Source organism: Orcinus orca, chromosome 17, assembly GCF_937001465.1.
Source record: "Orcinus orca chromosome 17, mOrcOrc1.1, whole genome shotgun sequence".
In the NCBI taxonomy this organism is placed as follows: Eukaryota; Metazoa; Chordata; class Mammalia; order Artiodactyla; family Delphinidae; genus Orcinus; species Orcinus orca.
Genome location: NC_064575.1, coordinates 22063899 through 22352256, shown reverse-complemented (window position 1 = coordinate 22352256; position 288358 = coordinate 22063899). Strand labels below are relative to the sequence as shown.

The 288358-nt window shown below is 36.3% G+C and overlaps 1 protein-coding gene, 4 long non-coding RNA genes and 1 pseudogene across 8 annotated transcripts; 2 read left to right on the top strand and 4 right to left on the bottom strand.

Moving 5' to 3' along the window:
* Positions 1-66263: 66263 nt before the first annotated feature.
* Positions 66264-219341, bottom strand: LOC117203798 (uncharacterized). Of its 2 annotated transcripts, XR_004486696.2 has the most exons (5): positions 219195-219341; positions 217936-218475; positions 83944-84016; positions 75520-75575; positions 66264-66457 (listed from the first exon to the last, which is right to left on the bottom strand). It is a non-coding gene; the product is annotated as an uncharacterized LOC117203798 (long non-coding RNA). The 2 variants fall into 2 exon arrangements; XR_007472445.1 differs by lacking the exons at positions 66264-66457; positions 75520-75575; positions 83944-84016 and having other exon boundaries at positions 217801-218475.
* On the bottom strand, positions 84324-88804 carry LOC125961580 (uncharacterized). Its single transcript, XR_007472451.1, has 2 exons — positions 87849-88804; positions 84324-87622 (listed from the first exon to the last, which is right to left on the bottom strand). It is a non-coding gene; the product is annotated as an uncharacterized LOC125961580 (long non-coding RNA).
* LOC125961581 (uncharacterized) lies at positions 104896-130447 on the top strand. Its single transcript, XR_007472452.1, has 2 exons — positions 104896-105383; positions 123584-130447. It is a non-coding gene; the product is annotated as an uncharacterized LOC125961581 (long non-coding RNA).
* On the bottom strand, positions 135196-138414 carry LOC117203799 (glyceraldehyde-3-phosphate dehydrogenase-like; annotated as a pseudogene).
* Positions 139758-144294, bottom strand: LOC125961582 (uncharacterized). Its single transcript, XR_007472454.1, has 2 exons — positions 140905-144294; positions 139758-140468 (listed from the first exon to the last, which is right to left on the bottom strand). It is a non-coding gene; the product is annotated as an uncharacterized LOC125961582 (long non-coding RNA).
* On the top strand, positions 218469-274299 carry IL7 (interleukin 7). 3 transcript variants are annotated; one of them, XM_012535344.3, is made up of 6 exons: positions 218469-218776; positions 227232-227365; positions 266180-266260; positions 267331-267462; positions 270072-270125; positions 272161-274299. In XM_012535344.3, exons 1-6 carry the CDS (start codon positions 218767-218769, stop codon positions 272278-272280), a joined length of 531 nt encoding a protein of 176 aa, XP_012390798.1. In that variant the 5' UTR covers positions 218469-218766; the 3' UTR covers positions 272281-274299. The 3 variants fall into 3 exon arrangements, with proteins under 3 accessions (XP_012390798.1, XP_033295745.1, XP_033295744.1); XM_033439854.2 differs by lacking the exon at positions 266180-266260; XM_033439853.2 differs by lacking the exon at positions 270072-270125.
* Positions 274300-288358: the final 14059 nt, after the last annotated feature.

The window sequence follows — 288358 nt, the reverse complement described above, 5'->3', positions numbered from 1 at the left end:
GGTCATTACAGAGTATTGAGCAGAGTTCCTTGTGCTATAAAGTGGTCCTTATTAGAAAATACAAATGAACTTATTTACAAAACAAATACAGTCACAGATGTAGAAAACAAACCTATGGTTACCAGGGGAGAAAGTTGGGGAGGGATAAATTGGGAGATTGGGATTGACATATACACACTACTATATATAAAATTTGGGTATTCTTAATGTAGATACTTGCCACATTCCTACGAGTTGCGTTTTGTCATTATTCCTATTTTACAAAAGAGAAAAGTGAAGCTTTGAGCAATTAAGGAGCTTGTTCCAAAATCATTTGGCCAGTTCACAATCCAGCATGTGCTTTCAACTATAGCCATGGGTTTGAAATTCAGCCTTTCTGGTATATCCTAGCTATTTGTGGTCTGACAATTTTTAGATCTTTTTAACTTTGTTTCCTAATATGTAAAATCTTCTAGCCAGGTAATTGCAAGGCTTAAATGACTCAATATGGGTCAAGTACCAAGCACGCCCCTGAAACTGACACGCAATAGGTGCTCAAGTACTGGTTACCTTCTTAGTTTCCCTCCTATTTTTGAATGTCAGTACACATTCATATTTTAAAACTTCAAATACATCTCTAGTTGTTCTTGATTTCAAAACAATGGTTCCATTATGAGACATATTAATTGAGAACCATATGAATATGCCAGCACTGGTTTTGTTGCTGGCTATACAGTGAACCCACAATCCATTGTGAATGATAAAGTGCTTCCCCCAAATGGAATAAAATGTGACAAATTTTATAATAGATGTATCTATAGAACACTACGTTCTTTCAGTAGCCTTGGATGTAATGCCATTTGAGCCATTGATTATTCCAAAGAAAATAGGTTTTCATTACCTTCTTGTACATTTAAAATTTTAATTTCATTTTAGTTATAATTTTTTATTCATTTCAGTTTGAAGACCATTTTCCTGGGTAGTGAAAATGAGCATAAAAGAGGTGTCGATAATTTGTGTTTTTCAGTTATTTTTGGAGTCAGGAAAATCTGATACCAATAACTTCTTTACTGGTTATATAACCTCTGCAAATTGCCTACCTTCTCTCATCTTCAGTTTCCTCTGTGTAAAATGGGACTGATAATAATGTCCTTGCAGTTTTTTTTTTTTTTTTTACTATCACAATTACACATGGGTTTTTAGCTGAGTATTGATTATGTAAGACATATACCTTCAATATCACTTCCCTCTCCCGTTTGCAACTATCCAAACAGTGTTTTATCCCTTACTGGTATGTTTTCTTGCTGCAACCTAGCTAAAATAGCCTTTTTTCATTTTTTCTTTATAGTTTTTCTTAAACCTGAGTTTTAGCCTTCTTGACCTGTTCTTTAGGGTTTGTAATATACTTTTATGTTGTTTTTATCCTTGGTTATATGACCATTCTATATAGTCTTAAGAAGCACCCTATTCCCAAAGAATAATAAACTCGAAAGTGAAATTACAACAAAAATATGAAAGGGATAAATAAATACACCAACACAGAGTTGTTATCAACTCTCTGGGTAGGTGTGCTGGTGTATTTATTTATCCCTTTCATATTTCTGTTGTAGTTTCACTTTCGAGTTTATTATTCTTTGGGAATAGGGTGCTTCCTTTGACTCACTTGCCAGAGTTTATGGGTCTCATTCCTCTTAACTTTTAGATTACATGCCCAGAACTAAAGTATAAGACATGTCTGAATGTGCCTATTTTCATTCTTAACTATTTAGAAACTAACATGACCTTTTACTTTACCCCAAGGGTTTTTTTTTTTTTTTTATCAAATCCACATAATCCTTCAGTTCTTTCTTATAATTTAGAATTAAATTCAAAGAAGTAAATCCCCTTTTTTGTTTCCTCTGCCCTTTAATGAATAAAAGCCTATCAGTAAGAAAGAATAATACTTTATTGGGCACCTTTCACCAAATCTAGATTTCCAAGAGACATTCACCTGGTTGAAGTCCAACAACACTACTGGGTCTTGCCCCTGAAATACTTTTAAAAATCACTTCTGGGAAGTCTCATATGAATCTTTCATCTGACAGGCCCTTAACCAAATTAATTCTATTGGGAAATGGGCTTTCTAGGACACCGAAAGGCTGAAGGCAGACTTACTATTCAGTGACAACTGACAGTGAGGAATTCCGCTATCTATCCTGGAAGAGGATATAGCTAAGGCTGAGTTTGGCTTAAAAACAGGGTGAATACTTTCTTCTAAAGGTATAAACTACTAGTTTAAATTCTTCCTGAATGGAGATAAAAGCTTTGAATATAAAAGAGTTGAGGCACAGTGAAACTAAAGCTTCTCAAATCTAGTAGGTCTTTTTCTTGTGTAGATACCAATATCTCCGTAAAATCTTTTTTTTTTTTTGATGTGATCATTATTTCTGTCTTAATTTATAAGCAATCTGACTCTTTTAAAAAAACCCTTGAGTAAGATATAATTCATATACCAAATAATCTGCCCATTTAAAGTATACAATTCAATGTTCTTTAGTATATTCACAGGGTTGAGCAACCATCACCACAATGTAATTTTAGGAAATTTCGTCCCCCCTGAAAAAAACCTCAGACCCATTAAGAGTCACTCCTCATACCTCCTTGCTCCCCCCAGGCATAGGAACCACTAAACTACTTTCTGTCTCTATAGAATTGTTAAGTGATTTTGCTCAAAACGTGTGTCTATTTAACAAATCAGTAGAATCTTGACATTAGGAATTCTAAGTGACAAATGTAGGTAAGTTGATACATACAGTATCTGCTCCTACGATGTGTGCATCCTCCACTTCTGATAAGATGTATTAGAAATTGTTATGATTGAATAAAATAGAAATTCTCTTCCATTGCTTTTGTGTGTGTGTGTGTGTGTGCGTGCGCACACACACACACACGTGCATGGGCATGTGAGTCTTTTGCTATCAATAAGCAACCCACCTAAAATGATGTAGTTGGTAACAGAAGTGAAATTGGCAAGAAGATCTCACTATCCTCCATCATCATGGTTACTACTGAATGATGTTTAAGAAACTAAAGGAATAAATAGTGAACTTTGGATGCTAGAGTGGAGAGCAGGTAGTCTATGGGATGAAATCATTAGGTTGTTGAGGGAGGTTTTTGTTGTGAAGTTAAATCTGCAAAATGTGTCCACTGCTCCTTATCTCTAAGCAGTCCTGTTCAATGAATGGAGCACTGAATTGAAGACAACATAGCCCAAAGCATGGTCCTTGTATTCTCTTAACCATACCAGTCAAGGGAGTTAAAAATCAGTGTGACCCAGGTATCTAAAATTGATAACCCTACCTTAATGCCTGGGATGGTGTTTAGAGTATGATAGATGTCACAAGGACCCCATCCATGTCGGAAGCCTAACGCAAGATGGATTTTAGGGAAACTGTATCCCACACTGTAGATTAAAGCCTAGCCACCAAGTAACCTGGACAAGGGTAGACTAACTCATATCTTTGATGATTATGGTAGTTTTGCAGAATTTAAAAGTTCAGATTATGGTGTATTATAACTCACAAGAAGATTTAAAATTTTGTCCTAAAGTTTTCTATGGTTATAAGTGTATGAAATTTCTGTATTTGTCTTTATAAGAAAACCCCTAAAGTATACATTAATTGGGTTGGTGCTGGGAGATAGGTGAAAGTAGTATGAATATGACATTGCAGCTGAGCTATGCCATAATCTAATTGTTTGTTTGCCATTCGTGAGCTTTTCTTGTGAGTCAACATTTTGAACGTTACATGAATATATAGAAAATGTTTTATGTAAATTGCCAGTGTTTGGCTTTTCAAAAATGTAATAATAGGCATACTTAAAAATAATTCTTGATATTGTTACAATCAAATGAAACAAGTTTGATCTGTAAAAGGCTATAAATATTTAATGATGCTTGAGAGGGACCAATTATATAAAATGTGTGAGAGAAAATTTATACACTCTAACAAGAGCCAATTGTTTATCAGATTATTAAAAAGATAGCAGTGCATAATCCATGGTGGTTTGTATGACCACCCTCAAGGGTCAGTGAGTAAACTGCAGGAAGTCTTGGTCATGGTCCTTAACAAAGTCTCAGGACCACCCAGATAAAGAGGTATCAAGGCAGATTATTGTCGTTCACTGAAGAGAATTAGGCTTCTTACGTGCTGGATAGCTGAAGTAAAGACATTAGCAGGGCTTTCTGGGCAGAGTCTTCCTTATTTCCACAGAATAAGACATAATGTACTTAATGCTGTCTGGCTCAAGAATACAGACTCTATCAGATTTCTGCAATATTTTCAACTAAGGCATAGATTGTTTAAATTCCTCCTGAGTAGTGAAGTATAAAGAGACTGCAGTACAGCCAAAAAATTGAGATTTTTGGATGTGGCAAGATGTCACTTTCCAAAGACAGTCTACCCCAAAGCAAACTCTGCAGCCCAAGCAAGCTGACTGCAACTGGCCACTTTTCATCCTGCTCTGAGGGACTCCATTCTGTCCAATAATTGTCAGCATATTTGACCAAATAAATAGAGATCTTACTGTTATTTTGGAATGAGTGCTCATATGGTCTTTTCTGAGGAAGAATAGCCTACCTGAAAGGGGATATTTTTTCTCTCTCTCTTATCTTTGCATAAATAATCTCCTTCATGATATAATAATTTAACCTAGAATGTCATCTTTTTTCCATTTTCTGCACCCAAAGTTTCACATTACATTAATATTAGATTAAATTACAGTTTTTCATCTCTTCATTACTGGAACATTAATTCCAAAACCATTTATACTTACAGTTAAATGATCTGTCTGTCAAAATGGTAGTGCCATTTTGAGAGTAATAATTTTTACTGAATTAGCTTTTTAAAAACATTTAATTTTCATTTCAATTAGGTACATTATAGCTTTTCTGCATATTATTTTTTCTCCATTTGTTGAACCATTCTCTCGCATTATGGATCTTTTTGGTATAGTTTAAAAGGATAAGATCTAGGTTTGAGGGTCTGGCTTTTTGACTCTAAAATAAAATTACTCATTCTTCCAAAGTTGAAAAAACTAGTAGCTGTAATTATCCAATAATATAAAGCAATGATATTGCATTAATTTCCAGGTTCAACTATAAATCACTGCTTAAAGAAGTATTTGGAAGGTGAGACAGGTTATCCTAATGTTCAATCATGTCATTTTCCAGAAGATAGATCTTTTCATTTTAATTTCTAAGCAGAGCTACTTGCTCCCAAATTAAAGCCCACCTTTGGACAGATGGGTCTTTGCCCTGGGGCACAACTGATCACAAAAAATGCTTAGTAGGGGAACAGTGTTATAAATCAAAATGTTTATTACCTTGATCAAATAACCAGGCATGGCACTCAGCTGAATTCATGGTACTCTTTTTTTTTTTTTAACATCTTTATTGGAGTATAGTTGCTTTACAATGGTGAGTTAGTTTCTGCTTTATAACAAAGTGAATCAGTTATACATATATATATATCCCCATATCTCTTCCCTCTTGCATCTCCCTCCCTCCCACCCTCCCTATCCCACCCATCTAGGTGGTCACAAAGCACCGAGCTGATCTCCCTGTGCTTTGCGGCTGCTTCCCACTAGCTATTTATTTTACATTTGGTAGTGTATATATGTCCATGCCTCTCTCTCGCTTTGTCACAGCTTACCCATCCCCCTCCCCATATACTCAAGTCCATTCTCTAGTAGGTCTGTGTCTTTATTTCATGGTACTCTTAACTGTATTTAGTTTCAGACTTTCACCATCTGATAAATAAAGATTATTTTACTCTCCATTAGCTATATAGTATAACATAAACTTTGCAGATAGCTTCAAAATTGTAATATTTATTTCTACTTTAATATACATTATGATGGAGCATCCTGAGACAAGGAAACTTCATAGATTACTGTAGATGACCTAGTGACAACAATGGTATCTAATTATAATTATTTTATTAAAAACTATTGCTTTCTTTTGCATGGTTACAGATTAAATCTTATCCTATAAAAGATAAAATTACGTGTAGCAAAAATTAGCAATTCTATTCCTTTTCTTCATTCTGTTTACACTTTCTTTTCAAGGACTAATTATGTTTAGTGAAGGCTTTCTACCAATATAAATGAAGAGTATATATGACTTTTCAATCATAATATGTAAGATAAAAAAGTTTATAATAATATAAAAAAATGAGAGACATGTAAATTTGCTGCTTATTCTTCTATGTTGGGATCAGACAAGATATTTATACTGACATAAGCATACTTTCACCATTTAGTAAAATTAACTTATTATTATTTATTTTTGCTGTCTTTCAAAAAATGTATGGCTTTTTATTGTCAAGGACAAATGTCATCTGTTTTATTTTCCTTTTAAATCTCCTCACTGTGCCTAGCACCTATTTCATAAGTATGACCAATGCAAATATAAAGTATAAATGCGAAAAGTTGTTTAAGATTGTAGGAAACATGTCCTTTCAAAAAGCACAATTAAACCTAGCTAATCTGCAGATGTCTTACTCAATTCCTTATATTTGGCACGAATGTACTGAGTAAAGACAAATACCCGGAGTACCCACACTAGTCTCCGTCTTAATAATCCAGGTCTCTATCAATAATCAGAGTCTTCTAAACAGATACAGACTTTTTTCTTTTAGCTAAAAAGACAAAATGGTCTTATAGAGGTTAAAGTAAATAACAGATCTTATTCAATCACTAAATTTTTAGTGATTATGTGTCTAGTCCAGAGACAACCATACATTTTTTGTCTGCCCAGACTTTTATTTAAATCCAAGAAAAAAAATATAAAAAAATTTGGAAAGTATTATGTATATATATGTATATATATAAATAATGCGAATAAATACTATCTTTGATCTGTAAATTGCCTTAGAGTTAACAAGTAAAATGATAAACACACCAATAAAAACAGGCAAAGGATGTGAACAGACAATTCACAGAAGACATAAAATTGCCCGCAAAATAAATGAGAAAATATTCAACCTACAGTTATACAAATATGAAGAAATCAAAGGAAGTAGGGATATCTTTTGAACTACTAGATATATATGACATTTTATTTTTTTATCATGTTAATCTAGAATCATATTAACCTAGCAAGGTATGTTCAGACAACCAGAACTCATACCACTGGTGAGTATGCAAATTTGTACAAACTTTTGAAGGAAAATTTGCAATTTTATATAAAAAATTTTAAAGTTTTGTATATGTTTTTAAAAATAATTTTCACATTTACTAACTTATTCTTAAAATGTAGTTAGGGATATTTGCAAAGTTTTAACTACAAGGATGTCCTTCTAATACTTTAGAATGTACAACATCAAGAGTGAGTCCTAAGGAAAACTATGGAGTTTGGGTGATTATGATGTGTCAGTGTAGGTTTATCCTTGGTAACAAATGCACCACTAATACTTTAGTATTAGAAGTATTTTAGATAGCCTAAAAGTGGATTGGTTAAATACATTATTATATATCTAATCTACAGATAATAAAATAGTTTAATAGAAGCATGTGTAATACTATGAAAAGACATTCATGGTATAAAATTTAAAAATCAAATTACTAGCCGTCATATTATATCATTTAACTTTTATGTAACAAAAATTCCTGTCTCTTTGTCCCTCTTTTACTACACACACACACTCACACACACACACACACACACACACACACACACACACACACACACACACCCTTCTGACAGGACTTAATCTAGAATGTTAATAGTGATAGTATTTTTAAGAGTGATTATAAACAGTGATTTTAACTTTCTTCTTTTTGCTCATTTATATTTTCTAAAATTTCTGTATTACCCATCTATATACTGGGATAATATTCTGAGAGATTAAAAAGATTCTTCTGTAAGAGTTGCCTTGCTACCCGTTTATCCACCCCACACCATTTATTCTACATCAATAACTTTTTATACAGACGAACCTCAGAGGAGAGCAAATACACACCCAGAAAAATAGCAATGGGTTAACATTCTGAATGCAGTTTTAAAAACTGATGGTAGAAACAATAAAGCAAAGCTTTCATTTTCAAGATCCTGCTTTTGCTAAGAGAGAAGAAAACAAAAGGAAAAAAATCGGAAAAAAATAGTTTCCACACGCCAAAGGCTGGAACCTAGAGGATTTTGTGGTAGGATTAATTTTTAAATGGCCCCAACTTTTCGTTCTTCCCTATATACATGCTCTTTGCACTGACCCTTTGCAGGTTCTCCCACAAGAGGCAGGCCCTGTGACTTGCTTAGGACAAGAGGAGGCAGTAGAAGTAGGGATGTGTGAATTCTGAGCCTTTGCCCCAAGAGGCCATGAGCACTTCTCTCTCTCAGACTCCTGCTTCTTACCTGACAACAAGTCAGGTTAGCCTCCAAGAGAGACTGCATAGAGCAGGGTGATTCATCACAGAAAGCTAAACTGTCACTGACCCACAAGTTGATCACTCGTGCATGAACAACCCCAGTCAAAATGAACTGAGCCAAAGCTGGAAAAAAAATTAGCAAAGCCAAGCCCTGACTGACAGAACCCATAATAGACCCATAATAAAAATAAATGTTTTATTTTGTGTTACTAATGCTTTGTGTTTGTTCTGTAGTATTATACTGGCAATAGTTAATCAATACAAATTTTAAAGCATCAAATTTGTAATATAAATTACAGAGTAAAGAAGAACATAAGGCAAGCTAATACATGAGTTTTCACAGCATTGGGATAATTACAAGGTACTAGGAAAATCACACAAAAAAAATTAGACTTTAAATGCTGACAGGTACCAGGGGATGGCCAAAACCAAAGAAACTAGGTGAAAAACTCTATGTGGGTTTAAGACAGAAACCAAAAAATGCAGATACTTGGATCTTGCTTCCTAGAGAGTGGCCAAGCCAGACCAAAAGGCTGTTAGAGAAGCTTCTCATCTAACACGGTGCGTGAGTTGTACAGTAGCAAAGTTTGCCACAGAGAAGCTTCACAGTGTCCTACCAACCCCAGATTAGCACAGAAGAGCATCTAAAATGTTCTCTTTGTCCATTGAGAAGGATACTGATATGGCCAAGATCATGAGCCAGAAAACTCAAAAGAGCCTATGGGGTGAACCTCATAATGAAGGTTGTGTCAGTCAAGTCCAGTTAGATTATGCTGAGTAACAAACAATCTCAAAAGCTCTGCAGCTTAAAACAGTAAGATTTAATTCCTATGAATCTGTTCACTGCCGTCTGAAGAGGGGGTGGGGGCAGGGAGTCTGTTCATTGTAGTTACTCAGGGAATTAGGGGGATGTTGGCTTCAAGGTATCATGACTCCTTCTCAACATATGCATTTATGATTTCTGAATCAAGGCCAGGGAACATGGGTGAACAAGGGCCAACCATTAAATGTTCCCACCCAGAAGGGACACATGCCATTTTCCTTTTATTTGTCTGAATTTGGAGTAGAAGGAAAAGAGACCTGATAAATATGGCCAAAGAGAGAAAAACCAGGATATCTGGAAATAGATTACGTACCATGGCAAGAAGGAGCAGACAAATCCAAGTTCCATATTAGGACCAGAAGCTAATAGTATAGGTTTAGGGGCTCTCTTTAAAACAAAAAGCATACAAAATATTTAAACTAATTATTTACCTTCTACACCTTTTAATGGTTTTCCCTTTCATTTTGGCTATATGTGTTTATTTGATAACAGTTTTATAATATTTTCTATAGAGAAAATAGATAATTTAGTCTTCTCATGTGACTAATTGAAAATTTGTTATTATTATTAATAGTTTAGAATAATTTCATTCCAGGTTGACCCCTTATTATTCATGTAAAAATATTATGTAATCTTTTTGGACTGTTGTCAAATATAGGAAAATCTGTAAGTCAAGTTTATTTGATATTGTAATGCCATTTGGCATGAGGGGAAGTATGACAAAAGGGCAGCCAAAAGGAATGAGATAGGAGGTCTAACCAATTATGGATAAAATACCTTAATATTTCAAATTTTCTCTAAATATAAGACCATGTGAACACACTGCTAGTGTCTCTCTGTCTATACAAATGAAGGGCCCTGTGCAGGCAGAATTCTAAGATTACTGGCCCCGGGTGCCCACACCCTGTATTATCAATCCTCTCCTTCTGGAAGCAGATAGAACCTGCAAATATGATGGGACAACTCTCCCATGATTAGCTTCCTAATCAGTTGATTTTGAGTTAATTCAAAGGGAGATTATCTAGATGGTCCTGCCCAAACCGCCCGATTCCTTTAAAGGGACTGGGCCCTCCAGAAGCACAGAGATTCAAAGCATGAGAGGACCTTCTGTGAAGGGGAGCCCTTGGCAAGGATCTGAGAGTGGCCTCTAGCACTTGATAGCTGTCCCCACAGAAATCTAGCAAGAAAATGGGGAACTCAGTCATAGAAATGCAAGGGAATAAATTCTGACAACCTGAGGAAGCTGGGAGCAAGTCTCTCCCTAATCCAGGCTCCACTGAGAAGGCACCCAGCTGACATCTCGGTTTCAGGTGCCTCCTGAGGCCCTTTGGACTCCTGACCCATGAAACTGGGATGTAACACCTCTGTGTTTTTAGTCTCATAGTTGAGGTTATTTATTATGCAGCAGTGACCTAATACAGGCCCAAAGCTTGACTTCGGTAGCTTTGTAGTCAGTGCTTCTCTAGCAGTGAAGAAATGTGATCCCGCAGTGACTCAGTTGTCAAGGAGAACTGGATATTGCTGACCTGTCACAGAGGTCATGGCAACGATCATGGTCACCAGCAGCAGATGTCAGAGTGTGACGCCCAAACTCAAGTTCAGACAAGCTAAAGGTCAGTGGAGGCCAATGTATAACATTTAAGACTAGAAGAATCAGCCACAACTTCAGAGTAGAGCATCCAGACTCAAGGTCCATACATTGACTACCTGGAGGAGAGGGGCAAAGAGGAAGGGGCGAGGGGGTGGGGGTGATCTTCAATGGCTCACATTTAAAACCTCAATTGATCATATTGAAATCAGAAGTGAATAAGATAGTTCAAATTATTAAGTCCATGGTTTCTAACATTAGTGAAGTGAAGGCTGCCCCTATGTTAAATTCAGTTCTGGATATTAAAAGGAAGTCATATTTTTGTATGGGCAAGTCAGTGCCTCAATTTCATCTTTTTTTTTTTTTTAACATCTTTATTGGAGTATAATTGCTTTACAATGGTGTGTTAGTTTCTGCTTTATAACAAAGTGAATCAGTTATACGTATACATATGTCCCCATATGTCTTCCCTCTTGCGTCTCCCTCCCTCCCACTCTCCCTATCCCACCCCTCTAGGTGGTCACAAAGCACCGAGCTGATCTCCCTGTGCTATGTGGCTGCTTCCCACTAGCTATTGTTTTTACATTTGGTAGTGTATATATGTCCATGCTACTCGCTCACTTCGTCCCAGCTTACCCATCCCCCTCCGCATATCCTCAAGTCCATTCTCAAGTAGGTCTGTGTCTTTAGTCTCGTCTTGCCACTAGGTTCTTCATGACCTTTTTTTTGGACTCCATATATATGTGTTAGCATATGGTATTTATTTTTCTCTTTCTGACATACTTCACTCTGTACGACAGACTCTAGGTCCATCCACCTCACTACAAATAACTCAATTTCGTTCCGTTTTATAGCTGAGTAATATTCCATTGTATATATGTGCCACATCTTCTTTATCCATTCATCTACCAATAGACACTTCGGTTGCTTCCATGTCCTGGCTATTGTAAACAGAGCTGCAATGTACATTTTGATACATGACTCTTTTTGAATTATGGTTTTCTCAAGGTATATACCCAGTAGTGGGATTGCTGGGTCATATGGTAGTTCTATTTTTAGTTTTTTAAGGAATCTCCATACTGTTCTCCATAGTGGCTGTATCAATTTACATTCCCACCAACAGTGCAAGAGGGTTCCCTATTCTCCACACCCTCTCCAGCATTTACTGTTTGTAGATTTTTTGACGATGGCTATTCTGACCAGTGTGAAATGATATCTCATTGTAGTTTTGATTTGCATTTCTCTAATGATTAATGATGTTGAGCCTTCTTTCATGTGTTTGTTGGCAATTTGTATATATTCTTTGGAGAAATGTCTATTTGGGTCTTCTGCCTGTTTTTTTTTTTTTTTTTTTTTTGGCGGTACACAGGTCTCTCACTGCTGTGGCCTCTCCCGTTGCAGAACACAGGCTCCAGACGTGCAGGCTCAGCAGCCATGGCTCACAGGCCCAACCACTCCGTGGCATGTGGGATCTTCCCGGACCAGGGCACGAACCCGTGTTCCCTCCATCGGCAGGTGGACTCTCAACCACTGTGCTACCAGGGAAGCCCTTCTGCCTGTTTTTGGATTGGGTTGTTTGTTTTTTTGATATTGAGCTGCATGTGCTGCTTGTAAATTTTGGAGATTAATCCTTTCTCAGTTGCTTCATTTGAAAATATTTTCTCCCATTCTGAGGGTTGTCTTTTCGCCGTCTTTATGGTTTCCTTTGCTGTGCAAAAGCTATTAAGCTTCATTAGGTCCCATTTGTTTATTTTTGTTTTTATTTCCATTTCTCTAGGAGATGGGCCATAAAGGGTCTTGCTGTGATTTATGTCATAGAGTGTTTTGCCTATGATTTCCTCTAAGAGTTTGATAGTGTCTGGCCTTACATTTAGGTTTTTAATCCATTTTGAGTTCATTTTGTTGTATGGTGTTAGGGAGCATTCTAATTTCATTCTTTTACATGTACCTGTCCACTTTTCCCATCATCACTTATCGAAGAGGCTGTCTTTTCTCCACTGTGTATTCTTGCCTCCTTCATCAAAGGTAAGGTGACCATATGTGTGGGTTTACCTCAGGGCTTTCTAACGTCTTCCATTGATCTATATTTCTGTTTTTGTGCCAGTACCATACTGTCTTGATTAGTGTAGTTTTGTAGCATAGTCTGAAGTCAGGGAGTCTGATTCCTCCAGCTCCGTTTTTCTTTGTCAATATTGCTTAGGCTATTTGGGGTCTTTTGTGTTTCCATACAAATTGTGAAGTTTTTTTGTTCTAGTTCTCTGGAAAATGCCAGTGGTAGTTTGATAGGGATTGTACTGAATCTGTAGATTGCTTTGAGGAGTAGAGTCATTTTCACAATGTTGATTCTTCCAATCCAAGAACATGGTATATCTCTCCATCTATTTGTATCATCTTTAAGTTCTTTCATCAGTGTCTTATAATTTTCTGCAAATAGGTCGTTTGTCTCCTTAGGTAGGTTTATTCCTAGATATTTTATTCTTTTTGTTGCAGTGGTAAATGGGAGTGTTTTCTTAATTTCACTTTCAGATTTTTTTATCATTAGTGTATAGGAATGCCAGAGATTTCTGGGCATTAATTTTGTATCCTTCTACTTTACCAAATTCATTGATTAGCTCTAGTAGTTTTCTGTTGGCATCTTTAGGATTGTCTATGTATAGTATCATGTCTGCTGCACACAGTGACAGTTTTACTTCTTCTTTTCTGAATATGATTCATTTTATTTCTTTTTCTTCTCTGATTACTGTGGCTAAAACTTCCAAAACTATGTTGAATAAGAGTGGTGAGAGTGGGCAACTTTGTCTTGTTCCTGATCTTAGTGAAAATGGTTTCAGTTTTTCACCATTGAGAACAATGTTGGCTGTGGGTTTGTCATATATGGCCTTTATTATGTTGGGGAAAGTTTCATAATAAGTGGGTATTGAATTTTGTTGAAAGCTTTCTCTGCATTTATTGAGATAATCATATGTTTTTTCTCCTTCAATTTGTTAATATGGTGTATCACATGGGTTGATTTGCGTATATTGAAGAATCCTTGCATTCCTGGGATAAACCTCACTTGATCATGGTGTATGATCCTTTTAATGTCCTGTTGGATTCTGTTTGCTAGTATTTTGCTGAGGATTTTTGCATCTATGTTTATCAGTGATATAGGCCTGTAGTTTTCTTTCTTTGTGACATCTTTGCCTGGTTTTGTTTTTAGGGTGATGGTGACTTCGTTGAATAAGTTTGGGAGTGTTCCTCCCTCTGCTATATTTTGGAAGAGCTTGAGAAGCATAGGTGTTAGCTCTTCTCTAAACGTTTGATAGAATTCTCCGGTTAAGCCATCTGGTTCTGGGCTTTTGTTTGTTGGAAGATTTCTAATCACAGTTTCAATTTCAGTGTTTGTGACTGGTCTGTTCATATTTTCTATTTCTTCCTGGTTCAGTCTTGGAATGTGTGCATTTCTAAGAATTTGTCCATTTCTTCCAGGTTGTCCATTTTATTGGCATATAGTTGCTTGTAGTAATCCCTCATGATCCTTTGTATTTCTGCAGTGTCAGTTGCTACTTCTCCTTTTTCATTTCTAATTCTATTGATCTGAGTCTTCTCCCTTTTTTTCCTTGATGAGTCTGGCTAATGGTTTATTAGTTTTGTTTATCTTCTCATAGAACCAGCTTTTAGTTTTATTGATCTTTGCTATTGTTTCCTTCATTTCTTTTTCATTTATTTCTGATCTGATCTTTATGATTTCTTTCCTTCTACTAACTATGTTTTTGTTGTTGTTGTTGTTCTGTCTCCAATTGCTTTAGGTATAAGGTTAGGTAGTTTATTTGAGATGTTTCTTGTTTCTTAAGATAAGATTGTATTGCTATAAACTTCCCTCTTAGAACTGCTTTTGCTGCATCTGATAGGTTTTGGGCCATCATGTTTTCATTAACATTTTCTTCTAGGTATTTTTTGATTTCTTCTTTGATTTCTTCAGTGATCTCTTGGTTATTAAGTAGTGTATTGTTTAGCCTCCGTGTGTTTGTATTTTTTCCTGTAATTGATATCTAGTCTCATAGCATTGTGGTCAGAAAATATACTTGATACAATTTCAATTTTCTTAAGTTTATGAAGGCTTCATTTGTGACCCAAGGTATGAGCTATGCTGGAGAATGTTCCATGAGCACTTGAGAAGAAAGTGTATTCTGTCATTTTTGAATGGAATGTCCTATAAATATCAATTAAGTCCATCTTGTTTAATGTATCATTTAAAGCTTGTGTTTCTTTTTTTATTTTTATTTTGTATGATCTGTCCATTGGTGGAAGTGGGGTTTTAAAGTCCCCTACTATGATTGTGTTGCTGTTGATTCCCCCTTTTATGGCTGTTAGTATTTGCCTTATATATTGAGGTGCTCCTATGTTGGGTGCATAAATATTTACAATTGTTATTTCTTCTTCTTGGATTGATCCCTTGATCATTAAGTAGTGTCCTTCTTTGTCTCTTGTAATAGTCTTTATTTTAAAGTCTATTTTGTCTGATATGAGAATTGCTACTCCAGCTTTCTTGTGATTTCCATTTGCATGGAATATCTTTTTCCATCCCCTCACTTTCAGTCTGTATGTGTCCCTAGGGCTGAAGTGTGTCTCTTGTAGACAGCATATATACAGGTCTTGTTTTGGTATCCATTCAGCCAATCTATGTCTTTTGTTTGAAGCTTTTAATCCATTTACATTTAAGGTAATTATCGATATGTATGCTCCTATTACCATTTTCTTAATTGTTTTCGGTTCATTATTGTAGGTCTTTTCCTTCTCTTGTGTTCCCTGACTAGAGAAGTTCTTTTAGCATTTGTTTTAAAGTTGGTTTGGTGGTGTTGAATTTTCTTAGCTTTTGGTTGTGTGTAAAGGTTTTAATATCTCCATCAAATCTGAATGAGATCCTTGCTGGGTAGAGTAATATTGGTTGTAGGTTTTTCTCCTTTGTCACTTTAAATATGTCCTGCCACTCCCTTCTGACTTGCAGAGTTTCTGCTGAAAGATCAGTTGTTAACCGTATGGGGATTCCCTTGTGTGTTATTGTTGTTTTTCCCTTGCTGCTTTTAATATGTTTTCTTTGTACTCAATTTTTGATAGTTTTATTAATATGTTGTCTGGCTTGTTTCTCCTTGTATTTATCCTGTATGGGACTCTCTGTGCTTCCTAGACTTGATTAACTATTTCCTTTTCCATATTAGGGAAGTTTTCAACTATAATCTCTTCTAATATTCTCTCAGTCCTTTTCTTTTTCTCTTCTTTTCTGGGACGCCTATTATTCGAATGTTGGTGTGTTTAATGTTGTCCCAGAGGTCTCTGAGACTGTCCTCAATTGTTTTCATTTTTTTTATTTATTCTGCTCTGCATTAGTTGTTTCCACTATTTTATCTTCCAGGTCACTGATCTGTAATTCTGCCTCAGTTATTCTGCTACTGATCCTTTCTAAAGAATTTTTAATTTTATTTATTGTGTTGTTCATCATCGTTTGTGTGTTCCTTAGTTCTACTAGGCCCTTGTTAAACGTTTCTTTTATTTTCTCATTCTATTTCCAAGATTTTGGATCATCTTTACTATCATTATTCTGAATTCTTTTTCAGGTAGACTTCCTATTTCCTCTTCATTTGTTACATCTGGTGGTTTTTTGCCTTACTCCTTCATCTGCTGTGTGTTTCTCTGTCTTCTCATTTTGTTTAAGCCACTGTGTTTGGGGTCTTCTTTTCATGGGCTGCAGGTTCGTAGTTCCCGTTGTTTTTGGTGTCTGTCCCCTGTGGCTAAGGTTGGTTCAGTGGGTTGTGTAGGCTTCCTGGTGGTGGGGACTAGTGCCTGTGTTCTGGTAGATGAGGCTGGATTTTGTCTTTCTGGTGGGCAGGTAATGCCTCAATTTCTAATCCATTGTTTTGTCAGGCAGTAATTGAGAAAAGAAAGATTGTAAGCTATATTTGCTTTGTTATTACTTTGTTTACTGAAGAAATACCAATATAGAAAGAAATATAATATTACGTTTTTGGATCATCAAAATAGAAAAAAGAATACAGTATAGAAACAGAGGCTTTGAAAGTCCAGTGGTGTCCCCACTACACTGAGCTATGAAGTGCATGGAAGAAAACAGGTGAGAATCATACTTGCTCAGAATGTAGTTATGGGATGCCTCTCTACGCCACTGTCTCAGTCAAGGTAAAGTTCAATAACTGCCTTTGAAGGTAACTATTTATATCTCAGGGTTTCTGGTTCACTTTAGAATGATTATACGCTAAGCTTTTAAAGATGTGTATTCCAACCCTTCTCCTGGTACTGAAGGCCTGGTACAGATAAAAACAATAACATTTGTATGAAACAGTAGAGGGACATGAAGAAGCATGAGACTTGGCAAATCATTTCTTACAGGTTCTTTATGCATTATAATTATGAGATAAATGAAAGCTCAGTGTAAAGGAATATATTAAATATTCAATTTGTATGATTCCATATATTATTTTCACAAATTTTAATAAGAAACTTGAACTTTCATCCACAAACAACAGCACCTGATGAACATTTAATGAAGATTGTTTTAAATTCTGATAGTCACCATCAGCACAAAACATTGTCTTCATAAATAGCTTTTAAAAATTCTAAATCATTTTTTACAACACTTTAAAACTCTACTATAGTTACAATCACATTAAAGAAATTTAATATTCTTTCCTTTAATACAAAATTGATAAATATTATTATGATATTTCCTATGAACCTATGACTACATTTTCAGCCAATTGAATTTTTTTATATTAAGTATTTCAAAACAAAGAAGAAACCATAAGTTTCACAAAATGCATGCCATTTTAGAGCAGTCACTGTACAGCTAGCATTGACACCTCTAAAAAGGCACATGAGCCACAATGGAAGTATCATATACCTGAAAAGATGGGGAGCACAGTGCCTGCTAGGAACTCCTGCCTTTCCTTTTCACCCTGTCTTCCAGCCACACCCTCCCCTGAATGGCCACACCTGTGTGTTCCTTCCAGGGCTCCACAGGCTCCCTGTCTCCACAGGCAGTGACATTCCCTGCACTGCCTACTAAGCAGCTGAGCAGGCTGTGAAGTACCTCCTAGATAGCCACAGCCCATCAGTGTGGAGCAGCAAGGGCTGGTGGTCTTGCAGCAGCTACAGATGCAGTCTCCTTGGGAAATCCCATCAGACCCTGCTCCAGTCAGACAGGTTTCATGAGCTACAGGAAAGGCTGCTGGGGCTCCAGGAAGCCAACCTTGGGTCTCTGGAAGCCAGGACACCAATATTCTGGAAACCATAGAGTGAAGAATATTTAAAATGACTCATTGTTATCCCTTGTAAAAATAGTTACTGTGAAAATATTCATAATGTTGTGAAAAGCCAATTATGCATCTTGTTCCTAGAAGCATCTGACAATGAAGGTAATTATTTAATTGGTATGTGTGTAAGCCTTTCTCTGCCTAAAATATATGCCAAATGCAAAAGAAATGAAAAATGTGAAATACAGTAAGTTCATTCAGAATGCACATTTTAAATTAATATCCCTTCTAAAATCGAAAGTAGTTCTCCCCCATCCCCCAAGTTTGCTCCACTTAACTAGCCAATATTCATAAAATACTACACTGGGCACAATGAAGAGTGTTGAAAGGAAAAGATAAATATATGGTTCTACCTTTCTACACTCAACCAATTAATGAAGGAAAACAAATGTACATACGTAGAGTACAGGATGGAATGGTGGACAAGCTTGTGTGGTGCCATCACTAACCGGCTTGCCCCACCTCTGCCCTTTTCCTCTTTCTCCATCTCAATCTCCATGTGTAAGAGGGAGCCAGCACCACGACAGACCCCACCCACCTATAAGGAATTGTGGAGAATTTGAATGAGCTTTACAAAATCATTACTCTCAGAGCACCTGAATTCCACCTGAGTGTGAAATTCATAGCATTATGTTAAGATAAAAATTTGGACCAGCACAATGTTTTTCAACCCATAACATGTTCAGAATGAAGCAGGTATATGGTGATATCTACATAGATGAATCAATTTTTCTAACAGAAGAAAATTCAAAGCCAGAGCATGAAAACATAAATTACACAACATAAGTGTCTCCAATATTGCTAATGTTTGCACTGGGAAGGAAAAAGAAAGCCAATAAATACTGTAGAAGGGAAGGGAGTTTATGTGTATATCATAAGATTATATTCTATTTTCAATCCACAAATTGCCTATTTTATGCAAAATAGAGGCCAGGGTCAGATAATTTAATGAATAAGCATCTAATGTAGCATAGGAAATGAATGCTTTCAACGTAACAGGTGGTTCTGATTAAGTATGAAGTAGTGCTTTATTCTTCTTTTACTTCTCTCTCCATTGAGAGTCTTCTCCATGTACCCAGTTGTTTGTTCTGTTTCCTATACTGTCTCTCTCTATATCTCTATGCCTCGCTGTCTCTGTCTCTGTCTCTCTCTGGCTGTCTCTCTAATGTAATATAGTGTCATACAGACAGAGACAGAGAAACTGAAAGAGACAGAGAGAGAGAGGCCATGAAAGAGAGAGCTGCCATCACTTCCAGCTTCTCAAATTAATACATTATTCTCAAGTTTCCTAAAACAAGGTGGCTAAAACTGTGGGGAAAACTTGACAGGAATCCCTAAAGGAGTGAGACCTTATCGAGTTGTTGGGTGGTTGATATTTTTAGTGTTACCTTTCAGTTATATTTTGAATTATTTTTCTACCAGAAAGTGTAATATAGATTTATAAATCAGTGTAATACCTCCCTTAGGAAACTTTGGTGTCATATAACTATTTGATAGGAAATACATTGTTTTAGGAAGGAAACTGTCCACTCACATTAAACCAACCATCCATAAGAATATATTTGATGTGTTTTATATGAATGTTTCTGCAAATTAAAAAAAATCAATCAAATGAGTACTGAAGCTCAGATCAGAATGGTATTTCAAAAATGTGATTGCTGCAGCTTTAGCAATTTTTCCTCCTCAAAGCAAAAGTTAAGTTACAAGTGCCAGTTTCGTATTTAAAATTCTTTATTTCTTTTCATCTTTTTTTTTCTGGAAATTATTTTATCCTGAGTATTATTTTCTTTTGATTGATTTCATTGGGGTGTATCTTCTTCAGTGTTAAGCATCTTTTGAGAATATGAATAATAAGCTTTTTTTCTTGAAGCATGACACCTTTATATTTAAAATTAGTGTTTGTCTTTAAGGGTTTTTTAATATCAGACAGAATTATTCAATACTGTGGGAAAAGTTGGTTTCTTTACCTGCAAATGAAATTCAGAGGGGCTGGTGTTCTCTACTGGTCACTGTGTTTTTGTCTGTATATTTAAAAAAATAAGTAATAGACTTCATTTTTTTAGTAGTTTTAGATTTATGGAAAAATTAAGCAGAAAGTACAGAGTGTTCCCATATAACTGCTCACTACCCTTCCACCTTCTAGTTTCTCATATCAATATCTTCCATTGGTGTGGTACACTTGTTACCATTCGTAAGCCAATATTGATATGTTATTATTAACTAAAGTTCATAGCTTATATTAGAGTTTAATCTTTGTGTTTTACATTCTACGGGTTTTGACAAATTTGTAAGAACATGTATACAACACTGTAGTAACAAACAGAATAGTTTCACTGCCCTGTGTTCCATTTATTCATCCTTCCATCTTCCCCACCCCTAACCACCAAGTGCTGGCAACCATTGATCTCTTTATTTCTCTACAATTTTCCATTTTCAGAATGTCATATAGTCGAAATCATACAGTACATAGCCTTTTCAGATTGGCTTCTTTCACTTAGTAATATGCATTTAAGGTTCTTTCATGCTTTTTTATAGCTTGATAGCTTATTTCTTTTGAAGGGTGAATAATATCCCATTGTCTGGATGTAGTGCAGTTTGTTTATCCATTCATCTACTGAAAGACATCTTGATTGCTTCCATGTTTTGGCAATGATGAATAAAGTTGCTATGAACTTCCATGTGCAGGTCTCTATGTAGACACAAAGCTTCGACTCCTTTGCATAAATACTAATGCATATGATTGTTGGCTCATACAGTAAGAGTACATTTAAATTTGGAAGAAATTGCCAAGCTATCTGTCAAAGTGGTTTTACCATTTTGAATTCCCACCAGCAGTGATTGAGAGTTCCTGTTGCTCCATATTGTCACCAGCATTTTGTGTTGTCAGTGTTTTAGATTTTGTCCATTCTAATAAATGTATATCTCGTTGTTTTAATTAGCAGTTTCCTAATGACATATCATGTTGAGCATCTTTTCATATGCTTAATTGCCATCTGTATATCTTCTCTTGTGAGATGTCTATTCAGATAATTTTTTTCCATTTTTAATTGGGCTATTTTCTTATGGTTGAGACTTAAGAGTTCTTTGTATATTTTGGATAACGATCCTTTACTAAATACATGTTTTGCAAGTATTTTCTCCCAGTCTGTAACTTGTCTTTTCATTCACTTAAGAGTGTGTTTTGCAGAACAGACATTTTTAATTAAAAAAGAAGTTTTATTGGAGTATAATGAAATCCAACTTCTTAATTTTTTATTTTATGGATCATGCTTTCAGTGTTGAATCTAAAAAGTCACTTCCAAAGAAAGGTCACCTATTTTTTCACATATGTTATGATCCAGGACTTTTATAGTTTTTCATTTTACATTTAGATGAATGAGTCATTTTACATTTAGGTGCATTGGAGTTAATTTTTGTGAAAGATGTGTGGTCTGTGTCTACATTTATTTATTTATTTTTGCATGTGCATGTCCAATTGTTCCAGAATCATTTGTTTAAAAGACTATTTTTCTTTTCCATGGGATAGCTTTTGTTTCTTTGTCAAAGATAACTTGAATATATTTGTGTCTGTTCCTGAGCTCTCTATTCTGTTCCATTAATCTATTTGTCTATTTCTGTCTTGATTATATAGCTTTGTAGTCAGTCTTGAAATCAGATAGTGTCAGTACCCTGACTTTGTTCTTTTCTTTCAATATTATATTGGCTATTTTTGTTCTTTTGCCTTTTCATATAAATGTTAGAATCAATTTGTCAATATCTAAAAAATAACCTGCTGGGATTTTGATTTGGAGTACATTGAATTTATAGATCAAGTTGGGAAGAACTGACATCTTACTAATGTTGAGTCTTCCTACTCATGCACATGGAATATAGCTCCATTTATTTAGATCTTTCTTTTATCAGTTTTGTAATTTCCCTCATAGAGATCTTATACATATTTTGTTAGATTTATACCTAGGTATTTCATTTTTTTCCTGCTAATGTAAAAGGCATTGTGTTTTTAATATCAAATTCCAATTTTTAGTACTGGTATATAAGAAAACAATCGCCTTAGCTAAGGCTTCCAGTACCAGTTTGAACAGGATGATTGAGAGTGGACATCCTTGTCTTGATCCTGATCTTAGCATGAAAGCACTTAGTTTCTTGTCCTTATGTTTTCAACTGTCCTAAGTGAAGTCCTGGAGCCATTCAGCTTCACAAGGCCGTGCTATCTTATCATCTAAACAAACACTTAAAAATCTTGGCAATTGGTGAGCTATGTTTTTGGGTTACGCAATATATCTTATGTGTGTTTTGTAGGATTTTGATAACTCTTGATGGAAAAAATGTCTGTAGCCAAATAAGTTTCAGAATCATTGGGTAACAGAAAAGTAAGGCAGGTGTGTTCTCTAGTACCCACTATTGGAAACATTGCCATTCCATGAGCTACAGATGCTGTTGATCTTTAACATCATAAAGAAAGATTTATTAATAGTCCATTGTGTACAAAGTTCTGGAAACAATGTTGCTTCCTTGCATCCTTCTCTCAGAAAAGTACGCACGCAGCCACCAAAAAGAGTCTGGCTACAGTGATGTGTGGGGGTAGTGCATTATGTCAGTGCTGGCACCAGGCAGCATGGAAGAAAAAATGCCTGCTACTGGATGCAGCTATACACCTGTATCTGCAAGGCTGACCGACTGTGTATATACACCCTTATGCAGCAACAATTTTAAAGAAAAATAATTACTGAAATCTCTACTACTCCAGGTTTGTATGTTTCCTTTCATAGAGTTATCAAGTGGAGACATGACAGCTGTTTTCTGAGGCTTTGGAGTGCCTTTGAAATTTAACCTTCAGCTCTTCTCAGTTCACTCAGTTCACCCACAGGAAAACATTTTCCAACCTATACATCTTAAATGCCACAAAATGCCTTTGCTGCAGCATGGCTGAGGATGACAGCTATTTGATGGCGGACTATAAGATGATGTCTGGGTCAGCTTAGGCTGCTATAACAAATCACCACATTCTGGTAGCTGAAACAACAAACATTTATTTCCTCACATTTCTGGAGGCTGGAAGTCCAAGATCAAGGTGCCAGTATATGGTATATGCACTGTCTGGTTGGAGCCCTCTTCCTGGTTTGCATATGGCTGTCTTCTCCTTGTATCCTCACATGGTAAAGAGCAGAGAGAGAGAGAGGGAGAGAACTCTCTTGTAAGGACACTAATCAAGAGGGTTCCACCCATGATCTAACTGTCTTCCAAAGGTCCCACATCCTCAAATCATCCCATTGGGCATTCAGATTTCAATATATGAATTTTGAGGTCACACAAACTTATAATCCATTATAATATCTTATAGATACAAAGCTAGAGAGAATTATGAGCCAGTTTGGGCAGGTAAATCACTAAGAAAGCCTTTCATTCTGGCTAAATCTGACCTTTATTTTTCTTTTTCCTGGATAACTGAAAAATCTGTATCTTCAACTTATATCTGTTTCAACCTAGAGTCTAAGATGAGTTTTATTTTTTTGACATAAGATAATGGTATAAAATGTATTAACTAACATTTATTTAGTATTTACCATAGGCAAGGCATAGACTAACTCTGATCTGCAGTTCAGTCTTGAACCCTTATAACACAATGCTAACCATTGTAATAGGGCAATTTTACTCAGAAAGTTACATTAGGTTTTGTATGTGTGAACTGCTATATTGTAGATCAGAGGTCCATAAACTACCTATTTTTGTTTTCGTCCATTTTTTTTTTTTCCTAAACAGACTGTGAACTAAGAATGGTTTATGGGCCACCCTGGTGGCACAGTGGTTGAGAGTCCGCCTGCTGATGCAGGGGGCGCGGGTTCGTGCCCCGGTCCGGGAGGATCCCACATGCCATGGAGCGGTTGGGCCCGTAAGCCATGGCCACTGAGCCTGAGCGTCTGGAGCCTGTGCTCCACAACGGGAGAGGCCACAACAGTGAGAGGCCCATGTACCACAAAAAAAAAAAAAAAAAAAAAAAAAGAATGGTTTACATTTTTAAATGGTCATATTTTAAATAGTTAGTAAAGAGACTGAACCAAGATGGCAGAGTAGAAGGATGTTCTCTCACTCCCTCTTGTGAGAACACCAGAATCACAACTGGCTGCTGGACAGTCATCTACAGGAAGACACTGGAACTCACCAAAAAAGATACCTCACATCCAGAGACAAAGCAGAAGTCACAATGAGATGGTAGGAGGGGTGCAATCACAGTAAAATCAAGTCCCATAACTGCTGCATGTGTGACTCACAGACTGGAGAACACTTACATCACAGAAGTCCACACACTGGAGTGAATGTTCTGAGCCCCTGGTCAAGCTTCCCAACCTGGGGGTCTGGCAACAGGAGGAGGAATTCCTAGAGAATCAGACTTTGAAGCCTACTGAGATTTGATTGCAGGACTGTGACAGGACTGGGGGAAACAGAGATTCCACTCTTGGAGGGCACACACAAAGTAGTGTGAGCATCGGGACCCAGGAGAAGGAGCAGGGACCCCAGGGGAGACAGAAGCCAAACTACATGTCAGTGTTTGAGGGTCTCCTGCAGAGTCGGGGGGTGGTTGTGGCTCACTGTGGGGACAAGGACACTGGCAGCAGAAGTTCTGGGAAGTACTCCTTGGTGTGGGCCCTCCCAGAGTCTGCCATTAGTCCCACCAAAGAGCCCAAGTAGGCTCCAGTGTTGGGTTGCATCAGGCGAAACAACCAACAGGGAGGGAACCCAGCCCCACCCATCAGCAGTCAAGTGGATTAAAGTTTTACTGAGCTCTGACCACCAGAGCAACAGTCAGCTCTACCCACCAACAGACCCGCCCATCAGAAAACTTGCACAAGCCTCTTAGATAGCCTCATCCACCAGAGGGCAGACAGCAGAAGCAAGAAAACTACAATCCTACAGCCTGTGGAACAAAAACCACATTCACAGAAAGATAGACAAGATGAAAAGGCAGAGGGCTATGTAGCAGATGAAGGACAAGATGAAACCCAGGAAAAACAACTAAATGAAGTGGAGATAGGCAACCTTCCAGAAAAAGAACTCAGAATAATGATAGTGAAGATGATCCAGACCTCGGATAAAGAATGGAGGCAAAGATCAAGAAGATGCCAGAAATGTTTAACAAAGACATAGAAGAATTAAAGAAAAAACAAACAGAGATGAACAATACAATGACTGAAATGAAAAATACACTAAAAGGAATCAATAGCAGAATAACTGAGGCAGAAGAATGGATAAGTGACCTGGAAGACAGAATGGTGGAATTCACTGTTGAAGAACGGAATAAAGAAAAAAGAATGAAAAGAAATGAAGACAGCCTAAGAGACCTCTGGAACAACATTAAATGAAACAACATTCGCATTATAGGGGTCCCTGAAGGAGAAGAGAGAGAGAAAGGACCCGAGAAAATATTTGAAGTTATTATAGTCGAAAAATTCCCTAACATGGGAAAGGAAATAGCCACCCATGTCCAGGAAGCACAGTGAGTGTTATACAGGATAAACCCAAGGAGAAACATGCCTAGAAACACAATAATCAAACTGGCAAAAATTATAGACAAAGAAAAAGTATTGAAAGCAGCAAGGGAAAAACGACAAATAACAAACAAGGGAACTCCCATAAGGTTAACAGCTGATTTCTCAGCAGAAACTCTACAAGTCAGAAGGGGCTGGCATGATATACTTAAAGTCATGAAAGGGAAGAACCTACAACCAAGATTACTCTACCTGGCAAGGATCTCATTCAGATTCGATGGAGAAATCAAAAGCTTTACAGACAAGAAAAACCTAAGAGAATTCAGCACCACCAAACCAGCTCTACAACAAGTGCTAAAGGAATTTCTCTAAGTGAGAAACACAAGAGAAGAAAAGGAGCTACAAAAACAAACCGAAAACAATTAAGAAAATGGTCATAGGATCATATATATTGATAATTACTTTAAACATGAATGGATTAAATGCTCCAACCAAAAGACACAGGCTTGCTGAATGGATACAAAAACAAGACCCATATATATGCTGCCTGCAAGAGACCCACTTCAGACCTAGGGACACATACAGACTGAAAGTGAGGGGATGGAAAAAAATATTCCATGCAAATGGAAATCAAAAGAAAACTGGAGTAGCAATACTCATATCAGATAAAATAGACTTTAAAATAAAGAATGTTACAAGAGACCAGGAAGGACACTATATAATGATCAATGGATCAATCCAAGAAGAAGATATAACAATTATAAATATATATGCACCCAACATAGAACATAGGAGCACCTCAAAACATAAGGCATCTGGTAACAGCTATAAAACAGGAAATCGACAGTAACACAATAATAGTAGGGGACTTTAACACCTCACTTACACCAAGGGACAGATCATCCAAAATGAAAATAATTAAGGAAATGGAAGCTTTAAATGACACAATAGACCAGATAGATTTAATTGATATTTATAGGATATTCCATCCAAAAACAGCCATTTACACTTTCTTCTCAAGAGTGCACAGAACATTCTCCAGGATAGATTACATCTTGGGTCACAAATCAAGCCTCAGTAAATTTAAGAAAATTGAAATCATATCAAGTATCTTTTCTGACCACAATGCTATGAGATTAGAAATCAATTACAGGGGAAAAAAGGGGTAAAAACACAAACATATGGAGGCTAAACAATACATTACTAAATAACCAAGAGATCACTGAAGAAATCAAAGAGGAAATCAAAAAATACCTAGAGGCAAATGACAATGAAAACACGATGACCCAAAACCTATGGGATGCAGCAAAAGCTGTTCTAAGAGGGAAGTTTATAGCTCTAAAAACCTCACTCAAGAAGCAAGAAAAATCTCAAATAAACAATCTAACCTTACATCTAAAGATACTAGAGAAAGAAGAACAAACAAAACCCAACGTTAGCAGAAGGAAAGAAATCATAAAGATCAGAGCAGAAAAAATGAAATAGAAACAAAGAAAACAAGAGCAAAGATCAATAAAACTAAAAGCTGGTTCTTTGAGAAGATAAACAAAATTGATAAACTATTATCCAGACTCATCAAGTAAAAGAGGGAGAGGACTCAAATCAATAAAATTAGAAATGAAAAAGAGGGGTTACAATAGACACCATAGAAATACAAAGCATCCTAAGAAACTACTACAAGCAACTCTATGCCAACAAAATGGACAACCTGGAAGATATGGACAAATTCTTAAAAAGGCATAACCTTCCAAGACTGAACAAGGAAGAAATAGAAAATATGAACAGACCAATCACAAGTAATGAACTTGAAACCGTGACTAAAAATCTTCCAACAAACAAAAGTCCAGGACCAGATGGCTTCACAGGTGAATTCTATCAAACATGTAGAGAAAAGCTAACACTAATCCTTCTCAAACTCTTCCGAAAAGCTGCAGAGGAAGGAACACTCCCAAACACATTCTAAGAGGTCACCATCATCCTAATACCAAAACCAGAAAAAGATACGACAAAAAAAGAAAATTAGAGACCAATATCACTGATGAATATAGATGCAAAAATCTTAAACAAAATACTAGCAAACAGAATCCAACAGCACTTTAAAAGAATCATATACCACGTTCAAGTGGGATTTATCCCAGGGATGCAAGGATCCTTCAATATATGCAAATGAATCAATGTGATACACCACATTAACAGAGTGAAGAAGGAAAACCATGATCATCTCAATAGATGCAGAAAAAGCTTTTGACAAAATTCAACACCGATTTATGGTAAAAACTCTCCAGAAAGTGGGTATAGAGGGAAACTACCTCAACATAATAAACGCCATATATGACAAACCCACAGCAAATATTTTTCTCAATGGTGAAAAACTGAAACAATTTCCTGTAAGATCAGGAACACAAGGATGTCCACTCTCACCACTATTATTCAATATAGTTTTGGAAGTCCTATCCACGGCAATCAGAGAAGAAAAAGAAATAAAAAGAATACAAGTTGGAAAAGAAGAAATAAAACTGTCACTGTTTGCAGATGACATGATATTATACATACAGAGTCCTAAATATGCCATCAGCAGACTACTAGAGCTAATTAATGAATTTGTTAAAGTTGCACAATACAAAATTCATGCAAAGAAATCTCTTGCATTCCTATACACTAATGATGAAAAATCTGAAAGAGAAATTAAGGAAACACTCCCATTTACCATTGCAACAAAAAGAATAAAATACCTAGTAAGAAACCTATCTAGGGAGACAAAAGACCTGTATGCAGAAAACTATAAGACACTGATGAAAGAAATTAAAGATGATACAATCAGATGGAGAGATATACCATGTTCTTGGATTGGAAGAATCAATATTGTGAAAATGACTATACTACCCAAAGCAATCTATAGATTCAAAGCAATCCATATCAAATTACCAATGGCATTTTTCATGGAACTAGAACAAAAAATCTTAAAGTTTGTATGGAGACACAAAAGACCCTGAAAAGCCAAAGGAGACTTGAGGGTAAAAAATGGAGATGGAAAGATCAGACTCTCTGACTTCAGACTATACTACAAAGCTACAGTAATCAAGACAATATGGTACTGGCACAAAAACAGAAACATAGATCAATGGAACAAGATAGAAAGTCCAGAGATAAACCTATGCACCTATGGTCCACTAATCTATGACAAAGGAGGAAAGGATATACAATGGAGAAAAGACAGTCTCTTCAATAAGTGGTGCTGGGAAAACTGGACAGCTACATGTAAAAGAATGAAATTAGAATAGTCCCTAACACCATACACAAAAATAAACTCAAAATGGATTAGAGACCTAAATATAAGACCGGACACTATAAAACTCTTAGAGGAAAACATAGGAAGAACACTCTTTGACATAAATTACAACAACATGTTTTTTGATCCACCTCTTAGAGTAATAGAAATAAAAACAAAAATAAACAAATGGGACCTAATGAAACTTAAAAGCTTTTTCACATCAAAGGAAACCATAAAGAAGACAAAAAGACAACGCTCAGAATGGGAGAAAATATTTGCGAACGAATCAGTGGAGAAAGGATTAATCTCCAAAATATATAAACAGCTCATGCAGCTCAATATTAAAAAAACAAACAACCCAATCCAAGAATGGGCAGAAGACCTAAGTAGACATTTTTCCAAAAAAGACATACAGATGCCCAAGAAGCACATGAAAAGCTGCTCAACATCACTAATTATTAGAGAAATGCAAATCAGAACTACAATGAGGTATCACCTCACACCAGTTAGAATGGGCATCATCAGAAAATCTACAAACAACGAATGCTGGAGAGGGTGTGGAGAAGAGGGAACCCTCTTGCACTGTTGGTGGGAAAGTAAATTGATACAGCCACTATGGAGAACAGTATGGAGCTTCCTTAAAAAAACAAAAATAGATTTACCATATGGTCCAGCAATCCCACTACTGGGCATATACCCAGAGAAAACCATAATTCAAAAAGACACATACACCCCAATGTTCATTGCAGCACTATTTACCATAGCCAGGTCATGGAAGCAACCTAAATGCCCATCGACAGACGAATGGATAAAGAAGATGTGGTACATATATAAAATTGAGTATTACTCAGCCATGAAAAGGAACAAAATTGGGTCTTTTGTTGAGACGTGGATGATCTAGAGACTGTTATACAGAGTGAAGTCAGAAAGAGAAAAACAAATATCGTATATTAATGCATGTATGTGGAAACTAGAAAAATGGTACAGATGAGCCAGTTTGCAGGGCAGAAGTTGAGACACAAATGTAGAGAGCAAATGTATGGACATGAAGCGGGGAAAGCTGTGCGGGGCAGGGGATGTGGTGTGATGAATTTGGCGATTGGGATTGACATGTTTACACTGATGTGTATAAAATTGATGACTAATAAGAACCTGCTGTATAAAAATAAAATTAAATTAAAAAATAAAAAAATGAATAAAATAAAATGTATTCCTATTATTGGCACAGCAAGTGCTTTAATATGTCAGGAAGAAAATATACATTACTGGAGGATCTGAAAATTCTTTATGAATAGAAAACTGAAATAAATTTGTATAGGGCTTCATTAGGGGAAAACCTAATGAAATGGAAAAAGGTATTCTAGGCAGTAGAAAAGCATGAGTAAAAGTGCAGAGGTAGGGACAGCTTAGACATGTTCTGGGAAGAGCGCCTTTGGTTGTCTTAGCCACAGAGTTGAGAATAGTGATTAATAGGAAAAAATGGGAAGCTTGTATATAGAACACTAAAGGATCATCAATAGCAAAGTAGTCAATTTGGCCTTAGTTCAATAGGTTGGAGAGTAACTAACTACTTTTGATCAAGATTGTGACACCATTAAAATTTTGTAAAGTAAAACCATTAAAGGGCAGAATGGAATGAAGGAGGAAAAAATCTAGAGGCAAGTAGGAGGCTGGGACCCAATCCAGATAGGAGGTGTTAGAGAATTAAAATAGGCTGTGTAGTGAAAACAATGGGATGCATAATAGAAATTCTAAGACATCCCCCCCGCACAAAAAAAAAAGAAAAAAAATGATAAAGACGTCTTACAAATCAGTTATAAAAGTCCATTAAACCAATAGAAAAACTGACAAAGAACTTAGAGGCAGTTCATGAAAAAGAAACACAAATGATTTATGATATATGAAAAGATAGTCAACCTCAACCATAAAGAAATGAAAAATAAAATGTCAACATAATATGATTTTTCATTTATTGGAAGGCAGTTATTAAAATATATGTCATTAAGAAATATTTAAGTGAAAAAAATCAAGGTGTAGAACAATCCATATAGTATGCCTCTACCTGTGTAAAAATAACTACGTGTCTATATACGTATATCTATATATACACATATATGCATATATGCTTAAATATGCATAGAACATTCTAGAATAACATTGTATAAACTGGTTACAGTAGTTGCTTCTATGGTGGGAGCCTGGAAGTCTCAAGTGAGGAGTAAACATAACTTTCCATCCTATGTTCTTTTATGATGTTTAAATTTCTTTCTTTTTTTAATAAATTTATTTATTTGATTGATTTAAAATAAATAAATAAATAGTAAGTACTTGCATAATAACCTTGACTGTATCTTTTGGCCTGCAAACCCTAAAATATATATTTACTGTATGAGCCCTCAAGAAGAAGTTTGCTGACCTCTGTTATAGATTTTAGAAAAGATAATATCTGTGTTACCACATCAAAAAAGTATCCAGTCACATTCCTAAGTGCCATGTAGTTCCCTATTCTACAGCTCACCAAATATTACAAGGATTAAAAATTGTTGATTTATAGAAGTGGAATGTAAACTAGTTTGGAACAAAATGTAAACATTCCCCTTTTTTTTTTTTTTTTTTTGGCTGACGCTTTTCATTGTGTTTTTTAAATTGCCCTAGACAGAAGCATGCTCACAAAAATCGTATGTCCTATGCCTATTCCTTTTCATCCCTTTTTCCTCCTTTCCTTCTTTTTCTGCTTTCTTTCTTCTTTCTTTTGCTTCTAAGAAGTGGAATGTTCTAGTAGAAGTGGTATGGGCTTTGGAATTAGGGTCCTCATTTGCATATGCTTTAGTCTTTGCTGCTGGAAATGTGCAAACCAGTCATGAGTTTTACCAGGGAACTGTTCAAAATGCAGACTCCCAGACTCTGACCTATGCCTCCTGAATGGGCTCTGTGTTTTAACAAGACGCTCAGCTGACTCACTATCATAGTAAAGTTTGAGAAGAATTTACTTATGTCACTTAAATTTCTGAACACAGTATTAATTCTAAGGGTTAAATGAGTTAATAAATGCAGTATACATAGCTCTGGGATAAAATGCAACCTGTGTGCTCTGTGTTGAACTCTGTTGGGAAAGGCAGTCTCATGTGTGGAGTCTTTTGACACCCTTCTTGATCACAGAGGAGTGGACCATTAGCTGGACACATCCTTACCTAGACCAAGGGCACACACACTCTGTGCTGGGTTTATCACCTTGTGGGGAACTATCTTTCCCTCTTTCAGACTCTGTGCATCTTTGTTCTGCTCAAGCACGTATGCTATGTGGCACCTGGCCAACCCCTATACTATTTCTGTCCCTGCAAGGAGGAGATGGGGGTCCTTCAGTGGCAACACACAGTTGCTCTGCGCCAGCTGCTGGGAGGGACCTGCTGGCCTCAGGGGACCAACACCCACTCTTGAAGCTGATCTTGCTTTGTCTCTTCTCTGTGAAGCGCAAAGCCTTGTTCCAGCCAGTGCTTGACTGCGTTATGTTTTCCTTGGCCACTCTGATACCAATATGCAGAGGGCAGAAGTGTTCAGACTTCTAGGTGATGGGCAACAAATACTATTCGCTTGACAAATTTAGATGTTGAAGTCCTAGCCTGCAGTACCTTGGAATGTGACCTGCCTTGAAAATAACATCATCACAGACGTAATTAGTTAAGAAGAGGTCACACTGGAGTAGCATGGGCCCTTGATCCAAAATGACTGGTGTCCTTGTAAAAAGGGAGAAATTTAGGGACACACGGTGCCATGTGAACATAAGGTAGAGATCAGGGTGATATGTCTATAAGCCAAGAAACCCCAGAGATGACCAGCAAACCACTGGAAGCTACAAGAGAGACTTGGAACAGATTCTTTGTCACAGCCCTCAGAAGGAAGCAACCTTGCTAACCCCTTGATCTTGAACTTCCCAGCCTCCCAAACTGTGGAACAATAACTTTCTGTTGTTTGAGGCATCTTTCAGTGGGTGTTGGTCCCCTGAGGCCAGCAGGTCCCTCTCAGTTAAGAATCTGCCTGCCCATGCAAGGGACACTGGTTTGAGCCCTGGTCTGGGAAGATCCCACATGCTGCGGAGCAACTAACCCTGTGCACCACAACTACTGAGCCTGCACTCTAGAGCCCACAAGCCACAACTACTGAGCCCTCGTGCCACAACTACTGAAGCCCACGTGCCTAGAGCCTGTGCTCCATAACAAGAGAAGCCACCACAATGAGAAGTCCACACACCGCAACAAAGAGTAGCCCCCGCTCTCCACAACTAGAGAAAGCCTGCACGCAGCAACGAAGACCCAACACAACCAAATAAATAAATTAAATAAATAAATAAATAAATATCTGTTGTTTAAGTCACCCAGTTTGTGGTGCTTTGTTCCAGAAGCCCTAGCCAACTAATACACTGTGGACCAGAAAATGACTTCTCTTTTGGAGAATATTTCTGGTTCCTTTTCTTTCCATAGTCAAGCTTTATTCAAAAGTCTTTGTGGATCTTGGAGCACAACAGAGAAGGTGGCATTCATCATGCATATTATGCTTTTTATAAAACCACTATGAGGTCTAATGCAATTAAGCTCCTTAGGTAAAGGATTTTGGTTCTGATTCTAATATTTCCTCAAGGTTGGCATTAGATTAGAATTTCAATCTACATATGTTCAATGTTAATATTACATGATATTGGATTACAGAATAATAATTACCATTTTAATAATTTACATTATTGGCTTTTTAAACCTTGTTCCAGCAGTAAAATGAATGCTGGGTTGGGTCAAGCTAAGCTTCCTGTGCTGTATTGACTCCTCCTGACACTGGTTTCAGTATCATTGAGAACTGATGTTAATAGCCTTTCAGCTCTATCAAGCTGGAAACTTCACCTTCTTAAAATGCAGTTGCCATGGGAACAGGAGAGTTCTGGGATTTTTGTTTTCAGAAGGTATCCAAAGACTCAATGCCAATATAAGAGCACACAGCGTGACATATTAACATGTGCAATTCTGTGCTGTTTTTAAATTGAAGAAGGGATGAGAATAAAATGGCACCTAAATGTTTTCACTAAACCTGCCAGGAACTCTTGTTTAATCCTCATGGCATATTTGATCCATTTATCTATACCTACCCTTTGTTCCAAAAAGTGATTTAGACAGCTTGAGTCCTTGAAGTTGTTACCAGACAATTGGATGAATATACACAACATATTTCCACCACTTCTAACCACATCCTCTAAAAAGGTATCTTTTGTTGAACCTGAGGTTATATGGATTTTTCTTTGTCAGGGTCATAGCTGTACTGCTTCTTTATTCTTATCCTAGTGCCATGTCCTATGGTAAAACCTGCTTTAAAAAAAATCTCTTTGTGATATTTTAATTAAGTCTTTCATCTTGCTACTTCTTTTTCCCCTGATAAAAGAGGACTGAAACCTCTCTACTGTTTTATTTAGACCTCTCCCCGTTGTTATGTATCTAAGCACCTAGGAGCAAGGCCACAAGGCACTGTATACAAAGCTGTGGAGGGTTGTCCTGATTTGGAGGTGAAATCCCAGGGAATTGAATTTCTAGCTCAGCCTTAAACTGACTTTCAGTTAGTTAAAACAAAAGAGATAATATATTATAATAAGAATGGCTGCTTTGAACTGCTATTGATAATGAAAAAAACTTGTCCCAGTTCTTCAGTCAAAATGTCTATTTTTATAATTCTATTGACCTAAAGGTGTGTTTGAAAAAGATGTTATCAGAAAGTTATCAGTCATGGGCATCCTGTGAATGACTCTTCTCAAAGCCCTTCCAGAGGGCAGATTGTGATAAATAACCCACAGTGTAGTGGAGTCAAACTTGTTAGGGTTCAAATCATGGCTCTGCCACTTGCTGTAATGTTTCCATAACAACTGCATTTTAATGTGGAATAGAATGGTTAATTACATCCATTCCAAAAGATACAAAAACCAGGATGTGAGGAAGTGTCATGTGAAAAATGAATTAAACATAACAATTGAAGTAAGTTATTTAATCACTCTGTCCACCTCTTATCCCCAGAACCGTATATAGCACATAGTATGTAGTCAATAAGTAGACGCCAATGATGGATTCAGTGGAAGACTCAATGAATTCCTCTGTGAGATTTCTTCTCTCACCATTGCTCTCAGGGATTCAGTTGGGGGATTTGTGCTTTCTATTCCTACAACTTTAGCCTTTGTGGGAATAGAAGCTCTGAAACACTGGAAGTAGGTGGGAGGTTGGAAAGGTGGCTGATGTTTCCATTATGGATACAGTAAATGCTCTAACTTAAAGCTATGACTTCCACTTGGTCATTTTAGCTCCTCAAGCTGTCAAAGAAAAGAGCTACTAAACTAATGGGAGTAATTGGCTCCAATTTTCAAAAAGAACTGAAATTTGCTAAATAGTAGTAGTAGGGAGGACTATATCTGGAACTCTAAGGCATACTGGACTGCTCTTGGTGTTCCCACATTCACTGATAATAGGAAAGGGACCATTGTGTCACCTGTGACCTGACAAAAGCAAAATAACCAGAGGGTCAGAACTCTAAATGATGAAGGCAACATATACAAATGAAGTACTGGCAGAAGTGAAAGTCATATAGAATGGATGGGAGAGAAGGAAGATTATTAATGTTAATTTTGCCCTTGGGACAAACTTCAGCCCATGTAGACAGCAGCTTATTCCACTAATCCTCTCATTTTTCAAAAGTACAGCTAGATTTTCCCATGGAGTTTGCTGAGTCCTGGGTCACACAGCACAAAAAATATCACACCATATACAAAAATCAGTTCCTGATGGATTATGGATATAGATGTAGAAAGAAAATACCTGAAGTATTTAGCATAAAAGTAATTTGAACATCTTTATGACCTTGGAGTAGACAAAGATGGGACACAGAAATCACTATTATGAATTTATTGATAAATCGGACTATATTAAAATTAAAATGTATGTTCGTCAAAAGACATTGTTAAGAGAATAAAAAGGCAACCTTCACAGTAGGATTAGATATCAATCTAGTAAATAACTAATTTCTAAAATATGTAAGGGGCACTATGAATCAATAAGAAAAGGAAAGATAACTTCAAAAAATGGGCAAATGGTTTGAATAGACTATTCACAAAAAAGGTATCCAAACGGCCAATATAAATTATGAAAAAGTGGTATGTTTTCCTCTGTTAGTCATCAAAGAAGCACAAATTTAAACCACAGTGTGATACCAATACACATCCACCAGAATAGCTAAAAGGAAACAAAACAAAATAGAAAAAAACAAATGTTGACAGGATGTCAAAACCAAAACTCTTATATGCTGCTTAGTGCAGGTGGAAATTGGTATACTACTTTGGGAACTATTTGGCAGTATATTAATGTGTGCATATATTCACTAAAAGATTTGTACTGAAATTTTCATAAAAACATGTAAAATAGCCCAAATCTGCAAATACCCAGATCTCCATTAACAATAGAATAGATAAATAATGATTGTATATTCACACAACTGAATGTAGCAATGAGAATGAACAGTTTATAATTACTTGCAAAATAAAAATAAACCAAACAAACATAATGCTGAGTAGAAGTTGTCAGGCACAGAAAGACGTACTGTGTGTTTCCATGTGCATAAAGTATAATAGGCAAAAACAATCTAGGCTGTAGAACTTACAATAGTGTCTCTCCTTGCAGGGAAAAGGGGTGCAGGTGCTACAAATAAAAGGGGCTTCTGGGGTTTTGTTAATATCCTGTTTTTTTGATAGGGCTGCTTGTTAAGATTGTGTTCAATTTGTGAAAATTCATTGACCTGGACACTTGTTTTCATTTTTTTTTTTTTTTTTTTTTTTTTTTGCGTTACGCGGGCCTCTCACTATTGTGGCCTCTCCCGTTGCGGAGCACAGGCTCCGGACGCTCAGGCTCAGCGGCCATGGCTCACGGGCCCAGCCGCTCCGCGGCATGTGGGATCTTCCCGGACCGGGGCATGAACCTGTGTCCCCTGCATCGGCAGGCGGACTCTCAACCACTGCGCCACCAGGGAAGCCCTTCATTTTTACTTTATATATTTCAATGAAAAGTTTAAAGAAAGAGAGAAGTTGTAAACTCATTTGTGGTTACAAACTCAAGGACATCTGCATTATATGTTTAAAAGATTAGAACTATTTCTAGATAAAACATTAAATTATTAACAATGGCTGTGTTTAAGTATGGTGCTAGGAATGATTTTTCTCCTTTCCATTTGTGTGCATTTAATGGTCAAATATAACTTCAAAATGAAAAATATTTTAAGCTGAAGCTGCTTTTTCATAATGTTAAATTAAATCTATTCATCATTTTTTAGTGGTGAGAACATGATAAAAGAGATTTGGGTACACTAGCATTATAATAGTTTTTAGTACCTCTACATTCCTCTAATATTCAGAGCAATGTTGCTGGTATTGCTAGTACCAATCAAATAATAAAGGCAAAAGGAAAAAAGAAATATGGCCTGGCCGTTACCTCTTTCTCATTAGTCATGATAGAGTAAAGTTGACCCTTGAATAACACGAGTTTGAACTGTGCAGGTTCATTTATAGATGGATTTTTTTTTCAGTAAATACATACTACAGTACCACATGATCCATGGTTGGTTGAATCTGTGAAACCTATGATAGGGAGGGCCAACTGTGGTGCTATACACAGACCTTCCACTGTGCTCAGGGCCCCTAATCCTGGCTTTGTTCAAAGGTCCATTGTAAATATTTGTGATAGCTGAAGATGCCTAGACTACATGTTCTTAGCATCCCTCTTCCTACTTCCAACAGATTAAGCATGTTTGTCTTTAGTACAGTTCTAATCTTGCACAAGACATTCTACTCCTTCAGATTAGTTTGTTCTTCTCTCCCTCTAGTCATTTCCAAAGCATCTTTTGAAGTCTAAAAAGAACATTTACGACCTTAGGAAATACCTATTGAAGGCAAATCGAATACATTAAATACTTTGTCCAGATTTCATAACAAGCAAGAGGCCTAGACAATATCTATCAATATACCATCACTTCTCTTTTAATTTCCACAGTACCATGAACAAATCTGCTTGGTGTTTCAACAGATCGGTGCCAACTGCTGGGATCACTAACCTAAGAATCCATGGTCCTCCCGCTGGGTAGTATTCCCATTAATGTGGAAGCTCTAACTTGAGTGTAATCCTCATTTTGGAGTACCAATATACTTACTGCTGCCACTAAGTATCAATTCAGTGGATTATAGCCTGAAAGCAGAGCAGAAGATGAAGTCAGTGAACATGCATAAATTTGATAGCATTTGTGGTTAATCTCTGTACTTGTCAGGGTCTATTAAGGAAAACAGGAACCCTTGTAAGTATTTAAAACATAGAGATTTTAATACAGAAAAGTAGATGCATAGTTGATGTAAAAACCTATCGGATCATTAACCCAGAATTAAGACATAGCAGGAAGCACCATCATTCCTGGGCTAGAGGATGTGGTTTAGCCTGATCCCAGAGAACAGGGTCACATTGTATAAGTTGGAATCATTGGCCTCTCCAGCAGGAGCTGGAGCCGTGAAAGACGCTGCTGTTAGCAGAGATGCTGCCCGAGGAAAAGACAATGGATTTTAGAATAAATAGGTCAAAGACAAACACAGTCCCTAAACTTGGAACTGTGGAAATGTTTTGGGAAGGCTTGGGTGGCATAATAGTAGAAATTAGAACGGAGAGACGGTTTTCTATTTGCATTTGTATTGTTTATTCCAGCTATAGTTAATTGAATTACATAATTAAAATAAGTACAACTGGCATAATCAAGTTTAAGAACAAACTCAACTGATGTTAACAAGGGCACAGTTGAATGAGTGGGAACAAAAAGGAGTGAGCATATTAGTGTGCAGCCTATTCTTTGCCAGGGTTCAGCATGGCTGGTGCCTCAGTCAGTAGGATTTATAAAGCAACAGGGAGCATCAGAGAATTAGGGGTGTCAGTTAAATAGGGGTCAAGTGAGAAAGCTACTATATTTGATTCATTCTTGAAAGCTCCATGAGGCAGGGATATGTCTGCATTGACTCACCCATATAAAGCCAAGATCTAGTACAGTCAGTGCATGAAGCATAGTAGGTATTCAACCAACATTTTTCAAATAAAAGAATTCAAGAATACATGAACAAATTTGTAAACAGTCTGTTGGTTATTGATCACATATCCTTCACATCTGCTTCACCGATACTGCCTGGAACATTTGTGCTGACCTTCTTGTTCTTTGCCTTGAAAATAATTTCTACAACACTCTGTAATTGGGTTGGTGATTGTGTTGTTCAAAAAGCTCTAATCCACAAATTAAGTGTGCTTGAGAGCATGATTAAACTTGAAAAAGCAAAACTGCTGAGGAAAATCCATTATTGCTATTTAAACAGCTGAACCACTTTCCGAAATATTCATAACACAAATTGCACTTCTAAAGGGCAAAAATGAAAACTGTTTGTGGTTTACAGAGAAGCTAAGTTAAATTTTAAAAATTCAGCAAAGCTAAAGGGGGCAAAGATAATATATTCTCTGTATAACTGGGCATGTTTAAACTTATTTTAAATATTAAATGATTTAGAAAGTAAAAAAAATCATGCATGGAATTTTAGTAAATTCAGTTTTAATAACGAGAATGAATTAACAACTGTAATTCACAAAATTATACTTGGGTTGATATTATAGGTAGTGATTTTAATTATACCTAGTGAGAACAAAAAGAAAGCAGGCATACCTTATCAAACACAAATGCTGTAGGGCATACTTGATCTTTCTACTTCTTCTCTCTGTTTTATAGTTGTTTATATTTTCTTCATTACTTTTTTAAATTACAAAGGTAATATATGCTTTCATTAACAAATAAAACCATAGGGAGAAGTACAAAAAGTGTTAAGGATCTGATCACACACACCTGGATAACCACTACTTTGATCCCTGTACGTAAAAACATATGTCATATATAGTTATATAGAGATGTATATAGTTCTACTTTTGTGTATATATATACATTACTTTTACAAAAATTGGATCACACGATATCCATTAATTTGAACTTTGTGTTTAAATTTTTACTTAAGGTTATATTATAGGTATTCTTCCAGTACAGTATATATAGATGTATTTAACTTTTTAGATCTATTTCATTTTAAACTATTATTATTTTACTTAGTGAAACTATGAAATCATAAGTACCTAATGCTTGAAAGACACTATTGTTAGAATAAAAGTGCTTTTGTTTTATGTTATCTATTAGAAATCCAAAATAATAATCCTTCACAAATATTTAATGTTCCTCAGTAATTATTTGTAACATTTTACCATATTTACTATTACAAACATGCCAGTGTCTACCAAACAATATTAAAACTTTTATTACCTTTAATTGTTATCCCAGGAAACACTAATAGAAATAAATTTTTGGATAAATCAATATCCATCTCTTACAAATTTTATTTCTAAATTGCCAGCCATGTTATATTCATTTCCCCTGGTTGCACGTGTTTTAGAGAGATTGCTGTGAGATAAGACACACTGAAAGAAGAAAATGAAAGAAAAGCAACAACTAAATTATTCCACTGTACTAAGCACAATAATTTCTATAAATTATGCCACCTATACCTCAAATATATTGGCCAATTATGCCATTTCTGCAGGAATCTCAGTATAATAGCATTCATAGAAGAATTACAATGATAAAGTCTGGAAAAATGGAAGTACTCTTTTTTCTTTTCTGTCATAGTTTCATAGCATTCATAGCAGATATGTTTTAGCAAGCTTCATTTCCTCCTATGACAATTCATGGTGGAATAAAACCCTTTTTCTTCCCCACCCTCCACCTACAGATGATGTATTTGAAATGCTATTTATTCTGTCCTGCATTTCAAAAAGTCCTTGAGCCTTAAAGAAGCCAACATAAAGGAAGACATCTTCTTTCCAGAATTTGTCTCTTAAAGTTCTCATGAATAGAGATGAAGCAACAGTAAAGCTTTCAGAGAGCACTTATTTCAGATAGAAATCTACTTCATCAGTACTTTAGCTGAGGAGGATGAATGTGTTAACCTTGAGACACCCTTTTATTTTGTCTCTATGTGGAAGAACATCCCTTGGATAGAGATTCTACAATAGAAATCAGCAAACAGCCCAAGTCCTATTCATTCACTGTTGATGCCCATTCAAATATCTATACAGATTGTACTATAACTTGAATTGGGAAGGATCTTTAAAAGAAATTCCAGATCCAAATCAACTGCATTTCACCTAGTGATATATTCATTCAAAATATCAAAGTGAAGTAAAAACAAATTTCAGCTGTAAACATTTTATAGAGTCAATTTTATAAACAATTTTGTTCACATAATTATATAACCTCCTCCACCCCACACTCACCTAGGGAATGGAAACAGCCAATTTTAGTTTAAAACTCTATTGAGTTGTAATCTGAAAAGAAATTTACATAATCTATAAAGACTCACAATCTGTAAATTTCTTGTTCAACCTTAAACATACGATAATTTTTTCAGAAAGGATATTCTACTCCCAATCTTACTTCTCCACAAGAATCAGTACCTATTTTTGTATCTCTCAGGAAAAATTAAGTTATACTGCAGGGAGAGGCATCTCTCAAATCTCAGGGAAATAAAATATAGGATAATTTCTCACTTATTTATATCTCTGCTGTGCATCAAGATGATTCTTTGTTCTGGATTGCACTTATTCTGGATCTAGGCTGAAGGACCCACTCTCTGGAATATTGCTGGTCCCAGGGCCAGATGCAAAGAACTCTGGAGGATCTTGTGTCAGTAGTTAAGTGTGCCAGCCAGGAATTTTCATGCTTCATTTCTCCCTCACAACTCACTGGCCAGAACTAGCTACATGGCTCCACCCAAAAACAGAGTCGGGATTTCCAATGCTGAGAAGTTATTGAGCGCCTAGAAGGAAGATAAATAAATGTATGTTTGCTGAATAGCACTATGAATATTACAGTCCAATATGCTCTCTGCCAAATACCTCTTCTCCTCCTTCAGAAAAGAGATACCTTCTCCCCAGGGAATCATCTCAGGATGTGGTTTATTAGCCTTTTTGCTAGAGGGTTATGTGCAGTAATATCTACATTAAGTGTGTGTCTACCACCACTTGATCTGAAGACCAATGGACTAAAAGGTTATCTGCAAACATCACAGCCAATATTCAGTGGTAGGACAAGGACAGAATAACTACAATCATATTCCCAAGAGTCACAGAATTTTTAGTCAAAGCTTATGATTTACTTGGCAATATAACTCTGTTTAAAACTTTGTAGGCTTTTAACCTGTTTAAGTCAGCTCCATGTGCACAACTATTTTCTAGTCACACTTTTTTAGATTTATTATTTTTCTTTGCTATTTTATTACCTCCACCCTCTATCTTTTGCCTCCTACCTTTATTACAGACACTTGATCTTTTCCAATTTTGGTCAAAGAGTCACGTACTTAGTCTCTTTTCTCTCAGCCATTTTGCTCAAATGAATAGGCTTCCTGAATACTATAACCTTATTTGGGCCTTTGCACTGAGGTTCTTTAATTCATTCAGAGATTTTACGACTGGGGTAACATCCATACCTTAAATTTGAAACTTGCCACAAGAATAAATTCTAATTTGTCTTTTTTTGGTCAAAAGTTGTCTCAGTTTTACCTTTCACCAATTTTGAATGAGAATCAGATGTGTCTCACAAGCCTCTGTGGCTAAAATTCTAAACTATTCGCATTAATTCCTGCTTGCAAGTTGGCTAATTCTTTTCTAGTTTACTCTCTCTCCTCTTCGTCTCTCTGTTTCCTCTCACTACGCTGTCTCTGTCTCTCTCTCTCCCTCTGTCTCTCTGTTCTCTCTCTCTCTCTGTCCACACCTCCCTGTCAAATATCAAAAGTAACCCCACACATGCTTTCACTTTTCTGTTTTACAACTTCTTTCCCTAAAGTTCAAGCTCATTTGGTACATTATCTGCCTGGAAGGTGAATGTACATTACAGCTTTACCACATATTTTATCACCAAATAATACAGATTACCATTCTTCCAGCTTCAGATACTGGTTCCCTTACTTTCCACTGCATGTCTCCTAAACTAGTGACAGATATTTTAGTCACTTGGTTATAACAATATGCCAATTATAGGTAACATCTGTATTAGCAATATAAATTATGTTGTCATAACAGACAATCCCACAATTTTAGTGGCTTCAGACCACAATGATTCATTTCTCATTCATATTAAATGCCTATCAAGAGTTAACTAGAAGCTCTGTTCTGGTTTTCATTCCTCTACACCACAGACTGACAAAGGAGCAACAATCTGGAACATCTCTGAACTCTGAGGGGTCTTGCACCAACAATTAAATGCTCTGCTGAAGAAGTGATATATATATATATATATATATATATATATATATATATATATATATATAATCACTTTGGCTCACAAGCCATTGTGGAAAACCAACTACTCTACTACACTTGTGCTAAATATCTTAATTTACCTCTGCAGACATACTCTGCACACTGCTCCTGAAAAGCTGCTTTGTTTTCCTAGGTCTTCCAGCTGGGTTTAGCCACTGGGAGGCACCAACAAGTGATTGGAAGGAAGGACAATGGGCTGAATTATTTGTTCCCCCAAGTCCCTCCATTTGAGGTGACTGTGGGTAGACTGTACTTTTCTACTGAAGGTCCCATTTCCAGTCAGGAAGTCATCTCTGTTGGCTCTGAAAACCATAATGCTGTAACAGAGCAGGACTCTCCTTGCTTTCCCAGGACAGACACCCCCTCCCATGTCCTCCACTTGCCTCTTGTCTGCAGAAAAGCTTTAGTCTAAAATAAATTTAATAAAATAAGTGAGAAAATGCAAAAGCAAAAGAAAGCAGTCAAACAAGACAAAATAATAATAGTTTAGCCATTAAACAAAATCAAGGAAATTTATTTTCCCCTCAAGAGCTATAGATAATATTCTGAGCCATGTCTTTTGAGCTGTTTTACAGATAGTGAAACTGCCCACCAGGTGGAAGACGTTAACTACATGATGACCAGACTGTGGCCAGGACATAAGATGCTCCGTCTTACCCAATTCCAAGAACTGGCCTTAAGGAAATGGGAAAAAAACTGACTCTGGAACTGAAGATTAACGGTACTTAAAACGCTCAAGATGATGCTAATCAGACTACCACATGACCAATTTCAAGATGACTGTCGGAGCTGACTATGCTGTTCCGCAAGTAGCCCACCCCCCAACCCATACACCACTGATACTCCCTTTTAAAAGCTTGCTTGGGGGGGGGGGTAGTTGGCTTTGGACATGAGTCCACCTTCTCCCCAGGATTGCCAACTTCCTCAATAAAGCTATCTTTCCTTTTACCCAACACTTGTCTCTCAATATTGTATTTTTGAGAAGCTGAACCTGAGTTTGGTAACAAAACCATTTCCTCCCTTCATGCCTAGGGATAAGAGTTCTCTCCTTTTGTTAGCCCTAGGGTTCTGCATTGTCATTTATTGGTTTCTGTAAACTCTGCCACAACCTAGAAGTATTTTTTTTATTAAAAATTCTCAATTATTCTGTTTTCCTGTACCATTTTTTTTCTCTCAAGATCCTCCCAAGATTTCTCCCAAGTATTTTTTTATTAAAAACTTCTCAATTATTTTGTTTTCCTGGATCATTTTTTTTCTCCCAAGATCCTGACTAATTACCACTCAACTAACAGAGAGCCAGGAAGTACAATCCAACCTATTGCCCAGAAAGTAGAGAGCTATAAATATTTGACCAAGAGCACTAGTAACCACTAGAATGTTCTCTTCATCAAAGCTCCAGGGTGATTCTATCACTTTAAGGATCTATTCCTACCATAGAGAGATTTGTCAAACCATGCACAACAGTAAAATCAGAGCAGACAGAACAATTCTTAAATTCAATTCCTTATTAGTGAACAGAGCTCATATTTGTATAGAATTTTAAGGTAAGTATCACTGACAATTATCTCTCTATCTCAGTGTTTGAAGTTTGTAAAGACGAACCATGTCTTCAAAGCCCTATTCTTAGCCTTTTCTTCATAAATTCAGCTGTCTTAGAGCCCCTGTTGCCTTTTGACTCTGCTTGACTGCATTTGCAAGGTATGCCTTTTAACTTGTCTTTCAGCAACCTAAAAATTTCTCTCCTTATATAGCCAATTTAAATTTCCAAGAGAAAGAATTTAATAAGTCAAATTCATCACCATTTTCATTATTTGGATAGAGATTTTCTTACAATACATTTCCATTAGCTACTCTCCAATATACAGCCTGGTTGTCCATGAGCCTCATGACCTGCCCTAAGAGGGCCATATGGAATTGGGATAGAACTCTGTGGTTAAAGAATCACATAGGACAAGTGAGATCTCCTTATAAGAGTCCGTAGGTGGGGCATCTATCCTGAAGTTTGTCCTAACGTTCTAACCAAATCTCAGTTATAAACTGACAGAAAGAAATATTACCAAGAGTCAGTTACATCTGGTATGAAATGAAATAAAATATGAGAACCAGGCAATGGAAACACAGAGGTTTTTTTGAATTAAAAATTTTAAAAAGGACAAAGAAATGAGGAAACTGGAGGGCTATACTGGAGTTTGCATACTTAGACTAGTGGTTCCTAAATTTTGGCACCCAGGCCAGTAGCATCAGCATCTACTTCTAGAGAGCTTATTAGAAATGCAATGTCTTGGGCCCTACTCTAGACTAACTGGATCAGAAACTCTAGAAATGGGGCCCAGCAATCTGTGCTTTAATTCAGCTTTCAGCTGATTTTGAAGGATGCTACAGCTGAGAACTCCTGCCTTACTCTGGTATTTCCCCAAACTTAATGAGCATGTGATCATCTGGGTATCTTGTTAAAATGCAGATTCTGATTCAGCAAGTCTGGGATGGGACCTGAGATTCTGCCTGTATAACAAGCTCCCAGGTGATGCTGATGCTGTTGGTCCATGGGCCACACTTTGAACATCAAGGCTAAATTTCCAGCTCTTTCAGAACAGAATCCATTTTGTCATTGTTAGTCCTTGTTCAGAATTAATCATTTCCTGGTGTTATTGGGAACATCTGTACACAGAAGCAGAAAAAGAGGATTCAAAACACCTTCTAAAAGGAGCTTTGGCATTCAAACCACCATGCTGTTCTGACTGAATTTGGCTAATCCAACAATTTTCTCCAGATTCTCCAGTACCATTTTCCTAAAAAGCTTACCTTGCTTACCTTTAATTAGCCACTTCTTCAATGGAACTCCCTAACTCTGAGTCCTAACTTTCAGGGTGAAGACCACATCTCGATGTTCTTCCACATGGACCAGGCATCTGCTTACTGAGACTGATAAAGCTCTCTCCCTTGGGTGGCCTCCTGCTGCCCCCCCATGCCAGCAGGCAATTACAGTCCCAGGCCCTTAACTTCCTTCTTTCTCCAACTTCTCAGTTTTAGTAGAAAAAAGCCTAGGCAAATGGCGAGGTAGTTTAAATTGATCTTCTGCAATTCACTGTTTTTTCTTCCTCACATAAAGGAAGAAAGAAAGTTCTTCTCTACTTCTTCCCTCTTACTGATTGTTCTTTGTTCCCTCCATAGGTGGCCAGAGTGCCCCAAAGAAATGCTCACCTAGACCTGGTCTCATAATTAACATTTTCTTCCCCAGACCTCTTTTAGAAATACAGTTCTTTCAAAATCTTTCAGCTTTATGCCCTAAACTAGAGATATTATGTAGTACAGTTGACCAGTGAACAAGTTTGAACTGAACAGGTCCACTTATATACAGTTTTGTTTTTTTTTTTCAGTTAATATGGACTACAGTACTACATGATCCACAAATGGTTGAATCCATGGCTGGATAAATCCACAGTTGGTTGAATCCTTGGATGTGGAATCTTGGATATGAAGGGCCAAATGTAAAGTCATACATAGATTTTCAACTGTGGGGCGGGGGCATTTGGCACTCCTAACCACAATGTTATTCAAGGGTCAACTGTATATTCTTTCTAAGGTGATAGCGATTGATAATAATTTATTGTACTATCCCACCTAGAGATATTTGTATTTTAACGAAAAGGCAATCCAGTATTTCTTAAACTTTGGTGATCCTAAGTGTCACCTGAGATGCTTGTTTAAAACGCAGACTATTAGGTACTACCTCAAAACTCAGTCTATTGAAATCTCGGATATGAAGCACTGTGTTTCCATGTGGGAATTTCTCCTTGATGTTTCTCAGGGAATGTGTATGTTTTTCCCAATACATAGCATAATCATTCAAAGAATCAAGAACACAGAAAAAGGTATTTTAACTCCTACAAGAATTAAAGTTTAACAATGGACATAGAATCGATCCCGATTCCAAATTCAAAGATATCCACTGACTCAATAAGCAAGAATAGGAAACACTGACATTTAGAGCTGAAAGTCAAGGTCAACCCATCAGCCAGTCTTGCTTAGAGCTCTTGCCTTATTTTGAGTGTGCGTTCATGGCCCTGTCTGCTGGTAAGAGTGAGTCATTCTTGCAGTTACAATAAATATTAATGTTTTTCTGCACTGACACTTTGAACAAATTCTTTGAGTGGTGTCTCAAAAAAACAGCAAGTTTGGAAAGCAAAATTAGCTGTTTCTGATGTGTGATTCACTGTACTGCTATTAATCTTAATAAGAGATCCAGGTATTTTGTCATTTGAATGCTACTCAATAATATTCCCTGGCATTTTCCAGTATTTGAATATTTGTTATAGGTGAATATAAATTAATGAAAGTAATATAGATTTCATTCAGAAACAAACAAATAAAATCAGGGCAAGCAGACAAAGCATTTTCCGGATAAAAGAGAAAAACACCTTATATGAGGCATAGGTACCCTATTTCCCAACTTGAAGAAATTTTTGGATGCCTTCTTAACAATTCAGCCAAAATGAAAAAAACTTTTCTATATTCAGAATATCTGTCAAGAAACAAACATAAAGACTATAAGACAAGGCAATTAATGTATTGTATATTTTAAAATTTCATATTAAATGATAATTTTAAACATTTAATATTTGTGGTATTATCTTTCCATTTTTAATGACACCTATATGATATTTATTTCATGTCAATGTTCCCATACTTTAATATTTCCTATTCCCAAATTCTATATCAAGTATAGAACATTTTTGCCTGTTATTGAAATATATAATCTTAACACAATATGTTGGTTAATAATAATAAATAGCCATGCATTTATTGTTATATCTTTTTCACAGAAAACCACTGAAATTTCTAGGTAACTATATCACATTAAAATGATTCATTATATATTATTATGGTCACTCATTATTATTTTAAAACACATGAATAAATGTTATGAAAAATACAGAATAATTTATGATTATGGGAAATCCAATTTCTCATTCCAAAATCCCAAATTTTCAAACACAAGTAGAGCACAGGAATTTGCATCTTTTACAAGCATCCTAGGTCACACTAATGTGTATGTCCTGAGTGGGCAACAGAGCAGAATACTTCCTGAACCCAGTGGAGCCAATCACTGAGGCTCAGGAACTTTAAGGGAGTAGGTTAGGGTTAGAGGGATATTGGAGAGAAGGGCTTCCTGGTTCTTGCAGATATTCTTTAGATAAAACCATAGATATTGAGGCTAAATCAGATTACTCACATATGACATGAGGATATTATGTCTATTATGATATAATAGCTATTTCTAGGTCTTATTGTGATAATTAATGTAAACAATACATCAAAGCACCTTCTTAGAAACAAGCATGTCATGTGACAATTCCCTTCCTCCTTTCCCCACTTTGTCTACCTTAAAATTCCATGAACCCAGAGTTCTATAGCTATTTGTTAACTATAAATTCAGGACATTAACACTGCTCAATAAATCACTCTGTGTCTCCAAGGCATGAGCAAGAGCCTGAGGAAATTGAGATGAGAATAGCAATAATGTTCCCACTGACGGCCATGAGGTATGTGTTGAATGAGACTATATTGTCTGGGTTGCTTTGGGTCTGTTAGAATTCAGCTCACACCTTTGCTGTAAACATGGATACTGCACTCTTTACAACAGATGCCAGAACATTTCCAGATTCCTGAAGTGATGGCTCTTCAAGCTTGTCTTTGAGAATTACAGTTGTAAACACAGAAAAGAATGCCCATAAACAGTTTAGGACCCTTGTTTGTTTTATACTCCACACTAATCGACTTAACCAAATGATTTATGTTTATGTAAACTGTAATTTCAACAGGACGTTAAAAAGTTCCTAAGAGAATGCATTAAATAAACTAACTTTGCATGAAACATAGCAAGCATATTACGGAACATTTTAATCTCAAACTCTTGTGTTTGTAAGTCAGTGTGTGAAATTTTTATGCATAATTTATAAAAAAGTAGATGGTGTAATGTAGCTGTCAGCTAGATTGTATTAATTCCCTAATTAGAGAGACAGTTAAAAGAAATAAGACAGTCTTACGAAGAGAACAAAATACATATTTCTATATCTCATCACATTGTCAGCCTGGTTCTTAGAACACTTCTTATGCCACAGACCTGCATCGCTATTGTTTGGTATCATGCTATATCTTTGCTTCCTGAATGTATACTTAATTAGAAGTACTTACTACATTTTATTCCGTTGGGAGAGATGAATCTCTGTGAATGATGGCTGTGTCGGCCTGGCAGTTCCGAAGCAATAATTTGAGCTACCTGCATCTGGATTTATTTTCACAACTGTATACTCTAGTTTCCCTCTTTTTATGGAGGACAGAACTTCACTCAGCTTTTGTATCAGTGTGCCTGGGGCCCTGCCTGAGCCTTGTGCTAAGGAGGTATTCATAAGTATGTGATATATGAAAAAAATCACGAGGGTCAGATGCCCATATTCTTTCATTTGAGTTCTAAAAAAGTGCTAATAGTTTCCTCTGCAACCATTTTAGTATCTCCTAGTACTGACCTGTGGGGACGTTCTTCCTTGGGTATGACCTAAATCACTCCCACAGTGAAGGAACATAATTTGTCCTTGCTTTGGCCTTTGGACTTCTATAGATTAAATATCACACACCCTTCAGTTTATCCTCAGCGTCTCAAGTCAGGCCCAGGATGGAGGACTTAGATGCTCAAGTACAAATGAGTCAGCACTGGACAGAGCAGTTATCCAGGGAGTTACTGAGAGCTGAGTTGTAATACAACAACAGCACAGTCAACGTGGGGTAATTTTCGTGTATATTCAGAATTACACTCATCAGGGAAGCAACGGGACATCATATGCAGAGTTTTTTGTTTGTTCTTTATTTTCACCCTTAAAAAAGTTAAGGTATGATTTATATACAGTAAAATTTACACTTTTTAGTAATATATAATTCTGCAGATTTTGACAAGCACATGGTCATGTAACCACCATCACAATCAAAATGTAGACCAGTTCCTTCACTCCAAAAAATTACCTCATAACACTTTGTAGTCAGTCCCTCCAATAGCCCCCAGTTCCTTACAACCAATGATCTGTTTTATCTCCCTATAATTTTGCCTTTTCCAGAATATCATAAGAAACAACCTCATGGTTACCAGGGGGAGATGAGGGGGAGAAATAAATTGGGAGATAGGGATTGACATATACAAGCTACTATATATAAAATAATAAAGGGCCTACTGTATAGCACACGGAACTCAATGCTTTGTAATGGCCTATATGAGAAAATAATACCAAAAAAGTGGGTATATGTATATATATAACTGATTCACTTTGCTGTATACCGGAAGTTAACACAACATTGTAAATCAACTATACTCCAATAAAAATTTTTAAATAAATAAATAAAGGCTTTGTGAGACTCAGAAGTGAGGTTGTAAAAAAAAAAAAAAAGAATGTCTTAAGAATGGAATCATAGGCTTTGGGTCTTCAACATGGCGGAGGAGTAAGAAGTGGAGACCACCTCCCTCCCCACAAATACATCAGAAATACACCTACATGTGGAACAGCTCCTACAGAACACCTACTGAACGCTGGCAGAAGACCTCAGACCTCCCAAAAGGCAAGAAACTCCCCAGATACCTGGGTAGAGCAAAAGAAAAAACAGAGGCAAAAGAATAGTGCCGGACCTGCACATCTGGGAGGGAGCTGTTTAGGAGGAAAAGCTTCCACGCACTAGGAAGTCTCTTCACTGGTGGAGACGGAGGGTGGCAGGGGCGAAGCTTCAGAGCCACGGAGGAGAGCACAGCAACAGGGGTGAGGAGGGCAAAGCGGAGAGATTTCTGCACGGTGGATCGGTGCCAACCAGCACTCACCAGCCCGAGAGGCTTGTCTGCTCCCCCGCCGGGGAGGGTGGGGCTGGGAGCTGAGGCTCGGGCTTCCGTCCGCAGGGAGAGGACTGGGGCTGGCGGTGTGAACACAGCCTGAAAAGGGCTAGTGTGCGTCGGCTAGCCGGGAGGGAGTCCGGGGAAAAGTCTGGAGCTGCCGAAGACTTTTTCTTGCCTCTTTGTTTCCTGGTGCGCGAGGAGAGGGGATTAAGAGCACTGCTTAAAGGAGCTCCAGAGACGGGCGCGAGCCGCAGCTATCAGCGCGGACCCCAGCTATCAGCGCGGACCCCAGAGACAGGCATGAGATGCTAAGGCTGCTGCTCCTGCCACCAAGAAGCCTGTGTGCGAGCACAGGTCACTATCCACACCTCCCCTCGCGGGAACCTGTGCAGCCCGCCACTGCCTGGGTCCCGGGATCCAGGGATCCAGGGACAACTTCCCCGGGAGAACGCACGGCGCACCTCAGGCTGGTGCAACGTCATGCTGGCCTCTGCCGCTGCAGGCTCGCCCCTCATCAGTACCCCTCCCTCCCCGCGGCCTGAGTGAGCCAGAGCCCCCCGCATCAGCTGCTCCTTTAACATCGTCCTGTCTAGGGGAAGAACAGACGCCCTCAGGCGACCTACACGCAGACACGGGGTGGGGGGGAGGGTGGGGCAAATCCAAACTAGGAGCTGTGCAAACAAAGAAGAGAAAGGGAAATCTCCCACAGCAGCCTCAGGAGCAGCAGATTAAATCTCCACAATCACCTTGATGTACCTGCATCTGTGGAATACCTGAATACACAACGATTCATGCCAAATTGAGGAGGTGGACTGTAGGAGCAACTGTAGACTTCGGGTTTGTTTCTGCATCTAATTTGTTTCTGGGTTTATGTTAGTCTTAGTTTAGTATTTAGAGTTTATTATCATTGGTAGATTTGTTTGTCTCTCTCTTTATATATATATATAGATAGATTTTTTTTTTCCTTTTTCTGTTTTTGTGAGTGTGTATGCTTCTTTGTGTGATTTTGTCTTTTAATATTTGTCCCAGGGTACTGCGTGTCCGTTTTTGGTTTTTTTTTTCTTTTTTTCTTTAGCACTTGTTATCACTGGTGGATTTGTTTATTGGTTTGATTTCTCTCTTCTTTCTTTCTTTCTTTTTTTAATGACTTTTTAATTTTTTAATTTATAATAATATTTTTTATTTTAATAAATTTAGTTTATTTTATTATTTCTTTTTTTTTTCTCCCTTTTCTTCTGAGCCATGTGGCTGACAGGGTCTTGGTGCACCGACAGGGTGTCAGGCCTGTGCCTCTGAGGTGGGGGGGGGCCGAGTTCCACGTATTATCAATGGCAAACGCTCTCCCAGAGATCTCCATCTCAATGCTAAGACCCAGCTCCACTCAGCAGACAGCAAGCTACAGTGCTGGACAACCTATGCCAAACGACTAGCAAGACAAGAGCACAACCCAAGCCATTAACAGAGAGGCTGCCTAAAATCATAATAAGGTCACAGACACCCCAAAACACACCACTGGATGTAGAGCTGCCCACCAGAAAGACAAGATCCAGCCTCATCTAGCAGAACACAGGCAAGGGTTCCCTCCACCAGGAAGCCTACACAACCAACTGGACGAACCTTAGCCACTGAAGTCAGACACCAAAAACAACAGGAACTACAAACCTGCAGCCTGTGAAAAGGAGACCGCAAACACAGTAAGTTAAGCAAAATGAGAAGAAAGAGAAACACACAACAGATGAAGGAGCAAGGTAAAAACCCACCAGACCAAACAAATGAAGAAGAAATAGGCAGTCTACCTGAAAAAGAATTCAGAGTAATGATAGTAAAGATGACCCCAAATCTTGGAAATAAAATGGAGAAAATGCAAGAAACATTTAACAAGGACCTAGAAGAATTAAAGAGCAAATAAACAATGATGAACAACACAATAAATGAAATTCAAAATTCTCTAGAAGGAACCAATAGCAGTATAACTGAGGCAGAAGAATGAATAAGTGACCTGGAAGATAAAATAGTGAGAATAACTACCACAGAGAAGAATAAAGAAAAATGAATGAAAAGAATTGAGGACAGTCTCAGAGCCCTCTGGGACAAAATTAAGCACACCAGCATTCGAATTATAGGGTTCCCAGAAGAAGAGAAAAAGAAGGAACTGAGAAAATATTTGAAGAGATTATATTTGAAAACCTCCTTAATATGGGAAAGGAAATAGTCAAGTCCAGAGAGCGCAGAGAGTCCCATACAGGATAAATACAAGGGGCAATATGCCAAGACACATATTAATCAAGCTATCAAAAATTAAATACAAAGAAAAAAATTTTAAAAGCAACAAGGATAAAACAACAAATAACATACAAAGGAATCCCCATTGCAATAACAAAAAATAAAATACCTAGGAAGAAACCTACATATAGAGATAAAAGACCTGTATGAAGAAAACTATAAGACACTAATGAAAGAAACTAAAGATGATACAAACAGATGGAGAGGTATACCATGATCTTGGCTTGGAAGAATCAACATTGTGAAAATGACTGTACTATCCAAAGCAATCTACAGATTCAGTGCAATCCCTGTCAAACTACCAATGGCATTTTTACAGAACTAGACCAAAAAATTTCACAATTTGTATGGAAACACAAAAGACACTGAATAGCCAATGCAATCATGAGAAAGAAAAACAGAGGTGGAGGAATCAGGCTCCCTGACTTCAGGCTATACTACAAAGGTACAGTAATCAAGACAGTATGGTACTGGCACAAAAACAGAAATATAAATCAGTGAAACAGGATAGAAAGCCCGGAGATAAACCTACACACATATGGTCACCTTATCTTTGACAAAGGAGGCAATGACATACAATGGAGAAAAGACAGCCTGTTCAATAAGTGGTGCTGGGAAAACTGGATAGCTACATGTAAAAGAATGAAATTAGAACACTCCCTAACACCATATACAAAAATAAACTCAAAATGGATTAAGACCTAAATGTCAGGCCAGACACTATAAAACTCTTAGAGGAAAACATAGGCAGAACACTCTATGACATAAATCACAGCAAGATCTTTTTTGACCCACCTCCTAGAGAAATGGAAAAAAAAACAAAAATAAACAAATGAGGCATAATGAAACTTAAAAGCTTTTGCACAGGGCTTCCCTGGTGGCGCAGTGGTTGAGAGTCCGCCTGCCGAAGCAGGGGACACGGGTTCGTGCCCCGGTCCGGGAAGATCCCACGTGCCGCGGAGCGACTGGGCCCATGAGCCATGGCCGCTGAGCCTGCGCGTCGAGAGCCTGTGCTCTGCAACGGGAGAGGGCCACAACAGTGAGAGGCCTACTACAGCAAAAAAAAAAAAAAAAAAAGCTTTTGCACAGCAAAGGAAAGCATAAACAGGGCAAAAAGACAACCCTCAGGATGGGAGAAAATATTTGCAAATGAAGTAACTGACAAAGGATTAATCTCCAAAATTTACAAGCAGCTCATGCAGCTTAATATCAAAAAACACACAACCCATTCCAAAAATGGGCAGAAGACCTAAATAGACATTTCTCCAAAGAAGATATACAGATTGCCAACAAACACATGAAAGCATGCTCAACATCAGTATTCATCAGAGAAATGCAAATCAAAGCTACACTGTGGTATCACCTCACACCAGTCAGAATGGCCATCATCAAAAAAATCTACTAACAATAAATGCTGGAGAGAGTGTGGAGAAAAGGGAACCCTCTTTCACTGTTGGTGGGAATATAAATTGATACAGCCACTATGGAGAACAGTATGGAGGTTCATTAAAAAACTAAAAATCGAACTACCATATGACCCAGCTATCCTACTACTGGGCATATACCCTGAGAAAACCATAATTCAAAAAGAGTCATTTACCACAATGTTCATTGCAGCTCTATTTACAATAGCCAGGACATGGAAGCAACCTAAGAGTATCCATTGACAGATGAAGGGATAAAGAAGATGTGGCACATTTATACAATGGAATATTACTCAGTCATAAAAAGGAATGAAATTGAGTTATTTATAGTGAGGTTGATGGACCTAGAGACTGTCATACAGAGTGAAGTAAGTCAGAAAGAGAAAAACAAATACCATATGCTAACACATATATATGGAATCTAAAAAAAAAAAAAAGTGGTTCTGATGAACCTAGGGGCAGGACAGGAATAAAGACACAGACGTAGAGAATGGACTTGAGGACACGGGGAGGAGGAAAGGTAAGCTGGGATGAAGTGAGAGAGTGGCATTGACATATATACACTACCAAATGTAAAGTAGCTAGTGGGAAGCAGCTGCATAGCACAGGGATATCAGCTCAGTGCTTTGTGACCATCTAGAGGGGTGGGATAGGGAGGGTGGGAGGGATACACAAGAGGGATGGGATACAGGGATATATGTATACATATAGCTGATTCACTTAGTTATACAGCAGAAACTAACACAACATTGTAAAGCAATTATACTCCAATAAAGATGTTAAAAAAAAAAAGAATGGAATCATAGTATATAGCCTTTTGATTTTGGATTCTTTTACTTAGTATAATGCATTTAATAATCATCTATGTTGTCTTTTGTATCAGTAGTTCACACATTACTAAGTAACAGTTTTATTCCTTTGTATGGATGTGCCAGAATTTTTTATCCATTCTCCAGATGAAGGCCATTTGGGTGGTTTCCAGTTGGAGCAATTATGAATAAAGCCACTTCAAATATTTGTGCACAGATTTTTGTGAGAGTACAAAATTACATTTCACTTGTGTAAATGCCTAAGAGTGAGATTGTTGAGTCTTATGGTAAGAGTATAAATAACATTATGAATCTCTCCAAGCTTTTCTAAAGTAGCTGTATCCTTTTTCATTTCCACCTCCAGTGTATGAGAGCTCCAGTTGCTCCACTTCCTAGCCTGCATTTGGTGTAGTCAGTCTTTTTAATTTTGATTTCTTAATAGGTATATACTGGTATTTTATTGTGATTTTATTTTTCATTTCCCTAATGACTAATGATGTTGAGCATTTTTTCATACATTTATTTGATATTTGCATATCTTCTCTGAAGAAAAGTCTATTTAAATCTTTTATCCATTTTGTGTTAGGTTTTTGTGTCTTTTTGAGTTTTGTGAGTTTTTAATATAGTTTACAAGTTCTTTCTTAGGCATGTGATTTGCAAATCTGTTCTCCTAATTTATGTCTTATCTTTCATTCTCAACACTATCTTTTGTAAAACAGCAAGTTCTTAATTTTGATGAAGTGCTATCTATCACTTTTTCTTTTATGGTTAATATTTTTGATGTCATATTTAAGAAATCTCTGCCTAACCCAAAGTCATAAAGGTTTTTTCTTATGTTTTGTTGTAGAAATTTTATATTCTTTGATTTTATATTTAGTTCTATGGACCATTTTAGTAAATTTTTATAAGGAGAAGGAGGTATAGATCAAGTTTATTAATTTTTTTGAATATGGATATTCAGTTTTCCAACACCATTTGTTGAAAAGACAATTCTTTCTCCATTAAATTCCCTCTGTAACTTTGTCAAAAATTAACTAATTAACTAACTATATATATGTCTATTTCTTGACTCTCAATTCTATTCACTAGATCTATTTATCTATGTTTATGTTAATATTACTCTTGTCTATAGTAGTAGCTTTTTAATAAGTCTTGAAATAAATTGTCAGACTTTCAAATCTGTTATTTTTCAGGATTATTTAGGCTATTTAGGGTCCTTTGTATTTCTATATGAATTTTAAAATCAGATAAAGAGGATTTCATCGTTCTCTCTTTTGGCTCAGACATTTTCAGTGTGTACATTTTAAGTAATTGAAAATCTCTAATATTGATGAATCATGATGAGATCTCTTGTTGATTATTGCTTCTACATTCTCTAAGGAAGCCACTAATGAAAATGTATACCTGAGTAGTCGACCTTGGTAGATCTTGAAATAAAGTGTAAGAATCCATGCAAAACAGCAATAACTGAATCAGTCATAAGTGAACACTTCTATTCTATTAAAGATTATTAGAGCCAACAATACTATGTCACTTAAACAATAATTCTAAACATGCCAGAGGAAGAGTTCCTCAGTACACCTGAAGACATTAAATCAATTCTCATTTTATTCAAGTTCACATTTTGGTCTTTTTCCTCATTTTTATATATACTCATATTCTCCTTGTTTAAGGCAAATGTGTAATTTCTTCATGTATTTTATGTTATATGAAAAAATATAAGAATTGGTATCACTCATAATTACCTTAACTTGAGCAGGCATAAACATATGAAAACAAGTGTCAAGCTACCAAATTCGTAATCTCTTAAGCCAAGAAATGCATCTCTGAGTATTTTTCTAAAGCGGTATTTTCTTTTTATCTACGTGTTAGAACTATCTGAGGACTTGATGTCTACCTTGTTCCTGAGATCAAATACATCATAATCTCTGGGGGTGGTATTCAGACATCACTGATTTTTTAAAAAATATAATAAAACCTCATGTGATTGCAATGGGTAGCCACACATTACCACTTACATGAGAAATCTAAAATATTCAAATTCATAGAAGCAGGGAGTAGAATGGTGGTTGCAAGAGGCTGGGAGAAAGTGAAAATGGGGAGATATTAGTCAAAGGGTACCAAGTTTCAGTTATATTAGATGAATAGTCTTAAAGATCTAATATACAGCATAGTGCCTATAGTTTATAATATGCATTGTATAATTAAAATTTTGCTGAGAGGGTAGATCTTACATTAAATGATTTTTTAATCACAAAAAGTAATAATAATAATAAATACAAAAGGCAGGAGGAAACTTTTGGGGTGATGTATATGTTTATGGCATATATTATGGCAATGTTTCATGGGTATATGCATATATCCAAACTCATAAAATTGTATACATCAAATATGTACAGATTTTGTGTGTCATATCATATCTCAATAAAATTCTTTAAAAATTATATGTATATAATTTTAATATACATATTACATACACATTTAATTACAAGTATACATATTCTTTACCATATAAATACATATATACACAGGGAAGAGGGATGAAAGAAAATAAGATCTAAAATGTAGTTATATTTTGTTGTACAATTTTTTTTTTCAGTTTTAAATAGAAAAATCTAGTAAGATAACCAAACAACCAGAATATGAAATAAATGCTACACTTTCAAGTGTAGTTGATCAAACTAATTATTTGAGTTATGTTTTCAAAGTTTTTTTCTCTTTTTAAATAAAGATCGCATAAAATAAGATTGGAAGTGTTCCCTTCTCTTCTATTTTTTGGGGGAGTTTGAGAATGGTTAGTGATAGTTCTTTAAATTTTAGGTAGAATTCATCAGTGAAGCCATCAGATTGTGGACTTTTGTTTGTTGGAAGGTTTTTATTACTGATTCAATCTCCTTATTAGTAATCAATCTATAAAGTGTTTTAGTCTCTGTTTCTTTGTTCTTCTTTTTCTAGTTCCTTCAGATATAAAGTTGGTTGTTTACTTGAGATCTTTCTTTTTTCTTAATGTAGGTGGTTATCACTGTAAAATCCCCTCAAAGAACTGCTTTTGTTGCATCCCATAAGTTTTGGTATGTATGTTTCCATTTTCATTTGTCTCAAAATAATTTTTTTTAATTTATTTTTTGATTTTTATTTGAACCATTAGTTTTTCAGTAGCATGTTGTTTAATTTCCATTTATTTGTGAATTTTCCAGTTTTCTTCTTATAACTGATTTCTAGTTTCATATCACTGTGGTCAGAAAAAATGCTTGATATGATTTCAAACTTTTCTAAATTTATTAAGTTTTTTCTGTGGTCTAATATATGATCTATCCTAAAGAATCTTCCATGTACATTTGAGAAGAATGTGTGTCCTGCTGTTAATGGATGGAATATTCTATATATGTCTTTTTGGCCCATCTAGTCTAATATGTATTTCAAATCGAATTTTTTAAAATTGATTTTCTGTCTGGATGATTTATCCATTGTTGAAATGGGTATTAAAATCCCCTGCTATTCATTTTTCACAGAATTAAAACAAAACATTTTACAATTTGTATGGAAACACAAAAGACCCCAAATAGTCAAAGCAATCTTGAAACAGAAAAATGGAGCTAGAGGAATCAGACTCCCCAACTTCAGATTATACTACAAAGCTACAGTCATCAAAACAGTATGATACTGGCACAAAAAGAGAAATACAGATCAATGTAACAGAATAGAAAGTCCAGAAATAAATCCACCCACCTATGGTCACCTAATCTCTGACAAAGGAGGCAAGAATATACAATGGATAAAAGACAGCCTCTTCAATAAGTTGTGCTAGGAAAACTGGACAGCTACATATAAAAGAAAGAAATTAGAACACTCCCTACTCCTTACAAAAAAATAAACTCAAACTGGATTAAAGATCTAAATGTAATACCAGATACCATAAAACTCTTAGAGGAAAAGATAGGCAGAACACTCTCTGACATAAATCGCAGCAAGATCTTTTTTGATCCACCTCTTAGAGTAATGAAAATAAAAACAAAAATAAACAAATGGAACCTAATGAAACTTAAAATCTTTTGCACAGCAAAGGTAGCCATAAACAACATGAAAAGACAACCCACAGAATGGGAGAAAATATTTGCAAATGAAGCGACTGACAAGAGATTAATCTCCAAAATATACAAACAGCTCATGTAGCTCAATATTAAAAAACAAAACATAACAACCCAATCCAAAAATGAGCAGAAGATCTAAATAGACATTTCTCTAAAGAAGCCATACAGATGGCCAAGAGGCACATGAAAAGAAGTGTGACATTACTAATTTTTAGAGAAATGCAAATCTAAACTACAATAAGGCATCACCTCAAAACAGTCAGGATGGCCATCATTAAAAAATCTGCAAACAATAAATGCTGGAAAGGGTGTGGAGAAAAGGGAACCCTCCTACACAGTTGGTGGGAATATAAATTGATACAGACACTATGGAGAACAGTGTGGCGGTTCCTTAAAATACTGAACATACAGCTACCATATGATCCAAAAATTCCACTCCTGGGCATATGTATGGAGAAAACCATAATTCAAAAAGATACATGCACCCTTATGTTCATTGCAGCACAGTTTACAATAGCCAAGACAAGGAAGCAACCTAAATGTCCATCTACAGATGAATGGATAAAGGAGATGTATTAACATATATACATGGAATATTACTCAGCCATTAAAGAGAATGAAATAATGCCATTTGTGGCAACATGGACGGACCTGGAAATTATCATACCAAGTAAAGTAAGTCAGACAGAGAAAGACAAATATCATATGATATCACTTATATGTGGAATCTAAAGAAATGATTCAAGTAAACTTATTTACGAAACAGAAGTAGAGTCACAGATGTAGAAAACAAACGTGGTTATGTGGGGGTTGGGGTAAGGGGATGGGGAGGGATACATTGGGAGATTGAGATTGACATATATGCACTACTATATATAAAATAGATAACTAATAAAGACCTACTGCATAGCACAGGGAAATCTACCTAATACTCTATAATGACCTATATGGGAAAATAATTGAAAAAAGATTGGAGATATATATATATATATATATGTATAACTGATTCACTTTGCTGAATAGCAGAAGTTATTACAATATTGTAAATCAACTATACTCCAATAAAAATTAATTTTAAAATATCCCCTGCTATTGTTGTATTGCTACTTATTTCTCCCTTCAGATGTTAATATTTGCTTTATATATTGATATTTAGGTGCTCCTATGTTGGCTTTATGAATATTTACAAATGTTATATCCTTCTGATGAATTGACCCTTTTATCATAATATATTGATCTTCATTGTCGCTTGTTATAGTTTGGCTTAAAGTCCATTTTGTCTGATGTAAGTATAGCTATCCTTGCTTTCTTTTGGTTTCTATTTGCATGGAATATCTTTTCCCATTACTTCACTTTCAGTCTATGTGTGTCCTTAAAGCTGAAGTGAGTCTCTTGTAGGAAGCATATAATTGTATCCTGTTTTCTGTTTTGTTTTGTTTTGTTTTTAATCCATTTGGGCTTCCTATGTCTTTTGATTGCAGAATTCAGTCTGTTTACATTTCAAGCTATTAATGGATAGGTATGGACTTACTATTGCCATTTTAAAAATTATTTTCTGGTTGCTTTGTAATTCCTTTTGAAATTGTTCCTTTCTCCCTCTCTTTCTCTTTTCCTTTGTGATTTCATGATTTCCTCTAGTGGTTTGCTTTTTCCTGGGAGGTGGGGTGAGTAGAAACCCAGAAAGGCAATCCTCATAATGATTAGAATGTTAAGTATTATATTTGCTTCCTTTAAGATTTTTTAATTTACAAATATACCTTTTAAGAGAGGTTTATTCACCCTCTAAAACTTGAAACTATAACTTAAGTAATCAGGTACTAATTATTCAAAATTAATGTATAGAAAATAATATATTTAACTAAGTTATATCTACTAAAACATTTTTCTTACTTAGAGTATCAGTTACTTAATTCTCACCTAAAAGAACAAAACAATTTTAACAATTAGCTCAGATACTTGTTTTAGAGGAAAAACTCTCTAGAAAATAAGCACATATGAGCAATTTGTAGGTTTATAAATAATTTTAAAGATTTTTTTTAAAGTTCTGAAATTTTAGTTTGAACACAGAATATTTCAGCAATTTAGCACTTTGTTGTCAACTCAGTGTATACAAACTAATTTGTTTCTTGAAGCTAATGAAAGCAAATCCTAATATATAAATATATATATATATATATATAAAACTGTACATTATTCAGAGCTCCTTATTCACAACTTTAAAAGCACCAGAAAAAAATACTTCAATATAGATAATTTTATTTAGAATACATAGTACACTCTTCTCAGCTCCATCTCACTTCTGCCCTCCATCTGGCAAAGATTATTGTATTTAAATCAGAAAGAATATTTTATTTAATACTCATATTAATTTTCCTATCAGTTTCTTCAATGGAAGATATTGGATTCATTTATATATAATTTCTATGTTAATTAGAATCCTTGTAAGAGTAACTTTCTTTACCAAAATCCTACTTATGTCTTCAGCTGATAAACTGTCTCACAATACAGTATTCCAGAAGTTATTTCCTTAAGGTCTAATATTCATGATATAAAATTGAATATTTTTAAAAAGTCTCTACTATCAACAAGAACAGATTAAACACTTACTATGTGCTGAGTACTGAGCTATGCCTTAAAGATATAAATAAACAAATAAATAAATGAGATGGATCCATGGAGTTGTTGCCAGCATAATAAATTTTGAAATATCCAATTTGTATAACTTTTCAAACTCTGAAGTGCAGGCACCATCTTAGTATTATTTTCAGATTGCTTTGCCACAGATTTGTCACAGATTAAACTGTCATCTATTGAAAAGCTTCACAAGAGAAGAAATTTGTAATTTCACAGAAGCAAAATACATTAGTAAGAATTTGAAATTTTGCTACACTCTGACTAACTGATCACACAACTCAAATGAAAATAAATCTTTCAGGAAACAAAAATGCACTGAGTGTTTGATTTATCTCATTTATAAAGAAAAAAGTAATTGACTGATTTTTCTCCCTTTTTCAAAAGTTAATTTGGTGTCATGTGGAAATAGCCATATCATTTGGGAGATAAGATAAATCAGCTACTGTCTGCTCTTGAATGAACATCCCTTAAGGTTCCAGTGTTTTTCTCTCCTTTTGAACAGCAACACCCAATCTGTAGAATCAAAGGAATGCTTTTAAATGAATTGAATGAAATACGCCTTTTTAAACTACTGCTTTATTTAAATTTTTTCACTTTCAGAAGACACAGCTGAAGTAAACACTGCAGTTATGGAACAGATTGAAAAAAATCATGCATACATATGAAATTATCATCCATTGTGATAAAATGGAGAAAATGTGAGTCATTAATTTTGCCCTGAGAGTCCTAGACCCCCACTAGTTAAAAACAAACCAAAACAAAAAACAAAGAAAAAACTTTCTCCATTCGCTTCTCCTTTCTTTTCTCTCCTTTCACCTTATTTTCCATTTGTAAAAACCTCATAGAAGAAGTGAGTTCTCAGGATTAGTTCTGTACTGTCAGGAGACAACTTTCTTTGATTTTGCAATCATCATGCTCAATAACTTTGGATAAGCAACAATTTTTTTAATGCCACAGTTTAATATTCTGAACACCATTGGTTGGACTATTTCAATATGTTTACAAATTTGGATAAATGTGATTCAGCTCCGACCCTCATAATTTATCACATCAAAACATGTCTCTCATTTTTTAAAAAATATATTTATTTATTTGGTTGCATCGGGTCTTCATTGCGGGATCTTCATTGCAGCACGCAGGGTTCTCTAGCTGCAGTGCATGGGTTTCTCTCTAGTTGTGGCACACGGGCTCCAGAGAGCATGGGTTCAGTAGTTGTGGTGCATGGGCTCTCTACTAGTGGTGTGCAGGTGTCAGATCGTGGGCTCAGTAGTTGCGGCACGCTGACTCAGTAGTTGTGGCACACGGGCTCTCTAGTTGTGGTGCACAGGCTCTAGAGCATGTGGGTTCAGTAGTTGTGGCACATGGGCTTCTCTAGTTGTGGCATGCAGGCTTCTCTCTAGTTGTGGTGCGTGGGCTCAGTAGGGCTCAGTCGTTGCAGCGCATGGATTCCAGAGTGTCTGGGCTCAGTAGTTGTGGCGTGTGGAATCTCTAATTGTGGTGCACAGGTTCCAGAGTGCACAGACACAGTAGTTGCAGTGCACAGGCTCTCTAGTTGTGGTGCATGGGCTCCAGAGCACATGGCTCAGTAGTTGCAGCTCACAGGATTAGTTGTCCCTGTGGCATGTGGGATCTTAGCTCCCTGACCAGAGATTGAACTCACATTCCCTGCATTAGAAGGTGGATTCTTAACCACTAGACCACCAGGGAAGTCCCCAAGTGTCTAATTTTTGGAAAAATTATTTTTGGTCTCCCATAATTGTAAGATGACATTAATTCAAGGAAGATTTAGTTTGAAGGAATGTGTTACTTGTTGCACTAGGTTATTTGTTGCAACTTTATAGTTTATTCCCTTATACACTGATATATTTTAACCTTGATTTCTTTCCTTGATTATCTAGTCAAAATTCTACCAGAAAAATTTAACTTATACACAATATATAGCAAACTCTCATTTGTAGATAACCTGATAACTGATATATGTTTATACCCTTACAAGTGCCATGAACTCTGCAAATTATGAGTGTAAAGAATTATAAAATAAATACTAAGACTTGTAAGACCTAATATCTGCCCTTAAGGAGGGCATTCATTCTGTGAAGACTGAGAGAGGTGAGGAAGCAGCAGAAGAAAAGTTTGAAGCTAAGAGAGGTTGCTTCATGAGGTTTAAGGAAGAAGTTATCTTCATAATATAAAAGTGCAATGTGAAGCAGCAAGTGTTGATGTAGCAGCAGCAGCACATTACCCAAAATATCTAGCTAAGATAATGAATGAAGGTAGCTACACTAAACAACAGATTTTCAATGTAGATTAAACAGCCTTATATTGGAAAAAGATGTCACCTAAAACTTTCATAGTTAGAGAGGAGAAGTCAATGCTTGGCTTCAAAGTGTCAAAGAACACACTGACTCCCTTATTAGGGGCTAATGAGGCTGCTGACTTTAGGTTGAAGCCAATGCTTATTTACCATATATGAAAAATCCTAGAGCCCTTAAGAATTATGCTAAATTTACTCTACCTGTGCTCTATAAATGGAGCAACAAAGCCTGGATGATAGTACTTCTGTTTTCAACATGGTTTACAGAATATTTTAAGCTCACTCTTGAAAACTATTGCTCAGAAAAAAAAAAAAAAAGATTCCTTTCAAATCAGTACTGCTCGTTGACAATGCTCCTGGTCACCTAAGAGGTCTGATGGAGATGAACAATGAGATTAATATTGTTTTCATGCCTGCTAACACAACCTCCATTCTGCAGCCCATGGACCAAGGAGTAATTTTGACTTTCAAGTCGTATTATTTAAGAAATATATTTTGCAAGGCTATAACTGCCATAGATAGTGATTCCTCTGTTGGATCTGGCCAAAGTCAATTAAAAACTTTCTGAAGAGGATCATTATTCTAGATGCCATTAAGAACATTCATGATTCATGAGAAGTCAAAATATTAACATTAACAGGCATTAACAGATAACAACATTGTTGTCTTATTTTAAGAAATTGTCACAACTACCCTGACCTTCAGCAACACCACCCGGATCACTCAGCAACCATCATCATCAAGGCAAGACCCTCCACCAATAAAAAGATTATGACTCACTAAAGACTCAGATAATGGTTAGCATTTCCTGGCAATAAAGTATTCTTAAATTAAGGTTTGTATATTTTTAGACATAATGCTATTGTACAGTTAATAGACTACAGCTTAGTGTATACATAACCTTTATATGCCCTGGGAAAACAAAAAATTCATGTGACTCACTTTATTGTAATGGTCATTTTACTGTGGTTTGTCTGGAACTGAACCCACAATATCTCAAGGTCTGCTTGAATATAATAGAACTACTAAAAAAACAAAGGAATGATAAACCCCAAATTCAGTATATTTGTTATTTCCAATGGAGGGATAATAGAGTAAGTGTAGGACAAATAAGAAATTTCAAAGATAATGGTAATTTTCTACTTTTTAAGCTGGCAGTGGTTTCATGGGTGTTTGTCTTATTATTTTTTATACTAGGTAGCAGGTATAAACTTTTTTTGAATATACTCAATATTATGTAAAGAGGGAAAAAACTAAAGGAAAAGAAGATATTAACATCTTATATCTGTTTTGTTCACAACTCATTCTCCAACAAGCATCTTGTGAGAATGTCTATGAAAAACTATATAAAAATAAATTGGATTCTAAAGCCAAGTATCCCATTATTATTTTATGTGTGTTTTACAAATTTAACATACTGGTTAGAAACAAAATAATAAAAAATCCAAGTTTCTCTGTCTACTACTCTGTTGTGATTGAAGGGTGATTGACAAGATGTTGTTCTTCTTTATGACTAGAGAGAAACAGAACAGTATTACATTGTGCTTTACACTTTACAAATTGCCAGTAGGTTTTATTTTAATTAGAAGATTGGTAGAAAAAGAAAGGAATCAGAAAAGTATTATGACCTGTGGAGTATAATAAATATCTTGGATTCTTTGAAGTTTGCTGACAGTTCTGTTGTGCTTTGACAATTTCCCTTTTTGCTGCTTTTTATAAAATGTATTTGTTCCTCCACCCTGCAAGAAAAATAAGAGTTAATTACATGTGGTATACCCAAAACAGATAAAAACTTCACCCAGCTGTGTTACCTTAGGCAAAATCATTATTCACTATAGGTTTCAATTACTTTATTTGCAAAATCAGAGTGCTGGACATCAGCTCTAAAATTCTTTGTCTGTGAGGATAATCCAAGGAGATGGAAAACCTCGCACAGATACAATTACAAACCCGCAAGCTGTATTCTATTATGGGTAACTTAAAGCAGAAAATTCATTTCAGTAGCGTGCACTGCATTGCAGCAGTTTGGAGTGAACAATAGGATACATTTTCATAGATATAACTGGGAACGTGAAGGAGCACTGGTTTTCTTGTTCCCATGGAAATATAAACTCAATTAAAATTCTATTCTCATCTTTATGGAACTATGCACAAGAATCCAAAACTCAAGAATGATACTGAGAAACCTGCTGAGCTTTGTAATAGCCCATGCTCTCCTGCACTGATTTAATTCAGCTCTTATTAATCAGAAATGTACATCATAATAGCTTCTGGAGTATTTCCAAATTATGTATTACTAAACATCAGCTGGCACTGAATCAGAATTTCCCAGGGTGTGGCCCTGGTATATGGATTGTTTTGGATGGTCCATGGGTGAAAACATTAATTTAATGAAATTCATCTTCCAGACATAATCTGCAGTGAATTAAAAAAAGGGAGAGAATAGAATCAAGACATTTTTTTACAATAAAAAGGTTAATATCCACAAAGAGCGGTCCACAATTAGTTATTGTCATTTGTTGGAAAATTTTCATACTAGCTGTACAAAATAATGACTATGATAGGAAGTGGGATTTTAAGTTTTTGCAAAGAACAATTTACCCACCTATGCCGCAGCTATAATAAATACCAGGCTTCGAAGCAGCCTATCTATTAAAATAACTTTGTCACAATGTTCATTGCAGCACTATTTACAATAGCCAGGACATGGACGCAACCTAAGTGTCCATCGACAGATGAATGGATAAAGAAGATGTGACACAAATATACAATGGAATATTACTCAGCCATAAAAAGAAACAAATTTGAAATATTTGTAGTGAGGTAGATGGACCTAGAGACTGTCATACAGAGTGAAGTAAGTCAGAAAGAGAAAAACAAATACCGTTTGCTAACACATGTATGTGGAATCTAAAAAAAAAAAAAAAGTGGTTCTGATGAATCTAGGGGCAGGACAGGAATAAAGACAGATGTGGAGAATGGACTTGAGGACACGGGGAGGTGAAAAGGTAAGCTGGGATGAAGTGAGAGAGTGGCATTGACATATATACACTACCAAATGTAAAGTAGCTAGTGGGAAGCAGCTGCATAGCACAGGCAGATCAGTTTGGTGGTTTGTGACCACCTAGAGGGGTGGGATAGGGAGGGTGAGCGGGAGACACAAGAGGGACGGGATACGGGGATATATGTATACATATAGCTGATTCACTTAGTTATACAGCAGAAACTAACACAACATTGTAAAGCAATTATACTCTAATAAAGATGTTAAAAAAATAATTTTGTAAGGAAAAGATAAACAATTTGTGAAATATAAGCTCAAAGGAGGATGATTTCCATTAATATCTGTTGGATGCTTATCCAGGTCCAGACACCATGCTAGAAATTTTTAATAGATTCTTTCTAGTCATTATCAGTTAATTCTCCATTAAAAGATGAAGAAACGGAATCTAAGTCTTTTTTTTTTTTTTTTTTTGGTGGCGTTGAGTCCTCGTTGCGGTGCACGGGCTTCTCATTGCAGTGGCTTCTCTTATTGCGGAGCACAGCGCGTGGGCTGCAGTAGTTGTGGCGCACGGGCTTAGTTGTTCCGCGGCATGGGGGATCTTCCCAAGCCAGGGACCGAACCCGTGTCCCCTGCATTGCAGGCAGATTCTTAACCACTACCCCACCAAGGAAACCACAGAATCAAGGTATTTAACAGAGGCTAAATACTTCCCTAAGGGCTTGGAATTAATAAATAGCAAAGCCAATGCACTTGAAGTCAGGTCTTATGATTGCAAATTTTGCTGGATATGATTCCAGTGATGTCATTCACCATTATTTGGAATTATATGCACAGAAAGAAAAAAAGTTTTCATTGTGCTACTATTTCTGCTGTTGATATAGACTTTGGTGGTATTATAGAAAGTGTACCCCTAAAACAAAGAGAATGAACAAAGAGAAACGCTTTTGTTCTGTAGCCATCCCCCAAAAGAGAAGAAAGGTCCAGTAAACAAAGTGCTTAGAGATCCTTCCTACCTCCCCATTGTGGCACGTGGAGATAGAGTGAACCAGTCTGGCTTTCCTGAAAGTGCTATTTGAATGTGGGCATGGGTGGGATTTGACCACAAATATGGGCAGGTACCAAAGTGAGAACTGAATGCAAGGCATTGAGTGAAAGACCAAACTGAACGATCAGGAGACCCTGAAGATGATTAGGTAGTGGGAAGTCTTTTATGGAAAAGGATCAAAGAGAGCATTAGCTGGAGAGAGATGTGTCACCATCCTCGAACCCATTTGGACAAAAGGGAAGAATAAATTCTCATTCTCCTCTATGAGGTCTGTTCAATCATTGCATCAAAAAGGAAGAGAGCATTATTTATATGTAATAAGACAATCAAGTACAGAGAATAATGTAAATAAAACCTGCTTTTATACATGTATTCAAGCCCCTAAATCAAAGCAGAGTCATCATCAGCATTCATTGGTTTTATAGTTAAATGTTTCTATATATATACCAAGTGTATCTTTCTCTTAAAGAGTTTAAAATATTTTGGATGGATTTATTCCTAGTCCCACAAAAATCTATGGATCAGCCTGGTTGCCTCACTACTATTATTCCATGAACCACTTTAAGATTCCTAATATATGGGGGTGGATCAGTAGTCGATCATGGGCTTTTAGAAATGAAAAGGATGGGCAAAAACAACCTTGATTTACAGATGAGGAAATTCAACTCAGAGGGAGTGAGTGATTTCCTGATGGTCCCAGTAGCAGAGCCGTGCTTGAAATACTGATGACTCCTACTTCAGGGGTCTGTCTGTTTTTTCAGGGATTTTCAACACATGTTCCACCAAGCTTAGAGATAAGCTATGCAGGCTGCTGCCTCGGCTGGGAGTTGAATTTGTTAACTGCGCCACCAATTCCAGGTTCCCAAGGTGGCATCTGCCTTCAACAGATGTGTCAGCTGCTGGTGTAAAGCAGATTAACTCAAGCAGTCTTTAGATGAAGACTGGGCAGCAATTTGTCATTTCCAGCATACACCCTTTAACGAATCTGATTTTAATTAACATCCTCCATTTGTAATTCTGCAACAGGACCACCATGTCTTAGTATTAGCTTTATGCATCTTAATATTATCACTCATAAATTTCACATTGAAAGAAGTAAAGCAATGAGGAAGTGTCAGTGGGATTCCCTGATCTTATTTTATTCCCCCATTATCTAAAAACACTAACTTTAGATAACAAGGAAAATAATAATTGAAGACCAAGCTGCAGAATACTGAAAGTCAAAATTCTTCAGAACTGGGTGCTCAATTGCAGGATATAGTGTCTACTACTATTAGTTAGAATCCATCAATCTATAATATGTTCATAGTTACACTTAATGGTTTCATATCTCTAAGACTCTGAACTCTTCTGTTACAGAAGTCATTTTGTTTTATTTTTTATTGTAGTAAAATATACATAGCATAAAATTCAGCATTTTAGCCATTTTTAAGCATACAGTTCAGTGACATGAATACATTTACATTGTGTAACTGTCACCACCATCCCTCTCCGGGGCTTTATTTTCCCAAGCTGAAACTCTATGCCCATTAAACAATAACTCCTCACTTTCTCTTCCCCTCAGTCTCTGGCAATCACTGTTTTACTTTCTGTTTCTATGAATTTGACTATTCGAGGTACCTCATAAAAGTAGAATCATATAGGATTTGTCCATTCTTCAAGTTTCATTCATGTTGTACCATGGGTCAGAATTTTCTTTCTTTTTAAGACAATAGTATTTCATAGTATGTATATACCGTATTTTGTTTATCCATTCATCTGTCGATGAACATGTGGCCTGCTTCTACCTTTTGGTTACCTAGAATAATGCTGCTATGTACATGGGTGTACAAATATCTCTTTGAGGGTCTGCTTTCATTTATTTTGGGTTTATACCCAGAAGCGGAATTGCTGCATCATTTGGCAATTCTATTTTTAAAAGTTTGAGGAACCACCACACTGTTTTCCACAGCAGCTGCACCATTTTACGTTCCCACCATGAGTGTACAAAGGTCCAATTTTTCCTAACCTACATCCTCTCCTACAATTGCTATTTCTGTTTTGGGTTTGTTTTTTTTTTTTTTTTAATAATAGTGACCTTAATGGGTATAAAATTATATTTCATTTTGGTTCTAATTTATATTTCCCTAATGATTAGCAATGTTAAGTTTGTTCATGTGCATATTGGCCATTTATATATTTTCCTTGGAGAAATGTTGAGACCTAAGAGCTCTTTATATATTCTAGATATCAATCCCTTATCAGACATATGATTTGCAAATATTTTCTCTCATTCTGTGGTTTGCTTTTTCACTCTGTTGATAATGTCCTTTTTGATGTAGCCTAATTTACCTATATTTTTCTTTTGTTGCCTGTGCTTCTGTCATTTATCCAGGGAATCATTGCCAAATCCAAGATCATGAAGATTTGCCTTATGTTTTCTTCAGAGAGTTTTATAGTTTTAACTCTTATATTTAGGCCTTTGATCCATTTTCAGTTGACTTTCAATACAGTATAAGGAAAGGATCCAACTCTGTTTTTTTTTTCTTCATGTGAATAGCCAGCTTTCCCTACACCATTTGTTGAAGAAGAGGCTGTCCTTTCCCTATTGAATGGTTTTGATATCCTTATCAAAGGTCATTTGACCATATGTGTGAGGGTTTATATCTGGGTTCTTCATTCTACTCCATTGGACATGGCCAGATTTCTGCCTTTACGCCAGTACCACACTGCTTTAATTACTGTAGTTTTGTAGTAACTTTCAAAATCAGGTGGTGTGAAATCTTCAAATTAGTTCCCTTTTTTCAAGACTGTCTTTGCCCTTTGGGGTTCCTTAAGCTTCCATAGAATTTTAAGATGGATTTTTTTGTTTCTGCAAAAACATTCTTAGTAGTTTGATAGGGATTACATTGAATCTGAAGATTGCTTTGAGTACTATTATCATCTTAATATTATTTCTTTCACTCCATGAACACAAAATGTCTTTCTGTTTATTGTTGTCTTCTTTAATTTCTTTCAGCAATATTTTCTAGTTTTCAGTGTACAAATTTTTTGCCTCCTTGGTTTAGTTTATTCCTAAGTATTTTATCCTTTTTTATGCTATTGTAAATGGAATTATTTTCTTAATTTTCTTTTCTGATTATTCACTGCTAGTGTATAGAAATTCAACTGATTTTTTTTCATGTTGATTTTGTATTCTGCCACTTTGTTGAATTTGTTTAACAGTTGTAATGTTTTTGGTGTGTGTGTGGAATCTTCAGGATTTTCTACATATAAGATTTCTTATCTGTGAACAGAGATAATTTCACTTCTTTCTTGCCAATTTGAATGCCTTTTAGTTTATATTTTTTCTTGCCTGATTGCTTTGGGTAGGACTTCCAGTACATTTTGAACAGAAATGGTGAAAGTGGGCATCCTTGTCTTATTCTTGACCTTAGAGAAAATCTTTTAGTATTTCCCCTTTAAGTATGTTAGCTACAGAATTTTTATATATGGCATTTATTATGTTGAGGTTGTTTCTTTTATTATGGAGATTTAAGAAGCCAAGGGAAGAACCATTCCTACAAGATAATTTATTTTGTTTTGGTTTCACTGAATTGAAATCTGGCCATGTCCAATGTATGATTAAGAGAACTGGCATAAATTGTACTGGCTGAGGCAATTAAACCTGACCTTCAAGGATAGAGCAGGAAAGCATAAGGGGGAAACTTGAGTCCCCTGCACACTTCTTCCACTGTTTTGATTAGTGAAAAATTTTACCAAAGACAGTTGTAATTTTATTCAATAAGAAGCACTAAGGGCATAAATTCCTCAGGAATGAAAAATTGGATCCCCTCACAAGACAAAGAACCTTAATCAATCAAGATCCTAGCCTAAAGCTAAGGGAAATGACTGAGTACTGTAATGAAGGAAGTCATAAATAAACCAGCATACCTAGTGGTAGAAATAACTAGTGGGATAAATGAAAACTGTAACCTCTACCTGCGTTTCTTAACTTGTTCTAGTGTATAACTAGTTCTGCCTCTACTCTTTACTCATCCTATAATATTTTATTACAGTGTATTGAGAATGTTAAAGTTCCATTTGGTTTATAGTTTGTAGCATATCAAAAAATCTTGCGCAGATTAGGAGGCAAGGATAATCCTGGGTAGACCCCGGTATTGGAGAACAAATTTAAAAACCACAATCCCTGGGAATGGTACTTCAAGCAAAGTGGGTAAGCTCCCATTTGAGAACAGAGACTATAGCTGTATATAGGACTGCAGCATAATAGCATATAGAATGGAATTTTCCCCACTGCACCCAGTTGAAGAAAATGATATGTTAAGCATTCTAAATTATAAAAATAACTAAGGGTTGCTCTTTCGTTAGGAATTCCGAACAGACAACACAAATAGCACTGACATCACCAACCAGAATCCCAATCTCTCTTTCCTACCCCTGCCCTGTAAACCACCATCACAATCCTATAAAAGACCGAGCAAAGGAGAGCAGGAGAAAGTAAGAGTCATATGATGAAAAACAACTCCCTTCTCTTCCTGAAGTCACATGTATGTTGGGAGGAAAGGTAATGAGGGTGATGGATCTGAGAGGAAGAACCTTGACAAATATAGGTGGGGGGAACCTCAGTTTATATTTAGATTACATCCCATTAAATTAATTTCACCATTCAAGAAACATTTACTGAGCTCTTAATCAGGCACTGTGCTAATTTCTGAGAATGACAATGAAAAACATAAAAATTTAGACAATGGGAGAGATGTACCAGTGAATAAAACAATTACAACACAGTGTGATAAAAACATGTGCAAAAGGATGGAAAGCACAGAGGAAAAGGACTCACCATCTGTCCTACCGGGTCAGGGCAGAGGAGGCTTCCTGGGGAGGTGTTACTCAAATATACCTTGAAGAGCAAAAGTTGAATTATGAGATAGAAAAGATCGAAATAATGATTCTCAGGAGAGAAAATAGAAGTAGAAAGAAATTTATGTGTTGAGGAGCCTTTCTTTTAATCTACATAGCTTGAATTTTGTTCTGAAGGAAAACCTCTGAGATGATTTAAGCAGAGGAAGGACGTGGTGCTTTATGCATTTTACGTGGATCACTCTATCAGCACTTTTAAACATGAATAAAGGGGGTGGCCATTTTAAGGAGGGAAATCAATCAGAAAGATAAATCAATAATCAAGGTAGAAAGGGACCAAGGACTGGACTAATGAAGTGACTGACCTTGAGGCTGAAGTGGAGGAAGGGGCAGGTGTGCTGAGAATTAAGGAAGCATCCTTGAAACGTTTTGGGTTGGAGAAAAGGGCAGTGATTCTATGGTAGTCTTAATTTTCCTTTGATCAGAACTTTCTATACCATATTTAACTGCTTTTAAAAGGAATGGACTTCCTATCATTTCTTGTTCAGAAGCAGAGACATTAATTTTATTGTGGAGTTATTGTAGTGCGTCTGGGAAGACACAGGTTCCAGAGTGACACTTATGTATTGTCATGCCTCACAAACAGACTGATGACACTGAGCACATTTCTCAACCTCCCCAGGCTCTAGCTTTCTCATGCACAAAATGGGAATAATAACGTTTGCCTTATTATTATGAGGTCACTGAAAAGAAAAATATGATAAATATGATACTAGTCCATAAAATAACAAGTACACAGTCTGGCTGGCACATAAAAGAGCTTCACAAAATGTTGGGTTTCTCCCTCTCATTGTTTCTTGTTATTAATAATTATGTGTAGGACAATAATATGGTCATTATGCTAGCTAAATGTGTTATTTAAAAATATTAGAAAGAGATTTATATATTTATATATTATACACTTTATATATAATATATTTATCTTCTATTTTTTCCAAAGCTCCATTAAAGAGACATTTGTAAACTATGTCATAGTTTTCAATTAGCACACAGAATCGTAACTTTTTGTGTATGTGTGTCTCTCCTTAGCTAGAGTATAAACTCCTGAGGGATTTCAAATATATAACATTCCCATTATAGGGCTTTTGTCACATATTTTGAGTCTTGTGCTCTACCAACTGAGATAGCCAAGCCCTTCATATATTTTAAATTATATAAAGATGATAAATGCACAGAATTAGAAAGATACTGATATGATCCTCTTTCTTGTTATGTAGCACAATCTCATATTCTTTTGCTTTGTAGGCATGTTGTTTGTGTCCCCAATCCTCAGTCCAATCCAGCCCCTGTTCCTGTAAGCAGCCATTTTTCTGCATCGAATTATTCCAAACTATCATCTATATAAGTATGTGTGTATGTGTGTGTGTGTGTGTGTTTCTTTAAACAACCCACAATATTGTTTGGCATATGCATTTTAAAATTGTATCCTGCTTTTAATTCTTCCTCCTAAGTCTTTCATATGATTTCATGTTTCTGCACATACCGTTGGATCCTAATTAATTTATGGAAATTGAATTGATTGCTTTTGACTTATGTATGATAACGCAATGCATGTAGATACTGCATTTTACATATCTTTTCTCTGATTGGTAGATATTTATGTTTCTCCTTTGCCTTTTCATGCAACACCACCATGAATATATTTCTATGCATTTAATAAATTTCATACTAAAGTAGTAAGAGAAGTAACTATTCCTTAATGTATCTGTCAAAGACAGAATGGAAAGGGTTTTTCTGTTTGTTTTTCCTTATTTAATAATTTTCACGAAGCTCACCAAAATGAAAATGTTTCCATCAGCAGGCAAGATAAAACAAGAGAATTTATGAACTTTATCCATAAGAAACAGTACCTCGGTGGAGGAAGGTGGCACAAGGAATTATGTCTCCCTTCATATTCAGTACATTCCTGAAATTACAGAGAGAATCCAGTCAATTTTTTTAAAGCATTCCGGAAGAGCTTCACAGAGGTAAAAGGAGAGGTAGCAGAGATTTTAGAACTACACTGTCCAATAGAGTAGTCGGAAGCTCCATAAGGACACTGAGTAGTTGAAATGTGGCTAATGTAACTGAGGGAATGGGTTTTTAATTTAAGTTGGAATTGAATTGAATTGAATTGAAATTTTAAAACTGACAGTTGCTTTAGTTATTAGAAAAATTTAAGTATGTTTGGAACAACTTCAGCATATGAATCTACTTTTTCAGCTATACTTATGTTTTATCTAAATACAGATCAAGTTTTTCCAATGAAATTTAGCTTCCAAAATTAGTTGCACTGTAAGTGTAATATACACACCAGATTGCAGAGCAAAAAATGTAAAATATACTATCATTAATTTTGTGTGTTGATTATATGTTGAAATTGATGTTATTTTGGATATATAGGGTTAAATAAAATATATTATTAATTTAGTTCATCTTTTTACATTTTTAAATGCAACTACTAGAAAATTTAAAATAGCATATGTGTCTCACATATCTCCATTGGACATACTTCTTTAGAAGATATATTATCAAAATAGCTAATTTTGCTTGTGAGAAAACCAATCTTCAGAGAGGTTAAGAGACTTATCCAAGATCACACAGCTTGTCAGAGTCAGGACTAAGTTCAAAAACCTCTGACTTCCAGTCCAGGTGTCCTAGAAAATATCTCAAAGATCACCTCGCTAATATTGATCTACTCACCTAGATCTGAGGGGATCTGAAAAAATTCAGCAAAAACTCTCCATTTATGTTGTCTTATCTTTAGTATTTTAATATCAAAAGAGTAATTCTCAGGAGAAACATCCAAGTTATGTTGTAATTATGTTTAATTTTAATTTCAATTGGATAAGGTCCTATACTAATTTGCTGTTACATAAATTTGGGCTAGCTCAACAGATTTGTGAAAGTTTTCTTTGCCTTGATGATAGTCTTTTTTCATTTTTATTTTTTAATAAAAAGAGAACTTTAATTCTTTCTTCCTTTCATCTGGAAGGTGAATAACTGCAATTCCTTTGTGTTGACTGCCTGTTATTGCTATTGCATAACAGTCGTAAATGGAAGAATCATGCATTGGCAAATATATTGCAGTCTTCATAATGTCCAGAATGACTCATACTATCATTATAAAATGGCTAACTTTTACATTTCTAAGATGCAGTAAAAATATACTTTCCCTAAATGTTCATAGTTCCACTCCACATAACATCAAATGTGCCACAAGATTTTGTACAGAAATGCTCTATTAGTTTTCTAATTTGCAAGATTTCTGTATTCTTCCATTTTATAATTTCTCTTGCCTTCTCTCTACCCACCAAAGAAAATATAGTTGGAACTAGACTCCAAAGGCTGCTGAATGTTGCAATTAGTAAAGCTCAGGGCTGGAAACTGCTTTAATAATACTTAGACTTAAGGGAAAAAAGAGAGAGAGAGAGAATAACGGCTTGTGTTGACTATGTTCATTTAACTAAGCTGAAACTATGTTTTGAAGAATTCCCATCCCTGTATGATTCTGAGTTAGAGTTGGCCCAAAGAGAAATTCACACAAAGGTTTAGAAGCCAGAAGTGAATTAGCATTTAAGGGTCTTTGTGATTAAGTGGTAAAAGATTGATGAAGAAGGGCCAGTAGCTTCCAGCTTGCCCTTACTCTTCACCCACCATGTCCATCTCTTCTTCCTGACTGCTGAGAGCGATGGCAAACCCAGGTCCACCACCAGGTACAGAGGCAGCAGGATCCTGCATGCTTCTCCACCAGCAACTCTTTGCAGCCATACTCTGGGAACTAGATACCCCTGGCTTGCAACATTCAGTTGAAAACTCCAACTTGTCCACACATGCCAATGCATAACGTGGACTATTTGGGGTTTTTTTCCCCTCTGATTTTCCTAGTCTATTTTTCAGACACTTACTTCTCCAGCTCCTCCCATATCTTTCCATAAATATGTAAGGACTCATTCCTTTGAAATTTCCCTATTCCACAATCCTCAAACAATGAATCCCTGATACAGTAATTCTTCAACTCTACTCCTCCCTTGCCTCAGTCATTGTGCAGGCTTCATGTTGAGATGATACAGTAACAAGATCACAGCAGTCTAGACTGCTGAATAACCACATGGAGGGTAGTGTATCTTGAGTGTTGATGATGCCAACCAACATTTTCCTGTACAACAAATAACCTTTTTGTTCAGAAGAGCCATTACAATTTTGGAGTTTGCTACCATAATATTGCCTAGACTGACTTAAGGAATACAGCCCAGTGTATTACTGGATTAGAAAACAACTCACATATAATTCAGTGTCCTATCCAGTAGCTTAGTAGGTTTTCATTTCTCATTAACTTAAGTTGTCAATTTAAGTTGAGAAAAATGAAAAGATCTGGAGACTAAGCAAACTAGACATATTTCAAAGGTACTGTGGTCTTTGTGAAATATCTACTCACAGACTTAACCCACAAACTAGTTTTTCTAGGATATTTGCTAGAGGACAAGCTACTTGAAGGAAAAGACCATGGCTCACTCATCTTCACATCTAAAGCAACCAGCACCTTGCACAGGGAGCACAGCAGGCACAGGGAACAATGAAATAAGTGAACATATGAGTAATACACCTTGGGCCAAGAGACATATCTAATGTAATACCCTCGAAGCTGAGCTGTTTAAGATAATCACTCTGAGAAATGGGGGTATCTCAAGAATGGGAGAAGCATTTTACTAACCAGCTGCATGTTAGATGAAAGCTCATGTGAGTACTCCATTGAGCAGAGTAGAGCATTATGGGAGAGTTCTTGGAGGAGTTTTACATGTCTCCTGTAATTTTAGGACATACTTCTTGCCTGGAGATGCTTGAAGTCATAAGTTTTGCTACAACGGCCAATAAAAATAGATTGGTAATGAAAACAGTAGAGTAAAAAATGGAAAGCTCCACTTCAGAAGAGGTCCTCAGTGACCCCTAAGCTCCGTGAAAAGGCTCCCATAGGTAAAAGGAGTCCAAAGTAAAAGGCGAAAACAGAAATTATAACATCACCAAGGCAATCTCTGGACAAGTGGACCTCACTGGGAGAAGGCCTAGACTGCTGGACAGGACCAAAGGAGAATAGAGCGCCCCCTTCCTGAGTTGGAGGGGGATGAAATTAAGTTGCATATTAGATAGAGGTTTTAAACCATACTGGGCTAGACATTTAATAAATGCATCTAATTGGATATTTTCTATATAGAATTAGGATGTTGTTAAGGAGCAGGGAAAAAAATATCAACAGAGCTTGATTAAAAATAATATTGGGGAAAAACCTTTCATGGTAATACCCTATGGCTCAAAAAACTGGTTATATTCATTAAGACTATCCAGTATTTTATCCAGCATCAATATGGAGCACTGTAGCCAAACACTTGTAAGCAACTTACAGCTAGATTTTATTTAAAGGCACTCTCTCTCTAGATATATAGAAGAGTATAATTTATTTGACTTCATTGTGAATATATTTAGACTTACTTTTTAACATGTAGTGTTTTCAATTAAGCATTTTTTTTACCTTTTATTTTGCATACCTTCCTTCCATTGGTTTAATTCAGTTTTCTTTCTTCCATTCTGTTTTTTTTTTTTTTTTTTTTTGGATGCTATTGGTTCTATTTCCATTCTTTTAGTGGTTAGTTTTAAAACTTTATAATACATCCTTGACAAATCTAAACTTGATATCTTTCTACTGCTCAGATAATTAAAATAAATGTAGAACACTAACCCATATTATCTACTATTTTTGTTCAACAGATAACTAAACCCTTCCAAGTAAATCACCATTGCTTTTATCTTTATTCAGTCAAGGATGACTGAATATGTTTAACATTTCCCCCCCACCATTATTTCATGGAATTTAATTTCCTTCTTCCTGAAGTATATCTAGTAGTCATTCTTTTGGCAAAGGTCTGTGAATGGTAAACAGCTTCAGCATTTGTTTGCCTTAAACTATCTTTCTTCTTATTTCTCTCTTAGATGAAAGTTTAGCCCAGATAGAATTCAGATCAATAAAGGTTTTCCTTCAACCCTTTGAGGACACCCCACCTTTGTCTCCTGCCATTTATAGTTGCAGATAAGAAGTATCATTGGTGTTATCTTGTAAATAGCTGTCTTTTGACTCTGATTAATTTCAATATTTTCTCTTTTTCTTTGATATTCAGAAGTTTCAGTTACAATTATGACTAGGAGGAAATGTTTTATTTATCCTGCTTAGGGCTTATTGTTAATCTTCAATCTGAGACTTGTAGAGATTTTCATTTCTGGTAAATATCCTGGAAAAATAAATTGTGATATATTTATATGATAGAATTCTACTGCAATAAGAGTGAATAAATAATTGATATATGGAACACATAAATGAATCTCACAAACATGATGTTTGGTGAAAGAAATTTCAAAAGAAAGACTACGTGCTGTGTGTTTCCTTTTATAGACATTTCACAAACAAATAAAACTAAGCTATGTGATTTCTTTTACCTGACAAGGTAGAATAAACCCACTTCAGCTTATCTTCCCCACTGCTTATGACTAAAATATCTGGATAGAATACAAAGAGCAACTACCTGAGGGCTCTAAAAAGTAAATAATAGCAGAATAAATAAAAACACATCTGGGGAGGGCAGTAAAAAACTGAAGAACAGTCAGTGCAAGGAAGAGTTTCCTGATATTTTTTCCCATTTTTGGCCTGAGGATGACCCAATATTTTAAAATATAGGTTTTATAATTATTCAGCTCTAGTGAGGCCAACAGAACAGAAGGCAGCTGCCATTGAAAGGATAGTTTGTTACTCACAGTTCCAAAAAGGAGGAAGCATGTGGCACCATTCAGAGGCCACATGGTGAAGCACCAGGATTGGTCAGAAAGCAGAGATAGACAGGGAGAAACATGGGCAACAGCATTTGTGGTGGTTTCTGTGAGAAGAAACAGGTAAGACAACCTAACCAGGCCTAGGATGGACTAGGTTGAATAATTCCAGCAGGTTGTGGGGTGGAAGAGCTGCCTTTAGTTGTCTAGTAACTGGTTCAGGAGTGATTAAAGCAGGAGAATAGTGGCCCAGAGTATAAGAGCCTAATAGGAGAGGTGGGAAGAGAGAGGGTGTGGGCTCCAGCAGGAGAATTGTCTATTATCTCTAAAAGTTGACTAGCAGCCTCTCCATGGTCAGCAAGGCCCCAGATGTCAAAACATCAGAAATACATTATTATTTCTCTGTCCAAGTAGAGAAACTGTGCAGCTAGCACAGTCAGCATAAAACAGGAGAGAAAACCCTCTTTCTGTCCAGAGTACAGGACACATGGAACAAAGGCAAACCATATTCTGGGCCATAAAAAAATTTTTAATACCTTAAAGAATTGAAATCATACAAAATGTGTCTTAAGTGATAATGTCATTGAAGTGGAAATCAGTAACAGAAAGGCCTCTGGAAAATCCACATATATTTGGAAATTAAACACCACATTTCTAAATAAATTATTCAGAGGAAGTCTTAAGGGAAATTAGAAAATATTTTAAACTGAAGAAAAGTAAGAGTACAACATATGAAAATTTGTGAGATGCAGCTAAAGCAATTTTTAAAGGAAATGTATAGGAATAAATGCTTACTTTACAAATTCTCAAGTAAATAAATCTCTTTCTATCTTAATGAACTAGAAAGAGGAGAGCAAAATAAATCCAAGCAAGCAAAAGGAGGAAATAATAAAGATAAGAACAAATGTAAGTAAAATTAAAACACAAAAGTGATAGAGGAAACCAATGCAATCAAAAGGTGTTTATTGAAAAGAGCAACAGAATTGAAAAATCTTTTACCAGACTGACCAAAAGAAATAGAATATGCAAATTATCAATATTAAGAATGAAAGAAGGGATATCACTACAGTCACTACAGATATTAGCAGGATAGTAAGCGAACACTAACGAACAATTTATGCTCATAAAGGCAACAACTTAGAAGAAATGGATCAATTTGTTGAAAGACACAAACTTCCAAAATAGATTTTGAAAACAAACTCATATCTAATAATCACCCAACAATGTAACTCCCAGGCTCAGACGGTTTCACTGGTGAATTCTACCAAATATTTAGGGAAGAGTTAATGTCAATTATACCCAATATCTTCTAGAAAATAATAAAATGGAAGAGAAACTTCTCAATTTCGTTAATGAGAGCAACATCTTCCTGATACCAAAACCAAAAAGACACTGCAATTAAATGACAATGAAGATAAATATCCTTCATGAATACATATGAAAAAATCCAAATAAAATACTAAAAAATCATATCCAGCAAAAATACACAATACAATATCACAAACAAGTAGAATTAATGCCAATACTGTGAAATTGTTTCAACATTCAAAAATCAAGTAATGATCAGAGAAGAAAAAGAAATCCAAATCGGAAAAGAAGAAGTAAAGCTGTCACTGTTTGCAGAGACATGAAACTATACATAGATAATCCCAAAGATGCCACCAGAAAACTACTAGAGCTAATCAATGAATTTGGTAAAGTAGCAGGATACAAAATAATGCACAGTACTCTCTTACATTCCTATACACTAATGAAGAAAAATCTGAAAGTGAAATTAAGAAAACACTACCATTTACCAATGCAACAAAAAGAATAAAATATCTAGGAATAAACCTTCCTAAGGAGACAAAATAAAAATATCTGTATGCAGAAAATTATAAGACACTGATGAAAGAAATTAAAGATGATACAAATAGATGGAGAGATATACCATGTTCTTGGATTGGAAGAATCAACATTGTGAAAATGACTCTACTACCCAAAGCAATCTACATACTCAATGCAATCCCTGTCAAACTACCACTGGTATTTTTCACAGAATGAGAGCAAAAAAATTCACAATTTGTGTGGAAACACAAAAGACCTCGAATAGCCAAAGCAATCTTGAGAAAGAAAAATGGAGCTGGAGGACTCAGGCTTCCTGACTTCAGACTATACTATAAAGCTACAGTAATCAAGACAGTATGGTACTGGCACAAAAACAGAAATATAGATCAATGGAACAGGATAGAAAGCTGAGAGATAAACCCACATGCATATAATCACCTTATATTTGATAAAGGAGGCAAGAATATACAGTGGAGAAAAGACAGCCTCTTCAATAAATTGTGCTGGGAAAACTGTACAGCTACATGTAAAAGAATGAAATTAGAACACTCTCTAACACCATACACAAAAATAAACTCAAAATGGATTAAAGACCTAAATGTAAGTCCAGACACTATCAAACTCTTAGAGGAAAATATAGGCATGACCCTCTATGACATAAATCACAGCAAGATCCTTTTGGACCCACCTCCTAGAGAAATGGAAATAAAAACAAAAATAAAAAAATGGGACCTAATGAAACTTCAAAGCTTTTGCACAGCAAAGGAAAACATAAACAAGATGAAAAGACAACCCTCAGAATGGGAGAAAATATTTTCAAATGAAGCAACTGACAAAGGATTAATCTCCAAAATTTATAAGCAGCTCATGTAGCTCAATATCAAATAAACAAACAACCCAATCCAAAAATGGGCAGAAGACCTAAATAGACATTTCTCCAAAGAAGATATACAGATTGCCAACAACCACATGAAAGAAGGCTCAACATCATTAATCATTAGAGAAATGCAAATCAAAACTACAATGAGATATCATCTCACACTGGTCAGAATGACCATCATCAAAAAATCTAGAAACAATAAATGCTGGAGAGGGTGTGGAGAAAAGGGAACCCTCTTGCACTGTTGGTAGGGATGTAAGTTTATACAGCCACTATGGAGAATAGTATGGAGGTTCCTTAAACAACTAAAAATAGAACTACCATATGACCCAGCAATCCCACTACTGGGCATATACCCTGAGAAAACCATAATTCAAAAAGAGTCATGTTCCAAAATGTTCATTGCAGCTCTATTTACAATAGCCAGGACATGGAAGCAATGTCAGTGTCCATCAACAGATGAATTGATAAAGATGATGTGGCACACATATACAGTGGAATATTACTCAGCCATAAAAAGAAATGAAATTGAGTTATTTGTAGTGAGGTGGATGGACCTAGAGTCTGTCATACAGAGAGAAGTAAGTCAGAAAGAGAAAAACAAATACTGTATGCTTACACATGTTTATGGAATTAAAAAAAATGGTCATGAAGAACCTAGGGGAAAAACAGGAATAAAGACACAGACCTACTATAGAATGGACTTCAGGATATGGGGAGGGGGAATGGTAAGCTGGGATAAAGTGAGAGAGTGGCATGGACATATATACATTACCAAACGTAAAATTGATAGCTAGTGTGAAGCAGCCGCATAGCACAGGGAGATCAGCTCCGTGGTTTGTGACTACCTAATGGGGTGGGATAGGGAGGGTGGGATAGGGAGGGTGGGAGGGAGGGAGACACAAGAGGGAAGAGATTTAGGGACATATGGATATGTATAACTGATTCACTTTGTTATAAAGCAGAAACTAACACACCATTGTAAAGCAATTATACTCCAATAAAGATGTTTTAAAAAAAATCAAGCAATGTAATTCACTATGTGAATGTACTAAAACAGAAAAAAAAACACATAATCATCTCAACAGATTCAGAGAAAGCATGTGAAAAAATACAGCATCCATTCATGAGAAGAAAAAAATATACTCATCAAACTTGGAGTAAAAGAATACTTTATCAGCATATTAAGCACATGACAAGATGCTCAACATCATTGGCTATTAATTAAAAGCAAATTGAAAACAAAAAAATACCATTAAACATCTATTAAAATATCTAAAGTTGAAAACAAATAATAATGTGTTGGCAAGGATGCAGAGCAACTGAACTCTTATCCTTTGCTGTGGGAACGCAAAATGGTACAGTCTCTTTAGAAAACATTTCAGCAGTTTTTAAAATAACATTAAGTATACGTTTATCATATAACCCAGTGATCCGTGCTCAAGAGTAATGAAAACTTATATTTGCCCATATTTTATATGAATAGTAATAGGAACTTTACTCATAATCTCCAAAATCTAGAAAAAACTTAAATGTCCTACAGTTGGTGAATGGGTAAACAAGCTTCTTTACATCTATACAGTGAAATGCTATTCATCAATAAAAATCAACTACTAATACATGCTTCCACATGGATGTATTATGCAAATAGAAAAAGCCTGGTTCAAAAGGGTACATACTGTGCAATTTTATTAATTTAACATTCTAGAAAAGGCAAATTCTAAGGAAGCAGGATAGATCAGTTGTTTTTAGGGGTTAAGGTTGAGAGAAAGTGTTGTGTACAAAGGAAGAGCAAACTGAGGGAATTTTGGGGGTGATGGAAATGTTCTGTATCTTCACTATGGATAAGGTTCTGTGAATATATCGAAACTCATAGAACTAGATAGCAAAAAGTGAGTTACTATATAAAAATTGAAAAGATAAACTTTAAAATATTTTAAAGTATTTCAGTAAGGAAAAATATCGCTATTTGACAAATCTGGGATAATAGTTAACTAGAACATAATTATATTCCTCTCTGTATTCTCCGAATATAAAACTAAGTTTTGCTGTTAGAGTCAGAATAGTGGTCACTGACTGGGTAACAAATGAATCTTTGGGGTTACTGACTTTGTGGGCATGCTTTATGAAAATTAATTGAGTAATACAGTTGTGATTTATACTGATGACAAATTAAAATTATGATAGAGTAATCACACTTCAGGCATACAAAATGGAGTTGGGTGGCCATTGAGGTTCTGGTCATAGAAACAAATGTCTCTGCTCTACTGAGAGCCTGAACTTTATTTGAACTATACCAGACCCAAGTACACCATTAGCTGTATTCAGAACAAGTTCTGCCAGCTGCAACAATATGGTCGCAAGGTCCTGCCTTGTAACTATGCAACCATTTCGGACCCCAACCAATCCTTAGTTAACAAGCACTCTTACTTCTTGCCAGCTCTAATTATAATTCTTGATAAACAACTCATATAACTAACTGTAACCTTGTGGTACTTTGCCTTTATAAGCCTCCCACATTTTGTAGTCTGGTGAAATGCAATTCAAGTGCTTCTTGAATCTGTGTCTCCTGGATTGCAGTCCTAAAAAAACCCCAAAAAACACCTTCTTATTTCAATCAGATCTCCATTTCTAAAATTTTGGTTAACAGTACATTTTCCTCTATATTTTATTTCAATAAAAGCTTTATGCAACATAAAAATGAGAGTAACAATATTTTGTGTTCTTTTCAACTAAATGATTTTTTATTTGTATGAAGTATGAATATCATATCATCACATTTAACCACATTACGAACACCACACAATATATGTGACCTTTGACAAATAACTTAATTGTCCTAGTAAAAGCAGTAATTGGAGTAATTCATACTTATATTCCTTCCCATTCTAAATATCAATGATTACAAACTCATTTGTAAAAACACATTTACTAGATGCTTAGCAGTTAGTTCTTTAGTTTTCCAAATTTCACCAACAAGGATTGGGAAACAAAGGCATGTTTTAATTTCCTATTAAAAAGTATTTTCAACTGATTAAAACATATTTTTAATTTTTACATTTTTTATTTAACTTGGAACATTTGCTTATTTTTAATCCTGCAGTTTTTCAGAGTAGGCATTGTGAAACTTCATTAACAAATACGTTAGGGACAATGTTTCTTTTTGTTTATTTTTATAAATGCACACATGATTCTGGAGGGTTTTAGAAATATCCTGTTGTTGGCTCTGGATGTCAATGGTGGCTGAGATGATAAAACTTTCTCTTAGGTATCTACTTTTTAAGGATAGACTGGAGCAGAAAGGAAAGGGGTATGGAGGAAGAAGCAAATGATAAAAAGCTTTTGAGGAATGTTTTATGAACTAGTTCAAATCTAACAAGAGAGATTCTATAATTATTTGAACAGGTGGCATCCTTCAATGCTTGTGGGTTCATGAGAACTGGCAGGATCATACTGAAAGTAGCTGATGGCCTGGTGTAATTCTTCAGATTGTACTGAGGTCTATAGCATCATGGTTTCCTTACTCATAAACTGTGGAGACAATGTATAGAGGCAGTATGGTGTGAGAAGTAACTTGGGCTCCAGAGTGAAGACAACTTGAGGTTTGAATCAAGCTCAGCTACTTTGTAGCAAAGCAACCACTTTGCAGAGTCAGATGCCTTATAAGAGATAGAAATACGTACACAATGACTTAAATGCCATGAGAATTAAACAGAATTTGCATACAAGGTGCCTAGAGCACATCTGACCCACAGTAGATGCTCAGTAAATACTAATTCATTACTTCTGCTTCTTTCTGGAAATAAGCAGATTGGGAATTCTACATAAAATATTGGTTAATATTGATACTTTTCTAATTTGCTTTGAAAAATAAATGAAGATAAATCGATTGAAATAGATATCACCCACTATTGATGTTTTAAATTTTCACGGAAAAACTGAGAATCTTTAGTCCAAAACTGTTCCACCATGAACAAAATTCCACATGAAAAAAGGCTAAAGGAAGACTATATGAGGTTACAAATTCATCAATCTTTATCTCACATCTACCAAACAGAATTAGACAAGCACTTTAAAAAAGTATTTGCTATAATCTCAAGTATGTAAAATAAATTGTTGACAAACACAAGTTCGTGTGCCTGATGCACAGTAAGGCCAAACAAACTGAAAAGTTGGAATTTGGAGCAGAGAAAGGTTTATTGCAAGGACCAAGCAAGGAGAATGGGCAGCTCATGTTCTAAAAAGCCTGAACCCCCAATGGTTTTGGGGAAAGAGTTTTTATAGGCAAAATTTGGGGGAAGGGTTGCAGGTTGTATAACCCTCCTCTGGTGGGGAAGTAACAGAGTGTTCCAGGAATCTCAATCATCAGCCTTCTAGTTCCAACCAGTCTGGGGTCCATGTACTTGTGCTCTGCCTGAAGTTGCCATCCTCCACCTGAGTGGGGGCCTTAGTTCCTGTAGAAGAGAACTGTATTAGATTGTTATATATCTCCTGAGGAGGAATCAGGAGTCTGCCCCATCCCAGCACTATTGTTTCTTGACTGCCTTTCCTTTTTTTCTGCATTCCCTCACTCCTCTAATTAGGAACTGAACCTGCCCTTTGGAACTCAGTGAAGGTCTAGAAGGCTGAAAGCCTTTTTCCTACAAACAAGAAATAGGGGACAAAGAAAGGCTTTTGTACCTGGGAGGGAACCACAAGAGTCCTGATCGGTTTCAAAATTTCATTCTCACATGTATATATGCACACATTCATGTAAAAGGTCTGAAAAGACATACATGAAATATCAATTATAGTTATCTCTAGGAAGTGGAATATTAGAGTGCTTTTTTCTTTTCTAATAATTAACCTTATTTAATAAATTTCATACACAGATAACTTTAATAATCAGAAAAGATAGTAAATATATTAGAAATAGGTTTCCAACTTTAGCTTATCTTTGCTGGCTTTAAATCTTGATAGACTGTTATAATGAAGCCTATAAAAATGGTCATGGAAGAGAACACAGAGAAAAGAGCTGTTATTTACAAAGAGATATACACTTAATGTCACTTTTTCCTTAAAGTGAATCTTTCCTGCTTTAAACCATGTGACAAGATAAAGATTCCTTTTCAGTGCACTAGGGTAGCAAATCTCCAGTTCTGTTATAATACAAAGAGCACATTAATATTAGAACAGAATGAGAACAGACCCTGGAGCCCATCAGGTAAAAATAGTATGAAGACACAAGAGGTCAATGTGGGAAATACAGCTGGCTTAGTGTTCAAAACACCACATCAGCAAAACTCATAAAGACAGGGAGGTTCTTAAGATGGAAAATGAGACCAACCAGTGACCATTCAGCTTACTGACCATAAGCCCTACATTTCCTGAGACTATGAAGCACTCATACACTAAAAGAAAGTACAGCTGTGAATGCAAATGCACAGTACAGCACAATGGAGAAAATAAAAGCTCGGAATCGGGCAAAGCGACAGAGAAATTTTTGGAAGCCAAGAAAATATTCAACAGCAGAATCCACAGAAGTCATGAAAACAATACTAGATTATAAAGCAAGTATTTATGAATTCTATATTGACTTGGTATTTACATTATACAACTACAAAGGAAAAAAAAATAATTCCATTCCACCCCTCTGAAGTACAGTAATTGATTTCTTCCTTTCACTCATCGTGTGTGTGTGTGTGTGTGTGTGTGTATGTGTGTGTGTGTGAGAGAGAGAGAGAGAGAGAGAGAGAGAGAAGAAGAAGGAGAAGGAGAAGGAGAAGAAGATTTTTTTTTTTTTGCAGTACGCGGGCCTCTCACTGTTGTGGCCTCTCTCGTTGCGGAGCACAGGCTCCGGACGCACAGGCTCAGCGGCCATGGCTCACGGGCACAGCCGCTTCACAGCATGTGGGATCTTCCCGGACCGGGGCACGAACCCGTGTCCCCTGCATCGGCAGGTGGACTTTCAACTACTGCGCCACCAGAGAAGTCCCAGAATTTTTTTTTTTTAGTTTTACTTTTTCATTGCCTAGGATTTAAAAGGTCAGTGACTAAATGTGAGGGTTTCTAGTTTGTTTTCCATTTAGGATTGTTTGCTTATTCCTGGGGGCTGAGTATCACAAGGAGTGGAGTCACTTTGTAATTTCCTGTGTGTTTGGTTTGTTGTTTGCTGAAACCAAGAGGTACCTGCCCTCCCAGAGACTGTGCTCCAGGCTGGATTTATTTATTTACTTAATTAATTTATTTATTTTTGGCTGCATCGGGTCTTAGTTGTGGCATGTGGGATCTTCGTTGAGGCATGTGGGATCCAGGTTTTTCTCTAGCTGTGATGTGTGGGATTTTTCTCTTCTCTAGTGTGGCATGTGGGCTTCAGGGTGCATGGGCTCTGTAGTTTGTGGCACATGGACTCTCTAGTTGAGGCGTGCAAGCTCAATAGTTGTGCTGTGTGGGCTTAGTTGCTCTGCAGCATGTGGGATCTCAGTTCTCTGACCAGGGATCGAACCCACATCCCCTGCATTGTAAGGCAGATTCTTTACCACTGGACCACCAGGGAAGCCCCCAGGCTGGAGTTTTTACAGGTGGCTTTGCAGAGCTTAGGTGGGATCCTGGGTGGGGATGGTCCTTTTTTATTTATGTCTAAATACTACACTCCTGATAACTCCCAGCAGCCCAGCAAATTGTCTGTGACTCTCAGAATGCATATGTACAAGCCTGACATGCTGTTGAAGAAGCTTGATCCTTCTAATGGCCAGACCAAGGACATCTGGCCAAACCACATGGTAGCTGAGTATAGAGTGGGGGTCAATAAGCCTGCATTCTGATCTGACCTCTTGGGAGTTTCTTTTTTCCATCTATGAGGTTGGACTAGAGGAAATGAAAGCTCATGCCAACCCAAGTGCTAGAATTTCCCTGGATCTCTAGATCTAGACATGAGTAAGATCTATACACTTTGTTTGCATTTTACTGTTATACCAAGAACCACTTTTAATCTGCTGAGTTGAAATCAAATGAGCATGGGGAAATAGGGAATCAGGTGCCAATCTTTACTGACTTCAGGATAATGATGACAGTAAAAATATAATAGAGTGCCAACATGTTAGGTTTTTGTAGGGTTTTGTTGTTGTTGTTGTTTAGAACTAGGCGATATAAGACTGACATGCCACCATGACACACTTTGGCCACATATTGCTATAATAATGATAAACCACAAAAGGTAATCTAATAAAATTAAACCATCTATAAAGATAACAATCCAATAAGAAAAATAGACTGTATATAATCCAGCAGAAAATCCACAGAGTATAATATGACTAATTTAGTCTTTAAAATGAAAACAGCTACAAGATACTTACTTGTACATAAGAAATTCACTTGGACTTTATAAACTGTGTTGAATTTAAGATAAATCAATAACTATTTTTTATTGAGGTATAACTGACACCTAACATCACATTAGTTTCAGGTGTACAACATAATGATTTGATATTTGCATATATTCCGAAATGATCGCCACAATAAGTCTAGTTAACATCCATCACCACACACAGTTAACAAACACTTGTTTTTTTGTGATGAGAACTTTCAAGACTTACTCTCTTAGAAATTTTCAGATAGGCAATACAGTATTATTAATACAGTTACCATGCCGTACATTATATCCCTATGACTTACTCATTTTATAGCTAAAAATTTGTACCTTTTTACCCCTTTCCCTCATTTTGGCTATCCCCCTGCCTCAGGCAACCACCAATCTGTTTTCAATATTCATGAGCTCATTTTTGTTTGATTTTTGTTTTGGAGATTTTTAATTTAAGATTCCATATATCATACAGTATTTCTCTTTTTCTTTCTGACTTGTTTCACTCAGCATAATACCCTCAAGTTCCATCCCTGTTGTTGCAAACAAGATTTCATTTTTTATAGCTGAATAATATACCACATTTTCTTTTTCCATTCATCTGTTGGTGGACACTTAGGTTGTTTCCATGCCCTGGCTTTTGCAAATAATGCTGTACTGAACATGGAGGTGCATTTATCTTTTTAAATTAGTGTTTTAATTTTCTTTGGATAAATATCCAGAAGTAAAAACAAACTGGATCACATGGTAGTTTTATTTTTAATTTTTTGAGGAACCTCCCTACTATTTTCCATAGCGAATGCACCAGTTGACTTCCCCACCAACAATGCACAAGTGTTTCCTTTTCTCCACATCCTTGCCAAACTTGTTATTTCTTGCCTTTTTGATAATAGCCATTCTAACAGGTATGAGGTAATATCTCATTGTGGTTCTGAATTGTATTTCCCAGGTGATTAGTGATGTTGAGTATAATGTATAATTGTGTACTGATCCACAAGTCTTATCCATAAAGAAGAAATTAAATAATGTTAGTTAAATTGTATCCCATAAGCAAGGCAAAGAAATTGCACTGATAGGGCTTCCCTGGTGGCGCAGTGGTTAAGAATCCGCCTGCCGGTGCAAGGGACGCGGGTTCGGGCCCTGGTCCGGGAGGATCCCACATACCGCGGAGCAACTGGACCCGTGCGCCACAACTACTGAGCCTGCGCTCTGGAGCCTGCGGGCCACAGCTGCTGAAGCCCACGTGCCTAGAGCCCGTGCTCCGCAACAAGAGAAGCCACCGCAATGAGAAGCCCTCATACCGAAACGAGGAGTAGCCCCCGCTCGCCGCAACTAGAGGAAGCCCGTGCGCAGCAATGAAGACCCAACGCAGCCAAAAGTAAAAAAAGAAATTAATTAAAAAAAAAAAAGAAATTACACGGATAAATACTTTTACTTCCTAGAGTAGGTCTTAGAGGCAGTCCAGTGGTTGAGACTCTGCGCTTCCTTTGCAGTGGGCATGGGTTTGATCCCTCGTCAGGGAACTAAGATCCTGCATGCCGCACAGCGTGGTCACAAAATAAAATAAAGGTGCATTTTTTTAAAAATGAAAAATACACCTGTATTTCTGTGTTGAGGTATGTAGAAGTAAAAACAGCCAACACCTGAAAGTGCTACAGGGGAAACAGTGTCCTCAGGGAAGAACTACATTTCAATTAATGTTATAAGGTGAAAGAAACATTAATAGAAGGAGTTAAGGACATAAGGAGTTTTGGTGGAACCTTGACTTCCAGGTAACATTGTGCAAGGACTCCAGACAATGTACAATTTACATAAATATTTATGGAGCTTTTCTTTTAAGCAATTTGGGGATTGAAGTCTAGGCAATGAGAATTGACCTGGGAGTCCCAAGTGTCTTGTGGAAACAGACAAGAACAAGAATAAAGGGACTCATGAGATCAGCAAAAATGATCCCAAATCAGATAAGAAGGGTGAGGTTGTGAACATTGCAGAGGGCAGTGGGGAGGTCTCCCAATGAACGCACACACATTTCTAGGGGTCCCACCTGACTGCTACTGATCATTATCATTCCACTTGAGACTGTGAACACAGTTTTTGGGTCTGCAGTTAAGCGGTCTTACTCCAAGTGCAGGGACTCCCTTTGATTTAGAGAAATGTTTGAGTATATAATCTAATATTTCTGTATCATATATACAACTTCATAAGGCTGACTTTAACTGATATTGTCTGCTAATACAACCACAACTCTGTTCAACAATTCTGACCTTTGATACATCTTCCCACTTTGAAAAGCGTGCCTCCCTAAGTCAAGTTTTCTGCTTGACTATACGGAACTTGGTCCATTTTCAATTGTAGCAATTATTATTTTTATGGTCTAAATAAGAATAATCTGACCTACATGAATTTATCTAAGATTCCTGAGCTGATATAAGGGAAGAGGTAGCTTAACTAACTCAGCAAAACTGATTTCAGATTATGGGGAACTACGTGTCACCAAATAATGACAAAGAACCAGCAACAGTGGTGATCAAGGGCTATTCCAGGAATACAAGACTGTAATTATTCCATTGTTACTGAAAAGCATGTTGTTTATCACTACTCCTTACAACTGTCAATGATGAGTGAGTAACAGCATGCTACATAAATATTCATGGAGACTTTTTCTAAGCATCTCAACTAAGGGAAGCATTATTTTCATCACACATCAAAACAAATAATAAAAAAAGGCAACAACTGTAAGAACAAAAACAATAAATAATCAAACAATGGTGTTCTAAAATTTCTTTGTTAGTGATAGGCCTAAAACATATTCAAGATTCTTGGTTTTGTTCATCTAACAAATATTTATTGAGTGCTTATTGTGTACTGCACACTATGCCAGCCTTGGTTAGTGAACAATGAGTGTTCTCTTCTCAGAACTGACAACTTGGTGCCTATGAAAACGTTCAGCCTGAAGGTATCTCAAAAGCCTCCTGCCAGCTTGCCAATCTTGGGCTTACCATTTAGGCTGTTTAGCTTAGTTCAGCCTCAGATTTTCTGGCCACATCTGTACAGATGTAGTAATTAGTTCAGATCTGTAGGCCACATGAGAAAGGGACATGAATATTAATAGACCCTTGACCAATAATTTCAGAAGGTTGCATTTTGGGATTTCTGAGCCTAGGGAAGACATACGTGAAAAGAGAAAGCACAAGGTCAGAGGCACAACACACTGGGCTAGAAAATCCATCGATAAAAGAATGAGGGGACTCATGTATTTCGGAGGCAATCTTCTAATGCTGCTCAGAAAAGCATCCTCAGGACACTACCCTGTTTAAAACACTGTATTGATTTCCTCCTTGCCTTTGGTTTAATTCCAGATTCCTTTATGTAACTCTGAAGCCTCTGCTTATCTCATGGGCAGCATTGATTTTGCCTCTGAGCCAGTTTTACAGTGTTCACTCTCCCTGAAATATTCTTCCTTATCTCCTCACTTGGATAATTGCTTCTCAGCTTCAGGTATTAATGGAGTCATTTCCTCTAGAAAACATGTCATGTTCCCCTCCCCACCAGAGAACGGTTTAGACACCTTTCCTTCTGTGTTGCTAAAGAATTCTATATTCCTCCCACCCTAGTATCACACGGCAATAATTGCCTTCTGATTTGTCTGTAATTTGGAGGTCCACATAATTTATTGTCCAAACCAGAACACTTTTGAAAGAAAAAGAGGGATAAAAATAACTAAAATTTTATGTATTTCAAAATTAAGTATTTACTAGCTGGCAAATGGATATAAATTATGTATGTATGTATATATATATATATATATATATATATATACACATATATATATATATAATTTTATTTTTTTCTTTTTTCTGGCTGTGCTGCATGGCATGCAACATCTTAGCTCCCCCACCAGGGATCGAACTCATGCCCCCTGCAGTGGAAGTGCAGAGTCCTAACCACTGGACTGCCAAGAAAGTCCCCTAAAAATATTTTTTAAATAAAATTATTTCTTTAAAAAAGCAACATATTTGTACTTATTAAAGCAAAAACAACCTTTGTGTTAATTATCTGAACATTAAAGTAGTTTAAGCAGAATGATTATTCTTGTTATATATTCACATATTTTAAACAGCTTCTTAGTTGTATGTATAATACTGTGGCATGTTATTTCACTTGTGGAGAATGTAGCTTTGAAATATAGTTGTATTGTTTTCATTTTTTTCATAAAGTTGCCTGCAATCTTCAAAGTTGTGTTTTATGTTAATAAATTTGAAATTATTGAAATCTTTAATTGGCCTGTCTCCATAAAACATGGTACTTTTAGTTGAGAAAATACTCTCCTTACAGGTACCAAAGCACCTCATAACCTCAAGAAATGTTTGCCAAACACAGCATATTCTCAATTTAAATGTTTCCTTTGATATTGAAATGTGTAAATATTTTAGTCCAAATGTTTTTAAAGGTTCTATCTTTTTGCTTCCATTCAGAGTACTTTTCTTCAATAGAAGTTTTTATTAGACAAAAGTCATCACAGAAGTTTTCTTAATTTATGATTATTCAGATTATGTAAAATCCATTCTCAATTTCATGTACATATTATAAGTTTATCCAATTAAAAATAGGAGTTTTATTAAGGTACTTCCTGCAAGTTGAAATATTCAGAAATGCAATAATACAATTTCAAAATTAAATATTTTCCATTGAGCTGTCATTGTTCAATTGGTTCATTTCCTACTTAACTTCTATAGGGATCAATTTCAAAGCCGTTTTTTTGCAAGCTTTGATTTCAAGAATTGCAAACTGGCAAAACTTCACTAGCTAAAGATTTTGGCATCACAATCGTTAAATACTTTTAGGCTGAGTTACATAATCATTCTTCTAATGTTCAAACAGGTCTAAATCTGATTGACAGTGGCCAACAATGAGATCAACTATGTAGCCTCCATGCTTAAAAATATAGTTGTTTTTCGGGGACTTCCCTGGTGGTCCAGTGGCAAAGAATCTGCCTTCCAGGAAGGGGAAGCAGGTTTGATCCCTGGTTAGAGAGCTAAGATTCCACATGTTGGGGGGCAGCTAAGCCCGCGCCACAACTACTGAGCCTGCGTGCCTCAACTAGAGAGCCTGCATGCCACACACTAAAGATCCCATGTGCTCTGGAGCCCACACAGCACAACTAGACAGAAGCCCACACACCGCAACGAAGAGCCCGTGAGTTGCAATTAAAGATCTCACACGTTGCAACTAACACTCGATGCAGCCAAAAATAAAATAAATAAATATAAAATATATATATATATATATATGTTTGTTTTGGAAAACCAGCCTCATTTAAAAAAATGCCATCGTTTACTTGCTCTGACAACTATAGTTTCTATTTTAATTGGTAGGATATTAATTATGAATAATATATGTGGTACAACCAATTCAAAGTACATTTCTGCTTAAAAAGTTTCTTAACTTAGTAAGATCATTCTTTTTGTCACTGAGGCTTTTTTTCACCAAATTTTGTATGCATACTGCCACTGCAAAAATTAAGTGTTGGGCTTTTAAACTAATTTACATTATCATTCGCAATAACGACAGATGTTCAACAAAATAAATTTTGAAAAACTAAAACTAGAATTACCATATGACTCAGCAGTTATACTCCTTGGTACATATCCAAAAAAACCCCAAAACACTAATTTGAAAAGATACATGCACCCCAATGTTCGTAGCAGCATTAATTACAATTGCCAAAATATGCAAGTGTCCATCAACAGATGAATGGATAAAGAAGATGTGGCACATATATACAATGGAATATTACTCAACCATAAAAAGAAGCCATAAAAAAGAATGAAAATTTTGCCATTTGCAGCAATATGGATGGATGTGGAGGACATTATGCTAAGTGAAATAAGTCAGACAGTGAAAGACAGACATGTATGATAATATTTATATGTGGAATCCAAAAAATACAACAAACTAGTGAATACAACAAAAAAGAAGCAGACTCACAGATATAGAGAACAAACTAGTGGTTACGAATGGGAGCGGGGAGAGGAGCATTATAGGGGTGGGGGAGTGAGAGATACAAGTTATTTGGCGTAAGATAGGTTCAAGGATGTATTATACAACATGGGGAATATAGCCAATATGTTGTAATAACTGTAAATAGAAAGTAACCTTTAAAAATTGTATAAAATTTTTTAAATAAAAAAATAAAAGTATTTCAATAAATTTTACCTGACAAATAATGTAATTAATCTGAGAAAGGGATGATCTATTTGATATGTATGTGGCAAGTATAATTTCTGTGTTTCATAGAAAGTAAAATATTACATCTGAATATAAATACATTCCAACATTAAAATATGATATGCTTTAAAATGTTATAAAAAAAGGTTTACTCTGAGTCCATGACTTAGGTGAAAACTCAATCTATTATTGAATTCCATTAATTCAGCTGATTTGCTATTTGAAATATCCAATGATACTGGTATTATTTAACTGCTAGTTCATCTGCTAATGGAACTTACATATAAATAGCTACTGTTGGGCTTCCCTGGTGGCACAGTGGTTGAGAGTCCGCCTGCCGATGCAGGGGACACAGGTTTGTGCCCCGGTCCGGGAAGATCTCACATGCCGCGGAGCGGCTGGGCCCGTGAGCCATGGCCGCTGAGCCTGCGCGTCCGGAGCCTGTGCCCCGCAACGGGAGAGGCCACAACAGTGAGAGGCCCGCGTACCGCAAAAAAAAAAAAAAAAAAGCTACTGTTTCATGTCTTATACATGCACAAGATTCTTGAACTCAATAAAGACTGACATTACTTTAGAAGAACAATCATTTGAGCTAAATGAAAAGTTAGGCTTCAAAAAGAGATATGTAAACACACGTTTTGAAGTTGCATACATTAAATCATCATATTTGGATAGCCTTTAAAACATAACTGTCAATATTTGAAATAGATGGTAGTGATATTTCAGCTGATATACATCATCTAGTTTTCATGTGGTCAATTATATCACTACAGACACCATTGTAGTAGTAAATGTCAACAAATGTTTTGTGCAATTTATGCATTCATCACAACTTTCTTGAGAAATAGAAATATTGTTCTTACATTTTCATAAATGTGCACTTCCTTTAAAAAAATTCTGCTGAAAGAGTAAATAGTTGTTGAATTAAATGATATAGTAAATATTTAAAACATTTTTAAGGCTGTTTTCTATATATTACACCATAGGACTCAGTTACACACATCTTAGTTATAATTTTGCATTTTCCCCACTGACCTCATCAAGTTGTAGCCACACAGTCATAGCACACTAACTAGTTCACCAAATGACCCAGGAGCAACAGCCCCCAATATTTCTCCCACCCAGCACCAGGATCCACAAGAAGTTGGCTGCCTTTAAACCACTCACGTTAAAGAATCAGTTTTCATAACAGTTTTATTGAAATGTAGTTTGTATATCATAAAATTAATCCATTTAATGTATACAATTCAATTGTTTGTAGTATATTCATAGAGTCATGCAACCATCACCACAATCTAATTTTAAAACATTATCACCAACAAAGAAACCCATACCTCTTAGAAGTCAGTCTCCATTTCTTTCCCCAATCTGGCCCTAGAAAAACCACTAGTCTATTTCTGTTTCTATAGAGGTGCCTATTCTGGACATCACATTTAAACTTAATCATATCACGTTTGGTCTTTTTTGAATGGCTTCTTTTAGTTAGCATAGGTTTTTCATGTTTCAAGTTTTATCCATGTTGTAGGATGAATCAGTGCTTTGTTCCTTTTTATAATTGAATAATATTTTATTGTATGGATATACCACATTAAATTGTTTAAACAGAAAACATGATAAATACTATTCTTGAAAGGGAAAGATTAGTTACAGTGCATAAGAAAAGAATGGGGGAAGGGAGAGAGTCTATTGCTGATTATTTTTGAGATTTAACCACATGTTAATTTGAAAACTCTGTTCACTTTATGTGTCTCGCATGCTACTAACTGATATCACACTGAAAATAAAAAGTGGAACTCTAACAAGACTATCCCAGTTTACTTTACGGAAACTTTTAGTAAAAATATTTCCTTAAAATATGAAAAACCAATAAAAAATGCTAAACTGTAAGGATGCCAAAATAACAAATATAAACCAGGCATGTAGCGGAATTATGGTTTCCCTATCTAAATCCCATGGTAGAATATATATTTTCATGAGGACAGTAGGCTAACATAATGCCTGGCTCTCAATACAGAACTTTTGAATGAGTGATTTTAATGTTTTCCCAGTAAGTATGATTAAAATAACCTTTACGTGAAAAGGTAATGGAGCATTATCTTGAGGCACTAACACAAACAAATAACTCTTTCTATTGTTTACCACCATAATTTGTACATTATGCAAATGTCATTTAACTACATATTGATTGCCTTAAACTGTAATTTATAATAACATATTATATAACATACATAAATAAATATCTTATATTTTTCTTGAAAGTAAAGTGGTTTAAAATATGTTATGTCATTTAATTCTTACATTTCTAATTTTACAGAGATGTGGTTATATCCACACCTTGTCACAGTTTAGGTTCCCTGAAAAGATGACTCTGAAATAGAAATTAGTGTGTGGAAAAGTTTATTAGGGAAGGTTCTTGGTATCAACATGTGGAAAGGATTTGGACAGAGAGAAAAGTTGGGTTTTCTGCAGTTTAATGAAGGATACACTCCTCCTGTGGGGAGATCTAAAGCTGATACGGCACTTCAGAATTGTCCTAAGTTGCTGAAGGAAGCCAGAATTCACATCACTTCCTTGACCAGTCTTTGAATGTGAGCTGCCCCAGGAAGGGGGCATGACATTGAGCAAAGTGACTTTCTCCAGCTTAGGCATTTTCTAGAGCTGGTAGCTAATCACTGTCTGCTGGAAGCACATCAGTAGCTGGAGAAATAAACCCTTCATTCCTACAAAGCGTTCTAGGCAGCACGTCACATCCACTACAATCATTGTCTATGTTCTTATTAATTCCTTAATTTTTTATAAAGTTCACAAATCTTTTTAAAATATGTGTATTTCTTTTAGTTAAAAGAGAGCCAAACTTGTAACAAATACTCTGGCTTCAAGTCCTATCTAGGCCATAGATTAGATGTGTGATTTGGGACAAATTTGTTAATCATTTTGATCCCCTTTTTTCCTTATATAAAGTGAAGGATGCTGTATTGGTTAATCTCTAAGAAACTTTCAAATAATAAAAACTATAAATAAAAGTCCATATATATAATTTTATATATATATATATATATATATATATATATGTACGATAATCAGCCTTATTAAGTTTAAGTGAAGAAGTCATATCAACTCACAACAGATTGCTGAATGGTGGTCCTATCACATTGTTCACAAAGTTAGGGCAGTTTGTCAGAGGCACTGCAATAGTTTTCTACTGCTACATAAAAAACCACCACAAATTTAGTGTTGCAAAACAACCTCCACTTATCATCTCTCAGTTCCATAATCAGAAGTCCAAGCATGGCTCACCTGGGTTCTCTGGACAAAGTCTTGCATGGCTGAAATCAAGGTGTCGTGGGGTAGAGCCCGAGGTTTTCTTTTAAGCACATTCCAATTGTTGGCCGAATTCAGTTCCTTGCAGTTATAAGACTAAGGCCCTGAGACCCTAAAAGTCACTGCTCTCTATAGCAGTTCACAAAATGGCTGTTTGCTATCTTCCTCAAAGCTATCAAGAGAGCATATCCCTGACTGTTTACATTGGCAAACTCTAGACCTCTTCTTAAGAGCTTACATGAGTAGATCAGAATCCCCTTAGATTATCTCCCTTCTGATTAATTCAATTGGGTACTTCACTTACATTTACAAAAATCCCTTTTGCTTATTATAAAACATAATAATGAGAGTGATATCACATCTTGTCCACATGCTTCACCCACACTCAAGATGAGGTGATTATACATAATGTATACAATATGCAGGGAGTCATAGACTGATTATTTGTACCCCTCCAAAATTCATACGTTGAGCCCAAACTCCCAATGTAATAGTATTTGGAAGTGAGTCTTTTGGGTTTATCAGTAGGGCCTGCATGATGGGATTAGTGCCTTTATAAGGAGAGGCCTCAGAGAGCTTTCTCGCTCTCTTTCCAAGTGCTCATGCTTGTAGAGAGATGCAAATGTGTATTGTTTAAGCCCAGTCTATGGTATTTGTTATGCAACCCAAGCAGACAAATACAGGTGGGAATCTTGGGGGCCATCTTAGAATTCTGCCTACTGCAGGCATATAGAAGAATTTGTATGACTGTGCATCTTTGGGTTTTTGGAGGTAAAGAGGTCAGTCTACTGTGTGCTCTCATGTACTGGCTCTTAGATACAGGAGTAATCTAGTAATTAAATGTGTTCCATAAGAGATTAACACAGAAATCACTGACCAACAGTTCAACTTGACAATAACAAGCTGTGGTAATTCTCTGTGCTGAATATGGTTGTAGAGATGTAAGATGGCAGACAAGGGAGATTTAAGGAAATTTAAAGATTAAAGTTCTCAGCCTTGTCATATCTGCCACAATATTTTCATCCTGTTTCTTGGAATCCAGTTCCTTCCCCAGCAGTGCCTTTCTCATCCCTTGAGACCTAATGAATTGAGCATCTCATTGGCACTACAATTGCAACTTTCAAAAGCCGGGCCCAGACTTCCCTGCTGGTCCAGTGGCTAAGACTCCACGCTCCCAATGCAGGCAGCAGGGATTTGATCCATGGTCAGGGAAGATCCTGCGTGTCTTGGCCAAAAAAAAAAGAATCCAGTCCCAATATTAGTCCTCAGCTTATCTGCTCTGACCCTTTAGGAGATGAGAGATTTGTTCTAAGTTGCCATCAAAGCTTTATCATTTTCCACTATATTCTGAGTGAGACTTTTACAACCTTCATTTCCTCTTTTGTTGGTGTAAACTTTGCAGAGCATTTATAAGATGCCACATATATACACTATTAATAATCATTATTGTTTCTTTAACAACTAAATTATTCAGCTATTTGATCTCTCAATGGCTTATCTTCCATACTCATCATCACCTGTGGCCACCAGGGATAATTTGAATATCTATGATGGTAGCACATGACATATGTTACCATTCTCCCCTCTGCTAGCAAGAAGGTGATCCACACACACCTCAAACATGTGAGCAACCAACCCAGAATTTTACTTTGAGGGTGTGCTTCCTAGAGCTATACCTGCTACCAATTACTTTATTAGTCAGAGATCTCAAAATATATGGTTCCTTCGGTTTTGAGCCTCAGGATTTCTGAAGAGTTTTTACCATAAATGTGTGTTGAATTTTGTCAAAAGCTTTTTCTCCGTCTATTGAGATGATCATATGTTTTTTTCTTCTTAAATTTGTTAATATGGTGTATCACACTGATTGATATGTGTATATTGAAGAATCCTTGCATCCCTAGGATAACTCTCACTTGATCATGGTGTATGGTCCTTTTAATGGGTTGTTGGATTCTGTTTGCTAGAATTTTTGAGGTTTTTTGCACCTCTATTCATCAGTGATATTGGTCTGTAATTTTCTTTTTTTGTAGTATCTTTGTTTGGTTTTGGTATCAAGGTGATGGTGGCCTCATAGAATGAGTTTGGGAGTGTTCCTTCCTCTACAATATTTTGGAAGAGTTTGAGAAAGTTGGGTGTTAGCTCTTCTCTAAATGTTTGACAGAATTCACCTGTAGAGCCATATTGTCCTGGACTTTTGTTTGTTGGAAGATTTTTAATCACAGTTTCAATTTCATTACTTGTGATTGGTCTGTTCATATTTTCTATTTCTTCCTGTTTCCATCTTGGAAGGTTATACCTTTGTAAGAATTTGTCCATTTCTTCCAGGTTGTCCATTTTATTGGCCCAGAGTTGCTTGTAGTATTCTCTTAGGATTCTTTGTATTTCTGCAGTGTCTGTTGTAACTTCTTTTTCATTTCTAATTTTCTTGATTTGAGTCCTCTCCCTCTTTTTCTTGATGAGTCTGGCTAATGGTTTATCAATTTTGTTTATCTTCTCAGAGAACCAGCTTTTAGTTTTATTGATCTTTGCTATTGTTTTCTTTGTTTCTATTTCATTTATTTCTGCTCTGATCTTTATGATTTCTTTCCTTCTGCTAACTTTGGGTTTTGTTTGTTCTTCTTTCTCTAGTTCCTTTAGGTGTAAGGTTAGATTGTTTATTTGAGATGATTCTTGTTTCTTGAGCTAGGATTATATTGCTATAAACTTCCCTCTTAGAACTGCTTTTGCTGCATCCCATATGTTTTAGATCATCGTGTTTTCATTGTCATTTTCCTCTATGTATTTTTTGATTTCCTCTTTGATTTCTTCAGTGATCTGTTGGTTATTTAGTAACGTATTGTTTAGCCTTCATGTGTTTGTGTTTTTTACATTTCTTTCCCTGTAATTGATTTCTAATATCATAGTATTGTGGTCAGAAAAGATGCTTGACATGATTTCAATTTTCTTAAATTTACTAAGGCTTCATTTGTGACCCAAGATGTGATCTATCCTGGAGAATGTTCCGTGTGCACTTGAGAAGAAAGTGTAATCTGGTGTTTTTGGATGGAATGTCCTATAAATATCCATTAAATTTATCAGGTCTACTGTGTCATTTAAAGCTTGTATCTTCTTATTCATTTCTGTTTGGATGATCTGTCCATTGATGTAAGTGAGGTGTTAAAGTCCCCCACTATTATTGTGTTACTGTCAATTTCCTCTTTTATAGCTGTTAGAAGTTGCCTCATGTATTGAGGTGCTCCTATGTTGGGTACATATATATTTATAATTGTTATATCTTCTTCTGGGATTGATCCCTTGATCATTATGTAGTGTCCTTCCTGGTCTCTTGTAACATTCTTTATTTTAAAGTCTGTTTTATCTGATATGAGTGTTGGTACTCCAGCTTTCTTTCAATTTCCATTTGCATGGAATATCTTTTTCCATCCCCTCACTTTCAGTCTGTATGTGTCCCTAGGTCTGAAGTGGGTCTCCTGTAGACAACATATATATGGGTCTTGTTTTTTTGTTGTTGTTTTCTTTTATATATATATATATGATTATTGAAGTAGATTTGCTTGGCTCTGAGTGTTTTAGTAACTTATTTATTTATTTTTGCTGTATTGGGTCTTCGTTTCTGTGCGAGGGCTTTCTCTAGTTGTGGCAAGCGTGGGCCACTCTTTTTCATGGTGCATGGGCCTCTCACTGTTGCGGCCTCTCTTGTTGTGGAGCACAGGCTCCAGATGCGCAGGCTCAGTAGTTGTGGCTCACGGGCCTAGTTGCTCTGTGGCATGTTGGATCCTCCCAGATCAGGGCTCGAACCCATGTCCCCTGCATTAGCAGGCAGATTCTCAACCATTGTGCCACCAGGGAAGCTCCAGGTCTTGTTTTTGTACCCATTCAGTGAGCCTGTGTCTTTTGGTTGGAGCATTTAACCCATTCACGATTAAGGTAATTATCGATATGGATTACCATTTTCTTAATTGTTATGGGTTTGTTTTTGTAGGTCCTTTTCTTCTCTTGTATTTCCCACTTAGAGAAGTTCCTTTAGCATTTGTTGTAGAGCTGGTTGGGTGGTGCTGAATTCTCTTAGCTTTTCATTGTCTGTAAAGCTTTTGATTTCTCCATCGAATCTGAATGAGATCCTTGCCAGGTAGAGTAATTGTGGTTGTAGGTTCTTCCCTTTCATCACTTTAAATATGTCCTGCCACTCCCTTGTGGCTTGTGGAGTTTCTGCCAAGGAATCTGCTCTTATCCTTATGGGAGCTCCCTTGTATGTTATTTGTCATTTTTCCCTTGTTGCTTTCAATAATTTTTCTTTGTCTTTAATTTTTGCCAATTTGATTACTATGTGTCTCAGAATGTTTCTCCTTGGGTTTATCCTGTATGGGACTCTCTGTACTTCCTGGACATGGGTGCCTATTTCCTTTCTCATGTTAGGAAAATTTTCAACTATAATCTCTTCAAATATTTTCTCGGGTCCTTTCTCTCTCTCTTCTCCTTCTGGGACCCCTATAATGCGAATGTTGTTGCGTTTAATGTTGTCCCAGAGGTCTCATAGGCTGTCTTCATTTCTTTTCATTCTTTTTTCTTTATTCTGTTCTGCAGCAGTGAATTCCACCATTCTGTCTTCCAGGTCACTTATCCGTTCTTCTGCCTCAGTTGTTCTGCTACTAATTCCTTCTAGTGTATTTTTCATTTCAGTTATTGTATTGTTCATCTCTTTGTTTGTTCTTTAATTTTTCTAGGTCTTTGTTAAACATTTCTTGCATCCTCTCAATCTCTGTCTCCATTCTTTTTCCAAGCTCCTGGATCATCATCACTATCATTATTCTGAATTCTTTTTCTGGAAGGTTGCTATCTCCACTTCATTTAGTTGTTTTTCTGGGGTTTTATCTTGTTCCTTCATCTGGTACATAGCCCTCTGCCTTTTCATCTTGTCTATCTTTCTGTGAATGTGGTGTTTGTTCCACAGGCTGCAGGATTGTAGTTCTTCTTGCTTCTGCTGTCTGTCCTCTGGTGGATGAGGCTATCTAAGAGGCTTGTGCAAGTTTCCTGATAGGAGGAGCTTGTTGTGGGTAGAGATGGCTGTTGCTCTAGTTGGCAGAACTCAGTAAAATCTTAATCTGCTTGTCTGCTGATGGGTGGGGCTGTGTTCTCTCCCTGTTGGTTTTTGGCCCCAGGTGACCCAACACTGGATCCTACCCAATCTCTTTGGTGCGGTCAATAGTGGACTCTGGGAGGGCTCATGCCAAGGAGTTCTTCCCAGAACTTCTCCTGCCAGTGTCCTTGTCCTCACAGTGAGACACAGTCACCCCCCGCCTCTGCAGGAGACCCTCCAACACTAGCAGGTAAGTCTGGTTCAGTCTCCTGTGGGGTCACTGCTCCTTCCCCTGGGTCCTGATGCACACACTACTTTGTGTGTGCCCTCCAAGAGTGGAGCCTCTGTTTCCCCTAATCCTGTCAAAGTCCTGCAATCAAATCCCGCTAGCCTTCAAAGTCTGATTCTCTAGGAATTCCTCCTCCCGTTTCCTTGCCCTCAGGTTGGGAAACTTGATGTGGGGCTCAGAATCTTCACTCCAGTAGGTGGACTTCTGTGGTATAAGTGTTCTCCAGTTTGTGAGTCACCCACCCAGCAGTTATGGGATTAGATTTTATTGTGATTATGTCCCTCCTACTGTCTCATTGTGGGTTCTCCTTTGTCTTTGGATGTGGGCTATCTCTTTTGGTGAGTTTCGGTGTCTTCCTGTTGATGATTGTTCAGCAGTTAGTTGTGATTCTGGTGCCCTTGCAAGAAAGAGTGAGAGCACATCCTTCTATTCCACTGTCTTGAACAAAATCCCCTGGTATATACTGTTATAACCTTTTCCTTTTCTTCTATGCATACATTTATTTTTTAGTGTAACCAGTATTATATGCTTCTGTAACTTTGGATGACTGTGACGAAAACTTGAGTGGGCATGGAAAGTTAATTTCAAAGTTAATTTCAACTGCCTAGAGGGTTAATTGTACATGAAATTCACATGACTACTTACGTATCTATGGTTATGTGTCTATGGTTATATGTGCTTCATGTTATGTTATACTTGTGAGAATTATCACAGTTAAAATGATAAGTATTACCTATAACAAGAAAGTGCTTTTGGCACAAGAGCATAGCCTCAGATTATTTTTTAAAGGATACACTGTTGCCAAACCCTGAGGCTCTGAAACTACAGCTGCTCCAATAAATATTTCCCAGGTCTGCCAGGGAGCTCCATTGACTTAGCTTTCTATTCGCTCTTTCATGTTGCGGCAGAACCAGCCACTGTCTAAAATTACATCAGTCCTTGTGTTAAGCTCCAGTCACCAGCCCAGATGAACCCTTCTCTTTGCTGTAGGTGAATTTCTCTTTGGAGTCTTTGACTCCTTTCTTTCAAGAGACCTGATCCAGACCACCTTAATCTATCAGAACTATTTTTCTAGAAGAAAAGGTCAGGTTTGTATTTTCTTTCCTCCCAAGATGTACCTGTGTAAATTGGTTCACTTCATCCCACAAGGACTGCTCCTGGTACCAGGTGGTACTGCCATCTTTTGAGGCCACAGAATGTCCTGTTTCAACCTGCTCTGGAGCAATGGGTGCCAGGGTGGCTTACAATTTCATGAATAAAGAAAACTGTTCAAGTGATTAAATTAAAATCATTAAAAATCAGCCCTCAGATTATTCACAGCTCTCTGTCCACACACAGAAGATATGGACAGAATGTCTTAAATTCTGCCTCTTAATTCACCTACCTCATACACAAATATAATTGTATTTAGTCTACTTTGTATCCTTCTTTGTTTCATTTAACATTATATTCTAATCTTTACAATGTTTTTTACAAATTAAAGTAATAAATTTAGATGGGTACATAATATGTAAAATACTTTTAACTTACATCTAACATAATATCTAACAGATGTAAAAATGTTGGTATAGTAATTCTACTATTGATATTCAAAGTGACCATGCTATGTTCTCTTGAATTAAATACATTAATATGTGGAGATCTAGGGTAATTTCTTTAAGAAATAAAGGAAATTATTTTAAATGTTTTATCCAAGTATTGTTGATGTACAACATCGTATAAGTTATAGGTGTACAATATGGTGATTCACAATTTTTAAAAGTTATACTCCATTTATAGTTATTTTAAAATATTGGCTATATTCCCCATGTTGTACAATATATCCCTGTAGCTTATTTTGTACATAAAAGTTTGTGCTATTAAGAAGTTAAAGGAAAATTTTTATAACAGAAGAGACGGTGATGACTTATGGGACACATATAGCCCATTTTTCAATAATGTTGATGTTTTCTGATGTGAAAAGTGATGGAATTTTTAAGGTGTTGGTTAAGCTATAGCTCCTGCTTAGTCAATTAAATACTAATTTAGGTGTTGCCATGAAGGTATTTTGTAGATATAAGTAAACCCCATAGTCAGTTGACTTTAATAAGGGAGATTATTAACAAATAATTTTGCTGGGCCTGATTCAACCAATTGAAAGGCCTTAAGAGCAAGTCTGAGGCTTCTCTGAGGAAGAAGAAAATTTAACCTGTGGCCAGAAACTGTCACCCATACTCGAGAGTTCCAGCCTGCCCTTCCTGATGACCTGCTCTAATGATTTTAGACTAAGCTAACCAGTTTCCCTGATCATGTAAATCAATTCCTTGCAAAAAATATCATATGTATCTCCTACTGGTTCTGTTTCTTTGGATTAACCTGATAATCTAAATTGAAACATATTTTGGTATCAGAAGTTGTTCTAGAGGAACACAATCATAAAGATAATTTTTCTGAACAGTTTATGGGGTTTCTGGAATTGGTTCTGTCATCTGATTCGATTTAAAGATTTTTTCTATCAGTGATAAAAAAGACATGACAAATCCATTGCATGATATGCAAAAGAGATATGGAAAATATCACCATTGGATAGTTCTAATCAAATATATATAAAGGGAGAGGTTATGAGTCATTCATATATATTTGTCACCTTAGAACATTTCAGTCAAACTGAGGAGTATAATGGGAATAGCCAGTTGCTCCTAACTGTGCTGGAGAAAGTAGGGAAAAAAAGAGAATTAGCTCAGACCTTCAAATTCCCAGCTCAGGTTCTGCATAAGTGACTCAAAATCCTCTTTATATGAAAATAGACCTCTATCTTCCATAGTTACAGAGCTGAGATGTCTGAAAATTAAACCCAGAGTCTCAACCCGTAAGTGGCTGAATTACAACACAGCTGGAATTTCCAACCTCACAATGTGTCTACTGTTAAAATAAGGGCAAACATTGGAAAGAAATATGATTCTGAAAATTGGAATAAGGATAGATAGATGGATTCCAGTGAAGCTGGGGACATTGAACCCTTGAATTTTGTCATGTTTTCTTTGCTAGTAGAAACTGCCATCCCACCCCTGCCTAAGGGAGTTAGCCCTGTTTTATCTGAAGAACTTTGTACTTGTCTTGCAAGGTACTGTTCATTTGCCTTAGTATCTAGCTCCATCAGCCCTTTCTACTTCCAGATCTACATCCCCTCTCTGCTTCTAGACCTATTAACTAGAAGTCCCAGCAGATGCCAAAGAGTAAAGTACAAAAGTGTGACCCACAGCAGAACTGCATAATTTTTATAACTTGTATATTCAGAAATCTGGGGTATATTTATAGAAATGGATCTTTAGAGTGTGGATCATGGCAGAAAGAATATAAGGTTGGATCAGACTGAATTTATTGATATGTGATCACTAAGCTTGATGGGCTAGAATGGCTTGCTTGTTTGGTTCATTGTTTGAAACATAGGTCCAAAAGAGTCCTATACTACATTAAGTTGAAATGTCAGGACTGACTTAGTATACTGTAGAAGAAAGTATCCAAAGTCTTAGGGAAGTTGGAATACTCAAATGACTTTATCATGTAAGACCTGATCACCCAATTAGAAGGGTCCAGAGGAAATCTTTTACAACCATTGTAAGAAATAAATTTGTGAGGGGAACTCCAACATCCTTGAGAGCTCTGTATTTGTTCCTCTTTGTAAGTAGGAATTACAAAGGAAACTGCTAACAATTGTTACTGTAATAGCAGATTCTAAGCAGTAAGCAGAATAAGCTAACTCACAGAGATGTATGGCATTAGTTAGTAAATCATGGTGTCCACAGGGAGGAAAAACAAATAGAAGGGCTATTGACCTTTAGTGAACAGAAGTTTAACTTGAATTACCAAATCAGGTTATTGAGGTATGACACCTCAATCAATTCCCAGACTGAGTTAGTTTACTGTCCCAGAACCATTTTTTGTTTTTTGCTTTTTTTTTAACATCCTTACTGGATTATAATTGCCTTACAATGTTTTGTTAGTTTCTACTGTACAACAAAGTGAATCAGCTATATGTATACATATATCTCCATATCCCCTCCCTTTTGTGCCTCCCTCCCACCCTCCCTATCCCACCCTTCTAGGTCATCATAAAGCATCAAGTTTATCTCCCTGTGCTACGCAGCAGCTTCCCACTAGCCATCCATTTGGTAGTGTATATGTGTCAATGCTACTTTCTCACTTCGTCCCAGCTTCCCCTTCCCGTGCTGCATCCTCAAGTCCGATCTCTACCTCTGAATCTTTATTCCTGCCCTGCCACTAGGTTCATCAGTACCGTTTTTTTTTTTTTTTTGGATTCTATATACATGTGTCAGCATACAGTATATGTTTTTCTCTTTCTGACTTACTTCACTCTGAATGACAGACTCTAGGTCCATCCATCTCACTACAAATAACTCAATTTCATTTCTTTTTATGGCTGAGTAATATTCCATTGTATATATGTGCCACATCTTCTTTATCCATTCGTCTATTGATAGACACTTAGGTTGCTTCCATATCCTGGCTAATGTAAATAGTGCTGCAATGAACATTGTGGTACATGCTTATTTTTGAATTATGGTTTTCTCAGGGTATATGACTAGTAGTAGGACTGCTGGGTCATATGGTAGTTCTATGCTTAGTTTTTTGTTTGTTTGTTTTTAATTTTTTTAAACAACTTTATTGGAGTATAATTGCTTTACAATGATGTATTAATTTCTGCTTTATAACAAAATGAATCAGTTATACATATATATAAGTTCCCATATCTCTTCCCTCTTACGTCTCCCTCCCTCCCACCCTCGCTATGCCACATCTCTAGGTGGTCACAAAGCACAGAGCTGATCTCCCTGTGCTATGCAGCTGCTTCCCACTAGCTATCTATTTTACGTTTGGTAGTGTATATATGTCCATGACACTCTCTCACTTAGTTACAGCTTACCCTTCCCCCTCCCCATATCCTCAAGTCCATTCTCTAGTAGGTCTGTATCTTTATTCCCCTCTTACCCCTAGGTTCCTCATGACCTTTTTTTTTTTTTGGATTCCATATATATGTGTTAGCATACAGTATTTGTTTTTCTCTTTCTGACTTACTTCACTCTGTATGACAGACTCTAGGTCCATCCACTTCACTACAAATAACTCAATTTCATTTCTTTTTATGGCTGAGAAATATTCCATTGTATATATGTGCCACATCTTCTTTATCCATTCATCTGTCGATGGACACTTAGGTTGCTTCCATGTCCTGGCTATTGTAAATAGAGCTGCAATGAACATTTTGGTACATGACTCTTTTTGAATTATGGTTTACTCAGGGTATATGCCCAGTAGTGGGATTGTTGGGTCATATGGTAGTTTTATTTTTAGTTTGTTAAGGAACCTCCAAACTGTTCTCCATAGTGGCTGTATCAATTTACATTCCCACCAACAGTGCAAGAGTGTTCCCTTTTCTCCACACCTTCTCCAGCATTTATTGTTTCTAGATTCTTTGATGATGGCCATTCTGACCAGTGTGAGTTGATATCTCATTGTAGTTTTGATTTGCATTTCTCTAATGATTAATGATGTTGAGCATTCTTTCATGTGTTTGTTGGCAATCTGTATATCTTCTTTGGAGAAATGTCTGTTTAGGTCTTCTGCCCATTTTTGGATTGGGTTGTTTGGTTTTTTTTGTTATTAAGCTGTATGAGCTTCTTGTAAATCTTGGAGGTTAATTCTTTTTCAGTTGCTTCATTTGCAAATATTTTCTCCCATTCTGAGTGTTGTCTTTTGGTCTTGTTTATTGTTTCCTTTGCTGTGTAAAACCTTTTAAGTTTCACTAGGTCTCATTTGTTTATCTTTATTTTTCCATTTCTCTAGGAAGTGGGTCCAAAAGAATCTTGCTGTGATTTATGTCAGAGAGTGTTCTGCCTTATGTTTTCCTCTCAGAGTTTGATAGTGTCTGGCCTTACATTTAGGTCTTTAATCCATTTTGAGTTTAGTTTTATGTACAGTGTTAGGAAGTGTTCTAAGTTCATTTTCTTACATGTAGCTGTCCAGTTTTCCCAGCACCACTTATTGAACAGGCTATCTTTTCTCCATTGTATATCCTTGCCTCCTTTGTCAAAGATAAGTTGATGGTATGTGTGTGGATTTATCTCTGGGCTTTCTATCCTGTTTTATTGATCTATATTTCTGGTTTTGTGCCATACTCTCTTGATTACTGTAGCTTTATAGTATAGCCTGAAGTCTGGGAGCCTGATTCTTCCAGCTCCGTTTTTCTTTCTCAAGATTGCTTTGGCTATTTGTGGTCTTTTGTGTTTCCATACAAATTGTAAAATTTCTTGTTCTAGTTCTCCCAGAATCCTTTAATGAAGGTGAGGATAGATTCCCTTGAAGAAGAACCTCACTATCTGCCAAAAATTAGTATTTTTCATCTTTCTCCTAGCCTTCTCCAAAGGGACCTAGGGCTATGTACCAAGGTGACTGTACTGGGGAAAGGGAAATCATCACACTTTGCGGGGTATTACTGAACTCTGGCTCTAAACTGACATTAATTTCTGGACATTCCAAAAAGGTCACTGTTCTACCAGTCATAATAGAGATTAATGGAGATCAGATGTTCAATGGGATTGTAGCTCAAGTCCACCTCACAGTGGGCTCAGTGTGTGTCATTACCCATCTGTAATTATTTCTCTATTCCAGAATTAATAATTGTAATAGTCATGTTTAGAAATTGGCAGACTCTTCATTGTTTCTCTGACCTCTGAGTAAGGGATATTAGGGAAGGAAAGATCAAGTGGAAGTCACTACAACTGCCTCTACCTAGGAAAATAGTAAACCAAAGCAGTACCACAATCCTAGAAGACATGAAAGTTGTAAGCATGTTAACTTCCCACCACATCCCCATTCAATTCAGCTATTTGGCCTGTGCACAAAACAGATGGATCTTGGAGAATGACAGTGGATTATTATAAATTTAATCAGATAAGGACTCCAATTGCAGCTGTGGTTCCAGATGTTGTTTCATTGCTTGAGTAAATTAACACACCACTGGTATTTCGTATGCAGCTATTCACCTAGAAAATAATTTTTTCACTATATATGCCAGTAAACATCAGTAATAGTAGTTTTCCTTCAGTTGGAAAGGTCAGCAATACACCTCACTGCTTTACCTAGGAGTATATCAGTTCTCAACCTTGTATCATAATTTACTTCACAGGGATTTTAATCACTTTTTCTTTCCATAAAATATCACCTTGGTCTTTTATGTTAATGATATTATGCTGATTGGATCTAGTGAGCAGAAAGTAGCAACTACTCTAGATGTTTGTGTCTCAGAAGGTAGGAAATATATCCCACAAAAATTCAGAAGTCTTGCATCTCAGCTGTTTCTAAGGATAAAATAATGAGAGGCAGGTCAAGACATCCCTTCTAAGATGAAGAATAACTTGTTCTGTCTGGCCCACCTATAACCAGAAAAGAGACATAATGCCTAGTGGACCTCTTTGGATTTGGGGAACAACACATTTCTCTTTCAGGTATGCTATCCTGCCCCATTTACCAAATCACCTGAAGAGCTGCTAATTTTGAGGAGGTCTAAAGAGAGGGCTCTGCAACAGGCCTAGACTGCTGTGCAAGCTGCTTTGCCATTTGAACCATATGATCTGGCGTTTCTGATGATGCTTAAAATTGTCAGTGACAAATAGGGATGCGGTTTAGAGTCTTGGCAGGCTCCTATAAGTGAATCACAACACAAAGTGCTAAGATGTTGGAGTAAAGCTCTGTTCTCTTCTGCAGGTAACTACTCTACTTTTGAGAAATAGCTTTTGGTTTGCTACTGGGCCTTAGAAAAGACTGAATATTTGACCACGGGACACCAAGTTACCAGGCAGTTTGAACTGCCCATCATGAGCTGGTTGTTATCTGACCTTCCAAGCCATAGAGTTGGGCATGCATAGTAGCGCTCCAGAACCAAATAGAAGTGGTATGTATAATTTTGGGCGGGAGCAGATCCTGACGGCACAAGTAAGTTACCTGAGGTGGTGACCCACTTGCCTATGGCCCTACTCCTATTACATTACCTTCTATCTCTCTGCATACACCTGCCACCTCATGAGGAGTTTCCTAATATCAACTGAATGAGGAAGAGAAAATTTGGATCTGGATTACAGGTGGTTCTGCACAATATGCAGACACCACTGGAAAATGTTTAGTTGCAGCACTGTAGTTCTTTTCTGGTACATTCCTGAAAGACACTGGTGAAGGGAAATCCTCCCAGTAAGCAGAACTCACCTAGGTGTTCAATTTCCTTGGAATGGGAAATGGTTAGATGTATGAGTCAATATAGTTTAATGGTCTGAGGCCAGTGAGACATGGAAGGAACATATTGGAAAAAGTGGTAACAAGGAGGATAGGAAAGAGGGATGTGGGTGGACTCCTATGAATGGGCAAAGTAGGTGAGGATTCTTGTGCCCCATGTGAATCCTTACAAAAGGATGACCTTGTCAGAAGAAGATTTTAATAACCAGTTATATAGGATGAACTGTGTGGATATCAATTACCCATTTCTCAAGCCAATCCTATCACTGCCAAGTGGCCTCATGAGCAAAGTAGCTATGGAGGCAGGAATGGAGATTATGCACAGGCTCATCAACATGTAATTCCACTCACCAGGGCCAGCCTGGCTACATCCATGGCTGAGTGCCCATCCTGCCAGCAGCAGAGACCAATATTGCCTCCCCAATATGGAATCATTCCCTGAGATGATCAATCAGCTATCTAATGAGAGGTTGATTACAATGGATGTTTCCATCAAGGAAGGTGCTTTGTTCTTAGTGGAATAGACACTTACTCTGGATATGGATTTGCCTTCTCTGCATGAAATACTTCTGCCAAAACTATTATCTGTGGACTTATAGGATATCTTATGCACTATATTGATGTTCAATGCAGCATTGCTTCTGGTGAAGAAATTTACAGATAAATGTGGCAATGAGCGCATGCTCATTGAATTCACTAGGCTTACCACATTCCCCATCATCTTGAAGCAGCTGGCTTGATAGAATGGTGGAATGGTCTTTTGAAGACTCAGTTACCGTGCCAGCTAGATTGCAATATCTTACAGAGGTGGAGCAAGGTTCTCCAGGAGGATGTATATGCCCTGAGTCAGTGCCCAATACATGGTGCTGTTTCTCCCATAACCAGAGTCATGGGTCCAGGAATTAAAGGATAGAAATGGGAGTAACTCCCCTTATTTTGTCACTAGTGATCCACTAGCAAAATTTTTGCTTCCTGTCTCCTCAAGTGTAGGCTCTCATGGTCTAGAGATCTTAGTTCCAAAGAGAGAAATATTTCAGTCAGGAGACACAATGTTGATGACATTGTACTGAATGGTGAGACTGCTACCCCATCCACTTAGGACTCCTCATGCTTCTCAATCATCAGGCAAGTAAAGAGAATATTCTACTGGCTGGGGTTATTGACCCTGATTATCAAGGAGAAATTGAGTTGCTACTACACAATGGAGGCAAGAAAGAGGATGTCTTGAATCCAGGAGATCCCTTAGGGTATCTCTTAGTACTCCCATAACCTGATTAAAATCAGTGAAAAACTACAATCTATTTCTTGCAGGACTACTTATGGTCCAACACTTTAGGCATGGCAATTTGGTTCACACCACAAGGCAAAGAACCATGACCAGCTGTGATGGTTGCTAAGGGCAAAGGGAATATGGAATGGGTAGTGGAAGAAAGTAGTTATAAATAATAGCTACAATCATTTGACCAGTTGCAGAAATAAGGACTGTAATAGTTCTAAGTATTTCTTCCTTGTTTTATTTTGAATAAGTTTGCACCTATATTAACAAAATATTTTTGTTCTCTTCTCTCCCTTATTCCCTATCATCCAACATAAGATGTATTAATGTATCAATTTCGTATCACAATAAGTTATCGCATATTGGAGAAGAGTGAACATCATCCAAGAACTTTGTACACTCTGGGGAAAAAAAGGAAAGTATCTTCATTTTTAAACAGAATAGTTATATCCTGTTAGGTAGAAATATGACTTTGTTACTGGATTTATTTGGATTTTAAGTATGGGTTAAGGAGATGTGTCTAGATGTCCAACTGTGGTGGTATTTCTGATGTGAAACTTGGCCAGGTTTCAGGCCCCAATTATTGAAATACTAATCTAGGTGTTGCTGTGAAGGTATTTTGTAGAAGTGATTAAAGTCTGTAATCAATTGGGAGGAAGGTATCCTCGATAATCTGGCTGGACCTGATCCAATCAGGGCTGAGGGTTTCCTGAGAGAAGAAATTCCCCCTGTCTAACAATAGCTTCCACCTATGCCCAAGACTTCTAGCCTGCTCTCTTGATGGATTACCCAGTGGATTTTGGAGTTGCTTAAACATCCCCCATAAGATAATTTATTGAATAAATTTCTCTGTATGTATCTCCTAACGGCCCTGCTTTTCTGATTGAACCTTACCTGATGTAGACAGGAAGCATCTGTTTGCTGTTATTACAATTTAGTAGACTAAATACCAAGAGGCCAGAGAAAACTGTAGGATTAGACTGAATCTGAAATGTTGACAATAGAGAAAACTCAAAATTGAAAATATTTATTAACAATATATTCTTCAGTAAATTTGACAAAATATCTCTTTTAGTCTAAGAACAAGTCTCCGAAAACTTCAACTGTAGGAAATTAAGCTAATCCCTGCCAAAGATGTGGTATATTGATTGCCTTATAAATTTTCAAATACATCAATTATTGAATTTATTTTCTATGAAATCATTTTTGAGATAACTAAATTGTCTAGCAAAAATCTGAGCTTAGATTCTTTTCCTAACTGGCAAATTTCAGAAAGCATTTTATCTGGTAAATGATGGAGAATAACCAAGGCCACTGCTTGGCTTTATCAGGATCTCATTAAATCCCTCTGTTGCTCTTGAGATATTACATTTATAAATGAAATTTGTAGGTGTTTCTGGAATAGCTTCCATTATTTCTTGAGGTTTTTCAAAATGATTTTATGTTTAAATAAATGTGGTTTAGCTGTTGATCTTATTTATGATGACCATAATACAATTTTCTGTATTTCCTTTAAAATAATAATAATTATGCCAACATGTGTTGAGGGCTTACAATACGCAAGGCATTCTGCTAAACCTATTACAGTGATTATCACATTTAATCCTCGCAATAGTCCTTAGAGGTAGGTACTGTCATTATTCCCAGTTTACAGATGAAAAAATGTGGGCACAGGGAAGGGAAATAACTGGCTATAGGTCACCAAGGTAATAGATTCAGCTCTGTAAAACCAGAACTCATATTCTTAACCACTGTGCATCACTGTGGTTAGTTTAAAAGCAAAAGGAAATTGCCTTTATTTTATTTATAATAATGGCTACAGTTTCGTTTGCCCAGGTGAAACTCTGTAGCCTACTGCTTAGCTTGTTGGGAACCGAGGCAGGCCCCAGAGGCCCCAGAGGGTCAGATCCTGGATGGCTTGCCAAAATTTGTTACAGAATCCAGGTTCCACTACTTGCTGCCAACAGGCCAATAAGTTGAGTGACAAGGTGCTGAGGCAAGGAAAGCCACTGTATTCAAGAAAGCCAGCTAAATAAGAAGATGGTGGACTAGTTAAAACCATCTTAAAAACCATCTCCTTAAAAACCATCTTAACAACGGGGTGCAGCCAAAGGGCTTTTAAAGGGAGAGGCAGAACAAAGAAGCAAAAATGGGGCAAGTGGTATTGGTGGTTAATCTTCGGCTCCTGATGTCTTGTGAAAGTCTGGACACCACCTGTGTGACACCAGAGATGTAGTCAGCAACCTTGAGTTCTTGTATGCATCAGCAATTCTGGCACATTTTCTCCCCCCAAAATCTAAGATTAGGTGAGTTAATATCAAAGACAGCAGCTATAGGCTAAGATGAGGGAGGAGGAGCTTCCAGAATTTGGACAAGGAGCCTGCCCCTCCTGCCCATAGACTTTAGTTACAGGTTTTTATCTTTGTCCCTTAAAGGCTGAGCAGTTTGGGGCAGCTCCTGCAAAATTTATTAGCTTAAATCTGGTCATACTGACCCTACAAAGGCTCAAGCAGAAAAGAAAAGAAAGATATACAGAAATCTAGAAAGGCTTTTGTACCTGGGAGGGTCCCACAAGGTCCTGCTTGGTTTTGACACCACCATGGAGATAGGAGGGGTAGGGTGCCTTGTTACTGCTCACTGTGTGGCCTCCACTGATGTTGCGTCATGTGGCTTTGTTATCATTGGACGTTGGTGAAAACCCTGACTAGTCACTAAGAATCCTCTGATACTCTCTCAACAGGGAGAGAGAGGGATGTCTCATTATTACCAAGTAGGGATGGAATTCCAGGCTCCCCATGTCTTCTCCACTGAAACAGGGATGGGAGAGCTCACTACTGCATGGTGGGGATGAATGTACAGCTCCCCATTTGGTCTTTTCTGGCACCAACCTGGCAAGAAGAGTGCCTTGTTACACAGGGCAAGCCAGTCAGCCTTTGCTTGTGTGTGTTGGGTGTGAGATCATAAATTTTTCCATGGTGTTCGGCTGGAATAATGCAGTTATGTTCTAAAATTTTCTTGTCTTTCCCCTTGCCTGGTCCTTTGGCCAGAGAGAGAAAGTTTTTATTCTTGCTGTTTTTTTGCTTCTTTGTTTGTTTTTTTGTTTGTTTTGTTTTTTTCTGTTTGTTCCTGTTAGTATTTATGGGTTGCTAGCTTTTCTATCACCCAGTCCAGGATATATGTGGAAAAAAGAAAATCCAGGAAACTCACCACCATGCTGTTCCCCAGGTACTGTGCTTTCTAGTTGGCCTTTCTCTCCCCATCTTTAATAATTTTTTGTTTGTTTTACATATATCTTCCAGGACTTGTAGCTGAACTTAGTGGGAGGTATAGGGGGAAATGTGTCTATTACATGCTTCTGCCATTGTAGTTCATATCATTATTATTTAAAGTCCTTTTTACCATCTGTCCCTATGGAAAGAAAGAAAAGTAGAGTTTAGAAAAGGAAGATGCAGAGAAAAATGAAAAACTCTGGCCTTGACAGCCCACAACAACACAGATGGACCAGCTTGGATCTCTCATTTCAAAGCCTCCTGTAAGGCCTGGAAATTTTCTTCTTATTCAGTATCACAAACTTCCTCAGCTGTCCAAGGACTAAACACAGGATGGATGGGGTATGGAGAAGAAGAGAGAAAGGATATAGATTGGGATGACTCACCATTGAGAAGGAAAGTGAATCCCACTATGTCACTTAGTATGGGTAAAATAATTTTATTGGAAAAACTTATAAGTCTAGGGTCTGTATATGAAGGCCCCAGCCTCCTGTTTCTTCCATCAACCCACAGAGAGGGAATTTGTACCCAGGCACTGAGGGACACATGGTGTGTTTTTGAGTAGAAAAATCTCATCCACTTTGTTATTTTTCCTTCTTACGTGGTAAATGGTGGATAAACAGAAAATTGACCTCCAGTCAGTCTGAGATTCAAGCCAACTTGGCATCCATGGAAAGTAGAGCCTTTTCTCCAATCCTGTGGGAAATTCAGCCTCTCCAGCCAAGAGCATGAAGGACCTTCCCTGACCCCCACCTGCCTGTAGGTAGCATATTGTTCAGGCAAATCAGAGCGAGATATATAGGTGGCTTCCAGATTTGTCTACTCATTGTATCACATTCACTCCAATATATATTTCAAAACTAGTTCTTGGGCTTCCCTGGTGGCGCAGTGGTTGAGAGTCCGCCTGCCGATGAAGGGGACGCGGGTTCGTGCCCCGGTCCGGAAAGATCCCACATGACGCGGAGCGGCTAGGCCCGTGAGCCATGGCCACTAAGGCTGCATGTCCGGAGCCTGTGCTCCGCAACGGGAGAGGCCACAACAGTGAGAGGCCCACGTAAAAAAAAAAAAAAAAAAAAAAACTAGTTCTTTTTCTTCTTAGACACAAAATCCTTTTAATTTTAAAGTGTTAGTAATAAGAGACAGACTCAGATTAATATGTATAAAAGGAACCTGATAAAATGTATTTTCTTTTCTTTAAAAAATAATTTCTTATATTTATTTTCAAACAATTCATAATAGTTATTTCAGTCAAATAGACGTCATGGTATTAATATAATTTTTTTAACATCTTTATTGGAGTATAATTGCTTTACAATGGTGTGTTAGTTTCTGCTTTATAACAAAGTGAATCAGCTATACATATACATCTATCCCGATATTTCTTCCCTCTTGCATCTCCCTCTCTCCCACCCTCCCTATCCCACCCCTCTAGGTGGTCACAGTGAACCAAGCTGATCTCCCTGTGCTATGCGGCTGCTTCCCACTAGATATCTATTTTACATTTGGTAGTGTATACATGTCCATGCCACTCTCTCACTTTTTCCCAGCTTACCCTTCCCCTCCCCGTGTCCTCAAGTCCATTCTCTAGTAGATCAGCTTCTTATTCCCATCCTGCCCCTAGGTTCTTCATGACCATTTTTTTTTTTTAGATTCCATAATACATATATATATGTGTGTGTTACCATATGGTATTTGTTTTTCTCTTTCTAATTTATTTCACTCTGTATGACAGACTCTAGGTCCATCCACCTCACTACAAATAACTCAATTTCATTTCTTTTTATGGCTGAGTAATATTCCACTGTATATATGTGCCACATCTTCTTTATCCATTCATCTGTTGATGGACACTTAGGTTGCTTCTATGTCCTGGCTATTGTAAATAGAGTTGCAATGAACATTTTGGTACATGATTCTTTTTGAATTATGGTTTACTCAGGGTATATGCCCAGTAGTGGGATTGCTGGGTCATATGGTAGTTTTATTTTTAGTTTTTTAAGGAACCTCCTAACTGTTCCCCATAGTGGCTGTATCAATTTACAGTCCCACCAACAGTGCAAGAGGATTCCCTTTTCTCCACACCCTCTCCAGCATTTATTGCTTGTAGATTTTTTGATGATGGCCATTCTGACTGGTGTGAGATTATATCTCACTGTAGTTTTGATTTCCATTTCTCTAATAATTAATGATGCTGGGCCTTCTTTCATGTGTTTGTTGTCAATCTGTATATCTTCTTTGAAGAAATGTCTATTTAGGTCTTCTGCCCATTTTTGGAATGGGTTGTTTACTGTTTTGATATTGAGCTGCATGAGCTGCTTGTAAATTTTGGAGATTAATCCTTTGTCAGTTGCTTCATTTGCAACTATTTTCTACCCTTCTGAGGGTTGTCTTTTGGTCTTGTTTATGGTTTTCTTTGCTGTGCAAAAGCTTTTACATTTCATTAAGTCCCATTTGTTTATTTTTGTTTTTATTTCCATTTCTCTAGGAGGTGGGTCCAAAAGGATCTTGCTGTGATTTATGTCATAGAGTGTTCTTCCTATGTTTTCTTCTAACAGTTTTATAGTGTCTGGCCTTACATTTGGTCTTTAATCCATTTTGAGTTTATTTTTGTGTATGGTGTTAAGCAGTGTTCTAATTTCATCCTTTTACAGAAGTGAAAAATAATACAGCCTATTTGAAAATCAGCAAAGTCACACAACCTCATGACAGAACAGGGAGTGAATTACAGGTTTGAGCTGCAATGTCAGGCCTTCCACTGCAATGCCAGACATCCTAAGCTGACTCTACTGAAAGAAACATGATACATTTTTTGTGAGTTTCAAGAAATTGCCATCTTTTTTCCTTTCAGTCATTATAGCAAAACAGATCTATATATTTATTTTTTAAATGTTTATTTTTAACCATAATACTTAACTTCATTGTTCACTGCTACTGCCCCCACATTAAATTCTTGCTAAAATTTACATCACTTAACTGTGACAAAACAGTTAAACTAGTATTTTAGTCCTATGTAAACAAAGTAATTAACAGACAAAAAGAACTTTCACTTTTCAACTAATTGACATAAGGCTGTACTGACAGTCAAAGGAAGAGATAAATGAAATTATAAACCATGAGGCTGTCAGCACTGATTTCAATATAAATCAGGACTGATTAGAATCAAAATACAACACTCATTTACTAAGAAATATTTATCATGTGTCACATTTTATTAGAAGGGCTTAAGAAGGCTCTTTACACATGATCGTTGATCAACTGGTAGTGTATATGGGCTGAACTAAATCCCAAGGTAAAGGAGTTAGAGATATAGTCACATAAAAGAAAATAACAGAGGAATATTCTATTAAACACCAAATCTCTCTTTGTTTCCAGCATAGCTGAGCAGGCAACCTATGGAAAAATTGGCAGTGAACACGCTATATTTAGAAACATAAATGAAGCCCTGCTGAGAAATATCTTGATCCAATTACTTGGGCTTCTTTCAGAATAAAGTTGTCAGGCAACAGATAAAGATCTAATTTCTCAGGAATAAGAGTGTATGTGTGGTGATGTGTGTGAGTGATGGTAGACAGAATACCCAAAGCACCTTGATTCTAAATGGTTGGTTGCAATAGGTTGACTCGTGCCGGTGAATATAATAATGGGAAGGTGCTAATGGCAATAATTTTTTAAAAATCTTGATTCTCACAAAGCAAACAGTTTTTTTTTTCTTTTTTTCAAAAGACAGCAATGCAATGCAGAGATGAGAAACCAACCTGTGATAACTGCAGATGTCAGAGGCCAGATATGTGTGTGCCACAGCATACCATTAGAAGGACCAAGCCGAGAAAGGCATATTTCTTGGCGGTATTGCTGAGCAGAAAATATATAACGTGGCTTGAACTACAAACAGTTGCAGGCTTTACAGCCTTTACCCACAGAATAGAAAAGCCAAGGGCCAGCAAATGAAGGTCTCAGACCCCCAGTGGAAAGGCAGCAAAGCAGAGATGAGCAAAGAGCAATGTATCGTTTTCATTTTTTGTGTATGAAAAATCAAAATATTTGCTTGTAATGGTCAGTAATGGCTAAAGTATACTGTTTTCTAAATCTCTAGCAAAATGCTCAGCAAGGGTCCAATCTTTGTATCTCACTCATTCCTAAACACACACACACCCCTCCCCTTTAGGTGCATGGCTGTCACCCGCTGTAATCTCTGTCAATATCTTTGCCAGACTGAGGTGTTCTAATTGGATACAAAAGCAATCAATGTAATGGGACATAGTTAACCTCCCAGAAGCGTCTTAGTCTACTCAGCTGTGACAGCTTGTAGGAAATTTAAGTAGCTCCAATAAATCACTCAAAGGTAGGTAGTAACTGCTAATAGAGAATTTCAGGAAAAAAATATCGGGTAGGAAACATTCTAGCATTATATGCATCAATCTATGATTCTTTAAGCTTTGCCCTAATTTCTGTCCCTCTTTAGTATTCTCCGTACAGTAGTGTTTTTCTAAAGGACGAAGCTTGAATTGGATTTTCCTAAATTTGAGTTTTTATCCTGAAGTGTTTTCATAATGTTTTCTTGGCTCAATATTGACCTTCTGGTAATTTTTATTAATAAGGTCCAATGCTTAGCATCACATTCTCACATGGCCCATATTATGCATGTTTCTGCACACACATGTCACACACATGTTGACAATTCAAAATGAGACCAGCATTATGGCATGTACGCATGGTATTCACAGATTTAGCATCCCAGGTTTTCGCTATTCACAAAACAAAACTTCAAAGGACCATGAGATCTTGTGATTTTTAATTTAGCCGAGGCAAAAAAAAAATCTCTGAGGCTGTTTTGCAAGAGTATGTTATGTAGGTCATGGGTCAGCTCAGCTAATCCTTGAAATTCTGCTCATATTTTGTATATTTTAGATGAGAAATGCTAAGTTATGTTGAGGTTAAATGACTTATTCAGGGTCAACAAATGGTGAATAGATGTACTGCATCCAATCTAGATCTCCTGAACTGTGCCTAGCAAATCATTAAAATTATAAATTTCCTACATAATCACTTCAAGATCAATTCCTAATCCTTCTTTTTAAGCATTTTCCAGACTTATTCTACACATCAGGAAACAGATATTTTTACAAGTTGAGGGTTAAATTGTTTAAAGCATAGTAAATTGATACTTTTATGTGTTCATAAATTTTGAAACCTATATAACTTGGAGCTATAGACAACTTTCATAGTTAACTATTTTTACTGAATTGCAAGTTATCTGTTTTCCAGACAGAATCCACATCTCAAAACATTTCTTTAACTGGCTTCTTTTTCTCTCTCCGTTTTCTCTCTAGAATTCTACAGTGACATCCTGACAGAATTCTACAGGACCTCAGGCACATTTCCAACCCATTGCTGCCTGTGTGTCTTTGAGTACTGCCAACCCTTAGAAAGCAGTGAACTGGTGGAACTACACGCTAGTGGGTGGAAGAGCCCCAGTCTGGCAATCGGGAAACAAATGACTGTAGCAAGCCCACCCTAAGAGGCTCACGCAGATGCCTTCTAGCTGTCAGCAGAGGGGTACAATTTATACCCCTTGCAGTCAGTCACAAGAAAAGAAGCAGCCCCATTTTCCCAACCTATATAAAAGCAACAGCCTGATTCACGATACAAAGGGGAAAGACATCTATGGATAAACAACAACAATAAGAAATAGAAATTATTTAAGGCAGAACAACAGAATGTTTACTTAAGAAGAAAAATCAATTTGGAAAAACAAAAACTGGTAGCTTCCACTGAAATAGAACCAATAGAAAAGATGAACAAAATCTTTGGGCCAAAAGTAATAAGGGACCTCAAGGAGATAAAATTAGAGCCCCCAAAATACTTTTTAGAATAAATGAATATGGTTTCTGCTTTTTAAAAAAGTTGGATTTAAAAAATGAAAAATAAGAGAATGATAAATGCCAGTTGGCTATTTAGGGTTCTCAAGGATTAAGAGAAAGTGATATGCCATAACAAAAACTTAACGCCCACAGAGCTGGAATTTATGAATGAGAGAACATGAGACATGCAGAACAGATTCAGGAGATCTAATGAGAGTGTTATGAGAGTGTCCAGAAAGGCAGTGGAGGACAGATAGAAAATGGATCATTAGACAAAAAATTTGTTTTAAAGGAAGCTACCAAAAAAGAAGGAAGCTACCCTGAATTGTACAGTATTCAGATCAAAAGAATTCACCATGCCGTAGGCAGTACTGATGAATACACACACACACACACACACACACACACACACACACACATCTAGACATATCATAGCAACATTTCTGAAATGCAAGGAGAAAAAGAAAATTTTACAGCTCTCAGAGAGAAAGTTACAAAAGAAAGAGAGAAGACACACTTTCCAAATCATCGTTCACTAGAGTTAAGTCTATGTTGACGATGGCAGAATGATTGGAATTTTGTAAAATGTATTTTAAAAGAATTGTTGAAATAAAAAGACATAATTTAAGAGACAGCCTCATAATAGCATGATACTAAAAATTCTAAATTGTTTTAACTAAGGATTTGGAGCAAGGGTGGAAGGAAGTGGGAAACTAAATATTTTCTAACGGTTTAATTTCTACATGAAGTGTGAAGACACAGCAAGTGAAACATCTTGGGAAGAGAATATTCAACACTCCTAAAATATTCTAAAACGCTAATTTTGATTGGTAAAGACTGGAAGGGAATCAAATCAGAAGCTAATTCTAAATTAATAAGGGTAAAGGGGAACAGAGAAACTTCCCCAAGACAAAAAAAGTGAAGTAAGATAAAGAGAAGAAAAAAGTAATGGAAAAGAAGATAAAGTAAAATTTAAGGAATAAAACCACTGTTATGTTACCAGAATAAATGTGCAGAAACACTGAAAATAAATGAACCGTTTAACTTAAGAAAATAAAAGGAAAAAATAAATCAAAATGGAATTAATCATAATAAATAGTATATGTAGTGAAAATAATTAAAATAGAATAGAAGGGAAATATTGAAAGAATAATAAAAGCAAAATCTAGGTTTTTTTATGACTACTTAAATAGATAAGCAAACTGAATAAGGAAATAAGAAATCTTAGGAGAGTAATATTAAGGAATATACATGTGGATAAGGTATTACAATTGCTTAGATAAGCAATTAAAAGTATTAAAGATAATATAACACACAACTTCCTAGCAACATATTTAGACAGCTAGAACAGTGCTGCCTAATAGAATTTCTGCAATTATGGAAACATTCTCTCTTTGCATGATCCCCATGGTAGCCTTTACCCTTATGTGGTTGTGGAGCACTTGAAATGTGGCTAATAAGACTGGAGAACTAAACTTTTAAAATTTATTCAATTTCAATTAATTTACATTTCAATAGTCACATACAATTAGTGGCTACCACATGGGGCAGCACAGAGGAAATGATGTTCACCTCCTGAATTTGACACAAGAAGAAAATCTGAGTAGATCAATATCATACAAAAGATCAAACAATTGAATATCTGCTAATTTAAAAGGCAAGAAGCCTAGACTGAACAGCTGAGTTCTTTCTAACCTTTAAAGATCAGATCATTCCTATGTTATTTAAACCATTTCAGGTAGTTTAAAAATAAATGGAAATTTCTCTAATTCATTTTATAAAGTTGGAAAATCTTGATCCCAAATTCGACAAAAATAATACAAAAAACAAAACCATAGGCCAATTTCACTAAAGAATAACAAAACAAAATTCTAAATATTAGCAAATCAAAGCTAGTAGCATATTTAATGTTTCATAACTAAGTTTTATACTAAAATTATTGGTGTAGTTCAACAAGTGAAAATCTGTCAACATAATTAATTGCACCATTAAGTTAAAAAGGAAAAAAACATTCTTATAACAACAGCTGCTGTAAAAGAATATGATAAAATGCAAACTCATTCCTAAAACTACCTTAATTTAAAAAACTTACTTAAACATGTTAAAGGTTACCCAAAATCAATAGCAAATTCTATAAATGGTGAAGTACTGTAACCGTTTCCAGTAAATCATAAAAAAGAAAAATATTATCTTTACTGTTAGTTCAAAATTATTTTAGACTTCCTAGACAAAGCTTCAAAACAATAAACTTAAATACTATAAATTTTCAAGAATACGCTGATTTATCTTTATTTGTAAATGAGTGAATGCCTTAAATGGTTTTCTGAATTTAAATATTACAATAAATTTCAGGAAAAAATTTATGTAAACTTAGCATGTGAGAGATCTCTCAAGAAGTCAGGGACTCTGGAATACTCAAAATAATGAAAGAATAAATCTGACCACCAAAATCAAAATATTTCACATGTCAGAAAATAACATAAAGTTAAATACTAATGATTTAGAAAAAAAATTTGTGACTATGAGAAAGTGTATTTATTTAATTTCTTACCAGTGTTATAAAAGAAAAAGAGAAATAATTCAATAATTTAAATAATTTACCAAACTATTTATGAGAGAGGAATTAAAACGGAAAATGAGCAAATAAAAGATGGTTAATCGTATAAGTGGTCAGAAATATGTAAATTATGACTATAGTGAGATACCATTTTATTCACATTAAATTGGCCTACAGTTTCAAGAAATGGTATCATCCAATGTTGGTAGAATGTTGATTGGTACAGTCTTTGGGAATTAATCTTGCAAAATTTATTAAAATTAAACGTACTATGACTTATGTTCCAAGAAGGTCACTTTGGAATTTATTCCACAGAAGTAAATGTATATGTACAGGAGCTGCATTGCAGCACTGGTTTTAGTAATATAGAGCTAGTATGACACCCATGGATGGAAGAACTGTGAAATATGGTGTGACTATTTAAAAGGTGCAGATGTAAGCTATCATTATATATAGAATAGATAAACAAGGTCCCACCATATAGCACCCAGAACCATATTCAATATCCTATGATAAACCATAGTGGAAAAGAATATTTTTTAAAGGATGTATATATATGTATAACTGAATCACTTTGCTGTACAGCAGAAATTAACACAACATTGTAAATCAACTATACTTTGATAAAATAATAAATGAATAAATAAATAAATAAAGGGATGAGTTTGAGGTGTCTCTGTTGTCCTGATGGGATGTGTATGTTGTACTGTTCAATACAAAAATCAAATTATAAATTAAAGTGTATAATATGATTCAGTTTTTATATAAAATAAATCCTACATATGTGTTTATATGTTTCTGGGAACATGAATAAAATTGTGGGAAGACACACCTATTAGGCAGTGTGTTTGTTGCTGTTTGATATTTTCCCCTTTTTAAACTTTCTTTTATATTATATTTTTTTTATTTTAAAGAGTAAAACAATCTTACTGTAGCAAATGAAGCTGTGTAGTACAAAGATATACAAAGGAAAGCTAATTATTGCCTGCATCCCACCTCTCTGTTCCCTTTCTCCAATGCTACTCTTTGTGATAACAAATGCCAACAAGCCTAAGGTGCATCCTACCTCACCTTTATCTTTGCTTAAACAAATATGAATATATACAAGAATGCACGTACATAATGGTTTGCTTCTGTGTAAGGAAATAGAATCATACTGCACACATTACTTGGTGACTTGCTATTTTCACTAGGCAATCTATCGGGAATATTCCTGATAAACAAGAGAAATATAAGTGTGGGTGTGTGCATGTGTGGGGTGTATGTCTTTATTCCCTCTCTGAGCACTTTCACACACACAATTTTAGTTGAGTGGATACGTCACAAATGTTGGGAGAATTTTTTTTTCTTTTTTGGTATCAGTTTAGATTGATTTTGTGTTTTGTTTTTGTTTTTTCACTGGCCACTCTTCTTTCCCTGTCTTTCATAGGCCAGGCTGTTAATACGAGATAACTCAGATGAGTAGAAATTGAAGAAAAAAGAGAAAAAGATGTTTACTTTTTAATAAATCTTGCTTTAGCTTCCTCTTTAAAATGAGCAGTCATCATAGATAACTAATAAGAACCTGCTATATAGCACAGGGAACTCTACTCAGTACTCTGTAATGGCCTATATGGGAAAATAATCTAAAAAAAAAAGAAGAATGTGTATATGTATAACTGATTCACTTTGCTGTACACCTGAAACTAATACAGCATTGTAAATCAACTGTATGCCAATAAAAATTAAATAAATAAATAAGTAAATAAAATGAACAATTATTGGTTTTGTAGTTTAGATAATCTAGCAGGGAAAAACTAAAGGAACAATGAATTTATGCTGTGTACTAATATGTTCCGATTTGCATTCCTTTTATTTCTATCATATTTTTATCATATGGTACTCCATATATATAAAGAGTAATTTAGTATTTATAATGTATGTGGAAATCCACCTAAAGAAATATAACATGTTAATCAGAAATTGGGGAGCAGAGGGTGCTCAATAAAATATTTATTAACCCTGAAAATTATGAGGAGTCATTTGGCAAGAACAACACATAGCACTAGCATGTAGATGTATAGTCTATTTACTGAGACAGATTAATTCATTGAATTAATATATCTACCTGTAAGTCAATTCTGTGAGAAAAACATAGTGTAAACTGTTTTCACCATAAGCGAAAGGATGGTTTAGAACACAAAATACCAGCCTTGACATAGTATCTTTAGCTTTAGCTGTCTACACTTTGCATACTTTGAGACTAATATAATCCTATTCCCTTTGGAAAAGCTCTTTACCAGCTGTCATCATTAAGAAGCTGTAGTGCGTAGTGTGTAGTGGGTAAGAGCATGGGCTTTGGACCCAGACTTTCTGGATTTGCATCCTGGATCCACCTCTCCTTATCTGTGTGATCTCTGTGCTCTATTCCTTATCTGTACAGCAGGCTTAAGGATAGCATTTACCTCCGAGGGTAATGGGGAGGATCCAATAAATTAATGATATGTAAAGCTTTAGAACAGTGCTCGGCACCTACTTAGTGATAAATGTTTGCATTATTTTTGTTGTGTTGTTGTTAAGATGTGGTTGGCCATTATGCAATGGGCCAGTACCTAAGAAACAGTCAACCCAGCACTCTTCCCAGGAGACCCCTTGCCAACTCAAGTCAGGACATTCACAAAGTGAACTCTCCTGGCTGAAGCATCAATCTAAGGCCAAGGTGAATGGTAAAAGATTCTGAGAAAGGCAAGAGGGTGATATTGAAACATGAAGTTAGGTGAAATTTTAAAAATCTGAAATCTAAAATATTTAGAAAGTTAAACTGTCAGCCATGACTCTTACAGCTCCCAGTATGTCTGCCTCCAGAAATGATTTCCCCAACCTTGTTCCTCATCCTAATTTCCCGCTTCTCATCGTCCATGCATTAAAATTTTAATTAAGTTAAAATTGTTTCTAAAATAAGAGTTAATATCATCTTAGCCAGAGACAAAAATAACCTACTATGGATAGAATGTAAGAGCTTAATTTAAGATACCTTTGTCATACCTATTTTGGAGCTACTCAACTGTTTGCCGTATGATTTTTATTTGTTTATTATCATGGTTTGTTTTTTGGGAGGTGGTTATATTTCAGATAGTTGAGTAGTTTTATGGATCTCCTGGTAAGTGAAACACAGCTAAAAAACCATTTTTCCTGGCAGCCAACACCCCCTTCCAACTTGCTTCACTCTGAACATAAAATGGTCTTTCTCCCAAACCTTTTAGTCACCAAGTCTCAATCTTTAAATTATCTCTTTCATTGCATCTTCTCCATTTCTATCACCACTGTTGTTACTTCAAAACAGGATTGCCATCAATGTCTCCTATCTTGATTATCTGATTCCTCACCAATGCATCCTATATCGACATGAACAAGGGACTTCCTTCTCTCAATATAATCTGTCTTCTCTTTTAAATTCTGAAATGCTCAAAGTCTGGGACCATGTTACATTCATGTCTGTATTTCCAGTTTTTAACCATGTGCCCAATACACAGCAACTGAGGGGGTGGAAGGAGATCTTGAATTTAAATTTTACTTACAGGGCTAAGAGTGCTGCCATTAAATTAAACACTTTTACTTTACAAAGACTAGCTTACAAGCTCTTTTGGGTATGATGAGCTTGTTTAGGAATCAGGCTTTCTTTGTTCTTTGTCTATTCAACCTTCTCAAATGTCTACTGCATATGCCAAGAGGAAAATCTAAATCTCTGCATGGTCATGAGTGAGTACTTGAAAACCTGTTTCCCCAACTGTTAGAGAATCTCTTCTTAATATTGGAAATAATGATTTTGATGAGTAATTTAGGTTAAAAAAAAAAGTATTACCAGTGAGTCATTTCCTTGGTAGAACAACAGGTGGCAGCAAAGGGGGCTAATCTTGGCATTTGAATTTTTTACAATAATTAAAACTGAAAAATGTTTTTTATAGACCATTCTGAATCCCCTCTAAAAATTAACAGAAATTCCAAAGGACAAATGAACAGAGATGTGGACCTTTAAGAGCTCTCTTGGAACTTCACTTGAAAAAGTTACTTTTTGGTAGATCTAAAAAGAAGAAAAATAAACCAACTGAACAGATGCTTTGCTTCCAAAAAGATGCTCATGGGACCTCTCTCTTGCGTTGGCAAAATCTTATCTTCCTGTTAAACAATCTGTCCATCACAGCAACATTTCAGTTTTTAAATCACCAAATTTAATTTATCATATGGTTTGGTGTATGACTTTTTTAATCCATAACTAAAATCTTTTGACAGGAAATGTTAAATTTGAAAAAAGAGCATTAAAGTTTTATAACAGGCACCACAATTTATCTATTCTTGGAAAATGAAAAGAACCATGGCCATTAACCTAATAATTTCAAAGACTAAGGTGCTCCTTCACATGAATTATCTGGATAATTGACTGAATTTTTAATTTAACTATTTATGTGATTTTAGCAGTGATGACAACTCTTTCTTTTACAGAAATTCTTTTTTTTTTTTTTTTCACATGTAGTCTTATTTGCAGAGGAGACTAAGATCAAAGACAGGGAAAAAGCTAAGATCCTCTTTGTACCCAAAAGGGAACAGAGAGAAAATAATGAATAATCATAGCAAATCACTGAAGCAGCTCCAGATGTACCCAAACTGATAATAGTCAACAGTCCACATATTTGAAGTCTAGACCCAGGTTTAGTTACTGGTACAATTTTGAATACATTGAAGATTTTCAGGCCACTTACAAGTGTAATGGTCTTTTTTTTTTTTTTTCCCCTTTAAAGGCAATAATCTGTGCTTTCAGAAACAGACCTTGTTGGGATGGCTTACAGATACTTTTTTTTTTAGCTGAAAGTGGGAGAAAAATAAAGCTTGCCAGATAACAAAGGTAATTTCAGAAGTGTAGACTGACATCATGTTTTAAAATAAGCAGTCAGGTATTTACGTCCCCAACTTTCCTTCCATTACCTCCTCCCTCACTCTTGGCAATGCCACCTCTACCAACTCAGGCCCCCATGTCTTCTTACTTCCTCTTTCCTCTACTTTTTAAAGCTTACTTTCAGATTCACATTCACTCTAAATAATACATAACTTATAACAGGTGTCAAAGCCCTAGGTTAAAGTTCTACTGAGTAAAATGTCAGGCTCCCAACTATCGAATAGAGGAGGGGCTTAAGAGGCATAGAGAAGGAGGAGTTATGGCCATTGGACTAAAAGCAATCCATGTAGTTGCTCCTTCCTCTGCTTCCATGTACAACTTGCTAAAACCATTGTGGCCTCACATTGCAGACATGGACATGCGATTGGTCTTCCAGGTGAATAACTTCTCTATTACTGTAATACACATGTATAGCCAATACAATAAAAAATTGTATAATTCATTTAAAACTGTCTGAAGGGCACAGTTTCTCAATTAGAAAATTAGACCTTCTCTAATTAACCAGTCTTTAAGAAATAAGGTCAACACCCACCCTTATTTCCCAGAGAACGTCTTCTCTCAAAAGAAAATATTGAAGGGGGCTCACTCCCGAATGGAGGGAGCCCTAAAGTCAAAATGTGACTTAATAACAAGGGAAAGATAGCAAACCAGAGAAAATAGTGAAAAGGCAATCAGCACAAAGGAAGAAAGAAAAGAGAGTCATAATAAAGGAATTTTGTTTTCAGAGCAGGAAGAATCATGCACACCAGGACTGCCACGTTCAGTCAAAAACATGTGGAAAATCTGTCCCCTAGTCAGGCCACTCTTGGCAACTGGATGATAAGTGTGGGTGTTGGGTCAATATCAAGTCCCCCTGACCACCAGGGCTTCCAAACAGGAAGCAAAGGAAGCATCTGAGTCAGGTTCCAAAAAAGGACAACAATGTGTATGTCCTCACTGTGTTTGGTTATCTCTAAATGAAAATAAATCTGGTGCCACCTGGATCACCACCAAAACAAGGTGATGATCTCGAGATGGATTCATTCTGCTTTCTATTCACTTAAAACTCTTGTGGGAAAGAAGAGCTGTTAGGACACAATTATATCACTAAAAACAAGAGCAGAGAGACCATGATGACATATGTTTTACCTCACAGATTTAGGATTAGGACATGTGAAAGCACATTAAAATCTGTGAAGAAAGCATAATTTGTGAGCTGGAAATTAAGCCACAGTGTTGGGACATCTTTCAGCTCAGCACAATGCAACTAATCGATCGCATTATTACACAGATCCGATCAATGGCAAGGAGGCTTAAATTGCATGGACACAAGCCAATATCTGTCTGATGTCCACATAATGAAGGTATATAAAATTGTGGGAATGGGTCCTCATTGGCAAAGTATATTTCTTGGTTTTAGGTACCAGATCTCCTCCAACGTTTCCAAAGAGCTGAGACCACCTAGGATTTTAGGCTACAGAGAAGAAAATTTGTTTAATTCACGGAATGTTAGAAAATGCAACTATGATAACAATTGTAAATTATTACTGGATGTATATTATGTGGCAGGTACTGGATTAAGTCTGTCATGTGAATTATCTTGTATGATTCTCACATAATGCAATGGAATAGACCCTGAAAATTCATAATTACTGACCAAAACCCTCGGGGAGAAATAAGTTCTGGAAGTCCAAATATTTTGGATTATAGAAAGGCAATAGGATACATATGCCATATATTTTGTAACCCCTCTGGAAGGGCTTAGAGCAATCATACAATAATATTTCCAAATTAAAATACATAAGTATTTACACTAAAGTGGGATAAATGAAGATGGTAAACAGGTAATGTTTTGCCACCAAATGAAATTATTCTAAATCTTAAAAACATTTTTTTAAGAAATTTTGGATTTTAAAATTGTGTAGAAAGATTTTGGACTCAGTTTCTTCTATATTTATATCCAACATTAGTATGGTACATTTGTCGTAATTAATGAACTAATGTTGATGTATTATTATTAACTAACGTTAAAAATTTATTCAGATTTTCTTAGTTTTTACCTAATATCCTTTTTTTCTTTTTCTAGGATATAACAATCCATTTAGTTGTCATGTCTTCTTAGTCTCCTCATGGATGTTACAGTTCCTCATACTTTTCTTGTCCTTGATGACCTTGAGTTTTGAGGAATACTGGTCAGGTAGCTTGTTGAATGTCCCTCAGTTGGGATTTGTCTGATGTATTTCTCAGAATTAGACTGGGGCAATGGGCTTGGGGAGAGAACACAGATGTAAAGTATTATTATTATCACATCATTTATTGGGTACATACTATAAACATGACCCATCACTGTGGATATTAACCTTGATCGTCTGGCTGAAGTGGTGTTTCTAACGTTTCTATACTGTATAGTTATGTTTCCCACCTTTCCCTCTTTCAATACTGTACTATTTGGAGAGTAATCAGTATGCCAAATCCACATTGAAGAAGTGGAGAATTGTATTCCCGTTCATCATCAGTGGTATATCTACATAAATTATTTGAAATATATATGAACAGATTTGTCTATTCTCTCCCAAGTATTTATTTTTTTAATCACTTATAGACTCATGAAAATTTATTTAATTTCCACTTGAGTCATTGAGAGCTCTGTCAGTTAACTCACCTTGTATATTCCCTGCCCCAGCCCTAGAGTCAGTCATTTCTCCAAAGAGCTCTGGTTCCTTTTACTGAAGAATAGTATTAGAAACCAAGATCTGGGTGTTAGATGTGCTTGTTACTACTGAAGGGTTTTTTTAGGCCCTGAGAGATGACAGAGTATGGAAATATATGTGTATATACTTGTCCAGGTATATATACACATCTATAATTATCCCTGTATGTAACTATCTTTATCTATGTTAATCTAAACATGAATTCATATGGATGTCTCCAGCTCTAATCCATTACCAAATGGATCATTCTAGCCTTTTCCCTTGCACGTCTATAAACTCCCACTTCAAAGTGAGAAACACCATCCATTTACCTATTTGTTCAATTCCACTATACATATATAGTGCTTTCAGAATTGTTAATCTGCACCCTCATGAAAACAACTTTATTAACTAGAACACAGTGCTTCTGTGTAGTTCCTTTGTCTTTACTCACAGTTTCCCTTCATTTCCCAAGTTACTTAGGGCAACACCCTTTCCCTCACTCCATTCAGTGAGGGTATGTCATATATTTTTAATACAGTTAGAGTCTTGTGTCACATTTTTCATTCTATCACAGGAAACCCCCAACCTCCTGAATGATTTTTTTTTGCATACATTAAGGTCCACACTTTGTGCCAAACTGCTCTGTGGGTTTTGACAAATGTATGAGTGCCAAGCATCCACCATTACAGTGTTACAAAGAATAGTCTCACTACTATAAATAATCCTGTGGGCTTCAATTATTCAGCCCCTCTTCCCCAAACTCCTGCAGCAGCTGATCTATTTACTGCCTCTACAATTTTGCCTATTCTAAAATGTCATATAAATGAGTCATCAATGATGAAACCTTTTCTATATAAACTTCCTTCTCTAATTTTGTCAAAAGTTCATAAATAACAGAAGTAAAACCAATGAATCACAGAAGTAGTAATTAGTAAGTTTATTTTGCACACACAACAAAGACAATTCATGAACCAAGAGCGTGCAAACCAATACATGGAGTGAGGCTCAGTATATATTGTTACAAAGCAGTTTACACAGTGGGAAGCAGTGACTGTTTATTCTTCACAGTGATTGTTTATAATATTAGAATTTTCTTAAATGATAGGGAATTGGCTAGTGATTACCTCGTATCCATTTTGGGAAGCAGCTTAAATTTTTCTTTCTTTTCTATTGAAGTATAGTTGATTTACAACATTGTGTTAGTTTCAGGTGCACAGCAAAGAGATTCAGTTACACATACATATATATCTATTTATTTCAGATATCTAAATTTTTCTTATGATTTCCAGAGGCATAATGAGAAATGACCCAAGTCAACTTAGTCTTGCAAACGAAGCTAAATTAAGCTTGGTTTGTATGACTAAACTGTTTTTTTCTGAGCAGGGAATTTTCAAGACTGGTTTCCATTTGTTTTTGATCTGAACAACTTGTTATTTAAAAGTCATCTATGTTTTCACATGGTTTGATAGCTTATTCCTTTTTATCACTGAATATACATTCCATTGTATGAATGTACCATAGTTTATTTATCATTTTACCTACTGAAGTAATCCTTGGTTACTTTCAGGATTTGGTAATTATAAATAAGACTGCTGAAAACATTGGTGTGCAGAATTCTGTGTAGATAAAAGTTTTCAAATCAGTTGGATTGATACCTGGAAGTGTGATTGCTGAAATGTATGGTAAGACTAGGTTCAGCGTTGAAAGAAACTGGTATACTGTCTTCCAACGTGGCTGTATTATTTTGCCTTTCCACCAGCAGTTCTTTTGTATTTTAGCTACTTTAATAGGTTGCATTGGTATATCATTATGGTTTCATTTGCAATTCCCTAATGACATATGATGTTGACCATCTTTTTATATGCATTCTTGTTATATGCATATCTTCTTTGGTGAGGTGTCTATTCAGATATTTTAAACATCTTTTCATTGGGTTGTTTTCTTATTGAGTTCTAAATTTTTTTTCCTATAGTTTGGACACAAGTACATTATCAGATATACTTTTTACAAATATTCTCTCCAAGGCTGTAGTTTGTCTTTTCATTCTCTTACCAAAGCATGTCACAGTGCAGAAGTTTCTAAATTTTATAAAGCCCAACTTAATCAAAATTTCTCTTTCATGGACTGTAATTTTGGTGTTATATCTAAAAACTTATTAAATTCAAGGCCACATATACTTTCTTTTGTTTTCTTCTAGAAAATTCATAGTTTGCATTTTATATTTAGATCAGCAGTCCATATTGAGTTAATTTTTTGTGTGACATAAGATCTAGGTTAATTTTCAGCATATAGTTGTCCAATTGCTCCAGCACCGTTTATTGAAAATACTTTCATTCTCCAATGAGTTATCGTTGCACCCTTATCAAAAACTAATTTACTACAGTTGTGTGATCTATTTCTGGCCTCTCTATTCTGTTCCATTGATGTATATGTCCATTCTTTCACCAATTACTATGGCTTTATAGTAGTCTTAAAATTGGTAATCAGACTTCAAGGGTGGGGGAGTTCTGGTTAAAGTGACTTAGCAGGGTTCTTGCTAAAACTGGATTTTATAGAGAAGTGTACAAATAGGCTTAGGAGAAGGTTCAGGAGCCTGACTTAAGTTTGCTCAAGCAAAGAATCTTCATCAAAGGCAATGTCTTGCCTCATAGATTGAGCTAGGAAGTGTTCCTTCTGCTTTTGTTTTCAGGAAGAGATTGTGAAGTATGGTATTATTTGATATAATTTCTTTCTTTTTTTTCTGCAAAGAGTATACTTTATTGATGGTACATGACAAGACAAGGTAGGGCTCCCTAAGCCCCTCCCCTTCTTCAGGGGTTCTGGGATGGAAACTGTGCGGAGGTTGGGAAACTCTCAATGTGTTGGTGGTTGGAGCTGGGGCAAGGACTGCCCAGCAGCTGAGAACCTCTCTTCTTCTCATGCTCTTGCTGGGACTGGTGGCCCAGGGACTCTTACTCCTTGGAGGCCATGTGGACCCTGAGGTCCACCACCCTGTTTCTGTAGCCAAATTCATTTTCCTAACTGGAAATGAGCTTGACAAATGATCGTTGAGGACAATGTCAGCCCCAGCATCGAAGATAGAAGAGTGAGTGTCACTGTTGAAGTCACAGGAGAAAATCTGGTCCTCAGTGTAGCCCAGGATGTAGCCCATCCCTCTACAATGCTGAAGTGGTCATGGATGATATTGGCTGGGGGGCCAATCAGTTGGTGGTGCAGGAGACATTGCTGACAATCTTGAGGTGGTTGTCATACTTCTCATGGTTCATGCCCATCACAAACCTGGGGGCATCAGCAGAAGGGGCAGAAATGATGACCCTCTAGGCTCCACCCTTCAAGTGAGCCCCAGCCTCCTCCATGGTAGTGAAGACACCAGTGGACTCCACCACATACTCAGCACCAACATCACCCCATTTGATGTTGGCAGGATCTCACCCCTGGAAGATGGTGATGGCCTTTCCATTGATGAAAGCTTCCCGTTCTCGGCCTTACTGCCATGGAACTTGCCATGGAATCATACTGGAACATGAAGACCATGTAATGAAGGTCAACAAAGGGGTCGTTGATGGAGACAATGTTCACTTTGCCAGAGTTAAAAGCAGCCCTGGTGACCAGGCTCCTGATACGGCCAAATCCGTTCTCTCCCACCTTCACCATCTTGTCTCAGGGACGCAGCTGGCACTGCAAGAAAGATACGTCTGTCGAACGGAGAGGAGCAGAGAGCTAATTTCTTTTTTAAATATTTGGTAGAATTCACCAGTGAAATCCTCTGAACCTGGTGTTTTGCATTTTGGAAGGTTTGAAATTATCAATTAAATTTCCTTAATAAATATAGGGCTATTAAAGTTATTTATATCTTCTTTTGTAAGTTTTTATACATTTGGCTTTCAAGAAATTGGTCCATATATTTAAGTTTTCAAATGTATGAACATAACAGATTGTTCATATTATTCCATTATTCCTTGAATTTCCATGGACTCAGTAATGATAACCCCGCTTTCATTTCTGATATTAGCAATTTATGTCTTCTCTCTTTTTTTTTCTTGATTAGGCTGGCTGGAGTCATAAGTTTTATTGATATTTTCAGATAACCAGCTTTTGGGTTCATTAATTTTCTCCATTATTTTCTCCTATACTTTTTATATTATTTATTTTGCCTATTTTAGGCTAAATTTCCCCTTTTTTGTGTAGTTTCCTAAGGTGGGAGCTTAAATTATTGATGTTTGATTTTCTTTTTTTTTAAATGCATGCATTTAATACTATAAATTTCCCTAATTGGTGGGATGCAGCATTGTTTTTGCTGCATCCCACCAATTTTAATATTTGTATTTCTATTTTCATTTACTTCAATTTTGAAAAATTTCTTTTGAGACTTATTCTTTGATGAATGTGTTATTTAAAGTGTGTTGCTTAATTTCCAAATATTTGGGAATTTTCCGGTTATGTTTATGTTATTGATTTCTAATTTAATTCTATAGTGGTCTAAAATATATATTTTCTGTAATTTCTATTTTTTACAGTTGTTAAGGTCTATATTACCATAATATACATTCAGAATGTAATTTATCTTGGGGAATGTGCCACACGAGCTTGAAAAGAATGTGTATTCTGCTGTTGTTGAATGGAATATTCTATTAATGCCAATTAGGTAAAGTTAAAAATAGTGATGTTTAGGTTGTTAATATCCTAATTATCTGCCTGCTTTATCTGTCATTTACTTACAGAGAGATATTGAAATTTCCAGTTGCAATAGTGCATTTGTCTAGTTCTCCTTTTAGTCTCACCCAGTTCTGCCTCATGTAGTTTCACACACTCTTGTTAGTGTTGTTATGTCTTCAGGAGAATTGACCACATTATCATTATTTAATGCCCTTCTTTATCCCTTCTTTGTTGTGAAGTCTATTTTGTCTGAAATGAATACAGCTATTTTAGCATTTCTCAAACATTAGGGTTAACATGGCATATATATTTTTAACACAAGTTTTTATGGTTAAATAGTGCTTCTTTTAGGTGACACATAGCTGGGTGTTGTTTTTTATCCACACTAACAGTCTCTGTCTTTTAAGTCTTAAAGTAATTATGTGTATTTGAATTTATATCTACTATGTTTGCAACTCTTTTCTATCCATTGCTTCTTTTTCTTGTTTGTTTTTTTAACCCCTCTTTTCCTACCTTCTATGGTTTTAATTAAGAATTTTATATGACTTCATTATATTTTCTTAGTATCAGTTAAACTTTTTGTTTTTAACTTAGTGGTTGCTCTAGAGCTTACAGTATCCATTTTTAATTAATCTATGTCAAACTTCAAATGACCTATTCTACTTTATTATCTAGTGCAGGTATCATAATTAATTATTTCCAATTCCTTCCTCCTGTCTCTTCTAACGTTGTTGTAATTTATTTCATTTATTCATATGTAATAGTCACCCAATATATTTTTACTATTACTGTAAAAACTATTTACTATTGCATTGTAAAAACAAGCAGTTTTTTTTTTGATCAATTAATAAAAGATTTTATTTTACCTTCATTTTTTTTTTCCTTCTCCAATGGTCTTTCTTTCTTCATGTAGATCATAGTTTTTGATCTATATTATTTTTCTTCTTCCTAAAGAATTTCTTTTAGGACTTCCCTGGTGGTGCAGTGGTTAAGACTCTGCCTGCCAATGCAGGGGACATGAGTTCGAGCCTGGTCTGGGAAGATTCCACATGTCACAGAGCAACTAAGCCTGTGAGCCACAACTACTGAAGCCTACGCTCTACAACAAGTGAAGCCACCATGATGAGAAGCCCACACACTGGAATGTAGAGTAGCCCCTGCTCACCGCAACTAGAGAAAGCCCAAATGCAGCAACAAAGACCCAACGCAGCCAAACATAAATTAATTAATTAAAAAAAAATTTAAAAAAAATTATTTTAATATTTCCTGCAGAGAGGTCTGCTGAAAATTCCCTCAGTTTTTGTTTCACTGAGAAATTTTTTTTCTCCTTCCCTGTTGAGTGAATTTGTTGGATATAGAATACTCAATTTTTTTCCTTCTTTCAATAATTAAATATCACTTCTTGCTTGCATAGTTTCAGATGAGAAGTCCATTGTAATTCTTAGCTTTGTTTCTCTATATGGAGATGTTCTTTTCCTCTGGTTTCTTTCAAGATTTTTCTTTGTCATAATTTTCTAAAGAAGTGTGAATAGAATATACCTAGATAATTTTGTTTGTTTGTTTGTATTTACCTCCTGGTGTTCTCTAAGCTTCCTGTTTTGGTGTCTGCCATCAATTTCAGAAAATTCACCATCATTATTACCTTAATATTACCATTATTATTATAACAGTTCTTCAGTTCCATTCTCTCTTTCTTCTCTTTCTGGTATTCTCTTTATACTTGAGTTATACCTTTTGAAGTTGTCTCAGTGTTATTGGATGTTCTGTTCTGGGTTTTTTCCCCATTCTTTTTTCTCTTTGCATTTCAAAATGAGGACTTTCTGTTGATCTACACTTGAGCTCTCTTATTTTTTCATCAGCCATGTTGAATCTACTGATGAGCCCATCTTAGGTATTCTTTATTTCTGTTATAATGCTTTTGCTTTCTAGCATTTCCTTTTGATTCTTAGAGTTCTCATCTCTCTGTTTACATTACACATCCATTCTTGCATGTTCTCTACTTTTTCCATTAGAGACCTTACCATATTAATCATGGTTATTTAAAATTCTATCTGATAATTCCATTATCTGTGCCATATCTGAGTTTGGTTTTGATTATCACTCTGTCTCTTCAAATTGTATGTTTCTTATTTTTTGCCATACCTTTAAGTCTTTTTGTTGTTGTTGTTGAAAGTTGGACATATTGTAATTGGGTAATAGGAACTGAGGTAAATAAACTTTAATATAAGAATTTATGTTAACTGTGCTAGAAGTTCAGCTGTGCTTAATGTTTGCTGTAGTTATGTGTCAGAGACCTCAAATTCCCTTAATGTCTTTGATTTTTGTCTCCCCTCTTTATTTGAGATTCCCTAAATTCACCTCAGGGAGAATGGCTTGCAGCTCTTTCAGCTGTAATCCACCCTGTTATACCAGAGTGCTGTTGGAATGGTGGTAAGACGTGGAGGAGAGGGAGCATTCTATAATCTTCCAATTAAGTCTCAGGCTTTTAAGGTCCTATGTCTCAGGGCTGTGACTTTCAGTCATAGTTTTCCCACTAGTTTAAGTTTTCTCTCCCTTACTAGGTTCACAGGTGAAAAAAAATGAAAGCAAAGCAGTTTGAATAACTTTGCCTAAAATCAAGAAGAGCCAGAATTTGAATAGAGTCTGTTATATTCCAGTTCTGCTCTCATAACTTCAATGCCCTACTGGTTTCCTGAAGCTCAAACCAGCAAAGTATCCCCAGCTCATATTAAAAGCATGTGTTTTGGTAAAGGTGTATGTATACTCAAGGAACATCTGAAAGGAATGCTCTGATGCTTTTCCCTTTTCAGCCCTTATCTTCCCCACTGATGTTACGTGAAGTATATTGTCCTTTAAAGATCGTTTTACAGGTTATGTACTCTGATATCCAGTATTCAGATGTAAACACTTGCCAGCTGTGTGGATTTAAGCAATTTACCTCACATTTGTAACCTTAGTTTACTCAACTGTAAGATGAATAAAATAATGGCATGAAATTTAAAGTTTTCTGAGAGAAATAAATGAAATATGTAGGTGTTGGGCTTAGCACAATGGTGGCATAGAATAGGTGCTCAATAAGTATTAACTATCATCATATTGAGTAATCTTTAAACATCATAGATTTACACATTGTCTCTTAAGAGAGCTGGATATGTAGAATAAAGGAGAAATAAAAGTTTCTTCAAGGAGGCATTTGGGAATCTGTGAGGAGATATTTCGATTGTTATAATGACTAGGGATTTCTCCTCGTGTTTAGCATTTTGGGGCCACCTTTTTTCCCCTACACTATTTTTGTCAGAGTTTAAGGGCAACGCCAAACTGCTTCATGAAAACTGCCTCCTGGAAGCCCATGTCACCATTACTTGATCACGCATGTCCAAACCTGTCTCAGTACCAGTATATGTTCAGACTGCCAGGCCCTTTGGTTACATGTATGTTTCAATCAGTTTTAACTGTAATTATCTAGGACATTACAAGACAAAATATTTGTATGTATAAGGAACAGCATATGCTAACTAACCTGGTTTGCAAGGTACGCCATGCACATTGTATTGCTTCCCTGATTTTCCCACTCTACACATGGCATGTTGACTGTGTATATCAGTTGGTTCCACAAAATTCAAAGACCTCTTTTTAATAATATCTGTCAGTCTTCTAATATAAGACTTTAAAAATAAAATTTTAGATGATAGGTAGATATATAGATAGATAGGTAGATAGATAGATAGATAGACAGATAAAGGCACTGAAACCAAAAACCATGGAATGAGAAACTTGGACAAATTTCTCCCCACCCCATCTATTTATGTTCTAATCTTCAGTGGGTAGGTTTACAAACAAGTCTGGTCAGCCCCTATTGATGTACCTTATTTCTTTTCTCTTCTCCCACTCAAACTCATCATTTTACTTGTCTCATCAATGGGAAGACGCTATTTCAGCTGGAATTCCCCACCTCAGTCAAGAGTACCATTAATCTGAGCACTTCTCTCCTTTCTCTTGGACATTGCTGGACCCACAGAATATCTCTGCCTGTAGTAGTCACCCCTACTGTGTACCCAGTCTTCAAGGTGTCAAAGTTTTACAGTATTCTGTGGGGGAAAGATAAGGAGAATGCTTTCCTGCACATTTTTTCAAAGAGGAGCAAAGTGTTGTGTTTATTTCACAATGTCTTGTGCTTACTAAACGAGACTTTTAACTTTTACTTATAATCTTCTTTCTAGGACTCAAACAATCACCCAGGCATAAGCAACAGGCATAACTGTTCTCAGCTTTGTTAGTTCTACCCATCTGAGATTTGGTTGCTGGATCAGGCTTGTGTTGGTATAGTTACTCTCCCAAGGATATATTTTTCCTCATGCATAAATTTCTAATGAAAATACCCCACCATATCTAGTCATGAGCATAAGCATGAATGAGACACAAGGTGAGAACTCCCAGAAATACATGAGAAGAGATTCTGGGGAAGCTGGGAGTTGTTCTGAATTAAAGTCATGTGTCAATTGACAATAAAATGTGTACATTTTGGGAGACCAAAGTAAGATGATAGTAGGAAGATGTAGATATATTTCTAGATATAACTACATAACCACACTGAGTATTAATCCTGACCCAATCATCTCATTAGGGTACTAGTGAACTCTTCTGTCTCAGGTGCCTATCAATGTCTATTATAGTTTTGGTTCCAGTCCTTTAACTTTTTTAATCCTATGCTTCTTCAACTTTCTCTCTTCCTCTCTTTACTTGTTATTCCCCTCCTCCTTATCCCTTTCCCTCTTTCTTTCACATTTGTTAAATATTTAGAAGTGTGTTTCAGGCTCAGTGTTAAATTTTGTCCTCTCACTACAGTACTAATGGAATGGTGGTCTGCCAGTCCATGAACAGCCAGTTTCTGGTGGACAGTGAGAAAAGCACAGAAATTGAGAGTAACCAGTTAGAAATGAAGACAGGAATAAAGACACAGACCTACTAGAGAATGGACTTGAGGATATGGGGAGGGGGAAGGGTAAGCTGTGACAAAGCGAGAGAGAGGCATGGACATATATACACTACCAAATGTAAGGTAGATAGCTGGTGGGAAGCAGCTGCATAGCACAGGGAGATCAGCTCGGTGCTTTGTGACCACCTAGAGGGGTGGGATATGGAGGGTGGGAGGGAGGGAGATGCAAGAGGGAGGAGATATGGGAACACATGTATATGTATAACTGATTCACTTTGTTATAAAGCAGAAACCAACACACCATTGTAAAGCAATTATACTCCAACAAAGATGTAAAAAAAAAAAAAAAGCAATGTTTACAGCCATTGAACATTACTGCAACATTGAATTTTAGGTCTGATGAATCTAGTAATAAAAAGTGGGGCTCAGGATTTTCTATGTATTTTTTTCTTAATTCCATTTTCCTGGTAATATAGTTCCCGCCCTTTTAATACAGCATAGGATCAATCTGTGACAGATTTGGAATTAAAAATTCCAGATTAAAATAATCTGGTTCTTCACCGCAGATTGTTTGAGTAGACCTGCTCCGACGTGTTGCAATATTCCTTTAGCAGAAATGAATGTGTTACAAGTATATTGGCTGGTTTCCAGAATCCATGAGCTGGGTGAAGTTTTAAGCTAAGTCTAAAGAACTAAAGGAAAACTGAGTGGCCAGAAACACCACCAAATTCAGGCCTCAGAACAAGCTGGTGAGAATGACACTAACATTGTCACTTCCACCACTGTCACAATGTAACATGACACTGGACAGCAGGGGGTTGCTGCCACTGCTGCCACTGAAAAAAGATGCTGCTGCCACCTCCACTGCCCCTGGAATGGTGTAGTCTCTGACCCTGACTCTTTGCATCACTCACTGTAGATTCAAACTACTGGGATAGAATATCTGCTTGCCAAGCCAAGATCCTTCATCAGATGGCTTCTTAAAATACCTATATTGTCTATGAATGCCATCTGCAACTGATGGCTGTCCCATTTGTGGTGGTTCACCTTTTCCCAGGAGCCAGACTTTGGTTATAGGCGATGGGCTAGCAGATGGTCCCTCGGTAGTCACTGAAGATACTGAAGAGATTCAAACCAGGAATTGAGAAGCAATGTCATGGTAACATTCCTAAAACATACGCCACCTATTGCTTTGTAAATAAAACCACTTGTGCATAATTACCTGTAACTCAGGAGTATCTGTTCCCCTAATGGCAATGTTTAATTAAGGGCATAAAGCCTTAAAATTCTCAGAAATACAAACTCAGGATCAATATTGCTCCTTATTTAATCTTCATCCCCAGGAAGAAAGAGGAGGTACCTAATCTTTAAACCAGTGTTCTCTAGAAGTCATAAGAAGAAAAATATCAAAACTACATGGAAACTGATGACTTATACATAAGATTCTGGACATTATCCACATGTAAAGCTGGCATAGTCTCTCCTTAATACCTTGTTTTCCTTTGCAAAATAAATATTAATACAGAAATTTCATGCTTTTTCAGGAGAGAGACAGAGTTATGTTTCTAATAAGAAGCTGCTATTAAGAAACAAGGCAAAAGAAGCCTCTAAAAATGGGAATAAAATCACACAAAATAATGTATCATAGGAGACCTAAAATACTCAAAACATTTTTTGTGTGATATAAAATAGTGTATTTTGATTGTGGGACATGGAGAGGAAAATAGAAGAGGCTTGGGGAGAGCTTCCTGTTTTCTTTACTGCAGAATTGAGTAGAAAATAGTTCCAAAGACTTAGCACGTGACAAGCTCTTAGTTATTATGAAAATTAAAGTGAGTTTCTGGAGCATGGTGTGTCTGTAAGCCTGACATTTGTAGAAATGACAGTTTGAGAAAAAGCTTTTAGCATATTCTCAGCGGTAGCTAAATGTGAAATGCAAGACCTCTCCCTGTTCTGTAGAAAGAATTTTTATACAGACCTCATGTGTGATTATATCATTTTGCGGGTGAAGGAGAATTTTGGATGTCCTTAGTGTATTTTGCATCAACATTCCCTATGCCCTTATTCTACAAAGTAACCAAGTTTAAAATTCACAGAATGCACAAAAATTATGATACTATATAAAATCCCAACACCATAGAGGAAGTCCTGAAACAATACAATTCTGGTGATGCAGAGAGGAGAAAACAACATTTTGGCAAAAGCAAATCTAACATGCAATATCTTAAGTATGACGTGGACAAGCTATGATGAGCTGTGAAAAATGCGTCCCTGGCCAGCGTTACATAAGTTCCTAGTTCCTGGTTCATGCAATAAAATGTCCTCAAGATCTGGCCTGTCATAGAAGAACAAAGCACACCGTTGAAACCCTCTGACTTGGACTTGAGGCACCAAATTCTACTGAGGTACCAAATTCTACCTCTGTGTTTTCAGGTAAGAGAAAGCCACCCTTTTGACAGAGTCCAAGAGCCGCTACCCAAAAGCCCAACGTGACTCACACATCAAACTTTCCAAGTTTAAATTGCAAGATTGGTGGCATTACATAGAATATAGGCTCTGCTTCCCAACCTGCATTGCTGAAAGTTTGAAGAGACAACCAACTTTTGCTCTGAAATGACAAAATTCCTGATTTTAGTATAAGACTATTACATAGGTTCTTTGAGAGTCATTATTCAGAGACCTGGCTAAGTGCCCCCTCATTCTGGAGATATGAATGAAATAAGGAACAATGCTGATAGCAGGTAGGAAGTGCATGTTCTTCCCATTTCACTGACTGCTATGAAAAAGAGAGAAAAGATTAGAGTACTATCAAAATTAATGGAATGCTATTTTCATGTCAGCAGATAGAATTTCATGGAGGTTTTGTAAACAGTTCCGAACCGTTCTGAGTGCCGATGTTACTACAGATTGTTGAGTCTGTATGGCTTGTCATTTGAGGACAAGGCCCACTTCGCATTCATTTCTGCATGCCCACTACCTTTCACGGTGCCTCACTTGTAAAATTATCTCACTTGTTAATGCATAAACAAATCTGAGTAGGAAAAAGCAGACACTGAGATTTGGATTGTTATGAGAACTACATTTTTTTTCTCTCTTGATTTTCCCCCCTTCAAAAACAATAATAACCAAATTTACTAACTGATTTCATATGACAGACACTACTCTAAGTGCTTTGCCTTCTAGTTCATTGAATCCTCACAACAACCTGTAGAGGTTATACTATTACCTTTACACGAATGAGTAAACTGAGGCCCGGGGAGGTTAAGTGACTTGTTGGAAATACTACAGCCATTGAGTGACTGAGCTGTGATTTAATCTAATGCAGCTCTGGGTCTGGAGCTGTGATCATAATCATTCTACTATGCTATTGAAGGCACAAATGTGTTTAAAGAAGAATAACAAAACTGGCACCTCTCAAAAACGTTTTGGCAGTTTCAGTATCTAAGGAGCTTATTTTTATCTCTTGATTAATATAGCTTTTCACTGGGATCCACTTTATTGATAAGCAACTAGGCTTTCCATGCTTTTTAAAATAAATTTAAAGTAAATCTCTTTTTTATAGCACTCAACTCTGAAAACTTCAAATACCTCTAAATATGTGAGATAGGTTCTTCCTTTTAAAGATAATATTTTTTATGCAATGTTTCTACTAGTTTGCTTGGAAATCCTAGTATTTGAGGAGTATAAAACAGTAAAATATTTGAAGGCATAATTAGATATATCTTTTATGTATTTATTGTATATGGCTAAAATGTAATTAAACATTTTTTACTGCAGTGGAAAGAACAATGCCTATTTTTATCATAAAGCCCAGCCTTTACTTGACACACAGATCCTTACTTGATACATAGAATCCTATGAATTACAAAGCACCTTCCCTTGGTGTAGCAGCGGTATCTGAAATCCTACTCACTCATTGCTCTAATTTTGAATTTTGATGGGCATTAATTAAATTCACTTGAAAATCTCTGCAGCTATTACATCTCACTTCTTTTTTTTTCTAAATTGAGGTATAGTTGATTTACAAGGTTGTGTTAGTTTCAGGTGTAGAGCAAAGTGATTCAGATATATATATGTATATATATATAATATATGTATGTATATATATATATTCTTTTTCAGATTATTTTCCAATATGGGTTATTATAAGATATTGAATATAGTTCCCTGTGCTCTATATAGTAGGTTCTTACTGTTTAGTTTATATATAGTTGTGTGTATCTGTTAATCCCAAATTCATAATTTATCCCTCCCCCCACCTTTCCCCTTTGGTAAGCATAAGTTTGTTTTCTGTCTGTGAGTCTATTTCTGTTTTGTAAATAAGTTCATTTGTATTGATATCATTTTTTAGATTCCACATACAAATGATATTATATGATATTTGTCCTTCTCTGTCTGACTTACTTCACTTAGTATGATAATCTCTAGGTCCATCCATATTGCTGCAAATGACATTATTTCATTCTTTTTATGGCTGAGTAATATTCCATCTTCTTCTTTCTACATCTTCCACATCTTCTTTATCCTGATTAGAGTGTTGGTGGCAGTGTTGTGGTATCTTTTATTGTTGTTTGTTTTGCTTTGTGTAGGTACTGATATCTGTGCTGCCTCCTTTCCAAATGCTGCTTCTAAAATAATTGCCATTTCCCAGCCCAGGTGGATAGAGCACTATTGTTTTAAAGTTTAAAAAGCTATTATACTCTGGTTACTTATTCAAAGAATAAAAAACAGTATTTTTAAAGATACATTGAACCCTATGTTCATTGCAGCTTTATTTACAATAGCCAAGATATGGAAGCAACCTAAGTGTCCATCAACAGATATTCAACTGTTGAATAAAGAAGATGTGAGATATATATAAATGTCCATATATATTTATGTATAGACATTTACACACAATGGAATACTACTCAGCCATAAAAATGGTGAAACCTTGGCATTTGCAACAACGTAGATGGAGGGTATTATGCTAAGTGAAATAAGTCAGAAGGAGAAAAAAATACTGTATAATTTTAATCATACATGAAATATAAAAAATAAATGAACAAACCAAACAAAGCAAACATGTAGATACAAAGAACAGATTAGTGGTTACCAAGGAGAAGTGGGGTAGAGGGAGGGTGAAATGGGTAAAGAGGCTCAACTGTACAGTGATGGATAGAAACTGCACTTTTGGTGGTGAGCACACAGTAGTGTATACAGAAGTCAAACTATAATGTGTACACATGAAACTTATATAATGTTATAATCTAATGTTACCTCAATTTTTTTAAAAAGTGTTGACTGTGGTGTTAGCAGACGTGCTTTCAACTACAACATATTTTATGCGTAACAATCAAATCCCTTAAATTTACTTGCTTCATGTCCCTTATTTGCCCTATGGGAATTATGATAGTCCATTCCTTGCAGAGCTGTTTTGTTCATTCATTACTTCATTCCATCAGTCAGCAAAGAATTCTTGAGCATCTGCAGATGCCAGGCACTGTTCCAAATGCTGGGGTACCTATAATGAATAAACCAAGTCTCTTCCTTCTGGAAATTAACAGTGGAGTATTGCTGGGATTAAAAAAAGAAAAACGTAGGTAAAGCCCTCAGTGTTTGGTTCATAGTAAACCCTAAAAATACATCAGCTATTTTAATAACTAACTCAGAGCATTCCCTTTGCCATAAGGGTTTAAAAGGATGAACAAACTTATTTTCAGTCTGCAGGCTCTGATGATCTCTAGGGAAACACAGAGATCACCAACTAAAGAGAAATGGGGATTTGGAAGGTGTATTGAAACACAGCTGTAAGTGATTAATTTTGCTTAAAGTTATATGAAAAGCTTGGTAAAGGAGGGTATTGGATATTTTATATTTGACCAGAATATGAGGAAGAGGAATTTAACAACTGGATAAGAAAAGAATGGGCAACTGGGACCTGGGTGGAAGGAACAGCATGAGGAAAAACCAACAGATGTGAAGGTATGTAGCATATCATGGGAAAAGGAGCGAAACGATCTGACAAGAAGCTAGAGAATGACAAGAAATGAAGTTGGTAAGGCAAATAGTAGTCATATTGTAAACAGCCTCAAATGTCATGCATGCTAAGAAGCTGGAAACCATCCTAAATATAATGTGGAAAAATACGAAGTTTTTAAACCAGGCTATGACAGGACTAGTAGTGCATTTTAGAAATATCACATCAGTACATATTGGAGTATGAAAACTGAGAGATAAGAAAGTCTATTATCATCTGTGGTAATAACTTAGGTAAGATACAAAAGTATAATAGTGAGGTGAGAAGATGGACAAATAGATTACAAAATCACTTTGAAGGAGAATCAGGACAATTTGGTGAAAAAAAGTAGACAAGGAAGAGATTGGGGGGAGTGAATCTTTCCAGATGACATTCTCAATCCTTTAGGAGGTAATGTTGAATATTGAAGGAGTCAAGAGTGAGGAAGGACAGAGAGAAAGAGACAGAGAGAAGGGAGGAAGAGAGCGAAGTAGGAGAGGGTGGGGGTCGGAAGAGGGAAGAAATGGATGCCAGGTGTTTAGAGATTAATCAGAGGTTAATCAGTATATATATAAAATTGTTGCCCCTGGTAAATGGCTAAGTTGCTGTAGTTTTTAAAATTTAGGACAAAACTCAACAAAATCAAAGATGACACATGCAGAATGCAGAAACAAGACACAATGAAGAAGTATGGTCCAATTTCCCACAAAAAAACAAATATAGTAGGTTCATGGATGAAGAGCACATATACAGGGACTAGAAGGTGAGAGTAATGGATGAGATATAATAACTACACTGAATACTTTTACAGTCTAAAATGGCATCATAGACAGGATTTTTTCCCAACAGATTTCAGTACATTAAAAATAAAACAATCTAAAACTAGAAATTAGAAAAGCTCAGTGAAACAGACAGGGAAATGATGATTTTGTTTTATATATGAGGAAATTAAGGCTCAGAGAGGCATCATAGCTAATGATGAAATCTGATACTCAAACTCCAATCTCTTCTTTTATAATTTGAGAGATCTTTTCATTATACCACTCTTTTTGCCTTTCAGATGTAAAATAAGATACTGATGTTATAAAAGAATACCGACTTATTGGATGAGGTGGACTTGGTAGGATACTAACAGAAAACAATTCTATTTTCTCTTACCTTTCCCTTTAACACTAGTTGTTGAATAATATGTAATTAATAACATGACCAACAAAATCCAATATTAATATTCTCAACTTTTTGCCAATTAAAGACATCTTTACCTCTCATCTTGGTTCTATCTTAGGTGAAATATGCTGGCTTATTGTTTCTCTCCTACTGGCTCTAGTTTCAGGCCTCTTCAGAATGTGTAAATGGGGTTCAACAGAGACGTTAGGGGTCAGTAAAGGTCCCAAGAGACTGGTCCTAAGGATTTTAATGTGGTCTTCTGGGTTTTCTCTCATAAGATGCTTTTATGGATTTCTCAGAAATATCTGCCTTAATGGAAACTTTTGATGAGTTTCCAACACGAGTTGGAAATGCCTTCTTCCAACTGACTGACAGCTTACAAAGTAAAGCCCTTCATCTTCAGCATTTGCACTTGGAAATCCAACCCCAAACTCTTTCTGAAGTGTTCCCCTCATTCCTGGCTGAAAGCCCTCTTGAGTGGGGTCATCTCAAGAAATCTTCCCCTTCCATCATTCATTCCGCCTTTGCTGAAGTTGAGACTGGCTCCCAACATAGCCTCTTAGTTATCAATAAACCAACCAACCCAGAAGTCAGGTACCTGTCATTGTGTCCCCAAAATCGCAGTGGTGCATGTCATGCTCTGTGAGAAGGTCTCATGAAGCTAGGAGTACACCCTGAAGCACCTTTCTTCCCACTGTCAAATGGGGGCTGTGGTAAGCAGCTTCTAAGATGACCCCATTAAAGAACATGTCAGTTTCCCTTCTCCTCCACATTTCTCAGGGATCCTTCTCATGTCTAAACCATACAAATGCATACACAGTTTGCATTAGATGCTGAAAATCCTGTATTAGTTTTCTGTCGTTTTGTGCTGATTGTCCTAGAGCAAATGATGAATCCCCCTGTTTTCTGTCTTTAGGGGCAAGGGGTGTCACAGGAAAATGAAACAATACATGCTGTTCAGTGTCTCAAGTTTTAATCTACAACAAATTAACACTTCACATACCACCTGCCACAATAGGAAAACCAGAAACAAAAAAAGCGCTTCATGTTTTTTCAAATATGTAGTGCTGAAGCCAACTATAACAAAGAGGTTCTCATCCTGCACTTCCTCTTCCAGGACTTCCTATTGACCCCTCTCCCTCTTCCTCCTTCCCTAGCCTTTCTCTGACTTCCATTCATTCTACTTTTCCTTTTTATGACATTTTTTTCCTTTATTTTTTTCAACTCTTCTTCCTGAAAAATGATTGCTCTAGAGAGTTCATAGAGCTGCATTCACTGCAATGTAGGCTGTTTCCCCAGTACATGGCAGTACATTTGTTTCACAGGCAGTTACATCACCTGAACTTGCTCAAGATCCAATGAGAAATCTGCTATTCCTTGAACGATCTCAACCAGCAGCTTTGCATGGGAAACAATGCTATCTTCATACACAGTGGACAACTGTTCTCAATAAGAAAGATTAAAAGATAAAATATTGAAATATTAACTTGAGGACACTAAAACTTGAAAATAAAATTACTTTTGTATGGAATATGCATCTCACATTCATAAATATGATGTTATGCAGATTTTCAGAGAGAGAAAGATAACGTGATAACGTGTTTATATTGCTAGTACTTATCCTAAAACATAGTAATGTGGATATAGAGTTTTGAATTTTTTAAAAATAAAGTCTGATCCAAGCTAACCACCATCATCATGCCTTGATTTGGACTTTCCTTCTTCTGCCAATAATAATGCTGTGTCCCATGAATCCTTATATACTCTAGCCCCACTGGACTTGACACAGTTGAGTGAACTAGCAATGTCCTTTTGCTCTCTCTGGCTTTATAATATTGTGATCAACATTATATGCCAGGCAGGCTTCCCATGTCAACCTTCCCTCCTAACACTCACTTCCTCCTCCAACCCTTTGAACACATACCACACTTGCACATACCTAGCACTCAACAGGTGCTTAATAGCGTTTTTGAATAAATGAGAATGAAGGAGTTAATGAATGAATGTGTATCATGGATATGTTGCTAAGTGGCTTTCTGATGGAACTGAAGTATAAGAAACAGACACTGTGATTGACTACCCCCAATCCTCAGGCTAACTTGTTCCTTTGTAAGAATGGAGGCTGCAATGATCTCTTGCATTCCCTCCCTCTCAAAAACTATTCCCCAAGTTCTGTCTGATGATCTGGCATTAACAAACTATAACATTCTTCTATAAATTACCTTCTTCAAACAGAAATTATTAATCACTTTTTGCATGACCTTCTGTTCTCAACCTTTTATAGTATGGCTATCTTCACTTTCAAACAAAAATTTTTCTGACCCAAATCAATAATAACCTTCCAGTTGCTAAATTCAACCACCTATTTTCAGTCCTACATAACTTCCCTGTAGCACTTGGCATGGTTCACCCTCACTGCCTCTTTCTAGAAATTCTATCCTGATATCTGTATTCAACTCTCTCCATTGTCTAGTAATCCTGTGGCCATTCCTGCTCTTTCTTTTGTTGGCTTACCCTTTGTCCATTCACTGTGTGTTAGGTTCCCAGACTAGGGCCTTCTAAACATGGACCAAGTACTCTGCCCTGAAAATACACTCACATTGCTTTAATTATATGCAAATTTCAATTATGTCTATAGCTTTCATCTAGTTTCCAGCCTCTAAATCCAAATATCCAATTGTCTCCAGTGAAAAATAAACTTTGATATTTTACAGCTCCAACTTAACATCCAAAATAAAATTCTTAACACACTTTCCTTCACGCACAGAATATCCTGCATATGCCTCCATCAGAGAGGAAGTGTGTTTAGTGTTCAATAGCATGGACTCAGGGGCCACACTTCTTGAGGTTAAATATTGACTCCAGCACTACCAGTTCTATGACTTTGGACAAGCTGCTTAATCTTCCTGTGCTTCACCTTGTTACATGTAAAGTGGGAATAATAATAGCACCTCCTTTTTAAGATTGCTATAAAGATATAAAGAGGTGGTTCATGTAAAATATTTAGAAGAGTGTGTATCCCCCAAAAGTCATATGTTGAAATCCTAATCCCTCAGTGTGAGTGGTATTAGGAGATGGGCCTTTGGGAAGTAATTAGGTCAGGAGAATAGAGCTGTCACAAATGAGATTACGATCCCTTAAAAAAAAAAATTGAGTTTACTTTCTCTCTCTCTGCTCTCTACCATGTAAGGATACAATGAGAAGACAGCCATCGGCAAACCAGAAAGTCCTTACCCTAGTCAGATACGGGATCTGCCAGGACCTTGATCTTGGACTTCCCAGCCTCCAGAACTGTGTGAAATAAACTTCTGTTGTTTGAGCTATCCAGTCTATATTATAGCAGCCTGAAGGCACTAAGTCAGGTGGCTAGCATGGATGACCCTTAGAGAGTCCTAGTTATCCTTTAAGATTAAAAGTTTGCATTATTAATCATTACTGCATTTACCACAATGTAATTAACATCTTTTTTTTTTTTTTTTTCTTTGCGGTACGCGGGCCTCTCACTGTTGTGGCCTCTCCCGTTGCGGAGCACAGGCTCCGGACGCGCAGGCTCAGCAGCCATGGCTCACGGACCCAGCCGCTCCGCGGCATTTGAGATCCTCCCGGACCAGGGCATGAATCCGTGTCCCCTGCACCGGCAGGCGGACTCTCAACCACTGCGCCACCAGGGAAGCCCGATGTAATTAACTTTGAATTCCATATCCGCCCTGCCCAGCACTGAGATTCTTGATGGCAGGAACTACTTCTCAGTCATCTCATGCCAGGTTCCTAAGCAACTCTTGGTGCACGGAAGAATCAGTGAAAGGTGTGTTGAATAAATGAAAACCTTACCTGAATCTGTGTTCTCAAATTAATTTACTGACATGCCACTGTTGGGGTTCAGGGCCGGCTGCCCCCAAAATGTGCCTCAATAGCATATGGGTTATTTTGAATTAAAGTTTTGAAAGAAACAGCCAGTTAGGGGAAATGGTTAAAACAACAACACTCTGACGCCGACCTTTCTCCTTGAAAGAGGGAAATAAATCTCCCATGTGAACGTATCCTCCTTATACCAGGGGGATAGAATGCATCCTCAGCACCACGATCGGGGGATTCAAGGCTAAGAATTGTTAATTCTTCATTGGTCTGCTACCCCTAGCACAAGCCCCTTTGTTTTGTTAAATCTTCACAAATAATTGTTTCTTTGTCTAAAAATGATATATAAACAGCCTTCTTTGGTTACTTTGGGGGACCCTTTTCTATGAGACCTCAATGTATACACATTAAAATGTTTTTTCTCCTGTTAATCTGTCTTGGGTCCCCTATCTCCACTCCCACTGAGAATCCTCTTCACATCACTGGGGCTATTGACATAGCTCTCCAACTAGTTTCTCTGTCAAGACCATCATACATATCATCTCTAGATTTCCTTTCTTCAAAAGAAAAACAATTGATCCCGCTACTTCTCAGGTTGAAAGCCTCTGCTGCCCACAGAATAAAATCCAAGCTCGCCAGTATGATGTACAAGACTTTTCAAACTCTGGCTCCACCCTATACCATCTCCTGCCACTTCCCTCAATACTCCTGCCACACTGAACTTCTAAATGTGCCAAGTTCCTGTAATGTCCAAGTCTTTACACAGCCTGAAAGCTTTTTTTCATATATGATCCTGAGTCCTAGTTATCCTTTAAAATTCAGTTCTAGCACTAATACTTCTTCAAGCCTTTCCTGACTCCCCTGCGGAATTTGTCATTCTCCCTTTAATGATTCCACTGAGATTTGTTCCTGTCTCTTAATGACATTTATCAGGTGGCACTGTTTTTACTCTTTACCTGTATTTCTCTTCCATTAAGTACAGTAAGTTCTTTAATCACAGGGACTCTCTCCCCTTCTACAAAGCCTGACCAGTGGTAGGTACTCAAAAAATGACTACTAAACTCATCACCAAATCCAATCAATCTACCTAACAAATATTTTCGGCATCTAATCTTTATTATATACTGTATTAGAGCTTTAGCTACAAAATTATAATGTTCCCCTATGTAAAGAAATACAAACTGCTCGTCTATAAAACAAAGAGATTCCCTATCCTTTTCTTTCAATTACAGGAAATAGGTTGGTGAAGGAAAACAAGATTCCTAGGAAGGTGGATAGGAGTGTAGAGAGGAGGTGATGATGGGGACAAATTTTTTGTTCCAGTGAGGAGGTGAGATTACCAAAAATTAACATGCAGGTGCTGTGAGTCAGACAATGAATTTATTTCTAGACCGAGATACCAACAGCGTTTCTATACATTAAAGTCATTTGCTGGGGTCTCTTTTCCCTTCCTCCTGGGCACTTCCTGTATCTCCCCTCTTCCTTTTCCCCCAATTCTCAGTGCTGGACACTTTCTGTAGTAAGAATAAGAAAGACAAAAAGGAACCTGAAGGGTGGTGGTAGGGAAATGCCTAATGGATTGGAATGAAGGAATAATTGTACTTGCAGATTTTGCATCAATCATGAGTTTTTATCCCCAGGCATATGTATGGCTATGTAATAGTCGCTGGCTTCAATGCAACACAAAGGCTTAGTTTTGCTATTCCAACACACAGGACAACAGCCAGGGCTACTGGGTGCCTTCTACCTTCCTTTTCCTTAGTGACAGCCAGCAGAGAATTTCCTCTCTCCTTTTTGTATTGTCCTTTTAGAAAAAAAGATTATGAGAAACTCAAGGTAAAATAAATGAAAAGGCTTGTCTATCCAAATTTATAGTCAATGAAATGGAAGAATGTTGCAGTGAGGGTGGCCCTATATTAAATTCCAAGCACCCGCTAACTGTGGGACCTTGGTTGAAGCACTTGTTTTCTCTAGGTCTCAGTTTTCTTCTCTAAAAACAAGAGTATGATCACAAGAACACTTCTTTCTGCTTAGGGTCTAGTCAGGAACAAGACTGAACAAAGTGTAGAATTCTACTAATTTAAAAAAAAATGTAGAGCATGTTGAAAAAAATCTGAACATAATAAAGCCCAAGCTTAGGCAAATGATAATTAAACATATAATGGCCATGTTAAAACCTCAGGTCAAATTCTCTTCCTTCCATTCTTCAATGACAGTTCCAGCTGGTGCTATTGAGGAAACTGCATTATTTCCCATTAGAAAGACGTTTAAAAATGGCAAAATTAAAATAAGTCATGCCAGGGTTCTTGTTTGTACTTGAATATGTACATAACCTTATGTGCCTTTACAATACCCTTCTGTCCTTTACATCATTTTCTTTTTCATAATTAACACAATTAACCCTCCTTCATAAAAAAGGGGGGAAATGTCTGCCCTCTTGGAAAAGCAAATCATCTGAATTGAGCCCATTGTTATTTCCATAAAAAAGTAGAGAAATTATTGCTACATTTTTATCTTTAACTATTATAGACTGACGAGACTGAATGTTTCAGACCTTTCACCTTAATTTAATGTCTTTCTCACTCCTTGGAAGAACCAAGCATTAGAAAGAGCACCTAATGGGTGACAGTTCTCACATTTGCCCCTAAGACCATCTGTGACCTTGCTTATAGGTTTAGACCTCAGGATTCTGATCTTCAAAAAGTTGCAGTTAAACTAAACAACTGGCTGAATCTAAAACTCAATAAATATTCTTGCTCTTATTTTCCGATTTTATTTCTCTAAATGAGAGTAATATTAGTTACATCAATGGCACTACTAAAGCATTCATTGAGCTTCCATAATAAGAGTAACAATAACAATAAAATTTTATGACTTTTTCTCAAAGGAAATTGGAACACTTTACCAACATTATAGTCTCATTAATCTCATGTCTTTGAAAAATGGTGCAGGGTTGTATGGATAGAAGGGTATGAGCCAGGGAGTCAGACAGACCTGTTTTCCATTTACCTGCAGATTGTTTGAGTAATGAGTAAATGAGATAATGGACATCTAGTATGTGCCTGCACGGTAAGCACTCAACACGTAATTCTCTCTCCCTCCTTCTCTGTCTCTGCAGACCCGCCAGCCATTTCTCCCCAATCCTCTCTCCCTCCCCCTGCTCCAGCAACCTTTTTTCCATCCCTTCTTTCCTTTTACTGTAGTGCAATCTGAGACAAGTTTGTTGGGGGGTTTGTTTTATGTTGTGTTGTTGACCCAAAAGCATTCTGATCGCCTCTGAGAGAAGTTGTAAAAGTATTATCACTATTCCACTGTCCTGCCTGGGCAATAGAGTCCAACTCCTACCTTCAGTCAAGTTTCCAGAGGGTAGGATAAGTAACTGCTCTCTCAGCATCACTCTTCTTAGGTTCAGAAGACTCTCAAGTTTGAAGCATCATAGTGTCTACATTTTGACACCTGGGTGAAACAGAAAATATCCAACTGGAGCTAAGCCAAAAATTAATGGGGAATGAGACCTATAATTCCAAGAACTCAAGTTATAATCTGCATGCAAGATTCTCTGTCTGTATGTCTCTATGTTGCCCAAAACCCTTCACCACAATCTTGTTTAAATATTGTCTGCTTGCCCTTGTGCACTATGGGAAAGCCTGCATGTCCTCTCTTGGGTCAGGATGGTAAGCAGTAAGGAGTGCACAACTTGAAGCCAGCATGGTGGTTGTGGTGGAACCGGTGTGGAAGAAATAGAAATAACCACAAGAGTCTATCAACCTTCCACAGAAATCTTGGAATGAAAGTTGTATCTTTAAGATTCAACTGAGGGTTTGCCTACCCTGACACCTTGAGTGGAGATTTTTATCCCTCCATTTCCAAGCTAGCAGAAGTGGGAGTTTTGTAACTGCAAAGTGTGGCGTTTTCTCTTATAGAAGATGGTGTAACACATGGCATTTTTAAAAACATTTAGATGGAATAACTTATTCAAGAAAGAGTCAGTCGTGCAGCTATCCTCAAGTTTTGCCCAGAGCAAGATGTATTAAATAACAGTATATTTATTCAGATGATATATTTGGACAGCCTGATACTCCAGGAAAAATTTAGAATTGTGGGATACTAAACTTAATGATATCTTGGAGAAAAATAAATCATGGCTTTAGGAGCTGACGGCAAATTTCTCTGAATCTTGGCAGAACTGTGAGGTCCAGTCACTGGCTTGAGCACCATATTCATTTTCTATAAGAACTGAGCAAACTCCTTGATTCTATAAATACACACACACACCCAAAATAAAATTATATGAAACATAGTTCCTGAATTAGAGCAAGTGGGAGTGTAGTGAATAACCCTTTAGAAAAGCAGTGGATTTAGATGAATTTAGCAATGAGGACTGATGTCCAAAGTAGTATTTTAAGAGGCAAATCTGTATAGCTTGGCTCAAATAATTACAAAGGAAGACAATAACAATTTTGTCATATTACAAGGTTGTAGGTTTTAAAGGTGGGGGAACAAAGGAAAGTGTGGTTGCACTTTTAAAGGATATAGCAGAGCAGAACAATGTGAAATTAGGCAAAAGAAAAGCTGGCCTGCTCTCAGCTATATTTTCTCAACAGGAAGACATATTATCAGAGAGTAGAGTCTCCCCAGGGCTGCTACAGATGCTTCACTGTTCATGTCATTTCACATGAAATGCATAAACATGCTATAGGAGGTGGACAGGGTGACCTGACGGGTCTCCTGTCTCTAATTCCTGTGATTTAAAGGTTCTGTGCTATTACCAAGCAAGAAGCACTGCTTTTTAGTATTTCATTTGTGAAGTGACCCTGCAGGTGTTTTCTCTTAGCTCCCACCTTTGCAGAACTCTTTTTTTTTTTCCCACTTATGTAGTGAGACTCAAGATTATAGTATTCAGCATCACAGAAGTGGAGAGGGTATGGAGCGAGGGATAAACAGGAGTAAATGGTTGCTTACTTAAGAGGGAGGGAAACTGGAGGAGAGGTGAAAAGATCATCACACACTAGCGAATTTCTTTGCATCTAAATGGAATTTTGACTTAGACACCACATTCCTGTAAGAAAAGCTGTATTGAGTGCAAAAAAAACCCAAAACTGCACATCAATCTTCCTTTTGACAAGACTAAGGAAAAGCAAACAAAGGAACTAATTTAACACTGACTTATTGAAGTTCTCAGATTGTAATTTAATTCTCAAGGAAGCCACAGGGTAGTGACAACCTTTGGATGACACTGAATGTCTCTGACCTGTTAAAAGCCTTTTAATGACAATTCTAGAATGTAATCTGTATGTGCCATTTACATGATCTATATAAAGCTTTATCTTTTAGTCCAGATGGACTTGGAAGCACAAGATGAAAAAAATCCTTCAGATGGCAACCCTTGCTGGGTTTTAATTTTAAGTACAAGGTTTAGCCTGAATTTTTTTTTCAATTTTTATTGGGGTATAGTTGATTTACAATGTTCTGTTAGTTTCAGGTGTACAGTAAAGTGAATCAGTTATACATATACATATATCCACTCTTCTTTAGATTCTTTTCCCATAAAGGCCATTACAGAGTATTGAGTAGAGTTCCCTGTGCTACCCAGTAAGTCCTTATTCGTTATCTATTTTATATATAGTAGTGGGTATATGTCAATCCCAATCTTATCTCCCTTTTTGTGGTCAATTGTGAATGGGACACATTGTGAATCCTGTGTGTGTTATAAGGGACTGGGTCACTGGTGGCTGCAATAGACTTCAGCAGAATTCAAAGCTGATTTTTGGTCGTCAGAATAAAATAATTTTAAACTGGGCTTAATATTTTAGGCTACAGTAGAATAGTAAAGGAACTTCTTACCAGTTACCTAGCAAGACACACTACCACTGAAGCATGATGAGCTAGTAAGGAAATTCATTAAGTTTTCTTGTAAAAAAAAAACATACAATTATTAGTATTAATATTAATCAGTAGTAAATGCTTAGAAAATCCAGCTGACCTACCCATTTACAATAGCTACAAACTATTAACATAACTAGCATTTTGCCTACAAAGTAAGCATGAATTCCCATCTTCCTTGCTAAAAGGACTCTGATGGTGTTCAAATTCTTATCTCTCAAAGAAGGGGACACCATTCCCAGCTCAGAAGTAAATTCTTGAAGACTTTAACAATTACTGATTTTTACCATTCTCTTTGCTTATGATTGGTTTTGGGATAGCCTTTGAACCAATGAATAGTACATTGGAAATGTGACGGGTGTGCCTCAGAAAAGATGAGTGCTTGCTCTTAAAACATTAAACCAGCAACTTTTCTCGTAATTTTTTCCATGTTTGGGTGTGACGCCTCAGTGACAAGACAGGAACAAGCCAAAGGGCAAAACAGAGACCTTAAGCATGATGGAGCTGAAAGATGGAAAGAATCTGTATCCTTGATGACTGCTGAAGTCACCAAATTGACCAATCTTAAGACAACTACTCTGGAATTTGTGCTGCATAAGAACGTTAAGTTTCCTTACTGTTTAAAACTCTCAACAAATAAGAGAGACAATCAACTCAGGGATATTATTAACAATACACCTGGGCTTCCCTGGTGGCGCAGTGGTTGAGAGTTCGCCTGCCGATGCAGGGCACACGGGTTCATGCCCCGGTCTGGGAAGATCTCACATGCCGCGGAGCGGCTGGGCCCGTGAGCCATAGCCGCTGAGCCTGCGCGTCCAGAGCCTGTGCTCCGCAACGGGAGAGGCCACAACAGTGAGAGGCCCGCGTACCGCAAAAACAAACAAACAATACACCTAACCAATCAAGAATTAACATCCAGAAAGAAAAGAGAAAGAAAGTGAGAGAGAGAACAAGAGCTCTTGTAAATTAATAATAAAACTATAAATAATCAAATGGAAAAATCAGCAAAGGATGTGAACAGGGAATTTACAGAAAAAGAACAACAGAATATTCATGAACATATCAAAGAATGCCCAACTCATCAGTAGAAAGCAGAGAAATGCAGAGTAAAACACAATGAGTATAATTTCCAACTCATTAGACTGGCAAAAAGAAAAAAATGTCTGACAAAATTAAAATCACATTGATGATGGTATGGAAAATTATGAACACTCATGGAGGCTAATAGAAGAATGAATTGATAAAACACAGCAATTCAACTATATCTGCAGATGTCTGTATCCTTTGATCCAGTAGATTACCTTCTAGATACAATTCCTGGAGAAACTCTAGCACATGTGCACAAGAATACATGTACAAGAATATCTAAAAGAATTTTTATGATAGATAAAGGAAACTACTTTAATATCTATTCAATGGCATAGAATAACATAGTTTAGATGATTGAAATAGATAGATATATAGCCTGGATAAATCTTATGCAATCCAATATGGAAAGAAAAAAGTGGCCATACTTTCTATCTAGTATGATATCCATTATATAGAATTTAAAAACATGGAAGATGTATATTATTTTTGATCATAATCACATAGTAGTAATAAAAGCAGACACACGAGGATAATAAACACTAAATTAAGGATAACAGTTTCCTCTGGATCATAAAAGGAAGCTTCAATTTTTTTTAAATCTTCCACTTTTGAACTCTTTTGAAATTCAACTTTTTGAAAGTTAACATTTTAAAAACTGACCACATGATTTTAAGAACCCCACATGCACCAAAAAATTTTAAACAAACAAAAGAATTCCTCCTTTCCAGCATTTCCCATGATTCTTTATTTAATGACAAATCCATTTATCCAGGTGCTCAGATGAAAATCCTTTGAGACACTCCTGACTCTTCTTTATCTCTTACACCTTACATCCAATCCATAAACCAATTTTGATGGTTCAAATATCAAAATATGTACAGTGTATATGGAACTGAATCACTACTTACCAATTTCACCACTACGCTAGTTAAGTTTACCACTATCTCTTGCCTGGACCACTGTGGTAGTTTTCTTACTCATCTTCCTGCCTCCAAACTAACCCCTTGGAGTCTGTTCTCTAAACAGCAGCCAGACCTCTTTCCTTTAAAAGATTAGTTCAATCATGTCAGGACTCTGCTCAAAGCACTCCATGAGCTTCCTATGATGTGCAGAATGAAATCCAGCTGCTCTGACTTCCTTAATGCTCCTTCAACACTGTAAACACGTTTCCACTTCTGCAGGCATGGGGCTGACCCTTCCATCTTCCAGGAACACCCTTCCTTCCACATGGGCTGTGCTCTCACCTCACTTAAGATTCTGCTTCAATGCCACCAGATCAGAATGGATTTTCCTGACCACCCTTATCCAAAGTAGCACCCCCATCACTCTCTTCCCCTTCTCTGCATAAATTTCTCCACAGCATTTCTCAACCCCTGACATACTATGTATTTTGTGTACAATATGTGTATTTTGTACTGATGTTTTGGTTTATTGCATGTTCTCCCCATTAGAATGTAAACTCCTGGGTGCAAGGATATTGCTTCATTGTTATAGTGTACCTCTTGTAACTAGTACAGCACCTGTCATACAGTAGAAGCTCAAAAAAATATTGAATGGCTGAATTTACTGAATTGGTATTTTTTGTAATCTAAAACAAATATGACAACATATTAGATTTGATAAATCTAACTGTTGTCATCATGGAATTTTGCTATATTTTACAGTTGTAAAAACTGAAGGCCCCTTATTCTAGAAAACACCTATTATAAGAAATAAGTTTGGGACATGGGAAGGGCCAGATAATAAGAGAAATGCAGGAGGAGACCAGATAAATACAGATATTTCCCTTACTTTCATCTGACAAGATAGATCATCAGTTCTTTTTTAGGAAGTGATTAGAAATTAATACTAGAAAATTATCACATATTATCTAATATCATTGTAAATAGTGTGCCTATGTATGCATTTGCATACCAAAATTAATTGTATAAAGTAAATAAAACTTTATTCCAAAATTATGGATTTAATCATCCTCGATTCCTTTCCAGTTTTTATGATGTCCTAAGTTAAAGACGTAGATTGCATTGGTATCTACTGACAATTCTTTAAAGATAAATACTTTTTTTAGAAAAAAACTCTTTACAAGCTTCACTTATGTCTCTGTATGCGATGTTTTATACACTCATAAGGCCTCAGTTTGACAACATGCATTTTTCTTCTTTCCTTCTTCTTATTCAACACAATTTATTAAGTCCTTGCTATTTAGTAAGTGCTCTAGGAATAGAGCAGAAAAGAATAATGATGGCAATAATAATGTTATTTTGTTATTATATTATATAATAATGATAATATATATTTATTATAACAAGTGCTAACACTTCTACAGTACTCATTATGTAAAGACAGTGTTCTAAGAGTTTTACATACATTCATTCACTTAATTGTAGTAACATCCTAATAAGGAAATAGAATAGATATGAGTGAAAAGGTACAGAAGGTTAAGCATCTTGCCCAAGGTTACTCAGGGTCAGTTTCATGAGCATGCATTCTGTGTAGTTGCATTGAAGGTCCCCCATATTTAGAAGCGGCCGTGCTTGATTTAATGCTCTACTGTCACTATCTCAAAATTCTCAATAAATTTTTCATAAGTTGTTCTGCAGTTTAATTTTGTATTGGGCCCTGTAAATTATGTAACTAATCCTGCTTGGATTTGAAACTGGGTTGTTGGTTTCTGGTGAACTTGTTATTATCCACTACACTCCACTACTTCTCTCTTGAGACATACAGGAGGCTGTTCTCATTCATTTATTCAACAAATATCAACTGCCTATCTGCTATGTACCAGGAACTATTCGAAATATTGAGGATACAGTGATGAACAAGATAGGCGACATCCCCATAATCACGAAGCTTATTTTAGCGGAGCTGCAGATAATAAATAAATGAATAACCAAAAAACATGGAATTATGATAAATTGTATAAGGAGAATTAAACTAGAGCCATAAGATTAGAAGTAGCTGGTGGCTGCTGCAGATTGGTCCAGGAATGATGGCTTTTAAAAAACAAAATCAAACTAACAAGAAAATACCCCCCGCCATGAGAAACTCTAAAGGAAGAATTTTTCACTTAGTTCTACATTTGCTCTTTATTGTTCACCTTCAGAAAAAGACTTGACCAGAAAACAAAAACAACAAAATGGGAGCAAACATTTCCTAGTCTAGAAAATAGATTACTGTTATAAACATTCTCTCCCTAATTTCAAATGCTTTGCTTTATTTTAGTTTTGATTCCTGGCTAACTCATTTTTCAAAATGGAAGTGACGTCCAAAGATTCGTTGAGAAATCTTAGTATCTCTTATATTGAAATGCCAAAGGAATTTGTCAGTGATTTATGTGTCTGTAAATTAAACTCGGTATGCTTAGTAAAATCTGGCCATGATACTAATTAATTGCAATGAGAACAAGATACAATTAATTAAAATATTGACTCAGCAGATCTGGGCTGCCGTGTGCTCTACATGGGGAGTACCACCTGGAACTGTGCAGTGTTACATCACTGATCAGAAATTGACTTACAGAGTATGATTTCCAAAATCAGTAGAAATATTAAATATTACAGTTTAGACCTTTATTTAACAGACTAGGAATCTAAAGCCCAGCAAGTACATCTAGATCATCAAAGGTAGTTCAGGCAGCCTTCTTAATTCATTCCCAGTGATTTTTTTAATTCAAAAAGGAATAACCAATTAAAGACAAAACATAATGACACATTCCTACTGAAAATAAGGACCCTGGAGCAAGTGAGGATCATCTGCAGGATGATTACCTCTTCTGAAATGCTGATTACGTCCCATCTGTTTTATCCTTCTCTATACCACATCCAGACACTAATCCCACCTCTACAGACAACCCCACATGCACATTTCATTCAGGAGGAAGAAGATCCTTATTGAATACAAATGTTCAAAATTTTAGAATTAAAACAAGACCCCATTAATGAGATCATTTTATTCTTTACATCCCCTGCCTGTCCTAAGTGTTTCAGTATAGGCTTCAGTAAATTGTTTCTCACAAAAATAAAGGTACTAACAGTTATTAACATACCTTGCTCAATTAATAACAATTCCTTTCATATGTTTAAAAAATCCTGTTCTCATAATAGTGATCAATTATTTGTAATTAGATTCTACTTTCTTTCATTTATCAAATTCCACATCACTGAAAATGACAAATAGCCCCTAGAAATTTGAAAAAACAAGGAGTACAGTCAGAAATATGAAAACCCTTGTCTCTTAAGGACTTTAGGCGAAATTGTGCTCCTGGATTTCTAAGTACAGCTCACCTCAAAGCATGTTCTCATCTATTTGGAAACTCATAGGCTCTCCCTGACTTATTTTTAGGGATATATATATATATATATATATTATTTTAGTTTAGTTTATTTTTTGTGGTACGCGGGCCTCTCACTGTTGTGGCCTCTCCCGTTGCGGAGCACAGGCTCCGGACGCGCAGGCTCAGCGGCCATGGCTCACGGGCACAGCCGCTCTGCGGCATGTGGGATCTTCCCGGACCGGGGCACAAACCCGTGTCCCTTGCATCGGCAGGCGAACTCTCAACCACTGCGCCACCAGGGAAGCCCAGGGCCATATTTTTGATAATGGTTATTCACAGATTAGAAAATAATTTTCTCAAACTAAGTTACTTTCTAATGAAATCAATGAATTGTTCACTACAGAGAGAAGAATACCAAAAAAAGAATTCCTAGGAATGAGGGAGGAATGAAGCTACTGTCATGGTTTTCAAGCCATCGTTTATAAAGACTCAGAGTTCCAGAGGGATCCTTCGATGGCAGGATGACTGTGGCGGTGGAAGAGAGGGAAGTAAGGAGTAAGACAGAAGTCAGAGGGGGTTGCCAGGGGAGACACCCAGATCCTTCTTCTTCATAGTGGACTCTGCTTATTTGTTCTGTGTATTAGGGTTCAGAGGAAAGCCTTTAATTAAAAACAATATTTGACAGCACAAGTCTAGTAAGCTGCCCCTTTCTTAACCAAGTATTTTTGTTGCTGTTGTTATTGTTGAAAGAGAGAGAAGTGAACTTTAAAGTTGTTCAAGACACACACACAAATAACCAAAAAGGGAGGGAGGGAGCGAGGGAGGGAGGGAGGGGCAGGAGAGAACGAGAAGAATTTATTGAAAATGTAACAGCGTTTTCATAGAATCCTAAGGAGAACAATGAACTGGGTAGGGCAAAGATCAGAAACTGAAGAGCTGCCTCAGAATTCCTGAACTTATGTGCCTTCAATTCAGTAATCCAGCCCAGACAGACCTGATGCTCTTGGTCAATTCAATATTCCCAGGAGAATCTGATTACCTCAGCTAAATCACATATCCATGGAGGAACATTCAACTCTGGTCAAGGGGGCAGGTTCACATGGCACCAAAGTGATTGCTGAGGCTTGACCTTTATAGAAGAGCAGGTCTCCTAGAAGAAAGGTGGGCTTTGCAGACATCCCCCCTTCAATCCCAGCACATAAGTTGCTAGCAATTAGGAGACCAACCATATCACGTTAAAGGTCTAAAGGTCATTGCTATGGGTTGTATTTTGTCCCAATAAAATTTGTCTCTTGAAGTTCTAACCCCCAGTACCTCAGAAGGTGATCTTATTTGGAAATAGGGTCTTTACAGAAGTAATAAAGTTAAAATGAGGTCATTTGGATAAGTCCTAATTCAATATGACTGGTGTTTTTATTAAAAGGAGAAACTTGGACACATATATGCACAGAGAGATGTAAAGTTATAGGGAGAGCACCATGTGAACATGAAGATAGCCATCTACAAACCAAGGAGGGAGTCTTAGAACAGATCCGTTCTTCACAGCTTTCAGAGGAACCAACCCTACCAACATCTTGATTTTAGACTTTTTGCCTTTGGAACAGTGAGACAATTCACTTCTGTCATTTAAGCCACCCGGTTTGTAGTACTTTGTTATGGAAGCCCTAGCAAACTAACACAGTCATTTTAAGAGATAGTCTCTCTTTCTGCAGGTTGCATAAATTCATCCCAAAGAAAGGAACAGTTTGAAGAGTCAGGCCACTTAGATTACTATATGACTTCAGGAAAGCCACTTCAATTTTTGGAGCACCAATTTCTTCATCCTCAGAGGAGCCGTGATGCCTCAACTACCTACAATTTGTTGTGAACTTTTGAGGATGAATGAAGACATTGTATTCAAAAGTTCTCTAAAGAATGTGAAACAATCTGACAAGAATACATTTTTCTGCTATAAAAAAAATAGACAAAGTTGCATCTATTTTACTTCTAGCAGTTTAATACAAACATATTAATCAGATAATGGGAAAATTTAGAATAGAGTTATTTTAAGCGTTATTACTTTCATGATTGTACATTTAAAAAGTGGAAGGAAATGTAGGAAGTCTTCAATTCACAATGGCAAGAAGACCTAAGTTTATAATACCACTTGCTTTAATGTTTAGTCATTTTCTTCTGATCTGTTATGATTACTGACCCCCTATTTCCTAAAACTTTTCCATTTTACCTAGTAAGAGTTGAATAATCCAGTGATTAATGAGAATCAACATTTAAAGAACCTGGAAGTACCCTGTTACATTAACTTATATCAAAATACATTATAAGACTTTCAAGATAGAAATATCCCTCCACATCACCTCTAGCTTGGAGCTTTTTATTGTAAATTTCAATAACTATGAACACCATAGATTGGATTTCAGCTTCATAAAACTGATGAGTGTACACACGCTTTCTCTCTTTTGGGTCATGTTCTTGATCTAATTTAACTGTTCTTACTGACCAGTGACATGTTTTTACTGGTGTAATACTAGATCAGAAGGCATCTCATCTTCATGCTGGATAAAGATTCAATTACTGAGTCTGTTACACTTGACTTTGTGGAACTTGCCTGAGAGATTTTTGTGGGAGATTGCTTTGTGGCAACTCCCTAAAAATCCACAGTGAAACTTGAGCTTGGAAAGGAGCTTTCTGCTACATCTTTGCAAAGCCTCAGATAAATAAAACACAGTTTCACTGTTCAATAAGTTAAACTTAACAGGATTCTAAGTATTGTTCAAATATGGCCTTTTTTGAGGAGGTTTTTATTATAACTATGTTCACTGTGCTTTTTAAGTTAAAGAGATAAGTTCAATTTCATTTTTTAATTAATTTAAAAACAAACTACAAACCTAACATACATCCTTAGAATGATCAAACTATTTCCAGTTCTTTCTAAATAATAAATCCATTTAGTATTAAGTTCACTAGTAGCATTTAAAAAATAATCTATATACAGCATTATAAAAATAGCTCTTCTTGTATTTTCTCATTATTTCTCTGTTAGATAATTGAACCAAATATCTAATAGCATTGTTGACAGACTTGTCAGAACAGTTGATTTGTTATAACTTTCCTCATACTCATAGACCCTCCACACAGCTGCTATGCAATGTGCTGAAAAGTTAACCCTTCATGTTTCCTTATATAAACAGGTAATTTGACTTCCCTTATACATATTCTTAAGTTTACTAATATATTCCTCTAAACTGGGAATTTACAGGAATACATGTTAAAAACATGTTTGATGAATAAACAAAAGTTTGATTCAGGTACATATTCCTAAACTCTAAATTCTAAATGTGATACCAAACATTAGAATCATCATCCCATTGACATTTCATTCCTTCACATGGAAAAACTAACTGGCCAACATAATTTTATAAAGTCACTTTGCTGTATCATCTATTTTAGTGCTGGTTTGTTGGTATTGATACAGTATGCATCATATGACCCTGCATATGCATACAACTGATGAAAATGACAACAACTTCATAATCAACAGAGAAAATACAATTCTGTATCCAGGAATCATTTTCCCAGAATGATTCAATATTCAGAGCTTCTAAAATCTGCTTCCTGTTGCTCCTAAACATTCTCTACTACTCAGGTCAAAGAGGTTGCTTCTGAATGTGAGTCTACGCACTGTGTCATCCATAGAGAAATGCTGGCTAACCGAAAAATGTCACCTGAACTTAACAACGTTTTGCAGGATGTGATCAGAATTATCAACCACGTTAAAGTACATGCTCTTAACTCACATCTGTTTGTATACAGAAAAACTCTTCCTGTAAAAAGAGAGATTAGCTGTTTTAGACAACCAACACCCAAATGCATTTTCTCTTTGCTAATGAAAAGAACTCAAATTGTACTGCAAAAAAAAAAGACTCAATAGAAAATAGCATCATATAGGAAGCATTTTCCTTAGGGTTAGATGCTAACACAATTTGTGTAGTCTAGAAACCTCGGGGGTCCTATTTCCTGGGAAGGACAAACATTACCCACACATTATATTTTTTTAATCATGTATCTCTGGTCTTTTTATTTTAATAATCATTTTGTAATGTTTGTGGATTCTGTATATCAGAAATTGGGAAAGGGCTCAGTGGGGATGCCTTCACTCTGTTCCACGATGTCTGGAGCCTCAACTGGGAAGACTCAAAGTCTGGGGGTGACTATATGTGGCTGGAATCATTTGAAGGCTCGTTCATTCTTATGTCTTGTGGTTAATGCTAGCTGTCAGCTGAGACCTCAGCTGGGGCTCTAGATTACCGGAGGTCTCTCCAAGTAACTGTGTGGGTTTATTTATAGCATAGTGACAGCATGAGTTGCAAGAGCAGGTATCCTCAAAGCACAAGGCAGAAAGCATAGCACTTTTATAATCTAGCCTCAGAAGTCATAAAGAGTCACTTCTACTATACTCTGCTGGTTGAGATAGTCACACAGGTCCACCTGGGTTCATGGTAAGTGAGCATAAACCTAATGCTAAATGAAAGAAATGACAAGGTTATATTATAAGAAGAACGTTTGGGATGGGAATATTTCTGTGGTCATTACTGGAAAATACAATCCGTCACAGTATCACTACTCTGACTTTGGTATTTACCATTTTCATATATTTTCAAAATTTTAGTATATATGCATGCAGAAATGAAAATATTATATTTCAAGCTATCTGTGGGGTTTTTTTTCTCAATTTTGTCTTTAAAATTGATCCAGATTAGTATATGTAACTCTCGTTCTTTTAACTTCAGTACAATAACCTTTTGTATAAGAATATGACAATTTGTTTGTTCCTAATCCTGCTTCTCTGGTCTTTTAAAGGCCCAGCAAAAGTGAATTTTCAGCACTCTGCTGGCAATGATGTCATGGTTCTCAATACGTTCGTTATAAGTTGGTATAACATATTAACAGAAAGAAACAAAATAAAAATTGAAACAAGTTTATTTTCAAAATTCCTGGTGAATGTTTAATTTATGTGTTCAATCTAAAAGATTTTTTTTTTTTTTAGGTTTTAAATGTAATGCTTGTAATGTCATTTTAAAATGACAATATGCTAACTGAATGAGTGAATGAATCAATGGGCCAATAAATGTCCTGATGATTGGCCAAGCAGTCAATGAATTCAAGACCCTCCATTATCTGGGGACAAACTTCCTGACTTGACTTATCACGTTTCTTCCTCCCTCTGCTGACATCGGTGCCTCCTTTGGGATGCCTTCCATCCCCATTTCTGCCATTTGCAAACCTTTCCATTCTTCAAGCTGCCTCAGAAAGTCGGTCTGGCAAAGTGACAAAGGCTCAGGCTCCAGATTCAGACGAATCAAGTTTTAAATATATACCTGCTCAGCCACTTTTAGACACTATGAGCTTGATCAAGTTTTCTAAAGGTTGTTTTTTTATCTATGAAATACAGATAATAATCGTATTAACCTGATAGGTTTATTTTAAAAATTAAAAGACCTAATATATGAAAAATGCCTATCATGTGGTAGTTTTTCACTAGATATTAATTTAAAACGTTCTTCTTTGGTATTTCCTCCATGATACTTTCCTTGAGCACCATGTCCCTATAGTATAGTGAAGTAGTTCCCATGATTTTTTGTTCCATAGAATCATCTGGAGGATTTTTAAAATCCAAATCGCTGGCTGTGCCTCAGAACAATTAGTCAAAGGACAGTCCCTCGGGGTGGGAAAGAAGAATTTTTAGTTTTTGAAGTTTACTAGGTGATTCCAATGTGCAGACAAACTTGGGAAATATGGCACTAGTGTCTACTCAATCTGCCTGATCATAAGAATCATCTGGAATATTAATTTAGAAAGTAAAAGAGCCTCCATTCCAGATCTAAGAATCTGAATCTCCAAGGCAGAGACACAGGACTCTTTATTTTTAATGTGTCATAGGTAAATCTCATTATCAGGCAGGTATGGAAACAAGCTATTGGTATGTTAGATGTACTTCTATATTAGAGTCTCTTAATAATTTATATTATTAATCTCTTTTTCAATGCAAGGACAGTGCCTCTTTTAACTTTGTTTCTTAACTTAGAGCTTACATATATTGGGTGTGCGATAAATGTTCTGAGTTGAACTGAATTAAGAATCATCATAGTCGAGGAATTATTATAAGCCCATCTCTGAACTGAAACATTTCCAATTTGTATTAAAAATTGAAGGTGGACAATTAGTATCCAAAGTAGAAACAGTTGTATATAATCTGACATCTGAAAAGTGTTGGCATTAGTCTCAGCTTTGCCACTATCCAGCTTCAGGAACTTGGAAAGTTACATAACTTCCCTGGGCCTCAGTTTCCTTCTATGCATAATGCTATATACATGCATATGGATGATTAGTTTTCAAAGTTCGTTCCTATTGAATACCAAACTGAGTCCAAATTTTATTCAGGATGCATGAGGAGAAACTGAAGCTACTATTTCCCTATTTTAAGCTGCCTCTCTTAATTATCCTTCCTGGAAGAATAATTCTTCCATCACTTTTCTATGACCAAACATTCTTCCACATTTTAGTTTGCTTTTTAGTATCTACAAATGAAATGTGCTTAGAGCCTCGATGCCACTGCCCTTCCCACAGAGACGACAGCCTCCATCGTTCCACTCTGCCATCGACACATATGTCTACACTTATTTTTATTCTGAGGCTTCTCTCTCACTGTCTGGTTTGTGAATTATGTGTCTGCTTTCTGTTTCCTGCCAGAGTGCTCACTCCTCACCAGTCAGCCACTTTTCATCAGTAGAGACACACAGTCATCACCCTCATTGGTAATCCTCTCACTATACCAAATGAAAAACGTATTTATTTTTGTTCCTGTATTTAACCCCATCTCTTTTCACTTTTCTGTGAATCTGGCTTTAAGATTAAGATGACCAGATTAAGAGAACACTTATGGAATGTTTATTCTCTGGTCTTCCTATTCACAGATTATAACAGAATCACCTTCAGAAAGGAGAATAATTAGCTATTAACTGCCAATTTATTTTTGATGAATTATATGGAATAAAAATAGTTTGATATTGAAATACACTTGATCTCAATAAACTTAAACGACTGTAGTACCTCTCATAAGTATAATACTTATAGTTAACTGATAGAACTAAAATTGTTAGTGTTTCTATTATTTAAAAAAATTATGCGCTTAGGGCTTCCCTGGTGGCGCAGTGGTTGAAAGTCCACCTGCCCATGCAGGGGACACGGGTTCGTGCCCCAGTCTGGGAAGATCCCACATGCCGTAGAACAACTAGGCCCGTGAGCCATGGCTGCTGCCTGTGCGTCCAGAGCCTGTGCTCTGCAACGGGAGAGGCCACAACAGTGAGAGGCCCGCGTACTGCAAAAAAAAAAAAAAAAATGATGTGCTTAATGATGATTAATTTTTAACATTTAGGACAAAATGGATATTAAAGGAAATAATAACCAAAATATAAATAATATCTGATATCAAAATATATTTTAAAGAAAAATAATATAGGATTACAATCATGGTGCATGTCTCTTGAATAAGAGCATGCTTATTTTCAGTACTGCCTTTTAGGAGATGTGATTGAAAAAGCTATCAAAAAAGCAGTTAAATTTTTATTACTAAATCTAATCTCACATTGGGACCAAGACCTGTTTTATTTTGTCAATTGATGATCTAAATGTTAGGTACAGGTCAAATGTCCCTGATCATTCTGTAGGTCATTCAACTACCCACAGTCACAATGTCATACAGCTTACAGAACAGATGGAGGTATTTTATGGTGATTCTGCTTCTGTATCTGGACGAGACTAGCAGTGAGATTTTTCAGGAAGATATCTGTAATCATTACCCTAAGTTTGAACAAATCAATAAATCTCTATTCAATGCTAGTAAATAGTACAGATGAAAAAGTAGAAGATGAAGAAGAGCAAAGAATAACTGTCGTTTCAATTTTTAAAGGCATTTTGAGGACTGATCATACAGGAATGGCTGTTGAAGATACACAGATAACTGGCGCATGAGACAGTTAATAAACCTTAGGACTATAATCCAACTGAGTCCTGTTCCCATATCCATTGACTGCTGGTCCTCAGGATAATCATTTTGAACAGATCCACAATATTCTCCATAACTGCCATTGTTCAAAACAGTTCTGAAATACCTCTTTTGAAAGAGATACGTATCTTCCATATGACAGAATGACTTGCTTGTGATGGACCCTAATTTTTTCACTGTCTTTGGTATATAGATTGTTAGCATATACGCATGCATAGCAAAATGGTTACGAGCATGGAATCTGAATTAAAAACACCTGGGTTTAAATCCCAACCCTACCAATTCCTACCTGTAAGATTTTGAACAAGTTACTTAACCCGTCTATACATAGATTTCCTTATCTCTAACTCTACACATAATTTATTGAGAGATTGTGAGGATTAAACGATTATACATATACATGTGAATATGTGTGTATACCATAGACATGCATATATGACAGGCTAAATAAGTATTTGCTACTATTATTATTATTATTAAATAATTAAAGAACATCCTTCTCTTGATATTTTATTTTTTCGGTAAGAAGTTTTCTCTGAAGTTATTTCACTTTCCACTTTGTAAATAATACCTTTAACCATGTCAAGTATATTTTCAAAATACTGCAAGATTTACTAGAAATACATTTACTATAACAATTTCAATAAAAATTTTGACATGGTAATCTCAGTGTGGTGAATAGTATTATTATGTATTAATTCTTCCATTTGTTTTAGAATAACTTTGTAATAGCTTTAATTTTATATAAATTTAGGATAAAATATTTATATGATATTTAATCTTCCTACAGAAGTCCATAGCCTGTCTCTCTATTTTCAAGCCTTCTTTTAAATAATACTCACTAACATTTTTATAGTTTAATTCATATTGTTATTTATAAGCATTTTACATTTTTGTTGTGATTTATTATGAATGGAATTATAGTTTTCCATCATATTTTCCAGCAGGTAATCGCTGATGTCTTAGGTTGGCTCCCCCAAAAGCAGATGCTGAAACAAGGGTTAATAGGCAGGTAATTTATTAAGAAAGTGTTCCCATGGAAAACTAGCCAGGGAGTGGGGGGAAGGAGATAGGGAAGGGGTAAAAGTCCAGCAAGGGGTAAAAGCCCAGCAAATCTTTATTCAGATTAAGTCCTGAATAAAGTACCTTCAAGTTGATCCCACAGGGAACTGTGATGTGTAAGCGAAGACCCATGGCAAGGAAGCTATGGCTTTCATATGCCCAGACATGTCAGTGTATGGTAATTGGACACACGCACGACATATACATTCCCAGACACTTCTTCGTGTTCACTCAGGCAATGTAAGGCACAAGTAGCCTTAAGGCAATTATACAAATACTATATAATGTTCACCAACGCTGGCTGTTGGAAACAAAATCACACTAAGGCCATGGCACCTAAAAACAGTAAAAAGAGGATCCAAGAAGATATTGGCAAAGTACCAAAATTGTCCACTTTGGTCCCAGCCTTGCCCTTCTCAGGTCTACTCCCAACACACAATTAAGTTCACTCCATCCTGTAACAGATTCTTCAAAATGATGGCTGGTCAAAATATCTGAGGGAAAAAAACTTAGAAAAAACCTCCACATCTGGAAGAGTAGCTGCAATTGCATTTATACCTGATGAAGTTTAAATAATGCAATTATTTCCAAAGATCCATTACCTTCTGTACAAGCTAGCAGGAAGAGATAAATGGGAATGTGAACAGCATCACCACCCTGCATCTTTCAAGTCTTTCACCTTGGCACTCACTTCTGCAATTCCCTGAAGGGATGCAGTGCTGCTTTCAGTTAAATAACCTGGCAGGGAGGGAAAGTTCAGAGGCTTCCACTTACCCTTTCTACCATAATAACCCTCACTTCCTGGATCAGAGGCCCACTGCAGAGATTCTGCCAGATGCCAAGTGTGTCTGACAGAGGTCAATTACGCGTGTAGGAATGGGAGAAATAACCACCGGGTGAGTCTGTGGACTTTATTGGGCACTTGGTGATTCAAACTTGGAACATCATTTATTACCTGATTATTTATAAAGCCCACTTTGGTATTCTGAGTCCCCAAGGATTAGTGTCAATCCCCAAGAGTTTAGATATTTCACTTTCTCTAATGCACAATTACTGTAGTGATTGGTCTCAGATCTCTTTTGACAAGGTTGGATGAAAGATAAGTGGTAGGTTTCTACTGGTAGTGTTTCAGGGGACCCACAACTCTCCTTCAATCAAGAAGAGCTTGGTCTGTGTACTGCCTTCAGTCTGGAATTAAGGGAGAACACGTGATTTTCCACTGTAGTGAGTCAAATCATAAATTTGGCACACTACTTGGAATTGTTCTTGTTCTACATCAAGTAATGTTTTGTTGGTCTGCATTTACATTGTTTTTAGGGACATGAAATTAATTATCCCCTGCAAAATATTTCTGTGGATTAAAACTTCAGAGCATATGTCTATTACACTAATATGCCCACTTAGTCTCTGGCAGTTAAATGTTGCATTATTCTCATGAGGAACCCAACTCAATGATGCCATCTTCCAACATTATACCTGGTCTATGAAAGACATTCCCATATTTTAAGGATATGGATGTTCTACTCACCTATGTAATTTCTCAGTGACTTAGTGAAGGGACTGCCTTTTGGGCCCTTTCAGAAAAAGCGATGTGGGAAGGACTGGTTGCACATGATAAATCCATTCCAACTTGCCTATTTCCCTAAGCCCTTGGATTTTTTCTCTATATTATACCAAGGAAGTGCATATATTCCAATCTCACTGAGTAACCTCTGAGTCAAATTTTTACTCAACCAACCAGTGTAAAATGTTAGAGCCCCTTCCACCTGCCACAACCAACACATTACATTCAAACTCACTTGTAGGTGCACCATAATTTGACTTTATCCATTCATAAACAGTTTGCAATTCATTTTGGAGTACAAAATATTTCCTCCCATGTCACTTTGAGCATAACCCCTTGGACCATAATGAGAATTGACCCTAGTTACAAGATGGTTGAGGTAAATCTTGAGAAAAAAAGAGGTGTTCCGTATAAGATAACTGTACCTGGAAAATTTATTAAAGAATCTTTAATAAGAGAAGGCTAATTTCCTCAAACACAGAAGGGAGGGCTGCTTCCACTAGCAAAGAAACTTCAGAGTGTTCAGATGTTCAACATTCTTAACATTAACCAAGTCTTCCCAAATGTTCTATTCCAAGTTTTAGGGTCTATTCCTTCCCGATTGATGCCCTGACTTTCATATGAGAGACTTGATGAGGCTGTGAATTTACCTTCTGTAACCCATACAATTAAATTTTCTTTCTGATTTTTCAGAGGGATTATCATAGAACTTTAGGAAGGAAGATATAATGTTTAGGTTCACTATAGAAATTCTTTGGCTCTCCAAATATGACTTGGCTGAAAGTCACATGTCTTGAGATTTTAAAGATCTGAGAGACATCATTTTTTTTCTGAAAGCGCCTCACTGCACCGAGGAGCAGCCATCTCACTCCAAGCATTTTTGGTTATCACAGGAGCCATAACAGGTAGAAGCAGCAGCCACTTCAGTTCTCCAAACATGTGCTTCCCTGGATACTTTATCACAAATCAACTATAAATGATAAGTTTGTTAGTCATGATGTCGCTAGATGCCATGAATTATTTGGATCCCATTTCCTTTTGGCAAGGATCTCAGCACTAAATTCAAAGTTAGTTCAAAGAGAAAACTGAACCAAGACCTAAAGAAGGGGTCCCTAACCCCTGGGCCATGGACTGCTACCGTTCCTGTTAGGAACCAGCCTGCATAGCAGGAGGTGAGCAGAGGGCAAGTAAGTGAAGTTTTATCTGTATTTACAGCTGCTCCCCATCGCTTGCATTACCGTCTGAGCTCTGCCTCATGTCAGATCAGCAGTGGCATTAGATTCTCATAGGAGCATGAACCCTACTGTGAACTGCACATGCAAGGGATCTAGGTTGCGTACTCCGTATGAGAATCTAATGCCTGATGATCTGAAGTGGAGCTGAGGCAGTGATGCTAGCACTGGGGAGCGGCTGCAAATACAGATTATCATTAGCAGAGAGGTTTGACTGCACAGAGACCATAATAAATCAATTGCTTGCAGACTCATATCAAGACCCTATCAGTGAGTGGCAAGTGACAATTACGTTGCATCTGGTGGCAGGCGTTATAGTGGCAAGTGAGTTGATGTACTTCAATTGTACAGCTGCATCTGGTGGCAGGCTTTAAGTCAGAATCCGACACTTATTTTAGTCCATGCGTGGCCCACCCATTATTTTATTTACCATTTCCATCCACGCCTCTTTCCCACATACTTGTCTCAGTCACAGTTTTGGTAAGCCCACAAGCTAACCCTAGCCAAAATGAGTAAAAAAGCAATCATCGCTGGAGAGCTTCTTTGAAAATGGGGAAAGACCCAGTGATGAGACAGCAGAAGACTCTAAGACTGCCAACAAAAAGAAAGCTGCATTTAAAAGAAAATACCAAGAGTACTACTTAAATTATGGGTTCATTGCAACAGGTGATTCACATTCCCCAATCCTGCTTTGTATAATATGTGGCGATCTGCTATCCAGTGAAGCCATGAAACCTTCAAAACTGCTTCACCACATGGAGACCAAACACCCTACATTAAAAGACAACCTTTGGAATTTTTCAAAAGAAAAAAATGTGAACACGAAGAACAGAAGCAATTATTGAAGGCCACCACATCATCAAATGTGTCTGCACTGAGAGCATCATTCTTAGTGGCTACCCGCATTGCTAAAGCTAAGAAGCCCTTTCCTATTGGGGAAGAGTTGATACTGCCTGCTTCTAAGGACATTTGTCATGAACTTTTAGGAGAGGCTGCAGTTCAAAAGGGGGCACATGTTTCTCTTTCAGCTAGCACCATAACTAGATGAATTGATGAAACAGCAGAGGATATTGAGGCACAATTGTTAGAGAGGATTAATGAGTCACCATGGTATGCAATCCAGGTTGACAAGTCTACCAATGTAGACAACAAAGCAACAATGCTTGTTTTTGTGTGATATATTTTTCAGGAGGATGTGCATGAGGATATGTTATGTGCACTTTTGTTGTCAACCAACACCACAGCTGCAGAACTATTCAAGTCTTTGAATGATTACATATCAGGAAATCTGAATTGGTCATTTTGCATCGACATATGCATGGATGGAGTGGCTGCCGTGACTGGACAGCTTTCTGGTTTCACTACTCAGGTCAAAGAGGTCGCTTCTGAATATGATTCTACGCACTGTGTCATCCACAGAGAAATGCTGGCTAATCGAAAAATGTCACCTGAACTTAACAACGTTTTGCAGGATGTGATCAAAACTATCAACCACATTAAAGTACATGCTCTTAACTCACATCTGCTCACGCAGCTCTGTGAGGAGATGGACGCAGAGTACAGACGTCTCCTCTGATACACAGAAATGAGATGGCTTTCTAAAGGTAGATCACTGGCCAGAGTTTCTGAGTTACGAGAGTGGCGCCAGAGATTTCTTTTAGAAAAACAGTCACCACTGGCAGCACATTGGTGCACGATCACCTATCTCAGCTTTCAAAAGAGATTGAGCATTACTTCCCGTCCACAAAAGACCCCTGAACTGGGAAGGAATGGATCCACGACCCATTCGTGAATAAGCCAGGTGAATCGACTTTGTCCATGCTAGAAGAGGATCAACTGCTTGAGATCGCAAATGACGGTGGCCTTAAAAGTATGTCTGAGACAACTTCAGATCTCCATACCTTCTGGATTAAAGCCAAGGTGGAATATCCTGAGATTGCCACAAAAGTACTGAAAAGCCTGTTTCCATTTCCAACATCCTATCTTTGTGAAGCAGGGTTTTCTGCAGTGACAGCAACCAAAACGAGATCAGCGAGGAGACTCAACATAAGCAACACACTTCGGGTATCACTGCCTCCCATCACCCCTAGATGGAACCATCTAGTTGCAGGAAAACAAGCTCAGGGCTCTCACTGATTCTGCATTATGGTGAGTTGTATAATTATTTCATTATATATTACAATGTAATCATAATAGAAATAAAGTGCACAGTAAATGTAGTGTGCTTGAATCATCCTGAAACCATCCTCCCTGCCCCCAGTCTGTGGAAGAATCATCTTCCACGAAACCAGTCCCTGGTTCCAAAAAGGTTGGGGACCACTGTCATACAGTATTTGTCTTTCTTTGTCTGACTTATTTGACTTAGCATAATAATACTCTCCAAATCCATCCATGTTGTTGCAAATGGCAAAATTTCATTCTTTTTTATGCTGAGTAGTATTCCATTGTGTGTGTGTGTGTGTGTGTGTGTGTGTGTGTATAGCACATCCTTTTTATCCATTCATCTGTTGATGGACAGTTAGTTTGCTTCCATATCTTGGCAATTGTAAATTATGAACACTGGGATGCATGTATTTTTTCAAATTAGTGTTTTTGGTTTTTTTGGATATATACCCAGAAATCGAATTACTGGGTCATATGGTAGTTCTATTTTTAGTTTTTTGAGAAACCTCCTTACTATTTTCCCCAGTGGCTGCACAAATTTACATTCCCACGAACAGTGTAAAAGGGTTCCCTTTTCTCCACATCCTCTCCAGAATTTCTTATTTGTGTTCTTTTTGATGATAGCCATTCTGACAGGTGTGAGGTGCTAACTTATTGTAGTTTTGATTTGCATTTCCCTGATGATTGACAATGTTGAGCATCTTTTCATGTGCCTGTTGGCCACTGCATTTCCTCTTTGGAAAAATGTCTATTTGGTTCTTCTTTTTTTTTTTAAAAAAACATCTTTATTGGAGTATAATTGCTTTAAAATGGTGTGTTAGTTTCTGCTTTATAACAAAGTGAATCAGTTATACATATACATTTATCCCCATATCTCCTCCCTCTTGCGTCTCTCTCCCTCCCACCCTCTCTTTGTGACCACTCACCTCTAGGTGGTCACAAAGCAGCAAGATGATTTCCCTGTGCCACGCGGCTGCTTCTCACTAGCTAACTATTTTACGTTTGGTAGCATATATATGTCCTTGCCGCTCTCTCACTTTGTCCCAGCTTACCCTTCCCCCTCCCCGTGTCCTCAAGTCCATTCTCTAGTAGGTCTGCTCTCTATTCCCGTCCTGCCCCTAGGTTCTTCATGACCATTTTGTTTTAAATCTTTTTTTTTTTTTGATGTTGAGTTCTATAACCTGTTTAAATATGTGACTATTAACCCCTTATCGGTCATATAATTTGCAACTATTTTCTTCCATTCAGTGGGTTGTCCTTTCATTTGTAAAGATCCCTTTACCTTTGGTGATCTCTGAGGAAACTCTGATGCATATAGGTATTGATACCATCTTCCTTTTACCTGCTTAAGGTTCATTTATGCTTCTTGAATACAAAGATTCATGTCTTTAATCAATTATAGAAAATCTTAAGCTTTATCTCTTTAAATAAATCCTTTCCTTCATTGGTTCAATTCTCTTCTAAAATTCCTATTGGTTTGGGTAAATGTTTCATGACAAATATTTTGATTAGCTTTTTCATTACAAGTTTTATATTTTTTTGTTTCCTTCTAAAATATGTTTGTTTTTTTATTATTTGTGCTTCTTTCTCACACTTTCTATGTTGCAGTTTTTCTCATTCACCATGGCTAATTTCCTTGTGTTTTAATTTTAATTGTGAATTTATATTCGGTGGACTTTTTCTGTGGAATTTTCACCTGGCCTGGGATAAGCCATCCTTCTTCAGAGGACAAATGTTTTTTCTTACAACATATGTGCAACATCTTATTTCATGCTGTTTATTTTGTCCATTTTTCTGTTTTATTTTACTTGTCTTTTGCTATGTATGTTATGTTTTGTTTGCTTTTGAATCAACTTAAATTCAGTTCTCAGCTTGTTGTTCCCTAAAACACAGGAGTTGTGTAAATTTGAACTCCAAACCAATGTGGTCACGCATTCTCAGTGGAGACATTTTTGCTCATTTTTTGCCCACTGAAAGTAATCGCCAAAACAAATAATCTTGTCTTCTGCCTTTGTTCGCAAGAAACATTTCTTTTTTGTTGTTTTTAGTTTGTTTGTTTTGTTTTATTTTTTTTCCATCTAATCTTTTACTAATAATACTTTAACCCTTTCTTTGCATTTTTATTTATTTATTTATTTAATTTTTTATTTTATATTGGAGTATAGTTGATTAACAATGTAGTGTTAGTTTCAGTTGTACATCAAAGTGATTCTGTTATACATATACATGTATCTATGCTTTTTCAAATTCTTTTCCCATTTAGGTTATTACAGAATATTGAGCAGAGTTCCTTGTTCTATACATTAGGTCCTTGTTGGATATCTGCTTTAAATATAGCAGTGTGTACATGTCAATCCCAAACTCTTTTCTCAGTTTAGGTTCAAGGCTTTGTCTCCTGAGACAGCTTCTTGGTTTTCTGGAACTCTTCTGCAGGAAAGTTATGGATTTCAGTTTTATTTCCTAATCAGTTTTCTAACTCTTTATTTTTTACCTCTAGGGATTTCCTTCCATTATAGTGAACACATTAAAAATGATTTGTTACATTTCATCCATATAAAACGTACACTATAGTGAAGCTTTTCAGGGTATGTATTTTGCATTATTGACAAAAATACAAGTCCTGAAATTTTCTTTTTAACTTCCTCTTTAATAAAGAGCTCCTTAAAGGATAATTTTTAATTTCTACATAGTAGTGAATATTGTTGTCTAATTTTGAGATTTATTGAAGGATTATTCTTAAACAGTGGTCCCCAACCCCCAGGCCGTGGACTGGTACTGGTCTGCGGCCTGTTAGGAACCGGGCCGCAGAGCAGGAGGTGAGCAGAGGGCAAGCAGGCAAAGCTTCATCTGCCGCTCCCCATCGCTCCCCATCGCTCGCATTACCGCCTGGACCATCCCCCTCCCCTTACCCCCGGTCCGTGGAAAAATTGTCTTCCACGAAACTGATCCCTGGTTCCAAAAATGTTGGGGGCCACTGATCTAAAGTATTACCCAACTGGGGAATTTATTGGGATTTTTTTGTGTGGTTTAGTGTATCATCAGTTTGATAAATGTTGTAAGGAAAATGAAAAGTATGAAATATCTTTAAAGGAAGAAATGTCAGTTATCAGTCTAATAATTAAATCTACTAATTAGACAGTTCTATGTCTTTATTTTATGTCTTATCACTTGTCAAAAATTGAAAGTGGCCATAAGATGTCTCAAAGCCATTGCACTGTCTTATTTTCTTCCCATTTCCTCTAGCAGTTTCTGCTTTGTATATGTTAATACCATGTTATTTGCTGCTTAGATTTTGATTCTAACCTATCTTCACTGTGAATAGTAGCTTTTATCTTTCTTCCATTTACTGTTTTGGTTTTGGAATTATGTCTCAGAGGCTATTCATAGTCTCACTCATAATAAATAACAGATTTTGTTTGCTGAATATACCTTTGCCCATCCTTTTATTGTTTACTTTTTCTACTATTTTGTTTTGGGTTCTCTTTTCTGCATATTTATATATTTTGGAGTGGCCAAATTTTAATCTTTGTGTTTTAATAGTGAGTTTAACCTTTTTTTCATTTATGGTTGTATAGGAAATATTGTTATATGCGCATCACTGCGTTTCATGCTCTGTTTATTTTGGGCTTTCTTGCTGTTTCCTTTTCACTTGTCTTTCTCTATACAGATATTTTCTTTGCTTAGTTTCTGTAGTGATTTAGAAACCACCCTATTTTTATGTTTCGACTAATTACTTAAAAATTAACATTTAAAAAAATGTACTGTAATATATATATATATTTTTTTAAATTTTTCTATATTATTGTAGAAGTGCCATCCACTGGCTTCCTCCTAAGAAAGATAAGAAACCCAGCAGACTTTACTTCCCCTCCTCCTGCCATCAACCCCACCCCACTGCCTAGTTTTAGTAAAAGATAATCTGGATTCTGAGGTTCAGTTTGGTATTAATGCATGATATGTATCTTCCCTTAATTTTTTTTTATATTTACATGAATTTTTACAGCTGTTGATCTAAAAAAAAAAAAAGCAATGTTTGAATAGTTTCAAAGCTTACTGGCTGACAGTTTATACCACAACTTCCTCATTTTTGTGATCTCTATTTTAATTAATCTCTTGTTTGACTGGTGAATTTCTTTTTTTTCAGAAGTGAATGTTGGCAGCCTATTTTCTGAGAGTTTGCATACGAGAAAAGAACTTTCTGTTGCCAAAGCACATGACCAATAATCTGGCTGAGTACAGGATTTTTCAGTGGCAACACTGTCCCTCAAAAAAACTATTCCTCCTTTTTTTCCCCAGGCATTTAGCAATGGAAGGTTAATTCTTATGTCCTGATGGGTTTTTATTTTGATCTTTTAAAATTATATATTAGGTCACAGATCCAGTTGTCCTTAGAGAAAAAGCGAGATAATCAGCTCCCTGCATAATTCAAGCAGGGCCTTTGCCTCTCTACCATCCTTCCCTGCTGTCTTTGCCTGCAAAAGAAACAAGCCCTGACAGGATACGGCTTACCATTTGCCTAGCTGCTCACATAAGAGAGGCCTGGCCACACTGGGGTCTATCTATGTCAGGAGCCAACCTCCATGCTGTCAACTCTTTGCTTGGCTTGAGCTGTCCATTCCAGGAGCAAATTCTGCAGCTCTCTAATTCTACTGGTGGAAACCAAAACCATATGTTTGAAAAAGAGAAAAGTAATTCAAGTGTAACGCTACAAGTCTACTTTGCCTCCATCATTCACCTCCTGATTTAGATAATAAAAATTATTTTACTTCCTATCCCCATCTTTCCATATTCATGTATTTCTGTCCAACAATTGCTCTTCATAAGAAGAGATGTATGGACCAACCTCTTAATTCTTGATATCACCAACACAAAACAAAAACTCCTTGGCATAAAAGTAGATCATATATATCCATGGAATACATGCAGAATGGCCCTGCTTTGACTTTCACGGAACTGCACTTGATTTCCTATGCCATCTGCCTTCGTAAAGGATATTAAAGGAAATCAACTTATGAAACTTGTAAGTGTACTCACTGTAAGATATTGGTGAAATAGTGTTCATTACATTGCACAGTAAGGCTGTCATCTGTAAATTCAGCCTTAACCTAGGTTTTAAAACATACCCTTTCCTTAAGCAGAGACATTTCTAATCTTGCTCTCATGGTATATCTTCACCTCTAAAATTAAGCTTTTGTCTTGTAGCTCAGTTTCAGTAACTTTATTCTGCCCTAGTAAGGCTGTATTTTTTCTACCAGGTCTTTGTGCTGCCTTCTCCTTATCAGTCTGCCTAAGTATTAGAGCGCTGCCCTGAAACTCCACTCCCTGTGACAGGATGAAACTCCACTCCCTGTGATAGGATGAAGTCTAGGTGCTAGATGGACTGCCCTGACATAAACTCTTCCAACACATAGTTCTCAGCCGACTATTCTCCATGCAACTCTTGGCCATTGATCACACATTTCCTCAGAGCCTTCTCATTGCCTTCCAATTGCCTACTTTAGAGGCTTTCCAAAAAACTCTGCCACACCTCAGTGGGCCTATGTGGTCCTAAGAACCTACATTCCTAAATTCAATCTGTCCTACCATCCACCAAGCCCCCAGTTTTAGCATAACAATTCTTTTTCACCAGAACTAAGTCAGTTCTCAAGGCTTTATCTGGAATTGCCTATAGATGTCAAAGTCTTCCGTGAAGGCAATAAATATTTGCACTGTGACTTACTGAACATGCCATAATGTATGAGTGGAGGTTTGTAGGACACATTCCTAGTCATCTGATACTAAAATTCAGTTCTTTCAGAGTAAGATGGAGTCTCCTCCACACCACATAGTTTTACCCCTTTTTTGCATGTAAATAATTCATGTGTCCTTGGCATGGTATTCATTTTTTCTCTAATCATCCTCACAAAGGAAACCATGAGTAGTTATTCCTCCACCACTGAGTAGCACAAAGAAGAGAGAAACACACAAGTATCCCCTTTTGTTTTGCATGCATCTAAGTAAAGCTTAAAAGTATTTCTAAAAGGCTTTCCAATAAGTAGAAATTCATTATCAATATATTGGCAATTTTTATTGTTTAAGTCAAGAAATGGCTACAAAAGCCAGAGGAAGAGGTTTTATAATATGTGCATTCAACTTTTTTCCTGGAAAAGGTTTTGATACTAAAATATTAAGACTAATAATAATAAGAAAAGAAATCTAGAGGAAGAAATTTTTCAGAAATTCTGTCTCAATAATCTCTTTGGAAAGTATGGATTGAAAAGTTCTAATTTGAATCTGATAAATCAAACAACAAAACTAACTAAACCTTTTAACAGACAAGTGTTTCATTTCTGTGATACTCATTTTATCTCCTTGAATCTTTATGTGGGTTGTCTGAGCTTTTTTGATGACTTTGCACATAGTTATTTCTATTTATCAGTGAGAATTTATTACGTGCCTATTATAGCCTAACTTTTCCCAAGCATTTCACATGTGCTGTCTCACTACATCTCATATCAGACCTCCAAGACAAGATCATCATCACCATTTCATAGATAAGAAAACTGAGACCAGACAGCTCCAGAATGTATTTCATGTCCAATGAACTTCTAATACAAGCATTCTGGGTGGACAGGGAAAAAGAGACCCAATCGTTAATATGAAAATGTTGACCTAGCGCAGAGTGATGCTATGAAAAAACACATATGTGTTTTATTTAAACAAATTCCACTGCCAGGCACTGTTCTATTTTAAAATAAATATCCATAATGGACAAATATCAACTCATTGAATCCTCAGAACAGCATGATAAGTACTGTTAATATCTCCATTTTACAGATGAGAAAACTGAGGCACAGAAAAGTTATTACATGTTTAAGATAACTCAGTAAGTGGTGACACAAAATTTCAGATCCTAGCAGTCAGGCTTCAGTGTCCATGCTCATCACCATCATGCTAAAAAGTAAAGTTAAGACAGCATAGGCAAGTCTGCATAGAGCAATAACCAGTAATGCTATACTTTTTCATAATGCTTTCCACAGATTTGAGTTTTATTTTTACTTTTGCATATAGTTTATCTCATTGCAAATAACAATGCTTTATGACCTTTGCTCAGGTTTTTAGAAAGTATAGTAAAGGATAAAAATCAATGACTGGCCAGGGAAGTTAAAATGTTCATGGCCTTTCTCCCTTGGGAAGAATATTTTCTAAGAATGTATTATTTGGGGGATTAGAACATCTGAGTAAACATATTCATAGAATTATTAAATTTCAAATGCAAAGTGTAAAAAAGGGAACACTATCCAGAAGTATTTTTCTGCAGAAAAATTTTATCACCCTAGCTTCAAACCTTAAGTTCATACATCTTTAGCATTAATGAAGAGTTGTTTATTTTTAAATAAGTAAAATAAATGCCATCTCATGTAATGTACTATTAAAGGTGGCACCAGAAAACACATTTGAAAATTTATTCTTTTCATTTTTCTACATTTTTGTAGCTCCCTGCTTGTCCTTGGGAATTTGTTTCTTTAAACACTTGATCTGTCGGCGTCTGCCCCCTGCGGTAAGCCGAGGAGACAGCAGCCTTAAGTTTATTTCAGTTTAGGTTACAGAATGTGTGTCATTGAGGACCCCAGTACTTCAGCGCAAAATCAGCCCTGTGGCTTTTTAAGCTGTGGCAGAGCCAGTGGAGGGCAAGGGGAGGCGAACACAGCACTCAGGATGCCCCATGCTTCTGAGGGAGCTAGAATATTGCAGGGCCTGACTGGGGCATATTTCCTGGGCACCTGTGACTACAGCTGTGAAAACACTAGCCCAGGGAATAATCATTGTGGGTGAAAGAGCTTATTACTTTCTCGGGAGTCCAGGAGACCTTATGCATTTAATACTTTATTCACAAATAGTGTTTTAATTACCTAGTTCAAAGGCGGAGTTATGCTAACATCAAGTAGAATATCTTTTTTGTCCAAAATGCTAATATTGAGACAGTGTCTTTGTTAACACTTGTTGATACATTGAATGTATTTGTAAGCAGCCTGGAGAGAATAAGAGGTTAAAGGACATGAGGAAGGAAGAATATATCAATGCTGACTCTGAATGAATATATTTCACCGCTATTCAGTGTTTGTAACTTTTTTTTTTTTATTGAGACAACGTTCTAGTTACGGTGGTGAAATATCTTTGACTTCAACTCAGAAATGGGAATTAAAATACCTGATTCTAATTGAGCACGATGGGATGAAGCAGGCCAGCCTGCAGCTTTGTGAAGCAATGGAAGGCAATATACCAACCAACGCAGCTAAGAGTACTGGATGCAACCCCAAGTCTCTCACTCATCTGCTCCATGGCCTCAGGTAATTTGCTTAACCTCTGTGCACAACAATTGCTGTGGCCATGAAGTAGGGCTGATGGAGTGAATATGTGAGAAAACTCTGAGAAGCTTTAAAGTCAGGTACAGAGGCAGTAGAGAAATGTCACGGTGCTCCCAGGAAGTGCCCCTCCCAAGAATTGTCCTACAAGATACCTGCCAAGTGGCAGGGAATGTGACTCAGAGGCTTGCTTAGAAGATGATTGACATTTGAAAGAGAGGTTTTCTGGGAGATCCAAGACCCTTCATTCCTGGAGAGAACCAGTGTGGTAGCCCTGCTCTGCCTGCAGGAAACATTTGCATAATTTCCTCTCCCAATCCACACCCGCATAATATCTGTGGAAACACGTGATTCTCCTAGGGAAAAAAATCCATAGCCTATTATTTAATAACTGTTAATTAAAACGATGTGGTATCTCTAGTAGAACAAGGTTTTAGGCTCTTGATGTACCAAAGACCCAATAAGTGAGCCCACATGCCATAACACACAGCTGTTTGAATTGTTTATTTTCAACCATAAAAGATATAAAATTTACTACTTATTTATTTTAAGTAGATTTGGGGACTCCCTCTGGTGGTTAAATAAAATATTATTTTTATGTTAGTAAAGCTAAACAACAACAAAAAAAAGGTAGCATCTACATAAAATACCTTCCTGTAGAATATGAAAGTTCTTTGATTTTTAAGATATGACACCCATTAAGGTATGGTGATGATCATAAAGAGGAGGAATTTATTCAACTCTGATTTGGGTTGATTGCCACAATCACAGATAAAAACAATGTGGCAGGGCTTCCCTGGTGGCGCAGTAGTTGAGAGTCCGCCTGCCGATGCAGGGGACGCGGGTTCGTGCCCCGGTCCGGGAAGATCCCACATGCCGCAGAGCGGCTGGGCCCGTGAGCCATGGCCGCTGAGCCTGCGCGTCCGGAGCCTGTGCTCCGCAACGGGAGAGGCCACAGCAGTGAGAGGCCTGCGTACCGCAAAAAAAAAAAAAAAAAAAAAAAAACAAAAAAAAAACCTGGCAAAAACCAGCAGAAAAGGCAAAGCAAATTATAAATTTTTAAAGATGCGTAAAATTCAGAAATGAACAAAATTCTAGAAAGCAATATGGAAATTGAAAAAAAACATTAAAACATTCTGGGGTTCACAAACAGTACCAAAAATTCCAAAGTGGTTAAATGTCAACAACTGCAGCATCAACAATAATAAAAATACTAATAACATTTTCATTGTTATAGCCAAAATGTTGTCTCTACAACTTTATTATTTTGTCCCATTTTTTCTGTCCCCAATTTTGTTTTGTCCCAGAGTAAAACAAATAATTGCTTTACTAATGAAGTCATCATTTGAAAGTCTGTTTGACAGATGGATTTATTTCTCTCTCATTCTTTACTAGTCCTCATAAAAGAACAGGATTTGGGGGCTTCCCTGGTGGCACAGTGGTTGAGAATCTGCCTGCTAATGCAGGGGACACGGGTTCGAGCCCTGGTCTGGGAGGATCCCACATGCCGCGGAGCAAATAGGCCCGTGAGCCACAACTACTGAGCCTGTGCATCTGGAGCCTGTGCTCCGCAACAAGAGAGGCCGCGATAGTGAGAGGCCCGCGCACTGCGATGAAGAGTGGCCTCCGCTTGCCACAGCTAGAGAAAGCCCTCGCACAGAAATGAAGACCCAACACAGCAAAAATACATTAATTAATTAATAAACTCTTACCCCCAACATCTAAAAAAAAATGATTAAAAGAACAGAATTTGGTTTTCAGCTTTTCCTTAGCTCCTCTCTCATTTCCTCTGATCAGGGATGGAATATTATGACTGTTGTCAGTGTCCTTTAGAAAGTGGAGTGAGCTCCCTAACTGCTTGCAGGATCATGGGGCAGTAAAGTTAAAATTTCCCTTCTGCTGAAGTTATAGGGATCATCAATTTCCTATCATTGTCAAGGTTCTTTATCAAATACATTTTCTTGGCTGATGGCATAAATTAGCACTTAATATGGTGGCATGTGGGTGTTCTGGAAGTAGAGATGGAAATGAGACAGTGGGTCTTATTTCTGGAAAATTTTCCAAGAATATAAAGAACACCTCCTCTTCCCAATTATCACAATCTTCACCAAATTCTTCACGCTTATTTTTTCAAATGGCCTGCTAAGGGACACCATAAAAAGAACAAGTTCCATTAACCTCCTCCTCCTTTGTACCTGATTGAAATGAATTTTTATTATTGTACTTTAAGAACTAAAAGCAATTTTTTCAGAGAGAAGTGGTCTCAAATATAGAAGAAGAAACTCATTTTTTCAGGTTTATAAGATCAGCTTTAGGGCTTCCCTGGTGGCGCAGTGGTTGAGAATCCGCCTGCCAATGCAGGGGACACGGGTTCGAGCCCTGGTCTGGGAGGATCCCACATGCCGCGGAGCAACTAGGCCCGTGAGCCACAACTACTGAGCCTGCGCGTCTGGAGCCTGTGCTCCGCCACAAGAGAGGACGCAATAGTGAGAGGCCCGCGCACCGCGATGAAGAGTGGTCCCCGCTTGCCGCAACTAGAGAAAGCCCTCACACAGAAACGAAGACCCAACACAGCAAAAATAAATAAATTAATTAATAAACTCATACCCCCAACATCTTCTTAAAAAAAAAAAGAAAAGATCAGCTTTAAAATTTTGAGCATTCTCAGAAATCATCAAACACTCCCATGGGAGCAAACCATATTTGCCCCTCATTTCTGAGTTCATATATATTTACATAAGTATATCTGTACATCAATCTTTATGTAGCCCAGATCACTTCTAGGGCAAACACAGCAAACAGGGAAGAAGGAATATCTGTCTGACCAGTTCACATTACCCCGGATCCCTCCTGCCCTGGAGAAATCTACTGAGCTATAAACGAGCAATATGAGAAGAATCTTAAGAGCTATTCATGAATTTAAGAGCTAAACTGAGGCTGAACCACTCCTGAGATGGAAAACTGGCAAACATTTAAGGAGGCAGCCACAGGCAGCAAAGACCTCCCTCCAAATGGATATTTTCATCCCTTCTCTCAGCCTCTAACTGTAGTGTTACATTCCCAAGTATGATGCCCCAGGACACTTGTAGAGCAATGTTCTGAGGGAGAAAAAATACATTCAAAATCAATTGAGTTGGGGAATGTTTCATATTATATTATTGGAATGAATAATAAGAAGAAGATTAAGCAGAGGAAGGAAAGGAGGGAAAGAAGTATTCAGGAAGTAAAATACATATAGTATATAAATATTTTTTTTTTTTACTGAATCTAAAAAAGAGAGAGAGAGAATGAAAGGGAAAAAGAGGCTTGGGGCTAGGAGGATTCCTTTACATTCCACTTTCCTACAAATGTATGTGGGTGAAATGGGTAGACACAGGAAGTACCATGGCCACAGTATGAAAGCATGGTGTTCCCCACTGTCAACACCAGCCTATAAACATTGCATGGAACTAGTATCCTACAGAGCATACTTTGGGGAAAACTTCACAACAGAATCATAAAAATGTCATAGATAAGTGAAAAACTAATAAGACGATTATGTATATATTATGTATATTAGATAGATAGATAGATAGATAGATAGATAGATAGATAGATAGATTTCCCCAAAGTTTATTATCCAGGTTCTTGTACCCAATTTATAATTCTTATATGTCTTTCAAATTGCTTATTCATAGAGGTTACTAGATCTTAACCCTGGCTGCATATCATAATCACCTGGGGAGCTTTTAAAAAACCACTAGGTAATTAAAAACAGAAATTACCTAGTGACTCTGGTAATAATGTTCCAGGATGACTAATATATTTAGAAGTACCCAGATAGTCAAGCTGCAAACCCAATATAAACAGTCGAAAGACACCTCCTTTCCTTTTGGTTACAGCTCCTTGATTTTCTTCCCATCCTCCTTCCTCTTCTTGCCCAATGTTGTTTTTGAGGAAACATCACCATTTCCCTCCTTTACTAAGAGCTGGTTCAAAGTGGCAAGAGTAGTGGTGACAAAAGAAGTAAAAACAAGGAGAGGCAGGAGGGACCCACCTGCTCTTCTGGACTAACCTCCTTCCCACATTGCCATGGTTCTAAGCCCTCAGGTGAGTCCTCCCATAATTCTTATATGCAAATTCAGTTTCTTGGTCAGTCCTTAGAGTAAGCAGAATAAGGTACCCCAGTGATGCATTTCTTAACCCTGAAATCCCCTGGGAAGAGCCTAACGTACACAGGTACATTAGAAAACTAACAGCCTCTGTCCTTCAGTTTGACCAGGTCTTGTCTTCAAGACACATTTCTATAGCGGCTCCACCATGACTTCTGGACTTGGGGATTGTGAGTTCCAGACAGTGATGCCTGGAAGCATTTGTAGCCTTGGTCTTTGATCTCCCCAAGCATAGGACCCAACTGTCTCCTGAAATACTTATTCCCTAGTCTGGCCTGTTCTTCTACCTAATTTTCTTGCTTTCCCTCTGGGACTTGAAGACTTTTCTGGACTCCTGGTCATGTCGCTGAGTCCTGCGACCTCTGTAATTCTTCTCAGACCCTTCCTTTGTGTGCCCAAACCAAAGCTTGGTTCTCTAGGAAAGGCACATTCCATGAGGCCTCCACCTTTCCATAGGACTGTAGAGCTTGGTATACATACCTCCAGAGTTAGAACTGAGATAGATTCATCACCATCTCACTGCCCTCCACTGAGCCAACCCTAATAGCAAGGTAAGTGTCCCTGAACCCAGCTCTGTCTCACTTTGCAGCTCTCAACAAAACCTCAACAGGCCTAACACCTTTTAGGATATACCTGCATCCAGGCATATGAGTTTAACCAAAAACATTGAGAGCAAGTGTAAGAAAAACATTCTGTAAACCGCAAAACCCCATGCACGTTACGTATTAACACCAATTAGCTTTGCATTTCCGTTAATAGAGTAGTCATGTCAGAGACACTTTGTATTAAATAGGATCTGGGAGTCTTTTGAGATGCTGAATGCCATGATGAGGGTTGTTTCTATGAACAACATGCATTGAATTCAAAAGCATCCATTGGCATATTTGTCTCCCCAAAATCAGTAGCCCTTGGTAGACATAGGTAAAATGTGCTTTGCTGGCAGTTTCCAAAAGGAATCTTGAATAATAAGACACATATCTAAAAGAATACATGCCAGTTAAGATAATAAAGCGTAATTCAGTGTGGAGAACTGGCACATAAAAGTCTATCTGGCTTTGTATTTCTGGCCCTGTCTGCAGGACGGTGTGCCCTAATGAAATCTGCCCAAAAGGCGTCATGCTGTGTCACAATTTTATATACTGCAGCACCAATATGCAGGCACAGCGCACTTATTCTTGATGCTAGATGCCCTTAGGTTAGTAGACGGGCAGAATCAGTCTGCCCTTAATCATAAAACCTGTTGCATTGCAACCAAGTAGAAAAGTCACTGTGCCCTTTCCCTTTAAGTGCTGAGGATGGCTTCTCCTCACTGGATATATGTGCTCAGCCTCTATGTTCCAATAAATTTTGATTTCGTCTGCTCTGACCATTAGTTCCAGTCAGTTTATAACTCTTCCCCTATATAAAATTCTTTAACCCAAAAAGAAAAATCTAGGATGGTAAAGTGCTGTCATGGTTTCTGTTAACATCACCTTATGCACATAAAAATTCTCCTTAAAATATTCATGCTTCACTCACAGCAAAATGGTGGTAGCCAAGCAGGTGCCTTCATCCCATGCTGTTCACAGAAATATTTGAATAAACTTTGGACTTTCTCTCAAATCATATTTCTTTCAAGAGCTCTTAAACTCAGTCAGTACCAAGTGATTCATTCTCTACTATCCGGCCTCATGTGATTAAATCCATGTCTCAACAACATTTCAAGTCACCACATCATGCACTTTGGAAACTGTTCTTAATTTACCAAAATGATGAATGTCCACTATGCCAAGGCCCAGGGTCTTCTGTTTCAGTTCGCAATCTTTATGTGCTATCTCCACATGCTACATAACAACGGCAGAGACAATCCATCCCCAGGGCAATTCCCAAAAGATTGGCTAGAACACTTTCCCTTTTTCTCCCACTTGATAAATCATGTCAGAAACCAAATGAATGACAATGATGTTATTTTAAGTGTAACCTGGAGGACAGTATATTTTGTCTTTAAAAAGAAAACTGTAGGCTTCCCTGGTGGCGCAGTGGTTGAGAGTCCGCCTGCCCATGCAGGGGACACGGGTTGGTGCCCCGGTCCGGGAAGATCCCACATGCCGCGGAGCGCCTGGGCCTGTTAGCCATGGCCGCTGAGCCTGCGCATCCGGAGCCTGTGCTCCACAACGGGAGAGGCCGCAACAGCGAGAGGCCCACATACCGAAAAAACAAACAAACAAACAAACAAAAAAAAACCGTATAATATCACACACTTGGATATATTAAGAACTTGCAACATATTTCACAATGAAGCTCAACACGTCCGTGTATTACAACAGCATGTTTGAAAAGTGCTGGTCCGTAGATTTCATTGTCGAGCAATTGGATTTTTATAGCACTTTACATGCATTGCTTCATTCAGTTTTCACAATATTACTGTAAACTGGGAGATGAACATATTATTTCCTTCATATTAAAAGTTCCTTTTATATACATACTAGAGAGCATGAGTCAAGTATGCAGTTCTGTGGTGCGTATCAGGGGCTTTTAAGCATTTGCTGCATTAACAGAGGGAGGGAGGCAGCAGAGAAGGAGGGGGAATGAAGGGTGTTTTATGATGAAGTTGGCAAGGCTTGCATATGAAAGACTTTTCCTTTATTCTTAACTTCTTCACCTGTAATTAGGAAAAGATGCTGTTATACCAGTGTTTTACGTAATCTATTCTTCAAATTTATTTTTCCTCTGTGATGATTTATAGAAAAAAAGGTACTGAATTCAGATAAATTCTGGGAAACACTGTGTATTATGTCTGTCTTATACACTCACAATGCCCTTTTGCATGTTAAAGGTGTTAAAAGTCCTTCAGTAAAAAATTTTTAATTTTTAAATTTTGTTTCACTTGTGTTATTAACATTTATTCTATCATGAAAAACTTTTCTCCTGTAACTCCTATTAACATGACGTAGAACTGGGTTCCAAAGAACACAATTTGAGAACTGCTGCATAAGGAGTTAATTGTCTCATGGTTCAAATAACCAAGTGCTTTATACATGTTTTACTCACTCATTTTTATTTGAAAGAAAAAATGGACGATTCCTTAGGAGAAACTCTTATAAAGGCCTCCTCTTGGAAACTGACAGATATAACCAAAAAGAAATAAAAATGAGAAAGAAAATGTTTATCATCTCTGAAAACAGTAAATACTGCCAATGATATAGTTTCACAAATCTTTGGCAGGAATTACTACCAAGTACAGTAAATTTTAATCAGTGTGAAGAAAAGCATCAAAGGTTGATGAGCAACTTCTCTTCCTGAAAATGTGCAGTTTTCAGAGAAGTAACTAAAGCAAATTCTGCCAGTTCTCACTAATAGAGAGTAAATGGAGAACAGGACTGGAAACAGAGGAGACCTTGCAAGAAACAGATTTCTGCCCTAGAATGTCCCTGCCCCAAGACTAAGCAAATGCAGAGAAATGAACAGCCACTCCTTAGCATATTGTTATGGTTTATTTAATGATAACACTCTTTTTAAAAGTAACATATTTCTCCAACATGGCAATGGGGAAGGGATTCTCATCATCTACAGACTCTAGAAGCAAGGGTGAGTAATTTTTACAGATGCAAATGGGGTTGTGCAAGAAACAGGAAAAAAAAAAAAACCATGGCGTCACCAAACTAAAAGTCCTTAGGCCCTGTAACTTTTCTCCATCCTGACTTCTTACATTTTCTTGGGCTCCTGGAACAAAATACTACAGACTGAATGACTTAAACAACAGACATTTATTTTCTCAGAGTCTGGAAGCTGGAAATCTAAGATCAGGGTGCCGGCATAGTGGGTATCACAAATGTTCTCTTCCTGCCTCACTGATGGTCCCCTTCTCACTGTGTGTTCACATGGCCTTTCCTTGGTGTGTATGCCTTCTCCTCCTCTTCTCATAGGGGCACTAATTTCATCATGAGGGTCCCACCCTCATGACCACATCGAAACCTAATCACCTCCCCAAAACCCACCTCCAAATACGACCCACATTGGGAGTTCAACATATGAATTTTGAGGTAATACAAGAATTCAGTCCATAACACTTGCCCAGCTACCATAGGTGAACAATCCAAAGTCAAAGAAGTACTCTGTCATACCCTTAATGTAAAACACACACAAAATCCACCCCCAACCCCCCACCACCAATCCATACATGCTGGAGCTCACACAACGCACTAGAAGTGAAGTTTGTTGCATTTTTCCCCATCACATATAAAGAGCAAAACATTCAGAAATAAAGATTTCTAACAAAAGAACACATCACAACAACGGTCTTGCCATGGAAATCAAAACAGTTTTATCAAGCATGTGAATCCAGTTGTCAACTTACAGGAAATTCAGAAGATAAAGAAATATGATGATCTGTGAAAAACTTTATACATCCAGTTCCTCAGGTTCTTCAAGATATTTATTATGATGGAACAAAAGGGAAAGAGAGAGAATGTGTAGATTAAAAAAACACTTTAAAAGTAACATAAAGTTTTAAAAAGTGGGTCTACACTCTTGGATGATAAAATCATAAAGAAAAGCAAGGAAGTACTTCTTTTAAAAGTTAGGATAGTGGGTACTTTTGGAAGGAGAAGAGCCATGATTAAGATGGGACAATAAGATAAATAAGTCCTGGGATGTAATGTACAGGATGGCGACTACAGGTAATAATACTGTATTGTATATTTGAAAGTTGCTAAGAGGGTAGATCTTAAAAGTTCTCATCACAAGAATAAAAAAAAAAAAATGTAACTATACGAGGTGATGGATGTTACCTAAACTTATCATCGTAATTACTTTACAATATATACATATATCAAATCAATTTGTTGTACACCTAAAGCTAATACAATGTTATATGTCAGTTATATCTCAATAAAAAATAAGATTCAAAATCAACAAAAAGAAAATAGGAAAATGAAGGGGCTTCTGGGATGGCTACTAAAATTCTATTTCTTGACCTAAGTAATTGTTATAATTCATTTTATTTCAGTTATGTAAGATAGGTAAGTTCTTGAGATCTTTACTGCATAGTGCCTATAGCTAATTTCATATTCATATTAGTTTTGTATACATAAACCTTGCTAAGAGGGTAGATCTTATGTTAAGTGCTCTTATCACAGATAAATAATTAAATAAACTTATAATAATAAAAGAGGTAGGAGGAAACTTTGATAGGTAATGGATATATTTATGGCCTTGAAGGTGGTGATAGTTTCACGAGTGTCTACTTATCCCCAAACTCATTAAATTGTATGCATTAATTATGTACAGATTTTTTATATGTCAACAATACTTTAATAAAGTGGCTTTAAAAATTATTCTGTTTACAATAATTCATTAATCTCTGCATTCCTTTTTTGCTTTCTTTGTGGTTTATTTTACAATAAAATAGTTTAAAAATGTGACAGATGGCTTCCCTGGTGGCGCAGTGGTTGAGAGTCCGCCTGCCCATGCAGGGGGCACGGGTTCGTGCCCCGGTCCAGGAAGATCCCACATGCCGCGGAGCAGCTGGGCCCGTGAGCCATGGCCGCTGAGCCTGCGCGTCCGGAGCCTGTGCTCCGCAACGGGAGAGGCCACAACAGTGAGAGGCCCGCGTACCGCAAAAATAAATAAATTAATTAATTAATTAAAATGTGAAGAAAACACAGCATGCAAAACATAGACTAACATATTCTTTGCAAACAGATTTACTCCAGAAACGAGATGAGTTTTTAAAGAGGAACTATAGTCTTAAGAGAATTATAAATATACGAAATAATATAAACTATTGTCTACAGGTAATTCCCCACCTTTTCAAGTTCCCAGAGAAGTTATTAAATTTATATAGGCATAGGTATTCAACCCTATGATTATAAGTTTGAAAATCTATTTGAAAGAAATTCTTCACAGAAAACAAGTGAAGTAAATTGTCTCAAAACAAATCAAGAACAAAATAAAGCACTGATGAAGCTATTATACAACAACAAAGAATGTACTACAAGAGAATTCTTTCAGATTTCACGGAAAAGTTTACTTCTATGAGCACCAAGAAAGAAGGAAAGCTTTACTTTATGTAAAGTTAATTTAACCCTGAAACAAAACCTGACCAAAACAGCGATAATAAAATCACAGTCAATAAAAATTCAACAGCAAAAATTGTTAATAAAATGTTAATATTTGTAATCCATTGCTGATTGAAATTCTACTATTATATGACCAGAATGAGAATTCTACTCTTCTTATTCCCAGAATATAAGAATGATTTAATACTAGAAGTCTTGTTAATATAATTTCTCTCTAAAAAAAACAAATGATGAAGGGAAAAACACTCTGTAATCATAATAGGTGCCAAAAAGTCATCAAACTCTTATTTTACACTTTTTAAAATTCTTAATAAAGATCTTTAACATGATTAAAAAAAAACTCACTAAGAACTTTTTACTCTCAACACTGCTATTAATACTGTTCTAGAAATGACATAGTGTTCTAGAAATAGCAAAGGAATTGTTTAAAATGTTTTCTAAGAATATGAAATATAATGTCATAATAATTGAAAGGACTCCTTACATAGTAGGGGCTCAAAATTTGTTAAATAGTTTTATTTGCAGATAAAAACTTGACATATGTGCACTGCCATGTGTAAAACAGATACCTAGTGGGAAACTGCTAGATAACGCTGGGAGCTCACTCAGCTCGGTGTTCTGTGGTGACCTAGATGGATGGGGTTGCGGGGGAGAGCTGTCCAAGAGAGAGGGAATATATGTATACATATAGCTGATTCACTTCGTTGTACAGCAGAAACTAACACAACGTTGTAAAACAACTATACCCCAATTTAAAAAAAAAAGTTTCTACATGAAGAAAACAAAATATTGACTAAAATGACTTAAGAGAGTTTCACAAAGGCATCCAGTTACAAAATTAATATTTTTAAATGCAGCTTTCCTATATCAGTAAATAACTACTTTAAAGAAAATAAATATATTCCAATCAAAATAGCTATTGTTATTCAATAGCCTTATAGACATCGAATGTTAATAGTGAGAGATGGGATTACATGTGCTTTTTTTCCACTCCTTTGTTAGTTTTCTATGCTGCTTTTAAAAAAGAAATGTATTAATTTTATCATCAAAAAACTAAAGATCTATTTTCTTTAAAAATTGAAAAAACACATCAACAAATTTTACCTTTGTATTTTAATAGATGATACTTTTAAAAGGAGTCTTTAATGAAGACTCACTTTTTAGAATTATGTTTTAGAACTAGAAGAATTTTTAGAAAGTGTCTAACTCAAGCTCTCATTTTCAAACTGGAAATTTAGGGACTCACAGTTTACGAGGTTTGTTTCAGGTTTCTAGTCAATGACAAAGGCAGGATTAAAACCCAAGACTTCTGGTTTCGAGTCCATATTTCCTTTACTTTTACCTAATTTCTCTTATCCATTTCACTCACATTATATTAAGAATAATGCCTTGGCTATTAATGGTCTTTGTTGAATTTGATTTAGATTTTAGAGTATTAATAAAACACTTCTTTCAACTCACACTGATACTTTGAGCTTGGAGCCAAAATTTATCAGTGGAAATTTAGAGATTCAGTCTAGCCTGTTATCAAAAATTCTTGCAGGTGTGTTTTCTCATTTGACACTGACCATTCTGCCACAGCCATGAGATATTTATTTTCTGCTGTCCATAAAAACTAAAAATGGGAAAGTGTTCACCTTTCCAGTGGCTTCTCTGCCCCCTGCTCTCCTTTCTACCCATCTAAGAACAGAAACAGATAAAGGTGACATATCTATTCACAAAAATACATGTCCTCCTTGCCCATTTGTGAAAACTCTTTAAACAGAATTAAAGGTTTTGTGGCCAGATGCTAGATATTGTTTTATTAACAAAGTGGTTGTACTAATTTATAATCATGTTTTCATGATTCCAATCCACAGACTTGATTCAGAAACATATCCTTCTTGTAAATCTAGTCTTAAATCCTAGCATAGCTAAACATAGCCACCATGGTCAACATTAATTATTAATAAAATCGGGTAATAAGTTACAAGTTGCAAATCATTAGTACCTAGGACCATAAGTAAATCACAAGAGTGCAGGCAGTATGGGTTAGACTAGGAAAGGATGAGTAATTACAGGTCTAATAATCAGGAAGCAGAGGCAGATGAAGAGAGAGGATAGGGATCCAGCAGTTTCTGACTAACTTTACAGTATGTACCAAATTGCTCTGTGCTTATATGATGAGAAAGACACCTCCCACCTACCTGTACTTCTGCATTATGATTATCTAATACACTCTTCTATATGACTTTATTCATAAATATCTCCCTACATATGCACCCAAAACTCTTCTCCTGTCATCACTCTCAACTGATGGCTGTGCTTCCTCCTTTGCTGAAAAGACTGAAACAATCAGAAGGCACCCTCACAGGCTCCCACCATCATATTTGCCGTAGTAACTACCCTCCTATACTCTGTTTTCCTATTTTTATAGATGAACTGCCTGCATCCTTATCTAAGACAACCTCTTAGTTAGCCACTAGATCACATCCAGTGCAGCTATTCAAGGATACAGCACCTCAAATCTCTCTTCTACTTGCATCATCAATTTCCCACTCTATACCAAATCATTTCCCTCAGCGTTCAAGCACTTTGTTATTTCTTCCATACTAAACTTGACCACATCTCTCCATTCAGATTCTACCCCACCACTCTGCTCCTAGTGTATGCTATCCAGCCCCTGTTCCTTTCCTTCTCTGGCCTTTTCCACTCCACGGAATGACATTCAGATCAGGGTTTCCACTGACCCCCATGTTACTAAATCCCCTGATCAACTCTCAATTTTCATCTTATTTGATCAATTAGAAGCATTTAAAGTGGTTCTTTACTTGGCTTTCAAGACATGCTCTTGAGAAAAGGGTACCCTCCTACACAGTTGGTGGGAATGTAAATTGGTTCCACCACTACATAGAACAGTGTGGAGATTCCTCAAAAAACTAAAAATAGAGTTGCCATATGATCCAGACAACTCCCACTCCTGGGCATGTATCCGGACAAAACTATAATTCGAAAAGATGTATGTACCTCTATGTTTACAGCAGCACTATTTACAATAGCCAAGACATGGAAGTGACCAAAATGTCTATCAACAGATGAACAGATAAAGAAGATTTGATGTATTACTCAGCCATAAAGAAGAATGAAATAATGCCATTTGCAGCTACATGGATGGACCTAGAGATTATCATACTAAGCAAAGTCAGAAAGAGAAAGACAAATAACATATGATATCACTTATATGTAGAGTCTAAAATATGACTCCAGTGAACTTATCTAAGAAACAGAAACAGACTCACAGACATAGAGAACAGACTTGTGGTTGCCAAGGGGGAGAGGGGATTGGTGGAGAGTTAGATTGGGAGTTTGGGACAAGCAGATGCAAACTATTATATATAGGATGGATAAACAAGGTCCTACTGTATAGCACAGGGAATTATATTCAATATCCTGTAATAAACCTTAATGGAAAAGAATACGAAAAATTTTATATATATATATATATATATATATAACTGAATCACTTTGCTGTACACCAGAAACTAACATAACATAGTAAATCACCTATACTTCAAAAAAAAAAAAGAAGACATGCTCCTGATTTTCTTCCACCCTCAATGGTTATTCCTACTCTGTTTCTTTTACAGCCCTTCCTCTTCTCTCAGACCTTTTAATTCTTAAGAGCCTCACACTCAGTCCTTTAACCTCACTGCCTTGGTGATTTTATCCTCATTCATGGCTTTCAGTAACACCCTGCCATGGGCAACACTCAAATCTATATCTGCAGCTCACAATTTTCCCCTGAACTACATATTCATATATCTAAGGTTCTAAAGTGACATTCAGCATTGAGATTAGCATATCCACACAGAGCCTTTCTTCTCTCCCAAATGATGCTCCCGCTTTCCAACCCAGTTAATGGAATTGCCACTTATTCAGGTGCTCAGATCAAAATCTTTAGGCTTATGTTGATTCATCTCTTTGCTTCAAACCCTACATCCAATCCGTTAGCAAATTCTGATGACTCAACCTTCAAATTATATATAGGACCTAACCTCTCCCTAAAACTCTCACTATTGTCAGCCTGGACTGTCACTAACTTCTTGCATCTGACTGTTACAACATCTTCTAAACCGGTTTTCCTGCTTTCATGCTTAACCCAGTCCAGTCTGTTTCTCAATAAGGCAGCCAGAGTATCATTTTAAAATGTAAGTCGTATCATATCACTCTTCTTCTTAAAACCCTGCATATAGAATAAATATCTCCCCACTTAAGAGCAAAAGCTAAATTCTTAATATTGCCTACAATGCCCCACACATCTGGTCCCACCATTGCCTCTCTGTCCTCCTCATTGCTTCCCCTTTGTCCTTCTGCTTCAGCTACAATAGATTCCCCGGTGTTCCTGGAAGAAATGAGGAACACTTTTACCTCAGGGCCTTTGCACCTGCTGTTCTCACAGCCTACATATACAATCTGTTAACAAATCCTGATAACTCTACATTCAAATTAACTCTAGAAGCTGATCTCTTCTTAACACAAAAGTGTTCTCACATATTCCCCCCAAGTATCTATAGGGCTCACTCTGCTCAAAATTAGGCCTACCCTCATTGCAACCCCTAACCCTTCAGATTTTCCCAAACCCTATTATTTTCTTTATATTTTTCATTGTACTTAGAATCTTTTTACATAGCATGCAACTTATTATATTTTATTTTCTCTCCCCACTTACCAGAATGAAAGCTCTGTAAGGGTAGGATATTTGTTGTTTTGTTCACTGCTCTATTTATTTATTTTTTTAGCTTTTTATTTTATGTTGGAGTATAATTGGTTAACAATGTTGTGATAGTTTCAGGCATACAGCAAAGTGATTCAGTTATACATTTTCCCACTCTATTCATACTATTCAGAACTATACCTGGCACATAGTAAACAAAAAGACAATTAAATGAGTGAATGAATGAATCTAATTGAGTAGCTCATTACCACAATGGGAATTACAAGAAGGATTTGTGCTGTCAGAATACCCTGTTACTAATATCAAAAATAATATCTTACATTTGTTTAGCATTTTATTTATTGTTTGTATAAAGTTTTTGTACCATAGGTCTTTATACTCTTACAGTTAGCAAAATGGTTTTCTAGAGAAATCAGTACTGAATTTAAGGCTGACACAATCAACAAGATATTTCCAAATAGCTGAATCATTGTTGAAACCCGAGCTTGGTTTGTGATACCCCAGGATTCGGGAGCTATGATATTTCCACCCGACTTTCCTCAGATCCTCAGATTGTTAACTGATCCCATTCTTTCCTTTTGATTGTCAGAGTATATTTTAAATTTATTTAATAAAACATGTAGCTCAAGGTATCATAATTTAATCTGTTAGCCCACCTGCTCTGTGACCTCTGGTACAGATAACTCACCTGGAGATGTACTTGGAGGCTACAAGTATAAATTGCCCCAAGGTAATTTCCCACAGAACACTGGAAGTATTTAGACCGTCTGCTGACTTTGGGTAGACATGTTGCAACTAAATTTTTATGTTAAAACAAGTATCAATCTGTGCTAAAAGATGATAATCATTTCTGATTGGTGGAATATACAAACCTGCCTTCAAACATTTCAAATTGGAGAAACGAGACCAGATTATTAAAAGAACTGATCTGTGTCTTGAGAAGCTTAGAAATTTGATGCTGTCAATATTTGGAAGACCTGTTTTTAATGCACAAAAATATCACTGATGCATGTGTTTAGTTTTGGTTTGTTTTCCCCTCTTCCAGATGTTAAAAGACAAGGGATTTCAAAAGAACAATAACTATAAAACTAATGCCAATATTTTTCAGTTCTCTCTAATATTAAACCAAAAGACCAGTTCTATGGAGAGTTCGAACTGCAATTTCCTGGGGAATTATAATGGACAGAAGTATTTTAACCTGGCACTGTAGGACCTGATGTTTCTACAAAAGCAGAAAACTGGTAACATGACTGCTATTATCAGCTCTCTGTGTTGGTGGTACTAAAAAGATTTGTCTTCTTTTTCTCTTAGAACCATTGTAAACCAGAGCTACCAAAAATTCTTTGCAAGGTGTCAGATTAAGACAGGGTAGGGGATCCATCTTATGAAAGGTAAGACCCACTACTAAAGCAAAAGACTGTAGACCAACCTGGTAAATAACCTGACTCTGGCCTGGCTGCATCTGGTTAGGTACTTTCTCTCTCTCTTTCACACACACACACACACACACACACACACACACACACACACCTTTATCCCACCACTATCACTCAGACACATTTCTGAATGCAGTTTGTAAAATCTCGGTCTTGTAGGCTCTTACAGATCTCATGGTTCTGATCAGAACTTTGTTTTAAGGGAGGAGCATCTACAGGTTCTTGGTTAGAGAACTGAGTATTACTCCAGCCTAGTATAAATCTTAGAACACATGACATGCAACTGCAAAAAAAAACAGTGAGATAATTTTTCACTCTCTATACTGTGATTATCTCCAAGTATAGTGAAAGTCCCCACGATTGTAAATTACTAGACTGTTTTGCCTACACAACTGAGAAAAAAAAACAAGGGTGTTTCCCATTAGCCTGGCAAAATGCTTCTCAGCCCTCAATCTATATTTTACTATCGCGTAGAAGACTGAATTACTAAGTGAAAAAGTAAAGTGCAAACTACACAGGTACCGAGGAAGAGAGTTGCTTCCTGTCTAGTTCCAGACTGCTTGCATCACTGAATCAGGCATTTCCCCTCATGACGGGAAATGTCTCTGCTTCCTGCCTGTCCTCCTTTGATGTGCTCTGCATCCCTGGAGTAGACAGACCTTCAGCGAAGTGCTAAATGACCAAGTCGCCCTGAATGTACTGAATGGATATTTAATGTCATGAGGATGTTAAGAAATAATTCAAAAGCACACCCTCAAACTGTCTTTTTAATTTAGAAAGGAGAGCAAAGTGTTTTAAGATGCATGTATTTATTACAAAGCTATATCCCTACCCAATACCATGCATAAACAAAAATTACAGTAGGGGCTTCCCTGGTGGTGCAGTGGTTGAGAGTCCGCCTGCCGATGCAGGGGACACGGGTTCGTGCCATGGTCCGGGAAGATCCCACATGCCGCAGAGCGGCGGGGCCCGTGAGCCATGGCCGCTGAGCCTGCACGTCCGGAGCCTGTGCTCCGCAACGGGAGAGGCCACAACAGCAAGAGGCCCGCGTACCGCAAAAAACAAAACAAAACAAAACAAAATTACAGTAAATTACATTTCATGTTTTAAAAATAGGAATTAACTAAACTAGAGAAATGGGTGAAGGTGGTTAGAAAGTACAAACTTCCAGTTATAAAATAAATAATTCCTGGGTATGTAATGTACTGCATGGTGACTATAGCTAACAATACTGTTTTGTATGTTTGAAAGTTACTAAGAGAGTAGATCTTAAAAGTTCTCATCAAAAGATGAAAACTCTAATTCAAAAATATACATGCACCCCAATGTTTATAGCAGCACTATTTACAATAGCCAAGACATGGAAGCAACCTAAGTGTCCATCGACAGATGAATGGATAAAGAAGATATAGTTTATATATATATATATATATATATATATATATATATACACACAATGGAATAGTACTCATCCATAAAAGAGAATGAAATAATGCCATTTGCAGCAACGTGGATGGACGTAGAGATTGTCATACTAAATGTAGTAAGTCAGAAAGAGAAAGACAAATATCACATGATATCACTTATATGTGGAATCTAAAATATGACACAAATGAACTTATCTACGAAACAGAAACAGACTCACGGACATAGAGAACAGACTTGTGGTTGCCAAAGGGGAGAGGTGGGGGGAGGGATTAATTAGGAGTTTGGGATTAACAGTTACACACTATTGCATATAAAATAGATAAACAATAAGGAACTACTGTATAGTATGGGGAACTATATTTGATATCTTGTAATAACCTATGATGGAAAGGAATCTGAAAAAGAATATAGATATTATATATATAAAACTCAATCACTTTGCTGTACACCTGAAACTAACAAATATTGTAAATCAGCCATACTTCAATTAAAAGAAAGTTCTCATCAAAAGAAAAATATTTGTAACTATGTGTAGTAATGGACTAAATTTACTGTGGTAATTATTTTTCAATATGTACGTGTATCAGATCAGTACACCTAAAACTAATATACTGTTATATGTCAATTATATCTCAATTAAAAATAAATAAAACTGAAGAAAAATCAATCTATCAAATTTCAGATAGCCTTTCTCATCTTAAAATGAGGAAAAGAAATTTTCAAAGATTTATAGATTACTCTATAAATATTTTAACACTTTTGAAGATGAAAATACATCATAAAGTCAAAAGGCAATTAATAAACTGGCAAAATTATTTCAGTATAAATGACATAAAAAGGTTGATGTCTATGTTAATGTATAACATATAAAGATGTCTTATAAATCAAAGTGAATAGCCTAGTAGAAAAATAGGCAAAGGACATGAAGAGGAATTTTACCAAAGAACTAAATAAATACTAGGTTATAATGTGGCACTTTATTAATCTCCAAATCTCAGGAATTTAGCACAAGAAAATTGATTTCTCATTCGTGTGACAAGTTTATCACAAATTCGTGTGACAAGTTTATCACAAATCTGTTTCACATAGTCACTTAGGGATCTAGCCTAAAGAAGGTCCCACCAATTTACAGCTGTTCCATTTGAAACCTGTGCCCTTCTTAGCCAACAAAGAAGTATGAGAAGAGGGAAGAGAATCACCTGTAATCTTTTCTCTGCCTTGGTCCAGAAATAACACAGGTCACTTTTGCTCCCAACTTCCTTAGCTAGTACTAATAATGTGCCTTTCCAATTCCAGCATTGCTCTCTCTGCCAACCTCTCAAATTGGCAAAGATTAAGAAAAAAGAAGAGGGAAGAAAGGAAGGAAGGAAGACAAGAAAAAGAAAGACAGGAAAAAAGAAAGAAGGAATCTGTGTTGATCAAGGTATTTCTTGCCAAAAGAGCAGTGTGAGCAAAGGGAACGAGACATGAAAGTCTATGACATATTTGGAATTCTGCAAGGTCTTTAGCTGGGAGAGAAAGGACAGCAAGAAATAGGTTGGGCGGTAAAGAGAGGCCACGTGATAAAGCACCTTACAAAATTTAGGCTTCACTCTGAAGGGATTACTGATGATTTTTAAGCAGAAAGTGCTATGATCAAATATGCATTTTGAAAAATTGCTCTGGTTGCTGTAAAAAAAATGGAGGTGGAAAAACTAGAGACTGAGATCAAGGAAGACACTGTGGCAGGGACTAATAAAGTATAAATTAAAGATTAAGAATGTCCACTATATAACACATTTGAGGATACCTATGCATTATAAACCAACTTAATTAACCAAGCTACAAGATTTACAGTTAATATTGCAGCTGATACAAGAAGTTGCAAAATCCTTTCCCCAACTATTCATACCACCAAGATCTTATCATTGCGAATTATTTTGGATACTGTGCCCTCCTTCTGGTTACTGCAATGAAATGGGTTCTAATAAGCTCCAGACTCCAGAAAGCCAGCTACCTTCAACAGTATGCCTTCTCTTCTTCCAAAACCCAGAGGCTACATGCAAACCTTTCTCTAATTTCACAAAGGGGTTCTTAGTGTCATCTTTTTGCAGTAACCTTTTTTCTTCTATGGGGCATGCTCATTTTTTCTCTCTATAGAATTACTCCAAATTCCCTTTGATATCTTTTGCCTTTCTTTCTCTATCATCTCTTCAACTGATTCAATATGCCACTTGCGAGAGAGTAAATCGTAGGAATTAAGGACACAGACTAAAGTCAGACGGTCTGAATTCAAATACTAGGGCCACCATCTAATTCCTCCATGACCTTGAGCTGGCTACTTAGCCTCTCCATATAGCCTCAGTTCCTTCTAAAATGAGGATAATAATAATGCTTATTTGTGGATCCATACACTTAGCACTTTTGTTTTTTCACTTAGCACTTTGACTTTGTAGTTTTTCTCAGTAAGAAGCAGAGTCTATTCCTCACCTTTTGAACTTGGACTAGTGTCTTGATTTGCTTTGTCTAATAGAACATTAGAAAGTGATTGTGTGCAGTGTAAACTTAGGTTACAAGAAGCATTGCATGCATCCACTCTTTCTCTTGGAATCTTGGTGTGGCCATGGGAATACTCCTAGGTTAGCCTTTTGAAAAATCAGAGACCACATACAAAAGAGCCAGGTTGTCCTATCTAAGGCCATCCTAGACCCATCCCATAACAACTTGACAGCTGACTGCAGACAAATGAGCAAACAAAGCCAAGGTCTTTTGAGCTCAGCCCAGATCAGCAGAAACAGTGACTTGTAAAAAAACAATGTGTTGCTATTGTTGTAAATTGTTTTACATTTTTAAGTTTTTGAGTGGTTTGTCATACAATGTTATTGTTGCAATAGATAACTGATACGCTATCTCATAGTGTTGAGGTTTAAATGAGTTGATACATGTCAAATATTTAAAACAATGGTTGACATTTAGTAAGTCTTATACAAATGTTGATTTTATTATTATTTGTAGTAGTAGTAGAGAAATGGGACTTGGATTGGAAAGACAGATCTAATAACAAGAATAAAGGTGGCTACAGAAAACATGACAATAGATGGGGCTCATAGAAAGCATTTAAAAACCTAATTTCATTTGCTTTTTAAAACTTGGTAGATTGAAACGTGCATTTATTTTTGCCAAGTCTAGAAACATTCCCCAAATTAAAGGAATAAAAAATTGTAAAATTCCATAAAGACAATGAGAACAAGAGGTTAGCAGATGAAAAAAGTTATATCAATTAGAAGAGAACAGGTTCTCCTTAGCAAAAATTCTTTCATCAGATTCTATGCATGGAAGGCAGCAGTAAGTGTGGCTAACAAAGAAGCATTGGAGACAAGTGTCTATGCAACTTAGTTTGATTCCAGTCCCACAACCCTACCAAGCAAAGGAAGACTATTACTATTTCCACCCATCTCCCCAGCCCCTCATAGGAGGGAAGATAATTTTCTTGGGGAACAGGACCTAAGGGACTGAACTTTGAACAATAAGCAAAGTAGAAGGAGGTACTATGGTAAAGAGAAGAGACAAAGAAGGTTAAGAAGAAATCTGCATGCTTAAAAGAGTAGATCTCCAGAGCCCTCCTTTCCACCTTAGCATTTGTAGATAGCTTTATACTAACTACCCTCTTCTAAGAGATAAGAAGACTTTTCTCTGCTTTTAGCAAGAGACACCATGAACAAAACAAAACAAAACAAAAAAAGAGGGAAAAAATCCCTCAAGTGTAAATAATGCAGGTAAAAAACGGACATTTAAATCTCTCTCCCTGTCTCATAACATAAAAGAAAATATTGCAACCACAAATCAAGACTAGCCTACTATACAAAAAAAAAAAAAAAAAAAAAGGGAGAATCAGAGAATAAGAACTCAAAATGGAGGCTCTAATTAGCCACTCACTACTTTAAACTAAGACACCAAAAAAGTGTACCCTTATTGTAAACAGGCACTGTAAGTAACACAACCTTTGATAGACTTATATAGCCAAGCCTTTCGTCATCTGGATGGTCCAAGAAATCTCATACCTGAAACTCAGATTAAGAAGATCCCAGACTGGAAGTGCCTTCAGTTACCTGACAAAAAAAAACAAAAGTCCCTTCTAGGAGACGATACTCATCATTCTGGACTTCAAATTATTCTTACAAATGAGGTTTCTAAACAATGTCTAGCACACAATGTGATGTGCCATAGCCAGACACACAAAGAAATAAGACCCCATGAGTGAAAATAAGCAGAAAAACAGGAGATAGAAACATACCCACAAATACTTGATACTCTACCCTTATCATAAACGAGTAGTGGAGGTATAAGAAGACTACAAAGCATACGTGCTTACTTTATTCAATAAAAAATAAAGGACCAAGCTTAAATATTTCAGCAGGCACTATAAGCTATGAAAAGTGGCACAGCACATTAAAAAAGAACCAAATATAAAATCAAGAACAGAAGAACATAATAAATTTGGAAAAAATTTCTATGGGATTTATCATTTGATTAGACAATATTAAAGAAAAAATTAGTAAACTAGAAGAAAGATTTGAAGAAACTAAACAGTGTGAAGCACTGAAAGACAAAGGGATGAAAAATATGGAGGAAATGGTAAGAGATTTTGAGAGTAAAATGATAAAGTATAACATCTGAGAAGTAGAATGTAGAGAACATGGCAGAGAAAATATTTGAAGAAATAAGATCTAAGATTTTCTAGAACTGATAAAAGATAGCAGCCCACAATCAAGAAGCTTCAAAAATCTAAAACAGGGTAAATAAAAAGAAATCCATATCTGGAGACACTGAAGTAAAACTTTATAAAAATTAACACCAATAGGCAAAATTTTTAGAGTCATAGGGAAAGGGACAGATTATTTTCAGAATAGCAACGTATCCTATGACCAGCAACTCTACACGCCTGAATAAGTTTTCCAATGTATATCCTCAATAAGCAGATCTCTAAAATAGACCTAAATACCACCTGTGAGGCCATTCTATTGTTGGATAGCTCTAAATGTTAAAAAGTGCTTTCTTTTGCTAAGCCATTATCTGACAACTTGTGCCCAATGGTGTACTGGTAAATGATACATTTTTAGTATTTGCTGGTTTCTGTGGCAGAAGTACTCTCACCATGGCTTGGTTCAAGCAACAAATGGGACGTCACTGAATGCAGAGCTGAGAAGAGATGCTTGTCATCAGCTCTCCCAGGCCAGTAGGAGCCAGTACTGGAACATTCTTGATCGTACTCCTGATTGTACTCCTGATTATGTCTTTTCTTGTCAAGGTTAAATATGCCTAATTCTTTAGTTATTTCCCTGATGTAGTCAATTATCTGTGGAATATTCATTCATTCAATGGATATTTATTAAGAACTTACTATTTGCTGGGAAAGGTTCTAGGAACTAAGTATACATCAGTGAACCAAAAAAATGTCTTCATGGAGCTTATGTTATAGTGAGGAGAAAAAGACGAACAAACAAGTAAACATGCAATCTGTCAAATGTTGCTAAATGACGTGGAGAAAAATATATGGGAATATGGTAAGGGGAATTGCTATTTTATAAGGGGGAAGACCTCACGGATAAAAGACCATCATATATTTCTTCTCTACTCTCACTCTTTGCCATAATACTACTGATTAATTAGAGAGGAAAACAGTTGGCATGAATTCATGAAAACTTTAAGACGAGATTACATAGAGTATACTGAGACTGCAAATCAAGTGTTCAAAAGAACTGAGTCAGAAGATCCTTCTTACAGACATCCATGTGACTCACTCAATCACCTTTCAGTCTTTGTTTAAATGTCACTTTCCCACTGAAGCCCATTTAGAATCACAACACTCTTCCCCACGCACACTCTCCTCCACAACACACATTCTCTATCTTGATCCTACCCTTGGTTTCCATAGACCTTAATAAATTTCTAACATTTAATATAATTTTTACTTTTTTATTGTCTATTGTCTACCTCCTCCACTAGAATGTAATCTCAACTTAACAGGAATTATTTTTGTCTGTTTTGTGCACTGAAATATCCCACACAACTAGAACAGTGATTGGCACATAGTATTACTTGATAAGTATGTGCTGAATTTTTTTTTAAAGTATTATTTAGAGTTGGGAGAGACTTGAGCACATATATGTGCTGACCTTGTCTAGTTCTAGGAAGATACAATGATTTCTTCAAACAATGAAGTGGAGTATTATATATTTCTTGAGTAACATGTCCTATGAAATGGCGGCTCTATGTTTTGATTTGCTTGTTTGTTTTACTATGTTAGCAATTCTCCCTAATGTTTAACAGGTTTTCTAACAATGTCTTCCTCATTAGATTCTTTTTTTTTTTTGGCTGATCTGTCTTAACTAAGACATTGTTTTTGCCAGTGAAATGTAATATTTTCTAATTCTTGTTTTTTCCCTCCTTTCAAAATGATATTCTGTGTCATTTTCATTCTCTGAGATTTCTAAACTTCTATTCAGATTAGAAAAGGAAGGCTCCTTTGAATCTAACTCCAAACTAACCCATACTATAACTTTTCTTTATCCTAAAGTAAGCTTTTGAGATTAGCTTATTTTAATTTAAATTAGCAAATTTTAAAATTTGCTGTTTACCAAATACAAATATGGTATTTGGTATGGCATAATGTATTAAGCTATTTCAATTTATTTTTTAAGTTTTCAGTATATATATTTTCATTTTGTAATACATGCTCTAAGTGGCCTACAATGAGATCTAATTAAAAAATAGGACAAAAAAATGGCTGTTGTGTGTACTGGTACATTGGTCATTTAAGAATGATCCTCTGAAACTAGCAGTTTTTGCAGGCATTCTCCAATAACCGCCAGATTTAAATCAGTGACTTTAAAGTAAAATCTAAAAACAATCAAAACAAAACAAAAAAAATTGAGGATTTTCAATAGCCACAAAGATCACTATCAGAAAGAAAAAAAAAGATTAGAGGCCCAAAGAAATTTTGGGGAGTTGAATCTAGAAAAGTGATGGAGTTGATCAAATTCATACTTTGTTGGTGTTGTCATTGTTATAGTTGGTTTGTGTTAATCCTGATTGAGACTATGATCTTTATGACTTTAGTTTTATCTAGGTCTTTTGAGTCCCTTGAGAAATATTTGTTTTGGTGACGTAAATTTGACTTAATACAATTCCTTCTTTTCTTTCTCCTGATAAATCTTTATCAAATATTAAACTGTAAAAGGAAATTAACCTAAAGGCAAACCTGTTTTTGCAAGTAAATCTCCTTGGCAGTTCTCTTTCGGTACTTTTCCTGTTGTGTAGGTGCAGCTAATTCAATATACTATTTCAGTAAATGGAATTGACTGCACCTCCGATTGCCAACAACACATCCATTAGTGTACAAACAGAGTGGATAATGCAAACTACATAAGCTACAGCTGCTCCTTCTGAAAGGCAATTTGGGCAGTATTTTTCTCTTAGACTAGCCAATACTCAATCCAGAAGTAGACAAGTGAGTGCCCTAGAGAACGTTTCAATAAGGAACATAAAATTAGGCATAGTGGATTTATAGTGGATTCTGATTATTTAGAATTACAGAATTTAAGGAGTGAAATGAAAGCGGAGGGGACACAAGGGAAAAAAAAAATCTGCTGTCTTGGGTTTCTCGGTTCCAACCTTTCCTACTTCTTCAGAAAAACCCAATTTTAGCCATTAATATATAAATATGTTCTAGTATCTCTCATGCATGAAAACAGAAACTTCCATTACGCTTTACATGCCTTTCAAACCATTATCTGATTCCTTTTATCTTCACCAGACATCTTAAAGAGTTGTCTCCTCTCACTTTCTTTGCATCTTCCCTTAACGTCTCAGAAACTGGAATATTGCGTCTAACTACACTGCTCTTCTCAAACTGTTGTCATGAGGACCATAGACAATCTCTACTATGCCAAACTCAGTGGGCACACTTTTCAAACTTCATTTTGTTCAATCTCTTTGTGACATTTGGAAATACTGACTACTTAATCTGTTTTGAAATTCTATCTCCCTTTGCTTTCTGGGATGCTAATACCTCTCCTACTTCACGGCCTATTATTTGTCAGTTTGTTGGCACCTAATTCTCCATCTACCCTTAATGCCCATGTCTCAAGGTTCCTCCTTGCACTGACTGTCTCTCTCTTCTCTCTTTGAAGTTGCAGGTTGAATGATTTCATTCATTTCCATGGCTCAAGCAATCATTGATAATGCTGACATACACATTTCCAGCAGTTCCTGATATTTTGATGGGGCCATTTTGATTCAGCCTTCAGAAGAAACCTTTTTATTTTCACTCTTGAAATGTTTGAAACTGGTAGTCACATCCTATCCCTGGGCTTCATCCCATGAAATTAAATATGTTTCATTGTTGAACTCAAACCAGTCATATAATGAATGCTTAAACATTACAGTTTCTAGAAAACAACAGAATGCCCAAATCCTTTTATGAAGCTAAGAAAATTGGACAAAAATGGCCCTGGCTCAGTCGAATATAATATAAAGAACAAACACTCCAATTATGAATATAATTGCAAACTTCTAAGTAAAATATTAACAACTTGAATTTAGCATTATGGTAAATTTGTGGTTTATTCAGGAATGCAACAACAAAAAAACATTACCATGTAAATAGATGCTAGGCAGTCATTTGACAAAACTTAAAATTCATCCTCAAGCTCAGGCTTGAAAATCAAACATATCTGATTTAGAATTATAGGTTATTCACTTATAGCTATCTTTCCATTGGATGTAAATTAACCTATTCTGGAGGCTAGTTCCACTAATTTTTAAAATTAGTCTAGACTGCCTTAATCCTCTGGTTTGAAATACATCTCAAACTTTCCTTTACATAATATTCTTTATCCTTGAAATTACATGTTTAACATCTGTTTTCTCCACCAGACTGAAACCACCTGAAGACATGCCTTGCTATTCACCATATGCAGCTTAATATGTGTGAGTATGCATGATCAATTATAGAATTTGTGGGATCCAATGCAAAGTGAAAATGAGAGTCTCCTTGTCCAAAAATAATTAAGAATTTCAAGACAGTGACTACAGAGCATTAAATCAAACCCAGAGCCCTTTCTAAGCACAGGCCCCATGTGTTCTACACAGAACACATGCCCATGAAGAAGTCCTTCGTGTGTGTGTGTGTGTGTGTGTGTGTTTGAAATATGTTGAATATTATGCCTGGAAAATTAAGTTACAGGAACTTCAGAAAATATCTATAGACAGAATGATATCTAGCATTCAGATCTCAGACTACAAAGAATGGTCATATTAAGTTGGGTAAAAATACTACAGATAATTATCAAGAAAAGATTTTTAGGTTACCCATAATGAACTATTTAGATTGAAGATTGTAGAACATTTAAAAAGACATTAGTTAATCTTTAACAATTCTCTCTTTAAGTTGATATTCATATTGCTTTGTTTCCATTTTTTTCAGTACATTGTACTAATCATTCTGAAAATGTCTTCCTTCTTAATGTTTATTGGTTATAATTCATAAACTATATACTACTTTGTTTACATATTGGCTTTCCTGCACAATTCTTGTGTCTACGAGTGAACATAAAGGTAACCACTCCATTTCTCTATTATAAAACATTGGCATATAAAAATTCATAAAACATTTCTTTTTTCCTTATCTCTCTCTTATGAAAAACAATGTTCAGTTTATGAAAATATCAAACACGCATTTAAGACTACATTTGGATCTTTTTTTCAAATGGTATTAATTCTGTCATAGAAGAAAATAACTTGATGTAGTTAGAATGTGCCAATTTTCGTATAACAATAAAAATGCCAAACGCTTTACGAATATTGTCTTCAGAGTGATTCTTCACATTTGGGGTCAGAGTCCAGTGTGGAATTTACATCTTCTCTCCTGGAGCTCTGAATAATTTCCAATCATGCTCCCCAAAAGTTCAGTTATGCACAAGCCCTTGTTCAACCAGGTTTTATGATGATTGCATGAAAAAGGAAGATGGATTTCCTGTTGAGCAAGTTATTGGTGGATGCTCTTTTATCTGTCCCTGAAGTGTTAAAACAATTTTAAAAACCTGCAGGCTGTGTGCAATTACATACCTCAATGCTGCTGTCAGGGATATTAAATAAATCAATAGCCAAGCTAGTTGTGTTTAGTTACAACATTCATTTTTACCAGTTACTCTGGCCTCCTGTTTCTCTACTCCCCACCTCCAGGCTAGGTTCCAGTCAGATGGAAATACTTGGCTTTCCCCACCACATTCTGCCTCCTGTTCTCATTTGTTTCCCTTGTTCTCTTCCCCTTTCCTCCTATTCCCCTCCTGCCTTCACATACTTTCCCTTCCACACATGTTCTCGCTCATGCATCTCACTCAGTTGTCCCCTCTCATTCCGTTACTTTCTGCATGGCTGTGTGCTAGATATTGTTCTAAGTGGAAGATATTGTTCTAAGTTCAGCTTGGCTGAACGCAGGGAGGACAAAGGCCATGGGTACCAGAGGGAGTCACAGAGGACAGTGGGGCCCAGATCACACAGGGCCTTGAAAGCCCAGTGTGCAGTGGGAAGTGGCCAGAGAGTGGTCACAGAGGATGGCAAATGTAAATAAATATGCTGCTGCTATGAAGAGAATGAAAGGGTTGTGGGCAAGAGTGAAAGCTGGAAGATCCCCTGGACAGCAGGGTTTTAATGGTTTACCCTTAGGCAATTCACAGAATAGATTCGGGATTTATTTTAGAGGTACAGTTGACAGGACTTGCCTATGGGTTGGATGTGAGAAGTGAGACTAAAAGAGAAATAGAAATCCAAGTTTCAGGCTTAAGCAACACCGCCTCACTCTCTATTTCATTGTTTTTCTCCCTTCTTTCTTTTCCCCTTTTCTTCATTCACACTATAGCAGAATCTGGAATGTTCACATGGCCAAGTTAATGGACCTGCTCGGGTCTCAATTCAGAATTCACAAACTCCAGAAATTTTCCCTGAGGTCCCCATACTGGGGCAAAGGCACATTCACATGATATGTGACCCTGTCTCTCTCCTGGCATCAATGTCTACATTGTTCACAGGACTTCTAACACAGGGGTCCAAGTGCGGACTCTAGAGCTGGTTTACAGTAGGTTTGTGTCCCAACCCTGTTACTAACCAGCAGAGTGAATCTGGCAGATACTTAAGGAAGTCTCAGTTCCTACGTCTGTGAAGCGCAGATAACAAAACTGTCTACCACACAGAAAATTTTGCTTGAGATGACATACATAAAAGACTTAGCACAATACTAGTACAGAGGAAACGCTAGATAAATGATAGCCGTAACACTATTATCACTGTGATTACTTTACATTACCCACCTTCATTTAAGCAGGATTTCTGCAGAATATCAGAAATCAAATGAAAACAGAAAATACCTAAATAATTCAGACCTAGAAAAAAAAATAACCCTTCTGTAACAGACAGTCAAGATGGATAAGTTGATTTATTAGCCAATTCAGATAAATGCACACGAGGCAGTCATTGTTACCATCTATTGTCAGTCTCCACTTTCTCCACCTAATTTGGGCTTTGATTATCAGGTCCAAAGATAGCACTTACCAGATTAGGTGGACACACCGGGTTATTTTTCTTTGAGGTCTCACCTGGGCAGGTGCATGTACAAAAGACAGAGAGGAAGGAGACTAGAGAGGTTAGAGAGGCTGAGGGCGTGGCCCGTGGCCCTCTTAATCATTCTTTACTTCCTTTTTTTTTTTTTTTTTTAAACAAGACGACTGACTTGGCGTCGTCCACCACCACATCCGCGGCAAGAGCTGCGACGCCTCCTCCCTGGCGTCCGCTTGCAATAGCCCAGTTTTCGCCCTACACATCTGTGGCTTCTGTGGACACATTAGCAACCGATGCTTTTAGATGCTAGTCGCCCGCCTTTGCCAAGGCGGTTTAGAAGTCATCTGGAAAGTCTTTGCCTCGAATCGCCCCGATTCAGGCTAACTCATTCCTTCTGCGGTGCTTTGGGACTCCGCGCCCTCCTCTGGTCCTGGTCCAGGTGCACAGGAAGCGCTAGGGGAGGACGCAGGTGACCAGGAGAAGGAGGTGTGCGGGGAGGTGAAGGTGCCCCAGTGATTAACTCAGAGATCGAACCTGCAGACCCAGCGCAAAGTAGAAACTGAAAGTACACTGTCGGCTGATCCTACGGAAGTTATGGGAAAGGCAAAGCGCAGAGCCGGGCCGTGGTGTGTGACGCCCCCCTTGGGATGGATGAAACAGCAGGCGCGGCGTGGGTAGGAGGAACCAGCTGCAGAGACTGCCCTAGCCGGCACGGACTCCCGGCAACTCCGCGGAAGACCAGGGTCCTGGGAGTGACTATGGGCGGTGAGAGCTTGCTCCTGCTGCAGTTGCGGTCATCATGACCACGCCCGCCTCCCGCAGACCATGTTCCATGGTAAGCGCTCCTCTCCCGGGCGCATAAATTCGCTCGCGCGGCACGCCAGGGTACTCTGGGACATGCTGCGGGGCCCCGCGCCCAGGCGCGTCCGGGAAGAGCCCGGCCTTGCACTTTGGATCTGCGGAGAGCCCTGGCTGCTCTGCCCTTGGGCAGCCGGCAGCCTCACCCGAGTACTCTGGCCCATCACCACTTGCACCTGGGGCTGCTGAGCCTGGCGGGCTGCGTGGGAGAAGCAGTCCCCGACGTCTGCTCTCTGTCCCGAGACCGGGCGCTGCAGCCTCCGAGCCGCTCAGCGGTGGCAGCCCGCGCCCAGATCCCAATGCTCTCCGTCAGTCTCCCCTCGCCAGCGCTGCCCGCTGTCAACCCGGCGCCCAACCCACCCTCCCCGGGCTCCTGGTCGCGCCACGGTACTCACAGGTGCCCCGGGATCGGCGAGGATCAGGGCTCTTGCAGCTCCAACCCCTTAGAGAAGCGAAAGCGAAGCTCCCACGGGACACGCTTTTAAACCTCAAGGGGACAGGTCTCTGGAAAACCCCGTTTTTCCTCATTGAGGCTGGGAGTTTCCAACTGGGGCTGTACCTTGTGTCTTTTGCTGGGAACCCAAGTGCTCGGGCTGGCACAAGGCCACTTTCGGCTTTTGGTTTCTTTCCTATATGGGTACTCATGGACGGAGGCAGGATTAACAGGCATAATTCTAAATTCTAGACCCTTGCCGAGATTTAGTCTATTTTATCTGTGCGAAATACGGACTTAAAATGGACAAGGGCAGAGTTGAGGCGAGCTGGATTCCCGTTGGCAGCCATATGGCCAAGGTAACGGGTCCAAAAGCTGACGGGAAGAAAAAAGGGGGAAAAGAGATGTGAGTGGAGAGGATTTGCTGAGGGAAATTCTACTTTTTTATAGTAAATACTTCCTTAAGCAAAAGGAGACGGGTGCGGGAGGGTGCCAGAATGGGGAGCAGATTGTTCTTGTGTTTGATGCCTGGTCTGTGCCCTTTCCTGGCGGCACCGTTAGATCAAGAGACCTATCCCTACTCACAGGTATTAAAGCGTCAAAAATTGACATAGTCACGAAGTACCTGATCAATAGCAAAGTAAAGGGGGGTGGGGAGGGGGTTTAGCGTATAGAAGATTTGTAATGGGCGTCCTCCAGAACTTTAATATAGAATTAGAAATTAGGTATATTCCTGTTTTCCTTGCAATGCCCATGGATCTCCTGCAATTGCTTTTTTCTGGACCACTCCCAGATCTAATCTTTCCATCACCTCTGATCTGGAGTGGAGAGGTAAAACAAGAAAAGGAAGGTAAGGTGCCCATTACTAACAAGGAACCTCTATTTCCTGAAGTATATCTATACCAATCATGCATCATAAGTTATCAGCAACCAAAATATTAGAATTCTAAACTCCTAATAATAATTATGAGTGATTTTGATAATGATTTTTTTTCCAGTAGAGTTCACTAGAAGCTTAAGGATAGGGTTACCTTTTTTTTTTTTTAACATCTTTAATGGGGTATAATTGCTTTACAATGGTGTCTTAGTTTCTGCTTTATAACAAAGTGAATCAGTTACACATATACATATGTTCCCATATCTCTTCCCTCTTGCGTCTCCCTCCCTCCCACCCTCCCTATCCCACCCCTCCAAGGCGGTCACAAAGCACCGAGCCAATATCCCTGTGCCATGCGGCTGCTTCCCACTAGCTATCTACCTTACGTTGGTAGTGTATATATGTCCATGCCTCTCTCTCGCTTTGTCACAGCTCACCCTTCCCCCTCCCCATATCCTCAAGTCCGTTCTCCAGTAGGTCTCTGTCTTTATTCCTGTCTTACCCCTAGGTTCTTCATGACATTTTTTTCTCTTAAATTCCATATATATGTGTTAGCATACGGTATTTGTCTTTCTCTTTCTGACTTACTTCACTCTGTATGACAGACTCTATGTCTATCCACCTCATTACAAATAGCTCAATTTCGTTTCTTTTTATGGCTGAGTAATATTCCATTGTATATATGTGCCACATCTTCTTTATCCATTCATCTGATGATGGGCACTTAGGTGGTTTCCATCTCCGGGCTATTGTAAATAGAGCTGTAATGAACATTTTGGTACATGACTCTTTTTGAATTTTGGTTTTCTCAGGGTATATGCCCAGTAGTGGGATTGCTGGGTCATATGGTAGTTCTATTGGTAGTTTTTTAAGGAACCTCCATACTGTTCTCCATAGTGGCTGAACCAATTCACATTGCCACCAGCAGTGCAAGAGTATTCCCTTTTCTCCACACCCTCTCCAGCATTTATTGTTTCTAGATTTTTTGATGATGGCCATTCTGACTGGTGTGAGATGATATCTCATTGTAGTTTTGATTTGCATTTCTCTAATGATTAGTGATGTTGAGCATTCTTTCATGTGTTTGTTGGCAGACTGTATATCTTCTTTACAGAAATGTCTATTTAGGTCTTCTGCCCATTTTTGGATTGGGTTGTTTGTTTTTTTGTTATTGAGCTGCATGAGATGCTTGTAAATTTTGGAGATTAATCCTTTGTCAGTTGCTTCATTTGCAAATATTTTCTCCTATTCTGAGGGTTGTCTTTTGGTCTTGTTTATGGTTTCCTTTGCTGTGCAAAAGCTTTGAAGTTTCATTAGGTCCCATTTGTTTATTTTTGTTTTTATTTCCATTTCTCTAGGGGGTGGGTCAAAAAGGATCTTGCTGTGATTTATATCATAGAGTGTTCTGCCTATGTTTTCCTCTAAGAGTTTGATAGTTTCTGGCCTTACATTTAGGTCTTTAATCCATTTTGAGCTTATTTTTGTGTATGGTGTTAGGGAGTGATCTAATCTCATACTTTTACATGTACCTGTTCAGTTTTCCCAGCACCACTTATTGAAGAGGCTGTCCTTTCTCCACTGTACATTCCTGCCTCCTTTATCAAAGATAAGGTGACTATATGTGCGTGGGTTTATCTCTGGGCTTTCTATCCTGTTCCATTGATCTATATTTCTGTTTTTGTGCCAGTACCATACTGTCTTGATTACTGTAGCTTTGTAGTATAGTCTGAAGTCAGGGAGCCTGATTCCTCCAGCTCCGTTTTTCATTCTCAAGATTGCTTTGGCTATTCGGGGTCTTTTGTGTTTCCATACAAATTGTGAAATTTTTTGTTCTAGTTCTGTGAAAAATGTCAGTGGTAGTTTGATAGGGATTGCATTGAATCTGTAGATTGCTTTGGGCAGTAGAGTCATTTTCACAATGTTGATTCTTCCAATCCAAGAACATGGTATATCTCTCCATCTATTTGTATCATCTTTAATTTCTTTCATCAGTGTCTTATAATTTTCTGCATACAGGTCTTTTGTCTCCTTAGGTAGGTTTATTCCTAGATATTTTATTCTTTTTGTTGCAATGGTAAATGAGAGTGTTTTCTTGATTTCACTTTCAGATTTTTCATCATTAGTGTATAGGAATGCCAGAGATTTCTGTGCATTAATTTTGTATCCTGCTACTTTACCAAATTCATTGATTAGCTCTAGTAGTTTTCTGGTAGCATCTTTAGGATTCTCTATGTATAGTATCATGTCATCTGCAAACAGTGACAGCCTTACTTCTTCTTTTCCAATTTGGATTCCTTTTATTTCCTTTTCTTCTCTGATTGCTGTGGCTAAAACTTCCAAAATTATGTTGAATAAGAGTGGGCAACCTTGTCTTTTTCCTGATGTTAGTGGAAATGCTTTCAGTTTTTCACCATTGAGGATGATGTTGGCTGTGGGCTTGTCATATATGGCCTTTATTATGTTGAGGAAAGTTCCCTCTATGCCTACTTTCTGAAGAGTTTTTATCGTACATGGGTGTTGAATTTTGTCAAAAGCTTTCTCTGCATCTATTGGGATGATCATATGGTTTTTCTCCTTCAATTAGTTAATATGGTTTATCACATTAATAGATTTGCATATATTGAAGAATCCTTGCATTCCTGGAATAAACCCCACTTGATCATGGTGTATGATCCTTTTAATGTGCTGTTGGATTCTGTTTGCTAGTATTTTGTTGAGGATTTTTGCATCTATGTTCATCATTGATATTGGCCTGTAGTTTTCTTTCTTTGTGACATCCTTGTCTGGTTTTGGTATCAAGGTGATGGTGGCCTTGTAGAAGGAATTTGGGAGTGTTCCTCCCTCTGCTATGTTTTGGAAGAGTTTGAGAAGGATAGGTGTTAGCTCTTCTCTAAATGTTTGATAGAATTCGCCTGTGAAGCCATCGGGTCCTGGGCTTTTGTTGTTGGAAGATTTTTAATCACAGTTTCAATTTCAGTGCTTGTCCTTGGTCTGTTCATATTTTCTATTTCTTCCTGATTCAGTCTTTGCAGTTTGTGCACTTCTAAGAATTTGTCCATTTCTTCCAGGTTGTCCACTTTATTGGCATAGAGTTGCTTGTAGTAATCTCTCATGATCTTTTGTATTTCTGCAGTGTCAGTTGTTACTTCTCCTTTTTCATTTCTAATTCTATTGTGGGTTACTTTTTATCCTTTTACTTTGCCACTTCTTTTGGGAGTTGAAGTAGTTGAGGACGTACTATGTGGTCCTCAATTGTGCTATCTAGTTTAGATAATTTAATCATATTTGAGGACCCAAAAATGGAATAGCAATAAAAACAGAGAACTGAGAAAGATTAAAAAGCCTGAACAAGTATAAAGGAGGGTTACACAGGGTACCACATCAGTGTTGCAATACCTTAAACAAAAATGGAAAATGTTATTTTGTAGGACCAGCTTACATGTTGATGTCACACATGTGATGTGAGATTGCTTTTCTGGCCTCATCTCTGACACATAACCTAATGCAATAAAGCAAATAATCAGTGTCTTTTTTCCTGAAATAGGAGTACGTGATGACGTGTTTCAGGAATTGGCCAAGGAAACGCTGTAGTGAGATTCATCTGGAGGAAGATGGACTTTTGTACATTTCCCTTGACTACACACATGCAGTTATTTTTATAGGAAGCAGTGCAGCTCAGCAGCTAACAGCTTAGTTTCTAGACTCTTGGATTTGAATCATGCCTCTTACAAGACATATTTTATATGGGGAAAAATGTTTGGGTCCCAGATTCTCCATCAGCAAAAATGTTAGTGATTGGTAGTACTTACCTCAAGAAATGGTTATGGGATTAAATGAAATATTGTATGCAGTATTCTAGGATAGCTTCAGAAATGTCTTTAACTGTTGTTTATCATGGGACTTGTGGATAGAATTTATAATCCAATCTTAATATGTTTGTGGAATGTATTAGAATTCTTTATGTGAGCATAATCACATTCATTTTTGTAATCTTAAAAAGCTGATTTTCATATAACATATGGTTATTGCCTACTGTTTATTAACTTTTTCTTTTTTACTCACTTGTGCCAACTGTTCATATTAAAGCCAAGTCTTATATATTCAGATAATGTCTTTAATTCCATCTTAAATGTCTTTTGACCATTTCTTTAAAATCCCAGTGAAAATAGGTCTATATAATGTCTATAATAGACAATCAATAAACACTGATCGGTCTTAAACACTAAGGAAAGATTGGATTTGAAGGACTGTTGAAACTAATTTGTTCATGTTCACTTTGACCCCATAACTTAAGCATCTGAGGATTAAATGTATTATTTGGCTTAATTTAAAAACCAACAAGATTTTTTTTAGACAGCATCCTTCTGGTTTAACCAAATTCCCTACTGAAAACAAATTCTGCAGTTTCAATCCCTTCTGGAAATCTGAAGAAAATTCCACAAGCCCAAGATTGCCTTGCATTATTCTTTATGGTTTGTCTTTTTTGTAACCTAAGAGAAAGTTCAAGGTGGAGGGAAGGAATGGGTATCTATGTATAATCTAAAACAAAAATAAAAGCAGAGTCCTTTTCTATTGTGACAACAATGTCAAAAGCGGGCTCAAACTAGGCAATATCAATATGTTACTGTCTATGTGGTGTGGAGAAAAGACTTCAATTGCAGACCAAACTGTAAGTCATTAATGAGAAAGCTGGGAACCTCTGAGATGTGGATTTGAAGCCCTGGGTGTGTTTGCAACTTGTTGGTCAGGCGATTTCAAATCTAAAGAGTTATTGTATTTGGATGGCTGGGTAGATTCTTAGAATTAAGGTGCTTGAGAGTTGAAAGCCACCTTAAGAGATCATTTAGTCTAAAGTGAAGCTTTTATGAGGCTCTGTCCTTCAGTCAGTCACACAACTCATTGGAATACCAACACAAAACCCTGCGTCTCCCTCTGTACTTTGCATTGCCCTAGTCTATCTGGGGCTAGCCTATTTAACAACAAAGATGGCAACCAAAGACATGCTTTCCAGATAAGGCAAATATTGTTTTAGAATTGAGAAACTAGTTACTCAAAAAAGACTGAATTTTCCACTAAGCCATCATTTGAAAGCATTGACAAAATGCCATCCAATGAGTAAATGGGTCGATGTGAATTTTGGGAGCACTAATTACTGAAATTTGGAGTGAAGAGGGCACAACAACTAGTGCTCATAGAAAATAAAACCACCTCCTTTATTAAAACATAAAATGTGGACCTTTGAAATGACGTTTATGTATAATAGTAAAAATGCCTCATTTGTATTCTAGTATTTAATTATTTTGTTATATTTCTTTTAAAGCTCATTTCAAGTTATATGCTGTATAAATTTTCCTTACCATCTACTTCTCGCAAAGTATCCCTGCTGGACATCTGTAAGATGACAGAGAAAGTAAAAAGTTTGGCTCTGTGCAATCTATACAAAGCTAGGACTCAGTAAATAATTAGCAATTGATCATTGTTTGAGAATCTTCAGGATGAAGGGACTGTGGTAGAAGAAAGAGAGGTAGGGCTGTATAATAGTACATGGAAGTGGTTTTCATTCAGAAGACCAAAGTGATGACATGTTATCAGAAGATAATGGGCATTTCTGATCAAATCCTGGTGAAATAACCAGCTCAGGTTAGAATCCAGACCTGGCACCTTACTATTTATGTTTTATAAAAAGATTAACTAGCAGGTAGGACCCTTTTGCTCCTTAGATAGTAAGTATAAGGCACTGAACAGTGCTTGGTACATGACAGGTACTCAATTAAAGGTAACTAGCCTCATCATCATTATTAATCTCCAAAGCGAATTCTTGCTCATCATGCATATAGAAATTTAGTGGCAGAGCTATGAATAGACTCCACATCTCATCTTGTTTCTCTTACCTTGTTAGGTGTCAGTGACATATTAAGATTAGATGTAGGATTCATGTTTGTTCCCCTATCTGCTGCCCAGCCTACATTCTCTATTGTAAAAATATAGGTCACTAATGGCACATAACTTACTGGGGAGAGCTACTAATTTTTATATGACAGGGAATGATGTAATAGATGAGAATGTTATGGGAAATTTATGATATATTTGACAGTCTTTAGGTTGTTTTCACAATATTAGTTCCTTGGATTCCAAGGAGTATTGTTTGTAATCTTAATCAGGAGAAGGCATACATGTGAAATATCTTGCACTCAACAAGAACAGTTAAAGTTCACTGGGGAAAATCACAGGAAATGTATTGTCAACAATACCTGACGGTTTACAGAAAGATGCAAACAAGACACTCCAGCAGGCTTATGAAGAAATAAAATCAGTCCCTATAAAACCAGATTTTAATGCCTCAGGGAATCACTGGCTTTCTAGCAGTGTATTACTACTGCCCAAAATGATACCATTTATAATTTCATTCCTTTTGATTAACAGTTGCCCCTAAATGAGAAGACTTATCTAAAAATAGATATAAATCATTAGTTTACAGGGTATGAATTTATTTATTGGGTTTTCCTAACATGTCAAGAAGCTAAACAGGGCTGTGTTTGAAGAGAATGTCGGTCTCTGGGCATTTAGAAAAAGAAGATACTGAAAAGATAAGGAGTCTCATAATATAAATATCAACTTTGTCACAGTTCTGAGGAGGGTAAGCCTTCTAGGATCCATCATTAAAAAGAAAGAATATAATCACCGTGCAGTACCATGCAGATAAACTTCCTGCAATGTTGTTTCCAGGAAGCAGCTGGACACTTGAACAACCATCAAGTTTTACATAAATATACAATCACGTGCCTTAGATCACAAAATTTCAAAAATGTATAATTGTTAACTTGTAGTTTACCTGTTTTTCTGTTGATGAGGCAAAGAGATTTTGCTGTCTTCACACTTGTTCTGCATATTCCCAAAGAGTTTTATCTGAATAAAAACTGAAAGAAACCTAGACTCTAAAATATTGTCTTTCTTTGGTAGTTACATAATATTGAACTTTAGAGTTCTTCCTACACTATGTAAAACCAAGATACATTTTAAAAATTATTAGAAATAAGTGGTCAGGCCAATTGAAATACCACCATCAAATGATATAATATGACTTATGACATTTAGCTTATTCTTACTTATTGTTGAATTTAGTTTCTTTTAGGTATATCTTTGGAATTCCTCCCCTGATCCTTGTTCTGTTGCCAGTAGCATCATCTGATTGTGATATTGAAGGTAAAGACGGCGGAGCCTATCAGAATGTTCTAATGGTCAACATCAATGATTTGGTATGTGTTTGTTTTCCTCACGTTTTAACTCACTGGGAAAATTTGAAATATACTGTTGGTATGCAGTTTTATGTTCTAATATTTATTTATATTCCTTGAAATAGGCTGCTAACAATATTTCTTTTTAAGTTGGCATTATTATATCCTGCAAAAAGAATTCTTTCCTAGACCTCAGACTCCCACAGCTGTCCTTCACTACCAAAATTTTTCTGAACATAACTTAGCATAATTATCTGCATTTCCTCACCTCCCATTGATGGTCCCTGTAAAAACATATTATATTAGGAGAAGGAAAATACAGGAATATAATGTTTAAAAATTATCGTGAAAAAGTTGTGTAGTTATTTTATTTTATCTGAAAGTGTGTACATGAATATCCTTAGGTATTTTTATACATATGTGTATATATATAAAATTTGCTGTTATTTTTTTACTTACTATGGACTTTTAAAATAATAGCTATTATTCTTTAGAGTAGTTTTAGGTTTACAGAAAAGTTGAGGAGAAATTAGAGAATTCCCATATACCCACTTTCCCTCTACACAATTTCCCCTATTATTAACATCTGGCATTTGTGTGCTACATTAGTTACAATTGATGAACCAATATTGATACATTGTTATTAACTAAATTCCGTAGTTGACATTAGGGTTTACTTTTTGTGCTGCACAGTTCTATGGGTTTTGACAAATGCATCAGGTTGTGGATCCACCATTACAGTATAATACAGAATAGTTTCACTGCCCTTAAAACTCACCTGTGCTCCACTGATTCCTCCCTCCCTCCCTGCCTCTGAACCCATGGCAACCACTGATCTGTTATGGTCTCTGTGATTAGCCTTTCTACAATGTCATATAGTTGGAGTCATGCAGTATGTAGCTTTTTTAGACTGGATTCTTTCACTTAGCAACGTGTATTTAAGGTTCTTCCATGACTTTTTGTGGCTCGATGGCTCATTCCTTTTTATTTTTAAATAAAATTCCATTGAATGGATGTACTACAGTTTGTTTATCCATTCACTGATTAAAGGATATGTCTTGGTGGCTCCTAATTTTTGGCAGTCACGAATAAAGCTTCTATAAACATTCATGTGCAGGGTTTTGTGTGGACATACGTTTTCAACTCATTTGGATAAATTCCTAGGAGAATGATTGCTGGATCATATGGTAAGACTATATTTAGCTTTGTATTAAACTGCCATACTGTCTTCCAAAGTGTACCATTTTGCATTCTCACCAGCAATGAATGAGAACTCCTGACCTTTGGTGTTGTCAGTGTTTTAAGTTCTAGCCATTCTAATAGGTGTGTCTTGGTACCTAATTGTAGTCTTAATTAGCAATTCCCTAACGTCGTATGATGTTGAACATCTTTTCATATACTATTGCCGTCTATATATCTTCTTTGGTGAGGTATATCTGAACTCACATCTTATCTATCTTAACAATATTGAATCTTACTATCCATGATCATGGAAATCTTTCTATTTATTTAATTTTTTCATTTCTTTCATCAGAATTTTGCACTTTTCCTTGTGTTGATCTTGTTAGTATTTTGTTAGAGTTATATCTAAGTATGTTGTATTTTTGGTACTTTTGTAAATAGTGTTCTGTTTTGAATTTCAAATTCCAATTATTTATTGCAGGTATATAGGACAGCAACTGACTTTTGTATATTAACCTTGTATCCTGAAACCTTTCTATAATTGCTTTTTAGTTCCAGGAGGTGTTGTTGTTGTTGTTATTGGTTCTTTGGGGTTTTCAACATAGACAAATAAGTCATCTACCAAAATTAATTTTTTTACAGTTTAAGAGCTGTATTAAAATAATGGGATGTGTTGTTTTAACAGTGACCAGTACTTGAAACCCCAAATGACAAAGGAAAACCATCTCAGATGTTCATAAGATGGGAGGAAATTGTCTAACCTTTCCCCTCCTTCCACTCTACTGTCTTTTCCGCATACTCATAGAGAAGTGGCATGACACCTTGGGAAATTCAGTGTTATACCTCTTGGAGGGATATGGGAAACTCAAGATGATATGTATTGAGCACTGTATCACAGAGAAATGCTGATTTTTGTCCACTGACAAAAAAAAAAAAGTGCTCACTACATGGTAATTGCCCCATTTTATATTTCATTAATTGGGGCATTTTTTGCATTAAATTATGCTACTAAATTAATCATTTTGAGTTAAGATAATGTTTTTTACTTGTTACTTACTCTTATTACCTTCATTTCACAGAGGAAAAATCTGAGACCCAGGGCCACCCAGTTAAGTGGCAGAGCCAGGATCTGAGCCTCTGCTATTAACCAGCACACTCTCCTGCCTTCCAATAACAATCTCTCTGCCAGTTTATTCATTCAGCAAACATTTATGTGGAGCCTATTATGTGCCAGTTATTATGGAAACCCTTTTTTTGTGGTGGGGTGGTGGAGGTGTGGCAGTAGACACAAAGGTGGACTAGATACAGACCCTTCTTTTAAGAAGCTTTCGTTTGGTGATGGTTAAGTCTTGGTGTGAAGAATGCAAGTTGCAGCTTGAAAAGGAGTGGCTGTCATACTCTCATTTCAGACAGACTGGTTGTGAGTCAGATTTGGAAACAAAGAGATATAAACTGTGTTCTAGGAGGAGTTGAATAGATCAGCTTGATCCTAGGAGAGAAACCATACTGTGGGATAGTGTGTTGATCTCCAGACTTTTTAGACGGTACACCCTTTAGTAAAACTATCTTGAGCCTGCACTTCCAATATACATTAGCATTTATTTATATGTCATAGCATTTTCATAGTAATTTTGCACACATTAGTAATGATAAATACCAAATAATGAAAATTTACAAAAGATGAGGAAAAAATGTAGATAGAGTTCCTAAAAATTTTCCTCCCATACTTGCAGTGGATTGTTCATTGTGGACTCCACTTTGAAAAGACTGCTGACATAGTGGAAGACACAAGTGGATATATGTTATAACAAGATTGTCAGTGGTCTTGATGTGATGGTATTTAGACAACCAAAAGTCAATAGTGATTTGATCATAAAAGTAACATTGAATTACAATGCAAATTTTGAGCATTTACTATGTGCAGTGTGAGCCATTAAAAATAAGATAGTCCTTGCTCTTCTATAATTTATGAGGATAAGGTATACACATGTCACTATAATACAAAATGATAATAGCAGTGCATTAAAAAACAGTTTCATACACATTATTTTATTTGGGCTCCATAATATCTCTATGAGGTGATAATAATAATAACAACTAACACAAATTCAGGGTTTACTATGTGCCAGAACTGCTCTGACTACTTTCCATGTAATAATTATATAATTCTTACGATAATTCCAGGTAATGAGAAAACTGAGACCTGGACCACATAGCTGGCAAGTGGCAAGGCTGGAATTCAAACCCAAGCAATCTGGTTCCAGAAAAAGCCCTCATTATTATGAGACAAAGCAGATAATAGCCCTGGTTTTTTTGTTTGTTTCTTTTTTTGTTTTTTGAGGGAAAACACAAGATAGTTATGATGAGAACATAATGAAAGAAGAGTATCAGGGACACTAGATGGTGACTGAACCAGTTGAATTGTAGAGAAAGGTGACAGGGAGCTGCACAGATATTCTGAATACTGTTAAAATCATCCAGAGCAGGTCAGTAAGGTAGAATTGAGTTGTAGAAGTAAGAAAATAGGAATGATGGGAACTCTATTACATAGAGTCCAAATAGGGCCCAGGGTAAGAGTGAGACTCATTTTTCCACCTAGCTCAGAGGGAATGGGAGGTTCATAATAAATAACAAAGGTTCTTTTTCTATATGGTCTACTAAATAAGGAATTCAGATTCCTAGAACTGGGATGACTAAGTTCAATAGAATCAGCACTTTAAGCTTCTTAATACATATTACCAAATTATTTTCCAGAAAGGACCCTTCAGTTTACAGTTCTTACAACAATACATGAGATCATCATTTTTGTCAGCATTTTTATTTTTGATAATATCTGCCAGGGTAGTGGAAAAATAACCTTCTGTTTTGATTTACATTTCTTTGACTGCTAGTGACATTGACTGTTTTTTTTTTTCAACATGTATCCATCGTTTATGTTTTCTGTGTTTATTTTGCATTGAGATAAAATTCAATGTACTCTCTAAAGTGTACAATTTAGTGGCTTTTAGTGTATTCACAAGCTGTGCAATCATCATCATTATCTACTTCCAGAACATTTGCATCACCTCAAAGAGTGATAAAACCATTTGCTCTAGCTTTCCATTCCTCATTAGCAGACACTGGTAGCTACTAATCTACTTTCTGTTTCTACGGATCTGCTTTTTCTAGGTGATTCATACAAATGGAATCATACCATACACAGCCTTTTGTACTGGACTTCTTTCACTGAGCGTAATGTTTTCAAGATTCACCCATATTATAGCATGAATCAGTACCTCATTTCTTCTTATAGATCAATAATCTGTTGAATGTATATACCACATTTCTGTTTATCCATTCATCTGTTGAATGGATAAGTTGTTTCCACTCTTTAGTTATTACAAGTAATGCTTCTTCAAATGTTAGTTGTACAAGTTTTTGTGGAATATTCTTTGATATACACCTTCAAGTGGAATTGCTGGGTCATAGGGTAACTCTATTTTTAACTTTTGAGGAAATGTCAAACTATTTCCAAAGTGACTGTACCATTTTACACTCACACCATCAGTGTAAGAGGAGGGTTCCAATTCCCCAGTATCCTCACCGAAACTTGTTGTCTGACTTTTTTACTCTAGTCATCCTAGTGGGTGTGAAGTGGTATCTCACTTTTCCTTTGATTTACATTTCCCTGATGACTGATGATGTCAAGCATCTTTTCAATATTGACCATTCTTACTGGCCATTTGTGTATCTTCTTTGAAGATTTTTTTTTCAAATACATTGCTCACTTTTAAATTGGGTCGTCTTTTTATTGTTTGGTTGTGAGAGTTTTCTATATATTCTGGATACTAGACCTTTATCAGATGTACAATTTGCAAATATTTTTTCCCATTCTCTGTGTTTCTTTTCACTTTCTTTATGGTGTCCTCTAAAGCACAAAAGTTGATTTGATAAAGTCCAATTTATTTATTCTTCCTTTTTTTGGTAATGCTTTTGGTGTCATATTTAAGAAACTATTGCCTATTCCAAGGTCACAAAGATTTACACTTACATTTTTTCTAAGAGTTTTATAGCTTTAGTTCATATTTAGGTCTTTGATCTATTTTTAGTTAATCTTTGTACGTGATATGAGATAGGGGTCCAAGTTCATTCTTTTCCAGTTGTTCCTGCACCTTTTGTTGAACAGACTATTTCCCCCCATTGAATTGTCTTGGCGCCTTTATTGAAAATCAATTGTACCAAAATGTATGAGTATATTTTTAGATTTCCAATTCCATTCCATTGTCTATATACCCATCCTTTTGTCAGTACCACACAGTCTTGATCACTGTAGCTCAGTAGTTAGTTTTAAAATTGGAAGTGTGAGTCTTCCAACTATGTTCTTTTTTAAGATTGTTTTGGCTCTTATGGTTCCTCATCACTTATATTAAATCAATTGTTGATATTTATTCTACTTAGGGATTCTGTTGTTTAAAAGCTTTAGAATTTAAATGCAGTACAAAACTCTGGTGATGCCATTCCTCTGTGCAATAATTATACCACATAACTCCACACACCTGTAATCATGGCCGAGTCAGTGGCATGGACAGAGGCAATAACAGTGGACAAGGCGGAGACCAGCTTAAGGATATCTTCTCCCTTATAGCCCTCAAGATCCTTTGCCATTCTCCTATTGGCTTTTATTGATATTCCCATCACTTGGTCAGAGCTCATTATATATTAAGTATGATAACTTTATGACTGTCATATTTGATGAAAACATTTTCCAGTTTATCATTTACTTTTTATCTTGTTTTTTTTGATATACAGATTTTATTTTATGTAGTCACATCTATAAAATAGAATTACATATAAAATAGAGCACAATGTAGGCATGAAAATGGGAGCTGCCATTTCCCTCTTTAGGGAGGAGGTCAGTCAAGACTTCATAGAACACATGAATTTTTTTTGTCTTGACTTATTTTCAAAGACAACTTTTTAGAGCAGTTTTAGGTTTACAACAAAATTGAGAGAACGGTACATATTTCTTATGTACCCATGCTCCCACGCATGCATAGCCACCCCTATTATCAACATCACTCGCTTTTTTATGAAGGATGCACCTACATTGACTTATCATAATCACCCAAAGTCCACAGTTTTCCCTTAGGGTTCACTCTTGTATTGTACATTCTATGGATTTGGAGAAAGTATAATGGCATATATCCGTCATTGTATTGTATTATCATACAGAGTATTTTCATTTCTCTAAAAGTCCTTTTATGCTCTGCCTATTTATCTTTCCATTCCCCCCAACCTCTGGCAACCACTGATCTTTATATTGTCTCATTGTTTCGCCTTTTCCAGCTTTATGCCTCCTTTTCCAATCTGTATACCTTTTATTTCCCTGACTTATTGCATTAACAAGGACTTATTGCATTAGCAAGTACTTCCAGTACAGTTTTGAAAAGGAGTGGTGTGAGGGGATATCCTTGCTTTCTACCTGATCTTAGTGGGAAAACTTCGAGTTCCTCACCATTAAGTAAGACTTTAGCTGTAGTTTTTTTGCATAGTCTTTATCAAGGTGAGGAAGTTCCCTATTTTCCTAGTTTGTTGAGAGTTTTTATCATGAATGGGTGTTAGATTTTGTCAAATGCTTTTTCTGCATCAAACGATAAGATCTTGTGATTTTAAAATACATATATGTTGATGTGGTGGATTAAATTAATTGATTTTCCAATGTTGAATCAGCCTTGCATGCTGGGAATAAATCCCCCTTGGTTTTGGTGTATAATTCTTTTTTGTATTTTACTGGATTGGATATGCTAATATTTTATTGAGGATTTTTACATCTATGTTGATGAGAGATATTGGCCTGTAGTTTTCTTTTCTTGTCATGTCTTCATCTCATTTTGCTATTAAAGTAATGGTAGCCTCATAGAGTGAGTTAGAAAGTGTTCCCTCTACTTCTATGCTCTGAAATAGATTGTAGAAATTTGGTGTAATTTCTTTCTTAAATATTTGTTAGAATTCACCAGTGAAGCCATCTGGACCTGGTGCTTTCTGTTTTGGAAGGTTATTAATTACTGATTCAATTTCTTCAATAGATATAGGCCTATTCAGATCATCTATTTCTTCTTGTGAATTTTGGTCACAAATAATTCTTGAATCTTAAAATGCATGTAGGTTTTGCAAAATGGAGCAGAACAGGGTTGGGGGTCTCCCCCGGGAAGGGGATAGATCACCTTGCAAATGAATGTAGGTAAGAAAGCAACTGCATGGTGTGGTTGGGTTATTAGATACAAGAAGAGAAACAAATCCTCAGAGGAAGCCTGGACCACTGAGTGCTGGGCCTATTATACAAAGGAGTTTGAATTTTTTATCTAAGCACTAGGAAGTCACTGAGGAATTTGGAGGGGAATAAAAGGCATTGAATATAACCACCACAAGAATAGAAATCTTTGTTCTTTGTGTTCACTGCTGTACCCTGAAGGGTTAGAAGTCTCAATAAATATTTGATGAATGAGTGAAGAATGAAATAACATCATCAGATTTTTATCTTATAACTGTTTTCTGGCAACCATGTAGATAATTTTTGTGTTAGGATGGAAAGCAAGGAGACAGTGGGAAACAACTTCAGTGATTTAGGTGTAAATCATTGATGGTTGTAGACTAAGGCAGTGATTCATAACTTTAGCATCTTTCAGATGAACTGATAGCCTTGTTAAAACACAAATTTCTGGGCCCTACTCCCAGAGGCTCCTATTTTTGAGGAATTTTGGCGATCTGGGAATTACACTGGATAACTTCACGTATGTCCTTGACGCGTATGGAAAGAATTCATAAAGTTAAAGGAAAAATTAGAATAGTACCCTGATTTTAATCTGATACCTAAATTCTATTGCATCAAATCTGCAAAGCCATATATTACACTCTGCAGGTATCAGCTGCTATGAGGCTTCTTTATTTTTTTCAGTATTTAGCTCAACCACAGTAAGAAAAGCTACACAATAAATTCAATTAGCCATTATTTTAAAGTTATCCATTTTATTTTAGAATCCATGATTAAACATCTATTTTAAGGATAAATAAAGCAATCTTTTGCAGCATGGAAAAATATATTTTCATTGATAGCCTTGATTAGATTTCTTTTCAGTGAAATAGCATTGCAGTGCAGTGTAAAGGACACTGAGTGAAGGATCAGAAGACCTAATTTCTTACTAGCTTTGTTATTAGCAAGCACTGTGATCTTGGATAGCTCATTTAACCTCTTTAGTACTTTTAAATTCCCTATGAAATGTGAAAATTGAATTATCTCTGGGGTCTATCATAGTGCTCAAATTTTTTGAGACAGGGAAAAGAAATCATGTTTTATTTTCTTCTTCCTCTTCCTCCCTTCCTTCATTACTGGCCTTAAATTGATTATTTTCCTCCTTTTATAAATATTTATCAATCTTCTACTATGTGGAATGTTCTGTGTCAAACATTATGCCTCTAAGTTAATAATAATAATAATTAATAATAAGCTATCTGTTGCCAAAAGATATATAATCAAGGACTGGAGTGACATTTATTCAAAAATAATTATCTTATAAAGCAACAAATAAACCATATTTGTAGACGAAAAGACTATTCTTTTCCCCATTGATTAGTCCTAGCACCTTGTCAAAAGTCAATCAGTTAGCTGTAGATGTATGGGTTTATTTCTAGACTCTTCAATTCTATTCCATTCATATACATATTTATCCTGTGCCACTACCAGAGTTTTATTACCATTGCTTTGGATTAAATTTTGAAAGCAGAAAGTGTGAATCCTTCTGGTTTGTTCTTTTCAAGATTGTTTTGGCTGTTTCAGTCCCTTGCAATTCCATAAGACTTTTAGAATCATCTCTTTAATTTCTCAGAAGTAGTCAGCTGGGATTCTGCTAAGGATTTTGTTGCCCCTATAGATCAATTTGATGGGTATTGCCTTTTTAACAATGCATAACAATGCTTCTTATCCATGAATATAGGATGTTTTCCCATTTATTTAGATCTTCTTTAATTTCTTTCAACAATGTTTTGTAGTTTCCAACTGTAAGCTTTGAACTTATTTTGTTAAATTTATTCCTAAATATTTTATGTGGCTCTGATGCTATTGCAAATAGGATTGTTCTCTTAATTTCATTTTAAAATTGTCTGTGATTCTTAACTCTGTACTCCTTGTATACTTACTTAAGTCTGTGTCTTAGTTCCCCGTACAAGTCTATAAGTATCTTAAGGACAGTTTACATCTGATTCATCTTTGTATCCCACAGAATGCTCAGCACAATACGATGCACATTGTAGTTTTTCATGTAAATAATAATATGAATTGTGATAATGTACAATAAATAACTTATGAATTGTAAATTGACACCATAATTTGATGGAAATCCAGAACTTGTTTCAAATAGGCTAAGAAGTCTCTTTTTGTTGAACATCTGTTTGTTTAGAAATTTGTTATGAATCAAATGTCAAGTACTTTTCTGATATCCAATATGAGCTAGTTTTAGATGTTATACAACATTATTTTATCCATAAAAATCGTTTTGCCTAAATATGACTCATATGATTGAATGATGTAATTCTTAGCCACCAAAACAGAGTCTGGTAAAAATAATAAAGACTGATAAATATGGCCAAATACTTTCTGGGAATGACTCAGTCTAATTGCAGGCATATATAAAGGGCTGCCCTTTAAATTATAAAATCTAATGATTAATAGTTTATAATTGGTTTTTATCATTTCTAATATCTTTAATTCTGTCTCTGTCTCTATTCCAGGGGCCCTCACAGATTTAAATTCCATAGATAGCTCTCAAATACCCTCAAGTCTATACCTCTTTTGTGAACTTTAAAACCATTCAAGTCAAATACCAATTAGAAATCTCTACCCAGATGTATGTGGCACAATGGAAGACTGATTATCATCACTTTTAGCCTGTTCCTCCTTCTACATTCTCTGTCTTAGGGAGCAACATTTGCCCAATCATTTAGTCATCAAAGCCTGGACTCCCTCTTAATACATTTGCTCCTTCATCTCATCCATCACCAAATCCTACAGAGTAGTATATTTCCTTAACATCTGTATAAGTCATTCACTCTGTTGACTTCCACTAGCTTAGTCTTAGTTCAGGCAATCATAAAATTTCACTGGAACCACTTCTATACCCTTCAGTAAGCCCCAGCTGATCTCCCTGTCACCTGAGTGCATCTGTCCTCTTTACTGGCACTTGGGTTATCTTTCCAAAATCAAATCTATTACTCTTTCTCTCTCCTTTTCAAAAACTTTTAAATTCTTTAGTCTCTCTCCCCTAATATCTGTTGATCTTGCATTTGATTGGTATGTTAACAGAGGCAGCTAAGAAAATAAATGATCAAATGCTAGTCGCATATTACTTTAGAAATATGTCTAAGCATATTATGTTTAAATAACTGTAATTAACTGAGAAAAGATTTAAATTGACTAAATAAAGACTAAATTAGTTCTCTATTAATCAAGTTATGCTAGAAGATAAACCAAATTTCCTGTGTATATAATTTAGCAGCATGACTGAATCAGTTACAATCTAACAGGAAAAGTAACCTTTTAAGAGGTAAGTCTTTTCATTCTATTAATGACTTTTTTCTTTTTATGATATTAGAAATTCTTGGAACTATTCTATTTATTTATTTATTTAACATCTTTATTGAAGTATAATTGCTTTACAATGGTGTGTCAGTTTCTTCTGTATAACAAAGTGAATCAACTACATGTATACATATATCCCCATATCCCCTCCCTCTCGCTTCTCCCTACCACCCTCCCTATCCCACCCTTCTAGGCGGTCACAAAGCACTAAGCTGATGTCCCTGTGCTATGCAGCTGCTTCCCATTAGCTATCTATTTTAAATTTGGTAGTGTATATATGTCAGTGTTACTCTCTCATTTTGTCTCAGCTTACCCTTCCCCCTCCCCATGTTCTCAAGTCCATTCTCTATGTCTGCATCTTTATTCCTGTCCTGCCCCTAGGTTCTTCAAAACCTTTTTTTTTTTTTTTTTTAGATTCCGTATATATGTGTTAGCATATGGTGTTTGTTTTACTCTTTCTGACTTACTTCACTCTGTATGACAGATGCCAGGTCCATCCACCTCACTACAAATAACTCAAATTCGTTTCTTTTTATGGTTAATATTCCATTGTATATATGTACCACATCTTCTTTATCCATTCATCTGTCAATGGACACTTAGGTTGCTTCCATGTCCTGGCTATTGTAAATAGAGCTGCAATGAACATTGTGGGACATGACTCTTTTTGAATTATGGTTTTCTCAGGGTATATGCCCAGTAGTGGGATTGCTGGGTCATATGGTAGTTCTATCTTTGATAAAGGAAGCAAGAATATACAATGGAGAAAAGACAGCATCTTCAATAAGTGGTACTGGGAAAACTGGACAGCTACATGTAAAAGAATGAAATTAGAATACTTCCTAACACCATACAAAAAAATAAACTCAAAATGGATTAAAGACCTAAATATAAGATAAGACACTATAAAACTCTTAAAGGAAAACATAGAACACTCTATGACATAAATCACAGCAAGATCCTTTTTGACCCACCTCCTAGAGAAATGGAAATAAAAACAAAAATAAACAAATGGGACCTAATGTAACTTAAAAGCTTTTGCACAGCAAAGGAAACCATAAACAAGACGAAAAGACAACCCTCAGAATGGGAGAAAATAATGGCAAATGAAGCAACTGACAAAGGATTAATCTCCAAAATATACAAGCAGCTCATGGAGCTCAATACCAGAAAAACAAACAACCCAATCCAAAAATGGGCAGAAGCTCTAAATAGACATTTCTCCAGAGAAGATGTAAAGATTGCCAACAAACACATGAAAAGATGCTCAACATCACTGATCATTAGAGAAATGCAAATCAAAACTACAATGAGGTATCACCTCACACTGGTCAGAATGGCCATCATCAAAAAACTAGAGGATATGGGGAGTGGGAAGGGTAAGCTGTGACAAAGCGAGAGAGAGGCATGGACATATATACACTACCGAACGTAAGGTAGATAGCCAGTGGGAAGCAGCTGTATAGCACAGGGAGATCAGCTCGGTGCTTTGTGACCTCCTGGAGGGGTGGGATAGGGAGGGGTGGGATAGGGAGATGCAAGAGGGAAGAGATATGGGAACATATGTATATGTATAACTGATTCACTTTGTTATAAAGCAGAAACTAACACACCATTGTAAAGCAATTATACTCCAATAAAGATGTAAAAAAAAAAACCTACAAACAATAAATGCTGAAGAGAGTGTGGAGAAAAGGGAACCCTCTTGCACTGTTGGTGGGAGTGTAAATTGATACAGCCACTATGGAGAACAGTATGGAGGTTCTTTAAAAAACTAAAAATAGAACTACCATATGACCCAGCAATCCCACTACTGGGCCTATACCCTGAGAAAACCATAATTCAGATAGAGTCACATACTACAATGTTCATGGCAGCAATATTTACAATAACCAGGACATGGAAGCAACCTAAGTGTCCACCAACAGATGAATGGATAAAGAAGATGTGGTACATATATACAATGGAATATTACTCAGCCATAAAAATAAACAAAATTGAGTTATTTGTAGAGACGTGGATGGACCTAGAGTCTGTCAGACAGAGTGAAGTAAGTCAGAAAGAGAAGAACAAATACTGTATCATAATGCATATATATGCGATTTAAAAAAGTGGTACTGATGAATCTAGTGGCAGGGCAGGAATAAAGATGCAGACGTAGAAAGCAGACTTGAGAACATGGGGCATGGGAAGGGGAAGGTAGGATGAAGTGAGAGAGTAGCATTGACATTTTATGGGGAAGGATGCACACCTCTGTGACTGTATTAAAAGTCATTAAAATGTACACTTTTACATGGCTGATTTGTATGGTATGTGAACTATATCTTAATCAACTTGTCAGAAAAAAAAAACTGCACGAAATAAATAAATAAATAAAAATGCTCCTTTTATCTAAAAGAAAAAAGAAAAAAATATCTACAAACAGTGAATGCCAGAGAGGATGTGGAGAAAAGGGAACCCTCTTGCACTGTTGATGGGAATGTAAATTGATACAGCCACTATGGAGAACAGTATGGTGGTTCCTTAAAAAACTAAAAATTAATGACTTTGTAAAGTTGTAAAAATGAAATAAAAATACACCAGTTAAAAGACAGAGACTCTCTGAGTGGATAAAAAAAAATGAGACCCAATTTTATGTTGTCTACACGAAACCCAATTTAAATATAAAGACACATAAAGGTTAAAAGTGAAAAGATGGAGAATGATATGTCATGTTAACCTTAATCAAAAGAAAGCTGAAGTAGCTATATTCATTTCAGACAAAGCTGACTTCAGAGCAAGGAAAACTCTCAGGAATAAACAGGGGAATTACATAATAATAAAGGGGTCAATTCTCTAAGTTTTTTTTTTTTGTGTGGTACACGGGCCTCTCACTGTTGTGGCCTCTCCCGTTGCGGAGCACAGGCTCCGGACACGCAGGCTCAGTGGCCATGGCTCACGGGCCCAGCTGCTCCGCGGCATGTGGGATCTTCCTAGACCAGGGCATGAACCCGTGTCCCCTGCATTGGCAGGCAGACTCTCAACCACTGCGCCACCAGGGAAGCCCACATAACAATTCTTAATGTGATCGTGCCTAACAACTGCATTGAAACCTTGGGAGCAAAAACTGATAAAATGCAAGAAGAAATAGATAAAACCACTCTTATAACTGGAGATTTCAACACTCCTCTAGCAGTAATTGACAGATTCAGCAGACAGAAAATCAGTAAGGATGTAACTGAACTAAAAAGCACTGTAAATTAACCAGACCTAATTGACATTTGTAAAATAATTAATCCAACAACTACACGATACACACTTTGTGCAGGTTAACATGGAATTTTCAATAGGGTTGAACATATTCTGAGTCACGAAATATACCTTAACAAGTTTTTAAAAAATAGAAGTCATGCAAACTATGCTCTCAAACCAAAATGTAATTAAACTAGAAATCAACAACAGAAAAATAGAAGGAAAATACCAAAATATTTGGAGATTAAAAAACACACTTTTAGATAACATATGGATCAAAGAAGAAGTCTCAAGAGAAATTTTAAAATATTTTGAACTAAATGAAAATAAAATACATATTAACAAAATGTGTGTAACACAGTAAAAGCAGTACCTAGAACATTGAATGCATATATTAAAAAAGAAGAAAGAGGTAAGTTAATTCTCTAAGATTCCATATTAGGAAAATAGAAAAAAGAGAACAAATTAAAACTAAATTAATCATGCAGATGACATGATACTATACATAAAGAATCCTAAAGATGCTACCAGAAAATTACTAGAGCTAATCAATGAATTTGGTAAAGTAGCAGGATACAAAATAAATGCACAGAAATCACATGCTTTCCTATACACTAATGATGAAAAATCTGAAAGAGAAATTAAGGAAACACTCCCATTTACCACTGCAACAAAAATAATAAAATACCTAGGAATAAACTTACCAAGGGAGACAAAAGACCTGTATGCAGAAAACTATAAGACACTGATGAAAGTAATTAAAGATGATACAAACAGATGGAGAGATATACCATGTTCTCAGATCAGAAGAATCAACATTGTGAAAATGACTCTACTACCCAAAGCAATCTACAGATTCAATGCAATCCTTATCAAACTACCAATGGCAATTTTTACAGAACTAGAACAAAAACTTTCACAATTTGTATGGAAACACAAAAGACCCTGAATAGCCAAAGCAATCTTGAGAATGAAAAACGGAGCTGGAGAAATCAGGCTCCCTGACTTCAGACGATACTACAAAGCTACAGTAATCAAGACAGTATGGTACTGGCACAAAAACAGAAATATAGATCAATGGAACAGGATAGAAAGTCCAGAGGTAAACCCACACACATATGATCACCTTATTTTTGATAAAGGAGGCAAGAATATACAATGAAGAAAAGACAGCCGCTTCAATAAGTGGTGCTGGGAAAACTGGACAGCTACATGTAAAAGAATGAAATTAGAACACTCCCTAACACCATACACAAAAATAAGCTCAAAATGGATTAAAGACATAAATGTAATGGCAGATACTATAAAATTCTTAGAGGAAAACATAGGAAGAACACTCTATGACATAAATCACAGCAAGATCCTTTTTGACCCACCTCCTAGAGAAATGGAAATAAAAACAAAAATAAACAAATGGGACCTAATGAAACTTAAAAGCTTTTGCACAGCCAAGGAAACCATAAACAAGATGAAAAGGCAACCCTCAAAATGGGAGAAAATATTTGCAAATGAAGCAACTGACAAAGGATTAATCTCCAAAATTTACAAGCATCTCATGCAGCTCAATATCAAAAAAAGCAAACAATGCAATCCAAAAATGGGCAGAAGACCTAAATAGCTATTTCTCCAAAGAAGATATACAGATTGCCAACAAACACATGAAAGGATGCTCAACATCACTAATCATTAGAGAAATGCAAATCAAAACTACAATGAGGTATCACCTCACACCAGTCAGAATGGCCATCATCAAAAAATCTACAAACAATAAATGCTGAGAAAACCATAATTTCTACCCTGAGAAAACCATAATTCAAAAAGAGTCATGTACCAAAATGTTCATTGCAGCTCTATTTACAATAGCCAGGACATGGAAGCGATCTAAGTGTCCATTGACAGATGAATGGATAAAGAAGATGTGGCACATATATACAATAGAATATTACCCAGCCATAAAAAGAAATGAAATTGAGTTATTTATAGTGAGGTGGATGGACCTAGAGTCTGTCATACAGAGTGAAGTAAGTCAGAAAGAGTAAAACAAACACCATATGCTAACACATATATATGGAATCTTAAAAAAAAAAAAAAGTGGTTCTGAAGAACCTAGGAACAGGACAGGAATAAAGACACAGATGTAGAGAATGGACTTGAGGATATGGGGAGGGGGAAGGGTAAGCTGGGACGAAGTGAGAGAGTGGCATGAACATATATACACTACCGAATTTAAAATAGATAGCTAGTGGGAAGCAGCTGCATAGCACAGGGACATCAGCTCAGTGCTTTTTGACCACCTAGAGGGGTGGGGTAGGGAGGGTGGGAGGGAGGGAGATGTAAGAGGGAAGAGATATGGGGATATATGTATAAGTATACCTGATTCACTTTGTTATAAAGCAGAAACTAACACACCATTGTAAGGCAATTATACTCCAATAAAGATGTTTAAACAAACCTAAATTAATCAGAAGAAAAGAATTAACAAAATTTAGAGAACAAATTGAAAACAAAAAATTAATAGAGAAACTCATTGAAACTGATATCTGGTTCTTTGAAAGATGAATAAAATTGGTAAACCGCTCTCCAGGCAGGCTCACCAAGAAAATAAGAAAGAAGACAAATTACTAACGTTAGAAATAAGACGGGTCATTACTACTAGTTCCATAGATATTAAAAGAATAATAAAGGAATATTACTGTGATGTTTAATTTTATGGGTCAACTTGGCTTGGCTATGGTAATCAGTTGCTTGGTCAAACACCAGTCCATATGTTGCTGTAAAGGTATATTTTAGATGATATTAACATTTAAATCTATAGACTATGAAGAAAACAGGTTAAGTTACCTTCATGATGTGGATGATCCTTGTTTGTTATGGACTAAATGCGTGTATTATTCCCAAAATTCATATATTGAAGCCCTAAATTCAACTGTGATGGTATTAGGTTGGGACTTCAGGAGGTAATTTTAGATGAAGTCACGAAAGTAGGGTACTCATGATGGGATTAGTGCCCTTATAAGAAGTGGAAGAGACACCAGAGCTTCCTCTCTCCATCATGTGAGGACATAGTGAGAAGATGGTCCTCTGAAAGCCAGGAAGATTCTCACCAGGAACCAACTTGACTGGCACCTTGATCTTGGACTCTCCAGCCTCCAGAACTGTGAGAAATAAATATCTATTGTTTAAGCCACCTAGTCTGTGGTATTTTGTTATAGCAACCTGAGCAGACTAAGACATCATTCAGTCTCTTGAAAACTGTAAGAGTAAAGACTGTGTTCTCCCAAGGAAGAAGGAATTCTGCCTCCAGATTGCCTTCAGATACAAGATTCCGACATCAACTTCCCTGAACCGCCAGCCTACTGAGCTATCCTGAGAATTTTGAACTTCCCAGTCCCCAAAATCACATGAGCTAATTACTTAAATATAAATATATATGTATGTATATACCCCCTATTGGTTCTGTTTTTCTGGAGAACCTTGCCTAATGAATTATGAACAATTCTATGCCCACAAATTTGATAATTTAGGTAAATGAACCAATTCCTTAAAAGACACAGTGACCAAAACTCACACATGAAGAAATAGATGATCTGGATAGGTCTATTTTCTTTACTAAAGAAATTGAATCAACAATTAATAACTTTCCAAAACACAAAATTCCAGGTTCAGATGGTTTCACCGGTGAATTCTACCAAACATTTAGGGAAGAAAGTATACCAACTCTCTACAAACTCTTGTAGAAGTAAAAACAGAGAGAATATTTACTCACTCATTCTATGAGGCCAGCATCACCCTAATGCCAAAACCTGATGATGGCATTACATGATAGGAAACCTCCAGATGAATATTTCCATGAACGTAGGTGGGAAAGAAAACTCAACAAAGTATTAGCAAATTAATTCCAATTGTGTATTAATTATGCATCACGACTAACTGGAATTTATTCCAGGTATGCAAGGTTGGTTCCATAACTGAAAATCAGTTAATTTAATCAATTAATCAATAACATCAACAGGCTAAAAAGAAAAATCATGTCAATAAATGCAGAAAAGGATTTTACAAAATCCAAAAGGGATTCATTATAAACACTTGCAGCAAACTAGGAATAGAGAGTAATTTATGCAATCTGGTAAAATTTATTTACAAAACACCTACAGCCAACACCATACTTAATTGTAAGAAACTAGATGCTTTCCTTTAAGACTAAGAACAAGTTGATGATGTAATCCTCTCACCACTCGTATCAACATCATTTGAGAAATATAGCTAATCTAATTAAATGAGAAAAAGAAGTAAAATACATACAGAAGAAATAAAAAAGTGTTCTGTTTCTAGATGACATGATTGTCTTGATAAAAAAAAACCCAAAAGAATCAACAAAAGAACTCCTGGAACTAATAAGCAATTATAGAAAGGTACAGTTATAAGATACAAGGTTAATTACAAAAGACTATTGATTTCTATATACCAGTAATGAACAATTGTCATTTGAAATTAAAAGCACAACACCATTTACATTAGCATGAAAATGAAGTAATCAGGTAAAAATAAGTACAATAACAAAATAAGTACTATATATATATGAGTAAAACAATAAAGCTCTGATGAAAGAAATAAAAAAGAACTAAGTAAATAGATATTCCATATTTATCAATAGGAAAACTCACTATTGTTAAGATGTCAATTCTTCCCAACTGTCATGCCAATGTTCATAGAGGTTTTATTTACTTATAATTGTCAAAAATGGAAACAAACAAGATGTCCTTCAACAGGTAAATGGATAAACAAATGTGGTATATCCATTCAGTGGAATATAATCAGTGATAAAAATAAATGAACTATCAAGGCACAGAAGGACATGGAGGTATCTCAAATGCATATTGTGCAAAAGAAGCCAGTGTTAAAGGGCTACCTGTTGTGTGATTCCAACTATATGACATTCTAGAAATGACAAAAATATGGAGACAGTAAAAAGATTAACGGTTCCAGGGATTGAGAAGGGTGGGAGGGAGGAAAGAATAGGTGCTGCACAGGAGAATTTTAGAGCAGTGAAACTGTTCAATATGACGCTTTCATGGTGGACACATGGCATACATCTGTCAACACCCACAGAACTTTACAGCACAAAGAGTGAACCCAAATGTAAACAATGAACTTAATAATAATGTAACAATATTGATTCATGAATTGTAACAAAGCCGCCACTAATGCAAGACATCAATAATAAAGGAAACTGTGGATGGAGGGGAGGGGATACATGCGAACTTTGTCCTTTTTTTAGGTAAACAAGGTCCTTTGCATAGCACAGGGAACTATATTCAATATCCTGTAATAAACTATAATGGAAAAGAGTATGAAAAGGTATAAGGTATATATATATGTGTGTATATATATATGAATCACTTTACTGTACACCAGAAACTAACACAGCATTGAAAATCAACTATACTTCAATTTAAAAAGAAAGTACAGTTTATTCTTTTTACCAAAAGATGCAAAATAAAATAATTAATTAAAAATAAATGAAGACTAGTAATACTTATTTTATGGTGACTTAAATTCTACAGGTCCAATATGCTTTGATATGAACAACTGGGTGCTAAGGAGGAAATAATTACATTTCCATAGGTAGTTTCCTGGGCAGAATGAGATTAAGAACCCAACCTCTTATTTTTTGAGGTCCCATGATAGTCTTTACGAAAGAGTGAATTGTTCCTGACTGATATTCACTGACAGGGTGAATTCATCATGAGAGAAAAGAATACTGACTGGTCACCTGGACTCAACGCCAGGTTCAAGATATCTGTTGAGAAAAGTTTACTCTGGAAAAGAGTGTAAGGATTGGCATCACTTTCAGATCCAAGAACCCTGACATTGCAGATCTCTTTGGAGACAATGCTGGGCATATAAGTATGAATTAGATAATTATAAATTTGGGACTCAGACCTGTGCACCGTTGGAGCTTGTACAGGTATTTGGACCAGCAAGAACATCAAACTATGTTGCACTGGTTTTCTGTGTTGATACCTTTTAGCCCCAACAAAAATTTGGAAAAAAAAAACAAACAAACAGGAAAAGCATAAACCAAAATCTGTGAATGGATCAGATAATCTTGTTTTCTCTAGATGGCATTTGGAAAGAAACCTAGTTTGTTGTCACTGGACAAACTCTGTATTCTTGGACAATTCAGGAGACCAAAAAGAAATCTCAAAATTTTGAGATTTCTACAAATTTAGCAAGTGGAGATAGAACTAGTTTCATTGGAAAAATTGAAAAGATATGACATCATGAGTACTCTCAATCTGCTGAAGTATGTCATACCTATTTTGATGGCATATCATACTCTTTTTAAAACTACTCATTACAGCAAAGAAATGATAAAACATAGATTCTGACCTTCATGATGGACTTAACATACTAATCTAATGATTACACAATAGAGTCTAAAGGTATATGTATCCCTGTCATTCATAAAGTAAAATGTACTGGTGGGGTAAGATGACAGATGGAAGCACATTAAAATGAGCTAAAATTGGGTACCTAAAACCTTACAAAAGTATAAAATAGAGAATCAAACTAAGTAAAAGACACTTTATGCAAAAAAGTCATTGAAAGCTGACAGCCCGAGAATGAGAAAAATCTTTCAAGAACCCACATGACTAACAGCATCTCCTAAAATGACACCCCTCCAAAAATAATATAGATAGTGTAGTGAATTGAGTGGTGGCACCCCAAATGATATGTGCACCTAGAACCTGTGAATGTGACCTGATGTGGAAAAAGGGTCTGTTCAGATATAATTAATTTAAGAATCTCCAGATGAGATAGTCCTGGATTAGGTAGGTCCTAAATGCAATGACAAGCATCCTTGCAAATGAAGAACGGGGGAAAAGAGACAAAAAGGAAAAAGCCATGTGAAGACAGAGGCAGAAATCAGAGTTAGGCAGTCACAAGCTAAGGAACACCAGCAGCCTCCTAAAGCTAGGAGAGTGGCATGGAATTCTGTCAACACTTTGATTTCAAACTTTGGCTTCCAGAGCTGTGAGAGAATAAATTTCTATTGTTTTAAGCCACCCAGATTGCGGACATTTGTTATGGCAGTCATAGAAAACTTATATAGATGGTAACAAAAGTGGGTAAAATTCTGAAACAGATCTCAGTAGTACTCCACCTTGGAGAGAGGCAGTGGACATGTCTGCAGGAGAAAGGCAAGTGAAGTGGGCAAATGACCCCTGAATATCATAGTCTCTGTCAAAAGCAAAACACTTCACTCTTAATTGGAAGGAAATCTTGAAGACCAAGTGACCACTCTCTCACCAAGAAAGGCAGCTCATCAAACCCCACAATGAACTTAAAAAAATAAATTGTTAAAAAAGGAGCACATCCTTGCTCACCAATACAACTGACCATAACTTTGCCTTCTTGCATTCCCCTGCTTTACTACCACCCTCACACACCCCTATCCATCCACCCTGTGTTCCCAGACTTCATAAGAGCAGATAGAAGAGACAATACCATGTCCTCATTTAGAAGTGCTGAGAAAAGACAATGTTTTCTGGTAGGTGAGAAAAGTGTCATGGGATAAGGAGTAGAGAATAAATATTAGAACAGAGTTGGCCACAGTAAATTTCAGATGAAAATAACAGGGCAACTATATAGAAATACCAGGGACAGTAATAAGGCAATTTATAGATAAATGTTCCTACAAAAGATAACCCTCAAATGGAAAAGTAAAATAATTTGTGACAGGGGAAAATTTTCCTCCAAATGACTGAAACAATGGAATTAACAAAGGGGAATATCATATACTATTTAAAAATTAATATAAAATGATTGCCAGTACATTATATCATGGTAGCATGACTGAACTTCAAGATAAAAGAAGAATAATTTAAGCATTCAGGTAGAAACGGCACATAATCCTGGGGCGGGAGGGGGTGGTGATCAAAGTGGCTTCAGATTTTCCACACCTAAATACAAAAGATAATGGAATAATAGCCACAAAATTCCAAGGGAAATAAAATGTGACTTGAAGAATTTTATACCTAGCCAAGTTATTGTTTAAGTATAAAGTTCATGGGTAGAAAATTATGCATCCATGTCAAAATGTAGGGGACAGAGCACTCATGAGCCTTTTCTTAAAGAAGAAGAAAAAAATCTGCTACAGTAGCCACAAAATCCAACCAACTAAAAGAAAAATGCAGACTCTGTGGTGAAAAGTGAATTGATGAGCATAAAATTCACTTCCTTCTAGAATTAGAGTGGCCTCTTCTCTCCCAGCAATATCTTATATTCTTTCATTTTCCTCATACCTCTTGCTACTATCTGAAATTTTCTTATTTGTGAGGGCAGAGACTCTCTTGTTAATCACTATCCCCCAGCATCTAGAATATTACCTAGCACAGAGTAGACCCCTCAAAAACAGTTATTGACTGAATGAATGAACGCACATACTTTACTATATTTATATAAAAAACTTGAAATGTCATTTTTAAATTATAGTGTAAAGATGTTAATGTACATGTGTGACATTGTAAAATTTATTACATGACTTACAGGTTTTACCATACTAGCTATACTCATGACTTCTTACCACGCTTGGTTTATGTGCTACCAATACACGCACATGTAATTTACCTAATGTCTTGCTTATTGTTGCTGGACCAGGCATTGTTTACAGTTTTGCTTTCAGAATAAAGCACTCCCTTGTGACTCTGCATGATAGTTTGGTCTACCATGCTTGGTTATATTGCTTTCCTTGACATTTTTCTTCAGTAAATCTCTATCTTTGTTCTACCCGTGACCATCGCACCTCAGCTCAGCAGAATCTTTAAATAGATTCAGTCTGGTTCTTGGCCGCTCATTTTCTCTCATTCATAAAATCCTATGAGTCCTATAGTTGGACAGTGATATATAAAGTTCAGGCAAGTAGTAAGGCAGTTAGAGAATAGAGTATACAAGCACCGGTGATTAGAATTTCATATTTGGCACATTTGTTAATTGCTGATTGCCATGCTTATGACATAATATGTAACCATTACTGCATATTAACCTTAAGATTGATGAGTGATTAAAATCTCCTAAAATGATCATTGTGCATACGTTGGCAGATTTGCAATGAGTTTTTCTAGATCTCTGTAAAATCTTAACTTCTGTTCCTTAATAGTTCAGTTTAGCATTTATTAAGCATCTGCCGATTATAATCTGCCAATTCAAAGATGTATGATATGCACTCTCTCTAAGAACTCTAGTGACAGGAGAATTACAATTTTAATAGGACTTTGAAAAATGGGTAGGTCTTAAGGAAGTAAGATTGGAGTCCAGGTTTTAATGCAATTTTGTATGCATCTACAAAATGTCTGCTAGTCATTACCTGCAAGTTGTTAATTTTTTTCAGTTATACATATATAGATAGAGATATGGATATATATCTCTATATACATTCTTTTTCAGATTCTTTTCCATTATAGGTTATTACAAGATATTGAGAATAGTTCCCGGTGCTATATAATAGGTCCTTGTTGGTTATCTATTTTATATATAGTAGTGTGTATATGTTAATACCAAACTCCTAATTTATCTCTCCTCCCCTCCCCCCATCCCCTTTGGTAACCATGTTTGTTTTCTATATCTGTGAGTATATTTCTGTTTTGTAAATAAGTTCATTTGTATCATTTTTAAAGATTCCACGTATAAGTGATATCATGTGATATTTGTCTTGTCTGAAGTCACTTAATATGGTAATCTCTAGGTCCATCCCTGTTGCTGTAGATGGAATTATTTCATTCTCTTTTATGGCTGAATGATATTCCATTATATATATATATATATACATCTTCTTTATCCATTCATCTGTTGATGGGCATTTAGGTTGCTTCCATGTCTTGGCTATTGTAAATAGTGCTACTATGGACACTGGGGTGCATGTAACTTTTCGAATTAAGAGTTTTCTACAGATACATGCCCAGGAGTGGCTGGATCGTATGGTAGTTCTATTTTTAGTTTTTTCAGAAGCCTCCATACTGTTCTCCTCAGTGGCTACACCAATTTACATTTCCACCAACAGTATAGGAGGGTTGCCTTTTCTCCACACTCTCTTCAGCATTTATTATTTGTGGACTTTTTAATGGTGGCCATTCTGACTGGTGTGAGGTGATACCTCATTGTGGTTTCGATTTGCATTTCTCTAATAATTAGTGAAATTGAGCATCTTTTCATGTGCCTGTTGGCCACCTGTATGTCTTCTTTAGAAGAATTTCTTTTTAGATCTTCTGCCCATTTTTTGATTGGGTTGTTTGTTTTTTGATGTTAAGCTATATGAGCTGTTTGTATATTTTGGAAATTAATCCCTTGTTGGTAAGCTGTTAGATATTGAACATGAGTATAAAAAAGACCAGTCTATGAGACAAAGTCCCAGTCCTGTAAGATCACAGTTTTGAAGGAGAGACAAATTTTAAATAAAGAATTATAACACAATGGGATAATGCTGATATTAAAGATAAAAATATTTAGAGACAGAAACTTATAAGGTATGGGAGTTGGGGAGTTGCCTTTAACAGTCAATGGCCTATGTGGCTTGAGCTTTGGTTGAGATGTGAGTGTATAAAGTTTGGAAGTTAGGCTGTGATCAGATCTTGGAAGACCTTGTGTGGCAACCTGAGGAATGTGAACTTGATTTTCTAGGACTATGTAATAGGGAGCCATTGATGGCTTTTTAAACTTCATAAACTTCATAGAATTAGATCTGGGATTTAGAAAGATAATTCATATGGCTCATATAAAATAAATTAGAGATGAAAAACATTCAGAAAGATGGTTATTTCAGTATTCAGAGTTTACATATGACAGTGGATGTCCTCTGAAAGTTTGGGAATGTGTGACTATTGATACTGTCAATCAAGCAGTAACTCTTTGATTTTATGAAGATACAATGGAAAACTTAAAAACTGATGAAATGTAGTTCTTGCACCAGAAACAAGTAAATAAAAAGTAGTGAGTAGATGGAGTTCTTAGAGCAAAGTTCCCAAAAGGAGTAGTGGGACTGAAATATCCCCCAGCAGCTGGAGAGAAAAAGAGGAGACTATAAATTGCTTGATTTATCAGGGTGAAATTCTATTGAACTTCAAACTTATGCATGATGATTTTGCATCTATAGAACTTGGAAGTAAATCATTAATAACTGTGATTTCAATATTTATTAATCCATGAAATTTTTTTTTCAAATGACCCCTACATAGAACTCCAGTGAGGCCCTGAACCTTGACTATTATGCATCATCTCATGCCTATTTATAAGGGCCCCCCAAGTCATCCTGTGGAACCCCAGGATTACCTGGGGTAATCCTGTATGAAAACTACTTCTCAAGTTCAATGAACTCAGTTTTACAGATGAAGAAATTCAAGGAGAGGCTACCATATGTCAGCATGGTGTTATAGGTCTACTGTTCTGGAATGAAAATGTTTGGGTCAGAGTCCCAGCTTTGCCACTTTGTCTTTGAGACTTTGAACAAGTCAGTTAACTGCTGTTGTGCCTTACTTTTCTAATTCATAAGATTAGAAATTTGGCTTGCATAATCTCTGAAGTCCATTACTGCTGAAAAATTATTTAATGCAAATAGTGGAAATGTTAAGATGCAGTTATCCACACCTCAGTTTCAGTGTTCTTCCCTTTGCACTGATGTAGGACTACAGTCTATTTAGAATAAACAGAGAATGGATGCCCTGTATGAAACTTTTATATATGTCTCATAATAACATTCCTACACATCCAGAGTAGATATGCACAACTTCTTGATCTGTGGCACTACACCAGCTATAGGTGGATATGCTGCCAGGTTTCAGTAATTATTCAGTGTTTCTATTTGACATGAACATTGATATCTAGGGAAATCTGCCAATTGCTGAATAATACCAGTCCTGGAACACTGTTTCTTATCCCCAAGCTTACCTAGCCACACCTTGATTAACACAAAGGAATAAAATATCAAGTTATGTATCTAAGGGGTGTTGCTAACACTGGAAAGGCATCCCATAAATATAGCAAATATATTCACTTCCAGAAAAGACATGCAAGGCATATACAATTTTACACAAGATAAAAAATGGGTTTAAGACTAAGATTTAGGGCTTCCCTGGTGGCGCAGTGGTTGAGAGTCCGCCTGCCGATGCAGGGGACACTGGTTCGTGCCCCGGTCCGGGAAGATCCCACATGCCGCGGAGCGGCTGGGCTCCTGAGCCATGGCCGCTGAGTCTGCGCGTCCGGGACCTGTGCTCTGCAACGGGAGAGGCCACAACAGTGAGAGGCCCGTGTACCGCAAAAAAAAATAAGTAAATAAATAATAAAACTAAGATTTATTCATTACCCTTTCGTGGTATCCCCCTTTGTTTCGTATTCATAACACTATAAGAGTTTCTAATGAATTTTGCTGGCTGATTGACTTTTAATTTTTTTTTTATTGAAGTACAGTTGATTTACAGTGTTGTGTTAGTTTCTGGTGTACAGCAAAGTGATTCTATTATACATATATATATATTTTTTCATATTCTTTTTCACTACAGGTTATTACAAGATATTGAATATATTCTCTGCTATATAGTAGGATCTTGTTATCTATTTTATATATAGTATTTTGTATGATTGACTTTTTTATAATTGTGCCTCATCAAAGAAATTCTATAGAGGTATTTTCACAAGTCGAAATTCACATTAACAAATTTTCTTTCCTAACTTTTCTGCATAAAAAGCATATTGAGGGTACTTATATTATTTTGATACACTATATTTGATAATATAGTCATTTTCAATGTTATTTTTGGACTGGTGTTTTTTGATTTTATTCCTGGCCTGTTCTCTACAGAATGACCATCAATATTAATTGTTAAAGCACTTAACTTTCTATTTCCGCTATTGTTTATGTACTATGGAGACACGCAATATAAAACATACTATTTTATGAATGTAAGTTAAATGAGAAGCAAAATGACAATAAATTTCATTAGAATTGCTTTACTTTGGCTACTCTTGGTCATAGGAAGGACTGGAAATAACATAATCACACTTTGGTAGCCTCAGAGCTTTGATTAATTAACTTATAGTTGTTAATTAATACTACTGTATATTCACCTTAGAATTTTAGCATAAAATTTAGTAGGAAACATTTTAGCTATTAAATATCTCCCCCAGTTCTTGAATATCAGAGCATAGTTATTCATAACAAAGAATAAATGCTAAAGCCAACAATATACCAAAATTAAAAAACAAATGAAAAGGAGCATAAAGAAATAGTAAAGAATATCTGATAATAAATATGAATTATTTTAATCTCTGAACTTAAAACCAATTGTATAAAAAATATGCATTACGTAAGAAATACACCTGAAACAAAACATAGAAAGTTTAAAAAAAATCCTTATATAAAATGTAGAAACTGATCAGTAAAAGACAGACAACCTAAGAAAATTGTTAAGAACAGGCTATTCATAGAAAAGGAAATGCAAACTGTCAATTAACATGAAATGATGCTCATTCTCTAGTAGTCATGGAAGTGAAAATTTAAGCTATAATGAGGCACAAATTTTCACATATCAGGATTGGTAAAATTGTGAAAGGCTTATGACATCTGGGGCTGACAAGGATGTGACAAAACGGGCTCCCTTATTTGCTGGTAGAAGCATGAATCATTTTTACTGAACACAATGATTTTTAAATGAATATACCATTTCCTTCAGCAAGTCTCAATTATGGGAACCAATTCTACAAAAATGCAAACATTAATATAAAAGGAGATAATATACACATACAAATATATAAACACACATACACATACAAAGATGTCTATTGTAGTATTGTTTGTTGGAGCAAATATTGACTTTTTTCATCAATAAGAGAAATGTTGAATAAACATTGGAATACACTTAATGTAGAATATTATGTAGCTATTTTAAAAAAGCTGTTCTAGATATGTTTGACTTAGAATGATGATCATAATATAAAGTGAAAATAATACAAAACAAACCGAAGAGTAATGTATATATTATGATCCTATATTTTTAAATGGTAAAGGAAAGTGCCTTCATAATCCCTATATATGCATGTATATGTGTGACTTTTGTATGCATGTATGTACATTACACATATGCATAGGTTTTTTGAGCAAGAAGGGTATTCGTATCAAACTGCTAATATGAATCACCTCAGGTAGGTGATTCTAGTGGGGGCAGTGGAGAAAAATTTTAAGGTTTTCATTATATATCTCAGTATTCTTTGAATAATGATAAGCAAGTAATATATATGACATTAAAATATTTTTATGTTCAAAATAATTTAAAAAGTTAAAAGATAGGAAAACCATATCATGCAAACCAAAATCAAAACACCATAGTACAAATAGGGTGAGAAAATATGTTATTGCCCAAACTGAAACACTTTTAAGAATGCAAGGGGGAGCTAACCAAACAGGTTGTAATTCTGGTATAATCCAGAATGATCCGAGAAAACTGGGAATTATGTCTTGGGGATGTAATGTACAGCACAGTGACTACAGCTAATAATACTGTATTGTATACTTTGAAAATTGCTAATAGAGTAAACCTCAAAAGTTCTCATCACAAGATAAAAATTGTAACTATGTGTAGTGATGGATGTTAACTAAACTTATTGAACTAGACTGATTGTGGTGATCATTTTGCAATGTATAAAAATATCAAATTATTGTTGAACACCTGAAACAAAGCTTATATGTCAATTATGTCTCAATTTTAAAAATGTCTGAGGTTTGATATAGCTAAGGCAGGAATCTATGGTTTCAATATATGCTGGGCCACTTTTATGGGACCCTAGGTGGCAAGAGAACGTTACACTTCTATCTCGGTATTCACCTTGTCTAGGTAAAATCACCTCTGGCTAGAATGCTGATATTAAATGATATTTAAAAACATTTAAGTTCTTAAGAAATCAGTCACTGTGGATGTAAGGCTAATCACAAATGCAGTCATTAAATGACAGAATGTTAATCTGTTGATTCCCCACCTGTCTGTATGAACAACCTTAGTAAACAAGTCCTCTCCTTGCCTCTCCATATAAGTTTTAGAATCAGGTTGTTTGATATCACAAAATAACTTGCTGATATTTTTGAGATTATGATAAATCTATAGGTCAAGCTGGGATAACAAACATCTTAACAACGTTGAGTCTTCCAATCCATCAATCCATGAACATGGACTATCTTCCCATTTATTTAGGTCTCCTTTGATCTTTCACCAGAGTTGTGTAGTTTTCCTCATAAAGATCGTGTACATATTTTGTTACATTTATACCTAATTACTCTAAATGTGTTGTGTTTTTAATTTCAAATTCCATTTGTTCATTGCTAGTATAGAAGAAAACTATTAACTTTTGTCTAACTTCGTATACTGCAACCTTGCATAATCATTTATTAGTTCCAGGAGGTTTTTTTTTTTTTTTTTCCTATTGATTCTTTAGGATTGTCTGCATAAATTACAATGTCATCTAGTAAAAAAGACAGTTATATTTCATCCTTCCTAATTTTTATATCTTTTTTTCCCTTTTCTTGTCATATTGAATCACCTACGTTTTTTCAAAATACAATGTTGATAAGCAATGGTGAGAGGGACATCTTTGCCTTGTTCTGATCATAGGAAAGTTCTGAGTTTCTCACCATTAAGTATGCTATTAGCTATAGGATTTTGGAGATGCTCTTTATCAAGCTGGGGAAGTTCCCCTCTAGTCCTTGTTTACAGAGAGGTTTTTTTTTGGGGGGGGGGTTTGTTTGTTTTGTTTTTAATGAATGGATGTTGGATTTTGTCAACTGCTTTTTCTGCATCTATTAATTTGATCATGTGATTTTTCTTCTTTACCCTCTTAAAGTGATAGATTACATTCTTTGATTTTTTTGAATGTTGAACCAGTCTTACATATATGGGTAAATATCACTTGGTTATGGTGTATAATTATTTTATACATTGTTGGATTCAATTTCTTATATTTTGTTGAGGATTTTTGCATCTATTTTCACAAGATATATTGATCTGTGGTTTTCTTTTCTTGTACTGTCTTCATTTGGTTTTGGTATTAGTGTAAGCCTGGCCTCATATAACAAGATAGGAAGTATTCCATCTGCTTCTTTCTTCTGGAAGAGATTATAGACAATAGCTATGATTTCTTCCTTAAGAGTTTGATAGAAATAATCAGTGAACCCATCTGGGACTGGTGCTTCTGTTTTGTAAGCTTATTGACAATTGATTGAATTGCTTTTATAGATATAGGCCTATTCAGATTGCCTATTTCTTGGTAAATTTTGGCAGATTGTGTCTTTTAAGGAATTGGTCAATTTCATCTAGATTATCAATTATCATCTAGAGTATCTATTATCCTTGTTAATGTTCATGGGATCTGTAATGATGTCCCCTCTTTCATTTTTGATATTAGGAAATTTGTGTCTTTTTTTTTTCCTTAGTTAATCTGGCTAAGGCTTATCAATTTTATTTATATTTCCAAAGGAGAAGTTTTTTGTTTTGTTGAGTTTATTGATTTCCTGTTTTCAATTTAATTGATCTCTGCTTTAACTTTTATTATTACTTTTTCTTTTTGTCTTTTGCTTACTTTGGATTTAATTTTCTCTCCTTTTGTAGTTCCCTAAGGTGGAAGCTTAGATTATTGATTTTAGATACTTTCCTTATTTAACACATGCAGTCAATACTATAAATTTCCCTCTAAGCACTGCTTTCACTGCATCCTACAGATTTCAATGTTATATTTTTATTTATTTCAAATATTTTAAAATTTCTCTTGAAATTTCTTCTTCAATCCACATATAACTTCAAAGTGTATTGTTTAATCTCCAAATACTTTGGGATGTCCCAGATGTCTTTCTGTTATTAATTTCTAGTTTGATTCTATTTTGATCTAATAGCAGACATTATATGATTTCTATTCTTTTAAATTTGTTAAGATTCAATTTATGGCCCATAATTTGCTCTCTTTGGAGAATATTCAATGTGCTCTTGAGAAAACTATGTAATCTGCTGCTGTTGGATGAAGTATGAAGTTGTCTATGCATGCCAACTATATAGAGTTAATTGATTGTGCTGTCAAGTTCAACTATGTCCTTACTGATTTTCTGCCTGCTGGATCTGTCCATTTATGATAGAAAGATATTAAAGTTTTCAACTATAATAGTGGATTCATCTACTTCTCTTAGTATTCTATCAGTTTTCCCTCATGTATTTAGACTCTTTGTTGTTAGCCGCGTACACATTAAGAATTATCATATCTTCTTGGACAATTGTCTCCATTATCATTATGTAATGTCCATTTCATCCTGATAACTTTCCTTGCTCTGAAGTTGGCTTTGTTTAAAATGAACATAGCTACCCTGCTTTCATTTCATTAATGTTAGCATAGTATATATTTCTTCATTTTACTTTTAATCTATATGTGTCTTTATATTAAAAGTAGGTTTTTTATAGACAATATATAATTAGGTTGTGTTTTTTTGACCCACTCTGGCAATCTCTGTCTTTTAATTGGTGTATTTAGACTGTTGACATTTTAAGGTGATATAGTTGGACCAATATCTACCGTATGTTTTTTACTGTTTTCTATTTTTTGCTCTTATTCTTTGTTCCTATTTTTGTCTTCACACTTTATTGGTCTTTTATGATTGTGACATTTTATGATTCCATTTCTGTCCTTTCTTAGCATAACAATTATACTTCTTTTTAAACTTTCATTACTGGTTGCCCTAGAGTTTGGTATATATATTTGCAACTAATCCAAGTCCACTTTGAAATAACTGTGCCACTTCACAAGTAGTACAAGTACCTTAAAATAACAAAATATTCCTAATAATTCTTTTCTTTCCTCCTGTCCCTCATATCACTGCTTCATTGATTTCACTTATATATAAGCATGTCTTTTATATATATGTATATATATATATATGTATATATGTAATCAAATTATATATAGTTAAATGCATTGTTGCCATTATTATTTTAATCAAAGTGTTAGAGCAATTCAGAATAAGAAGATAAAAGTTTTTATTTTTTTCTTCATTTATTCATTCTCTGATGCTCTTTCTTTTTCTATGTAGCTCTGAGTTTCTGATCTGTATCATTTTTCTTCTCTCTAAAGAACTTTTAACATTCTGTTCAAGGCAGTTCTACTGGCAACAAATTACCTCAATTTTTGTTTGAGAAAGTCTTTATTTCTTTTTTCCCTTTGAAGGCTAATTTCTCAGATTACAGAACTCTAGGTTGGTGGGTTTTTCTCTCAATATTTTAAATATTTCACTTCACTTTTTTCTTGTTTGAATGATTTCAGAAGATAAATTGGACGCAATCTCTATCTTTGCTTTTTTGTAAGTAATTTTCCCCCGCTGACCCCCATGGCTTCTCTCAAGATGTTTTCTTTATCTTTGATTTTCTAAAGTTTGAATATGATATGCCTAGGTATATGACTTGGGGCATTTATCCTGCTTGGTATTCTGTGAGCTTTCTGGATGTGTGGTTTGATGTCTGGCATTGACTTGGGAAAAATTCTCAGCCATTATTGCTTCAAATATTGCTTCTGTTCCTTTCTCTCTTTCTTCTGATATTCTTGCTATGCATATGTTACACAATTTGTAGTTGTCCACAGTCTTAGATATTCTGTTCCATTTTTTCCCCTGGTATTTTTTTATTTTTTTCTTTTCAGTTTTGTAAGTTCTATTGTCATATGCTCAAGCTCAGAGATTCTTTCCTCAGCCATGTCTAATTTAATAAAGAGCCCATAATTCCATTACAGTGCTTTTTATCTCTAGCATTTCTTTTTGATTCTTTCTTAGAATTTCCATCTCTCTGTTTACATTATCCATTTTTTCTGCATATTTTCCCATTAAAGGTCATAGCATAATAATAATTTTTTTAAAAAGTTCCCAGTCAGGGGCTTCCCTGGTGGCGCAGTGGTTGGGAGTCCGCCTGCCAATGCAGGGGACACGGGTTCGTGCCCCGGTCCGGGAGGATCCCACGTGCCGCGGAGCGGCTGGGTTCGTGGGCCGTGGCCGCTAGGCCTGCGTGTCTGGAGCCTGTGCTCCGCAACAGGAGGGGCCATGTCAGTGAGAGGCCCGCGTACCGCAAAAAAAAAAAAAAAAAATCCCAGTCAGATAATTTCAACATCACTGCCATATCTATCTCTGGTTCTGATGCTTGTTCTGTCTCTTCAAATTGTGTTTTTTGCCTTTTAGTATGCTTTGTAATTTTTTGTTGGAAGGTGGACATGATGTTCTGCATAAATAAACCTGTGGTAAATGAGCTTTTAGTAATATAGTGACAAGGTGTGGGGAGATGGGAAGCTTTCTATAGTCCTTTGATTAGGTCTCAGTCTTTTGATGAGTCTGTGCCTCTGGATTGTAAACTTTACCAGTGCTTCTCAATACCTATCCACTTAGGTGAGAAAGGATGTCTAGCAAGGACTGGAGCTGGGTATTTCCCTTACCCCAGATAGGTTAGGCTCTGATAAAATTCCAGCAGGTTAGGTTCTCGTAAGGGGAGGCCTTGTTAAGAATAACATAACACTCTGGCATATTTCAAAATCAATGCTTTTTTCCTCTCTCTGCCAGAAGCACATGGGGATTTTTCTCATATTCACTGTGAGGACCTCATAGAACTCCTGTAAGTAAAGCTCAGAAAAAGTGTGAGCAAAGGGGGGACCTCCACTGGTAGGTCCCCTTGGAATTTTATCTCTAAGACTTGTCCATTCTGAGCTTCCAGTAATTCATCAATTACAGTTCAGGTTTTTCTATCCCAGCATTGGTTCACATGGAGGTTTCCGCTCCTGGGTTTCTGGTTCTCTAAATTGTAATTATTGCATCAGCTGTCTGTTTCTCCAATATTTGGGGAGGCAGTTTACCCTGTGACCTCACTTCTCTGACAGATATAAGAAGAGTTGCTGATTCTTCAGTTTGTTCAGCATTTTACTTGTTGTTATGATGGAATGGCGACTTCTAAGCTCCTTACCTCCCAGACTGGAAACTGGAAGTCCTACACACAACTGTATTTTCATTCTAATATTCTTTGACTTATATAGTATTTAATTAAGTGATCTAATTAAATAAGAAGTATAACTTAGTGTTAAGGAATTGACTTAGTAAATATGCAACTCCAATTGTGAATGCAAAAACACATGAGTATATCAGAAACTGGAGTTGGGAGTCTTTGGTATACTGTGAGCATTAGTCAATATGTTTTACAGAAGGAGTAGAATATTGATTATCCCAGCAAGTTAAATGAAGATTAATTAGTCAATTCTTAGACATATGTTCATGTTTGTGCATATGCATATACATTTGAATATATGCTTATATAGAACACCTTTTTCTTTCGAAAGATTTTTATTATAAGCATGTTTTATTATAAGCATATGTTCTTGCTTATAAATATTATCTCAAAACAAATATCATATCTGCTTAATACTTCATTTTACCATCTATTATCAGCTGTTTTTCTAATTTAGACTCGCTTTCTTTATGTGAATAGATTTTGTACAAGACAACTTGACCTTTCAGTTGGCATTGTATATTTTGGATCACCACCTTCTTAAAACAGTCTATTCCCCAGGTTTTCTAGCTTTCTGGCTTCTTTATGTATGTTCTTGGATCTCTGAATGTAAACTCAAGCTTCATCTGTTTAAAACCAAACATATTTTACTCACACCATCTCTACTACTATTCCCTATCTCAGTGAATGGCAACACAGTATATCCTGCTGCACACACCAGAAACCCAGGGATCAGCCCTGGTCTGTCAATCTTCCTTAACTTTAATTCTCAAATAGTGTTATATTGGCTTTCTAAATATTTCTCAAGTCTTTTCACCTATCTCTACATTCTTTCCCACCACCAAGTCCAATAAACCATTATTTCAAGCACTATGTAATTGTCTCCTAAAGATTCACACACATACTTTCTTGAACCTTTCCAAACCATTTACCATGCTGCTATTAATATGATCTTTGAAAAAGGTATTTAGTCATTAATTATTGATTTTAGGATCAAGACAAAGCTCCTTAACATGTCCTTAAGCCCCAGCATAATTTAGTTTCCTCCGGATCTCTTTCGTATGAAACCGGTGATTTCTCTTGCTTTCTCAGCTATATACCGGTTTTCCCTTGCTCTCTTTCATCCAGCAGCCTATCTGCCATTATTCCCTCCCACTTAACTGAAGCCATACATGCTGTTTTCTACATCTTTACTCTTCCTCTATTTTCTTTTTCTCTAGTTTACTCATGCTTCAGATCTCAGTTGAAGTGTTCCTTTCTTAGGGAAGGCTTTACTGAGGTTCCTAAGTAAAATCCTTCTTTATAGGCTTTATGGTAGCATATACTTTTTATTCATAACAATTATTAATTTGAGATTTGATTGTGATTATTGGATTGATGTCTGTCTTTACCACCAGACAGTAAATTTCTTGAAGGAAGGAACCCTCTGTGATTTTGATCACAATTCTCTCTTCACTACTATATGGCACATGGTAGATGTTCGACAAGTATTTGATTGAAGAATAAATGAATGACTTTTAATTTAAGCAAGGAATTAACTACCAATTCTTACAATAATCTGGTAAGCTACCTAATGGTAAAATTTGTAACATTTGAAATAGGATTCCAAGAACAATACAGACTTTTTCAATTTTCATACAGGCTACAGATTTCATTAAAAATAAGTTTCACTGGGGCTTCCCTGGTGGCGCAGTGGTTGAGAGTCCGCCTGCCAGTGCAGGGGACACGGGTTCGTGCCCCGGTCCGGGAAGATCCCACATGCCGTGGAGCGGCTGGGCCCGTGAGCCATGGCCGCTGAGCCTGCGCGTCCGGAGCCTGTGCTCCGCAACGGGAGAGGTCACAACAGTGAGAGGCCCACGTACCGCAATAAATAAATAAATAAATAAATAAAAATTTAAAAAAAAATAAAAAATAAAAAAATAAGTTTCACTTTTCAAAAGGTCCTCCAAATGAGTCTTTATATGCCATAAGACTTTGGGCCGTGAGTGTGCTGTGATAGTGATAATCAGAAATGAAAAAGATTTCTGTAGGGACCAAGTTCATTTTCAAAGAATAGTAAGACACGAGACTGAATCTTTCTTCTTCATATCAAAACCCCAATCCTCAGGCCCAGACCTATAAAATAGAAGGAGAATAGAAAGGAGACAGCTATCAGTTATGTAGCTGCCAATGAGAATCATTTATGGGCAGTAAATAGACATTAGTTCACTTAGAACACATGTAACCATGAGTTCCCCATTAGAACAGGCATATGGAAGACATGTTGGAGAAAACCACACAAAATTGAATCTTAAAAAAATCAAATATAAATATATAAAAGAAAAAAGTGAAATAGAAAATCAACTGTGTATGTAATTAGTGTTTCTGGGGAAGGGGCTACTGTGCATGCCTTAGAAAAAAATTCAAAGATAGAAGAAAACTATGCTAAAATGAAAGAAAATGCAATTCTATAAATCGAAAGAACATTAGATATTTTAGGAACAACTTATGTAACATAATGTTTTACACTGGAAAATACTGAGTTCACAGTCAATGTGATCTTGGCTTGTCTCTTGTTTCTTTCATATTCATAATAAATATGAAGAAATATTCAAATATGTCAAGATGCCTGTAAGAAACTACTACTGATAAAGTAATTCTACTATTTGTTAAATCAAAAGATAGATATATAAGGTTCTTTCCAACTCCACGATTCTACATATCTTAGTCTGAGCCACCCTTCTCACAGGGCTTAAATGGAAACAATTTCAGAAAGCAACTGTAGTTGGCACTCATGTATGCTTATGTTAAATCTATTCATAAAATGCACTAAAGTCAACTAGTCAACTATAATTGTGACTTTTATAGGAGTCAACCTTTTAAGTCAAACTTTTAAGTGAGACTTTTATCTACTGCTGTACACATCTGGCAAACAAATTACGTGGTATAAAAACACCCTTTCTGTATCTGCCAAAAATGAGTTTTGTTAAATACCTGGAGCAATGAAATGGCTTAACCAATATGGCTTTTCAAATATTCATGTGCCATGCAATTGGTTAAAATGCTCCAAGAAATAGGTACTCGTTCATATAATATTTTTGGTAAATTGGAAAACATCATACAGATTAGCTGCACATTTGTTTATCTTCTTTATTTGATGGATGGCATGGCAAAAATGAAAAGCAGGTTTTATCAGAGAGAAATGTATATATGATTTATTATCCTTCTTAGGGTTAAATGCAAGTCAATAGGAAAATGATTTAACAGGCAAACATTAATTTTCCACTATCTTTTCAGGAATATGTATAATGGCAACATGAGGATAGTTATAGAAAAATATATCTATTTGCACTTGAGATATTTGCAGTATGACTGGGATGTTTGGCACTAACAAATCTTCTGTTTACATAAGCATACTTTTACAAATATAAGAAGTGATGTACAAGTGTCCAAGGATGCAGCATCTGCCCTTTACATCAAATGGCATAAGAAAATGGGACTGTGTTTTCTTGTCTTTGTTCCCCTATCGAGCTTGGCAGAGGACTTTGCCCATTGGCCTGTAGTAAGTGTTGAATGGTTAAATAAATGATTACGTGTTCAGGCTGTAATTCCTATAGATAAAACAGATACATTTAAAGTCAGGATGAATCCAGAGACCATTTACGTTTTTCAGTGGTGAGAAGAGTAATGCATATTTTTCTGAGAGGCAGATGAAGATTAGAAGCCCATGATTACATCCTGCCATTACTCCACTTTTTATCTGTTCCTTAGATGACAACACATAGGCTAAAATTGCTTGAAGTCCTTCTAGAAGCTCTGATAGCATGGAATGGCTAGTTTGCTGGACAGAGCTAGTCCAATCCTGTGCATAAAGAATCTGAATCCTTAGGAAATTCTTCCTAATATGTCAAGTACATTCTTTTTTTTTTTTTTTTTTTTGTGGTAACGTGGGCCTCTCACTGTTGTGGCCTCTCCCGTTGCGGAGCACAGGCTCCGGACGTGCAGGCTCAGCAGCCATGGCTCACGGGCCCAGCCGCTCCACGGCATGTGGGATCTTCCCGGACTGGGGCACGAACCCATGTCCCCTGCATCGGCAGGCGGACTCTCAACCACTGCGCCACCAGGGAAGCCCTCAAGTACATTCGTGATTCAGCTAATCCCCACCTTCTAATACTACATTCCTTAGAATAGAAAAATGAGAACGTGCCAGTCTGCCTTCCCCGCCTCTTACATGACAATGACAATGCACATATTCAATCTCACTTTTTTCTCAGCTAAATTCTACCTCAAACATCCCCAACTGGATTATTTAAAATGCTGCAGAATGAATTTCAACTTTACTCACTGTCAAGAGGCTTTGCCTTCATTCTAAAGTAAATTCCCTTTGTTGCTGTTTGATAGTGGCAGGAAATTGGACCAAATAACCTCTTAAATGCATCTCAACTTCATGATTTCAAAATTTATAGTACGTTGTCTATATAGTATAACTTCTAAAATAGGTACTTTTATTTCCCCAAAAAAGCCAGTTTCTCTCAATGATTTCTGAGATTAACCTATGGAGTCTGGGGGAAGCTCTAAATACGTGAGGGTTTGTGTATATACTTGTTTATTCTTCAACTATAGATAACTATTCTTCCTGCCTAGTCAGCTAAGTCAGACTAAAGTTATTTTCCTTAAAATGCACATATAAATACCAAGTATTATAACATTGTTATTTTTATAATTACTACATGATAGAAAGGTCCCCAGTTTAACCATATTATTTTATATTATTTATTACAGGACAGCATGATAGACTTTGATAGCAATTGCCTGAATAACGAACCTAACTTTTTTAAAAAACATTCATGTGATGATAATAAGGTAATGACAATTATTTGGAGTTTATATGTCATTCAAGCTTGATTTCATAGAAGCTTATATTTTTTATATCTCTGTTAATTATATTGATTATATTAATAACACAGTCTTTTGGCTCTAACCCGACAATTCCCATTGATATGTTAAGTTATACTATGGTCTTTTATACTTTTATTTTACAAATAGCCCTATGCTTATTTGATAAATAGTCCTTTTAATTTTAGCATTTCATTTTCACCTTGAAAATACTAGAAGAACTGCTGAATTCAAAGACACATATCTCTTATTTCTAAGATTTTTATGCAGGAAAATGCTTGTCACACACACGCACACACACACACACACACACAAGTAATGGGTGTAATTTAGTTGTAGGCATTTTGAAATTTTTTCTTTCAATATTTGCTTATCTTCAAACCACTACCACTTCTATTTGGTATAATATTACAATCTACAGAACTTCCAACAAAAATTTGTGTCATCTCTTTCTGCAGAAACTAGTGTGCTATTCAATAGACTTTTTTAAAACTCACAATAGCTGAGTTAACTTCATGGCATTTAAGAGTATATCCATAAATTCTGTTTTTTTTTAAATTTCTTACATTAAATATTTGAAAAACTTGTTTTAGGTGAATAGGCCCTTTATTTTCTTATTGCCAGCTATTCGTCCATAGCTCAAAAAGGGCAAAAATAATAACAACAAGAAAAGTCACACATACCTTTCACTATTATTGCTTCCAGAAGACCTCTCCTTTAGTTATCTTGTTTAAAATTGAATAAACTTGTTATATGTTCACTCATAAGCGATAAGATCACACATAGCAAAGAAAAGAGACTTTAAAAAGTCAGATAATCATTAAACTGGGTTCTAGGCACTTTAGGCTGTCACCTGGGAGCTAAACAGTTTCAGTCTAGTTGCTCTTCAGTCATGCGATTAACTGGAATAGAAGAAAACTGGGGTGGAGGTGGGGTGTTACTTAGCAATACAGTTCTGGCCTTAGGCTCCTTAGGAAAGCTTATCACTTCTTAATATTTTATTTGAAACAGCCCTTCTGATGTTTTTTCTGTAATAGGAAGCTTCGTTTTTATATCGTGCTGCTCGAAAGTTGAAGCAATTCCTTAAAATGAATATCAGTGACGATTTCAATCTTCACCTATCAACAGTTTCACAGGGCACATTAACACTGTTGAACTGCACCAACAAGGTAAGCTGAGGACTGTTTGTACAAAAATGTAAACAACTCCAGTGATAAGATACTATCATTCTCTGATGATCAAATCTGTTAGCATAGAAATCTAAGTGCTTATAAGAAAATTGAAATACATTTACTCAATTCTAGAAGAGGAAAGCCTCAACTTGTAAAGTACCTATTCATCTCTTGGCTAGGGCAAAGAAATTGTTTTTAAAAAGGTACTAAAAATAAATGAAAGCAACATTGTAAGTCAACTATACTTCAGTTAAAAAAGGAAAATAGGGCTTCTCTGGTGGCGCAGCGGTTGAGAGTCTGTCTGCCGATGCAGGGGACGCGGGTTCGTGCCCCGGTCCGGGAAGATCCCACGTGCTGCGGAGCGGTTAGGCCCATGAACCATGGTCGCTGAGCCTGTGCGTCCAGAGCCTGTGCTCCGCAACGGGAGAGGCCACAGCAGTGAGAGGCCTGCATACCGCAAAAAAAAAAAAAAGAAAAAAGAAAAAAAAAGAAAAGAAAAAAGGAAAGTAAATAAAGAAAATAATAAATTTTATTGTCATAATAACTGTCAAGGAGGCTAGTGTGATAAGTTGGGTGAGGAATGGTAAATTTTTATTTCTAAAATGTCTTAATAATTTTAATCCATATATGTACACACTTATAAGAACTCATAGCAAATAAAACGGGTAATCAAATGTATTTAACAAATATATTTGTATATAAAAATTGGGCATATTTATGTCCAACAATTTTCAAGTTTTTTGCCTCAATAATTTTGATAAGTATAGCGCTAATTTTTTCCTACTTCTCTGCTAGTGGTCATGAAATATAAACAATAAAACAAAATTTGGAAGACATTATCTTGAGACTAGACATCTTCATCTGCAAAGTGGAGAAAAATATAGTACCTACATTATAGGATGTGAAAATGACATAATATAGAGTGCTTAGTACTAAAAAGTTTCAATAAATGTTTTATAATTACTATTATTATTTTTACTCCCTCTTCAGGAATGTTACCAGCTGCCACATAAAGCCAAAAATATTTCTTATAATTTTTAAAAGAAAATTTTAACATTTTTATGATAGAAAAAGGATTGTGTGTGTTTTTAATTTTTAATACTAGTAGTTGCCCATAGAAGGTAAAATGGTAAGATTGTCCTTGAGCCCTACTGACAGTGATGAAAATATATATTGGACCGTATAAGTTGGACCACTTCATTTATCATTACATTATCTACTTGATGCAAGCCAGTCTCCTCTTGGTGTTGTGGATTTGCCAAGCTTATTTCCAATCTTGTCCCCTTATAATGTTAGTCCCTTATATGGAATTTCTACTGTTCTCTTTTCTGTAAATCTGATCTCTCTTGTTCTATGCATCCTTTAAGGCCAAGCTTAAGAATCATGAAGACTTTACATTCTAGCCTACCATCTCTTAATCCTTATTTATAGTGATTTAAAGTACAGTCAGCCTTTCATATCCATGGTTCTGCATCCTCAGATTCAACCGTGGATCAAAAATATTCAGAAAAAAATCTCTAGAAAGTTCCAAAAAGCAAAACTCGAATTTGTCAAGACACATCAACAACTATTTACACAGCATTTATTTTGTGTTTACAACTATTTACATAGCATTTACATTGTATTGAGTATTGTAAGTAATCTAGAGATGATTTAAAGTATACAGGAGCATGTGCCTGGTTATATGCAAATTCAGCGCTATTTTATATAAGGGACCTGAGCATCCATCCTTGGATTTTGGTACCCACTGGGGTCCTGTAACCAATCCCCCACAAATACAGAGAGACTACTGTACTATCTAATGCAGGAATAGCAAGTTCGTTTCATGTTGCTTACACATCCAGTTACTTAGTAATGGCTTATGTTGTGCATAAGCTTCAAGTCAGGGCTTAACTGAAAAGAATGCAGAGCAAACTAGCGATATCAAAGGGTTAAAGGTTATAGGTATGCTGTATATTTGCAATTCTTTCTCTCATGTGTTGAGCTTTGCATTGATTACCATATTCCAAAATCAACTAATTGTAGAAAAAGAAAATACACAAATAATTTAAATTTTGAAATTAAATAAAATTATGTTACAAAATTAACCTGCTACAATCCAAATTTTTCTTGAAATGAGAAGGCAAGATGTTAAAGATGGTCAGCTATATTGAATTTTCTTCGTGAGTTAGGCATGCTACAAGCTTTTTATAGTTATTTCATTTTGCTTCTGATGGGTAAAGCTTAATAAAATTTATGATAAGGATTTAACAACTTAATGCTAATGTTATTTTCATGTTGATTAAAATTCTAATTTTTTGTCTCTGTTAGTATACCCTTCTATATTAGCTTTTCATACCTCACAGCAATTAACACAATGCTGGGCATATTTGCAAAATTATGCATCCAGGTTATTCGGAAGACTAACCTCTCTTGTTTCTCCCTTCTCCCTGTTATTCAATTTCTAAATGAAATTAGTATTCTGCCACACTAACAATAAATAATTTAAAGTAGATATTCAAATAGATTAGATGGGCTGAGAGTAATATGAAAATTAGCAATTATATTAATGGAAGGAGTAATAAAGGATTAATAATCAATATTGTAAATATGACTTGGTTTTTAAGGGTAAAGGAAGAAAATCAACTTCCCTGGGTGAAGCCCAACCCACTAAGAATTTGGTAAGAGTGATTGTATAGTTTTCTTATCAGCTTTTTACTCAACTTAATTCCTTAATATTTCTCTTTGAATTGTTTCCTTTTATATGCTCGATTTTGAAAATATTCATTATAATGTTGGTAAAAGGAGAAGGGAGGTACCCCTTAGAAATTGGATCCCTTTAAACTGAATTTTTAAAAACCACTATTTTAAAATTAAAGAAGCTAGGGAAAATGTCAGAGCATTGATTTTTTAAAAAGAAACAAAATTAAAACCTCAGTAGGTAATAGCAAAGGACATGAACAATATAGGAGAAAATAAACTAAACAACAAGACACAATGAAAAAACGTTACTCTAGTACAGAAATACATACTAAAAATGAGAACCCATTTTATACCTATTTTATTAGTATAGACTGTACAGTATATACTGTATAATAGTATTTGAATATTCTATATTTATATATACTTGCACACATTCTATTAGATTATTACACAAAATTATATACCAATATAGAAAATATGAATGAAAAAGTCAGAATATTTAATTAAATCTGATTATACATTACAATGATATAAATATTAACTAGGATGAGACAGAAAAATGAACACACCTGGTTCATGAGAGTGATAGATTCCTTTTTCACACTTCCGTTACTACGTTATTTGACCACTATATATATATATACGGAAATTCCTTATTCCTCTTAGAGAAGCAGTGTGAGTCTGCACACCCTGGGACTCAGGAAACTCTAGGAATTCCACCTGAAGTGGAATAGTTGAAATGAATAACTGAGCAATATAAATAAATACATTGAGGGCCTCTGGCTAAGGGAATTTAGAAAGAAAGTTTAGAAAAAGGAGATAACATCTGTGTTCCCAGGATTACAGAGGCAAAATCACAGTTCTTTGTTTTTTTGTCTTTTTAATGAATGTTCAATCTTGATCTTTGAGAAAAGTCATGAAATATTCACATCTATGTATTTCAAACCTGCTTAGTCACATAAACTTCAATTTGTACTTTTTAAAGATGTCCTGGGACCCTCATTAAAGAGAAGAATATGAGAAATTCTCCTTCATATTTATCTTTGAAATCTGTCCTCTAATCTTTTAAATGCATTATTTAAAGGGTATGTGTTACTGTTATTAAATATATAGCTAAAAGAGATCTGAATGTGACTAAACTAAAAATAGGACAAACAAGCTTAAGACCCAGTCATTATATTTACTTGATGTGTGACAATGGCGGCTTATTTATCCTCTTTACATCTCAGTTTCCTCAAATGTGAAAGGTGAAATCATCAATTTCATAATTGCTAAATAGATAAAATGAAATAATGTATGTATAGCACTGATCACAATACCTGACCTAGCAAACACCCAATAATTGGTTGTTATTTAAATGAAGAAATTACTCAACCCTGTACTAATCCACTTCCCAGAGACTCACAGAAATATAACTGAGTATATATGCACAGCTACTCTCTTATATGTCTTTTCCGTGTGAGGTATCTCTTTCTCCACTTTCTGTAGGTTGTACAGGTAGCCCTTATTAGATTTTTGTCAGGGACTGAAAACTAGCTTATGAGGCAGGCATCTTCCATACTCTAGGGAAGACTAGGGAACAAGCTTTATCAGGTATGTCCTTATTAATCATCTTTGACAAAATAAACTGAATATTTTCAGTATTAATTATTCCTTCCATAAAAACATTTTTTCCATTGTAAAAAACTCAATTGAATAATGTACAAATCTTTCTCACAAAAGTTTAAATAGCACTCTTTATGTCCACTGTTGCAGTGGTGAAAATGACATCCACCTAACATAGCTCTTTAATTAATCCTAAATCTTAAACCACAACAACCTTGACTTTCCTACACATCAATGATCACAATTATAGTTAGAAACCATATTTTAAAAAATATCATTCAAGATTCTTTTTAATTAAACCAAATTTTTAGTATAAGCTAGCATAATGGATATTAAAGATTAAATATTTTAAAATGTGTATTTTTATAAAAATATGAACTTACAAACTTTTTTTATGTATTTCTCTAGGAAGAGAATAAGTCTTTAAAGGAACAGAAAAAACAGAATGACCTGTGTTTCCTAAAGATACTACTACAAAAGATAAAAACTTGTTGGAATAAAATTTTGAGGGGCGCTAAAGAACATTGAAAAATACGGAGTGGCAATATAAAAACTTAAGAGCTTTATTTGTATCCTCCAAGAATCTATCTGCTTATGCAATTTTCCAGGGTAAAATGCCTTCTGGAAGTTACTGAATGCATCCTGGTAAAAACGGATTATGGCAATTGAGAAATCCTTACTGTAGTGCTAGAAGATGGACATAAACAGTGGAAACCACTGCAGCCAACAGTGGAAACGCTGCAATCAACAAACTATTTCACATGCATGAGGACATATATCAATCGGTATTAATTCTGAACTGATTTTTGTAAGATAATCTATGTAAGATATTAGTTGCAATAATACTTTTTAAACCTGTTTAAAATTTTCAGAAGACATATAAATTCTGTGAAATGTATAAAGTTTACAAGGATTAAAAATTAACATTTCATTATTACCAATTGTATGGCCCACTATGCATCAGCATACTGCAATGAGAGTGGAAATTGTCATCTGTGCTGGAAATGTTTCAGAGTTACAGTGAGATATGCATAAGGCCCATGAGAACAAGAGTCATACAGCTTAAAGAAGCAGTAGCATAAAGGAATCCAAGATAATTGAGAGATGTAATTAAACATGAATGTATAACACAGTGCCTTTAATAAATGATATAACAGATGTTTTAAAATGAAGATAAAGAATAATTTCACAAAATAGAAAGTCATCTGTTCTAAGAATGCTAAACCATAGTACTAAGTTACTTTTGTCATTTATGTGTAATAAAATTTGTCTAAATGAGTTTGCAATTTGGGAACTATATTTTTAAGAGAATAATATATGTTGGCCTTTTAATTAATGGAATGTATATATTTAATTTTGACACTCTATTTGTATATAAAAATATTTTCATACAGTATTACAATTGCTTACTTTGGATAACATTTCTCCTTTGATAATAAATGACCTATGTATTAACACTGTCAGATTCACTTAATGAATCCCAATAGGAGTTTTGTTTGTTTGTTTTTTGGCTGTACCATGCGGCTTGCAGGATCTTAGGTCCCCAAGTAGGGATCGAACCTGGGCCCCCTGCAGTGGAAGTGCAGAGTCCTAACCACTGGTCCGCCCAGGAATTCCCCCAACAGAATTTTTTAAGATCAAGATTTTTAATACTGCACCACTATTTGATTTCTCACTTTCACTGAAATATAACCTTTATTCTCTTATTATTGAGAATGTACATGAGGCCTGGACCGCCAAACTATACAAGAACAGGAACACTGCTTTACCTCCCATGTTAAATTTTGGTCTTTTTAAAGAAACTTTTGTATATACCAGATGCAGCTTAGAAAGGTTTGCCAACAGTCTTCACTTACTTATAAAGGGAACTGAAAACACTATTCTAGGCAAGCCAAGAGTTCTAAAACAGCCACCACGGCCTCATCACCACCTGGTTAAGAGCTGACTGGCTTTATTTGATCTACTGACGATGCTCAGGTGCCATCCTCAATGTGTGGAGGTAAGACCTTCCTCTCAGTTCGTGTCTGTCTCTCTGCATCTCTTTCTCACTCTCCCCAACCTATATGGAGTTTCTTCCTCACTGGTGCAAGTAGCTGTATAGAATTGTACAGACTGTTGTATAGAATTCACTGATTACCCCATTAATGAGGTGTTGACTCAGCTATGTTTTCTATTTGGTTTTCATTATTAACTCCAGAAAAGGGAGTTTACTAACACTTTGTAGGAGCAAATGCTTCTTCAGCAAGCTTTTTCTTCAGATGGACTTTTCAAAGTAGGCTATTCTTCCTTACACCACTAAACAGGTCAACTATGTGGTACATTTCCACCCTGATGAACTGGTGCTATTGGTAAACCATCAGCTATGAAATGGTGAAATTTTAAATTTCTAAAGGGAAACTTAAAACTGTTCTTTAAGATGTTTCCTTGAAGGCTGTTTATAACGTTCCCAACAGTGTTGAAAAAATTCTGTGATTGTGGCAAAATAAGGAACAATATTTTAAAGTGCTTTATTACAAATTATTAAAATTTTCTTCCATTTTATTTTAACCTTTGACCTTGATTTTTATCATTTGTTTATGATAGAATTGAATTTTACAGAAAATTTGCACTCAAAAATTTTTATTCAGCATGGTGTGTCAAATGCTTGGAAAAAAATACCCAGGCTTTTATGGTTATATTTCCCTTCTGTGTTTCCTAGCTACTAGCAAGGTAAGTAAAGACAAGGCAGGCTGGTTAATAATGATCTTGGATACTATATTTTTTTATTATTTCTATCCCCGTTAGACTTGTTTTATCTCAATGAACATTTTCTTTCAAATATGTACGTGGATGCTTTCAATCAGCATTTTCTAAAGTTTGTCTCAAGAAACTCTAAAACTTACTGATTATTAAAAATAATGATAATAATAATAATTAAAACCCCAGAGAATTCTGAGTTCTGAGGTCAGATAATTTTCTCTTGGAGACTCATAATTCATGTAAGTAATTTAAAACTCTGTAAACTCATAAAGCTTTTTTAAAAAAAGTTTAACACTAACATAGCATTTCCACAATTTGACTACAGAACACTTTTATGTAAAAACCACTAAACTATCACACTTTGAGGAATATTGCTTTATACAAAGAAACTCCATTAGAAGTCTTTTAAAATAAGCTTTAAAGGGATCTGCTGAAGGAAATACTCCTTTCAGGCATTTCTTTTCTTTAAGCCATTCTTTCATTGACAGCCAGTTTAAGAAGGACATCTCATCAAATCTACTGTAAATATTTCTCCAGAAACACACATTTCTACTCTACGGTTTGTATAGTACCCTGTCAACGCAATCTTCATATCTTTAGTCATTATGTTCTTACTGCTTAGAAAGTGCTTCCAAATTCTATCAGATCCTGCTCAAATTTCTAGGGGCATCTTAATTCCTTTCTTCTCAATTGCTGTGACTTCCATGATAGTTGTAGATAAGGGATAAACTTGTTTTATTGTGCTTCGCTTTATTGCACTTCACAGATACTGTTTTTTTACAAATTGAAAACTCTTGGCAACCCTGTGTCAAACAAGTTTATCTGTACCATTTTTTGCAACAGCATTTGCTCACGTCTCTGGTTACATTTTGGTGAATCTCGCAATATTTCAAACTTTTTTATTATTATTATATGTTATGCTAATCTGTGATTTTTGATGCTACTATTGCAAAAAGATTATAACTCACTGAAAGTTCAGGTGATGCTTAGCATTTTTTAACAATAAAGTATTTAATTAAGGTATGTACATTGCTTTTTTTTTAGACACAATGCTACTGCACACTTTTTAGACTACAGGATAGTGTAAACATAATTTTTACATGCACTGGGAAACCAAAAACATTCACGTGACTCGCTTTATTGTGGTGGTCTGGAACTGAACACGCAGTATCTCAAAAGTCTGCCTCTAACGCTAATGTTTCCTCCTTTAGTTGCCCATAGAACTTAATTGCCTGCATTGCGCATTATTATTTGATCATGTTCCTCTTACTACTTTATCTTAAATACAATTATTATTAATTTTTCTATTCACAGTTGTTTAAAATGTTTTCTCTCCCCTGAAAGAATGTATGACCTTTTGTTTCCTTCAGCACCTAATGGATAAAGCCACACATATGGTAGTTAATAAAGATGAATTGTAAATTAATTAATAAAACCTATATAAATAGTCCAGAAAATACATTTCTATAATATAGATTACTTAAAGATAGATAAGGCCCTAAAACATAACTAATTTAAATGAACATGACCCCTCAACGTCATCTTCTCACAATCTCAATAGAACTTTCTTTGATTTCTAAACGTTATTAGTTGTGAAACATCTTTCAGTCTTGATTCTGACCTAATAGGAAATCTTACCGAATAAGAGAAACAAACTAGGTAGATACATTGATAGTTGCCAATTCCAACAGTTTTTAATGTCTACATATCAAAATATATGTATTCATCTAGATCCACAAAACTAGTATTTGAGAAAGATGCAAAAATGGTTATTCTCGTTTAGGAATAAACTGGGGTTTGTTTTTCTACCTCTCTATACAAAATGGTAAGAAAGAAGTACATTTTTCTGTATAAGAAATTTTCTAAGTGGGGGATTGGTTAGTGTTCTTTAAGATACTATCCTAAAGGTGAATTAATTTTCTATCACATTTAAAATGAAGAAAATGTAGACAAGTGGCAATATTCACAATTTAAGTTTAGCTACTCTTGCATGCTGATTATTCCTTTTCTTTCAAGGCTCATTCTAAGGGTCCCATCCTTTTTGAAGTCTTTTCACACCTTCCCAGGTGGGGTTGACGATTCCTTTGTTTGTATCGCCACTGCTCAGCTCAGCAAATAACTCAATCACCAGATGCTACCATGTGGAAAGTGGACATGTGTTTGCCAATTTCCATCTTTGATGCTTATCACAAACTTTCTTATGTCTGAAATAATCTGGTTCTAACAGGAGCATTTTACTTAAAAATTTAATTAAACAGAAGAAAATCTAATAAATTGTCCTGGCAGTGGTCCAAATACTATCACAAATAAAAGGAGCTTAGTTTGCAGGGCATCCAATATGGTGAGATAAAAGCCTTCTAGTAGTACCAGAAAGATCTGACAGAAAAGTACAAAACAACAGTTATTTACTGTCATCTCCTTGCCTCCTTCCCAACAGAAAGGAGGAAAGGGATTTGTCTTTTGCTGTGAAAAATCTTAAGTGTGTAGACCAATACATCTTTCTGCTTAGGAAAGAGTTTCACTCGGGAAATTACTAGGGTTGGGACTAATATATTCAGAGCCAGTGGGTTTAAAGAAGAAGCTCCAACTTTTAAATACTGACCGCTTAACAGGAAGATGCAACACAAATAGATAATTCATTCACTCAACAAATACTTATTAAGCATCCATCTCTAATGTGATGGTCCTAATCCTATTGGTACAATAAAGTCTGTGCTTTCATGAAGCATATATTCTAGGAGAGGAAACAGTAAACAATAAATAAACAAAATTACTACAGAAAACAAATTCTAATGGAAAAGAAAAAAAAAACAGACTGGTGGAAAGAGGTGGTATTTTAGGTTAGATAATCAAAGAAGACCCCCTTTTAAGAGAAGACTTTTGAAAATATTTTCTTAGTCTCAAAAATTTTAGCATTTAATACATGGCTGGCAATATTTACACATTTAATAAATTTCATTGAAGGATTCAAGTCATTTTGCAACAGAAATCAAAACAGAATGCTTCAACTATAGTACATGATGCTGTCATAGAAATAAATTATGAAATTACCAAATGTTTGACTTTGAAGTAGTCTGCTACCCTAAAGTAGTGATACACAAGCTTTACTGTTTAGTTTGAAATAATTTCAGATGCATAGAAGAGTTACAAAAAGAGTACAGCATGTTCCCATATACCCTTTACCAAGTTTCCTCTAATGCTAATATCTTACAAAACCATAGTACATTTATCCAAACTAAAAAATTAGCATTCTTTGTTGTGGGTATGGTTATGCTGTACATTGTAGGATGTTTAGCAGCATCCCTGGTCTCTACTCACTCGACACCAATAGCATCCTTCTCCAAGTAGTGACAATCAAAAATATCTCCAGCCATTGCTGAACTGTCCCAGAGAGAGAGTTGAAACTACTGTCCTAAAAGTTTTTAGAGACATATGTTTTACAGTTAGGTCTATGACTAATTTTGAGTTATTTTTTTTATTGGAGTGTAGTTGCTTTACAATATTGTGTTAGTTTATACTGTACAGCAAAGTGAATCAGCTATATGTAGACATACATCCCCTCTTTTGGATTTCCTTATCATTTAAGTCACCGCAGAGCACGGAGTAGAGTTCCCTGTGCTATATAGTAGGTTCTCATTAGTTATCTATTTTATACATAGTATCTATAGTATATATATGCCAATCCCAATCTCCCAGTTCATCCCACACCCCCTTCCCCCTTGGTATCCATACATTTGTTCTCTACATCTGTGTCTCTATTTCTGCTTTGTAAATAAAATCATCTATACCAAACTTTTCAGATTCCACATATATGCATTAATATACGATATTTGTTTTTCTCTTTCTGACTTACTTCACTCTGTATGAATATAAGGTGTGTATTAAGGTTCATTTTCTTGCATATGGACAATCATTTGCCATTTGTTGAAAAGACTATACTTTATCAACTGAATTACTTTTGTGCTTTTGTAAATTTCAGCTGTTTTTGTGTGGATTGAGTTATGGATGCTCTATTCTGTTCCAATGATCTAAATGTCTATCTTTTCTACGAAATCACACTGACTTGATTACTATGGCCTTATAATATCTAGAAATTGGGTTGATTGAGTCGTCCAAGTTTTACTTTTTCAGAATTGTTTTGGCTATTCTAGTTATTTTGCCTCTCCATATACATTTTAGGATCAGGCCGTCAAACCACAAACTCCATCCCCCCCCAAAAAACCCAAAAACTTGCTGGAATTTTGATTGAGATTGCATTGATTCAACTGGGGAGAACTGACATCTATGCTATGTTTATTCTTTGAATTAATAAACACAGTATATATATCCTTAAATTTTTGTGTTCTTTCATCAGTGCTTTATAGTTTTCAGCATACACATATATTGTCACATTTATGCATAACTATTTGTGTGTGTATATGCCTGCATGCTATTGTATTTAAAATTCAAATCCCTATTGTTTATTGCTGCCATATAGGATTAACTGAGTTTTGTATATTGTCCTTGGATCCTATGATCTTGCTAGAACTAAACTTATATAAGTTCTAGGTTTTTTGGTAGATTCCTTGAGATTTTCTACATAGAAAATCATGTCATCTGTAAATAGAAGTCATGTGTTCCATGAATGTAGAAACTTCTAAAATCACTTTTTAAATTCTTAATTTACCTTCAACATAACCCCAACCAGCCAAGATTTTGTCAAGCTTTACTTTTTGAGGTATTATGAAAGTAAGAGATACAATGAATTTGCTTTTTTAAACTATACATTACTCCACTATATCATCAGAAAATTTGGATACGTATTCCCCAAAGGTTTGTCTCTCTACTGCCATTGAGAATCTTTGCACCAGATTAATACTAATAAAGAGTTACTAACAAATTTTCTACATAAAACATTTCACTTCAGTTTTCAAATTTGCTAGTTTGAAGACTATTACAAATATAAACAAATACTTGTTTTCTAAACATGTCAGTCATTGCCTGACATATCCACGCCTCCTGTAATGGAGTCTGCACCACCCATGACTTCTGCTAAGTGACTCTGTTCTTAACCACGTGAACTCATGCCTCTATCCCAACTAATGGGAAGAGGGTATAGGGCATCTGCTCAAAGTACAACTAATTGATAGACTGGGTAATGATCTGTGATTTATGTCACATAGCTTGAGAAGAGGAACTAGTTCAGGTGCTCTGTTCCAGAAATTTGAGCCACGATCCTAAATAAATTTGCCCAAAGTTAAGTCTGAAATAGAATGTTTTAAGGTTTTATTAAGTTGGGCATTGGCAAGCTAAGGAATGGGAGAACAAGAAAGGTACACAGGAGTGAGTGAAGATCGGCAATTAGAGAATGGACAGATGAGCTAAGAGAAGCATAGAGGCTGGCAGATGGACCAATACTTAGAGCTTCCTCAGGACCTAATGACCTTCCAGTTTTAGTCCACAGGCATCTTTTATTAACCCTCCCTCCTGCTTTTCAAGGTATCTTAGAAGGATCTCTGTTCCTCACATTTCAAGGTTATGTTGAGATTATTTTACATTGATGAATGAGGAAATAAGAATGAAATATAAGTTTATGAATATTAGGTACTATATTAAGAAGGTAAAATTAATGACTAAACTTTGCCTCCCTAAGTAAGACAAAATAGCTGCGTCAATAACAAATAGGGCTTCATTTCTACTGAATGGAAACCTGTGAAATGAAGAAGTAGCTCATTTTGTGTTATACTCAGGTGGGGTTGGAAAGTTTCAGTTTGTTTCAACTCTAAATTGCATCATGTAATTCTTTCACGAAGCTGAGTGTTAAGAGAACTTAATGTGATCGATACACACGGACATTTTAGGATAGAATGGGTGACGACTATTTTCTTTTGCCTTTTATTTCTCATTCATTTAGGGGCCAAAGAACACACACTCAGAGTATATGCTTAAGGCAGATCATGTCACTCCCTATTCCTATCTTACTCCGAGTAAGCCAAAATCATTTTGGTGGCTTCTACAGCATGAACAATCTGGCTACCTTAAATTTCTAATCTTCTGTTCCTTGCTCACACCATTCCATATTTCCAGGGGTCCTACCTCAGAGCCTCTGTTCTTTTTTATCTTCTGCATGAAATACTCTTTTCTCTCTTGTCCACCTGCATGCTTCAAGATATTAAATACTCTTAACAGAAAGCACTTAAAATTAGGGGGAACGATCCAACAAACAATTCAACACAGGAAACAAAAAGGACAAACAGTAAGGGCTCATCCCTCTTGAAGTTGTGCGCTCAAATGTCACTTTCTGTCATCATCCTTCAACACCCTACTTAAAACTGCAACTCATGTCCACTCTCCCTCCTATCTCATTCTAACCATCTCTTCCCTGCTTCATTTTTCTCCATAGCACTCATCACATTCTAATACAACATATATTTATTGATTTAGCTTCTTTATTTTCAATCTTCCTCCACTAGAATGTAAACTTCAAAAGGTCAGGGACTTTTGACTGTTTTGTTCACTGCCCCTGGAATAGTGACTGGCACATAATAGGAATTAAATAATTATTTGAGGAACATATAACATGTACATATATCCAAAATTATATAATAAGTAATTTATATCATTTATTGAAAACCAGTTTAGTGTCAGACCTTGTGGCAAAGATTTTATACACATTACTGCTAATCCTAAAATTAGCCCTGCCAGATGGATATAATTACATTAACTTAAATACATTTCTCAAAATTCAGTTTGTGCGCACGGCACGCCGCAGGCTGGTGCAACATCCTGCTGGCCTCTGCCGCCGCAGGCTCGCCCCGTACCTGCACCCCTCCCTCCCCCCGGCCTGAGTGAGCCAGAGCCCCCGCATCAGCTGCTCCTTTAACGCCGTCCGTCTGAGTGAAGAACAGACGCCCTCGGCGACCTACACGCAGAGGCAGGGCCAAATCCAAAGCTGTGCCCCAGGAGCTGTGCAAACAAAGAAGAGAAAGGGAAATCTCTCCCAGGAGCCTCAGGAAAAGCGAATTAAATCTCCACAATCAACTTGATGTACCCTGCATCTGTGGAATACATGAATAGACAAAATATCATCCCAAATTAAGGAGGTGGACTTTGAGAGCAAGATTTATTATTTTCTACCCTTTTCCTCTTTTTGTGAGTGTGCATGTGTATGCTTCTGTGTGAGATTTTGTCTTTCTTTCTTTCTTTTCTTTTCCTTCCTTCCTCCCTCCCTCCCTCCCTCCCTACTTTCTTCCTTTCTTCCTTTCTTCCTTCCTTTCTTTCTTTCTTTCTCTTTCTTTCTTCTTTTTCTCCCTTTTATTCTGAGCTGTGTGGATGAAAGGCTCTTGGTGCTCCAGCCAGGAGTCAGTGCTGTGCCTCTGAGGTGGGAGAGCCAACTTCAGGACACTGGTCCACAAGAGACCTCCCAGCTCCACATAATATCAAATGGCGAAAATCTCCCAGAGATCTCCATCTCAACACCAGCACCCAGCTTCACTCAATGACCAACAAGCTACACTGCTGGACACCCTATGCCAAACAACTAGCAAGACAGGAACACAACTCCACCCATTAGCAGAGAGGCTGCCTAAAATCATAATAAGTCCACAGACACCCCAAAACACACCACCAGATGTGGACCTGCCCACCAGAAAGACAAGATCCAGCCTCATCCACCAGAACACAGGCACTACTCCCCTCCACCAGGAAGCCTACACAATCCCCTGAACCAACTTTTGCCACTGGGCACAGACACCAAAAACAACGGGAACCAAGAACCTTCACCCTGCAAAAAGGAGACCCCAAACACAGTAAGATAAGCAAAATGAGAAGACAGAAAAACACACCGCAGATGAAGGAGCAAGATAAAAACCCACCAGACCTAACAAGTGAAGAGGAAATAGGCAGTCTACTGAAAAAGAATTCAGAATAATGATAGTAAAGATGATCCAAAATCTTGGAAATAGAGAAAATGCAAGAAACATTTAACAAGGACCTAGAAGAACTAAAGATGAAACAAGCAACGATGAACAATACAATAAATGAAATTAAAAATTCTCCAGATGGGATCAATAGCAGAATAACCAAGGCAGAAGAACGGGTAAGTGACCTGGAAGATAAAATAGTGGAAATAACTACTGCAGAGCAGAATAAAGAAAAAAGAATGAAAAGAACTGAGGACAGTCTCAGAGACCTCTGGGAGAACACTAAATGCACCAACATTTGAATTATAGGGGTTCCAGAAGAAGAAGAGAAAAAGAAAGGGACTGAGAAAATATTTGAAGAGATTATAGCTAAAAACTTCCCTCATATGCGAAAGGAAATAGTTAACCAAGTCCAGGAAGCACAGAGAGTCCCATACAGGATAAATCCAAGGAGAAACATCCCAAGACACATATTAATCAAACTGTCAAAAATTAAATACAAAGAAAACATATTAAAAGCAGCAAGGGAAAAACAACAAATAACACACAAGGGAATCCGCATAAGGTTAACAGGTAATCTTTCAGCAGAAACTCTGCAAGCCAGAAGGGACTGGCAGGACATATTTAAAGTGATGAAGGAGAAAAAACAAGATTACTCTACCCAGCAAGGATCTCATTCAGATTTGATGGAGAAATTAAAACCTTTACAGACAAGCAAAAGCTGAGAGAGTTCAGCATGACAAAACCAGCTTTACAACAACTGCTAAAGGAAATTCTCTAGGCAAGAAAAACAAGAGAAGGAAAAGACCTACAATAACAAACCCAAAACAATTAAGAAAATGGGAATAGGAACATACATATTGATAATTACCTTAAATGTAAATGATTAAATGCTCCCACCAAAAGACACAGACTGGCTGAATGGATACAAAAACAAGACCCATATATATGCTGTCTACAAGAGACCCACTTCAGACCTAGAGACACATACACCCTGAAAGTAAGGGGATGGAAAAACATATTCCATTCAAATGGAAACCAAAAGAAAGCTGGAGTAGCAATTCTCATATCAGACAAAATAGACTTTAAAATAGATACTATTAGAAGAGACAAAGAAGGACACTACATAATGATCAAGGGATCAATCCAAGAAGAAGATATAACAATTACAAATATTTATGCACCCAACACAGGAGCACCTCAATACATAAGGCAAATACTAATAGCCATAAAGGGGGAAATTGACAGTAACACATTCATAGTAGGGGACTTTAACACCCCACTTTCACCAATGGACAGATCATCCAAAATGAAAATAAATAAGGAAACACAAGCTTTAAATGATACATTAAACAAGATGGACTTAATTGATATTTGTAGGACATTCCATCCAAAAACAACAGAATACACATTTTTCTCAAGAGCTCATGGAACATTCTCCAGGATAGATCATATCTTGGGTCACAAATCAAGTCTTGGTAAATTTAAGAAAATTGAAATTGTTTCAAGTATCTTTTCTGACCACAATGCTATGAGACTAGATTTCAATTACAGGAAAAGATCTGTAAAAAATACAAACACATGGAGGCTAAACAATACACTATGTAATAACGAAGTGAGCACTGAAGAAATCAAACAGGAAATTAAAAAGTACCTAGAAACAAATGACAATGGAGACACGACAACCCAAAACCTATGGGATGCAGCAAAAGCAGTTCTAAGAGGGAAGTTTATAGCAATACAATCCTATCTTAAGAAACAGGAAACATCTCGAATAAACAACGTAACCTTGCACCTAAAGCAATTAGAGAAAGAAAAACAAAAAAAAACCCCAAAGTTAGCAGAAGAAATCATAAAGATCAGATCAGAAATAAATGAAAAAGAAATGAAGGAAACGATAGCAAAGATCAATAAAACTAAAAGCTGCTCCTTTGAGAAGATAAACAAAATTGATAAACCATTAGCCAGACCCATCAAGAAAAAAAGGGAGAAGACTCAAATCAACAGAATTAGAAATGAAAAAGGAGAAGTAACAACTGACACTGCAGAAATACAAAAGATCATGAGAGATTACTACAAGCAACTCTATGCCAATAAAATGGACAACCTGGAAGAAACAGACAAATTCTTAGAAAAGCACAACCTGCCAAGACTGAATCAGGAAGAAATAGAAAATATGAACAGACCAATCACAAGCACTGAAATTGAAACTGTGATTAAAAATCTTCCAACAAACAAAAGCCCAGGACCAGATGGCTTCACAGGCGAATTCTATCAAACATTTAGAGAAGAGCTAACACCTATCCTTCTCAAACTCTTCCAAAATATAGCAGAGGGAGGAACACTCCCAAACTCATTCTACGAGGCCACCATCACCCTGATACCAAAAACAGACAAGGATGTCACAAAGAAAGAAAACTACAGGCCAATATCACTGATGAACATAGATGCAAAAATCCTCAACAAAATACTAGCAAACAGAATCCAACAGCACATTAAAAGGATCATACACCATGCTCAAGTGAGGTTTATTCCAGGAATGCAAGGATTATTTAATATACAAATATCAATCAACGTGATACACCATATTAACAAATTGAAGGAGAAAAACCGTATGATCATCTCAATAGATGCAGAGAAAGCTTTCGACAAAATTCAACACCCATTTATGATAAAAACCCTGCAGAAAGTAGGCATAGAGGGAACTTTCCTCAACATAATAAAGGCCATATATGACAAACCCACAGCCAACATAGTCCTCAATGGTGAAAAACTGAAAGCATTACCACTAAGATCAGGAACAACACAAGGTTGCCCACTCTCACCAGTCTTATTCAACATACTTTTGGAAGTTTTCGCCACAGCAATCAGAGAAGAAAAGGAAATAAATGGAATCCAAATTGGAAAAGAAGTAAAGCTGTCACTGTTTGCAGATGACATGATACTATACATAGAGAATCCTAAACATGCTACCAGAAAACTACTAGAGCTAATCAGTAGAATTGGTAAAGTAGCAGGATACAAAATTAATGCACAGAAATCTCTGGCATTCCTATACACTAATGATGAAAAATGTGAAAGTGAAAACAAGAAAACACTCCCATTTACCATTGCAACAAAAAGAATAAAATATCTAGGAATAAACCTACCTAAGGAGACAAAAGACCTGTATGCAGAAAATTATAAGACACTGATGAAAGAAATTAAAGATGATACAAATAGATGGAGAGATATACCATGTTCTTGGATTGGAAGAATCAACATTGTGAAAATGACTCTACTACCCAAAGCAATCTACAGATTCAATGCAATCACTATCAAACTACCACTGGTATTTTTCACAGAACTAGAACAAAAAATTTTACAATTTGCATGGAAACACAAAAGACCCCGAATAGCCAAAGCAATCTTGAGAACGAAAAACGGAGCTGGAGGATTCAGGCTCCCTGACTTCAGACTATACTAAAAAGCTACAGTAATCAAGACAGTATGGTACTGGCACAAAAACAGAAAGATAGATCAATGGAACAGGATAGAAAACCCAGAGATAAACCCATGCACATATGGTCACCTTATCTTTGATAAAGGAGGCAGGAATGTACAATGGAGAAAGGACAGCCTCTTCAATAAGTGGTGCTGGGAAAACTGCACAGGTACATGTAAAAGTATGCGATTAGAACACCCTAACACCATTCACAAAAATAAGCTCAAAATGGATTAAAGACCTAAATGTAAGGCCAGAAACTATCAAACTCTTAGAGGAAAACATAGGCAGAACACTCTATGACATAAATCACAGCAAGATCCTCCTGACTCACCTCCTAGAGAAATGGAAATAAAAAGAAAAATAAACAAATGGGACCTAATGAAACTTCAAAGCTTTTGCACAGCAAAGGAAACCATAAACAAGACCAAAAGACAACCTTCAGAATGGGAGAAAACATTTGCAAATGAAGCAACTGACAAAGGATTAATCTCCAAAATTTATAAGCAGCTCATGCAGCTCAATAACAAAAAAACAAACAACCCAATCCAAAAATGGGCAGAAGACCTAAACAGACATTTCTCCAAAGAAGATATACAGATCGCCAACAAACGCATGAAAGAATGCTCAACATCATTAATCATCAGAGAAATGCAAATGAAAACTACAATGAGATATCATCTCACACCGGTCAGAATGGCCATCATCAAAAAATCTAGAAACAATAAATGCTGGAGAGGGTGTGCAGAAAATGGAACACTCTTGCACTGCTGGTGGGAATGTGAATTGGTACAGCCACTATGGAGAACAGTATGGATGTTCCTTAAAAAACTACAAATAGAACTACCATATGACCCAGCAATCCCACTGCTGGGCATATACCCTGAGAAAAACATAATTCAAAAAGAGTCATGTACCAAAATGTTCATTGCAGCTCTATTTACAATAGCCAGGAGATGGAAACAACCTAAGTGTCCATCATCGGATGAACAGATAAAGAAGATGTGGCACATATATACAATGGAATATTACTCAGCCATAAAAAGAAATGAAATTGAGTTATTTGTAGTGAGGTGTATGGACCTAGAGTCTGTCATACAGAGTGAGGTAAGTCAGAAAAAGACACATACCGTATGCTAACACATATATATGGAATCTAAGAAAAAAAAATGTCATGAAGAACCTAGGGGTAAGACAGGAATAAAGACACAGACCTACTAGAGAATGGACTTGAGGATATAGGAAGGGGGAAGGGTAAGCTGTGACAAAGTAAGAGAGTGGCATGGACATATATACACTACCAAACGTAAAATAGATAGCTAGTGGGAAGCAGCCGCATAGCACAGGGAGATCAGCTCGGTGCTTTGTGACCACCTGGATGGGTGGGATAGGGAGGGTGGGAGGGAAGGAGATGCAAAAGGCAGGAGATATGGGGACATATGTATATGTATAACTGATTCACTTTGCTATAAAGCAGAAACTCTCACACCATTGTAAAAATTATACTCCAATAAAGTATACTCCAATTATACTCCAATAAAGATGTAAAAAAAAAAATGCTAATTATATGACACGGTAGAGGTGTTGGCTAAGGCTATGGTGGTAAGCATTTCGCACTATATAAGTGTATCAAATAAACACCTTGTACACCTTAAACTTACATAATGTTACATCGATGTGTTACATCGATTATCTCTCATAAAGCTGTTAAAAATAAATACATGAAGTGTCTGTTTAACCAATCTTATTGTACTTATATTCAATTTTTTTAACTCTTAAATTTATGTATCTTAATACAGAAATATTAAGATGCATAATATTAATACATATATAATAATATAGCCTATAAAATTTAAATAAGCAACAGTTTTTTTAAGTCAAAGTAAATGCTATATCAAAAAACAGAAAGAAACTTTATAAAATATATTTTTCTTAACCATATTTGCTTAATTATCCTACTATCAGTTACTACTAATCACCGTTATTGACTAGTTCTGTTGTTTTGTTTAAATGGTAGCATTTATGTAACAGAAAATTAAAGAAGACATAATTTCAAATAAACACTCATTTTTGATACTTAAAAAAAAAAATTCAGTTTGTGATTATCTAACACCATGCTTGGGATGAGGAAAGTTGTCTTAACTCAGTACATTAAAAAGTCCAGCTGTAGAATATGGTTTTAAGCACTTTTCAAAAGCGAAGCACAAGGTCATACCAAAGTCTACCTTTGAAAGGTTTTTTAGTTCAAATAACAGATGCCAGTCTACTTAGTTTAAGCAAAAAGGAATTTGTTAAAAGCTATTGGGTAACTCACAGAATCTCTGGAAGAGCCCGCTAATCAAGTCTGGCAGTTGTTCAGCCAGAAACAATGCCCAAATCATAATGAAACACTACTCCAGTGGAGGACAGTCAGCTAAAGTGCCACCATGGGGACATGTGACTTTAAATTTTCAAGTTAAAAGTAAAACAACTGGGCTTCCCT

Excerpts from the sequence above, each read along its gene's own strand:
- IL7 (XM_012535344.3), top strand. Across the intron at positions 266,261-267,330 it reads ATTCATGTGATGATAATAAG|GAAGCTTCGTTTTTATATCG; the intron begins GTAATGACAATT and ends TTTCTGTAATAG. Across the intron at positions 270,126-272,160 it reads CCCAACCCACTAAGAATTTG|GAAGAGAATAAGTCTTTAAA; the intron begins GTAAGAGTGATT and ends GTATTTCTCTAG.